Source organism: Rhea pennata, chromosome 5 (assembly GCF_028389875.1).
Source record: "Rhea pennata isolate bPtePen1 chromosome 5, bPtePen1.pri, whole genome shotgun sequence".
Classification (NCBI taxonomy): Eukaryota; Metazoa; Chordata; class Aves; order Rheiformes; family Rheidae; genus Rhea; species Rhea pennata.
The window spans coordinates 16,848,119-17,135,395 of NC_084667.1; the positions used below are offsets into that span (position 1 = coordinate 16,848,119).

General features: G+C 41.3%; 9 protein-coding genes and 2 long non-coding RNA genes across 17 annotated transcripts; 5 read left to right on the forward strand and 6 right to left on the reverse strand.

Moving 5' to 3' along the window:
- Positions 1-26,103: 26,103 nt before the first annotated feature.
- RTF1 (RTF1 homolog, Paf1/RNA polymerase II complex component) lies at positions 26,104-56,760 on the reverse strand. The gene is given in 19 exon segments (XM_062577601.1): positions 26,104-28,878; positions 30,480-30,591; positions 30,888-30,983; positions 32,153-32,230; positions 32,799-32,856; positions 33,210-33,331; positions 34,556-34,633; positions 35,217-35,324; positions 35,412-35,499; positions 36,685-36,767; positions 37,882-38,059; positions 38,706-38,841; positions 39,749-39,860; positions 41,400-41,514; positions 43,821-44,025; positions 45,546-45,693; positions 53,837-53,947; positions 56,541-56,625; positions 56,627-56,760. Coding segments are annotated over 19 exon segments (2,154 nt in total). The 3' UTR covers positions 26,104-28,771.
- A 1,325-nt stretch (positions 56,761-58,085) lies between these two features.
- Positions 58,086-64,960, forward strand: NDUFAF1 (NADH:ubiquinone oxidoreductase complex assembly factor 1). Its single transcript, XM_062576755.1, has 5 exons — positions 58,086-58,174; positions 59,838-60,459; positions 62,460-62,645; positions 63,074-63,148; positions 64,509-64,960. Exons 2-5 carry the CDS (start codon positions 59,950-59,952, stop codon positions 64,647-64,649), a joined length of 912 nt encoding a protein of 303 aa, XP_062432739.1. The 5' UTR covers positions 58,086-58,174; positions 59,838-59,949; the 3' UTR covers positions 64,650-64,960.
- A 1,889-nt stretch (positions 64,961-66,849) lies between these two features.
- NUSAP1 (nucleolar and spindle associated protein 1) lies at positions 66,850-79,882 on the reverse strand. The gene is made up of 12 exons (XM_062577320.1): positions 79,790-79,882; positions 78,856-78,921; positions 77,565-77,753; positions 76,160-76,328; positions 75,069-75,164; positions 74,244-74,356; positions 73,499-73,564; positions 73,123-73,310; positions 69,851-70,038; positions 68,294-68,404; positions 67,629-67,740; positions 66,850-67,138 (listed from the first exon to the last, which is right to left on the reverse strand). Exons 1-12 carry the CDS (start codon positions 79,880-79,882, stop codon positions 67,051-67,053), a joined length of 1,479 nt encoding a protein of 492 aa, XP_062433304.1. The 3' UTR covers positions 66,850-67,050.
- A 411-nt stretch (positions 79,883-80,293) lies between these two features.
- Positions 80,294-85,861, forward strand: OIP5 (Opa interacting protein 5). Its single transcript, XM_062576633.1, has 5 exons — positions 80,294-80,565; positions 80,652-80,718; positions 81,748-81,870; positions 82,352-82,433; positions 83,519-85,861. The coding sequence occupies exons 1-5, from the start codon at positions 80,295-80,297 to the stop codon at positions 83,675-83,677; spliced, it is 702 nt and encodes a 233-aa protein (XP_062432617.1). The 5' UTR covers position 80,294; the 3' UTR covers positions 83,678-85,861.
- A 2,135-nt stretch (positions 85,862-87,996) lies between these two features.
- On the reverse strand, positions 87,997-102,518 carry LOC134140822 (uncharacterized). Its single transcript, XR_009958499.1, has 4 exons — positions 102,438-102,518; positions 101,406-101,479; positions 97,409-97,445; positions 87,997-96,838 (listed from the first exon to the last, which is right to left on the reverse strand). It is a non-coding gene; the product is annotated as an uncharacterized LOC134140822 (long non-coding RNA).
- Positions 102,519-104,462: 1,944 nt separating this feature from the next.
- On the reverse strand, positions 104,463-125,093 carry CHP1 (calcineurin like EF-hand protein 1). The gene is made up of 7 exons (XM_062576199.1): positions 124,933-125,093; positions 119,387-119,459; positions 111,549-111,629; positions 110,107-110,234; positions 109,096-109,157; positions 107,931-108,053; positions 104,463-106,358 (listed from the first exon to the last, which is right to left on the reverse strand). The coding sequence occupies exons 1-7, from the start codon at positions 124,997-124,999 to the stop codon at positions 106,305-106,307; spliced, it is 588 nt and encodes a 195-aa protein (XP_062432183.1). The 5' UTR covers positions 125,000-125,093; the 3' UTR covers positions 104,463-106,304.
- A 362-nt stretch (positions 125,094-125,455) lies between these two features.
- Positions 125,456-143,813, forward strand: EXD1 (exonuclease 3'-5' domain containing 1). 7 transcript variants are annotated; one of them, XR_009958474.1, is made up of 13 exons: positions 125,456-125,630; positions 126,451-126,519; positions 127,532-127,583; positions 129,102-129,235; positions 130,534-130,601; positions 131,659-131,745; positions 132,827-132,931; positions 133,041-133,121; positions 134,606-134,749; positions 136,315-136,506; positions 137,961-138,030; positions 138,315-139,069; positions 141,645-141,971. XR_009958474.1 is itself a non-coding variant. In XM_062576198.1 (12 exons), exons 1-12 carry the CDS (start codon positions 125,504-125,506, stop codon positions 138,392-138,394), a joined length of 1,209 nt encoding a protein of 402 aa, XP_062432182.1. In that variant the 5' UTR covers positions 125,456-125,503; the 3' UTR covers positions 138,395-141,971. The 7 variants fall into 7 exon arrangements, 3 of the variants coding, with proteins under 3 accessions (XP_062432182.1, XP_062432180.1, XP_062432181.1); XR_009958473.1 differs by having other exon boundaries at positions 138,315-141,729; positions 141,880-141,965; XR_009958475.1 differs by having other exon boundaries at positions 138,315-140,623; positions 141,880-141,917.
- A 1,564-nt stretch (positions 143,814-145,377) lies between these two features.
- INO80 (INO80 complex ATPase subunit) lies at positions 145,378-213,206 on the forward strand. Its single transcript, XM_062577641.1, has 36 exons — positions 145,378-145,696; positions 153,830-154,015; positions 154,905-155,071; positions 155,160-155,227; positions 156,583-156,744; positions 158,580-158,700; positions 160,024-160,238; positions 161,305-161,358; positions 162,934-163,137; positions 164,498-164,693; positions 164,890-164,957; positions 165,273-165,482; positions 166,056-166,136; positions 167,325-167,420; positions 170,326-170,385; positions 170,991-171,133; positions 172,237-172,321; positions 172,821-172,938; positions 173,422-173,507; positions 174,451-174,618; positions 174,988-175,121; positions 175,925-175,992; positions 177,395-177,488; positions 178,469-178,646; positions 184,118-184,258; positions 190,270-190,495; positions 195,803-195,930; positions 200,942-201,036; positions 203,133-203,205; positions 204,886-205,044; positions 206,435-206,537; positions 207,107-207,195; positions 208,027-208,182; positions 209,392-209,551; positions 210,333-210,548; positions 211,178-213,206. Exons 2-36 carry the CDS (start codon positions 153,873-153,875, stop codon positions 211,393-211,395), a joined length of 4,683 nt encoding a protein of 1,560 aa, XP_062433625.1. The 5' UTR covers positions 145,378-145,696; positions 153,830-153,872; the 3' UTR covers positions 211,396-213,206.
- Positions 213,207-224,707: 11,501 nt separating this feature from the next.
- CHAC1 (ChaC glutathione specific gamma-glutamylcyclotransferase 1) lies at positions 224,708-227,026 on the reverse strand. Its single transcript, XM_062577126.1, has 3 exons — positions 226,818-227,026; positions 226,658-226,693; positions 224,708-226,493 (listed from the first exon to the last, which is right to left on the reverse strand). Exons 1-3 carry the CDS (start codon positions 227,022-227,024, stop codon positions 226,062-226,064), a joined length of 675 nt encoding a protein of 224 aa, XP_062433110.1. The 5' UTR covers positions 227,025-227,026; the 3' UTR covers positions 224,708-226,061.
- A 26,316-nt stretch (positions 227,027-253,342) lies between these two features.
- LOC134141404 (uncharacterized) lies at positions 253,343-254,764 on the forward strand. The gene is made up of 3 exons (XR_009958618.1): positions 253,343-253,769; positions 254,105-254,270; positions 254,391-254,764. It is a non-coding gene; the product is annotated as an uncharacterized LOC134141404 (long non-coding RNA).
- Positions 254,765-260,236: 5,472 nt separating this feature from the next.
- Positions 260,237-272,758, reverse strand: DLL4 (delta like canonical Notch ligand 4). Its single transcript, XM_062576272.1, has 11 exons — positions 272,259-272,758; positions 271,863-272,126; positions 271,247-271,304; positions 270,068-270,337; positions 268,769-268,829; positions 268,530-268,660; positions 266,930-267,099; positions 265,634-265,853; positions 264,481-265,189; positions 263,609-263,717; positions 260,237-262,070 (listed from the first exon to the last, which is right to left on the reverse strand). Exons 1-11 carry the CDS (start codon positions 272,310-272,312, stop codon positions 262,065-262,067), a joined length of 2,052 nt encoding a protein of 683 aa, XP_062432256.1. The 5' UTR covers positions 272,313-272,758; the 3' UTR covers positions 260,237-262,064.
- Between the last annotated feature and the right edge of the window lie 14,519 nt (positions 272,759-287,277).

Genomic DNA, 287,277 nt, shown 5'->3' on the forward strand with positions numbered 1-287,277 from the left:
TTTCTAACTGAATTCACTCAGAAGCCAGCATTCTAAAACTGTTTTCTTCACTGCTTGAGTCCATAAAGTTAAGGCTACTTCTTGCTATGTAAACACACCTCTGACACCAGGGAACAAATGTTGAATTAAATGTAATTCCAGAACGGCAGATATGCTTAAGCTTCTTGTGTATATTGCAGCATGTGAAACAGTAGTAATAACTGTTAAGTGCATCAGTATTGGCAAAGTTCTTCCTGTTGTTCAAATAAAAGAATGATCTGGGTGTCCATGGGCTATCATTATGCATAGGAAAAGGAGACAGGAAAGAGCTGTTCAAGTAGTGGCCAATTCTGCCAAAACTTGGTACTCCAAGTAGTTCTTACACTGAGATACAGTAATCAGTAAATAAGACTAATTTTGCAATTAGTATTTGCTGGATGCTGCATTTAAATTTTGTTCAGGCAAAAATCTCTACTAGATTTTGTTCTTGGCAGAGATGGCCAATGAAGCCATGTTTAGTTCTGGAGTGGTTTTATATGAGGATTGGGCATCTAAGCTTGAGAACAAACCAGGACAAATAGAAGACACAATAGTAAAATTATTAGGCTATAAGCTGAAGGTTTTGCATCCTAATAATGAAATTCTGCCATCATACTCATGGATTAGGAGGTTGGAGGCAAAATGTTATTTATTATTGTTGTGGGTCAAAAGTGATCTTTTCTTTCTTTTTTCTTTTCTTTTTTTTTTTTTTTTTTTTTGATAAAAATTGTATTTTACTGTGTCCTAGGCAAAAACAAAAACTGAGAGGATTTGCCAATATCCTGATAGGCTTTGTTCAGTTTTGGGCAAAGTACATCAAGAAAGATGCCTTCAACCTAAACAGAACTTAGGAGAGAGAAGTCGGAAAGATTAGACAGCCGAAGACTATGACCTATCATAAAGAATTTTAAAAAATGATGTCTTAAGAACAGCAAATAGAGGTAATGACATCTCTTTTTGAAGGTGAGAAGACTGAGAGGGAACATAACAGTTTTCAAATATGTAAAAGGCTCTTTTTCAAAAGAAAGAGAATAATCTCTTGTGTTTGGAAAGAACAAGAAATAACGGGTCTGAACTACAAAAAGAGACTTTTAAGTTAGACATTAGAAATAAATCTATCGTGATAAAGTTGGTAAAGCCCAGCAACAGACCGCCTGCTTGAGTAGGGAGTAGATTCTCTGTGCTGGGGTTCTTCACAGAGAAGACAGATAATCACGTCAGGACTGATGTAAACGTAACGGCTCTTCTGCTGGAGCCCGCGACTTGGTGACCGAACTTGGTGTCTCCCTGACATATTTGTCTGATTCAATTGTCTAATATGAGTTTCTTGGTTCTTGATGGTTCCCCTTCACTAAGCCAAAGCTAACTAAACCCAGCTCCCAGCATCAGACAGCCAACTCTGGTGCTCACCTTCCCGAGGGAGAAAGAGGGCTCTGCCTGCAGAGCATGCTGTTCTCAGCCCCAGCCCATGCAGCCGTGCAGCTGCAGTACAGCTGCCTCCAGACAGTCATCATTACTTCTCCACATAAAGGAGAATAGTTTTGCCCTGGTAACCCATGAAGGGAACTGACAATCCCGTTGAGCTGTGGAATGCTTACACACACCAGTGTGGTTCCTCTCTTTTTATGCTTGAAGGGGAATAGTACACAACGTGTGTACTGGTGCTAGGGACACATGTGGAGGATGTCTTTCATCTCAACATGCAAACATCATGCGAACAACTACTTTTATCTCATCATGCAAACAACTGCTACAAGAGTCTTTCCAGAACCTGAAGCACCCACGCCCTAAGCTACCAGAAAAGAAAGCTTTCACATCACTTCATGGAGAAGCAGACACTGGAACACGAATATAAAAAAAAAAAAAAAAAAAAAAAAAAAAAAGCTTGTCTTTCCTAGTTTTCTCTCACAGACTGAGAGAGGTAGGCCACAGACCAATGGAAAAATCACTGATTTTTTGCATAGTTCTGAACATAACTGACAGTGCTATAAAGTTTGGATCTAAGCTCAACCTAGCTAAGGCCTGCTAGCATTTACTGGACAAGTAAACCCTTTCAGCTGCAGTGGTCCACAGCTGATGTTTGTGATTGGATGTCACATCCTCTCCTAGCTTTTGCCTTATAACTTGCGTCCCACCACTAGGTTCAGCAGTCCATGTGCCAGTACCTTAGAAGCTGCTTCAAAAATAGTGTCTCTAAGGAGACCATACATGCTGAGCTTTCCTCCTCATTCTTTTGCCTGCTCCTTGGAGAAGTGTGCCACTGTGCCACAAACAGTGTGCCCATCTCCAACATTTCATAGGGAGGAGGGAAGGCAAGAGTCCCTGTGAAGAAATGCAAAGGACTATGTTTCCTCTCTTTTCATCACCAAATCTTTTACAAAAGTACAGGTTCTTTTGTTGCCTCAAGCCTTTACAGAAGGATGGAGAAAGCATACAGGCATTGTGCAGTATAATACATAAGTAACTATCTGAGAAATTGTGGAAGAAAGTAGATAAGGAAAGGAAAAAAAGCTTATGATTAGTTTGTTTGAAGGTATCCTCCTACACTGATAATCAAGTATCTCAAAATAAAACAGAAAAGGCTGGGCTTTTGCCAACAACTTGGCAAGACTTTATTTGACATCTCGAGGATTTGTTCAAGTGCTCTTTAAACCACAGGCTTACCTATACAATGCATATGACTACTTAGTACAAACCCTCCCACTGCTTATAACTTCATTTCAGTGTTTGGCAAACACTGAGTAATTCTTAAAACACTATGAAATAATAACGAAAACAAGGCTTAGAGAAAGGTCAAAGGATTTATCCTAACATGTTGGTCTGTAACATACAGAAAGGAGTTGTGACATTGCTCAGATGAGCACAGGTATCCGGGCACTACATGAATTGTACTAATCTACCAGATTCAACCATGTCACTGAATTCAAAAGTACTAACTGCTCTAATTTTTAATGTTTTGTTACCTTCATCAACTTTCCAGGTATGCCCTATGGAAGATCCATTCTGGGAAATTTTCAAAGACTAAAAATCTAATGAAGATGGCCAGGGCAGGGAGACTTTGCACAGGCCTTTCACAGAGTCTTGCAAGGTCCAAATAATCCTTGTAAAGAGACTTTAAAAATAAAAGCTCTAGTGATTTAGTTTTCTTTAGCTTTGTAAAGGTAATGTCTTTCTTGAAAGTGAAAATAATACAGTGAACCTAATTAATCTAGGCTTTCACCCACTGTTGCTTTGAGGCAAGAAGTCAGTGATTTTCTGAAACAGTGACTGGCACCATCTTCAGCCTAAGAAGTTCATAACCATTGATTGTTGGAAACTTAGGTGAATACATCAGTGAAGCATCACTTGAGGTAGGGCTTCTTCTTCTGTCTTTCTTTAAACATCAACTCTTGCTGCTCTTACGACAGGATATAGGGCTGGATGAAGATTTGGTCTGAACCAGCATGATCATTCCTAGGCTTATGGAGGCAGCACTATTAATATCAGAGGTCTTCATATTTTTCTTGTGTGCCTCAAATACTGGACTTTGGCCTGCTCCAATCTCTTTTTTTTCTTGCAGTCTGGGCACCACAGCCCTGCGCTGCTTCTGTTATTTTGGCCTATTTTTTTTTCCTTTTCTTTGCCAAGAGCAGAGACACATCTCCCAAAACACCCTGTTCCTTTTTTCCTACATCCTATTTTACTTAAAATTTTGTATAAATAATAATATACAAAAAGAGTAAGTAAAGAAAGAGCTCTCTACATACACCTCTCTTCCAGTTATCCTGAAAGATCCAAGGATTTTCCAGAAGTCTAATATTTCCCTATTTAAAGAGAGAACATTTGCATATTCAGTAGAAATCGGGTTTTTCTAGTCTGTGGATCCCTCAACAATGTCTTTAGGAGAATCAAATACGGCTGCGTTTATGCTGCTGAGAAAATGCTCTGAGCTCAAGGAACATGCTGTGGTCTAATGTACACAAGCTATAATAAATTTCATCTGTGCTTGTGGCTGGAAATGTCAAAGGCTGCTAGAAAGGACTTCATGGCCTCAGCAAGATAAGATCCTGCATTGTCTTGTTTTTCTACTTGATGTCACTACTACAAGCACATATGGATAGCTAGATTCCTGTAGCCACGTTTACGGCGCTGTCGGATGCCTTAGTGATAGGAAGTACTCTTAACTTCCCAGCCAGAAATCTCAGTAAGATCAGAAACTAGTCAGACAGATGCTCCTGGAGGCTGAAAACACAGAAAGATGTTTATTTTGGTTCCAAGGCTGTCCTGGAGGATGGGGGTAGGGATTCCATACAGCAACACAGACACAGTCTATAACATTGCAGATACAAAGATAGGCATGTTTTGAAGCATTAGCTCTGTACTATCCTAACTTGAAGGAATATGGCTAATAGAAACTACTATGGAGTATCTGAACCACCATCAAATATCTATGTGCCTAAATACTTTAGGACTCTGGGCCAAAATTCTAAATCAAGATAAACTTTGCTGATTTAATCCCTGCCCTCTGCTTAAGACAGATAAGACCCCCAGGAAGAGGTTTCCAGCCAAAAAGAAAGCAAAAGCAAGCTGATCAAGATTTTGGACTTTGTGGCAGGGATTTGGCTGAATATTGATTTGGGAAGGTGGATGAGAGATACAGAAAAAAATGAGATGAGAAAGTATGGCACAGAGGTCCCTAACCTGCAGAAAAGTTTAGCTAACCTGAAGAAAAAGCTCCAAAACATTGGAGATGCCTACTGAAAAGGTTTTCAAGCTGTGAACAATTAAAATATCTCCCTTTGAGTCTTCATTTATTCAAGAACACAAAACTTTGATGTCTTTATTCACAGAACTATGCGATTTGCATATCTAGCTCTTTCATCAGTTTCTCCTCTTCCTACATGACTGAATTCTGGTATCTGCCTGGAACAAAAAGAGACAAGAGTTTTAGGCACCTTGCTCTTCTGAACTTGCTATGTGCTCAGAAGCTGTACCATCTGGATTTCCGCTGGTTCAGCTTTCCTATAAAGTCTGAAACTACAGGTAGTCAAGAAAACTGATTCAGTATTTTTTTTAAGTAAGGTGGTACACATAAGTCATTTGAACTTGTCTACAAAGACAGGTCAGAACTGATTAACAGGACAGTGATTACTGAATGTGTTTTGCTGATCATGGAGATCTCTGTGCTATCTTTCTTAGACACTGACAGCAAATCAGAGTAACGGTTGTTATACTTACATGAAGCTTTCTTTCTGCTAATCACCAACGGCAAACAGTCATTTTGCAAAGGATTTCTATAAATAAGCTGAGGTGGGTCTTCTGCCATCAGGCAGACAAAGGATAGGGATTCCTGCAAATTCTAAAATGTCAAATTTAAAGTTTCCCTTACAGTCTAGATGATCTTGTTTTTTCTTGGGGAGGAGGAGAAAGCTGTTTTTCTTATTAAAACCAACACAGAGAAGAAAAATCTTAGAGCAGTTGGTATCTGTAGTAATCCAGGAACCCCCATTCCAAAACATTAAGAAACAGGAAAAATCTACATTTTTAAGGTACAGTATTTGCAACTCCCCCCTCCCCAAGACTAGAGGAATATATTTTCTGGATATTAAAAGAGTATAATGAAGTTCTCATCACATCCTCCACTTCTCTTGTGGGCACTGAACCAGCAAGCCAACTATCAACACAATGGATTTTCTGGGAGAAGAAGAGGCTGCAACAACATCTTTAATCTGAACCAGAACTGCACTTTGTGCAGCCAGATACTCACCAACTCCAGACTCCACTTCCCACAGTGTATTCCAGCACTGTATTTCTGTTGCAAGTGACACCAATTTCACTTCCTGCCATCAAATTATACAAGATCTTCTGGTTTATGCATACTCAACAGAGACAATAATTAAATTCCTTTCTAGATACTCTATTGCAGGTATACACTTCAGCTGTATGTTAAAAGCAATTTTACTTTAACCTGCATCTCACCTTCACTGGAAAGGTCTGTTCATGTAGGCATTCACTTCTATGTCGAAATGCGGAGTGAGTATCTCCAGGTTTTATCATCATCTATATGCTCGTTTGCTGTTTTATTTTTTTCCTTAATTTGTAGACCTTAAGTCTGTATAATCATAAAATAATGAAATAACAAACTTAGGCCTCTGACGTCAGTTTTCCAGTGCTGTGCATGGCTATCTGAATTTATGTGCATAATTTTGTAGACTTTTAAATCTACAGGTCAGAAGTCAAATCATGTATCAAAACTATCAGTCTACACGCTATGCATGAAGTAAAAAGGTTGCTCTTAATCTAAAGAACAAGTCAGGCATGCATACAAAGACAGTTAGAGGGGACATTGTAATGGCAGTATACTTCCCTACAGTATTTTACAAATTAAGACTTTCAACTTTTGGCCTTTCGGTTAGGCCAAAAAGAGAGGCAAGAGTAAAAGGATTCAGAAAAATACAGAAAAACCATTGAAAGAATGAATTTTTTGCTTCAACAGCTAGAGCTAACTAATGAAAAGAACTGTTTGGTTTAAGTAACCACAAAATATAAATATTAGACAAAGGTAGATCTAATTTGCTTAGACTCAGGGAGTCAACTTATTATATCTGTAATAATACAGCTTTGTATTAGTGATTAGGTAATAAAAAATGACACCGACTTGGGGCAGCACTCCTCTGAGATTAAATTTCTGTTCACGAGTAAGCTCTTACCTCCACATCCGATGTTACTTTTGGAAAAAACTCGACATCTGTTTTTTACAGCAAAGGTTAGCCCTGACATATTGGTGACTTTCAGTGTTTCTTAACACCTTAGACCTGAAAACATCAGTATCGATATTTTTCTCTTTTTCTGTATTATACTAGTTCTGTATTTCTTTCATGCAATATTTGTGTTGCATTATTTTAATTAGTTCACTGTATTTTGTGAAAAACATTTCCAGGAGATTCTCTAAAATCAATCCTTATGCTTGGGCTATTTAGGACTCGTAGTTTGACTCATTTGGTTCCCAACTCACCTCTGGTGATCAACAGTTTCTTTAAATCTATGGCTAGAAGGGACACTGAGTGCTGGAAAAGGTTTTAGGTTAGCAATTCCCAAATCTTTTTTCTAGCCGTCCTGTTTCCCATTTCAGTTTAGAATCTGTTCTTGCAGCCGACACATCTATCAAGCTGGCAACACTGCCTGGCGTGCCAACCTTTTAGTGAATCTTTGTGCTGTGCAAAACCTGCGCAGCAGAGACAAAATAACTCTAAGCATAGGATTTTCTTCTTCATACTCTAGAGCTGCTTTGTTCTGTGTTTTTTTTTTTTTGTTTTGTTTTTGTTTTTTTTTTTTTTTTTTTTTTTTGCTGAGATTCTCTATCACAGGATAGACTCACTGCAGGTTAAAAGGTAGTAATCAGCTTAGCTGCCTTCACCCATCACAAGCCTGCCAATATGTACCATTTTCTTCACATTTCTTTGTTTCTGTCCAGTGAGCAGGCAGAAGGATGAGTTATCAAGCTGGCTCCTTTCATGAGAATATCCTGATGTTTAGTTACTGGAATTCTGACACCGTATCAGAATCAGACCATTTCTCCCATCTGAACTTTGCTTACTGCAATTTTTCTGGGACTGCAATGGTCTTCAGAATGCGTTTGGCTCAAGCTCTCAGACTTCCTCATAATGTTGCAGTCTCTGTTACACTAATAAGAAAATAAGACCTTAGTTTCATATGAAAGGCCCACAAGATCTTGTTCTCTTGTGTGCATGAAGTTAATCATTTTCAGAAGGCAACCTTCCCAATAAATTTTCATATTTGCTATGATAACTTTAATCTCATGTCCTGAAGAAGGTAAGATCAATAGTGAATGGATATAATCATACTACTGTGTCATAACTGCATATTTTCTTTTCATCCAGCAGAGCTGCAGTTAGTACTCTGAAATGTTCAGTTAAGCAATTCAAATTTAAAATCTTTTTTTTTTTGTTCCTTGTCTTGTTTGTTTAGTGCCTCACCCCCAGTATACTATTGAAAAAGAGGACAGTGTGAGTAACTGAGGCAGAAATAATGCATATAGCAAGCTGAGACAATGAATCTATGAACTGATAAAAGCTCATTTCAAACTCTGGATAGCTGTTCTTACTATATTTTCTATATATTCCATTTTCTAATCCATCACACTGAAACCTCTGAACTCTGGAGCAAAAATTTATAAGGAAGATGAATTTTTAACATACATACAGTTAAAAAAAAGGCACAAAATTAAAGAAAAAGAGAGAGAGAGAGGGAGGACTTAGAAGGGATGAAGTGATGACAGACCCTGTATCAAACTGCCTCACATCCATAGCTATTTTGGATCAGTGATGATGATAGTTTCACAAAGACCTGTACGTCTCCATCTCCCAGAAGAAAAAATATATTCACATTCCAGATCAAAACATGTATCACTTGTTTCTGAGTTCTTTTCCATTTCATGACTCTTCAATGAGCTCCTAGGAGCTACTCTCTACAATATTTGGCTTGCTCCACCTCTCAAAGCTGACTGACTTTAACGACTTGTCCTCCATTTTAACTCAGAAACTTAGAGTTCTTCTTTCATCTTTTCTCCTCCCTCCTTCTCTGTAATAAATAAACTGTCCCTCATTCTTTTAAAGGCATAATCATGTTCAGTCATCATCTTACAGAAACCTGAAAAATTTAGAAAAGCCTACTGTCTCTTCCACCTTCTTTGCAATTAGACTGTCTGGAGCCTACTTTTCCACAGAACATTTTCTGGTTTATACTCCCTTGTGCAAGTAAAAGTTCGCAATATTCCCATTTTTAACGTGAAATTGCGAGACAGGCTGCTTTTCAGCTTTTTATTGAGCACTTTATTGGTGATAGTCCTAGTTTCAAAGGTTTTTAGCCACGACTGCTACGAATTCAGCTTAACTCTCTAGCCTTTTTAAATTACTTTTAATATGTTTGTACTGTATTCCACAAAACTATTAGATTGTGGATACTCTGTACTCAGTAGGATATGCACACAGTCACATGCTTTGGCAAATCATTTTTACTTACGGTAATCAGGTTGGAAGCCTGGTGTTTACTTTTCATTACAACTGCTAAGTGCTTCCCGCACGTAGTACGCCTCCACAAACGTGCCAGCAGGCTGCGCTTGAACTCTCTGACTGCACTATTTCTGTGTAGTGAGAAAATAATCCAAACTAGTATGGAATTTTGTTTACAAGCGCGGAATAAGTATTTCCTTTCCTAAAACAATTATAAAATATTTATTTCCATTTTACATTTGTATGGAAATCGTTTATGCCCTGGATTTCCCAGATATATAACCCAAACTCTGATCAACAGCAGGGCAGTTTTCTTTCTTTTTTTTTTTTTTAACTACTGCACATTAACTTTATGCTTCACTGCTTGACAAATAACGTAGTCAAACTTAACTAATAAGCAGATGTTTCCATCTCTTGAGGCGGCTCTGCCTTCACTGTTTTCAAAATAATTCTTCTGTATCGTAAAGTAATATTTACTTAGTCTCTCAGCAAATATTGTCACGCCTCGTCTTCGGGCTTTTGCGAGGTGCTGTTGCTCCTTCCACCTGCACCATCCGTTCCCAGAGCTCAGGAGCAGCTTCGCCCGCGGTTGCTTCCACGTTGCGGCCGCTGCGCGGTTTCCAGCCCCCGACGGCCCCTTGTATTTCGCAGGATCTCTCCGGGCTCTTTTAACCTCCTCTCTCCTCCGCCCGTTCGCACCGTTGTTGCTTGTTCAGTGTCATCCAGGGCAATTTAGTCTTTTTTTTCCACCTACCTCGTTCCAACAATGGGAACCCAGTTCGTTTTGTTTTCTGGCATTTTCACTGGGGTTTTCTTGTTTTCTTTTTTTTTTCCCCCTCATGCCTAAATGAGGATATCCCACCTAAATTTTCCTCAGTTTTCCACATTCGAGTCCTACGGCAAGGTGCTCTTCACCGAGAAACCCCCCCCCCAAAACCATTTCTACCCTCATTTGGGTTGTGAAGACCTTAATAGTGGTTCTTCTTCCTTCCCTCCGGAAGCCCGACCGGCTTTTCCCCACTGAATTTCGCCTTTCGGCGGCAGTCCGGCCCGCGCCCCGCCAAGGCCCGATCGCTCAGCGGGCCCCGCTCTGGCCCCCTGGCGAGACGCCGCTCCGCCCCAAACGCCCCCCCCGAGGCGAGCGGCTCGGCGGCACCACCCGTGGCGGCTCCCCCTCCCTAACGCGCTCGCCCGCCCTTACCTGCCGCCGGCGCTGCCGTTCCCCGCCGCGGAGGCCGGCTCGGGCCTGGCGGCCGCGACCATGGCCGCCGCAGGCGTGAGGTGCGAGCCGGTGCGGCCGGGCCTCGGGGGGCGACGGCCCCTCGTTTAACCGGCGCTCGGAGCCCCCCGCCGCTCCGTGCCCCCTTCCCGCCCAAGCAGCGCCCTCGCCGCTGCCCGCCGGGCGCTGCATGCGTGGGTGCGTGTGGCGCTGGGGCATGCTCGCCCCTCAGCCGCCCTCGCCGGCCCCTCGGCGCCGCACGGCGCGGCATGGCGGCCGGCCGGGCCTGCGCCCCTCGCCCGCGGGCATTCGGTGGCCGCACGCGCTAACGCTCGCGGAGCAGCTGCCGTTTTAGCGGCAGCGTTTCGGCTCCTCCCAGGCGAGACTGAAACCTTTATCTGTCTTTCGGACTGAATTATTCACCACTTAGATAGACTAGCATGAGCCCAGGCGGCAGATCCCTCTGCATGTGAACGGACGGATTTGTGTGGAAGCCAGCCACGGCGGTATTTATACCCCGGTCCTCTCTGAAACCCACATTTTGTGTGTCAGAAATACTCAGTCCTCAGGCGAATGCATTTAATTTCTTCACCCAGAGCGCAGGGCAGAGCTGGAAGCGTGTTTGGTCTGGGAGAGGGAGGTGATGAAACGACCATTGTGGTTTACCATTGTTTGACCACCTGAGAACTGTATGACCTTTGGGTTTATTGAGAAATATTAATAAATATGTGAACATAGCACACCATTTCTCTTTTCTGAAAGCTTATTGTGTTGCTCAGATTTTTGGAAGAGACTTTTGTAACATTTGTTTGTGTCAAAGATAAAAGACAACCCCTCCTAGCTACCTTAGCTAGCACCAATGCACACATTGTATGGTCTTTCCTGCAGAGCATGAAGAGAAACGGCACCCTCAGCGACCATAAATATTCCAGGACAGAAGAGAATTTTCTGTCCCTATCATACTTTCTTAATGTAAAATCAATCTGGTTTTATTCCAGGAGGCACCAGCAATTCTGCTGAACAACCGTTCTAGCGGCCAGAACAGAAAGTTACGTGCGTTATGAAGCACGGGCTCCTCCGCTGGCTGACCGAAGATGAGCGCCGGCCAACCGGTCCAAACCCGGTTCTGGCCATGGTGCAATAAACGGCTAAGTCCTTCCAAAACACCGTCCTATTCAGTGGATGTGGCCTGGAGGGGCAGCGGACAAAGAACTGCTCCTCCTCTTTGTACGAACAAACCCCGAAAATCTAATCACAGCAACTTCACGCCAACTTTTTAACTGTTCCGTCATTTTAAGAGAAACGCCAGAGCGCTACTGACAACGGGTGCCTGCAGTTTCGGATGAGCAGCGTCATCTTGCAAGGCCACGGACCGTCATGGTTAGTTTTTGCCTTGTGTTGGGCAATGCCCTCGCTCTACATAAGCAGGGCTGGAAGGAGGCATAAGTGGAAAAGCAGCAGCATTATTTCTGAGACAAAAGTCTCCCTTCAAGCATTTTGTTTGATAAAAGGAACTACTAGAATTAATAGTTACAAGGAAGATCAATCAAAAAATTCATAGGCTGGATTCACATAAAATACATTCACATAAGACTTTTGTTCATTCAAAAGACAAGTGCATCAGCAAAAATCCCCAAGTTTGAAACTGAGTAAACGGATCAAGTCATTGTGGCTTATCTGTGATATTAATCTGATTTTTTTAAGAGTTTCTGTATTTGCTCATTCGTCCTGGTAAGATGCGAACCAGAAATACTTGTTTGCTCCAAACGGTACTGCGGCTAGCAGCCAGGAGATCAGTCTCTTGGAAATTAACCCTTATGTTCGTTAACTGCTTGAGTGGTACTTAAAAAATGAACACACAGTGAAACATTTCTGAATTATCTAAGCCAAACAGATCCAGAAATTCATTTTCATTTCTTTTTTTGTTTTTGTGTTTTCACTTCAGAAATATCTTGAGATTTTGGAAAAATGCATCTCTAATCTCTATAATTACTCTTTATACCTAGTTACATGTAAGAGTTACTACTCACTAGAGTAACTCATTTTAGTTACAAGAAGAAAATACTGATGGAAAAGAGGATGTATGCTGCATGTCATTTGAAGTGTAAAAGGTATGTGGGATGGAAAGAGGACAAGATTATAAGAAAGCTATAAAAGGAGAACCACAACAATTTGTTCAATAACTAATTTATTTTTCCCATTTTCCAACTTAAAATAAGATTTTCACAAACCCTTACAAAAACGTCAAGCAAGTTGTAAAGAAAGATTTTATGAGAGGAGAAAATACATGGAGGGCAACATAGTTATTTTCTTTATGGAAGATGATAAATATTCTGGTTTACTCAGTAGATATATTTAAAGTTTTTATCTGGAACTCCTTAGAACATCTTTTAGACTCCCACTTTAGTTTCCTTTTCAAACACATTAAAATAATAGTTAAATAAGAAGATACGGCTCAGGAACATTTTCGTACTGTGCTGCATTTGCATAGAACTCAGCTGTGTGAGAACTCAGCTCCCTCCCACGCACACATGGGAGATGACAGTCCCCTTCTCCCCAAGATGTACATCCCAAACTCAGCACAGATTACTGGAGGCACCAGGTACCTTAGGAGATGCTTGGCATCTTGTGCGAGGCCCCATGTTTGTCTTGGAGGTCATAGTGCACATTGAAGTGATCACAGAACAGAGACTTTGGTTTCTAATGAATTGCCAAACACTATTAGCTTAAAGTCAACAGAATTCCTGGAAAGTCACATCTTGGTACATTTTTTTTTCCTCACAGCCGCAGCCTTGCTCTCATTTGCCATAGCAAGTCTATAGAAATACTCAGGAGTGCGGAATCATAGAATCAGTAAGGTTGGAAGGGACCTCCAGAGATCATCTAGTGCAGCCTCCCCGCTCAGCAGGGTCACCTAGAGCATGTTAGGGTTGCATCCAGGTGGGCCTTGAAGATCTCCAGAGAAGGAGACTCCACAACCTCTCTGGGCAACCTTGTTCAGTGCTCTGTCACTCTCAGGGAAGAAATTCCCCCTCACGGTCAGGCGGAACTTCCTGAGCTTCAATTTCTGCCCGTTGCCTCTTGTCCTGTCACATGGGACAACTGAAAAGGGTTTGTCCCCATCCCCTTGACACCCTCCCTTCAGGTACTTATACACATTGATAAGATCCCCCCTCAGTCTTCTCTTCCCCAGGCTGAAGAGGCCCAGCTCTCGCAGCAGTTCCTCATAGGGCAGGTGCTCCAGCCCTCTGATCATCTTTATAGCCCTACACTTGTCTCTGTAAGCCAAGACTGGCTACACAAGGGGATGTCTGGTAAACATCACTGCAATGTGATTGCTCAGAAATCACGGTTGTAGCTCAGGAGAGTAATGGTTCAATCTCTTCAACTTCAGATGGGTCCTACTCAAGAACTTTTCATGGAGAAGCCTGTACAGCCAGGCACCTCTCAGGAGATGAAATCAAAGCTGTGTCCCACAGGTAAATGCATAGGAACATCAGAGATGACCTTCTTTTCTAAATGAGAGATAGTATTTCCAAAAAGTAGAATTCAGATTTGTTTTCTGAGAATTTTCAAGTATCATCCAGACTTCTAGTCCACTAGGTCCTAGGAGGTAGCTGTATGCATTAGAAAAAGGAAATAAATCAGTGTAGAATAACTTCCTGGATTCTATTTTTATTACTACAGACAATGGGTTATAGTTATCACTCCAAGAAACTAGAAGTCTTACTCTGTCAAGAGTATATTCTGCTACGGATAAGCACAAAGAGACAGTATACAGTACTTGTGTGATAACTTTCTGATACACAAGCCATAACATTTTAATTTCTGCTGCATTGTGCCCACAATATCTACATCTCTATTGACAAGATAGTTCTAGTAAAAATGATCTTTTCATCATCCTTATTATTTTTATTATATAAAGAATCCCAGTCAGAAGAAAACGAGAATGAAAACAAAGGAACAAATTCTGGAGAAATTTCTTCATGCTAGTTTTTTTTACACAGGCAAGATGGAGGTGAAGGTGGCCTTCATGCACTGTATCAATGCTGCAGGAAAAAAGTAGTGTTTGAAGATAAACGAGGTGAGAACATGCCAGAATATCACAGCGCATCATGCATGCAATTTCTGTCTACACACTTCAATGCTGTACCAGCCCCATATCCATGACAGCCAGGTTATATGGCTCATGAGGAAAAAGCACATAAAGAACTTTGTAGGAAAATCCAAATTATGTTGGAACACGTTATACCTAACCATGAAAACATTATCAAAACTTTACACATAGTTCTCTGGTTTTTTTAAAATATCTCTATGTTAACTTTGTTGCTAGCCTTCATACAGTTTCATACATCTTAACTGGTTAACTTTGAAACCAAACAAAGGCTGAGATGGCAAATATGCTTTTTGCACCTTCAATTCATTATATTTAAGCTGTGCCAGTGGCTCCCACAGGTACTGAAGAATCAGGAAATATTGCTGGATTTGAAAAAATCTTTCCTCATTACATTGTTTACCGTGGCTTTTAGAGGATCATGCGTTTTCTAGTTTTTCCCCATATCTGCTCCTCTTCCCGTGTCTGTGTTTTCTTTTTTCTGTGTTCTCTTCTCTTCTAGAATTGAGAAATATTCACATAACAGAATAATGACTAATCCTTTCTTACCTTATTTTCAACAGTAAGCTTAAAGCAAGCAATATCTGCTTCTTCAGGCACCAGGTACAAACAAACTGGAACTGGTAGCTGAAGAGCAAGGCTCACCAGCTGGCAGGAGTCTACATCCCTATCCCAGCCTGTAAACAGTTTCCCTTTTAAAAGTCTGCTTGCAATGTTCTTCAGTGATGTGCAGCACAGAGTGAACCTGCAGGAGCCCGTGATGGCACTGAGGAAAACAGGCAGGAGCTCAAGAACAATATGGAAAACCTCTGCTGCGTACTCCTGCTGGATGGCTACAGTCCCTGCCTCCAAAGTGCTCCCCCGGGGGAAGAGCCAGAAGAAAAGGCTGAACCTAAGAGGCTGGAAGGTGACCAGCAGAGGAAGGCAGCTTGGCTGGAGGTAGGAGGGTGGGGGACTGAGACCCCAGGACACAAAGTGATCATCGAGCTCTGCAGAGGAAGCCAAAGGGCAATCTGGGACCCTTGAGAGGCATATGTTATCAATCTTGCTCCAAGAAAAAAGATTTTAGGGAAAGTACCCAGTAAGATTATCTTCCAACTAAATTAAAGGAGTTGCCACATCATGCAGAGAGTATTTGACAGGCTCTATACCAACAGTCTTCTCTCAGGACAGCACAGTTCAGCCAGCTAAGCCCTGACAGCAGCAAGGATGGTCAGCACGGCTACCTGCCAGAGGAACGATGCTTATTCCTCACCACGAGCAAAAAGCCTTTATTTGTTCTGCTCAAATCTGAGCAAGAAGCACAGGCCAGCAGGCAGCTAGCCTAGAGCAGCCAGGCTGGGGGTGGTGGTTGCTTTGTCCCTACACTGTTCCCATTGCAGTTTGCTCCCCTGTTCCTAAGACAAAGCAGCAGCTTCAAAAACCATCACCGACATTGCTCACCACAAAACTACCTATAGCACCCAAACCGAAAAGTATTTGAACATCTGTTTCCCCCAGTAAGCAGGAACACTGTTTCTGTTAGTTCCTTTTCACCAATCTGTTGCAGGGTGGAAGGAAGGAAACCAAGATCCTTTTCCTCTAGCAAAGACTCAGCTACTTTAAAGTCTACTATTCCACTCATACTATGTAACTCCTCTGCAAATTTCATCACCTCTTCTGCATTGCTGGGTGCAATGAAACCCATCCTAGTTTTTCCTGCCCTTTGCACCCTCCCACATATGCTGTTACTAGCATATCCTAGAGACTGCTCCTCTCTGCCTCTCACAGCTTCTCTTACTTGTGAAGAACGCGGTGGTTTCTGATGCTTTACTCTTACCTGGTGTTCCAGAAAATACTGTGAACAAACCCAGAGGGGAAAGGTCCATTAGTAGTTACTAAATATAATGGTTTGGAAACAGTCTGTGGCTCAGGAAGCCCCTGGACTACGGATTTTAAGAGCTGGGACAGGATAATGGCCCAAAGGGATATTTGATTAGACTCACCATGGCAGTTCTTCCCCACCTAAAGCAGGAATGCTGCTTCTCCCTCTAAAGTGAGGGATGGAGTAGTACCTGGCAAAACTTCTGACAGTCTGACTGCCTTCTCATGGGAGCCCTTCCCAATTTTGCATCTTTGTTTCCCCATTTGACAGATTTTGCAGGATTTATAAATCTCTCTTGGGAGAAACTATTAGAAAGCCTACTATATTTCTCTCTTTTCACCACACGATCTTTCTGGAAAATACCCAATTCCTTATAGAAAAAAAAATGATAAACAAAGTCTTTTGCAGCCTGATAAGACAATTAAGAAAGGAAAGTTGATTATAGCTGTACACTTACTCCCACACAAGTTCCTCTTTACTTTCTCAGAGTTCCTCACAGGTTTTCTGCTGTTTTAAGTGAACCCTGGTTCAATTTAAAGACTGAAAAGAAAATATTTTGCCAAATTCCTGTTCTTCCAGCCTGATAAGCAGCCTCAGGATTCTCCATGCTTAATTTATGGAAACTGAATGTAGTGTTAGTGTCTGATGATAGTTAACTCTGTACAAAGCCTCATAGTCTGCTATTGCCAAATGAGAAATTTCACCTTAAGATTTATTTGTTTACTATGACAAATAAGGGCTCCTACTATTTTTTTCCCTCATAAATGCAAAAAGTGCCTCTTTGATTAAGTTACGGGTTTTTTCAGCTTTGTTCACATCTTCAGGTAAAGCCTGGGATCAAGGCACATGAGACAAAAAGAATGTTGAAACATTTGATCAAGTACAAGCTAGAAGCCAGCCCGTGTTTGTTCAGTCAGCAAGTCTCCAGCCCCTTCCGCAAGCAAGCCTGCCAGCCAGCCGAACCCTTTCGTTCACATCCAAGGTCGTATTCCCTCCCCACCAAAGAAGTCCCTCGAGAAATTCGTCCATTTGCTATCCTTATTCAAAGTTAGACTTAAAAAGCAACTTGCCTTATAACAATCTCCTTAATGTGACTCCTCTAAAAGAGACTGGTCAAATCATGTTGTTCCATCCATTTTCGAAACATCAGTCTCCCCCGGATTTTGTGTTCTTGCATTTCTCTTCATTAATAGCTACTGCATAGTATCTTTGTCTCACACTTTGAGGAGCCTAATTTGAACCACCGACTTCTGGAAAGGAGTCAGCCTGTTTTCCACATCATGGAGCTTTGTCCCAGGCTTCCACTTACAGAGGCAAGTATCGGGTAAGACATTTCATCAGTTTTATGTGAATTGCTTTAAGTATTTAATTTTAAATGAAATCCTAAGCAGAAGTCAGGTATTATTTAACAGTCTTGCAGTGGCAATACGTTGATTTCTCGAACGATGTGCATGCTGTGGCCATTTATTACACATGCCCACAAACACAGAGAGGGAACGAGCGAGCCGTGCGCTCCTCAAGCTGATGTCTTCGACGGCGCTTGTCCAGGTGGATGGTTACCACAGTTACCTGGCACGGCTGAACGGTGCTCTGGCTCTCTGAACTTGACAAATAGATTCTTTTTAATACTGAATAACTTTTTACAATGGGCTTTTCCCAGGATTAATTTTCAGCCACAGTAATAAGTTAAAAGAGCAATATATATATATATATATATATATGCACACACACACACACATATATATATAAATAATTTTATAGAGAAATCAAAGGCTGTAGCACATTCCAGGCACATTTTTCTCCCCAGAATCTAATCAAGTACAGCTGTGGTATTACAAACTCACACCAACAAGCCAGAAAAGGTGCTCAGAGAAGGGTGCTCATGAGCCACCGCTGAGCCATGGCAGTCAATTTAAACATGCTCAGCAGCAGCGCTCACTCTTCACTCTTCTGAACTCTGGGTAGTGGGACAACAAATAAAGAGAGCATTAGGCAAGTTGGCAAAGAGCAGATCCCAGCTTTTTATGTGTATGCCTTGGAGACTCTGCCTTTTGCCCTCCTTGCTCCCCAGGCACCGCAGCCTCAGTGCTGGGAGAAGACTCCCTCATCCCTTCCCAGTGCCTGCACTGGCTTGCCTGGAGCCCTGAGCTCCCCTCCTGCAAGAAGGACAGCAACGTCACTGCTGGCAGCAGAGGGGGAAGACGGTAGGATGAAAGGACGATCGGAAAGTTTGCTGTGAGGAACACCACTGCTGTGCCTCTTTAGCACCCATGCCTGGTTCCTCTGGTTATGTCCTCACCAAAGCAAAGAGCTCAAGTAAATAAGCACAGAATCACAGAATGGTTGAGGTCGGGAAGGATCTCTGAAGATCATCTAGTCCAACCCCCCTGACCAAGCACAGTCACCTAGAGCATGTTCATGACAGGATCACATCCAGGCCGGTTTTGAATTTCTCCAGAGAAGGAGACCCCACAACCTCTCTGGGCAACCTGTTCCAGGGCTCTGTCACCCACACTAAAGAAGTTTTTCCTCATATTCAGGTGGACCTTCCTGTGTGTGTTTGTGCCCATTGCCTCTTGTCCTGCTGCTGGGCACAACTGAGAAGAGTCCAGCCCCATCTTCTCAACACCCTCCCTTAAGGTATTTGTTTACATTGATGAGACCCCCCTCAGTCTTTTGTGGGGTTTAAGAGCGTCTATCCTCAGCCAGAGGGTTCCAAATGCTTTTGTGCAGCACAAACTGCTCTATCCTCTGACACCTTTCTTCCTCCCACTCATCCCCTGGGCCAGTCTCTCCTTTCAAAGTTGAGAATCAGATCGCATTTAATATCTGGTTACATCGCTGGCAAACTCTCACTTTAGCCTGGCCCCATTTTAACATGCAAAACCAACATCTGTTGTTCAACTGTCACCATCTGCTACTCTCCCCCAGAGGTCAAGGCAAAAATACCCCGGTACTTTGAAGAACGGTGTTAATAGGGACCCAAAGTATGTATGGACAACCTGGCTAGGGGCTTATCTTAAATGTTTTTGTGAATGAACTGGAGCTGCTTTCTGCCTCCAAGGGTAGGTTAGCATCATTGCTCCCTTTGAAAAGGGGCTGCAGGGAAGGAAAGTAAATACCATATAAATACAGAAGATGGAATAAATATGATTTTATCACAAGGCGGAAGTTGAGAAACAGAACTAGGAGCACAGAAAAATTAAGGGGCAACACTAGCCTTCAGAATTTAAATGTTATCTAATTTTAAAGTCATAGCTTACAGTTAGTTAATAACTGAGCATCAACAAAAAAAAATAGAGAGAGAGAGCGAGCAGGACCAGAGGAACTACCCAGGCTGTCTTATCCTAGCATTCAAAACTTTGGTTTGTGGCTTTCTGTGAAGACCTCAGTCTTAGCCTTCAGTAAACAGCATAAAATAAACACCATGGGAACAGTCTTGCTCTATGACCACAGCAAGGTCACCAGTAAGTGAAAACATTTTCCATGAGAGCTCTATCTACTTCCCACTGCCCTCCACAGGGTCTTCCTATCTGCTGCAACAGAAGCTGAGCTGAGCCCTGAATAGACCATTATATAATATTAGAGATTGTATATTTTGAGGCTCCTGGGCATTCATCCATACTAAAGTACTTCAAGATGCAATTTATAAATGCTGATTTCTTCCCCCTCACTCTGCCTCTTGAGAAGTACTTTTTCCTGTGAACAGACGGGCTGATGGAAATAGTCACAGTGACTACAACTCTAGGACTGAGTGCTGTATTATTAACAACTTGTTAGTGCAGAGCAGTAAAGGGATTTTAGCTTAACTTTATCAAGTTTCTTGATAAAGATGATATGTCCCATGATCTTACAATATTTCATTCACAGACTTTGCTTGCCAAGCTAGATTACTGAACTCTTCACAAAAGATCTTTCTACTAGGAGCAGAGCTAAAAAAGAATATTTTATGAAAGCTTAAAGCTGTTCTCAGCTTAAATTTAAATTTGAACCATCTTACTTTGTCTTCAGCTTCTTGTCTTTGATCATTTGAAGAAATACTTGTAGAAGTCTGTACATGGAAATAATCAGTTAACTTTCAAAAACAAAGTAATTTTCATTCGTGAGCAGAATTAATTTTCACTTCATCTAGTCTTTAGCAGAATCAGATAGCACAAATTTGAACCTTCATGCTTGCCTTAACAGTGACAAAACTATGATTTGCATCCATAGTCTGTTACGATGCTGAGTTACTCTCAGGTGTGAGCAATAAGTACATTTTCAAGAATAAAGTACAAAACTTTATTAGTATATATGTTATGCACAATCAGTTTATCTAGTCACAGCAGTCAGTTTTTTCCAGAACAGGGAAAACTCCAGTAGTACACCAACTGTTGAGCTAACTTTGCTCAACTTTTGAGCTAAACTGTAATAATAATGCATTCTCCTCTTAGGGGAATATTAATTTCTCCTGGAATCTTACAGAGCATAGGTTGGATATGAGCAACAACTTTGTTCAAATCATCATAGCCAATCATTAACAGAAATGAGATGAGAAATACCTCGGATATGTAACAAGCCAAAGATCTATGAAAAATGCCACCTTAGGAAGCATCAGAATGCATCCTGTGGCTGCTGCTGTTATAACTGTGCTCACAACAGCTTATGCTTTTCCATTGCACCTTCCAGCAAAAGGTCAAAAAGTCTGGTAGTCGTGCAACTGCTTTGGAGAGCTACGTGGGGTTTTTGTTTTTTAAACACAACAGTTTCACAGTTAAAAAATAATAGAAGAGAATCAACTACCGGAAGACCTGCCATCAAGAGGAGCTACAGAAGAACGATGAGGAAATAGTCTACTGTTTTCACTGTTGCACATCAGATAAATACTCCTTTGGCCCAAATAAGATATTTCATAATTGCACTTTCATCCACAGTCGTGAAGACAAACCAAATGGTAATTCAAGAAGGAACTGTTACAACCATAAGGGATTTCAATAAGGTCTGATTTACTAGCATGTTTTATAGCTCTCAGGAATTCCCCTCCACCCTGTGCCCTACACCTAACTTTCATTTGAACTTCTTTCCTGTAACAGGTACGGCAAAACAAGGTATAGCAATCTTGTTTATGCTTTAATCAGTACCACCTGTTTCTCAGAAACATAATCACAAATCCCTTAACACTTGAAGTTGTTTTAGTCATTGTACATGTATAAACTTATGCTAGAAAATAATCTATATTCTTTGCTTCTGTGTACATTAAGCTATATTTGTGAATCTTGTCTGAAATAAATTTCCTGATCAAGTTGTTAAAAAAAAAAATCCATCTGCAATATAATTTATTATCCTACACATCCTTGGGTTGTGTTTTCTCCAGAATAAGTTGATGGAGATTTTCTAATAAAACAAAATCTAGCCTTAGGAAGATTGAGGAAGTGATGTATGTTACTCGAGAACTGACATAAGGTTTAGGATCTTGATCTGAGACTTCTAGCAAGTTTTTCCAATGGTTTTCTTCCTTTTCTTCTCCCATCATGACAATGGATATCTGCACTGACCAACTGCATTTTTTCCAGAGCAGTATTCAAACACATAGCTCTTGTGGAGCAAAGTTTTATACCTTTTATAAAATGAAGCAAACTTGTGTAGGACTCCTGATAAAATAAATAAAAATCAGAACTTATTTTTTAAATGCACACGCAGCTAGGTCAGGAATATGGCTTAAAAGGGTTTGCATGAATCACCATCAAATTCCTGATTACCTCATTTCAAGAAGTTTAATCATCCTTAAAGTCATTTCAGAAAATTACTTCATAATGGTTTTCAATGACATAGAACTTGGTTCTCTCGAATCAGATACCACACTCAGCACAGATGGAAGGCTAGCTATCAGAAACTATCATATATCGTATCTTAAAGTTTGCATGACATTTGTCCTTATGCACAAGAGGTTCTCAGTATTTCCAGATTGCAACCACTTTTCCCAACTCTGTTGGGCTAAGTATTTCTTCTGCTGTCAGGGAATTTCAAGTGTGTAGAAAGAGAGAAGCCCAGAATAGCATATGAATGATTTTAACACTGCAGAGTGTTTGCAGCTAGCTTTCAGGAATTAGAAAGACCTCAGCTACTGTCAGGATCAAAAACCATAAGGAATGCTCACCAGCTCTTCTCCATATCAAACTTAAAGTAACATGCTCCTACTCCTCACTGCACAGGACTATGATATCTCCAAAAGCATTCAGCCCACTCATTTCTCAAAAATAAGTGCCAGTGCTTCTAAAAAGGAATAGTCCTTTTCTGTTAAACAAAAAGAAAAAAGCCTCTTGTGTTTCAGTACAGGAGATAAAGTGCAAAATTAAAGTTCTAGAACACACTCTACTCTGAAAAGATTTCAGGCAATGGTTTCCTGACTGTACTTTCATGATTATATAAAAGAAAATTTGTCTTTCTTTTTGTTTTTCTTTGTGTGATACACCCATAGTTTTATATAGCTAGCAATAACAAGCAGTTATTCTGTGCAAAGTGAGGTATTTATAGCTCAAACACAATGAAATAGTGTATAGGAATGGTAGCAGAGTCATCAGGATGTGATGTACAGGCATAGGATGATAATAGATGAGGCAGAGGCTTGTCACTGGAGGCTCTGCGGCTATAATCCACTTGTTTATGGTCAGTTAAAGAAATGCAGACCTGGAACTGGTTAGAGAAATTGCTAGCACAGCTAGACCAAGCAAAACAAAAGCTACAGGCAGGTCAAGAAAGTTCAGACAGAACAAGCCTGAGGCCTTACGAACTCAGTACAAAGCTTATGGCCTGTTGCTAGCAATGGTAATACTGTATTACCATCGCTACATGCTTACATTTCTCCCAGTTACAAGACAGGGCTTGTTCTCCCTTCCCCCCCCCCCCCTTTTTTTTTTTTTTTTGACTACTTCAGCTCAAACTATTTTTGCTAGGAAATCTAGCTGAGTCACGTCATAACTCCACATGAAAGTATATTAAAAAAAATCACTCATATGGTATTCCTGCAGCAGCTGAGAGTGAGGGGTGCTAGCTTCTAGAACGGTTGGCTGTGGTGGTAAAGTAGAAGCTGTGAGCACTTAATCACTCCAGCTAAAACAAAAAAGAAAGAAAGAAAGAAAGAAAGAAAGAAAGAAAGAAAGGCAGGCTACCCATTTATTTTGCTAAACATCTCCCTCTATGTTTAATGGGCTCTAGACAAGCTTAACTCTGTTTCCTAGTCGAGATGAAAAACAGCCAAAAGACCAATCGTATATTTGGAATGACATCCACATGTCTAGGCCCAACACGTAATAATACTATAGATAGCGTATTATATTAAGAATAATGTTTATACTCCTTACCAGATTCCAGGTGGGGTCAGGAAGCGAAGAAGTTCTGAAGCTACAGCAGTGAGTTTCTTTATGATTAACCGAGACTTCAGTTCTTCAGTCGTATTGTGCAAATGCCAAACTGCTTTCTCGATTATCTCTGCTGCAAAGGATTGCAGTTCTCTTGCATCTGTAAGACACAGCAAAATCTCCTTTTGTACATGAAGGGAAAACTATATAAGAATCTGCCTCCTTTATTAGGATACTGTGTTTTCCTATCATCACCTTTAAGTTTTTAACAGTAATTGGAGCCTGCCATAAAATAGAATCAGGTGCAAAAAAAATCGTAACAGGAATTTTGCCTGTCTTGAGGTCCGTTAACTTCCATTTTTCTGAAGAATATTTTGCTGCAGTATCTTGCATCTAGACCTGTACTAAATTTTAACATCTGATTTTTTTAAAAAGGGACATAAGGATACAATGTCAGTCCATAACATATCACAAGAGGTTCTGCCAAACACATTCCTGAAATAACCCTCATAACCATCCACACTTGATGATCAGGCTAAGAAGTTTTAAAATTGCAGAGCCCCATCTTTCAGAGGCAGCATTTTCTATAATTGGCTTCTGTCAGAGCAGGATTGTATCGTTAAAGCAATAGAGAAACTATCTGAAGATTGCATATACATACAATATCCAGCTGCAAGCAGATTGAGATTATCAGCATGCATATCAGCTCTCATGTGATATATCATACCTTCCTCCTTCCCCCTGGTCCCATGCTCTCCTATTTTTTCCCCCTGTTCAAATTGGGCATGCACTGTAGTGGGGAGGGAGGCAGGCAGGGGAAGGGAATACTTTACTGCGTTTACATTTTACCATTACCATTCCCAAGTCTCAATCTCACTGAGGCTGGAGCTTCCATGTAAGCAAAACACTTGTAATGCCAGTTCCCCCTGTCCCCCGTGCACAGGAACTACTGCACGGACAAACAAGTCTTCCTCTGGGCAGATGATGCCAACTGCAGTTAAGTGATTCCCAAGGAAATGCTACTCCCTCCGAGACAGAGGATTTTGACACTTAGGGCAATCCAAGCCTTTGCTCCACACAACAGACGCACTCTTACCGGTTATCGTCCTAGATCCAACTCCTGGGCACTCTGAAACGGACTGCCAGGAACATTGACTCCAGCCTCCTTGAGACAAAAACAAACAGGGCTGCCATGACAAAGAGCCTGTCTGCATAAGCAAGAGGCATTTGATTTTATCTGTGTTGGAGATGCAGATTTGTAAGACACTCACCATTTGAAAACAGCTTCGTTTTACTCCCCACCATGTATAACACATGAAGTATATCCGTAAACCTCTCATTTTAAGTTCGTACCTTCCCTCTCCTGCAGGGCTCTTTCTCTTCACAGCTATCTCATTCCTTTTCTTTTGAGGCACAATATGCTCTTTTTTTCCTTTGATTGACTGTACCTTCCAAAGTTAAAACAGTCAATCCATCCTCAAGACTCCTTATGCTAAAGATTCCCTTAAAAATCTGTGGCTCTGCACAGCCATTTAAAAGCATATTCAGCTAAAGCTGAATCAGGAGGTGGAAAACTCAAAGTATATTTGTGTGATACCTATAGTGGAGGTTATTTGAGTTTTACAGCCTATTCGGTGAGAAATCGAGACAGTTTTGTTTCAGAGAAAGGGTCCTAGCACGAACTCTAGATATGCACACCCCGAGAGTCAGAAGGCAGATCTGTTCTGGAGAATGCTGCACTGCTCACTCTGAGCCGTCCAGCCTCATGAGACGGCTTCTGGGGGCTCTACGTAGAAAGGGGGTCGGGAGGGTGGGGGGGGGGGGAACATGCACAGAAAACAGACAAAACGGGAAAAAGCAATGTTACATTACCTATAGCAAATCATTGGATAATTCAGGTTGGAAGGGACCTCAGCAGAGCTCTAGTCCAGCCTTCTACTTCAAGTATGGTCAGCTATAAGATTAGATCATGTTTAGATCACAGGGCTTTATCTAGTCAGGTCTTGAAAATCTCCAAGATGCAGACCGAACCACCTCTCTGGGCAACCTAGTCCACTGACTGACAGTACTCAGGGTGAAAAGATTTTTCCTTACATCTAGGCAGTATATCTCATTTCAATTTACACCTATTCTCTCTTATCCTTCCACCACACATTCTCAAGAACTTGCCTCCATCTCATGCAACAGTTCAGCTAAGCAGCATAGCATCTTTGATTATAGGGGTAGACCAGACTTCTGTGAGATGAACAAAGGTTGTCTCTAGTGAGATGGAGCAGAAATGCAAATGAACTAACTCTCCAACAGGCTCCATTTGATTCTAGTGGCAAGGAGCAACTCCAGCAGTTAGAACAGAGCGATCCACGGAGTCACTGGCCCCTCTTGCAAAAGGGGGACCCTATTTTTCATTAATTATTTTACAATATTGGCATTTTAAAAAAAATTGTTCCAGAGTGGTACAAAAAGCATCAGTTTCTGAAAAGCAAAGTTTCCACAGACAAGCAGTCCTGAGCAGCTCAGATAAGGGATAAACATAATCAACCTTATTAAACCAACAAACCAAGTTTATTTATAGAAGTCTGTACATTTGTAATGAACTATGCTAGAACACCAATGAAACAAAGCAAACAAATCTCTCCCCCTCTAATGAGTGGGAGGTATAGTCACTCACCTTTACATGCACTTAAAGGAAAAAAGATTACAGCTTTCATACACAGTTCTGTAACTATTCAAGAAAAGTACTTTCTTGATGTATTATTCGTAACATAAGAGGTTTGCATGATGACTTGCTGACTGTTGCCTTTCTCAAAAAACAGTATTTCAGCAGAGTCCAGAGACTGAGAAGATAAGTTGGAGTTTCATAGTTGCAGATAACTAGGACATAGTCACATCTCCATTTTGATTATCTGCACTAACAGTTATTTGCAACACTGTTCGGATCTTGCCAGCACTTTGACTGTACAGCCTGTTCACGTGTCACCAAAATGTAAAAGTCTGCTAAAACCAATACATGAAGAGTAAGCACATTAAAAATAGTGAATCTGAGTTAATTTTACCTTCAGAGACCACTTTTCACTGCACCCCAAAGCTCTGAGGCATTTCTGTGAGCAAAGAAAGATCACATTGCATGATTTTGCAATTATTTCTGGAAAACATCATAGGGCGATTATTTTGAAACTTAATTTGCAATAGCCAGTTTTAAATTTTTTTTTATTACAAATCTGTAACATCATTGAAGCTGTTGCAAAACCAAAATTGTATCAAATGCATATCTACACAGTGGATCATGATGTCTCCTATGAAGTTATCATGGCAGATTCCATAAACCCACTCAAAGTTAAAAGTACACATATGCAAGAGCCTACAACAACTCCAAAAAAGTTGCTAAAATAGGCTATCAAATAAAGCAGCCTATGATTACGTATTTACAGAATAATCCATGTGAGACCTAGAATTATGGAATTATGGACTACTCAGTAAATACGTATTGGAGGATCCTTAATTATTTGTTTACATGGTAGCTAAGAGCTGCTTCATAGGTTGATTTTCATTTTATACACAGTTCATAATATCAATCTGCACACAATTACATGATTTTTTTTTAAACTACCATTAAAAAAAAGGAATAAGAGAAAGTTAAATATAAGAACTAGATTAAAATTTCATTAAGAATCCAACAAGAAAGCATCAAACACAGGTTTAAAAATAACCAGTGTGTGATTTCTGAAAAATAGTAATGCTCTGACATAAGAGCATCAGCATTTTCCCTCTTTAGGGTCCCCCAGAAACATTCCTATCCAGTTCAGTGCTTAAGTTAGCATATAGATACCGGTCTGAGTAGGAACAAACACGTGCTTGCACGCTTACCTGAACGAGGGCCTCTGACCTGCAAGATTTCTAATTCTCTTTTAATTTAGTTCTTAGCTCCATATATTCAGTTGCATCTTGTTTGGAAAAGCTCTTTTTTTAAATGTCACTTATATTTACACTTTGATTTTTTACACCTGAGTGATAATTGAGCTGTCACCTTGTGTCCAGTCAAACATTCCATAAAGCCATACAATTTTTGTGCTAGTGTTGCACTCCATGTGTACCAGCTTATATGAAAAATGTGCATCAGCTACTGCTCTTGTACATTACCCACTGACCTTTCTACTGTTGTGTCCTTCCCCTTTCACACAAAGCAATTGGTTTTTAATTTTTTGTTTGTTTATAGAAGCCAAGTTTAAATGGTTCACAAAGCAGTAAACAAAAAGTGAGCTAGAACCCAGCGAAGACAAGATGACTTAAGATATATCTCATATTGGAGGCTTGGAGAAGTTAAATCTCGACCAATGAGCACCCCAGGGGCATCCCATATAGAGCTACTCCACTCAATTACAGCTGGAGACTCCAGATGTGCTATAGATGACAAGTCTCACATCAAGAGCTACGTATATATCCCTCATCAGTTAAGTGTAAGCAAAAAAGGGAACATGAAGTTAAACAGCTATATCAGCCAAGCCATTTTAGTAAGAAGAATCACATTTAATGAGTTTCTTTCTTGCAATTTCAGATGCTCAAGTACAGCTGGTAGAAATTCAAAACAGCCGTAAAGAACTGTGACAGACGGATACAAATAGTACTGCAGCTTAAAAATGATAAAAAACACCTGAAAAAAAGTCACACAACCCTCCCAAAAAAATTTACACTTTGAACCTAAGCCAGTTTTTGAAGATTCCCTTCTCCAAAGCTAGGATGAAGGAGGAAGAAGAGGAGGAAGAAAGTGCAGATGACCTTCCAGCCACAAAGGTCTTGCGCCAATGTTTATTCACCATGCCTGCGGTGGTATGTAAGGGGAAATCACCAAGTGCTGATTCTGCGACCACCAAAGAGATTCCTATGGAAATCCAGACCTCAGGCTAATACTGAACACAGAGTGGACCAACGAGCTGCATCAACAAAATAAAAACAAAACTCAAACTAAAGAAATGGGAAAACCCCAAAGAGCACAGATCCACATTTGTGAAGGGGGCAGGAGAAAAGGGCAAGAAGGGAGGTCTATACAGTAAATAGTTGAATGGTTTATGTTACAGATGACTGGCAGTTTTAAAGAGTCTCTTCCCAGCTCCATTGCTGCTTCGACCCAGACGGGAGAACTGAAAGGGGAGGAGGAAAAGGTAGGACATCATCATGGAGCATGCAGGATCAGAAGCAGCAGAGTGGGCATGCTCAAATAAGCCCCCTCCTCTTTTTGTAGTCCTCCAAGTTCAATGATCGCCGAGGGGCACCATCTTTTGCTGGTGGAGCCTTGGAGGTGATGGCCAGTGCCTTAGACTCTGTTGGGGATAAGAGAAGAGTGAGGACCAAAGCACATAAAAACTAGATTTTCATTTGTTGCTTTTGTGACAAATTCACCACGAAATTACATTTGGCTTCTCTGGTAAACACCAGTTTGAATCTTCAGTTAGGAAAATAGCCCATTTACAGTTGCTTAAAGACATTCAGTTCTGACTCAATTTGTTTGTCCTGCTTACTTCCAATATACCTTTATTTCCTAAGAAAACTACTCTGCAGCACACTGAAACAACAATACAGACAGTGCTTTCAGGCTGAGTTCTGGGATCTCTTATAGGTCACTATCCCAGGAGAACTGCGAGCACAAGAGATACAGGTAGTAAGAGGACAGAAGTCCAACCTCCTACTCATGCCTACGATGCATACCTTAGCAATGTCCTAAACTCCTCTCCTGTTAAGAAAGGAGGCTGCGTAAAGCAAGATGCCCAAACACTGTTCTGGCTGAGAAAAATCAGCCATACTTAAACCTCTACCTATATCTCTCTTTCTCATATCCTTCTCTTTTCAGCACCCCTTCCTGGCTTTCTGTGTCTGTCAACACCTAGTCCTCAGCTGCTTTGCAACTCTGATGTTCATAATTTTCACTACCTCCACCACTCCAGGAAGTCTCCTATTCTTGCTATCCTACTTTATTCTACACAATCTTATGTCCAGAGTTATAATCTTGATACAGTTTGGAAAGATTTAACTCTACTACTTTCCCTTCTCGACAAGGTTTTTTTAAACTTTGTGAATTCCTACAGCAGATCAACTAAATTGTTCTCCCCCAAGAATCCTCAGATCTAGTCCTTCCAGCAACACAAGAGAAAATAATCCTCATGAGTCTAATTGCATTGCTATACTCCTAAGCTTTTCCTCCATTAGAAAAGTTAGTTGACACTCCAAATTGTTATTCCCACATATTTCAGGCCTTTAAAGTCAAGATGACAAGTACTTGGAAGGGTCAGCAAGTTCAAGCAGGGAGTGAATATGTGCTTATGGACATAGTTTTTTGGGCTCCCTCAAAAACTTTTCCTTTAAATTTTCCTTTAAAATATTTGTTACCAAAGTTTGGAAGCAGCAACTTGGTAAGAAGCAGGTTCAAAACAAAAACAAACAAATAAAAATATTTTACCCACATAGCATGTAAATAGACTAGAGAACAGGACATTACAGATACCAAATGCTTATTTGGCTTCAAAAAGTGATTAGACAAATTCATAGAACAAATATCAAGGATGATATCAAGGCAGATAGCAAGGCTTATGAAATAAAACATCAAGTGTTCTTCAAGGATTATCTGAGCCACAGATACTGTAGACTGGGAGAATACATCCAGAAATTCGTTACTCCTTTTCTCCCTAGGCACTTGCAGCAAGGATACTCAGATATACAGATTTTCAGTCTAACATGGCATAGCTGTTCTTGTTTTCTTAATGGACATCACTAGCACCCATCCCCCTTCTCCTCAATTCAAGGTACTTGCCAAGAAGACAAACACAGAGTCCTTGCTCCCATCTACAAGTCCACTACTGATTTGTGTTCTGGAGGAACTGAGCTCCACCATAGTGATTACCTTCCCATACACAACTGGAACACCCACCTGAGCTTGGAACCTGAAGATCAATCTTTACATCAAAGTCATGCACTTTAAAAAGATCTTCTGAGAGGTCACTGGCTGATTTAGAGTTCACATCTTTATCCTTCCCCTGACCCTGAAATAAAAACTACAGGTAAATCTGCAACCCGTATCTGTCCAAATAAATGTCAGATAGGAATAATTTCTCCCACTCCTGTCACATGCATATTTAGTTTTGCTTTCCTATTGCTAGAGAAACTGAATTTTCTTTCCCCGAGGAAGAAAAAGCTGTTCCTTTTCTGCAGTAATGCTCTACAGGATACTATTTCTAGAATTGAAGCATATATATCTGCTATTAGTCATAGGCTTCTAGAGTAAAATGGTGACAGTGAGGAGTGGGGAAATGCAGCAGAGACAGAAAGGGGAACTTGCCTTACTCATGTCCTTTGGAGCATCTGGTAATACACCAGATCCATATTTTGCATTTAGCTGTGCAAGGATGGCCGCTTGGACAGCAGGATCTCTGGACTGTAGCAAGAGGAGGGGAGGAGGAAAAAAAAAAAAAAAAAAAAAGGAGAGAAAGAATTAACCTAGTGAAAACTCTAGAAGACCAGCAAAAGTGCTCATATCCATGAATCTAAAACTGTAAGAGGCTGCAGATCAGTTAACACCATCTTCAGGACCTCAGAGACTGTTAAATCATCCAGATTGCTGTGTAATGCATCCAATAATGAGTACTGGATAAAATTTATCCTCCAGAAAGTCTTCACTTGAGAAGAGAAATAAATTACTTCTTGATGTAGCTTGTTCCTGTAACTGATCTTAATGCTAACCTTAGATGCATTTGCTTTTAGCTTACAATTCTGGCTGGAACACTCTACTAGAGAGAAGAAATCTTTAAAATCTTGTAAATCTTTAAAAGGCTTTTCTTTATGTGATAACAGCTTTACACCACAATAAAGCTACTCAACTATGATTCTTCTTTTTAACAAAAATTTAATTCAAGCATTGTGGTGAAATACCTCTTCTATCACTTTATCTACTTGTGGAGACTGATGAGAGCCAACTCAATCAATTTTTTAAAATACTGATATCAAAACTGCATATAAGACACCAAAACAGACTTTAACAAAGCCATACTGTTTAGAACTAGAAGTTGATCAGTCAGCCTGGCTACCCACCATTTATATAGCTACAGATTGCACTAAAAGCTTTTGCCACTGTATCATAGCGAAAGTTTGTTCAACTACTTTATCCATCACAGCCTCAAAATGCTTAGTCTCCTCTCCTTGGCAGATCTTTTAGAAAAGTCTCAACTAATTAGAAGCAAAACTCACAGCTAAAGTAAGCTGTCCTCCCCACAGGAGCTAAATGAGTAATTATATGTACAAGAACTCACTACAGAAATACAAACCACAGTTTCTTCTCCACATACATGCCCGTATCACTTACGTCCTTCACACTTTGCTACAGAAAAGTGGATGTATTGCTTTTCCTTCTTCTGAGAAACTGAGATCAGGATCACTCAATTTTATCTCCCTCTGATATCTGGACTGTTTATAGCATAGGGCATAGTTGGGAATGATTACAAATATTATCCTACTATTTTTCTTTTCTACTTTGTGTAGAAAAATTGGTTCCTCTCTCTCTGCAAGTTGCCTCAGTTAATAATCAACTGCCTTCAGTATTACACTCACATTAGACACTATCGTGGGCTTGCACTGCCGCCTAGTAAAGGGGTCCATTTGTTGGTTTTTCATGCTGTGACTTTCAGCCTGAAGAACAAAAGTACAAGGTTTTGCACAGTTAGCTACCTGGACCTTTGTAAATCCTCTCACAGCATCCCACATATCCACCCCCACTATATATGCCATCAAGGTCAAAAGAAAAACAGCAATAGCATTATGCACTAGAAAGAATGTCACATCCACAGTGCTGTGCTTCAAAGTGCAGACAGCCTTATTGAATACAAAACAAAATAGCTGCACAACTCTTCGGGTAACTCTTGGCCCTAAACTTTTGTTAACAAGTCTGATTTTTCCTCAAATAAAAGTGTTATCACAGAGAACAGAATATTTTCTGTACTGTTATCTCCTCTGAAGTCTAGTTTCTGATTGCTTTCCCATACGAAATGGGGAGGCAATATACTAAGTCACTACTACAGTCTGTAATCTACTGATAATCGAGCTCAAAGCGAAAGTTATCTTCTTACAAAAATATCACTTGTTATATTGAAAGATTTTATAGATTATTAAAAAGATAAAATAACTTCAGCATGCAATTATCCTTGTTCACATCAAATCATCTCTTCTTGTACAGAAATAATAATCCAGCATTATTTACCACAAGAGCCTTCTCAGACTCCACAATATTCCATTCTCTATTCCTCTGGTTGATGTAACTGAAAAAAATAAATAGATAATCATCACGTAACAAGGCCTACACAACAAAATGCTTGACAACATTCTTGCAGCTTCATCATGATCATGAATTCACAAGTTACTGTTATTACAACACACCTGCTACTTGTGGTGTAGGAAACAGAGTTTGTATTTTTGATAGTTTAACTGAATGCCAAATGCAAGCACGTGGAGAGACAAACACTAGAAAAAACTATCACAACACACACTTCAGGAATACATCATACAGGAAAGAGGAGTCAAAACCTTGCAATTAACTCACTACTACACTAGTTTCTCCTCATTGTGTATCCTGATTGATACCGTTTTAGAAAGTTCCCAGTATCTTTCTTACCTGATGGCAGAAATGTTTTTTGTTCGTTGACGATCCAGGGCCTCTGCTCTCTCCTCAAGTTCATTAAGCTGATCTTGAATTTGTTTGGCCTTATCTTGGTCCCCCAAGTCCTCAGCCATGGCCTTCAACCAAACAGTAACTCATTAGGCACAACTCTAGTACAGAGCTAGTCAGAGAAACGAGGGACAGATCCATGAATCAACCAGCTAACCCTATTCCAGTTGCAAATGTTCTACACCATATGGTAAGAATACAACAAGAAGCTAAACTGTACTTATAGATGGAAGCAATGAAAGAGAGACTACTGATGCTCTTAAAAGAAAGAAAAAAAAAGAAAAAGAAAAAAACATTTCTGAAAAACCTTCAAAACCCTTGAAACTACTGAAGACTTAGAAACACCAGTCCCAGCATCAATAGGAAAAATAATCAGTGAGATGACTAAAGTTATAGCTTTGATTAAATTTTAATGCTGATATTACCAGCCCAGGAAGAGAGTAATTATTTCTGCAACTGTCATTGCCACTTTTGGAGAGTCTGAATCTTCTCACTGCAACACTAGATAAGTAACAGTAGCTTACTATGCCACCTGGCGACAACAGAGAGCAACTGCAATCTTCCACAATGGAAAACTTGCATATTTGTGCACAGTAAAATGGTTACTAAACAACGCAGTTAAGGCAAAGAACATGAACTGCTTTTATCGTATTTGAAGTATGAATGGCTTGAAAAAGGTCTACACAAACAAAAAATGCTATATCAGTCTTTATCTTCAGAGATACTTATGATTGCTCCTTTACTTGACTTCTGGGCTTTGACTTCTCAAGTAGAATACTCAAAGCCCTGCACTGTTAGGGCTGTTCATTCCAGGAAGCTTACATGTAAGAGCAGTCCAGTGGCAAGTAAGTACTTCAGCAATGTATTCTTTTCAGTACAAATTACTGCCCCCCTGCCAAAAAGTGGCGATTCAGTTACACTGGGTAAAAAGACAATTCAACACATGTCCTTTTCTTCCTTCAAAGGAGAAAGAAAAAGAATTTAAGTCTCTAGTGTTACTTGGGGATACCCTGCAAAAAAGAAAATGAGTTTCTACAGCAAACCAACTTATAAGCTTCTTGTCCAAAAGATAAAGAATAGATAGAATATTTGGAAGTTGCTCATAGTGAAAGAACTTAATAGCTTAAACAGGGTTCCAAGTATTCTGAACCCAGCAATGAACCTTGAGATTAGCCTTTTAGCTGCATAATTAAAGTCAAGCTTACTGCTGACTACTGCCAAAATCCAGTTCAGCTTCAGTTCTTCAAAATGAAAGACTGCATTAAACTTGCAGGCATCATCCCATCTCTCACCTTCTCCTTTAAAAGCTGAGTTTTCTTCATAGCATAATTTGGAGGAGCTTTCCTGAATCTTTCCTTCTCTTTCACAATCTGTAAGATGCAAAGAAAGCAGTAAAGATGTGCTGTTATTAAGTGATTATTTCAGCACTTGGACACAAGTAGTAACAGATCAGTACCACCTAAGAAATGTGGTTACAGCCACAGAACTTTACTCGTGCTCTTTCTCTGCTGGATTTTTTAATTTTCCACTTGGTAATAAGTTACAGCTCTACTCCCCTCATTTATGACCAATAAAAAACCACCCTGACACTAATCACATTTGGTCAGTATTTAGCAAGTAAGAAGCTGCAGAAACCATGATAACTGCATCTATTACGACACTATTAGTTTTTCAGAACTTGAAAACTAGTTCTTACTCAAGTTGGGAGTTCAGAGCTCTGCAAGACAAGTTTTAAGTGAGGGAATAGGGCACTGGGGTCAAGCAGAATGAGCACTGAACAAGAGCTAGATCACTGAGCTACTCTATCCAGTTATCTGACTTCACATTGAGCCTTTTGTTTTCATTTTAGTAAGCAGTTACCATGATCATTTTGCTTTGGAAGAGCTAATGCTCTGCTCCGAGTTCCTGTTACCTCTAAGCACTGTCATAGCCCCACTAAAATACACTGTTTACCTCCTCAATGTCCTGGTCATTGAACTTGTAGTTGAGGGCTTCTTTGATGGACATTTCCTTCTTGTTTATCTCATCTAGTGTGGGTAGCTGCATCCCAGCAGAGAACATCTGGGCACAGGTGAAAGAGGTTACTTTCCACTTAAAATATCCTTGACAGAAGGCTTCTGGGAAGAAACTAAGTTCTGGCAAACTTACCGCTTCCTTCCATTTCATGAATTCACTTTCAGTAAATTCCTGATTTGAGACAAACTCCAAACGAAATACGCGCTGATCACTGCCATGCCTGCAACATGAAAATTTAACAATATGGTTCTGTGACAGTAGAGCACTGTGATTTGGATCTATAGGTGTAAGCAGATTTGAGGAACCCAAAATCATGTTAGAGACAGTAGAGGCTACTCTTCTGGTTCACATGTTATCTACTTCAAACATGCCAACTACTGTTCAGGAGCTTTAGACTGACATCAGTACCAAGTGACAGTGAGTCTGCAGGAAACAGTCACCCAGCTGTAGCAGTAATAGGTCTGTCTGTCTCCTGCTAGAGCTACCTCACACCTAGCCCTTACACACCCTATTTGGTGACTCCTTGCATGACCTTCAGAAACACAGGTCTCTCACTTTCCTCTTCGGTCAGTAGAAGTAACCTTTAAACAGGACTTAATTACATAACGCTGAAACCACCCCCTATCTAATTTCTCATTCACCAGCAAGTCAAGAACCAGAAATCCTTAAAAACGACATTCTGCTGAGCACTTCCTTTGGCAATACCAGCTAAACTACTACTACTGAGCACTACTAAAAGCTAGCTGTCAATGGTGCAAAACTCAATTTAGACACAGAGCTCTCTTCTGAAAGCACGAGCCTTTAACAGCCTAAGCAGCTACTAAATATCACAATGCATTTATTTAAGACTCTGTTACTCCAAGCACGCACCTCTGTCCATTTTCCACATCTGTTCCTGCTTCACTCAAATAGTTAACATCTTGTCATCCTGCCTCATCAGAACGTTTTCTATTGCAACTACTAGCCTGCACCTCATGATATTTATAACAGCCACAATAACAATTGAGAAATCTGATGCTATGTTTTGCTTCCTCCCTCCAAAGTGCTGTTCATGCCGTAACACAAAGGCATACGTAGTTGGTTCTGATGCAAGTGACGTGCATTTCTAACACCCAATTTTAATAATGGTGGAGAAAGATAGAAAAAAAATATGGCAAAGCCCAACAAGTACACACAAACAATCCTGGGTTACCAAAGCAAACGAAATGCTCAGATGTCAACACAATCACAGGTCCTCTGGTGAGGACTGTCATTTCACTACGCCTTAAGTGGGAAAAAAACCTTCAAACAAAGTGTAATAGCAAGATCCACTCTCCTGCTTAGCTCTCAGCTCCAAACCGCAGGTGGAACATCCTTTAAAAGACACATTGATGCATGACCTGTGAGTATTACTTTGATACCTTACCGCAACTGCAGTCCTTTGTTTGTCCGGGTACCACCAAGCTGGTAAACTTTTGCAGTCTCTACCACACCAGTTATTTCAGCGACCTATATCACAAAGAAAAATACACAAGAGAATGTCAGAGGCTGTTTTTGCTCCTAGAATATATTTAAACCCTTTCACTAGGGATCAGAAAACATAATCCAAGTAACAATTCTAATTACACCAAGGAAAGCATAACTTTTCAGTGTATATTATCAGATACTAAATTAGTTGCTTCATACATCACCTTTGAGTTGGTAAGTAATATTATAAAAATTCCATCAAGCTTTTGGATATGTTCTCAGTTCTACCTTCCTACCAAATGATGTGCATCTTCCTACATTTCCTATTATCTTTTCAATTGAGTACACTGGTTTTGTTTAGTGTATCTTTCAAATAAAATACACCCAGTGCTGCTCACATACTAGACATAGCTCCTCTGAGCACATTTTTAAAGCAATTTTAGAGAATACTATTGCATGCTACGATTGTGCAGTTACAGTAATGAAGCAGAACAAAACTGCTTCTCAATCACCACCTCTTCCAAAGAGCACAGATACACTAGAAATACTTCGCAAAGCAAGAACTGAGACCATGCAGTAAGAATAACTTGGGAGCATTCCCAGAAATAACAAGTGAATGTTACTCATCCTTACTTGGTCAAGGCAGAGTACTGAACTCTAGTTTGCAAGAGATGAAAAGGCAGGACAGCATAAACAGGAGCCAGAAGAACAGGCTTTCTTAGCACTTTCTCTCTCTCTCTCTCATATACTGTGATACATATATCTGTACCAGTGTACATAGATATACACTAGATATCTATCCTTCACAGTATATGGTATACACCACTACATATAAGGACGTATAATCACTATATATAGCAATATATCTATCTATATATACAGACAGACACATCACTGCATATAACTGCATGGCAAAAATCAGCTTGATTTAAAGGTTAATAAACTGTTTCCATCTCTTCACCTAGTTGGTCCCACAGATTTTTATTTTTAAAGCAGTCTCCTCCACTTCTTCTGCACTGATTATGTTTTCTATTTATAATCAATCTTTTCATATTAATTACCCAAATGACCACAGGTACTATTCCTGAGAACTGCTAAGTAGCAAATATTATGTCACAACACTAGAAATAACTACATCGCTTGGAACTAAACTCACCCGATAAACAGGCTTACTATTGTGATTTCCAATGCCAATACGGACAAAGCAGCCAGTGACCGTCTTGGCAAAGAAGGGCATGTGACACCAGCGTTCCAGCTTGTGTCGCGATAACCGTACTCTGTTGAGTTCTTCAGGTAAGGATACTGGCTGGGATTTAGGAGGAATTTCTTCTTTTCTAGTTTGGGAAAGATGAAGGGGGGGGAACATCAAACAAAAAGGTTCTTGAGCAAGGTGCAGTGTAAGTGCCAACTATTTAGAATACTATCTATTAAAGAGAACAACTCATCATACACTAGTTGACTGTAGGTAGACAAATATAGCATTCACAAGAAAAGACCCGATTCAGAGTCCCTGTGAGCGGACTTTTTACCCATTGCTACAACAAAGCATAAACACTCAGCTGCATCAAGGCAATTTATAGACCAATGCTTCAAGATAAGCTGGCACAGCTCCAACTTCCTACTGATAGGCCAGGCTATAATCTGCATGGGTTCTGCATGCAAATTACACTGCATACAGTACTCAACTGTACGAGTACACAAACTTGTAAACAATTTCCACTTACAAGTGAGAACCAAAGCAACAGCAGGGAATGGAAATCACAAACCAGTCCAAGATAAATCAGTACCAGCTATGATTCACAAGCTGAATGACCCAAATCTGAATGCTAAGTGTTCTACAGATGCCCAAAGGTAAAGCCACCTGAGACACATTGATTTGCCCTCAAATAATCTTCAAGCAGTACATGTCCACATAAAGTGGATGTGTGTCATCTTAAATACACAATTATAGTAAATCACAGTCCAGTGTTTGTTGCTTACTCTTCTTCTTCATCAGAAGATGAAGATCTAGATGAGCGATCACTTTTTTCACTAGACTTATCATCTTCCTCCTCCTCTTCATCATCAGAGTACACTTCACTGGTTTTTAATGGCTGTTTCTTTGCAAGCAGTTCAGCTGGGAGAATAGAGAGAGAGAACAAAGACAGGCAAGTTGTGATTTTTCACAAAATCTTTTCAGAGCTGAAACTTTACTGTTCTATAAAAAAAGGGGAAGCACAACTAGATAACTGGTAATTGTATGTTAGAAAGATGTACCATATATTTAAACCCACCTGTAAGCTAAGTACTCCAATGTATATATTCAAGCAAAGAAATCAGAGTATCCAAAAGCATCTTAAACCTCAACTGTACTTATCTTCAAACAGTCTCTTAACTTAATTGCAACTAGCAATACAAGATGGGCATATCAACTGGATATACAATTAATATGAACAGACAGTTCACTGTTATTTTGCAAGGGAAAAAAAAGAAAATCAAGTATTTGGCTAGAACAATTAAAACCCATTAGGAGAAAAAAAAGGGAAAAAAAACGAAACCAAGGTTGCATCAATAGCCTTTCAGGAACGACAAGATCACGAGATGTTTTTTTTTGTTTGTTTTTTTTTGTTTTTTGTTTTTTTTTTTTTAAACACACACACAAGCCAGTCACAACAGCACAAGTATCAAATATGGTTTGGATGGTTAACACATCAGATAACAGAAACTAAGTGACCAGTTCAAACACACGAACTGAATATTACTAAGTGCCACTCGACGGACAACAAAGAAAGCTTGCCTCTATCCCTTACCCCCCACATCATTCCTTAAGAGGGGAAGAAAAAAATACAAGTAAAAACAGACACAACAGTGCCCAATGATACCCCAGGTGGCCAACTTGGTCCAAAGACGAAAGAAAACAGACATGGAGTTCATTCACTCCAAGATGTGCCAAGGTCAGGACTGTAGCCTTAATTACAAATAGGTAGTACCACTTGCAAAACATTGTGAATTTTTTTGAGATATTAATATAATCAACAGCATACCTGTTCTGTTCTTCCTTTTCTCTCTTTCTGCTTTTAGTTCCTCCATTGCCTGAGATTTCTTGTCTAGTTTCTCATCTCGCTTTGATCGCCGCTCTTTGTTGTGTGACATGACCTGAAAAATATGCACAGAAAGTGCCTCAACACCAACATCCAATTCATAAATTAAAATGAATTAAGACTAAGGTTGTTCGCATGCTTTAAAAACTTTTTCAAAGGAAATCACTAAAACTCAATTTTCAAATAATTTTTCCAAGATTTTGTTTTCCCAGAGGCTAGGAGGTGTGAATCTCCTGAAGTATATTTCTTTTTCTACTTGGTAGCAGAAATGAAGATAAAATAAGTTAATTGATTTCAATACTAAGTTTTAATCTCAAAACTCTTCCTTAAATCTAAAAGGACGACAAGAGAAATAAAATGGAAGTAATTATGTGACTAACGAGTCATGAGGAAAACTTGAAAATATTATTCTCATTAATTGGCCTCAAAGAAGGAAAAGCCAAAGACCTCTATTCTCATTCAGTAGCAAAGGAAAGCGAGGAAAGTTCAGTTAAAATACTTAATGCAAAATAAATGTGGGTGCAAAATCTGCAATGTGCATCTAAAATGTTGTAAGCCTTCTAATATTTTTTTAAACAAGTCTACTAGAAGATTAATTCTGTGCTGCTTGATTTTTCTATAATAAGCACTAGAGAAAGTCATTTGAAATAAATAATTTTTGGAAGGCACTGTAGAACTCTGCATATATATACACAGAGTTAAGTGGAGTGAATCTCATCTCACTATCTCTCTTAACAGATGCCTGAAGAAAATCTCAACTCATACAGCTTGATTTAAATGTTAGACTTCTATTTCATTAGAAGATAACATGGGTTGAATTGCCCTTTGGAGATGCCCTTCTTTACTGCACAGAGAGACAAGTGACAACAAGTATAAACAACCACCTAGTTCTTAGATGGCTAAAGTTAGGTGAATCCTATCCTGTGCTAGGAGCCTAACTGCCCAGAATCTCTAGTTAAGGGAGGGATCTCACCATTACAATTCAGTAACTGAACTGTAGCTTCAAATGACATGGGCCTCACCCCACAATTGCTACTGTCCTCTTTCTACAGGAGGTAGAGAAAACTATGGAACTACTTACTTCTGTTTCTCCTGTATTTCAAATTTCTCCTTCACACCTCTAGCAGTAAATATTCTTTCCACTGTACACCTCCTCAGTCCCCCAAAAAGTAATTCCTGCTCTGTGCTCTCAAAAATTTCACTTGAAAGTAAGGCCAGAGAGTATGAGAAGTTTGAGACTGAATGCTAGAAGACTAAAATATAAGAAACTGCAAAAGCTTGCCTTAGTGTTCCCATATGGAAGGATTATCACAGCCACTATAGCTATAGTTACAACTTTTTTTTTTCCCCCCGCATTTTTCATTGAGAGAAGTTATCAGTGGACCCCTCAGCAAACCAAACATGTTAATCTGCTTTTAAGTGAACTGAAAAGGTTAAACATAGCTTGAACGTATAAATGAACCAAATTCTGAGTTGCCCACCATGCTGCTTGACATTTCTAGGGGAAAAGGTCATGGGCAGGGAGAGGCAGCATTCCATCTTCTACTGCCACAGGAACAGGGCTTGTTCCAGTAAGGACAGTTTCATTTCCTACCTGCGATTCCTGGATCTGTGTGAGCTTTTTCTTCTCCTGTTCTTCCTCTTGCTTTTTCTTCTTCTCTTTCTTTTCTTTCTTTTTTGCTGTTTTTAGTTTTTTCTTGATTTCAAATCTGGTATCAAATGTTGAAACAAAAAGAAAGTGTATTAAAGGATGCTCCCGCCCTGAGTGAGCAAAGTATCATTCAGACACTACCTCAGCTTTTGGTGTTAGGAGACTGCAAGGAACACTTGCACTGCTTGCCCCAGACCAGCAACTCTTTAACCCTACCTGCTACACTGGTCACCTTGCCCTCTGAAGAAAAATAAGACGAAAGAAAGCTAAGCACAGAAAAGTGCAGGTTTATGGAAGATGGAAACTTGTCCTTATCCCATCTTCACCTTTGCCAGTGTAGTGACCATGGCAGGTTGTCCCCAAGTATAAAAAGTATTTCATGTCTTTTGAAACTCCACAGCTAAGAAAATTTAGTCATTCAAGCCTACTATCATGCTAACTTTTTCCTGCTTAAACTCCACCTTTCCACTGGCATTCCTTTGTGTAAGAAAGACTGCAAAGAAGCTACAGCAGTGTGCTACAGTATAGCTGCAACACATTCCATTAGACCTGGGCAGTTTTTGCAGTACAGCTTAGGCACTCCTCTTTCTACCTTCATTAAAATATATATATCACCCTAAAATCTCATATTCAGCCACTATACTCAGAAAAAGTAGTGCTCTGACTGGAACTATCCTGTGACAAATCCCACTGCAGCACGGACTGGTCATTGCTTTAGTGACATATGCACATGGACAAACACATGAAAGTTCGACTTACAATAACTGAAATTTAAAATGTGTTATCCACAAACCTGCTACACAATCCACTCTTTTGAGTCCTTTACACCTGAATTTTGCAGACAAACTGAAGTGGCAGGCAAGCTTATTTCCCCTTATGCCTTTAACATGATGCATAACAGAGTACAGGCATTGCACCACACATGAGGTTTGCTATACACAGCAAAACATATGCTTAGATTGCATTTTGAAGATTTGACTTACCAGAAGGTAAATAACCCCCCACCCCCACCCCTTAATTCTACCTGTCAACCCCTCTACACGGAACAGGACAGACTTATTTAAGATTAGATCAGTAAAACTCAAGCCTAGATTGTTTAGCTTTTTCATATAAAGTATTCTCCAACTGTTTGTTTTAAAAGAAAAATTCAGTTACACTGCAACTCTGAATGCAATTCAAAAATATGATGGTCTATCTGATCTAAATGCTATCTTTCACCCATTTTGACCTTTTTGAGGAGGGCCAAAGACTAAAGGAAACATTGAAAGTAGTATTAAAAGCACATCAGTCAGTCAGAGCTCTCATGGCTTGGAGAAATCCGATAGTTGATTGTACTGACACGACTCACTAGACAGATGCCAGTCCTCTACAGAAATTTCTCAATAAAGAGTAGAGAAGAGAGAAAAGTCACCGAAAAGGAAGAAGTTGCAGAAAACTTGCCACATATAAGCCACAGTTTTTCCTGTTAGATAGACTGGAAATAAGTATCTTTAACCACAGCAGAGCTGGCTGACAGGACAGCATTCTAACAACAAAACAAAAAGCATAATCTCAAGACAGAAACCCACAATTAAACCCTTGAAAATGACATGTCTGAGACCACTGCTCCCTGTTTCAACATCTCTCTATTAGGCCCCCCAACTAGCTTCAGACAGAGGCAATCCTTGCATTTCTCTGTGCTTCACCATCGGGTTTTAAAGATTCCACAATCTCAGATCCACACTGCACTTTGTTTGAACTGCCTTCTTCTAAAGTATCGATATGACAGTTAATATGGGTGCTGGGGGGGGGGGGGGGGGAAGAGATGTCCTCCTGACCATCCAGCATTTGAAGCAGTGATAGGTGCACTCAACAGCAGAGAAACTTTCAGAAGCCTGTTTGTGCAGTAAAGAATTCATGCTACGTACTTCTAAGAGAGCTTATAAGGAACATTTACACACAAAAAATATATCATGAAGCTTGATTCACATTAGAGTGCTGACTGCATACAGCCTTCGTACTTAAATAAAAATACAGAAAAGCTATCTGTAGAGAAAAAAATAAAGCATTCTTCTGGAAGATATTAAAACACAGGACAATTCCATCTCTCAATGTGATATTTATGAAACACAGAAGTTGCAACATGCTAGCTGCAAGTCAAAGAAACAGTAACTTCAGAGTTTAAGGTTTGCAACATTTACTTAATAAAAGTGAGAAAATAGGTGTTTCAGACAATACAGAATACTCAGGATTAACAATGAAGTATTGCATATATTTCTGTTTTTTAGGATTTAGTTTTAACAATTCAACTGAATGATACTTTGAAAAAGGACACAGCACCCTCTATGAATTTGCTATCAAATATCAACATATATATATACTCACCTTCTCTTTAGTACTTCTCTCTTCTCTATCCGGTTAAACAACTCCTGCTCTCTCTCCTTCTCTGTCATTTGTTCCAGTCGAGCTCGGTCTTCCTCATCTCCCATCAGATCTTCCCCATATCCATCATGGAACTCCTCATCTTCAGATGAGGAATCTGAATCTGAGCTAGATGAGGAGCTGTTGCTTTCCGAGTCAGACACTTCTCCTGAAAAAGAATCACAAGGCAGTCAGATTCAACTGGGGCAAAGCCCAATCTCTTCAGTGTAGCATGTTAACAAGGGGCATCAAGAATGAACTTTATACTCCTCTTCCACTGTACTAAGAGCATACCTATTATGAAAACTACAGCCAGGGGAAAATACTTAATTACTATAGGATGTGTGTGCTACAAAGAGAGAAATAAGCATGACAAAAAACATTAGAAGTGGTACTACACATGAACACAAATTGGGTCATGAAATAAAAATTCTTAGTAGAACAACTGACTTCTGAGAGCCCTTGTGATTAGTGTTAAAGGTTAGATTTCTATGCCAACATGCTTGTGTCACTTAGAGGCAGCTTGCACATACATAGCTTTACCAGCGTGTGTGCACCTCAAATGGCACTACACACCAATGCCGCTACTCCTCATTAGAGCAGTCTGAAGAGTCAAAATTTGTGGTTTGAAGATTGCAACAGTATCAATCGTTACAACCCAGATCAGGATTGAAACACACCACCCTGGGAACTGGCAAAGCCATGACACTAAGTGCACTACTGTAAAAAGTCCTCCCCAGTTTACATACTGGTGTAAGAAACAGCTGTCTCCCTGTGAACATTCAGTCACACCACCTTTCCACTTGACCTAAGTCCAAGTGTTTTGATTATCTTGCCTAATCAACTATATTACATCAAATCACAAAAGCATAGATACTGAGATTCTTTCCTACAGTTTTGTTCTAGTCTCACTATTTTTTGAAAGCTTCCAGTTTTGCAAGCTTACTCTGACTTTGTATGCACTTGCAAGTAAAGGTTTGCTCACTTCATGCTTCAGTCTGTCTCAGCTGTGCTAAGTTACATGAAACTGCAGGCTTCTTCATACTCTAACTTTATTGCTTTTTAGAATCAACTGAAATCATAAATAAAAGTTCCTGTTTTCTTTCCTGGTTTCATCATGACTATGTAGGTTTGTGGGAGGTTATCTGGCATAAGAACAGATTCAATGCTTGTGTAAAAAATATCTGGTGAAGTTACAGTTATGATTTTTCTTCTTCAATTTCAGTAAAAACATGCAAGAATTCCAATTTGGAGCAACTGTAAAATAATCTCCCATTTGTATCATGCATGCTATACACCTTTCCCTTCATTGTAAGAAGTTTGAGAAGGAAAAGACATCAATAGGAATAAAAGAAAATGCAACTCACACTACAAGTAGGACAAGCTAGAAGTTAAAAAGAAAAAAAAGAATTTTCTAGAAGAAAATCAAATAATTAAATGTTAAACATTCTTCTGTTGAAGCAGTATTGCATTTTTAATAGAGTACTTAGAGCAAGCTAAATTAAATTACATATTTTAAGGTCAACTTTAAGCTATGGCAAGTCTAGAAGCTATCCAGACTTCTACTAACAAAGGAAGCTCTTTGAAAGTAATCTTTAACACCACCAACATTTTATTCTTCAGTGTGAAATGACCTAATTTCACTGAGAGCTGTGCTGTGAGTATCTACGTGCACATGTGTTATCTTACCCTCTTCAGGTGCCGAGCTCTCAGCTGAGCTGTCTTTATCTGAGCTGCCTGAAGAGGCAGCTTTGTTTGTCTGTTTCTTCATGGCTCCTTTCTTCTCCGCCTTACCCGCTTTTCCCTTCTTTTTATTTTTAGAACCTCCAACAGTCCACTGCAAGGAGACACACGAGGAAGATATCATGACACAGGAACATCACTCCCCTCTCCCTGCTCCAAAACACTGCAGTGAAAGCAATTGAGAAACACTTGAATACCTGACAGCAACAAATCAATGATACAGGCGGGAAACGAGGCCCGTACAAAACTTGTCATACAAAAGTAATTAACAAGATCTTCATCAGTTATTAGTGCAAGCCAACAGCTGGTAGGATGCTCCTTTGAAAATGAAGACAGACCTCAGAATTTAGGGTCTGTAATATCCAACAGAAGAAAAAATTCATAGGAAAACAAAATAACAAGTCTTTGGCTGTGTTTGTAAAGGTTTGCTTCTGCTTCCTACTATTAAACAGAAGCAGCAACAGATGTGCTTCCAAAACCAGCTAAGTCAAGAGCAGATTTTAGATTTCCACAAAGGCACACCAGTTACATACGTCAGTCTTTCAGAAATCTCAGTTTTAAAAGTACACAGCATCTGTATAATTTTAGGCAAAAAAACTCACTCAAACTGTAGTGCCACTGACTGCACCTATGTACAACGTACAAGCTGGAACCAAATCAAAATCACCACAATCAGAAAAAGCAAGTGTCTAGTCTTAACTTTCTCTTAACATCATATCATGCTTGGACTGCAGCACATATAACACCATACACATGTGGGCATCAACTTTAAACATCAACCACCCTGGAGAAGCACTAGAATTTTTCTTACAATGTGACTTCTTACTAGAATGTTTCATTGTCCCAATTACCTGGTAAAAGTCAGAAGACAACAGAACAGCTGAGGATTGTCTATGCACAATTTAAGTCTTAAAAATATTTTGTACTGCACTACCTCTCCAGAAGTTCTCCAAATTGAAAATGTTTCAGAATAAGACAGACAGTTTATTTTTAAGTAAAGACATTTAGAATATTCTCCTCCTCATACCTGTATATTGCTCTTATCTTCATGCACCTCACCATTTGTTCAAGTATCCAATCTACTCAAGAAAAATCTTAATTCAAATGAGCAAATATCCTATTTATGCTATATCAATAGCATAACTGCTCTAACTGAGGAGGAAAAAAAGTCTTCTATCTGACTTCAAGGGCACATAAATCTCAGGCTTCTCCCCCAACTCCCTTTCTGGGGCATGAATCAAATCCATCCCTCCAACGGGTGACAGTTCCATCAAATCTGACTTCCTCTTCTGTCTAATTATGCACTGCCTTTAGAATATTTAGACACCAGAGTCCTCTGAAAGCAACTCAGCTGTTCAGTTAGAAGCTACTACCTGATCTACTAATACTGTAGGATTTACTACCTTGTGATCACTGTCACACTCAGTCTTGTACCTCCCACATCTTCTTTAAGTGTCACCTGTGCATTCAAACTAATCAGCCAACTAATCCGTTAAAGGCCAGACAGAAGTTCTCTTTTCCAAGACAAGAATACAACCACCTTGCAGCGAACCTTTGATTGCAATCCATTACCCTGATCTGTCATGCTGCATAGAATTGGTAAGAAACTCTGCGCAGAAAGCATCTGACTGTACATCAGCCTGAGCTTGCAATCAAGTCTTCATTAGCTTTCACGTTTTACTTGCTGAATGTTGTAACATACAAGCTACCTGGCTTCACCAGTATTGCCAATAATATTTCTAGTCAACTATGCCCATGCAAATCAGTTAAGAACAAGCTTGTACTCAGTCTGAATCTCCTCAAAGCTCAGGGTTAAAGAACCACCTCTGATGTACTGCAGATTAAGATAGTATATTTTTGCTACTCGTTCAACAAACTCACCTATCACTAGCATATCAGCGGTAACACAACAGTGAGAAAGTGAAACTAAATATCTGGCAGGGAGGAGCAGAGATCTCTGAGGCAGAGATGTACAAGTGCTTCCTCGCAGAGCTCTGCCACTTTTCTTCTTTTCACTGTTCTAGTACTGAGTCCTACCTTGCATCAGCATGCAGCTTAGCAAGAAGCACAGCAAAAGACATGTTACATCCCCAGAGCTATAACAAGGCCCTGACAGGGCACGCTGAGATGAAAGAAGATAAGATCAGATGAGAACAGTAGAATTTAAATGGTTAATAAAATGTTTAATAGCTGTAGGTATATGTGCCACAAATCACTGCTGTCTTTTACTCATAAGCAGTATTGCGGCAAGAACCTTGGGAGCTTGGAAGACGGGACCAAGGAGAGAACTGCATGACACAGCCTCTTGAATTAAAAAGTCTGCCCTAACCTAGGAAATTTCATTTTTGTTCCTATTCAGGATAACCTTAGCTTGAAGATTTCACCACTCTCTGTTCATGCAAATAACCTCTACATCTCTATAGTAAAATAACTGGTTGTCATCTCCTAGTTTCAGTGCTACCACAAAGCCAGTTTCTTCCTGATCTGTCTCAGGTGCTTCAGGGGTCACCCAACTACAAGGCTCTCAAGAATACCTGGTCATTCCTACTGCCAATACAGGACAAAATAAGGGTCAAACAAAGAGAGACAGACAAACGCACGCACACAGTGCTAGGGCTCTTAGGCTCATGGTTTGCTCTGCTAGGTCAAGGCAACACTATACAAGAACCATCAGCTGTCACTTGGACGCTGAACGACTGGTCTGTATTATTCAGAGCAAGACTAGCTAGGCCTCCTCTTACAGCAGAGAGGGAGGTAACTGAGAGTAGCAGGTCTGGGAGAGAGACAATTCAGGAAAGCCATGAGTTGCTCGGCAACCTGCCACCCAAACCAGAGTCTTAAGCCCCTTCCTCATGCTCTAGTACACCAGTAGGACTGAGAAAGGCAACAATATGTTTACATGTCACATCAAGTGAAAACGTGCACCAAGGTACAGTCAGCAGCATTTGTTTACTGTTTCCCTTCCCTTCATGCATCTCAAACAGCAAACAGTAACCACAGTTTCCAAAATCTGCCCTCTCTTGCAGCTTCTCCAGGCTCCTCCTTCCATGTTCCATGCAAGCAAAGCCAGGTAGCACTTCTCACATGCCATCCATGACCCTAGCACCTTCTTTAAACAGCCCCTCCATTCCCTGCTGCCTCCTGGACCACCATCTTTACCTTCTATGGTTCCAGACACAAGTTAATGAACCCATGCAGAAGCATTCTGTAACACTGCTTTCTGATTATTATTTGGTACTAGGGAACAATAGAGCTTTATGGTTCAGTCACAGGAAGTAGCATTTCAATATTTCCTCTTGCTTCAAAAGTTCACCGCACTGATCACCTAAGTGTTTCCCAAAGAAGCCCAAGTCACAGTACCCAGAACAGACTGCCAATAACAAAAAGCCATTAGGAACTAGGCAGATTTAAAAGTCAATTTCTGCAAAAGCAACTGCACACAAATCACTGAAGATCACCAAACCTGCAACATATTTCCACTGGGGAGATTAAATGAGATGGGGGGTGGGAAGGAGACTAACACACCACCAGGCAAGCTCCAACAGCACAGAGGACAGTAAATTGTTTGCCCCTGTTGCTCGAATGGTCACTATTTTCTACTATTCATACAGTGCCTAAACCACTCACCAAGATTTTCCTTTGCAAGTAGTAGGTATTCAGTCTGCTTTTTCATAGTCATCTGCAGAAATGCACAGCTGAAGTTACCAGCCTGTCCTTGCCATATCCTTCCCTCCTGATTATGCCTTTTATAAGCAGAAAGCAAATTACACGCCACAATATTAAAGCAGAAGAGGTCCCTTACTGACATGCTCCTTTTCTGGGCCAGATAAACTTACATGCCATTCCATCACGGCAGCATACGAGCCCAAAGCTAGAAAGCATTAGACTAGGTTACAAACTTTCACCCGTTTTCTTCCATTAATACAGAGAAAGCAAAAGGCAGTCTTCCAGGCAAGTCAAACTGCAGCTTCAGACCCTCTGAAGACAACAGCAGGCAGCACAGATACTAAGATAAGAAAGCACTTGCTCTTTTCAGAGTGTCTCAAAGCTAGGAGAACTCCAGAGACAGCACTCCAAGAGCTACAAGGAAGGAAATATTCTCCGACTACTATTATCAATTGGCAAACATTAGCTGGGGTTAACAGAGGTTTAACCACTTCTCTGGATATTAGACTGTGCCTTACTTACACTATTACTGCTGGTTTCCAGCAAAAATTGCTCCCTAGGTAAAAGGAAATGTTCACTCAGTGGGGGGGGGGGACACACACACACACACACTTAATTCTAATACCTACACCAGCCTCTTTCTGGGGTACCCTGCTCCACCTAAGAGCTCTTGCAGATTCATACCATGTAGTTCACGTCCCCAGAAGTTATCCCTACCCTAACTCACAGCTTAAGGAAAACGAAATTACTTACAGACGAAACTTCATATGTTCTATTTTGTTCCCAGCTGGCTCCCATTGCTTCTTTCTGCATGTTAGCCTCCACACAGACAACCTGCACTATTCAGATTTGCAATTGTACTTTGCATGTTGGGGGCAGAGGGGAAGTATTTCTCTCTTTCATAAGGAAAGCTTTACTACTACACATGTTAACAGTTAGAGGAAACAGTCTCCAACAAAAGTCAAAATTACAAAGCAGGCAGCCTACATAGCTGCTAGAGGAAAACTAAATCATACTCTGCTTCAAATTTCTTAAGCTTGAAAAATATATGGCAAAGACCATATATGGCATAGAACCCACTCAATCTTGGAGGTCTAATTAAGCAGTGCTATGAAACAAAAGCACAGAGGGAAGATGCTTACCACAGTAATCTCTACAAACCCACAGGAGGCACCCCCAAAACAGAAGGAAAACATGCAGTTTTCTGCTAATCTGTGGTTAGCCAAAGTACTCTAACTTGAAATTCAGCAAGTAGATTCAAAGTTTTAAGCACCTTTCTCATAATAGAGATATAGTCTTCTAGGTAGACTACTATTCAGGATAGTCTTACTCACCAGCAGCACAAACACTTCCTACTTCTTCTTCTTTACCCCAGGTCTAAATTAGATCTTCAACTATGCTGTTGCCCACCAAATCTGCACATTCGAAATCAAAGGCCTAAACAGCTATTCTTCACTACACTCCAACCTACTACCAAGCACTCATGATTTAACTTTTAATGTCCAGAAGGTATCTTCCATTGTCACCTTATAGTTCTTAAGCAGCACAAACAAACCCTTTGCAACAATACGGCAAACGTCAGCATGAGTAGAAGGATACACAGACTTATCCTAGCATCATTGCTCTCTGTAAGAGATTTCTTCCTGTTGTGCTAGGAAACCTGGATGATCTGTAGCAGCTACACTAACATAAGCACAGAACTGAAAAGTACAATGTTGTCAGAAGTCTTACCTGTTTCTCCTGAATGGACTGTTGTTAGCAAAGCTGGTATAAAACAGACAGCAAGAACCCAGAATTAACCTAATGAAAGTTAAAACCACTACCTACCTAATGTTGTCAATAAGCAACGAGAGTATCTTTTCAGTAGACACTTACACCTCTGGCACAGTAGCCTCAGTAGTAATTTGGCCAACATCAAACTGGTTACACACAGCAGGCTCATAACAATTTGACACAGTAAAGTGTTGGATGGTCATGGCCACATGCTTCTCTAAAGTTAAAGGAATCATGTGTCTCCACATCTTTGCATCTCTCTGAGAAGGTGGTGCTTCTTATTGCAAAGCCCTGCAGTCCCTGCTAGTCATCTGAACAACAGTTTACAGTCAGTTCAGTCATATTTTTTCCATAGACCCACGAGAAGACAGTCCAGAGCATCCTTCCTACCTCATTGCCTGCAACTCATTTTCAGTCCCTAGGTCCTTAAAATGTTAGGTAAGTCAGCATCCACATCATAAACACCTGATGTGGCTAAGAGCTTTCAAAGAAGTACATTCCCGCTGTAAGACATGACACTAAAATCTACTGAAATCACTTAGGCATCATCCATATAGACGTGGCATGATTTGTTTACACAATTATTCCATAATTCTAAAACACACTGTGTTCTCTGCACACCAACCCCACACACCATCACCAACTTTTTTTCTATGAAAATAGCAGAATGCAGTGTTTGGCCACTGAAGCAGAGATTCGGGCTCCATTCCAGTACATGCAACATCGCAACTACACTGAAATGTTTAGTACTTGTCAGGAGCCACAAAGAATGTGCACATTGCAAGACCTGTGTGGAAGCACGGGAGTATGATTAAGTACATTTGCCCAGGGCAGCAATTTCCATGCTTCTGCCTCTGCTCCACATCCTGCAGCAAGCCCAGTAAAATCATTTTAGCTTTCAGAACACCTTCTCCCCCTGAATGTTGAGCAAACTTCAAACCAACCACAAGAACACTGAGCAAAACCAAAGTTGTTCAAGTAGGAATACAGGGAAGGTTGTCCAGTCCAGGTATGCATACAATCGAATGACCGTCAGAAGCAAAACTGTCATGACCCAGCCTGTCTCACTCTGCTATGACAAAAAGCAGTTCAGAATGAATATTTCAGGCACAGGAATAGAAACAAGTGCCCCAATTACCTCTTCTCTAAACCCTTCCCTCTTGCTGCATGGAGGTCAGAAAGAACAGAGTATCAATTAGAAGTGATACACAGATTAGAAAGATCAGAGTATCAGTTGCACATGGTGCAACAGAGATGCTACTTTATATGCACAACCCTTGCAAATGCACTCAGAACTGACTTTACAGACATTTGTTTTCCTGGCAAATTCATGAACAAAAACATTGTGATAGTCTACCTCTCTATTCTATACAGACCTTATTTTTTCCAGTTTGAAAAACTACAAATAATATTATTTATTCTATCAGTTTTCAGAGATAAACACAAGCCATCGGACTCTACCATCAAAGTGCTCTCCGCACTTAAGTCTACATTTACAGACAAGTTGGTCTCCAAGCAGCTTAAAATAAGCTGTGTGCTGGCAGATCAGAACACACCAAGTGATAGACTGAGCAGTCACCTGATAACACATCTAGTATCTAGCTCATTCTTACTTTCCTCTCTCCTTATGTCTTAAGCATGTATTAGATAGAAGTCACTAACTGTAGTATCAAAACATCAGCTACTCTTTTTAAAGAAGTTGACTTCTTTAAAAAAGTGAAACAGTTTCAAACGTATTTATTTTAAACAACCTTCAGTAAGAAAACTATACTGTCACATTCTTTACAGGTACTGGAAGAACTCTGCTATACTCCCAAATGCTTAGCAGTTAATAGTTTCTTTGGCCTACATTATTGGCTTTCAAGATATCACAGAATAGTCCTTCCGGCGATTTCAGATGAGAGAAGGAAAAAAAAAAAAAAACAGGGGGTGGGAGCAGCTCCTTTTTACATTTTTAAGAATGGATGGAATAAACCACCTCTCTGCATTGTGTAGAAAGATTATAGCTCTATCTGTAACACTTCAAGAAAATGGTTTTATTCAAGAAGTTATATGACCAATTTGTCAGATCTGTTTTAATGAGTCAATTTCAGTTTTCATTTAAAGAAAGTAGACACTTTTAACCAGCTCTAGAACCTAATACCAAGAACATATAACAAAAACACGTCCAACAGTTAAGCACTGCTACAGAACAAATGAACAAAACCCCAGAACAAAGTAATTTTAAACTCTTGTTCTCTTCATTTTCTTCAAAAAATACCAATAGAAATATACTCTGTTGCACATTCAGATGATCAGACAAGTTACTTCAAAGTGGAGTTCTGGAGAATCAAATTAGCTAAGTAGGACAGTTTTACCACCTGTAAAATAGTACCATCTGTCTTAGCCCTTCTCTCCTCTGAGGAAGGAAGCTCTCTTCTAAAGCTCAAGGGAGAGAGGTTGTCTGTTAAGGGTCCAGCTTCAGCACCTTTGCTGCATCTTCAACAGAAGCAACACTAGTTGCAGGCAGTTCACTGAACCATTCAGAACAGGGGATTAAACTCACAAACATCAGATTAAACAGACAATCAACTTTGCTATAGACATTCAGACTATTTTGTATACAGTTACAATTTCAGGCTTGTTAATTACACAAAAAAGGTACTTCTGAGTACACTTGCTCTGGGCTTAATGGGCCTCCATCAGTTCCACTGATAACCAGTCCAACTTTGAGGTCAGCACACTGAATATACTTTCACTGCTTAGGTACACTCAGACACATAACCCACAGTAATTCACGGATAACAATGCAAACTCACCTCATCATCACTATCTGATGTCTCAGAGTCTGAAGATGCTGTAGGTTTGCTCACAAGTGGCTCCTTCTCTTCAGAGTCACTACGTTTCCGTTTGGCCAACGACAAGAGCTCCTAGTGTAAAATATACAGATGTTTGTTTTAAAATGCTGTCACTAGTTTTACCAATTCAGGTCAGTGCATATGCACCTTCTCTGCAATATTTGAGTATATCTCAGTAACACGATCATCCCTGCAGACAAGGGAAGAAAGACTATAGATGTTTTTAGACATACATGCATGTGTCCATGTATGTGTATATATACATACACACAATTTTAATACAGATGAGTGCTAGAAAAGATTTTGAAGGTAGCAAATCATAAATAGTAAGTATTACTACCATTACTTTAAGATAAACATCATGACAAGTTACTTTCAAAATCATGTCCAGGGCAGTGGTTTTTGGAGTGGGCAATAAATTAACAACACCAACCACACTGTGCAGCATTAATCAAAAAAGTCAAAGGTCTCTGAAAAATCTCATGCAAGCATCCTGAACAGTTTTCTTATTAAAAAAAAATTTTAGTGTCCTTTAAAAGGAAGATACTTTGTCACCACAATATCAAGGCTGATATATTTAGTTAATCTATTCAATTCCTTTTCACAGCCCCTATATACCCCAGAATGCACTTAAAGCTTTAGATACACACAGAGCAGGCATCAAGCTCAAAGTTTGTCAAACTAAATAATGCTGTTCTCCTTCAAAAGAAAGCACCCTCAAAGGCAACACACAGCAGCACAAAGATCTAAATGGCTCACAAATAATCCCATCATCTGCTGTTCATAGCTTCTTCAGATGACAGCAGCAGTAGTACAAAATAAACACATTCCTGAAGCTGCACTAATGTCTACGTAGTCCACAAAACATACTGTATTTTCAAAATTTTACTCTGGGGCTGATGAACCTTAGCTGTGAGCCTAAGCCACACCAACTTCTGCAGTCTTGGGAAGACAGTACTAGATAGGTCTGCATGAGTTTCAGAACAGAAGATTATCTCCACAGCAATATGGATTAGAATTTAGCATCTCAAATGAGAACATAAATACTGCAGAAACCAATGGCCTAGGCTACTTACCAACACAGAACTCTTCCGCTAGTAATGACATTTTACAAATCTCAATCTCTATCTGAAGACTTGCAACATCAACAGAACACATTTATACAGCGCAAAGTTCTCTCGAGGAAGCTCCTGATGCTTTCTGTAATTGTTTTCTAGAATTTCCCTCTAACAACCATCTCTGAACAGTGCTTCAGCTCAGATTACCTGTCCACATGGTATCTGGGAGTATTTACTGCTGCCTTTATTCCAAAATTTTCCTTTTTTCTTTCCACTCCCGTTCTGTCTGTTTTTCAACACACTATATTCAAAAAGCTCCTACTTCTTTGGTTCAACAAGTCAAGATTGCTACAGAAAGCTGTCAAACATCTAACTTATGGGGACGCCATTCGGCATACTCTCATAGTTAAAGCACAACACAAAAACATCTTTTATCCCCATACGTGCAGACCCTTGCTGCTATAGCTGCTACAAACAACACCTTGGAGGAAGAAGCACAGACGGGCAGCTTTGATGCTACCACCTACTATCGAGGTGCAGCTGCAGAAGCACGTTTTCAGTGAACAAGGGACCAGATGCAGAACCAAGTAGCTATTCCTACTATTGTTGTTCTCCTTCTCTGATCTAATCAGGGGCTAGTCTGACTCTGTCATTTTCAGGCTCTGAAGCAACTACCGAATTAATGTACTAGCAACAAAAAGTTGACAGCCCTAGAGACTGAAGAGATCACCAACATCAGGGCATACTCTGCTCCAATGGATTTGACTGAAAGTCTCCAAATTGACTTTTCCAAGGCTACAAGAGGTAAAACTATTTTCAAGCGTTTGGGAGGTTTTATTTTTGCAACACAGCAACATCTACTATACATAAAAAAGCCCTTAAGGTGCAGCACATAAATCCCATCAGGTATGTGGCTTCAGTACATTTAACCGGCCAAAGTTCTTCAGAGAACAAGCACAGCCACACAAGCCAGAACATACTTCACCTGTAAGGTCTTTATTTGCCATTTAAACCTCACCACGAATGACTGCTACACTGGGAAGATAAGAAGTGTCTGAAAGGAGCCTTCTCCAAAGAGGGGGGGGAGCTCTGACATGACCAAATTGACACCAGACATCGAGTTTTCGGTCCCAGGAGAAGCCCGAAGGTAAGTAACGATTTCCCCTTGCTACACCAGCAGGCTCCTAGCCGGGAGCTGCCTCTCCCGCCGGGGGGCATGCGGCACTCCGCCCGGGCAGCGGCCGGGGGCGGCGGGACCCGACCCGCCGCTCTGCCTCGCGGGTCCCGCGGCGGCGGCGCAGGCAGGCTGCGGGCCCCGGCGGCGGCGGGGGGCAGCGGCCGGGCTCGCTCCCGCTCCCGCTGCCGCGCCGCCCCGCCCGGCGGCCCCGCGCCGAGCCCCGCCAGGGCAGGCGCGGCAGAGCAGGCCGGGCTGCCGGCCGCGGGGAGCCGCTCCCCCCACGGCGGCCGCGGGACACCGCCGGGGCGCGGTCCCGCCGGCGCGGGGCGGCCCGGCGGCGGGAGGATGGCGGCGGCGCCGCGCCCCGCGAGGGGCGGGGAGCCCAGGCCCCGGGGCCGGGCCTCCCGCCGCGCCGCGCCGCGCCGCGCACCTGGTCCAGGTTCTCCTCGCTGCCGCTGTCCTCGGAGTCGGAGTCGATGAGGACGCGGCCTTTCCGCTTCTTCACCATGGCGGAGCCGGCCCCCGCCGCCGGCGGGGCGGTGCGGGGCGGTGCGGCAGGGCACGGCGCGGCGCGGCGCGGCGCGGCGCTGCGAGCGGCCCGGCCTGCCCCGCGCCGCCCGCCCGCCCGGGACACAAAGGGCACCGAGCATGCGCAGCGCGCCGCCCCGCCCGCGGGGGAGGGGCCGCGCCGTGGCGGGCGGCGGCGCGGGGCGGCGCGCACGTGTTGGGGGCGGGGCCTGGCGGGGGCGGGGCCAGGGAGGGGGCGGGGCCGGAGGGGAGCGGCAGGCCCCGCGGCGGGGCGCGCTGCCCGCTGCCCGCTGCCGCCGGCGATCCGCAAGCCGAGGCCTCCGCAAGCGTGCGCGGCAGTAACGGGCGGGATGATTCTTTAAAGTGCGCTCTGGAAAAGCAACAGAAACTGCAATACCCAAGGATTAACTAGCCAGAAGTTAAAAAGACTTCTGGACGCCTGCTGAGAGACAGTCTCTTCTCTCTGCGCTCACAGTATGAAGTAAATTTCTGGCAGGTCACTCTTACAACAGCTTAACGTACAGCTTCTCATGCGTATTATATACTGAGGAGAGTAAACCACACGCAATTTTTTGCTGCGTTTAACACGCGTGTGAAATCAGTTCTAGGTAATTTTGAAGAAGCTTGTAGCATATAGCTTGACCCATTAAGGTAAACTACAGTTTTCACATGAAACTTTTTACAGGAAAAACGTGTAACTGATCTGTAATATGTCTGAGCACACAAAATATGAGAGACTGGAAACTACAACTAAAATGGCAAAAGGTGGATGTTTTAAAACTTACCAGTTCAAAATCCAAAAAAGCTCCCTCTACTGATTTAAAATACATGTATAAGCACGGCATATACAGAGGATAGCATACGTACAGAGCAGCAGTACATAGCAAAATCGGTGTGTTTCAGTTTATCCTAGTAGGTGATGACATCAAAACAAGTAAACTAATAATTACGTTTGTGTTTGCCTGTTTGTAGTCCTTGTAAGTAAAAGCTTTTAATTGTAGTTTGGTGATCATCAAGATGAGGGTGGTGATTAAAAGCGAACATGAGGACCTCCGATTTTCAAAGTTCAGTTGGCCAGTGGAGTACATGAAAACGTGATAAAATAAAACTGAAGATATTCCAACATGCTACATACTCACTAAATTTATGATGAAAAGAAGGAGAGGACTCCAAGGAGGAGAAGCCACTAATCAAAGAGAATCCGGGACATCCACGAAAATGATTAAAATGTGGCTTTTGTGACACGCACCTTCCTAAAACATTAGTGGTGTTTAACAGTCCTGCCCCGCGCCGAAGAGACGCTGCCAATAAAGCAGTCTGCACCCTCCCTGGCACCGGGTGAGAGCGCCGCGGCCTGACTGGGGAGGCGGCCGCGGGGCCGCCACGGCGGGCCCGGAACCCGCGCGCCGCGGCCACGTTCCCCGGCGGGCCCGGAAGCGCCGGACCGGCGACTGGTGGAGACGAGACCGCGGCGGGGCTGCAGCGTTGTCCCGGCGGAGCCCTGAGTTACGGAGCAGAGGGCGCGGGGAGCTCCTGGTCCGTCCCGAGCTGAGAGCGGGGATGGTTGTGCGCGAGGCCCCGCCCGGGGGGCGGCTGGGCGGGGAGTGGTTGTGCGCGGGGCCCTGCCTGGGGAGGGGGGGCGCAGAGAGGAGGCCGGGGGGCCGTTGGGCGCGGGGGCTGCTGGGAGCGGGCGGTTGGGCGCGGGGCCCTGCGCGCGGGATGGGGGGTGGGGTGGCCGTTGGGCGCGGGGGCTGCTGGGAGAGGGCGGTTGGGCGCGGGGGTGGCGGTCGCTTGCTCGCTTCTCCCCCTCAGCACCCGGGGGAAGCGAGGGCAGGGCTGTGCGGTGCAGTCCGTGCTCTGGTTGGCCGCGAGTCTTTTTTGCAGTGTTGGCTAGTATGTGGGTTGTTACTTGATGTTTAGATGTGTTATGATCAGGTGGCAGGAGACAATAAGACGTTTAGCAACTGTTGCTGGAAAGTAGTATAGTACTGCTACTGCGGCTAGTCCAAGATGTGGATTGATTATAGTTGACCTAGCTCCCTGACAGGTACTACACTGTGGAAAGCCAGCTTCATCACTGAGCTCACGTTGCAAGAGGAAGAGAGAAGGAAGTTTAAAAGAAAATGGGGGTTTAGGGGACAGAAAAGGAAAGGAACAGCCTACTGCTGTTCCACAGCTATGTGGGACTTCACAGCTCAGAAGATTCTATGAGTGAAGCGGGGGAGTGAGTGTATTTTTTTTAACTTGTTAATTCCCCTTAAGAATTTTTAAATCAAAGGGTCCAATATGATACTTCTATAATTTATCTTGAGTTGACTCCTCTCTTAAAATCGCTGAGAAAATTAACTGATTTGACGTTGTTCTTGGAATTTATTCAGTACCAAAAATCAAAAAAAAAAAAAAAAAAAATCCAGGCAACTAGCGAGTCTAATCTTATGAGCTGGAGATATAATAGTCTCTGCACAGTCTTGAATACTGAGGCTCTTCATTATCAATAAGAGAATAACTGTGTAGCAAGGGCTTTCCTACCAGCAGTGACATAGAGCAAAACAAAAGATTTTCAGATTTTTCAATGCTTTATTAAAAAAAGAAAAAAGTAATCTTTCATGATATTTTTTTTGGGGGGGGTCATTTTAATTCTTTGCAGGCCTTTTTGTAGTCCTAAACTAGACACGTTGATGGGCCCGTGTGCCCCCTCAAGATGGAAGTAGAATGTGCTGTGATTGTGTGTTCAGGTGCATGGTATATATTATGATCTATGACTGTCAGCTGAGACTGTCATTGCAGTCCATGTGGCACTAGGGTCTAGCTGTGTGAATTTATCATTTGATAGCAGGGAATAATACTTTCTTGCTATGAAGGTGCCATATTTTTAAAATATTTTTTGTAAGACTGTTTGCTACTACTCCTTGTAATACCTGAACCTATTTATAGTGAATGGATGAAATAAAACTGCAAACAGAAAAAGAAAACAATTTTCCTTCATGTACTTGACTTAGTTTTGTCCTATTTCCATGAATCACCATGGGGAAAAGGCGTAGGGCAGAAATCACTTAATAAACTAGAGAATTGAACAAATATTTTAAGTTATATTTAATTCTTTTTTTACAATGGGTTAGACTTTTAATTGATACTCTTTTCAAATCAGTTTTACAGGCATTCAGTGTGTAATTTTTTTATCTGCTTTTTTTCATTGAAGGTGGAAACAAGCTACAGTAACAAAAGATACTTGTGGATATTCATTTTATTGTTAAATTATTTGGAAGCCTGATAACTGCCTTACTGGAAGTGAATCCTTCAAATTTACCACTATGGCTCTGACTGTTACATTGCTGAGCAGTACTTTTGTACGTAGTAGATGCTGCAGACACAAAGTCTTTCATCCTTTTCTTGGACCTCTCCTCACTGATTCTGTGTCAAAATTGTATAGCAGCTACAGGAGGCCAGGGTCACAGCCGGAAAAAACACCATCTTGGCAAAAGAGTGATTTCAGTTTTAAGAAGGGAATAGATGTCTTAAAGACTCAACTAGGATTGCTGAAGAAGGAGATTAAAGATCACTTAATAGGACCTGAAGGCCATCCACTCAGTGAGCACATATTAGAACAGACAAGGGTGGTATGGGTATTCCGGAGCCAAGAAGATTTAAATAAATGGGTAATTTCCTCTGATGTAGAAATTGGAGGGAAAAGTGAAGTTTACCTGAAATTGGGTAGGAATAACCAGGCTGCTCTACTGTATGGGACCCTCAATACTGAAGTACCTCGTGATGGGGAGACAAAATACAGTGGATACTGTAGTATGAGATCCAAACCACTAGTGGTAAGTACAGCTTAACATTTACTATTTAATCAGAGAAAACTTTTCTGTAACAAGAACAGAAACAGGGGGAGCTTTTGGTGACATTCTCATCCCTGTAAGGACAAACGGTCTGTTGTCTGCTGCAGTCCTCACCTTCAGGAACATTAGATATTCCTTCACCAGTTCCTTCACAGATGTAATTGCTGCTGTGTGCTTTGACCTGGAATGAACTTAAAACTTCTTCTCAGATTTAGTTTTCCTCTCTTAGAAGCGGAATATTTTATGTTTAATCATTTAGTACTGTACAGTAGGAAATCTGCTCATTAATACAGGTCTGTACGCGTTCTCCTCACAAATGAAGGATCTGTAATGAAACTTTATATCCAAAATTGGTATAATTAAAATAGATGAGTCATTCTAAATTTGGAGATAATCGAATATGTCATGAGAAAAAATTTCCTGAGCTTTAACTCAGCCCATTCATCAAGCTCTTGTTTTAGGTGAATGAGCTAGTCTTTTTTTCCCCCCTTTTTTTCTTTTTCCTCATAGAGACAAAAGTGTTCTGAAATGGACTTCAAAGGTCTGAGTCCTCATAAATAACAGAAAAAGCAGGAGACAAATAGACAAATCTGGTAGCTCTAAATTGAGCAAAACAGAACCAGAAATGCGTATGCTTACTGTTGATACTGCTGTTTTCCTTCTTTTTTAAACATCTTTAAAAAGCAAAACAACATTTTGACTCAATGTACAAGATACTTTTTTTTTTGTCTGGTATCTGTGACTTAACACAAGAACACAGGTAAAAAAAATCTATGAGCTAGAAATTTGGAGAACAGAGAATATGAGCAAGCAAAATCAGTGGGAGAATGATAGGTAGATGAACACTTATTAAAATGGTAATACTGATTAAAATGGCAACACTGAGGCAGGGGAGCAAAATACTAGGTTGAATCTCATCTGCGTTAAATTCCCCGGATGGCTGCTAACTTGTGCATGTATGACTCTGAAGTAGTGGAGGTATCAGTCCATCTTCACTCTCTGACCTCAGATTGTACTGTAAAGATACAAATACAAAGTCTGGGGTGGGGGTTGTTGTTTTTTGTTTGGTTTTAAGTAGAAGCCTCAGAACTGGCAAAAGCATAAAATCAATACAGTTCTGGTATTAATTTATTATCAGTTATCATATTTCCTCTACAATGAGTTGATGAAGGTTGATAGGTAACCATAGTGCTGCAAAATAGCAGGGAAACCTCTGGATTTTTGGTGCTATTTTGACTTAGCTTAAGCAATTTTGTTCAAGAATAGCCTGGCCACCTTCAATTGCTGCAGTGGCCTCAGCAGAAGTTTCTGAAGGTCCTTGGATCTGCCTGTGTGCAAATTGCAATACCAGGACTTCTAAGATCTTCAGTAAAAAAAAAAAAATTCAGATGAGAATTAGATGCTGGTAATCCATGTCGTTATGCACAGTTAATGACAAAGGAGGTTGGAAAACGTACACATGATTTCGTTGTTCAAGTCGGCCTTTAATAAGGGAAGTTATCACAAGGAGTAGGTTATTCTGCTTTTTCAGTTTCTCATAGCTTCCTCTGAATAATCTAGTATTGACACAGAATATTAAACTTAATGAACTGCAGGCCTGCTCCATCACTGTAGCATTCTGTGATTTTTATTTATTTATTTATTTATTTATTTATTTGTACTTGCCTGGTAGGGAATTTGATCCTAGGAAGGAAGTCTCATTTCTGATAGTTACACTGTTGTGATTTATAATTAAAGCGTGGGTCTTTAGAGTGATGATACTGTGTTTTGTGGGCTCTAATTCAGTGCTGAAATTCAATGAGATCAGTGACTAGTGTGATGAAAGAGTAACCCAGTTTCCACTACATCACAGTAGATACTATTTGAAAGAAGAGCAAGAGAAGTGATCAAAGCAGTAGTGCTCTGTTTTTCATAGTGTACATTCTCACTCAAGGGTTAAGCAGGAATAATATTTATTAATAATATTTATTAATGTTTTGTAGGGATCTTTTGCTAAGAAGAAGTATTATGACTGGTCAAACTTCAATAGTCTGTATTTACGTGTTCGTGGTGATGGCAGACCTTGGATGATAAACATTTATACAGACCCCTACTTCTCCCATCACAAAGATGATCTGTACAACTACTTCATGTTCACCAGAGGAGGGCCATACTGGGAAGAAATAAAGGTAAATTAATGAATCTTCCAATAAATCTAAAAAAACCCCATTAACTCTCTTAAATATGTTTCTGTTTTAGAGGTTCCTGAAACAAAGAGTCCAAGGGTTCTGACCCTGGATCTGTGAAACAGTAATTTTTTTCAACAGCCATACTTTGTTTCCATTTAAGTATGTAGTCTGTTCAACAGCATGTCTGTTATACAGTGACTGATAATCCTGTACGACAGCTAGAAATGTCCATCACAGAACAGCATGGGACTAGGGCGAGGTTAATGAGAGAATTGCTCTGGCACATTTCACTGTGGCAGTTCTATGTACCTGAGTGGTGTTGCTACCAGATGTAGACAGACAGTTATTTTGTTTAGTAAGGCAGGCTTTTCTTTTTAAGTTTTTATTTCATGTACTGTTGACACTAAAGTCTCTATTTATGATGCTAGATTCCATTCTCCAAGTTCTTTCTGTCCAGTCGAGGAAGAATCCAGGATGACCAGCATCCTCTCTGGTTAGACAAGGCAAGTTTTCTGTAGGTCTTATCTCTCTGAAATTTCCCTTAAGATTATTTTATCACAATATAGCTAATTTGGAAATCTTTAGGTCATCTAACATTGATCTAAACATCCCCTGCACCTGGATTTCATCTCTTGTTGTCTTATGCTTAATGTTTCACAGGCAGAATATTTTTGGTTCCCATAAAAGTCATGAACCTGGTATTTCTGATATGATACATAGTTTTACCAGTGCATTTTTAGAAGCCTATAAATAGGGGAAGCAGTGTGAAGTCAATTGAAGTATATTACAGAGATCTTAATAAAACATCTCAGTCTTCTCGTGTTACCCTGTTTTCCCAGTAGCCAACCACAGGAAACATAGGGTGGGTGAACAAGAATAAAAAGGCAGGAAACAGTCATTGTATCTAGGGTTTGTAAAGGAATAAATTCCTTAGAGCAAGAGTTTGGTGACTCCCATAGTCATTTGAAACAATAGGAAGCAGAGAGATGTAGCTCTAAAAACTCTTCAGGCTGTAGATGCCAAGAGGCAGATTGTAGGGTTTGGTTCAGAGAATAAAGCAGTTGAAACACTAGAACAATCTGAGAGAGATGTCAAAGTATTTATTTTATCTTTGTTCTATTATTTGCTTAGCATCCATCTGCAATACATATTTATCCTCAATTCCTGTGATTAAAGCTGAATAATTGGACATGTCCTAAGCATTATTTTTCTGTATATACAGCATTTCTTAAAATCATGGATGCAAAGCAGACTTGCACTTGTAGCAGAGCTCAGGGGTGCCAAGCATTTAATAGATGCTCCTCCACTGAGTTACCTGATTTGTTTTGAGAAATGATTATGCTGGAGGCTGTGAAAGGAGTGTCACAGGGATTTTAGAGGAATTTATTAAACAAATTTGCAGGGTGGTGGCATAAAACAGTAGGGGAAGGCCATGTGAGACATTCTTCTATTTCAGAACACGAGACAGTCTAATTAGGGAACAGTTGTTAAGCAACTTGCCTTAATATAAAAATAAGCAACAAAGTGCCATGTGTTCTGAAGTATCTGTTTTGGCATACTCTCATATTTATACCAGATACTTTTAACTTCATCTATAATGAAAGTTCCCTTCGCTACTTAAATACATATTTCTCACCTTGGAACTGTAACAAACTTTAAACAAGTATATTTTCAAACACGATGAAACTAGTTGGACAGAAGTCTCAAAACTGACACAGGCAGAGATTTTTGTTAAAAATTTTGAATAAATAACACTGTTCAAAAGGGCTAGCCATAGACCTCTAAAATATTGAAGTGTTACATATCATGTTTGATTTTAGCATTATTGTAAACACTGTTCTAATGTTTGCATTTTTAAATTAGATAAGTACCCTTGGATTCACATTGGGAGATAAAGTAGATGGTCCATTCCAGCTGGAGATTGATTTTATTGGCCTGATCAATGACAGAGCTCATACAGAAGTATTTGCATATGAGAAATATGAAAAGAATCCTCAAGTCTAAGATGGTCTTCCTGTCCTTTGGAGTACACTTAAGCTGCTTAATTCTTATAATTCTCCTTGAAGTGTAGGTTGTAACTTAGTATTTACATAATGTTCTTCAAATTGTTAAAAGCATGAACTGGTGTCTGAAGTAATGTGGCTGTTGGATTCTGTTTGGCAGCTAGAAGATGCCTAGGGGGACTGTATGTACATGGACTGGAATGGAACGTAGCCTAAGGCAAGTTCTGATACATATCTACAAAGTAGTAACTGTTGACTATATAAAGCTTGGCTTCTGTCCTGACCATTACAGAAAATAAAAACACTTTGTGAGCTTGTTGTAGCTTTTCTTTGTGTAACATCTTCATTTTCTTTTACATTATGTTGTTTATTGATGGTTTTCCTAGTTTAAGACTGTTGCATGTAAGATTGTTTTTAACTACAGTGAGAATTGGTACACTGAGAAAGTGAATAGTGTACACTGAAGTGCCACTCAGATTCTGAAAAACAACAATGAACAGGGCTCAAAGTGGAAAGGGCAGAAGTACTGTAGCCTTTAGGTTTGACTCATGCGAATATAAAAACAAAAAAAACAGCATCCTTCCCCTGTCAAGCCTGGAACAGTAGCTTTGGCTGGAGTGGGCAGGATGGCTTTTTACTTTAGAGCTGGTGATGATAGCTTTATTTCTTTTCAACTTTAGCTCTACAATATCATAAATACTCAAAGATTGAAGGGAGGAAGTGGGTGACAGCCCACATCACTGTCAATTCCCTAAAATGGCACAGCAGAGAGCCTAATGAGCACCACTGCTGGGCACTAGGGTTAGAGAGGCAAGATGGAAGTGGCAAGGTCTGGTCACACCCCCTTTCAGTGGGAAGAATTGTAAAATCACAGGCTCCACTGGCATCACAAAAGCTCAGTCCCTCTGCTTTTGAGGCATGTGCTTTACAGTAATTTAAGAAAGCATTAAAGTACAACTGCTAAATCATTTAGTTCCATGTGTTTTATAATCTTAGTCTAATCAAAACATGGACATCCTCCAGTATCCTCAGTGAGGAATATTTAAAAAATACATTATTTTTAATATGAAAAAGACCCATGACAAAGCAAGATGAAGGTGTCCTATACTGTAGTTTTCCTCTTGCACAGAATTAGGTAATAGTTTAAGAGCAAAGCAGGGGCAATGTTTAACTTTTGAATGTATGTGTGTTCTGATATCCTTTCCAAGAGTGGCAGGCAAGCTCATTAGTAAAGAAAAAAAATGATCAGTTCCAGAAAAAGGAGACTAGCAATAATAGATGTGAGCAAGATTAGTGCTATAGCACTAGAGGCAGTTACACATACACATGCAAGGGGTACAATCACTGATGTATACAAATCCAAGATATACACAAAACATTTAATTTCTCCCCAATTAACTTTATAAAAGATTGCATGAGCTTGACACTTCAGCATATTTGATGTGATAGAAAAGTAAACTGAATTTACTTACAATTCTAGCTCTGAGATAATTGCTAAGTTACCTTTCCAGTCATTGCTTTGTCCATAATTTGTCCACACAGGAAAAAAAGTAGACAGAAAAGCTAACAGCAACACCAGCTTTGAAATCTGAAATCCTAAGTGTGCCTCAGTAATACATTTAACATCTTTAAAGCATTATAGAGAACAATGAAGCAGAATTATTCTCTTAGTATCTGCTATTCCACATGGAAAAGAACAAAATCTTAATGGTTCACAAAGTATCCAGATGGTAACTTTAAAAAGGTCACAATTAAAAAGTGATTTTTCAAAGTTTTAAAATAAAATTGTGCTATGCTCTAAGCTTTGTAGTTTCCCAAAGAGTTTGAATATTTTTTATTCTGTGGGAGATTCCCTGCTACTCCACAGTTATACAATTAGAAATGCTGAATAATTGTTGTAAGAGAGGTTAGAAGATAAGGATTGATATGGGGAAAGGGGAAGCAGTCCCCTGTTTTATCTCCCACTGTTTTAATTACCAGAAGATTAGTTGAAGCTTGCAATCCAAAGAATGCATTCTAGCAAGTAAGGAATGCACGCTGGTACCTGACCTAAGTTACATGGAGGCTCTTTGAACATCTTTTTCACTTACATTTTCTCCTTTAACATCTTTTAGTTCAGACTTACTGAATCTACTTGTTGAAGTCAAGAATATCCAGTCAATTCAGGAGTTAGATGAAAGTTTTATTAAGCAACTGGAGGCAGTTCTAAGCTCCTAGAAGTTTAGGACTTTTGGTTCATTGGGAGAGTCAATCACTAAAACATTATGCTCAGACACACTTATTCAAAGCACTTTGGATTCCACTTGTAATAGCAGCCTGACACATACTCTAACACAGAGATAGCACAAATATTTACATGAGAGGAACAGTATTTACAGTATTATAGATATTTCTGATTTCTCCTAAGCCACAGTTAGTCCTCTACGGTTTCCAAGAGCCTGAGCCTTTTTCTTTTTTCTCTCTTCCTCATGCTTCTCACGCCTTTCTTCCCTGAAGGGGAAGAGAAAAAATAATCAGACTGGAAGTCTAAGAATAGACACAAACAACCAAAAGAAATCTTAAGTTAAATAAGACTTAGCATACATTTAACCAAGCTTAACATATGTTTTACCAATGTGCTGCATTAGCTGTGAGTCAAGAACAGTTACATTTTAGATCAACTCCAAACTTCGAGACAAATATTTTCCCTTAGATACACAGATTAACATTGAAAGTAAAAACATATCAATGTTCACAGCTGATTTGAGATTAAAATAAATGTCCGAGTGCTAGGATTAGTAACTTTCATAGAATAAAAGTGTATCTGATTCATTGCTTCTTTCTGTCTTTCTGGCCTTCCTGATACTAGATGATTATTGGAGCAAAAAATCGTTTTAACGGTATTCTTTCTTGAACTATATACTTAAAAATATGTATAAAGTCAAGTGAATTATGTTAGCTTTTTATGAGTAATGTTATTTTAAAATAATGCTGTACTAACCTTGTCTGGAGATGTGGCTGCTTGTAATCTTTCTTGTATGAAGAGATGTTGCTGTTCACAGCCTTATTTAGGACAGTATTTTCTTTAAATTCTCCCCAAGGTTTTAGTCTTCCTATAATTTAGAGGCAAAGAGGCCAGTAAATTAGTGTAGTTCAGTGCTTAACTTTTTATTATCCTAAATATTACACTAGCTAGCTTGTTTTGCTGATTGCCTTTTGAGATAAAATGTGAACATCTTCAGCTGTATTATCAGCTCATATCTGGTAAGTAGTTTTCTGGATAACAGTCTTTACACAAATAGCTCATCACTGCTTTGTTCCTCCAACAACATTGCACTCTTCTTTATAGAATAAGGTTTACTTTAAAAAACCCTCATATTTCCTGTGCATATATATGTTCAGAATGAGACAAAAATGTCCATTCATGAATGAAGGTGATAAGGGCATATTCTATGGTAGCATATGCTTTTCAAAGCCCCCCTATTTATTTACAAATTCAACATCGAGACACAAACTGAAGTTTGCAAACATTGTGTAGGAATGCAGCGTTAATCAGGCACGCAAAAAGGACTGAGCAGCTTTGTTACATCATGGTTCGTATCAACCTCTTACAGGCACTTTACTTCAGGGGATATACCGAAAGCAAGTGGCACAGGATCATAATACCTTTATGGGGCTGATATCGAAGTGGCCTTGAGAGACTGGCTTTGAGATCAAATGTCTTCTTTGTGCTTGTGGGTTCTGCAGTATGAGCTGCAAACTTGAAGGGGGTGATAACTACAAAAAGCATAAAGATACCATATTTTATGAAAAATAGCAAAAGCATCTTTGTACATAGCTAGTTGCAAAGTGCTTGTGAAGACTACCTTACAACTATCAAAATCTAAAGGGCCATAAAATGCTACCTTCAGCTACCTTTGAAGACAGAATTCTACAAATACCATTTATTTGAAACGAGGAGTTTTCAGATCTAGAGGAAGCAAGAGGTGCAGCATAGCATCCTTTTTGCTCTAATTTTAAGTAGAGTGCCCTGGCAAGAAGCAGATCTGCTACACCTCAAACTGGATGGAGTGATTCTTAGTTTATGCCTAAGTTGTAGGCACAGTAAACCATATTACACAGTCCATTTGTTACGGAAATGGACTGCTTATGTTGTATAACTTTGTACTGAAATTTAAGGTGTCATTCATACATACTAATTTTTCAGTCAAGCGGTTCTCAAGGCATCTTAAATCATAACCTCAGACTGCATTCAGAAAGTAAGTTTATGTAAATATTGTCCTTATCTTCTCAAGGAGAGAAGCAGCAACAGCTTTTTCCTGAGCCTATTCATTACTATTTTTGGGATCTGAATCATTACTTTTTTTATAAAAAGAATTAGGGTGCAACAGTACAACTCTGTAATATGACCAGGAATAGCACATACTGCCCCACGTAGTTTTCTCACCCTTAAGAGCAAGTTAGTGATTTGCCATAATCTCTGTACTCTTATTTGGAAATCCAAACAGATTTTTTCCAAACAAAAACAGTTTTCTGGAACACTTCAGCTTCAGATCTGCAGTAGGTCTTTTCCATTCTTTCCCTCCTCCCTCAATATTTCAATATTCTCATACAGCAAAGCAAGCCACTCCAGGCTCTTGAGCTGTGCTAATGTACTCACGATGCTAGACTGTTAGGTAGCAGAGTGGTGCTGAGAGATTGTTAGTAATAGAAATATTTCTGCAGCTTCTTAGAGAGCTAGGGCTTTGGAACAGAAGCCAGCCAGAGCTGCTAAGGGTGATAATACCAGGTTGTCCTAAGACACAGCTAGAGGCCTAGTGCATATCCCTTCTCTAAGAGAAGGATGAGACCCCCCTGAGAAGGCATCAGGAATCTCTCTCACAGAGAGAGAAAGGATTTCCCTTTATCTCTTACACAAAGCTTTTGCTATGTAGTCTGTAAGAGCATAGAAAGGTTTCTATCCCTCCCATCCTGTATTAGGCTCTTCTGTAGGCAGTTAAAGCATTTCAAAGTCTTCACACTTATTTTGCCCTTAGTTCTTAGCACCTAAGCATTTTAGTCAAAAGACACAAGAAACTAGAAGAAACTACTGCAGGTTCTAAAGAATCAGTCATGAATTAGAGAATTACATTAAAACCTAGGCCTCCCTCAAATTAGAATATGGAAAATTTATAGAAGTATTCAATAGAAAAAAATCTTGATTTGAAATATCCAGGTATTTACCATCCACTTTTCCCTTTGATGCGGTTGGATCATTACTTCTTCCATTTCCCTTGCTTTTTTTCCCACTTAAGATTTTAATACTCTTCTGGCTATCAGGTGTGCAGACTTCCTCCAAGTATGGAGACATCCTAGATGGAGTCTTAGTAAGAGAGCGCTTGTGTTCATTATCTCTTGTGGCTTCTGAGAACCTGAAAAATTATTAGAAATAGGAAGACAAAATTAGTTACGTATGTGAAATGCAAGCAATGCAACATTTGGTCCTTCTGCATTCTGTCACATTTTACAGGTTCAAAGTTATTGCATAAAAGATGTTCACAGCTAACACAGCAGCCACAATAAAAATACTTCTGCTGACAGTTTCCACCTTACAATCCATCATGATCTGCAAGAAGTACTATTAAGATTAATAGGAAGCTGACTTCCTTGATATTTTGGAAAGCAAATATCTTTAAATGCAGTAAGCTGAGAGATTTCTTCACCAAGAGATGTAGTTTACTTTGCATATGGGTTCTGTAGTAGAGCACTATAAAAAGTAGCATTTCCTTTAAAACAATTAGAATTTTCAAAGTCAAAAGAAAAGCTAAAAGAAAAAAAAGTAGCTGAATTTCACAACTCATTGAGAATAAGCTGAAAGCTGCAAGGTAAGGAAAGGCAGAGAGTAAACTTTGAAGAAAGCTATGTTTTAAAGGCAAGAAAGTTTATGGATAAAGTACAGCTTGCAAGATCTAGCTCAGCATGTCTTTGTATAAGTGGAATAGAACTGCTGTTGTTTTCCATTTTACATACTGCCAAAGAATCGATTAGGGCTGCAGTGAAAAGAATAAACATCATTTAATAGAACACTAAAGGCAGAAAGAGTATTTTTATACATTGTCATATTTGTCAACAACTGATACAATAGAATCAAAATGGGATAAGCAGTAGAAAACAGCATGGGAGTTAACACTAGTACATTGAAAATTGAATCAAAGCTGGTAAGATTATGTGCTTGATTTTGCATGGACCAGGTAATCCTTATCTCTGAATAGCAAAAGAACTGGCATGCAAAGTTACAAGCCCCATAAAAAAATTTTTTTTTTTTGATTAAAGGTTGTTAACATTAAAAAGTCATACTATTTATCTTGAGAACAGGGAAAAAACAACATTATTCAGGGACATATGAATAATCCCAACTAGAAACATCTCAGCATGCAATAATTTGAATAGCTCTTGAGAAAAGAGCTATTCTTAGCTGGGTAGATGAGTGGAGAGCAGAGGACGTTGTGTACCTTGCCTTCAGCAAGGCTTTTGACACTGTCTCCGATAACTTCCTCCTAGATAAGCTCAGGAACTGTGGGTTAGATGAGTCGACAGTGAGGTGGACTGAGAACTGTCTGAAAAGCAGAGCTCAGGGGGTCGTCACCAGTGGCGTGGAGTCAGGTTGGAGGCCTGTGGCTAGTGGCATCCTCCAGGGCTCAGTATGGGGTCCCATCCTGTTCAACTCTTTCATCAATGACCAGGATGAGGGGACACAGTGTCTCCTCAGCAAGTTTGCTGATGATACCAAGCTGGGAGGAGTGGCTGATACACCTGAGGGCTGTGCTGCCATTCAGAGAGACCTGGGCAGGCTAGAGAGCTGGGCAGAGAGGAACCTCCTGAGGTTCAACAAGGGCAAGCGCAGGGTCCTGCACCTAGAGAGAAATAACCCTCAGCACCAGTACAAGCTGGGGGCTGACCTTCTGGAGAGCAGCTCTGCAGAGAAGGACCTGGGAGTGCTGGTGGACGACAAACTGACCATGAGCCAGCAATGTGCCCTTGTGGCCATGAAGGCCAATGGGATCCTGGGATGCATTAGGAAGAGTGTTGCCAGCAGGTCAAGGGAGGAGATCCTGCCCCTCTACCCAGCCCTGGGGAGGCCTCATCTCGAGTACTGTGTCCACTTCTGGGCTCCCCAGTACAAGAGAGACATGGAGCTACTGGCGAGAGTCCAGCGTAGGGCTATGAAGGTGATCAGAGGGCTGGAGCATCTGCCTTATGAGGAACGGCTGTGAGAGCTGGGCCTCTTCAGCCTGGGGAAGAGAAGACTAAGGGGGGGATCTTATCCACGTGTATAAGTACCTGAAGGGAGGGTGTCAAGGGGACAGGGACAAACTCTTTTCAGTTGTCCCATGTGACAGGACAAGAGGCAATGGGCAGAAATTGAAGCACAGGAAGTTCCGCCTGACCGTGAGGGTGAATTTCTTCCCTGTGAGAGTGACAGAGCACTGGACCAGGCTGCCCAGAGAGGTTCTGGAGTCTCCTTCTCCGGAGATCTTCAAGGCCCGCCTGGATGCAACCCTGTCTACCATGCTCTAGGTGACCTTGCTGAGCGGGGAGGTTGGACTAGCTGATCTCCAGAGGTCCCTTCCAACCTTACTGATTCTATGAAAACATAAAAGTTATCAGGAAAATAGATTATAATGCAACAGATACTTGAGATTAACCCTATCTTTAGCAGGGGAGAAGGATTGGAGCAAAAGAATGGAACGTTTTAAGATTAATTTCGGTCATCATGGAAAGTGAAGTAAATTGAAGAAAATAGGGATTAATACATCAATTGGAAACCAGATAAGAAATAGTAGACAATGAATTTTGCTGAAGGAAAAGCTTCTGGGAAAAAAAGTATTTAGCAATGGAATACTTTAAGGACTATTCTGTCAATTCCTTAAGTGTTTTTGTTCAAAACTTACAAAAAGTTAGTATTAAACTAATAGAAGTTTATTGATAACAAAGGTTTAGGAGACATTAGTACAGTGGAGAATTAGGTTACTGAGTAGGAAGAGCAAAGAGTCCACCTTGTTTTAAATGGAAATTAAATTTAATGTAATAGCATCAAATATGAGCTCATTCATTTAGGACCTCATCATGACTTTCTGGTATCAATTTGCTTACACACACACACCCCCCCCCCATCATGGGTTTACCCCAAGGTATAAGTAGTTTGGGGTAAGAGAAACCTGTTACCATTCAGAGAACCATTATGAGACTCACCTGGAATATAGCATACAATTCTGTTAAGTCATCTCAAAGACTAATTAATTCAAATGTAAGACAAAAAAGTGAAGGATGAAAGAGGCAAAATGTAAACAGCAAGGTTTAAACCATGAGTTTAGGCTGAAACTTAGAAATCACAAATAGTCTCATGTATTTCAAGATCAGAATAGAGATAAAGTCATTCAGTCACAGTCAGTATTTACCATTCCATGTACATCATATCAAATTACTGATTGATAACTTTGGTTCAGTCTTTTTACCTGACATTCATTTTGGTTGTTGAGAGGACAGAAGGATTAAATGAAGATTTCCTAGATAAAATACTTCTATTTGCAGCATTTGAAGTACTGCGTGGTGAGCGTCGGAGGCTGGTAGGAGTGCAGGTGGTAGAAAATCTGCCTCTCTCTGGATTTGGGCTGAATAAGAATGTTTTGCCAATGGAATGTTTCTAGGGAAAAAGCAAAGCACGAGTTAGCTCATTCCACTAAAAATATATTAGGAAAGCAGCTCAGAGGAAGGAAAAAAATACATACAATGAATCAAAAGCATATAGTCTTTTCTGCTTTTTTAAAAAAAGATCAATTTTAAACATAAGAAGTGAATCTATTATTAAAAAGTGATCTGAAAAACACATACCTTAGAATTGTTATGCGGAGTACCTTTTTCCGATACCCTTAAACGATTTGATTTTTTGGCCAGGACCTGCCAAAATTAATTTGTCTTAAGTACCTAGATATACACACATTGTGTGGGTCAGACAAGACAAGTGTAACATTGAGGAGTGCTAGGATTTTGATATGGTGACATTAATTCTCATTCCAGTATTTCTGGCACTGTTCAAGTCTGCTATACTCTGAAAGAGTCCTTGTTTTCAGTTCTCACACATGCAAGTATAAAATACAAAAACTAACAATCAGGGCCACCAAAAATAACATATAATGCATATAAACATTATTCTTTCTTCCTTAAATTTAACTCCTGCTTTTGGAAGAATGATTCATCTGCAGCAATTCAAACAGTCATAAATAAAAGTTCCAGAAGATGCTCCACAAAGTAATTATGACACGGATAGTTATAACTAACTTAATGTCACTTTTGAGTAAAATATATATATAAAAAATTTTAATTAATATTAGCTATATAAAAACTATACAAGCTATAGAAATTTTTATAAAGTATATAACAGTGTATAGTGAGTTACGTAGGACTCCAGTTCAGTGGAATGCTACGATCAATGAAATTACATGTACACATGATAAACTACTTACAGATCTAAAGAGTTTCTGAAGGATTTTTAAATAAAGCCTTTGTGGAGGTAAATGAACACTGACTCTGAACTTTAAAACTGTGTGAACAGTGGATGTCTTGTGTCAGAACTTACCTTGACTTCATTGAGAGAACTGCTGCAGTTTTCAATAATTTTTTTTTTCCTCTCAATGTAGTCAGCAATAGATTCCATTTTCTTGAAGTGAGCCTCATGTAACTTTTTGAAGTCTAAGTTCCAAAAATAGGGAGAGTTACATATCTGATAAGATCCTAAGAAAAATTACTATTAAATACAACAGAAGAAACTTGCAACACCTATCACTAGGGCCTGGGAGAAAATATAAAGATCATCATTAAAGATGGCATATCTGCATCTGATCAAACAAAAAAGGAAATAGCATCTGCTTTACCAACTATCTGGCTAAGTATGTGGTGCATGTTCTAAAGAATTCTCTAGTTAAAAGAAAAAAAATTCCTAAATTCCTTTATCTGGCAATTCAAAAACTGAAAGTGTGTATCTGTATTTTAAACAGTGATCAAAATGAGCAAACGCATGGTAATATACCACAAGAAGTGGTATAAAAAAAGTGAAAGCTAAACAAGTAGGAATCGCAGCATAACTTCCTACTCTTTGTTGTTTTGACCGCTGTGAATGTAAGTATTATACCCAGAACACATCAAAAGACTCAACGATGACTTCTAGATGAGGTACCTAAATCATTTACTACAATAAATATACAAGAAACCATTGGTAAGTAAACCTCCCAATGTAACCTTCCGGAATATGGTTTCCTCCCCCTCCTTTCCTCCCCCTCAATTTAAAGAGAGGATTTTTTTTTTTCTCAAGTGAAAAGAGAAGTTTGATTCATAAAAATTGTAGGGCAAGTCTCCCTTCACATACAGGCAATACATCTATTTATAGAGATGGTAAGTATCTTACTTGGTGTGGTAGCTTTCATTCCCATTTTCCCAGATTTAGATTCACAGCCTACATGTAAAGGGATCTTCCCTCCTGCAGGATGAGCTAGAACATCACCTGGGGCAGCAAGATTAGGCAAGGTGGTTAGAACTACAGGGCATCAATTTAGTGTCATTAAAGCCTGTATTGTACAGCTACCTAAACCTCAGGATATACTTTATAACATGTGCTTCTAATCTTAATCCTTTTAAATGGTATATGTCAGTAATGACATGTCTTGGTGAACTACAGGCCCAACATGAATTTGCAAGCCAAGCTAGGTTATTTTATTTTGAATTATTGCTTCCCATATTTTATGCAGAGAATTAATATAAAACCTGTACCTGTTACAACTTTAAATTTATAGAAGGTCTTTATCTGCTTAATAAGCTAGTGTTTTTTTTTAAAAAAAAAAGTTTTGATACCTGATAGAATAATCACCTTTTGGCAAACTTTTCAGCCACTGAGTTACATATACACAGAATATGAATTTATTTTTAGTCATTTCTGCCCTCAGGTCAGCTTTTTAAATCTTGTCTCTACCTGTGTTCTTAGTATAGTATTAAGTACTAAAAGAACATAAATGTAATTAATTATATTTCATTAAAAAAACCCCACAAACACACAGATTTCAGACTGAGTTCAGGAAGTAGGAAAAGCAAAATGAAGCATGAGGAAAAAAGTTCTCCATTTCTTGCCTCTTTCCAAAGGGGCAGAGTAACGTATCAATGGCATTCCTAAAGGCACTGTTCCTAAACAAGGTGCAAGATTCAAATATGCTTGGATCTTTGAGAAGTCCTTCACTAAAACCAAACAACAGGACCATAGTTCTGAAGTCAAAGCCAGCAGAACCATTATATTGAAAACTATGTGAAATTCTTCACAACACATTAAGCAAATAAGCACACAAGCCCAAGTTCTACAGATATTTTGGAGGTATTCCCACTAAAGTACAATTGGTCTATCAAATCACCAGATATTCCACAAAATCTTTGTGGACACAATCAGATGCACCTTGTTATTTTAATTAGTACTAGTGACTAAATTTACTTTTTTGGAAGTTTTTTACTTACGTTCTACTACACTTCTTTTAGTAGAAGTCTTCTCTGGCTGCTCTTTCTGATCCATACCCATACCTGAATTCTCAATGGCTCTCTTTTTTGTTACTGGTTCATCGTTTTGAAATACTTTCTGTCCCTCTTCATGCTGGGGTACTTCGTTTTCTTTCATTTCTGAATGCTCCTGTGGTTTAAACGTACTTTGTTAGGCAGATTTATTCAACTGGGTATCAGAGAAGACTTTTCACTCTGAGGACAATCAATCAGTGCAACAGACTGTCCAGAGGAGATAAGCAGCCTCCACCCTTGGAGTTTTCTGAGACCAGAATAGATAAGGCCCTGAGCAACATGCTCTGACCTCATAGCTGACCCTGCTTTGAGCAGGGTGAACAAGAGACTTTCTTAAATCTACCCTGAATCATCCTATGATTCTATCCACCTGCACAGCTATAGCATTTTAAAATAAAATTGATTTTTTGGGGCAAAACAAATTCGTTAGCCGTGTTACTTTTTGCTACTGTAGCTGTGATTATTGTAGGCTTTTGCTTATTCAGACCTCCCAAGAAAGGCTCTACCACTTAAAAACAATTCCTCTTCCTTTCATGTCCCTCCTCTAACTTTACACCAGTAGAAGCCTTTTATACAGTTCTGTCTTAATTCTCCCACTACCTGTATGTGATTTTAGGGGTGGTGCTGTGGAATCTTATGCTCCATGTAAACAACATCCCTCTCAGTCATACAATCTGTACTTAAAAAAAAAAAAAAAAAAAAAAAAAAAAAAAAAAAAACCAAACTCACACATATAACAAAAACAGTTCCCCTCCACATAGCCTCCACCAAATAACCAAACCAACACAGCCACCATACACTTTGAAATTGAGAGAAGTGGGAAACCTCCAGTTCATTAGAGCAATTAATCTGCCTTATTGCTGGTCTTAATATTTCTTCAGGAAAATCTAAGAGTTATTTTTCAAATAGAAAAAAGGTGTTCATATAAAAAAGGGAATAATTTTTTACAGTTTATGAATTTTTACTGCATAGCAAAGTGAAAACAGACTGATTTTAGTTAAGTTTTGAAACTAGTCTAACATTCAGGTGAATACTATGATGAACTAGTGGATATATTCTGATAAAATATTTTGAACAATACATTCCTTTGAGGAATTAATCTTCTTTTCTGCAACTAATATCTCCTCTATTTCTGTCCCCAGCTAAAAATCTATAGAAAGAACAAGTTCCTTGTTCATTTTGGAGTAGCACATAGTCAAATCAGGCAAAAAATAGTGCTATAAAGCACAAAAAACTAATAATACTAGTAGGTCCGCATAACAAAAAGCAAATGTTATCTGTTAAATACTGGTAAAATGAATCAAAACTCTGTTTAACTTATGCTTCATTATACGAGTTTGGTAATTATCACCTCTTTCCTGGCAGAAAATCCTGTATTGTCTTCACTGCTATTAGTTTCCTCATTGGAATTGCTCTTTTTTCTGGTTGCTTTCTTTTCTTTTCCACGTCTTTTTGTGATAAAACACACTGGATCAGGCATAAGTTTCTCCTGATTGTTCAGTTCATCTGATTCAATGGAAGGAGATGCGTTTTCAGAGTCCTGTACCAGATAAAAACCATCATGTGGAACATATTCGACATACATGTATATCAGCTATTACAAAGAGACAGCTGCAGCATTACTATTGAAAAGGTGTGCTGTTCAGTGGCACAACAATCAAGGGGCGGTATCTAGGTTCCCAAAGTACCAAAGCTGATTGTCAGAAGACCTATAGTTGTTTCGTTGTATGCATGCCATTCTATGAAGTCATTAAAAAAGAGTCTAATACTTGATATTAAACTTGACTTGCATGATGCTGTAATCCTCCAAGATTTTTTAATCTCTCTCTCTCCTTTTAAATTACCATTTCATAGAAATAAAACAATAACCTTATTGTACACTTAACATAAATATATTACATATTTTTCCAACATCTCATTACACTCTTCATGAAATTACTTAAATATTTATCAAAGCTTGGTAAAATTAAAAATAAACTTACAGGGATTACAGAAAAATTACTCCTCATGTTTTAAAAGAAGCAGGTTATAGATCTCTCAAACCGATTCCAATTTGCTTTTTATCAAAGATGAAAAAACATTGCCATACTCAATAAAATGACTTAACTTAAAAAAAGAAAGCTTCAGAAAAAAATTAAGAAAGCAACATACTAAGAGATGATTGAAGGAAACATCCCAGTTCTATCTATTTTGTAATAACATCGGTAAGCAAGTTGTAGTAGATAAAAAATGCTTTGAGATGAATATCTAGTTCCTTTCATTTAGGTATTTTTACATTTGATACTAACTAGCATCTGGAGCCAAAGAGACAAGAATTAAGATTTGGTCAATAGAAAGTGAAGTGCTCGTGTCCACAGAACAATTTTTTGCTTATACTGAAAAATACATTGCTATTTTTGGCAATGGGAAACAAACCAGCCTTCAGTTATACATGGGAGCACTTTAAAGCGAATACCAACGCATCTGTTTCAATCAGTATGCAAGCACATTAAACTAAAGGCACTGTCCAAAAAACCAAAAACTCAATATTTTTGTTACAGTCTGCACCATATTAAACACAATCTTCATTACATGTCAAAATTTTCTTGTTATGAGGGTAGATATATCTTCCTTAAAGAGAATAACTAGTTTCTTGTTATTACCATATTCTCATTTTCTTGTTTTGCTCCATGAAAGTGTTGCTTCAGCGCTTTCAACAGTTTGTCTGCCTGCAAAGAAATCAGAACATACAAACCAAAGATTGCATTAAGTGATCAAAGACCTGCACAAACCCAGATAGCAGCCTAAAGTGAGACCAAGGCAGCAAGCATTTGCTGAATCCAGTAAAACAGAACTCTTAAAGCATGTCCAGAGGCTCATTATTAAAGTCAGCCAAATTTGAGAACATACTTAAGGCCCGGACTAACTGTGCAGCATACACTTCACAGCACAGAGATTTCCCTGACTAGGCTTGATTGTTCTACAATAAGAGACCACATTACCGGCCTAGCTGAACCAACACATAAAATTGCAGCCGATTTTTGCAGTAATTTTATCCAGTTTCACACAAAGCTATCTCCTCATCCCTTCTGTATGATCACACAGAATAATAAAAACATCACACCATCGATTTTTTTAAGCTATGAAAAAAAGACTTCTAGTTCAGACTTGATTTTATGCTGACCTTTCCAGTTAAATATTTAGAAGTTAAGCACAAACTAGAAGTTACACGCAAAGCACGCACAAAAGCCCAAGCAGAAGTCTCAGTCCTGTGAGGACAATTAATCCTTGCTCTAAGTTAACGGTTAAGTGGTGGATTTGGGGCGCGTGTTTCCTTTTGAAGGCTGCGTGCCTTCTTGGACTGGTAGCGCAGGCCTGACTTCTGCTGAGGGAGCTGCCAGCAGTGCCTGCTGAGACCGGGCCAGTCATATGTCTGTGGGACCAAACAGACGGGCGCAGGCTTTAACTCCCCGTTCTTAACTCCCGCCCGCCAGACGGTGGGCGGCGAGGAGCAGTAGCCCAGCGCTCCCGCCGGCCTCGCGCTCGGACCCGCGCTACCCACCCGCCCGCGGCCGGGCGGCCACCGCCCCGCCTCACCCGGAGATTAGCCTTCAGCCCGGCAGCCTTTGCTATCTGCTGGAGCTCGATGTACTTCAGCGAGTCCAGCTGCTGGAGCGAAGAGAGCGCCATGACGGCGCGACCACCGCCCGCCGGCGCCAACTGCCGCCTTTCGAATCTCGCGCTCAACTGACACGGCGCCTTGCCCCGCCCCCACCGTTCGAACTGCCCTGCCTCGCCCTCCCACTGGCTGACCCAGGCGAAGGGGGCGGGCCTGGGGCAGAGCAACCACCAATGGCGACACGGCACAGGGCTGCCGTTCTTTTCAAACGCGATAGGCGGTCCCGGCAAGGGGAAGCCCCGCCCCCTCCTGCCTGATTGGGCGGTAGAAGAAGCCCCTCCCCCGCCTTCGCCCATTTCCCAATGGCCTCAGGCGACGAGGATTGACTTGCTTTTCGCCCAGTGACAACGCAGGGCTGCGTCCCATGGTCCAATGGGGAGGCCGAGAAGGCGGGTGCCGCTCTCGAACGCAGGGCGGGAGAAGATGGCGGTGCGGCGGCGGCTGCAGGAGATGTTCCAGGACCCGCAGCCCGGCGGCGTCATCACAGTGGAGCGGCCGCCGCCGCCCGCAGCCGCGCGGGTCCAGCGGCCGCCGCCGCCGCCCGCGGGCTCGGCGGGGAGGGCGCCGCCGCGGCGGCGGCTGCGGCCGGAGGAGTGGGCCGTGTTCCAGTGCCGCGGCTGCCGCGCGGTGCTGGGCGACTCGCTGCACCTGTGCGCGCAGGAGGAGCGGCGCCTCGGGCTCCTCGTCTGCCTCAGTCAGTGCCGGCGGGGCGCGGGCGCGGGCGCGGGGCGGCCGCCGGGGCCTCGCGGCGGGCTTCAGCCTCTCCGTCTCTCTTCGCAGAAGTCACGAACGACGTCGCGTGGGAAGAGTCGCTGATGATCGGCCTTGAGGGCGCCCTCCTGGGGTGGTAGGTAGCGGAGGCGCCTCCGAGCCTGGCGCCGAGCCCGCGTCGGCAGGCGGAGAGCGCGCACACGGGGGCCTCTCCGAAGTCAAAGCGTTGCCGAAAGCGTTTTTTTGTTTGTTTGGTTTTTTGTTTTGTCTTTAAAGCGCGTTTACTGAGCTGTCTCGTGGAATCGATGAAGTGATTTTTTTTTGTGATTTTTTTTTTGCCTTGTACTTCATAACTTTCAACCGAAAAAATCTTTTGTACACGCATTGCTTTAATTTTCATCCCAATCAAAAGAAGTTTTGCCAGCGTTTACCTTTGCTAGCGGAGAGGAACATTTGAGTAATGCAGTACAAGGTAGCCTAGCCTTGAACTCTTTTTCTTCTGTTCCTGCCTTATAAAGCGTTTATAATCTAAATTACAGTGTGTCTTTTTAGGTACTGAAAGTGAATAAATTCTGCTGTTCTATTCACTAGCCAATCAGTAAGAGAGAGCTTTGGTAAACCTTTAATTAATCTGATAAGAAAGAAGTAAGATATTACTTGAAGACTGAAATAATAGTCACCTATTTGCAAATTCAGTGAGAACTAGCAGAATCAGTATTGTATTGAAATGTTGTTTAAAAGGTTATTTCACAAACCACAAGAGCTAGAAACTTTCTAAAAGAAGGACTTGCATTTTTTTTCTGCATGAGGCAATAATCCATCTTGTGAGGAGGATTTTTTCATCTATCTGTACAGTCTATTACATGTAGTGGTTTGTGCACAGGCACATAACTAGCATAGTTTAAACTACTCTGTGGTAATGAGCCTTTTATGCTCTTCCCTGATTGCAGCTTCACTAATTACAGAAATTACTTACGCAACATGCCCAACTTCTGATGTTTCTCTTCTCTCTGTGATTTTGTAAATACAAGGAAAAGTAATGTTACGCATTTTGTTTGTTCTTCTGGTAAAACCAGTGGTCTGATGTCCTCTGACTAGCAGGCAATATCTATGGTTTTAAAAGGTTTTCTCTTTAAACATATTATTTTCCCTTTTTTCCTTTCAGCGCTTTCAATGCGTTATCCTGTCGTTCATGTGGCTTGATTGTGGGCTTCATTCTGTATTCTACTTTCAGTGATCTGGCTTATCTCCGAGGCTTCTTCTGTTTCTTCAAGGACAGCATCCTTTGGTGAGTATGCTGTTTTATTATGGTAAATGATTTCACAGGAGTTTGCAAGTGATAAAAACAGAGCTGTTTTACTTTTGACTGAGTGCATTGGTGCATGAGTTTTAATATTCTCTTTATTTAAATTGCTCATGTTAGCACAATTCCATTTGATTTGCCTTGCACTTTTAAAGTTTCCTCCTATAATTTCAAGGATTGCAGTTGGAAATCTATTCCACTTCCAGAACATTTAAAGTAACATAAGGTTTCAAAACAGTTCCATGCTAGATTTATAGTTCTCAGATGATGATGAGAGATCTTACGACTTTTAAAGTAAACTTATTGTTATGTTTTTAAATATTTTCATAATGTATTGACTGCTTCTGACAACACTTTTAAGGTCTGCTTTAAAATCATCTTAAATAAACTGTCTAAACAATGAATGCAAACATGTTATTTAAAAAGTATTTTTTTGTCTTTCCCTCTTTCCCTGCTTGTCTTCCAGTTATCTCTTAAAAACTAAAACGATAATAGAAGCCTCTAAGGTAGATTTTCCTGCTTTGAGCCTAAAGGAAGAACTCGGAAAAGTAAGGTTTCTACATGACTTTTTACAATGCAAAAAATACCAAGTCTTTTTAGAGATCAGTCCAAAAAATATTGGTACATTTTTTGCTCATTTGTTCTTAAGTGCAGGTTATGTAGAAAATAGTGGATTATACTGTAGCTATGATACATGTGTAAAACATACAAAACATTTTCTGTAACAACTTATCTTCAAAACAGAAAGTTCTAGCTGACTTTCTGACAAGTGTTACCCTGTAGTGAATGTGTATGTTTTTGTGGTACCTGATTGTCATCAAGCGAGAAGAGATTTTTCTGCATTTTCAAAAGAGAAACCCAGAACTGTACAGTAACCATGTAACTGTGTCTCTTTCTGCTCCTCTTACTTAGCTGTTCATGAATTTAGCCTTTCTAGTAATCATGTTACCTAGGGAAGGAAGAAAAATGCTTTCTTAGTAGGTCATATATTTGGTCATTTCTTTAGGGAAATAGTGTTTAACTTTCACTCCAAATCCATGCTTTATGTATGTTTGCCATGTGTTTTCCCACTTTTTTTAAACACTGTCTTCACAGCATGTACTGCATCCTGAGTAAAACATAATATAGCAGATGAGTATTTCTATGTGTACCTCTATGCAAAGATAAAACAGTCTGTCCAGATCTTGTCAAAAAAGTTCTCTGGCTTTGCAAAACTTGTAATGAGTTAACCAGGAAAGATTATGTTGATCATACTAAGGCTCCAGCAGCTCTGGCTGCTAGCTTAAGTGGAGAATTTCTATGCATCTCTGAAAAGGATTCTGCTGCTGAAAGGCGTTCTGCTGACATGCATTCGTCTCAGGTAACACAAGCACTAGTTTTGGCTAGTTTGACTAGATTTGGGCACTAGTTTTGGCGGTGCTAAGCATACAGTATAGAGATATGCCGTATTAGATACTGATAGATATGCCAGATTAGATGTTGTAGTGATACAACAGAGCCCAGTATCATTTTCCATCTCGAAACTTGGCTGCTTTTTAGCTACTGAAGGTAGAGCATACATCTTTCAAGGACCCAGTGTTAAGACAACATTTTTCTGTTTGTTTATCTATTTATTTATTTATTTATTTCCTAGCTAAAAGAAAAGCTTGTGATAGTCCACATGCGACTAGAATTGCTGATGAAGAAGATGGAGGAACTAAACCAGAAGAATAACGTGGCAGAAAAGCAAAGCACTGTGTCAGATGCAGCTGGCCTCATGCCAGGTTATGCAAAAGTCAAGATGAACAAATAATAGACCATTTTAAAGAACTACTGGAGTTGTTTCCGCATCTCTGCAGGGTTTGGTCATAATGATGAAATAATGCACCAGAAAAGGTCAGAGACTTAATCTGTCACTTTATCTGTGTGTAGAAAGAACTTATGCTAAAGTGCATCTCTTCAGCCTTAAGGGAACACTTGAAAATCCTAAAGTCCCGAAGCCATTTGTTTTTCAAAACAAATAGCTCACCCATATAGCACTGTACTCGGACAAAGTAGGACAACTGCTGTGGTTCTCCTTAACAATGTTAGGAGAAAAAAACAGCCTTTAAAAAGCCGAATTCAGATTTTGGGGGACTGTATATCACCTTATTGGTATATTTTATATAAAAGGAATCATTATAAGTTAAACCTTCTTACAGAGTTCTAAAATTGTCTTACCTTTACATATAGATGCAATGTTTATGGTAGCTAGCTGTTAGTCAAGTGGTTTGTTAGCTGCATCAGTTATGAGAAGCACTGTTAAATGGTGTCCTGATAGTCTTTTAAACTTACTTCTATGTGTGGCCTGCAAAAGGGGCCAGTGGGCATGTCACGGAAGCTGCACAGCATGCTCGATAGATGGGCATGGAAGGCACACTGCTACCTGGAGTACAAGGTTTCACACTACAAGTTCAAGCACAGTGTAAGCACCTGCCAATCCTCTGGAAGAGCAACTCCATGGCTGCACTGGACTGGATCAGTTTCTGTAGCTGTTGTCAGCCTCAGACCAGGGGCAACTGCCTTTAAAAAATTTGAGCCCATCTCTCTGAGTATGAAGCCCTGAAAATAAGGAACATTCTTCTCTCCTCCCTTCCCTTCTGCTCAGTCATGGGAACACAGCTTTGCTAAAGTTGTGATAGCTGACCTGCTGCCTTCCCTTGGCCAGTGAGGATGTTTCACAGAAAATTGTGAAAGGGTACTTGTCAGCATTTCTGTTAGCTTTGCACAGGTTCTGCTCCTCTCCAAAGATTTAGAAACTCATTTGATGGAAAAAATGCTACTTAACCCTTGTTAACGGGACAGAACATAGTCCTTAATTCCCATTAGTAGCAAGATTAGTTGGAAGATTTCCCTACTGCTGCCTAGACATTTCAGTTTTAAAGCTTTCATTAAGCTTAGTAATTGCCTGTAATAGTCCAGAGAGGAAGATATTTACTTGATTGACTTAACTCTGGTGATGTGATTTGCCCTCCCCTACTTCCACTTCCACATGGGAATGGCAGATCGTACTCTGTGTGTCATAGTCTTAGTTGTTTTGATCTGTTTGTAAAATAACTCTTATAATTGACTGGAGAGGAGAGGATGAAATTCACTGCAAAGTATCCCAGGGGTTTAGATGGGCAGCTGGTACTTATCCTACTACTTATGTTCAATGTACTGCTTTTTGGTTAACAGTTCTGGGTGCTCTCAAAGTCTGTTCTGGTTGAGCAATAACAGAATATCAACAGCTATTCTGCCGGAAGAGGAGCACATCTCCTTCAGTTAAATTATAACACTATATGCTACCTGAATGACTATTATTGCCGGTTTTAGATCTTTAACGGGCATGAGTGCAGAAATGCAGTGCTTTTCAATGACAGCTAAATTCAAGATATAAACGTTATGTTGTAAGATGTTTCATTCTCTGTAATGATAAATGTTATCCTCTCTAAAAAGAGCTCTAGAGTTGCCATTGTTTATTCAGGTAAGGTTGGAATTGCTGTATTTGATTACTTCATTATTAAGAACAAGGAATTATTTTTGTAAAGTTTTGTACAGTGACCTCTCCACTATGTTTAAGGGCCCGTTGGTCTTTAACTGGGGTCTTGTGAAAAAACTAATTTTGTATGAGTATCTCCCCATCTCAGTGAGCGTTTCCAGTCGTATGTCTTCACTTTTGTCTTACTTTCTAAGTGACTGCCCTTTTGTTGTTGCATCAGTCTAAGAAACATGATTGATAATGGGGACTATTTACTTTTGCTCATCATTCCAGTTTCTGCATTGACTTTGTTTCTTACTATGCAATTTACATCTACTCTCTGTAATGTAAATAGTGGTAAAGTGTCTTGCTTCATGTTCAATACACTAGATGCAATAATATCCACTGAATTTAGCTAAGCATCCCTAAGTGGAAGAAGAATCTGTCAGTTGTTATGATTGTACCTTTACAGTTGTAAATAAGAAACTGTTTCTAATTAAAAAAGCTCTGAAATTCAGAAATACGTATTATACAGATCACATGTACTATCGTATGAGTCTTAAGTTGACTTCTTTTACTTAGGTTATAAGGTGTTTGCAGCAAAGACCCATCAATTTATCTTGTACTTCCTGATCCTGACTTATTATAAAGCACTGCATTAATGATTGTTTCTTGCATTACTTTGCTTGCTTAGCATGATCAGCTGATATTAAGCAGTTAATGAGTGTGTGCTAAATAATAGCTGGTAAACTTTCTCAGGCTACTACTAAAGTAGATTTCTCTAACCTTTAGAACTGGAAATGCCTCAATTCTGTTGAGCCCTTCATGTCTAGTTGTTAAGCAGTGCATTTTCTCAGCACCAGCTATAGCCTGATGTACCTGTTGGCACTTACAGCAGTACACTGCTATAACTAAATTCCTGTTGAACAAACAAACCACCTTAGTTTATGGAAGATAAAGTAAATGCAGTGATATCCTCTGTAGTTTGAGGTGAAAATTTGCTGAGATACCAACTTAAACCTAAGGATGCATTTTGAATTATATGATGTTTAACCTTTACCTGCTGAAAGATACAGGTTTGGGTTTCACTCTGGCCCAGATTCAGATTCCTCTTAATTTACAGTTGATCAGTGAATATTTGTTTTCTTTGTGGAATCCAATCTCTAGCTAGGCATCTTGACAGATGTTTTCTTCTAAGTGTAGCTGGACCAGTTTGGCTCAGGAAGGATACAGTCTATTTAAACGAATACCGGCTGCTTAAAAAGGAAATCTCAAGGTCAGCCTACAGCTATTTTTACTCTTCTGTGTGCTAACCTGCAGCTATCTTCTCAGGAACTCTATCCCAGAAGACAAACGTGAGCAGAAAATAAGACAAATTAGGTGGTTGAGCAGGCCACTAAAGCAACAGTCCTACTGCTTATCTTTTATAAGCTAGTGCAAGGGTTAGCAATCCGTAACAGATTTTGGAAAGCATGCAGCAGAGTTAGAATCAGTACGGTTGGAAGGGATCTCTGGAGATCAGCTAGTCCAACCTCCCTGCTCAAGCAGGGTCACCTAGAGCATGGTAGACAGGGTTGCGTCCAGGCAGGCCTTGAAGATCTCCAGAGAAGGAGACTCCACAGCCTCTCTGGGCAGCCTGGTCCAGTGCTCCGTCACTCTCACAGGGAAGAAATTCCCCCTCACGGTCAGGCAGAACTTCCTGTGCTTCAATTTCTGCCCATTGCCTCTTGTCCTGTCACATGGGACAACTGAAAAGAGTTTGTCCCCGTCCCCTTGACACCCTCCCTTCAGGTACTTATACACATGGATAAGATTTCCCCCCTCCCTCAGTCTTCTCTTCCCCAGGCTGAAGAGGCCCAGCTCTCACAGCCGTTCCTCATAGGGCAGATGCTCCAGCCCTCTGATCATCTTTGTAGTCCTACACTGGACTCTCGCCAGTAGCTCCATGTCTCTCTTGTACTGGGGAGCCCAGAAGTGGACACAGTACTCGAGATGAGGCCTCCCCAGGGCTGAGTAGAGGGGCAGGATCCCCTCCCTCAACCTGCTGGCAACACTCTTCCTGATGTACCCAAGGATACCATTGGCCTTTGGGAGGCATGGTCACTTCAGCACACATGAGATGATATCCTGCTAATGTGTGAAAGCAATTCTGAAAATGTCCCTTAGCAGCAACTGCAGGGAAAGCTGTGCTTGCCTCTAGGCTGCCACATATATACCCACCACAGAAGGAATTTTGCAGAAATATAATTGCCAAAACAACAAAAATGTGTGAAAGTTTTTCCCAGGGACTTATTACTGTTCAGTCAAGCTTTTATAAAGCAACAGAAGTTTTCTGATACCATCTAAAACAATGCTTAAAGCTTTTATTTGGTAAGTTGACCATCTTAATATAATTAAAGTGACAATCTTCCTTAGCTGCCTCCAGGAAGTAAAGAGAACTCTTCTGCCTAAAATCTCCTGAAACAGGTGGACCAAAAGGAGATATCACGCATACATTAGTCCAAGTTGTTAAACTTTTGTCAAAGTTATAGCAAGTGACAACATATCTTAGAAGTGGAAGCAGTTAGCATCTCCAGAAGATGCGGCGTATAGTAACGTGGTTCATTTTTCTTTTGAACAAATGACACATTAAGTTTTTAGTGCATTCTCAGCCTGTGCTGCTTTATTGCTAAAAAAAAATTGTATACAGGTGCAGAGTTTCCAAGTTCATTTTTAAACAGTTCCTCTTTACAGTGTCAAAAGAATAAAATCTTATCTTGAAATCCCCAAAGATGCATAGATATAAAAGCAAGCTGCCTTTTGGAAAAACTTCAGAATTCACAGGGAGACATTCTTTTACTGTTGCCATGTAAAATGTGTGTGCAATGGGAGAGTACATCATAGTTCATAGTGATACCAATAATTTCCTCCAATAACCCATGTGAGCATGCCATCAGAAGCCCTGTATTAGAAGTGTTCTCTAACCTGTTTTTTAAGTATTAACATAACTCTTAAGAATCTCCTACAACTGTCTAATACTCTCCTCTGCTGCTACATCATACTTTTCAAAAGGAGGATAGCTTCACTGAAGTCCTAAAGTACCCCTACAACTACTTACTCTTCACATGAAAGAGAATATATTGAATTAAAGACCATGTGAAGCATTCTATAGAATAGAATCAAGTAGGTTTTGGATGGACATGGTTAACCACTGGGCTAAACTTGTTTTACAAATTCCCTTTTTGCTTGAAGTTGGCTCAAAGGATTTCATTTAATCTAGTTTCTGATACCACAAAATAGTTATCTTGCCATATTCCTATCTTCATTTGGCAATTTTTGTGTATCAATAAAAAGAGCATTCATGAAGAAAACATGGTCCCCATTCTAAACTCAAAACATGGTGCTTTGTGGATGGTTGGCTAAGAAGTGTGAACGGGAGTTAACTTGACACAGTTTCTTTCTCGAAGACCCTTACTCTTTCTATTTAAGAAAGAGAGCTGAGCCTCAAGTATATGAAGGAATGTTCGCACAAGTTAAGCCCACCTATAAAATTAAGCTAAGCTGTAAGTATGGACTCCTGCAGTAAACAAACTAGTGTTCTACTTGTTTGAATACTTCAGACTGGGAAAAGTATTAGTGATATAGGCTATGCCATAGGTTCTATGTTATTTTCATACTGCCAGCAGAAATTCACTGCATCACCCACTAAAAGACTTGGGAAATAATACAGAGAACACACTAAAAGTTTACAGAAAGATGGCACCCAATCTTCCTTTTATTTAATAAGTGAAATAAAGAAAAAAATACTATATTGCAACCTGTGTTGCAGAAGATAAAGACCTTCAGTGATCAAATCTCATTTTCTGTTTTTAAAAATCTCTTTGACAAAAAGAACTTAAAAAATATACAAGATAACCAGTATTTTCAGGTTCATTCCTGCAGATGCCATTATTGCTGGCTGATACCAGTATGCTTCAGTACAGCTGCCTATGTAGCTAGAGAGTTACCTGAAAATACTGTCTATTAAAAAGCTATTCAACACCTGAAATATATGTACTGTGCTTATTGATTTCAGTCTTCTCCAAATAATTTCTGTCACCACACCCAAGCCTTTTACCTACTGTCTGGCAAATAACCACTCAATCTGAGTCTATTGTTTCTGTTACTGTGTGTTTTTTTTTGTTATTTCTTTTTCCACAAGTTGCTACCCCCTGCACCTTGTGAGAAACTCTGCACCCTTTTCCTTGCTACAGCTGCAGCACGTGAGAAACCTCATTTCACCTCTAAACATGCTTAGTTCATGCCCTGCTTTTTACATGCCCAGGGCACTAATGTGAACCAGACAAGAGGTTATGAAGGCAAGTTCTGCTGATCCTGGTTTCTGATTTGCTGTTTTGGTGCCATGCTTCTGCCCCTATCTGTACATTCTGCCCCTTTCTCTACAGGGGCAGAGCATTCTCTAAAAACAAAATTTGAGAATCAAAGCAGGAAGTTCAAGCTATTGGTATATTAATTCCTATTGCTTCATTATGTATAAATGCATATCTCAATTTACTGGTAATAACTACATTACACTAGACATTTTGAATCATGCATAATTAGAATACTAGCTCTAAGATTTGGTTTGTGGGCCTGTGCTACTTTCCTTCAATTTCTCCATGCAGTTCTTCCTTCTGAGGCATCACAAATTAGCCTTCTTTTGTGGGACTTGCAAACACGCTTATTTGGAAGGGAAGAGGAAGAGAAGCAACCAGGATTTACACAGGACACACTAGACAGTAAGTTACCTTTTACCTTTAACAGTAGATGTTGCAAACTTAGGGAATCCCTGTATTATAAACTGGTACATAGGCTCAGTGACAGAAACACTCTTTCTCTGAAACTATTGCTCAGTATAAAGTGCAGAGCAGACCGAAAGAGTTCAGAAATCCGTGGTTAGTGTTCTGCACTAATAAATGAGACACCCTGGTTCCATTGCTGGCTTTTGTGTGCTAGTCAAAGTGCTGTAGGGGCAATATGCTGGATCATTCATTACAAGAAATCCAAAGGTATCTAACCTGAACTGCCATTATGCAGCTCTGTACCTGAAGAGCAAGTAGGATTCTTAAGTTTTGAAGGAAGACCAGACAGTTTCTTAGGGAAGTGGGGAAGCAGATACTCCAAAGACTGGTGGTTCATCAAAAACTGTTCTGTTCTATATTATTCTCTGCCCAGAAATACACTGCTAGCTCTTGTCAATGTACTCCTTGTGTAAAGTGTTAGTGTCCTGAAGCTTGATACAATTTCTTCTCTCAATATTTAGGAGTCTTTGCAAGACTCTCTTTTGTTTTGAGTCCTGAATTAACAATTATCTTCAGAAGAAGTTGCAATTCCCAACATAACTACTGGCTAGACCTTCTGCAGCAGCACCACTGGGTAAGGAAACAGTATATACATGCACCATCTAAGTTTAGTACTGCTAAAGGAGTCATGTCTTTAGTGGGTAGTATATATTTGATACCCTACAGTGAAATATGGTAGCATCTGACACTTCTGCTTAGTTTTAGAAGCAGTGGAATCAAGGGCTTGGGACCCAAGTCACACCAGAGTTTAGCAGCTGTAAGGCAATGGGATTTCTGTTGCTGCTATGAAGAATAATTTCTAATCGCCGTGGAGTATAGATCATTATAAAGTCTGAACTGGGATGAATACATGGACAACTTGCCTAGCTACTGCAGTCTTATTTATTTCCTCTTTTCTCTAGATGAATAAAGCCTTGAAAAATTCTATTCAGTCACAAAATTTATACTTCAGAAATGTGAACGTGACTATGTTTTCATTATTACGCAAATGTACTTGATAACCACTGACCAGAATAAATTTGTAACCTATCTAATACTAGCTAATAATCAAATTAAGGTTTCCTATGGCCATCTTCCAGTTTTATCAATAATCCAGTAGCTGGAATTTAAGCTGTTTACAACCTTCCAGATCAATTAGTTTTTCATATGCATATTACATATTAGTTAACACCTAATTTAGTCATCCTCATGTTTATCTTGGTTACTTTAGACTGCAAAAATGCTCACAGCTCTCACAGTCTCATTATCAACTTATGAAGAGCCAAAGGATTTCTCTTAAGTACTTTTGAACTATTGGTAGCCTCCCTCCAGCTATAAGTTATGGTTCAAATTATTTCACCTTTCTAAAAGAAATCCAAACTGATAGAGCTACATCTCTGATGTAGTAGTTCTGTTTACAAGAATATTATGTACTGGCCCCTACTGTCTCTACAGACTAGGTATCTGCACTGGAAACAAAGTGTCAAAACATTTTTTTTCTTTTCTTTTTTTTTTTTTTTTTTTAAACAGAGGCTACAGCTGTAGATCAATATCCCCTTGTGTTAGTAGAGGCTTCACAGCACTTCCCTCTCCAAAACTTCAGACAGCAACAGAAATCAACCATGGTCTAAAACAGTATTTAGCAAGTCCAAAATTATTTTCACTGTAAAGTAATATTTTTAGAATCGTGTAATTTTGTTTGGGAAGTATAAATGTTTGAGTGTCAGGTTCTCTTCACAGTACAGTACTTGGAAAGGTTCAGTTTTACCTCAGAGAAACAGAGCAAGTACTAGACTACTAAAAAAAAAATGGAGGGGGGGACTTCACCCATAGTTTCAGAAAGAACTGCCTGCCCTTCTCAGCACACATTGATTCAGACATGTGACAAAACTAATCAGTGGTTTTCATACCAGGTTCATTAACAAAGTATTCAAGTGCCAAGTTCTCTCCAATGAGAGGAACATTAAGAGGAATTCACCCATCATCTTAGGAAGATACTTATCGTGCAACTCCCTGCAGCACAGAACCCCACAAACTTATTTGGTTATTACCCACTTATTCTACTGTACAATCTTGCTAATGCAAGTTATTTACTATCACATGCAAAACAGTTATTGCTACTAAAGTTCTATTTTTTCTTATTAAATCATCTTATGGCTTTGTTTGCATCAGGGATTCTTCCCCCTACATACTGTGCTATTTTGCATTCCAGTTTCAGAGGTATTTTTCAAATGATTCTCCCAAGCACTAAACTACTTTATTCAATGGTACAGCTACACAGCTACTTTTGTTCAGAACTGAACCTAACTCCAATGACAGGTCCCCCAGAGCTCTGCTGTAAATGGCCCACCTGCCCAATTTTCTTGGGGATATAGTAGATGCAGAAGATTTTTTTTTGTTTTTTGTTACATACATTAACTCTGCAAGTATTACTGGTTTTGCACACAAGTATATGCTGCTTAATTACTTTATACTTATATTAAAATTACAAAACCAAGCTACTCATTCCCTCCCTCCCCCTAACGGCCATTTACAGGCAGGTCTCAGGAAAGAAAAGATGCAGTATCCTCTCTAAGCTGACAAGAGAATTTGTTCTTATAAAAGAGAAATGGGTGAAAAGAAACACTGGCATCAAATAAAACACTTTTTCCTAGGAAATCAAGAGGATGCCATCCACAGAACATTGCAAATCTTAGGGATCATAACAGTCTCTTATTTGACCAGTCCAAGCTGCCCATTGAGTGCTAAATCATTTGAACTTCCCGTGGTCTAAAGTTTCCTTCTCAAAAAGCAGAGGGAGAGACAGAAACTATTAAAATCGAGATTAGAGATGGAAAGCAATACTGGAAGTTATCCAAAATACAGGGTATTTACTTCTCAATAATACAGGAGTGGGGAATTTATGATCCATAGGCTAGAAACAGCCTACTGAACAGCTACAGTCTGCAACATTGACTTTAACAGCCCTTGACCTTATTATATTCTCCCATGTCTTTATTAAGATGCATGTAAATGCAGGATCCACCAAAGGTGTTAAGAGATTCAATAGGACTTCAGCAAAAATAGTTCCTGATTCCTGCAATAATGGATAAGTCTTCTGCGTAAAATTAGCAGATAGCATTTTGCAACTATTAATTTATAAGATGATGAGGCTAACATTTAACTTGTTATAACAATTACATAGTCTGATCTGAAAAATTGTTCTGACTTAATTAACAGATTTTGTAAATGATAATCTTAAGGTTGCAGAGATGTGTACAAAATGCACACTAACTCTTTAACGTATTCATATTTTCTGAGTATATCATAGAATGGGTAATAATAAAACTGAAAATGCTGCTCATAGAAGAAATCACCTTCACTAAAAAGAAAAAGACACCACTGGTAAAGAGATGAGAAATCTGGATGCTTACGTACAATAGTTTACTATTGCAGTTGGACAGAGTTACTAAAAACAAGAAGTCAACTATGATTCTATGAAGCCCATTAACTGAATACATTCCATTTCTAAAGATAGCATTACCATTGCCAAAGGGAGGATACTGCATATTTAGACCATGTTTGTGACATTTTTACTGTATCCTTTCTATTGTTAATTACATTATCACTGTTTATTAATAAATTTGTCACTCTGAAATTGTAAAAATACTACTAGGCTCATGCACTGATCCTAACATGGCACTACAGTTTGCTACAAAGCACTAATGCTTATGGAACTATACACATCTCAAAATGGAAGACATTGGTGATTTTGTTGTTTTCAAACAACTTGTAACATCATTTTGTCCACAAGTATTAAAATATATATATGTATATATATATGATCTATTGCACATGCCCTTTGTTTTTGTAATCTTTCACATGGGAAGATTTCCAACCAACATAGAGAAATAAAGTGGAGCAAGAAAAAGTAAGAATGCTGAGACAGCATTTCCTAAAACAGCAGTCTTACATAGAAGCTGGCTGGAAAGATACGGCAGTGGGGATTTCTTGGGCATGCACTATTGGAGTACTATTTCTGTGATAACCACAGATCTTTAGCCCTGCTAAAAATATATGTTCTAAAATTAAATTTAAAAACTAACATTGTCACATCGTCAGGGATAGCAGTCAGGAAAAATCAATGGTTCTATTTCTTTGTCAGAACGCAGGATTACAAAATGTTGAGTTATTCCTATGATCATGGCAAAGAGCTTAAGGTGTGTCTACTCTCTAATCAGTTTTGTACATACCCACAGAAAACAAAAACATATTCTTGTCCCCCGTGTATTTTTGCCACCAAGCTGCTAGCTCTAACATCTGAAGGATAATGAGTATAGATACAATAAAGAAAGAAATTCTCGGATTTAGGATCAAGTATTTCTTATGCCAGATACCTTCCAACCTCATATGATCCTATGACACTGACAGTATTTTCCATCACTTAAGAGATGGATCCTGTTTCTACAGACATCTACATTAAATCCCATCGATTTCAATATAAGGAGGACCTAGAAGGAAACGCATTTCTAGTCGCCTCTAAACCAGTAAAATCTAGACTGTATTCAGCAAACAAATCCTACATTCTTAAAAGAAGTCAGGCCAAGTTTGTGGTTGCTTTGCCACAATTAACGTGACTCTTACCCACAATGTTAGTGCACCTCTGCTCATTACAACTGGCTTTCTTTTGACATGCAGCATCTTGCCCACCACTCCTTAACTTACGAGCCTGATCTTTTCTTCATGGAAACAAAAAATGGGTAAAGCTGTCATTAAATCTTGTTGTTACAATGCATGTCTAAATGTAGGTCTAACAGAACTCTATAATAGTAAAGACCAGAATCAAAATCAGTATCTGTCCTCACTATACTATGGAACTTGTTCCCTGTTAAATTTCACTACATTTTAAATGTTAGAATGCTGTCCTTGCAATCTATCACTAAGATTTATGATGAATTTTAGCTGTTGCTTTTTTTCCAGCCATTTTCAGACTTTCTGGCTCTCTCCAGCAGTTTTCTAGAAGGAAAAATAAAACAACCTCCCTCCCCAAAATGTCCCCTAGCCCTGCTATTATCCCCTCAAACCCTATTAACAGAACCTATATACCTTTATTTGATCCAGATTTGAAAATATTATTTTAAGCTAGTAAGTCACATTTTCTAAATCATGACCTTGGAATAAGGTGCACTAAAAAGAGCTCCCAATTAAAGTGGAATAGAATACACATCCTATTTCTGCTCTGGCTCTTTTGCCAAGAAATCATACTTGTCATATACAATACCACAGCAGGGAGCATGTGAACATTTTAAGCTCATGTCTCAGAATGACAGAAAACATCCCAAATAATCACAAATGATGGAGACAAAGAATGCTATGTAAACATGAAAACAGATTGCTCCTTAGTTTGGGAACAAAATCCAGGAGGAAATAGAAAAAAAAAAAAAAAAAAAAAAAGCCCATCCTATGTATTTCTGCTTTCTCTGAACACATCACTCTTAAGTGGCTAAGAGTTTATTCTATTGGGCCTATTTCTATCTATATGACGGAAACATGTAGGTCATCCCAGTTCTCCATCAGCCACAGAAGAATCAAAAAGCCAATTTTGCTTGCCTCCATCTCCATTACTCCATCAGCAGTAAGAAAAGCTGAAACTGTGCCAAGAAAGTTGAGTGGATAAACTGGAGCTTTACACCTCTGGTCTCTTCCATCACAACAGAAGAGAATTCCTTTAACAAACAAAAAAGTTCTGCCCCATTTCTTTGATGGCAGAATGTTTTTGTTCCTTTTGCTGTTTAGGATTCTTAAAGAGCCATGGAGAGGGAACAATTTAACATAAACCCAGTCATTATCTTGTAACTCTGGAGATCTTTAAAGCTTCATTTTCTTTATGAAAAATGAAATGTGCAGAGTAATTTCTCCTTCTGGTCAAAGCTCATCATATCCAGCACTTATGTGGATTTACACATGCAAATATATATTTTGATCACAGAGTGGGATGATGCATTTACACTCTATAGACAAGGTAACTGCATTTGTTCCTTTGCATTAGCTGCTTTATGCAAGTTGACATCAAGACATCTATCTACAGAGCCAAGCCTGGGTCCCGGACTGGAAAATACCTGCTATGGGGTTTCCCCAATTGTTTGGTAAATTTCTTCCTCATTTCAGAGTGCAAAGTGTATTCTGGTTTTCCTGCTGTAACCTCCCATCCACATCAAGACAGCCTGGCGTAGCAAAACATGCAGACACTTCATCTGACAGGAGCTCCAATATGACACAGTGAAGAATCTATCCCTCCTAAAATGAAGGAGGAGGTATCAGTGAAGAACACCAGTGTCTCCATACATCCATCCATGTACATGATTACAAAGTATTTCTCATTTTAAAACAGAATGCAGAAAGCTGAATGAAGAACTGGCACAGGAGACACTTCTTCAGGGAAACAAATGCTCATTTCTGTCACTCTGCTTTTGAGTTTTGGTAAAATGGTGTGGTGCTTCTGTGGGAGAAGTCATCTGGTGACTCAAATGTTGGGTGAAATGGTGACAGCAGGAAGTGCAGAGGTCTTTGTTCATCCAGCTTCATGGAAATAAAGGACAGGCTTTCTCTTGCTAGAAGAGAAAGATATGTATCTCACAGCCTACGAGCAGTCACCAAGAAAAAGCAAAGACCACCTTCTCAAATGTCGAGAGAAGATCTAGAATCCCAAAACAAAAAACAGGAAAGATAGTTCAGGAAACAGAATTGAATATATTCAACACCAAAATTACCACATGTTAATTTCCTTAGAAGTTTGATTCTAATGAGTAAAATCAGCTAGCTTCACAAACTGCAAAAATCCCTTGTTCTGTAAGGCTTTAAATCACAGATGTTTGTAGGCTGGCTAAGAAAATATTACAGAAATGCTGAGTTAACTTACATGCTTACTCAGAAGCAATGCATTCCAAAATACACAAGTGTCAATTAGCTATGGGGCTTCTTAACTGTGACTCCAAAAGCAACATGACAATGTTCAGGTCATCTAAGTGGTCAGAAAGAAAGGAGCTGGGGGGGGGGGGAGAAATCACAGATACTTAAATGTGAATCACAGAATCAGTAAGGTTGGAAGGGACCTCTGGAGATCATCTAGTCCAACCTCCCAAAGATTTCCTGGTGCTGGTTCCACTGCGCCTTGAACCCAGGACCTTCAGCATGTAAAGCAGATGTGATAACCACTTGGAAATCTGAGAACTTTAGCATTTATCAATATCCTGGTGGCTTTACTCACCATTATTTGTCACCAACCAACATTCTCTTCAGTGAACCTAGAGAGAAAGAGACAAACAAATAAGATTAAATTTGCAGCCAGCAAGCTATTCAGTTGATAGAATACTGCCTAAGACAGTAGATTAGTCATACCTTCCAGAAATTAGTTAAGATTTTTAGACATTCTATATAAACCATGCTGATGTTACTTTCAGATGATCATAGATGTCCTCTTCCTTTAGTTTAAGGGAAAAGATGGTCAAGTAAGTCAGGCCTAACTCTGGAAGACAGGACAGACAACTCAACTAAATACCACATTAAGTCTCATTATAAAAAGGCAGCAAGTGACACTTAAAGCAACTCACGTAAAGGAAATGTTTCAACCAGTACTGAAATTCAGTTTGCTTTAATCCCTTTTTTTTTTTTGACAAGTTCTTTGATTTTAGATGCTCCAGTTTTTAACTGCTCTGCTTGACATACTTTCTACCCAACTTTCATAGATAATGTGAGAGCAGAGTTCACACTAGTATCAACAGAACTTGAAAATGGAACCAAGGCTCTTTAAAATTAGCACAGACTGAAATTGACAGTGACAGTATCCACTCCATAATTCAAATCTAGTGGAAGTTTTGGCTTGTACATTTTTTTTTGTTTGTTTCATAACTGTCTGACTGCATACATGATCAACTGACCTGGGAAAGAAACTGTTTGTGAAAACTCCACATTATACTTATTAATCTCTTCTGTTTAATTAAAAAAAAATCTTTATGAAGTTTTTACTATCCAGCATTCATATTTCTTCTGCTCTACTACATGAGCTTTAAATCTCACATTCATATAGATATTTTCTTGAATACAGACAACTTCATGAACTTCAAAGCCAAAAAGACAAGAAGAAACAGCTCATTAAAAGAACTGTAGCATTCGTCTTCTCATTCAGATCAATTTATCCTATTACCAATAGACCAACTGGAAAAAAAAAAGTCAGTCTTCTAAGATAAGCAGCACACTAGAAATGGAAGCTATACTAAAATGAATAACAGTATAACCATGCTACTAAGCTTCACCACACTCATCACCTTCAAATTTAAGGTATCTTGAGTTTTAATCAGAGCAATTGTCCATAACTTGGATTCCTCAGATGTAGCTTTCCAAAACATACACTTACAAGCTGTACTTACAGATATAACACACACACATACACACAAATGCTCAAGGGAATAAGCAGAAGAATTAACAGGAACATGAAAGATAGGTTCTAAGAATGAGAAGATGAACAGAAAAGCACATGAGGAAGGAAAAGGTAGAAATAGGTTTATGGAGAAATGCCAAGATATGAATGTTTGAAGGTTATATGTGATGGAGGTATGTGAAGATACAGAAAGCAAAATGAGTGCTATAGGTTGCAAGTCCACTGAGATCTTTTTGATGGCTTAACAAGGCATGTCTTGGAAAGGTGACTGACACACACAACAGTTCTTTTTTAAATAAGCAAACTAGAAAAATAGTTACTTTAAAATATAGCTAAACATAGTTCAACTTACTATACATAATTATTCTAAACACTAATTGCTTCGTAAGTATAAGTCCTCAGTTTTTTATCTTCCCTGTAGGTCTGTCCTTCTCAATCACTAGTATTTTTTAAAATACAGATATGGCCAGAACAGGGGCATATGTGGGAGCCTGTAACTTGATTCTTTTTTCCATTTAACTTCTGGTAATTTCTTCTAGATTCTTGAATTAAAAGAATACGCACTTTTTCTCTAGCAGATTCCATTAGATTCCATTCTGCCTTCTATATAACGAATTTTTCAATGATATGTCAATGGAAGAATTTTTTTCTGGAAGCTGGTATTTACATAAAGTCGAAACTGAAATAACGTAATAACGTTATTATTGACGTTATTAAGACCAGCAGGAATTTTACAGAGCTTGCAGGCAAGAAATAGCTTTGATGAGTACAATAAGGAAGCTAATGCATGTGAAATTGGTTTATTATTTTGTAGCCCCTTGCTATCTTAACTAAGGTTCAAATTTACTTTATAAAGCTGATGACAAAAGCTTAAATCAAAGACACAGTATACAATAGAATAGCTTACAGTCCTACAAAAATTAACATTCTTTTGTGCCCTTTTTACTTTTAAGGCAACTTTTAAAAAAGGTATCTAAACCAAATCAATCTACGTGGCAGCATAGAGAATTGTAACAGAAAGGCTAAGATTGTGGTGAATGAAGAATAAACGGGAATGCCTTGGTGTGGAGTCACCAAAAGAGGGACACAGCAGGGAGCTCGGCCTCTGTTGGTGGCACCAAGGTTAGCAAATCATCAAGGTCCTAACACATCCACTGCGCTTTCAGAGACACCCAGATCTGAAGACAAAGAACTGTGATGACTTCTAGAAAAGGGGCAGGATTGAGACACTTTCAGCTCCAAAAGGGTACACAAAAGCGTATCTGAAACCTACACACGGCTGCCAACCTAAGAAGAACCCAGAGGACATGAGGAGAACTTGAGAGTTGATGTTCTTCGTCCTCCATCCTCCGTGTCATTGCAAAGGAACCCTGGGCCCAAGGTCTGGTCATGAGCAACACGCTGCCCGCTGCTGGACAGACAGCATGAACACTCCTGTTGAGGTGCTCAGCTCATGTATAGACTTCTTGGGCACTGCATGCACTCTGGTGCTTGTAGGAGATGCTGAGTGCAAGTGACAAGTCTTTGTTTCACTTTCTATTTTAAATAAAATCACCCTCTCTTTCCATGAGATAGCCAAACGGACATTGGCTACAATGTTGCAATAGGATTTCCTAGAGCAACCAAGAAAATAGGGAAAACTATTTTATAGACGAGTTTTCTATTTCATGATACCTGCATCACAGCAAAGTGTTAATTACTGTCTAAGGAACAAAATATCCCTTTCTTCTCATTTCGGGAGAACCCTCTTTTTTTCTTTTAAACCTTCAAGGACTACATGGACCACTTACATCCTGCATTCATATAACCTCCAGCATGCCTCAGGACCAGTCTCAAACACTATACCTTTCCTAATTTTAACAACAAAGGTGGAAAATGCTGAAGAGGTCCTCCACGCTCTTCACAAGTTCAGTCAGTTTTTTTGCTTTAGTTGGCCGAGGTTGTTTGAAATATCTGGATGGCAGGTCACAGCTGTAAGGTGCCTGGCTCAGTAGTGCAAATCCCCATATAGCGCATAGGCACAGCATTGTGTGCAAGACTGTAAAGCAGTGCGCACTGTTAATTTGACATATACTGGTGTAACAGAAAACGCTCAGATTTTAATTCACATAGCTCTTCGCGACATTTACTTACTGCTAAAGTAGTGTACTACTTTACATGAAAGAAAGTTGATTGCTTATTATTCTTTTAATTCTAGTATAAAGCAGATATCTTTTTATATATAAATATACCAGCAGTAAACCTCTTTCTTTCAAAGTTCAGTTTAAATTTTCACTAAAGAAGTTTGTACTCTTGTCACTATCAACTGCATGTTAAACTGGGTGCATTCTGCCAGCACATTCAGACAAATTAAAATCATGCTTCTCAAAAAGGTATTCACACAAGGCTATTACAACAAATTTTCAGGGACGTGTAAGTAGATATTCATCAGTAGCAGCAAACTGTGCCTTGGTGTTATATTGCTCAAACTGCTATTGCTGTTAAGTGAATCACATGCATATGGAATACGTAGAATATTCTCAAGGAAATTTCTCATAAGCAGATTCTTCTTTCGCAAGTAGTTGCTACAAAAACATTTGTCATATTTCGAGTTCTTTAATATCAGATCACCTAAGATAACACGCCATGTCTTTACAGGATCTAAAGCTATGCTTCTTTTAGCCACTGCAACTTTTAAATTTCACTTGACAAAAATGTTGAGAATGCTGTCACTTATAACATACTAAAGATTTAAGACAATGTTATAAAATAAGCAACGCGAAGAATTCTTTGCTAGTGAAAGTAATCATTTGGGTGCAGTAAGTAACAATTTTTAAAAATATACTACCTTTCTGTAGCACAAAAAATTTGAAGCATCTTGACTGAAAAATTTAGTGCAAATCTGATCTGCGTGTTGCTCACCTGGAAAGGAAAGAAAGTATTTTTACTAATACTCCTTCACATGGTTCATTATATGTAAAATCATTTTCATCTTGGTATTGCCAATAATCACGTGAACTCCTAAGCCTACAATCAACTCCACTATCAACATCTCCTCTTCGCTCTCTGTAAAACTACTTTCTGCTTGGAGATCACTCAGACACCGTGATTCTGTTTGTCAGATCACTTGGAAGTCATCCCCTTCGCGCCCTCCGAAGTCAGTGTGAGGTACGGACCTCAGGAAAGGACACAGCTACTCAGTTACCAAATCAGCGAGAGCCTCCTACAGACAGACTCCAGGAGTAAGAGCGAGAACTGAGGAGTAAGCAACAACCGAGCTATTTTCGTAGCCCGAGATGACAAGCCGAGTTTCCGACCATCGCTCTGATCTCTCCCCTCCGCGCCCGCGGCCCGCTGCGGCTCCTCACCGCAGGCGCGCTCCGGGCCGCGGTGCTCGAGGCGCTGCGTCGCTAAGCGCGAAGCCCGCTCCCGCCGCTCCGAAGTTGCTCCGACTTCCCCGGGTCGGGGCAGGGAGCCGGGGGGCGCGGGGAGGGGGCGCGGAGCGCTGCCCCGGCCCGGCTCCCGCCCCGCCACCCGGCAGCGCTCCCGGGCCAACAGCCGCCGCCGGCCAGCGCCGCGGCTCCCGGCCCTCGGGGCCGCCGCGGCGGGGAGGCCGCGCTGCCCCGGCGCCGCGGCACGCGCAGCCCGGCGCGGGGGAGGCGGCGCGGGCGGGAGCCGCAGGCCGCGCCGCGCCGCGCCGGGCGGCGCCGCCTGCCTCAGGCAGACGCGGGGCGCGAACGTGCCCGGGCCCAGCCCAATCAGGAAGCGGCGAGGGGAGGCGGGTGCGCGGCGCCCGGGCCCAGCCCAATCAGGGAGCGGGGCAGCCGGCGCCAGGCTGGGTGCGGCCCCGCGCCGCGGCCGTTGTCCCCGCCGCACTCACCCGCGCGCGGCCCCGGCCGCCGGGCCGCGGCCGGCCCCGGCCCCGGCCCCTCCGCCTGTTCCTCTCACTCCGCCATCTTCCCCGCCTTACCTCGGCCACCCGGCGGGGGGCCCGCGGCGCCCGGCGACGCCGGGCCCGCCCACTCGAGCGCAAGCCTATTGGGTACCGCTCCAGGCATCGGCCGTCCAATCTCGGCGGTGATTGGCCGCCAGAGACATCCATCTGCGGGGCCTTCCTCCTCCCCCTCCGAGACGCTCCTTCCTGATTGGCCCCTCGGAGGACACATGCCTGAGAAAGGATTGGCTAAAGCCGCGCGAGCGGGGCTGGCCTGAGGCTAAACCTCCGGTGACCTCGACGGGGATTTAAAGGGGCCGCCCGAGGATGGGCGGGCGCCCGCAGCGCGAGGCAGCGCGGCGGGAGGACGCGCCGCTCGCCTGCCGGCTCCTGCCCGGCCCGGCCCGGCCCGGCCCGGCCCGGCCCGGCGGCCCTCGAGCTCTGCCCGGCGCCGGCTCCGCCCGCGCCAGAGCGAGGAGAGCGAAGCTGGGTGGCGCGTGCCCGTTCCGGGGCTCCCTGCCCGCCCTTCCCCCGCGCGTGCCCTCACGGCACCATCGCGCTGGCCGAGGCGTCGTTAACGGTCGGCGCGACCGTTAGGGGCCGTGGCCCTCGCGGCCGGGTCCCGGTGCCCCGTCCTCCATCTCACTGCGCAGCACCGCGCCTGCCCGGCGGCGAGGCGGCGGCCGGAGCCGCGCACCCTGGCCTCGCTGTCCAGCGGCTCTGGTCGCGCTGGGTGGCTGCCTTGATTCACTCCGCCAGGCTTTGCGTCATCTGCAGACACTCTTTTTAGCAACAGTAATTCTGCACTTCAAGATGTCTGATGAATACGTTGAATAGTGTGAAGAGAAGTTACTTGCTCATTCAGAAAACTCGAGAAACACCCCCGTTTAACTGTGATTCACCACAGACGACTACCACAAGCCATTTCAGTTGAAAACTTAATACATTTAATGCACGCTTTTCTACTGTGCAGCATTTTGTAGTTCAGACTGTCACTTAAATATTAGATCCACATATTATTTACAACCAAAGCTGTAACTTCAGAGTTGAAAGCAGATCTTTAATTTTTCATTCAAAAGTTGCAAAAAAACCCACGTTATTTTATTCTTTATGAATCAAACCCTATATTCAGATTCTGTTGTTTTGCTTGGACTTGACACCAACTTAAGCTTATAGCTCCCCAAATCAATTCATCTACCCCACTTTTACCATGGATTAGGTATTAATCCTCTTCCAGCTTTCTGTAGTCCTTACAGTATTCCAACGGATGATGAAAACTATTTGCAACCACAAATTTCTGCAGCCAGTCATTTAAGAGATCTTCAGTGCAAGAAATGTGGGTAGTCTGATTTGAAAATAGATTTTAATTTCCATTTACCATTAGCCTGGAAAATAGTTCAGCTCTTTTTAATGCCTGTCCCTCATACTGCTTTTTTTTCCCCCAAAAAGACAAAACAGAAATATTCAGTAGTTTTGCCTTTAAGCTGTTATTATAATCAGCTTATATCCCTGATTATAACTTTCACAGATCACTTTCATTGTCAAGAGGATTTAAAGATAACTTCTACAGGTAAGCAAGTATACCAGAAATACAGCTTTTGTGGAGACCTGCTTACATGTGTAGCAATTAGTTTTGCATGATCTTCAATCCAACATAAACTTAAGATTCAAAGTAGCACTGGTATTCCACACTTCAACAGCACTGTGAAGGGGAACAGGAGCTTAGTTTGGAGCCACAGAGAGTTGTAAAGCTCATGTTGTTACAGGCTCCATGTTGCAGCACTAGGATTGTACTGTCTTCTTCTGGATCTGGAAGCACTGGCTTCCTCAACTCCACCAGCAGAACAAAGGATTTTTGTTAGCTTTTCAGAGAATTAAGTGATAAACATCAAACTATAAGGCCTGCTAGTAGTAGTACCCTGGTATTAAACTTCTTCAGTCATTAGAAGATAATCAATTACCAGACAGGAATAGTGTTTACAGTAGAGAGTTTATTTATGGACTGATTAATACAATATCCAGTCTCACCATGACAATAAGGCACAACTGTGGGTTACAACTATATAGCCAGAAAGGAAGAGAACAACACTTACTTTTAATAAGCAGATCACAATGCCTACAAAAACTTGTGTATTTTTAAATTTAACATTGTTACATTCCTATTTTACATGACACGGTCATAAAACCAGAATGTTTCTTTCTCAAACAGAGTAAAAATTTAATTTACATTTCCTTCTGGACTTGTTATGCTGCAGTCTGCGAAACAACAAAGTGCAATATTTCACTTACAATTTCTTAATTTAAAACAAAACAAAAATTCTCCAGAAACTTGCACATTATTCTTTACCATAGGTGAGGACTAAAGGAACTGAGAAGCAAGGAAATGCACATTTGAGGGTACAGTTTGAGACTGGTAAGTATTTATAGAAATGTTAACATGTGACATAGAGAAGCAGTTATAACACTGGTTCTTCAGTAAATAATCTCCTGGTGTTTTTTGGTTTGAACCTCCCAGAAAAGAGGACGCTCCAGCTGAACTGGATGAGATCATTTGTCAATCTAACTACAGAAAATTTTGTCACTGTTGAATCTGAAGGTTCACTGCCAGTTATATTCAATACTTTTGCTGTCTTGAATTTATAAGCAAGATTATATTAATTATATTTACCTTACACTTGCAAAGATATTTGTATACAAATATTCTAAAATATCACTATTAGTTTAAGTTAGGGTAAGATGTACTTCCCAAAAAGATATTTTTGTGTCTGAGCTTTCATAAATACAGCTATTGCCCCCAACACAACTCTAACAGCCCAGGACTTGCACACCAGATAATACAAATTTATGTCCAGATCACTATGATTAAAAAAAAAAAATCAGTACAATGTTTCATGACACTATTACTGCAGGCAGTGACAGAACTACAAATTCAGATTTTGACATGACTAGCATTCTTGCATTAAGTATACTGGTAAACAAGTTTACACTTTCAGAGGCAAAACCACCCTGATGGAAGGAGGGATCCTAGAGTAAAGCAACCTGGAGTGGGCACTTTGCGATCCATTGGCTGTCAAGCCTGCAAGCTACTCAAAGGAAAGAAATAAGCGTCTGCATCTCCTACTGAACAGTTAATGCAGAATTCACCTTTCCTTTCAGGACACCACAGCTCGTCTCCACCACAGACTCCTATTGTCCCTGTGGATTGATCCCACATAGAATAAAATCTATTCACAGTACTTTAAGTTATTCTGGACTGTCATCATGCATTCAATTCTAGTCTTATGGTGAAGCCACAGAAACTGAGAAGTCTTCAGGTAAAAGGCAGATTTAGAAGTAGGGAAGAAAAAATTGCATGTCAAGAGCCAAATGGGGAAGGAAAAAAAAACCCAAAAAACAGGCAGCTGCACCAAGTATTTGAGCAGTTGCTCATCTCCAGAAAGCATTTTGGAGGGTGTTCCCCTTTTTTTTCCATTCATATTCATAGCTCAGAAGAATCAGTTTGTAGATTAAACAACAGTACGTAGGAAGAGGAGACTTTTTTACTCATATAGTAATACAGGAGGAGAGAGGGGAGAATGGGGAAAATAGAAATTGGAAGGAAAAAAAATTTTAAATGCTCCTTTCCAAGTTGCACTGCAGGTATTTCCCTTTGCTCCTGATGCATGGGGAATGTTCACATTGGTAGAACAAATCAGGGAGAGTTTGGAGATGTATTTTACATGCACCAGTAGCAATGGTCTAGGGAAAGGTGGTAGGGAGAAAATGTTCTATTCCTTATCTATTAGGGGTAGAAAGGAATCAGTTCTCCATCCATCAGTGAAGAAATCGAATACTCATTTTCTGCTCTACATCCACCTTCTCCAAAACCTGCAATAAAATCCAGAAACAGGAATTTAAGTTAATGTAGATGAGGTATTTTTGTCCCAGATTTCTTACCTTGCTTAAAAAAAGAAAAAGAAAGGGGCAGGAACATAGATAGATGTTTTCAGTTTGGCATGCCCATCTTTCATCTAGACACTGCTATTTTTTGCTGCAGACTAAGGTTTCCTTCCCAAGGAAGCAATCCTCAGCCATAATAGCATGAACAAAGCTGTCAACCAAAATGCAACCAACACGGTTTCAGCCTGCCAACAGCCCAGATAAGTCTGAACTATTCCCAGGAAGTTGTTCCACAACAGCATAAATTTGTATTTGTGCAAACTAGGTTTGTGCAAGAAGGTCCTGGTTATGGCCAGGAGATAGAAGGGAGAATGGAGGAGAGGAAAGGGCATGAATAGTCAGTTAAGAGCTAAAAGCATACTACAGCATCACTAATTTAAATTATTTTTAAACTTGGGCGGCAGCCTCATTCATTGAATTGCTGCTAACACTGAAGTATGATGGTAACAGTCTGCTCCAAGCAGTTTTAGGTGCTAAACTTTGGTATTCCAAGCTCAGAGTAATTTAGGTTTGAAGAGACCTCTGAAGATCTTTTAATCTAACTTCCCACAGCCACTCAAAGCATGTCCAGTTGAGTTTTAAACATATCAAGGGAAGAAGGTTCTACATCATCTTCAGCAACCTGTTCCTGTGTTTGACCATCCTTGTGACCAAAGATTTTCTCTTGCACCTAATCAATTTCTCATGTTGCAACTTGTGTCTGTTGCCTCCTGTCCTGTCTCTGTCCACCTGGAAGTCTAGTTCCAGCCCTCATATTAAGTAGTTGAAGTTGTCCTGCTATAGGACAACTTTCTCCCTATATAATGACTGCTTACTGCCATTTCTTTAGTTCTGACAACTAACAAAAGATGCAATTCAAAGGACTAAGCTAGGAACATGCACACTGGTATTAGCTGTGTCACTAGCAGATAAAAATCTGCAAGCAAAAACCAACTGGCAGAATTATAGCATCAGAATTACTGTGTCACTATGCTGGTCAGGTTACTTATGAAGAAAGAAGTGTCTGCAAAACAAAACCAACAGTATTTACTGGAATAAAAATCTCACTCCATCTCATCACAAGCAGGCTTTGAAAGAATATTATCTCCCTATAATTCTCTTAAGCTTCTGTCACTGTTCATTTAACTATCTCCTCTATTAGAAGGTACCTTTCAAGATCTGATGTCTGAAGTCTTCCTATCGTGGTGTGAAAAGTCTGCAATACATTTAGCAGTGGAGCTTAACAGGAGTATGAAAGAAATATATGGACTACTTATTAATATTCTGACAGTATAGGATTAAAAAAAAAGAAAAAAAAAAAAAAAAAAAAAAAAAAGAAAGCCATCCTGACAAAGAAGGGATGGAGCAGAACTAGTGGAAGACCTGCTCTGCCAAATGCAGGCAGGCAGGCGTGTTTGAACGACTACCTTTCCCTATTTCCAACTGCATTTTCAAGTCTTTATGACCTGCCCATTATTGAGCAACTTAATTTCCTCTTGTTAAAAAAAACAGTTTACAAACCTTTACAAACTCTGCAAAGGAGATGGCACTGTCCCCATCTTGATCAGCTTCCTGGATTGTCCTGTCAGCAATGCTGCCCAGCTGCTCATCTGAAATGTTTACACCAACCATCATCCGTAAAACCTGTAACATACAGAAGTCCCCAGACACCTTTTATTTATTTATTTATTTTAAGAAAGCAAAATAACCATTATTGACATAGGAACAGAAGCAGTTTTAGTGTTTTTTTTTTCATGGATTCTGTTCAGGTAACAACCTTATAAAAGAACAACTCAGAAGGATTTCCATGGAAGCCATTTCTAGAGAGACTTCCATTTTTCCTTGTCCATCAACTCTTTCAGAGAGAACAACTTCCTTCTGTAGCTATCTTTGAGGAAAGAAAAAAAAGGGAAAACAATTTAGAAAGCATTTGGAACTATAAAGGAATCATCTGTTTTGTTCTGACGCTTTTGTTTCTCTCACAGAACTTTCTGATGTTTGATCTGAATATCTTCCATTCAGGATTGCTGCCTACAGGAATCTTGTAAGTATATGGTCAGATGATAACTGTCATCACACTCTACATTTAGTAAAGCATTTTTTGTGCAGCAGATAGAAGAGGGCAGTTTCAGTTGAAAGCAAATCCTCGTCCTACATCAGAAACCACAAATTGTTATGTCTGCTTCCCAAGATTAGCAGCATGTAATTACTCCTAGCTCAAGCCTAGTTTCACACACATGCAGCACTGATGAGCTTTGATTACCTTTGCTGCAGTTTCAGGAACTGTCACAGAGGACAAGGAGAGAACCAGTCAAATGACCTTGTCTACCCTGAGCAGTGTCCTCTTGTTAGAAGTCTTGTTAGAAGCTGCTTTAAAAGTTATAGAAGTTCTTAAGGGGCTTGGTGTATTTCCTGGATACTTATGCATCATTTGGAAAAGTTCTTTTTAGCCCAATGCTCTAAGTCTGACTCTAGCACCCACAGTCTGATAAAACAATCTGAGCTACCAAAGGTAAGGTCTCGTAGCATATCTAAAGCTTTAAATCAGAGGTAAGCAATCAGTCACCAATTTCTTTCAGCAATTCTTTTGAGAAGATGGCTGCAACTTCCCTCTTCCTTCTACATGGGTGTGAAGTGACAAAGGAGGTCATGATAGAGTTGTTCAAAGTAGGCTCATGCTATTTACCTGAAGAAGCTCATCCCTGGAAATCTTGTCATCTTTGTCTAGATCATATAATCGAAAAGCAACTACAAGAAAGAAAAGAACAAGCAGTTGAATTCAAGTGCCATTATTTTAATATATAAATATGTGATTATGAAGAAAAAAAAATAACGGGAGCTTTTCACAAATCATTTTAAAAGAATTACCTTAAAACTGATTCACCATAAAATTAATGTTCAGTTCCATAAAGTGAGATTACCATATATAGAAATAACATTATTGTCAAGATGTGAAAATCTTACTTGAGTACTTTTACTGAGAGTATTTACAGAAGCACTCTGCTTGCAGAATTTCTTCTTCAAAGCCCTGAGCTATGGAAGTGTAGTTACTATTAAGATATATTCAGATCCTTTAATTTCAGATCCAGACATTTTTACATTATTGTTATTTCCTGCTTGATTATATTCCGGATGAGATACATGATAGACAATTTTAGCACTCAGAGGACTCTTGCCAACTCAGTTTATTGTGCAGGAGCATTCTGTTCTTACACTGTAGGCAGACTGCAGAATTGTCAGAGAAAGTACTCAGCTTAAGGTGAGAAAATTAGCAGTACTGTATTTCATGGAAGATTGGGGAAAGAAACTAGAAAGCCCATTCATATCTGGAACATGACTTTGTAGTCTGAAATAGCTCCTAAGATACAAATTATTTTTGAATGTTTGTGCCAGGAGACGTTCAGAGAAGGATGTATATTACTCAAGATTCAACCAACTCTACAGTTTCAAGCAATTCCACTGATTTGCAATGCAAGTATCAGATAATTCATATTTTTTGCACTGTTGACATTCTGAACAGGTCAGCTTGTAATTTCATTAAAAAAACCAAAAAGACCACAATATATCACTCCACAGGGAAAGACTGCACAGAGAACCTTCACTTCCAAGCTTTTTCATTTGCTTCCCAAAAAGGAAACAAACATGAAAAATCTACAAACAAAGCAAGTGCTTATATAGGAAGGTTCATAGTTCTTACAGTGGAGCTTGTTACTTCGGCTGTTCAGTGGTTCTGGTCCATTCTGGTCTTTGCTCTTTTCATTATCTTCTATGGGTCGGAAGTGGGCCAGAGTCCTCATGAATCCACGGAAATTTACTTGGTCCTCTCTGCATAAGCATTTCAACAGGTCAGTTAGTTTCAGCTTAGCTTATATGGGTTCTTTACTTCAGTAACGAACAATGAATGCCTAGCATCAATGCTGTGCACTCTTCCACTCCCACCTCCCCAGAGTTTGGCTGTCTGTGCTCAAAACCAGCTCTGATATGGTGCAGCTGTAACCTGGGATCAGACTGCTGTGAGGACTGGTGTGTAGAGGGAAAACAAAAAACAAAAAAGCCCTGCAAGAATTGTCTTTTTGCTTGGAAGCAGTATTTAAGCTCAGGCCCTCACTATTTGTCCTTGCCTGAGCTGCCTTGCAGCTATGCCTGTGCGTGGCCATCTTGCTGATCTGCACCATGACCTGCAGACTTGACTCCCTTGCTTGACCTCAGACTTGCTTCGTCACTATGGACTTGTCAGGCAATCACTGAACAGTTGGCTGATCCCAATTACCAGCACTGGACTTGCTCTGCTCTTCTTGTTCAGGTACTGTGCCATTTTGTCAGTGAGGGCACTGCTCCTACCTGCTGCTCTCACACTTGGCTCTGGCCTGTGGTGCAGCCCTCTCTTGCTGCTCCCTGACAAATAGCTCTTTCCTCTACAGCTCCTGTGGGAACAAGCTATATGTACACTATCCAGAGCGCAAGCTTTCCATTCAGGAAACCCTGCCTGGTATTAACCTGTATGAGGAGTTGATTAGATGAATTGTGTTCCATCAGTCAATAACGATAAATGTGTTCAAGAGCAGTAGCAAATTCCACAGAACAATCTAGCTTAGCAGTAAATATAATGAAGACAGTTACTTCAACTTTGTCTCTTTGGATTTGTGTTAGAAGTGTCATAGGACAGAGGCTGTGAATAATTAGAAGTTTAAGCATGATCCAAGCCAAAAAACAAAAGCTGACCTAGTAACAAAGGTACACTTAGAAGGTCAAAAGGTGGGGAAAAAATTTTTTTGCATTAATTAACTGCAATGTTAGTTAGCAAAAGATAGCATTGCTACAAGTTTACTTGAAGAACAGAAGTCCATAGATGCCCTGAACTTTCTTCAAAGATGTTTATCAACATGACAAGAAAACTGGGAAACAAAGTGACATACAGCCAGAACTTGCCACTGGATAAAGCTCACAAAACTCTCAACAATTCAAGCTGGCAAATATTTCTTACTATAGAAGGAAAACAAAGGTGAGTAAAATTCCAGGTGAGTAAAGGTGAGTAAAAATCAAGTTCTGCACTTTAATCATAGCATTTCACTCTTATTAGAACTTCTCATGAACTACAAATTTTGTGACTGTTCACTAATTCAGTCAGCAGGAACTCACCCCTCTGGAAAAAAGGCATTGATAATCCTGTCTCCCAGTGGATTGATGGCAAGCTCTGGAATCCGCTGAAAGTCTTCACGGCTAAGAAAAGCAAGACCAAGAAATCTGAATGTAGTTAAAGTCAAAGGAGATAGCATTATTTAGAAAGAAGCCACAGTAAAACATCCCTGTTTGTTTTTATTTCTGCAGCAAGACAATTGGTGGTTTTCAAAATGTAACTCTTTAAATGATGTCTTCTCTATTACTAATGGCGTAAAGCTAACTAGATGATAATATCAAGCCTGAATTATAATACAGACTAGCAGTGTTCATTTATCATGTTAACAGCACTGTTCAGTTGCAAAAATTATTTGTCTGTACTAGTAACCTTCTAAAATGATGCTGATAGTTTGCAACTTAAAGGAAATTTTAAAGCCATTTCAGAAGTTAAGATAAATGAATTATTTTTGATAGGTATTTTGGAGGTAAATCATTTGAATTGGAATGATTTTTCCAGACTAGCTCATTCCAGGTTCTTGGACAATGCCATTGTGCCTCCAAACATACTGCAGTTGACCTGTGTACTTCAATTTAAATTTTGGTCTGTGTAAGAACTTTATACATTATGAATGCTAAATTTCATATTATGTTAGCTTCAGTCAAGAAATGCTCTTACTTTTCAGTATGAAGTTTTTGTTTTTTTTTTTGTTTTTTTTTTTTTTTTGGACAGGAGCCTGTATGCTAGAATGCTAGATGCAACTTCACTGCAAACACTGCTCTCATTAGCCATTTTCTTTTCCTTTCCGCTCCTGGTTATATGTACAGAGCTAGCATAAGCATAACTATGCTTACATAATTATAGTCTTTTCTAATCTAAAAGACATCATGAGTTGTACTGATGTAAACACATTTTAGATCAGCACAATCACACAGTTTCTTCTATTATTACAGTTACACTAATAGTTTTTCTTTCAACCTAACAGAATCTTAGTGACAGAAAAGTGGCATAATCTTCATGTGTCCAGGGCAGAGCTATAGGGTAGGTGGTCAATTATTCTTAGTGAAGACTTCAGGAAACTTACTGTTTTCCTCCAGTACAACAGAACACAACAATTTACCAGTTAGTACAAGACTTGCTCCATACTCATTTAGGCTCAGAAGAACAAAGATAACAGTGAAGGCTATAGCGTCTATATGCATTCTTTGTCATTTACTGTCTGATTTTCCGAAATATTTGCAATTCCCTTCAAGCCAGACGCAGTCCTGCTGTTTCTGAAATTTGGGTCACAAAGTCTCAAGCTTGGTCGCTAAAAGCTCACTACTTTTGACACCTATGCTCACTAAATGAATCAGCAACAAGCTTGATAGGTTGGCCTTAAGCAGAAAAAAAGGGGGGGGGCAGAGAAAAATAAACAAGAACACACTAACACACTTTGAGATTATTTAAGTATACTGACCTTTTACAGTACTGACATCTTAAAGACAGAAAAAAGCCTTAAGGAATCAGCTAATCCCCTTCTTATTTACTAGTCTAGCCTGGGAAAGACAGAAGCAGTATGTTCAAATTTTAGGTGTGTTTTAAAGCACTCCTTGCACCCTGTTACACTATAGTTAGGACTCTTAACAGCCCTGTGGTCTATCTGCTGCCACATAGTTGAAACTATTTGGCCTTCTAATATGGAGGGATTTGATCATACTTCTAAGCTCAGACACCAAATCACCACTCTGACCATGTTTGAATCATTTTTAATAGACAAAGTTACCATCTGTATAGCATGATCAGCTTGTCACCAGACCCTTCAGGACTGCTGCATTTTAAGCCACAGCTGAAGGGCAGAGCATACATTAGTGAGTTAGGCAGAAGATGCAGTGATGTGGAAAACCTATGTCCTGGTAACAATATTTTAACAGGACTTCTCTGTCAATGCTAACATTTACGGGCTAAAAGCAGCAACAGTTCTCAGATTCCATTTAGAACAAAATCCTAATCCTTCAACATTCTTTACTTACATATCACTATTTCTTAATATCAAGCCTCACACAATTTACATTCAGCATTTCAGCCTCTAGTTGTTCTGTTTTATAGCAGGAGATTAACAATTAACCACAAATAACTCTCCAGGTTTCAAATCTATTTGTCCTGTCATTAAAAGGATTGCAGCATGCCATTTTTGCTTGTTAAGAGCACATTACTGAGTGAGCGTTATAATTGAAATAGCTGTAACAGCCATAAAAGTAAATGAATGCAGGATGCAAGTTATTCTCTACTTTATAAACCAAGGCTTCCAAGAGTCATTAGGGACCAACTTCACCTGGCTGAGGCTGGAGCTTACAGGAAATCGGATGCCCTCTACTTCTTCCTTGTTCATGCGCCATAGCAACAAGGCTCTTCTAATGAGGAGGCTGGTTTCCATTAAATCCTTGCTTAAAGATAACATGCAAAGCAGTCTTTAACTGCATGTTATCATTATGCAGACCAGCCATTTCATATCTTTGCCAGACATTCACACTTTGACTTCCTTTTGCAGCAAGGAATTCATAGATTCTCAGACAAGTATTTCTAAGCATGAGGATAACCTCTGAGGCACATAGCAGACCCCTAAATAAATGTGACTGCCTTATCCCACTTGCTGCAAAGGACTTACTGGCCCTTCTTTTTATTCCATTATTTCTGGTTACGTATGCTGCTGCTTCTAGAAAGTACTAGAGGAACACTTCACAAAACAGGGATGAAGAGGGTAGGGCTACGTAGAACGGAAGGAAAGCAAAACAATGGAGAGAAAATAAACCACATGCATAACAAAAAGTGCAGAAAGAGAAAATTTGAAGTAGTTCAAAAAATTGATCTGACAGCACCACTGTTGACAATTCTCTCCCCCCACCCAATGCTGGGAGCCTGGAGAAATTACGGGGAAAGAGGACAGTCATCCTCCCTTTTCACAGCTGTGTCCACCATCTCACCTAACTTCACCATTATGCATAGTCTATACAAATTTAAAAGTTTGTCTTAATAAGGAGATTAATTGCTTAATAAACATTAGACAAGGAAGGAATATGTCCTTTTTTAAGCAAAGAGAAAGAATTCCACATTCAGAGAGAGCTAGCTTGTATGCTTTACTTGGAAAGCCTGCAATGCAGTTTGAACTATTACAAACAAGTTTAATACTTGTTCAGACTGAAATGAATCTGTGCACTGACAAAGATTAACAGCTAGCTCAGTTAGCTCTCGTTACCATCTCTCAAGACTACAGGCTTTAGAAGTTGTCCAGAAGACACTGTCCCGTAAACAGCTTTCATAAGCGTGAGATAGCCAGGAACAGCTCACTCTGCCTATTGTTCTTATGTATCACCTTTCAGAATAGTTGTCTGCCTTCCTTCTTCCGCACTCATTCTAAACCAATTGCTGTACAGTAAAAACAAAACAAAACAAAACCAACAAGCAAGCAAGCACACACTTCTGAATTGCTTAACATTTTCATTTCTCCAGTGTGGAAGAAACTATCATAAGTGGGAGGCTCTATACAGAAGCTGCACAGTAGCAGTTTAAGCAAGTATCTCCTTCTTTTTATAGCTCAATTCATGACTGTCTAGCACTACTTCCTCATAGGAAGTGTCTAAATTTTGGAATAGACATATTATGTGGTGTACACTACAGTACTGGTCTTCCAATGAGCCAGACAAGACGACTCCCTGGGGCATGCATATACTTATCCTGTTTACATGCTCCAGTTTCCTCATATTAGGAATCACAATGTAAAGGAGAAAAGGTGCACATTGCTCTCCTCCTGATGAAAACTTAGCATTTATTCAAACTGATGTCTCAGATTCTATAATTCAGCTGTACATTCAAGAGCATCAACATTGTTTTGGCAATTCAGCTCGGCACAATACTGAAATCTAAAACGTCGAGAATATTTTCAGTGGAACAGTTTCATCCTGGCTTTTATGATCTGTTTTCAGTCAGATGGTGTAAGTCTAATGGAATCTACCCATTTAATTTAGAAAAGCTGAAAAACACATGAAGGATTTCTACCCCTTTAATGAATTGGTAGCAGTTCCTCAGGAGCCAAAGCTGTACTCATTTAGAGGATAGGAGAGGGGAAGAAAAAATAAATACATAAATAAACAAAATAATACAAATACAGTGATAAATAATATAAATATAAAATAAAAAAAAAAATAAAGCACACAAACAAGGCTCCATCAATACCCTTCTGCTACATCTCATTTATGTAGCTCTATAGTATTGCATAGGCTACCATGCAGGCATCAAAAGCTATAAAAAGTTGGTACCCTGGAATTATATACAGTTACACTGGACACAAACCTCTGATTAGGAAAGATTTTAACTTTGGATTATATTTCCAGAATGAATTACCTGACTTCTCTAACCCCCAGGTGCTCTTCACCATTTTTTAAATATAAAAGTAAGAACAGCACAGCTCTCTCTCCTTTGAAGCAGTGGTCCATATTTAGAAATGCACTTCATGCTGTAAGTAACTGCATAACAGATACTTCTTTAAATCACAGTCACATGAGTGATTTTTGTCATTTATAAGTCAATCATGTAACCACCCTTATGGAAACAATCGTTCTTGCTCACAGGAAACAAAGAGAAGACATTCCTTCTAAATTGTTTGATGGTAATAAGCAGGTGGTAATTGAGAACAGGCAGAATCCCTCCCTTCCCATCTCTTCATCTTGCTTGTCTCAAACTATCAAGTTTTCTCTGATCAGCATTTCAGAAACTATCATTTACGAGCTTCTGCTCTGTCGCTCTCCCCTCTTTTCTCTGCTTCATTTTATCAGGAAGTAGTTTTCTATTACTTAGAAATATAATAATTGTTTCTACATCTTGTGGAAGCCAGGACAGGTTTCAGAATTGGAATACTGCTCTTAAGACAGCCACATTTGGGAGCAGGCTATGCATACAATGCTGCAAGTTAATGGATTACAGCTTGCTGGGATTTTCCACATGAAGTGCATTTCCTTTCCAAGGTACCAAGTGATTATCAACAATGAAAGTCAAACTCTTCCTGATACATTACACTATGAAACCAAACATTGTGCAACAGACATTCATATCATATTTAGCTAATTATTCCTCTTCTCAAGTAAATTGAGCACAATCAGTTCAAACTTTACACAACTTTTATGGATCCAATGGGTTTAAAGTTGGAGGGAAGAAGTAAGGAACAGCATGTACCTGAGAAATACGGTTCAAATGAAACTTGACTAGTCTGCTGATGAATAAAGATGATGGCTACCAAACACTAAACCCACGTGCAAAGTTTCAGGAGGCTGTTAGTGTTCTTCTGTAAAGTAACTTAATGTTGAGACATAAATAGTAGTAAAAAAGTTACTAGCCAATCTAGCACCATTGTTGGTTTGAAATAAAACTGGTCAGCTACCTTTGTATTACTTGGCTAATATACTATCTCTATAAAAGTAAGCCTTCCTAAAGGAAACTCACTTTTGTTAACAACTTTCTTTGACAAAGCAGGCACTAACTTCTAGACTTTTAGTGCAATTTTCACTGAAAAGACTGCCTTTTTTAAACAAAGCTTTAATCATTTTTTCAAAATCAAGTTAGCCGTCATACCATACTCATTTTCATTTATTAACTGAGCATGTCTTTACAAATTACACTACACTCTTCTTCAAACTTTGAGCATGCTTCAACACTTTAGCTAGATGCAAATTGAACCCTGTCATAGATGTATCTAATCTTTGGAAGACCCTCTAAGGAAAACTCTTAACTATTTTCTTTAATGTCAGACAAGCGGTCTAAAATTGAATTGATCAGAGTGTTACGTAGAATCAGTGACTAGATCTTGCCAAACCTAATCCAGGTTTTAATTTCCAGACAGTAGCCCCTTGCTTAGATATCATCAGGTGATCTGTGTGTCACAACAGCCAATGCTATAATTTAATGATACATTGGCTTCCCTGGCAGAGCTGGCTTAAGAAGTTCCTGCCCATCCCAAGTCACCTGTTTCCACACCCACAGTCCAGTTTGTCATCCATTCAGCTATGCCAGGCCAGATATTTATGGTACAGCCACATAGTCTGAATCAATGGAGTCATTCAGGTTAAAGATACCTACACACACAAAGGGAGGGGCTGGGAGCAGAGATTTTATTTTCTAGGTTAAAAGGGAAAAAAAAAAAAAACAATCTGTAGTCCAGTACAATTCCAGCAATTACTTAAACATAACAGAGAAGTCAGCAATTTGTGGCACCACAAGGATCTTTATATAAGTCAGAGAAGGAAACTACAGTAAGTGAGCTGTCCTGGCAAAGACAGTGCATCTTACAACCGCACCTTCATCTTCTAAACATTGATTCTAGCTGTTGGGTTATAGGGCATTCTGGGATCACATGTTACAATGTCTGATTATATAAAACTTAAGTGATTCCTGAATCTGTGTTATAACAAGCTCCCTTTCCCCTCCCCATTCTGTTTTACATTCTTCCAGCTTCCCTGTGCAATTGTGCTGGCATATGTGGCCATATGGTGAGTGGGGAAAAAAAAGGCTCAAAACTAATCAGGTTTCTTTTTACTTGTTTTACTGGGCAAGTTTTCAACCAGATTAGTTTCCAAAGATGAGCCTTGATTATTAGCATCAACACAAGGAAGCAACATATTTTCAGCAGAAAAATGATCTTGGACCAGCTCATATTGGTCATAAAATTGTACCCCTAAAGTATTTATAAGTAACACTTATTTGCCATGTTTCCATATTAGTAATTCATTTACTGTAATCTGTAGGCTCTATCAAAACAGAAGTGTAATAAGCAACTTAATACAATCAGAATTCATAATGAATTCAGTAAATAAAGAATAAAATACCAACATGCAATACAATAACCAGAGCAGAGAAGGCTAGAGAAGAGACAGTAAAGATATATATTTTAACAGGCAATCATCCCACTAGAGTTTCTGTTCCACTTGAGAATACTTTCCAGCATACTCAATGCATCAAAGGGAATAAATCTTTTGCAGATGAGAAGTTTAAGCCACATTTTTATTTATCTGATTATTTAAGCTGTAACTAACCAGCTCATTTTTGCAGTTTTCAGACTGTAGTCAGAAGACAAACAGAATATCAAATCGTAAATTCAAACTACAGCAGAACACAAACACATTAAAGGACCTGGAATATCCTGCCCCTTTCCAAAGCGAATTACTACTTTAAAGAATAGAATGTGCATTTGTTTAGTTACAGTGACTTTGTTCCAGCTTGTTTATTCGTTTTTTTTTTTTTTTTTTTTTTTTTTTTTTTTTTTGGTGCATTATTAATAGACATGGATGTTGAACAAGAGCTGCAGTGTTAGACTAGGAAAGGATCTGTACATCAAAGTAGTGTTAAAAGACATTGAGCATCAGAAACAAACAAAAGCCCATAACACCAGCAAGATGAATGACCTTTGTGTTATAAAAGTCGGAAAGAAGAACACATAGTGCAGCAGCGTCCAGTATGGAGTGGAGCAGTGAAGAGTATTAATGGAGAACTAATACGTATCTATAAAGTAGAAGTAAAATTTCTGCTGGATGTTTGTCTTAAAACCTTGAATATCAACTCTGACCTTTCTTGTATTAACTGCGACAAACCTTTAGCTCTACAGTAAAGACAGCAGGTATTTAGGGCATTTTTACTCACTTCAACAATCAGGTTTCTCCTTCATAAAAGAGAATAAACTTAAATTTCCGTGTAGACAACAGGTATGAGAAAACCTGTTATAACAGCCTCACTGATTCACCATGTCAGGAAAACATATGCAGGCACACTGCAACAGCAAGTCACAATCACAGATATGGGTCAGTGCAAGGACAGCCAAATTAACAATGGTACCTACCTAAGAGTGCCATTTTCTCCTTTGTCCAGGCTGGTGAAGCGACTGTACAAGCGAGTGATTTGACTGTGGGAGACTGCAGGAGGAAAAAAGCAAAAAACCCACAAATTAGCATGTCTATAATCTGTCCTAGGACTGGATCTCACTACACTGAACTATTTGGTTGCAAGCAGACATGTTACAAGACTGCCAAATTTCAGGTTGTCAAGAGTGTAGGAAGCAATTCTCCTCTCCTTTACAAGAGAGGAAATGTGATGTTCTCCTGATAAAGAAGTAGAAGCAAACAGTACTGGGGCAGAATAGCTTCTCTTGGAAAGTTCTTGTGACGAACTTTCAATTTCGATAGTCATCTTAACCCCCAAAAAAGGTAAAAATAAGTTACAGTAGCTTATGCAAAAGCCAGGATCAACTTCAGCCTCTAGTATCTTCCTAAAATCCTCAACTACCTGTTTACTATCTGATTTCTGTTAAGATTAAAATTGTTCACATGTAAAAGATCTCTGCAAAGCATTCACAGAGAGTACATCTGTTAGTTCCACCTTCTGCATTATAAATGATCATCTCTCTTCTACAATTCTGATTACCAAAGCAAGTTTGAAGTTCAGATTGTTACTAAGTTATTTTTCCCTTTAAAAACGTACTCACAGCAAGGAGGGAAGCAAAACCAAAGGTCTATCCAGTCTAGAATCAAACAGATATTCAAAAAAGATTACACAAGACAAGTGTAATTGGAAGCACGTACCAGTGAGCAGTTTAGGGACGTCGACACATAAATTGCCTCTAAATGTTCAAGAATCCATCAATAAGCCTGTTCTTCATGAATTTGTCTAACTATGTTTTCCATCCTTTTATACTTTCAGTCCTTAATGTTTTTTGGGGGGATCTGATCTACAATTTAATAGAAGGCTACATGTATGTGTGTATATATGTATATGCCTATGTACATATATGTATGCATAGATTTGATTCACTAATTTAGTGTGTTTTCCTTAATTCTTTCATGGGGAGAAATAATCTGGCTGTAACCTCCATTAACCTTCTCCACATCATTTATGACACTGTAGACTTCTGCTGAAGTCTATTATCTTTCCTCTGTTTTGCCTGTCTCTACAGTTGTCGTCTTCCAGACTAAGAAGTCAAAAGTGTACTCAGTTTCTCTGCATCTGGAAAGTGGTCACAGAGGCTGTATCATGCTTCCTCCCCTATAGGACTGTCAGAATCTAGATGTGGTTTGTTCATTTCAGGGTTCACTAAAGTAACTCACAGTCTTCTAGGACCTTCAAATTAAAAGTTAAAAAGCTTCTGTCTATAAAGAGGCTTAAGAGGGATATGGGACACCAAATAAGATGAAATAAGATTACTGCAGACATTTTAAGTATGCAGTTTGCAACAGAAATTCCAAAGCCAATTATTAACTTTAGTATAATGGTGTCAATATTAGGCACCCCAAGATACTAGACATCTAGATCTTTAGAAGAGTCAATCGTGAGAGTGGATGAATCTATCTAGAATCAATTCCTTTAACACTGAAACTAAGTCTTGCAGAAAATCTGGGCTTTTCTGAGCCTCTTTGGATAACATAAAGTTAATAATACATTATATAAGGCCAAACTGAATCTTAATGTTTACTTAGTAAAGGTGTGATTTTGAAAGTGACACTAAGTACTAATTCAATACTATACAAATTCAATTGTTTCAATAGCAACGGGTTTTGTTAGTTCCTAAAACTTACTTGGGAACAGGTTGCACAGCAGTTGTCTGATCTGTGACAACTAAGGTGAAATTATTTTATCAAGTTTGTTCTTTCTCCAGCCTATTTGTTTAGGTTCAACCGTTCCCTCCTTTAGGATGACCTGCCAGAAACTGTTTTTTTTTTCACGTCTCCTTGGCAACCTTCATTCTTTGCATTGGGTTGGGCAATTTGCTCAGTTCCACATAAGGCAACTTCTCTATGATCAGACTGGGCAGCTTGCTCAATTTCAAGTTAAGCAATACACATAGAAAGCAGACAGCAGTATTCTGAAGATTTCTTCTGTCTGCGTTTCTGATTTAGTGTTTTAAATATGACACACAAATACAACAACCGATGGTGAAAGAGGAATAGCTGAGCATTACAGCTCGAATAAAAAGCCTTGTACACCCACCCCTCACTGGACATACAGTCATGATATTTCTGCTCAGCTACCATTTCTAAACTATCAGCAACTCCATTTTCGGAACAGCTCCATAATAGTACATGACAAATATGAAGCTATTGACAGGAGAAGAGATGTTTCTGGTAACATCATACTAGACTCACAGCTATATGAAAAAGGATATGACTCAGGTCCACCAACATATTCTTTCCCAATTTCCTTTTTGTATCTCATTCTACTTGAAAGCTGTGGCACTGAACTCCACTTTTCAGAGCTCTCATGCAAGACAGATTCTTGACCTTCCCTGCTAACAAAAGGAGAATCAGAAGCAAGATCTGCAACATATTACTGTGTCTTAGAGCCAAAAACTGAGGCTTAAAGCTAACTGAAACATGATTTTTATCTACTTGGTCATCCCTACCCAAGAGGGTCCTTCCGAAAATTTAAATCAAGCTCCTCTGTTTTGCATGAAACTATACTTGCTAAATATTTAGCAAGTTCATTGTAATCAAACATTTTGAAACTTTTACCCAAGTTAAACCTACAAAGCTTTAACTTTATCTATATCATAAGATCATATATTTGCACTTCAGAAAATCCATTACCTGTTACCATTAAAAAGATATTTTGTGATAAATTACTTTATCGTTAAGTTCTGATATGAGCATTAGCTTATTATTCATCCTGAAGTAAATTGCTTCAAAAAACAGGGATAAGGGGTGTGAACCAAATAGTTTAAACACTGTTACATACTTATGCTTTTCCAGAAGCTTGCAACAGAATGCTGACAAGCAACATCCAGGAATTCTCATACATTTCTTTTAGTGGTAACTAAAATATAAGAGCAATTAGGACTACCTGAATGTTTTTTCAAATCCTAATTTCAAAATGTTGATATGCAAAACAAACTTTTCTCAAACTCTTTAGTAAATGAAGCATCACCAGCATCAAAGCAAATTCTGCCAAACATCATTTGAGATATAGGATTGTCAACTTCATGCCCAACTCCAGTTACTGAGAACCTACTGGAGATTATCTGCCACTAAGCAGAGGTTTTACAGGGAAATATATTACTTTCCAGTTCTTAGAAACATTAGCTTTATAGATGTTGCTAAACTTACTATGCTAAAAAGTGTCAGTTTTTCACCACAATTAAAAAGACAAGTAATATAGAACCTGAATCAAAATTTAGATTTCACCTAAGCATCAGTGTATGGCTTGTGAAAGATAGCTCCAAATTCCATCAAAGATCTTTTTTATCTGCTCAGCTAAAGAATATTAATATATTAATTAATATATGATTTATCACTCCTATCAGTGTCATTAGCTGTTCAGTTTTGTGATACTTAAAAATGAAGGAAGTTATATACTTCCACATTTGAACACATTCCAATAGGTTAAATGTTCTGTTCATGCCTTTGCACTTATCCCAAATGAACTGAAAAAGTTGTCTCACAGTAAGGAGCCCCCAAAAGAAAGAATTCTTAGGAGTGCTTATCAGAAGTTCAGTTTAACATGGACATGCAGTCCTGCCAAATAGTTTTGCTTTTACTAAGTCCCTTTCTCAAACTCTTTAGTAGGTGAGGCATCAAGCTTCTAATAAACTGTAGGATGCTTTAGTTAGGGATATTAGCTTAGCATTCTTCCAGTCAACTTCATTCCAAATAATCCAGAGCCCCGTTTCTCCCCTTTTGCACCTTGCATAGGTACTTGCACTTATATGAAGTGCATGACAGGGCTAAGAGCTTGGTGGAATTTTCCATCTACCTAGGGAACTACAAAAAGAAGAAGAGAATCACATTCTAGACTGTGGTTAGAGGCTGGGAGGAAAAAAGGGAAAAGATTGATGAAGCCAAAAAAGAGACATTCTATAACAACTTACAAACAGGCATGAAAAGATTAGTACTGCTTGATTAATAAAGTTGTGTTTCATAACCTTACATATAAATGTGAACAGTAAAAACACAGGCAGATCAAACAAATTCAGGTCACAAAGCTTAAACCTGCTGGCCACAATCAAGTTTCACACTTTAAAGATATAAATAAAGTATTTAGAGGCTAACTAGAGAAGTATCTCTACTGGCTCCAGGTGGGCTTATCATTTAGATCATCTACATAGCCACTCTACAGGTATTTATTTAACCACCAATCATCTAAAACTCTAGGAATGAAACACTAGTGATAAATCAAATAATGGAGCAAAGAAAGTCAAGTCTTTTGGAGGAGTATTCTAGATTTGGGGGTTGTTTTTTAAAGCATCTTTAATAGGAAACTAATTTTTTTAAAAGATGACAAAGATCACAGAGTAAGTTCTTGCTGGATAAGCAGACTCTCAAACTCCTACTTGTTTATCATGACACTCCTGTAGAAAGTTCCTTTGATGGATGGAAAAAGGATCATGGAAAGTATGCTAACTCAGCTGCCTGTCATGCTGGCCAATACTGTCTTAATTTTCTTGTATTCCCTCTCTGTGTCCATTTGTTTCCCTGGCAGAAATAAACTATCATCTAAACTGAATACATGATAACATTTCCACTGATGTGGTAGAAGTATTTTCAGATAACAAAGGCAGATCAGCAAGTGCAAGTACAAAGTAAGTGTGATCTGGGAAGATCTTGTTTCCCCAGAGGAAGAAAAACAAAATAAAACAAGAAAAAAAAACAGCAAGGTGACACCTATGGTGTCACGACCTTTTCTCTCCTGCTAAGCATGCCCTACATTTGCCATCATTTACCATTTACTAGAATGCTCAGATTAGCAACCATTCCAACCAGCCAAATGAACAAAACAATAAGCTTTCCCTCGTCTCCATATTTACAGAAAACAATACTACAGAGTAAAGTGGCTGTATACTATAGTCCAGTCAGGATAATGCCCTCCCATTTCTTGACTTGTATAGGAATATCCACACTTTTTTCAGGTTAGCCATACCCAACTCTCACAGGTTACATCCTGTCTGTCTTAAACGCTGCTCAGCAATCACTCAGAATATCCTTAGGGCAACTTTACGACAGCCTATACAGCAAATGACCCTTGGAAAAAACGAACTATACAGGAGAGCTTTCCCGGAGCGGCTGCTCGCGCCAGAGGCACAGGCAGCTCTTCAGAGCCCACCCGGCACTACAGCAAAGCCCAGGGCAGGTGCCAAGCGCACGGCGCTCCCGCCGCCGCGGCGCAGCCCCTCCGCGCCCCGCGAGGCCGCCGCCGCTGCGGGCCCAGGGGGACGCGCAGCTTTCGCCTTCCCGGGCGCCGCCCGCCCCGGGCGCATTTAGGCCGCCCACGGAGCGCCCCGGCCGGCAGCAGGGCGGCACAAGGCCCCCACGGCGCAGACCGCGCGGCGGCCGAGGCACCCGCCGGCCGGAGGGACGGGACGGGGCGCTGCCCCGCTCCAGGCGCCCGCCCGCCCGCGCTTACAGCCCGTCTCCTTCTTGATCTCCTCGATCTCCTCGTCCCGCAGCAGCGTGGACGCCCGGGACCCCATGGCCACCTCACGGGCACGGCACGGCACGGCACGCTGCGCCGCGCCAGGCAGAGGCGCGCAGCAGTGCGCGGCGGCGGCGGCGGCGGCGCTGCGGGGAAAGGCCGGCCCGGCCCCCGCCCCGCCCCCACGGGCCAACGGCCGCCCCCGCGGGCGCACGCGCGTAGCAGCGCCCCGCCGCCGAGCGGGCACGCGCCGGCCTCTGACGTCATCGCGGGCGGCGGCTAAAAGTGACCCGCCGGCGGCCTACCTCTCCCAGCATGCGTGGCGCGGGGCAGGCGTAACCACCCCCTCCCCCCATTCCCCTTTCTGTGAAAGGTCGTGGCGGCAGGTTGCGCGCGCTCGGCGCTTCCCGGTGATTGGGTAGGGGCTTTGCTGGCCCCGCCTCCCCCGGCCCCGCCTCACGCTTCAGCAGCGTCCGCCGCTCCGTGCCGCGAGTGCCGCGCGCGGAGCCCGCGCGGCCGCGCCGGGGGGCGCCGCCCGGCCGCCCCCGGCCTGCGCTGCCGCATGGCACTCGGCAGCGAGCACTTCGGTGCCATCCTGGGCAGGACCGTCAAAATCACCTTAAAATGCGGCGTCTTCCAAGGGGTGCTGCAGCACGTGAACCCCGACCGGAGCCTCCTCCTGCGCGCAGGTCGGGGCCGCGTCCGCACGCAGCCCCGCGGCGCCGCCCGCGCGCCTCGCCGCGGGCGCCCCGCGGCCGTTGAGGGCGTTGCGGCCGTTAGCCGCCTCCCGCCCCTCGTGGCGTTTGCGGGGGCTGGGAAGCGTTTGTCCCCTTTCGGAGCGCCGCGCGTTCGAGTCTCAGCTCCCGCTTACTTAGAGGCACTGACCTCCTGTCGCTCTTTTATTATTACTATTTTTTCCTCTTTGCGAGACAGCTTTATGGGGGAAGGGCACTGGTGTATTGGCATCTTGCTCATGCTTTAAAATATATATATATATATATATATATAAAATACATACTTCTTAACTGGAATTATGCCACTGCAGTTACGTTGCTGAACTTTCACAGTCTAAAAATAACCCTGCAAAAGCTCCACAGAAACCGTTTAGAGCTGTCATGTGCAGTCTCCCACGCAGAGCGTGCCCACTGCTAGCTGTACGGGGCGTAGCGTCGCTATGCGCTTTCTGAGAGACAAGCGCAGTCACTGGGATAAATAAAGCACCTGCTGAAAAATGAAGGTGAAATTAGGTGCATCTAATTATGCTCTCAGCTTTTTAGATCATGAGGGTGTGACAGGTCAGAACTTTGTCCTGTGAGGTGTGAACAGTCATTTTATGGAAGTGCTCTTCTGCAGAGTAAAGTAACCATCATTATTGAAATAACCTGATTTGTCTTTTTTTCTTTTTTTCCAGGTGATATTAGGAGAGCTAATCATTCATTTTGCTTTGTTTTGCAAATGATAAGCTCTTACCCATAACCATGAAGTGTGATGGATTGTTTTTCATTTCAGTGAAGAACTTGGAAACTGGCAGAAGTACCCCTGGAGCAAAGATGTTTTTTGGCCGTGAAATAGTCGATGGTGAAGCCTTTCTTACTTTATATTAAGGCATTGGGATAATGGCTACTCTTAGCAACACTTCTCAGTCTAATTGTGGACACTGGTGAATTCTTTAGTTGCACAGCTTTCCTCCAAAATCACTAGGAATCCGAGCATTGTATGAGTCACAGAACTTCTCTATGCCCCAGTTGTCTTCTGTAAAATAATAGTAATTTCCTGCTTTATGAAGGTCTTGTGACTATCCTGTGTTAAAGCTTCATAGTTAAATAATGAATAAAATCTAGTAAGGTTGGTTGAAATAAGCATGCATCCTTTGTAGTATTTAAAGGCAGGTTACATTTAATGTGTATGTTCTTATATGTGGAAAAGACTCTCAATAAAGGACTCTACTAGGAAGTTAAATCCCTGAAAACAGAGGTTCTGCTTAACTTTTCTTGTTTGCATTTACTTGCACAGATAAAAAGCATCTCTGTTAAGCAGTCTGTTTTTATCTGAGCGGCTTTCTGTGGTTCACTAGTACTAAAATATGGAATATTTAATGTGTTTAAAATGTTTAAAATGTTCCTGGTCCTGTGCATTCCTACTGCAGATACAGGCTTTGCTTTGGGGACAAAGAGCAAAGTGGTATGGTGGGAAAGAGCTAGAAGGCAGCTTCAGACTTAACTGCTTAACTGTGTCCATTCTGCCTTTTCCCCCATGTAGGTGTTTTGTTGTATGTATAACAGTCTGTAAAGTAATAAGTTGTAGTTTTATGTTGACTTTGTGCCTTTAAAAGGATGCTAAACCAAGAATTAGTTCTACTTAAATACTACAGTTCTGAAATATGTCTAATCTAGGCTAGTGATATAAGTCAATTTATATAGAATTGTACACCAGAGAGAATTCTTTCTACTTATGTTTTGAGTCCATTTCTTTTCTGCATGTTCGTGCTAATTAGTATCGTTTTTTTTTTACTCTTTGTTCTGGGGGAAATAACAAGTGTCAAAAAGTTGCTTGCCAGTGCTAGGGTATAAACTGTTTGTTTATATTGCAGTGGAATTGCTGGATGAACCAGATTCAGGGAAGGGAACAGCAGTGCTCTCAGAGTATGTTGAAATTTTCTGTTTGTTTATTTTTTTCATGATAGGAGAAAGGGTGGGAGTGTACTTGCTAGACCAGCTAGCACCTGTATTTCATATCTTATCAATGTTCCGATTCAGCTATGCCAAGATTGTGTTTCTGTGCTCTAAAGAAGAAAGATGATGATGAGTAGAAGGCCTCCATTGTTCAAAAGATTCTTTCAAGCTAAGACTTACTATTCCTCATTTCTCCCCTCACCCCGTTAATTTCATAGGTAGAATAATTTGCTTAGTTTGTTGTTTTGTTTTGTTTTTCAGCTTTTGGTTTCAAGGACGGTTTCCTATGAGCATTTTCTTGTGGTTGAACAGTTCCTGGGCTATTGCATAGAGAAATTAGGCTTGTGTAGAAGTATATAAATGTGACTTTGGGAAGCTGGTAAAAGTATGTTTTGCTGCTTTGAACTCCTGCAGACCCCAGTTGTTAGATGGCTTTGCTTTATGTCTTTTTGCAAGACTACATTTCATTATTTTTTTCCTGTTAAGAGAAGCAGGAATTAAATGGTCTCTACTGAAAATTCTTTAAAATAGGTAGACAGCACATGAATTGTTAAAAGCTGCAGTCTTCTCCCTGGCTGCTGTCTTGTCTCCTTACTTCATGAATATATATACTTTAATATGCACATTTTGCTAGCAGATTTACTTCTGTATTAATCAATTAAATAGAAAATTTTAGATACAAGATCTTCAACTATATCCAAGGGCTGGTTGGAAAGTTATTTATGTTTTACTATATTGACATAGGGACATACGTGATTGAATCTGTATAATAATAGGATGTTTTTATATCAGCATAAAGGAATTTATATTAATAGGGCATCCTTCCCTCTAAAGTATGCATGAGTCAGACTGTCCTGTTGTAAGAATGAAGCATCTTAAATGTGGCGTGTTTCAGGAAGATGAATGTTTGTTACTGTTTTATTTTTTTGGTTGTGGTATACTACTCTTTCTGTACTTATTAAATAACTTCCATTTAATAATAGAAAAGTTTCCATGGATATAACCATTTTATGTATTTATGAACTTGTAAAATCATCTGCCTAATCATAATATTAAAATAATTGATTTAATATTTTTGGTTCAGCATGAAGATTTAAAAATTGTGTAGTGCCTGGGTTCAGGTCAGGTACTTCGTTCTTTAAGTTGTTTGTACTTGGTGCTCTTTCTTCTCATGAACTTTATTACTGATGTTTGCAGCAAACATCTTTTTCAGGTTCTGCCCTCACCTGCTTTTTTCAGAAATAAATCTGAAATTTTATCTGAAATAAATGTCCTGTTGGCAAAATAAACTTTTATTGTTGGGTAGCTTCAAGAGCCCCCTTAGTCATGTACGTTGGATTGGGAAGTTGCTTCATATGCAGCAGTTCATTGTCAGGCAGCAGATAGATAGTGCTGGATGAAATATGTCTTTATTTGATTATTCATGCTGGCAAAATGATGTGTAATGTGTAGCCTTTTGTACTATGTATGATCTCCTTGCCTCTGCAGGTGCACTTCAGCTGTTGAAGGGAACCCAGAAGCAGACACAGGTGGATGGGCATATTGTGGCACATGGAGTTCTCCCTGCATCTCCTTAGAGAGCCAGCTGAGAGCCTGGAATAGCTTAAAAAACTGTCTTTCAGGTAACATGGCTATTAGTAACGTAGTTTGCCTCTGGACTACATCTTTCCTAGAGGCAGTCATCCCTTCATCTTCCTAGGGCTTGCTTGTGTCCAGGCAGGTTTTGTTCTGAAAGAACGATGGTCACAGGTTGGCCCAGAGCTCACTGGGCTGCAGCCATGTTGCTCTTTGCCTACAGATATGTCCACAATGTCAGAAGGAAACTCCTCTGCTCTCCAGAATGTTTATCCTGTAGCTCAGATCAACTATGAAAGCAACTGAGCGGTGTAACTTATCTTTTGAAGAAGTCAAAGTACTTCAGTCGGTCAGTGTTCTTCTGTGGCAATTTCGTCTTGTATTTGTTGCTTGCATGTATGTAGTGTGACAGATAACCCAAAGTTCAGTTAGGCTATTGCTCTTGGGTCCTGTGCTAGTTGTTAAGCTTTGAAGATGCTTGCACTGATTTGGTTGTCTGGTTGCTGCTGTATGTGTTTACGTAGTTTCAGATCCAAAGTCTGATTGGATCCCTGGGTGTTAACACAGAGCTATGAGAAGAATGCAAGACCTGTGTAGGCTAAAGGGAAGGTTAGCAAAATTCTCCTAGAAAGTAGGGGAAAAATGAGCAAAGGTTGATGTGATCTAGGAGAGCCTTAAAAACGGTTCTTACGATCTTTTGATTTGATACTATTTTAGAGCTTAAAAGGTTGTTACTCTGTGTGTTTTTATGGAGTATATAATTAACATCTACAACTTATCTGAAAGAAAAGGAAGGAAAAGGAGAATCTTTAACATAGAAACTCCTTCTCTAGCTTAGAGACTGTTAAGCAGGCATTCAAAAAATAATAAAATAGCCTACTTTAAGTTCCCTTTTCCCTCTTGATCGCTTAGCTGTCAGTGTTTTGTGATGTTGTTGTCTTAGTTCTGCCTTCGTTATCTTTCTCTTTCCTTGGGCAAGCTTGGGAACCATGGCTGTTTATCAGATTTTTTTTTTTTTGCCATAATCTTACTGTTTCCTTCATGTATCATGAAGACTTTTTTTTTTTTAAGGCAGTATAACTCACTCTTAAGTGGTCAATTTCTCTGAAAATTCTGAATTTTCAGCATGTTCAATGCTTGCTCTGCATGCTTGAAGCAGGCAGTTCAGTAATCTGTGTGTTTGGGAAGTAGAGGGGGAAGAACTGAATAGCTAAACCAGAAAAGTAGTGATGAACTGTAAAATTCAAAATTACAGTAAAAAACTGTAAAACTCTGCCTTGTGCAGAGTTCATCCACATAGAGGAAGCGTCTAATGGTATGAGGATTTTTTTTCCCTTCATTGTAGGGAAGGAGGAAGAAGAGAATGTGGAGTACACAGTTGTTGATTGTTTCCAGCAGAAATTTGGCTCAGCAGTAAGTATAAATAAAATCCTATGCAGCATGTTGACTTCTAACCCTCTTCTGTCTGTCAGTAGATCCATTAGGTGCAAAACTGTGAACTCTGCTTGTCTTGTGTTGGAAAATGAAAACACTGTAGACTACAGTGAAACTTTCATAATATATTTTTTTCTTCAAGTAGAAATGGTATTCCTGGTGGTGTGAGAACATACTCAAAGTGGGCATACATGCAAGGAAAAAGTGCAGTGCATGAATCTGTTGTGGTTGTTAGTGTGCACCAGTGTATGTTAGCTGCTCTTTTGGAAATTTATATCAGCTATAAGCTAGGGTGAAGGGTTTGTATTACTAATTGATGAATAATTTATTTGGTGAAGAAAGGAAGAACACCAGGGTTTGTTGGTGTCAGAAAGGGAGTTTATAGCACTGTTTTTTTTATAGGTGTTTTGAACTCCAGAAATTAGCTTCTCTCAAATTATTTATAGTAACATCAGCAGACTTGATAGGGGAAGACTTTGTTTCAGAACTCAGAATCAATGGTAGATTTATTATTAAACATAATAGCATTATTAGGTCCTGAATTAAACCAACAATGCTGTACATCCTCTGTGCCACTCTGACTTGCAGTAACATCTGTTGGGTTTGGATTCCTATAATGGTAAATGAAGTGCAAGACAGGGGGCAAAAAATCTCCTCCCCAAGGAGGTTTCCCTGCTTTAGAAGAATCCAGTTCTTGCTTTAAAAAGAGGCTTTTTCTTTTTTAATTTCTAATTATACCTTCTGCTCTTGTGTTGCATGTGCTCTGAGTTTTATTTTATTTTAATTGTCCAAAAACATTTGATTTTTCTTCTAAATCTATCATTAATGTTTCTAGCTGTGGAGTGTCCAGCTGTCTTCTCTGTAGTTGGATTGAAATCTTACCTGTTTCTATCAGATCGCTATATCTGTGAAATTCATTGTGTTGCTGGTCTATATTTACCTTTCTTAAATATGGATCATGACCAGAAAAAAGTTTACTACTTGCTCTCCCACCTGTCAGTCTCTGGCAGTACTTTTGTCTCTATTATTTCACTAGGTGCTGCACCTAAAACAGCAATGTGTTGTCAGTGTAGCAGCAGAAGGTGTTAATCTGTGTCGTCATGGAAAACTTTCTTGGCTTCAGGTAAGAAGCAAATATTTTCCAATTACGCTTTTGTCTAGTGGCATATCTTGGGAAATATTTTGGGATTAGCCTGAGTTTAAGACTTGCTGGCATAACTTTTGGTAAGAGATGTGATTTTCTTCATGACAAATCAGATATTTCATAAATGGCTATTATAGAAAGAATGATACTAGCATAGGGCATCTAATTAAACTCATTCATCCATTTTTTGTTCATGTAACTTATGTAATGTATTTATATATACAGCAACATAACTTACTTTGCTTTGCCTTCTTTATGTACTCTTATACAGTTAGAGGTGTTTTGCTAGTACAGCTGGTATCTATTAAACACTGCAAGACCTAATCATGGTACTAGGATAATTAAAGGAGTAAAATTGATTTAAAGATGCAGTATCTTGACTAGTTGAGAAATTATCAGTATTTGAAAAGGAAAAGAGAATGATGAATAGCTTAATTGGTTCAAAGTGGTCTTGGTTTGTTTTTAATTTGGTTGAAAAACAAGTGTGTTTAATCTCAAGCAAAAACTCATGGATATTCATGGTTCAAACGTGAAACTCCTTATACAGAAGCAAGCGTCCATAGAATGTTTGCTTTGATATGGCTAAATTCTTTATTCATAAACTTAGCTAATCTATTATGAATTGGAACGTAGGCAAAGCCTGTATCTTCCATCCTGTCCTACATGCTAGGATAGAAAACAGTGTTTTGTAGTTCTTCTGCAGTAGTTTTTGACAATGACAGGAATGTCAGGGACACGAGAATTTTCTTGAATGGGACTCTTTATAAAAATGTCCCTATGATAAATGTAAGAATTTAAGTATTCTGGACAGGATTTGTCCTTTATGTCTCAAAATCCCCTATTTAGCTGTGTACTGTAGATACCAGGTGTGATTCTTTCAGTTATTGTGACCTTCTCTGAGCACCTCTCTGAAAAAAAGCAAAATTCACTAGTGGACTATTAAGGAAACTAAAGTTCACTCCTCAGTATGGCTCATGGGAGACCATGCATTCTCTCCTACTTTCAAATCATTTGTTTTTCTCTCCCTCACTCATCTTCTCTGCAATTAAATTTGTTTTAGGTAGCAACAAAGACCCAAATTTTCCTATTTGATATCTTCCTTCTGGGACCTCAGGCTTTCAAAAATGGATTACAAATGGTGCTAGAAGATAGAAGCATCTTGAAGGTAAGGGAAGAGAATGGGTGAGCAGAGGTTGCCTCTGTATGTAATGATCCAGCTGCACCAAAAAAAGTTGCAGTTGACACGTTTGTCTGACAGCTCTTTCCTGCTTCAGGTTATGCATGACTGCCGTTGGATCTCAGACTGTCTCTCTCACCAATACGGAGTTCTTCTCTCCAATGTCTTTGATACACAGGTACTCTCTGGATATTGTAGTTGGGAGCAAAAGTTTCAACAAGAGAAACTCTAGCCTTGTCCAGTGCTTACTAGTGCTAGAATGTGATGGTTATTGAGCATTCTAAATGTTCTAGCTAAAAAGAGTTGTTAGGCAAGGCTGAGAGCACTAACTATAGTTTGTCTTGTGTAGACTAGAAAACATTAAATGTGATGGTTGCTCAAAGGAGTTCTTTTATGTCAGTCAAGAGAAGCGGCCTTTGAGAAATGATCGAGTGTCTTCAAGTTTCCATCTTAAAAAATTATTAATATCTAATATAACAAGAAGCTTAGTGCTTTTAAAAATGTGATAACAGATCTTGGTCAAACTTGGCACTACCTGAGGCTATTGTGACTTGCACAGGAGCTAGGTAGCTTTGTGCTTTCTGTTCTTTGTAACCCTCTCTGTCCCTTTCATGAGTGTAGAACAGCAGGCTACAGGTATTCAGCACTGGTGAGTATTCACTAATACATGCACCAGTGGAAGTGAAAGAACAGAACATGTAACCATGCAGATTTTTGCTTCTGCTGGTGCTGACTCTGGTAGCTATGCTACTCAAGTAGATGCATGATTAGTAGAAGCATTAGAGCCTTTTCAGAGAGAAGAAAGTAACATGATGGCTATGACCTTTCAGAGTGGGCATGGATATATTATGCATAGTCACACATGACTTGTTCTTGCCAATACTCTGACTTTTCATGGTAGAGACATGATTGTCTGAGGTCATAGCATGACTGACTCTTCAAAGACCTCGTCTGGGTTATGTAGTAAGCTTTATACAGCAAAGATTTCTATTTGTCCTTCCCTGATCTTAGTTTGGCTTTCTGCCCCTAAAAATTATAATATTGTTATTTCATAACAGGTCAAATCACAGAATCAGTAAGGTTGGAACGGACCTCTGGAGATCATCTAGTCCAACCTCCCCACTCAGCAGGGTCACCCAGAGCATGTTAGACAGGGTTGCATCCAGGCAGGCCTTGAAGATCTCCAGAGAAGGAGACTCCACAGCCTCTCTGGGCAACCTGGTCCAGTGCTCTGTCACTCTCACAGGGAAGAAATTCCCCCTCACGTTCAGGCAGAACTTCCTGTGGTTCAAGTCTTACTGGCAAAATCAGTTCCTAGGCAGAAGGTTTTACACAACTTCCATATTCTTTACATCATGTTTTCCTTACTATTTTGTTACTATTTCATGTAATAAATGACAAAACCATAAGTATTCTGGGGAAGTATTACTATGTATTTACCCTCTTCTGATACTGTTCCTAACTGCCTGCTATCTGGATACAAGAGTACTGGGCTAGATGGAACCTTAGGCTGATACAGTATGGTCATTCTTATGACTTATTTACCCTTCTGTGTATATTAGCAACATGTTTTACTTTTTACTTTCTCACTGTCAAATCTCCACATCATCTGCTTTGGCTTAATGGACAATGGTCATGGCCTACTGATCCTTTCCATCACAGGTTGCTGATGTTCTGCAGTTCTCAATGGCAACAGGTGGCTTTCTTCCACACCGCATCTGCACCTTACAGGAGTGTTTGATGCAGCACTTGAAGATATCTTCCAGATCAGTTGCCCTCATGAAGTGCAGGCAGCAGATGGCTTGGGTGAGTGATCCAATGAGACACCTTCTGAAGATTCAGCTGACTTGTGCTTTGTCCCCTTCAGATGTGTTTTTACAGACACACAGCTATGTAAAAGAGCTTGATGCTGTTCAGTGGTCAGATTGATGCAGCTAAGGATATTTTGTTACACCGACAGGGGAGACAGATGCAAGTTTTATCTGGCATCAGTTCTTATGTTAGTATTTTCTAATAGGTCATTTGAAACTGAGGTATTAAGAATGATGAAGCTCTTAAAACAGAGGATATCTATAACTAGAGTAAAGAGTGTTCTGGATATCTCCAATATATTTGATTCTGAAACTTAGTGCTAACAAAACAAGTTGGTTAAAACCAACCCTGAGTCAAGTAGGGAAAGGGAAAACTTTTGTTTTTGTTTGGTTGGTTGGTTGTTTTTTTTTCCTTGTGCAATTTAGCAGCATTTGGCATGTCATTAGTTTCTATTGCCCTTGTTTTTTGTTAGTCTTTCATATGGAGAGAAGCAAGGGAAAACTTAATGGGCCAGACTCCCAAGATCTGGAGAATGTAAGCTTGCATATATAAAATTTGTTAGATATATATATAACACATGATAAAGTAAATAGTTTAGTTCTAGTTTGAGGTTTTTAATAATCTGTTACCTCTTATGGGGACGGGGACTTCCAAAGATGCTGGTAAATACAGTATCTAGATACAGTGAGACTCTACCATATAGGCAGAATTTCTTTACCTAGTAAGAAATTCCTTCCTATTGGGGTGGGGTGGTTTTTTTTAATTCCTTTTTACTAGTCTTTCAGAGGTTTGCACTGTCTATTCATTGACTTTAAAATCTTTTTTGATAGAATCATAGAATTCATGATAGAATTCATAGCCTGGGTTATTTGATAGTGCTATAATTTCTTGGGGGCAATTGTTCTTCAGCTATCAGTTGTTCCAAACTTTCAGTTTAGAGAATCCTGTATAACAAATCAAAGACAACACACTTGCCAGCCATGGTTAACTTTCTCAAATTACCTTGTTGGTCTGCAGACTAAAAATCAAAAATAACTTGTGTATGTAGTAAGTATGCAGGTATAAGCCACTTTGTATTGGCAGTTTTGCCCACAGTATCATGGTCATGGTGCTTAACTGTGGCTTATTTACATGTTTTGCTGGTTGCAGTTCTACTGGCTGAAGATGTTCCTATCCTCAGCTGCTTCCACTGCTGTGATGGAAGTGTTATTTTTCTCTTAGATCTTTCAGTTCAGCTGAAGATCTAAGGAATCCAATTAAGATCCAGACAAAATGAGATGGGTGAGAGAGAATCTAACATTAAATACTGGAATAATTAAAAAAGAAAGAAAGAAAAAGCAGAAGCAATCCATACTCCCAGCCTTCCTTTCCTAACGTCCGCAGGCTTGTATACAGATGGCCTTAGAAGCTGCAAATTTCAGTAGTACTGAAAATAGAGACCAGCATCTGTAAATCTGTGAGAATAAGGAAAGTGATGAGAAGTTTCTTGTTTTGTTTTTTGTTTTGTTAATCATCCTGGTTACTTAAATAACTGTTTTCATTTCCCTTGGAATACACAGGAGAATCCTGATATATGGTTTGTGAGACCCTGTCCACCTTCTCTGCTTAAAACACTTGCTCTGAAGGCCATGTACCTTCTGCCACTCCGCTCATCTCTAATGGAGAAGTTGATGTCTGACCTAACAGCCCTGGTCGATGAGTACATAAATGCTTTTCGGGACAGGTCAGGAGATCGCCTTGGGAGCACAAAGGTAGGCTCTGCTCGTTTCTCAGGGTAGTGATATGGTCTAAGACTCTGATAGATGAACTCTAGAGAACCTATTTATAGTAGTTTCCTCCTTTGCAGCTGTCCACCCTACTTTATGCCACATACTCCTGATGCCTCTGTGCAGCAGTAGAGGCAATCATGTGCATCTACATAGCTGCAGTTCAGCTTGGTCTATTTGTACATACCTACCCCTAGTTAATATTGTGGAAGATGAGCTGCAGCTTTTGAGGCATAGGCATATGTGCCTCCTTTTGACTCTGATATGAGACTAAGAACCTTTAGGCTCAGCAGGGGCCGTGTGAGAGGGTATGGAGAGGGGCAGGCAGATGTCAAGTGTTAGTATCTGAAGCTGCTGAAGTTGCTTTGTTTTGGTATGCACCCCTAGTCCTCAACTGATGTAAAACATCTTTAGTGATGTTTTGCAAATATTGACTCTTTCTGAGAAACACATTCTCTTTTGCTGGCCAAACAAAATTTTTTTTTCTGTAAAAGCATCTCTAGAGTTATCTTGTCTTTGTAGTTTGTTCTCTACTGAGTTAGCTTAAAAATCCTTGGTTACATAGAACTAATAGTCCTATCTCACAAATACATATCCACATATCTTGGAGTAGCTGTTGTTTGGTGAATGCTGTGCTTCTTTGCTCTTTTTTTTTTTTTTTTTTTTTTTTTTTTTTTTTTTAAGGGAGTGATGGGATTTTTGGTGAAGGAACTTGACTTCCTGCCCTGATGGAAAGAACAGTTCCATGCCAACCAGAACAGGCAGTGGTATTGGTGTAGCCTTTTCATCTCTTGTTCAGTGCAGAAATTCAGAAATTTAGCAAGGGTTTGTAATAACTTCAAAGTATTGCTGGCACTAAAATTGAGTGGAAGGTAGATAATAAGACATCCTCATTTACTGTGATGAGACTGAACAAATTTTGCTTAGATCATGTCACTGCTTCGTGTTTATGCAGTTGTAAATATTTTGAAATATATTAGAAAAGTGAACACAAGTCTATCTTCAAGAAACATACTGTATTTCTTTGTCCCAGTTTAACAAAGTACTCAAGCACAGACTTGAATCCTTTGGGAATTTTAGGCAGTAAATCACAGTATTGAGGATTTAAGAGGAGATTAAATTAGATTACCACAAGAGGTCATTGTTGCTTCACAGATGCAAGAGATTTTTTTAAATGAAAAGGTTTTCAGATATGGGGAGTTGCCAAGAGAAGATTGGCAATTCAGATGTCAGGCTTGTTTTTTCCACAAACTATGAATAACAGTGTAAAATGCATGCAAAAGGAGGAGGACACAAGTGAAAAGGACAGTCTGTTAAAGAAGTAGAAAGAGTACAAAATAATTCTACTTTAAACTATTTGTTTGTAGAAGAGTTTTTTAAAGTGATTTCAGGTTAATAGCTGCTGAAGCCAATCTTTGCAAATCCATTTACTCTGTAAGGTTAGCCAAGGAATCAATCTGACCCTGAGCATTTCCAGACTGACTGGTGGAGGTCACTCTACCACTCCAGGTATGGAAGCCTCTTTGGGGCCCTTCTGTTTTAGTTTGTGGATTGTGCTCTCTGATCAGAACAGCAGGTTTCAACCCTTTGCCAAAGGGAAGTTTAGTTATGTAGACATGTCCTGTGCTGTGCTGTTGGCCTACAGAGGTATTTGAGTTCATGATATGTGATTAGAGTAATGAGCAAAATAAAGCCTCACAGGCCTGCTCTGGTTCTGCCTCTTGTGACCTCTGCTGATCTTACTGAGTGGCATCATGTCACACAACAATGTGTTCTTTTCCTTTTTTTTTCAGACTTAGGACACTCCTGCAGAAATCATTCTTGCAAGAGAAGTACACAGATACAGTTTCAATCATGCAACTTCATTAAATGAAGTACAGAAGCTAGGTGGAATACACATCCATACACCTCATCTTCAGCTATCACATGTTGAATCTCAGCTGTTGGATCAGGGGTTACAACATTTATCTTCGGCTTGGAATAGCACAGTAGCATCCTCCTATTCTTTCCTGGGTCACTGTCCCATCCAGAGTTTATCATGTCAATGGCTATTGTGCATAGCAATTGTATCAGGATATACTTGGTGAAAAAGCTGCTTTGGCTGACCTGCTCTGGTGGAAATAGTGTAATTTTTTTCCAGTCTAGGTTGCCTATGAATTGCATAATGTTGAGTAGTGACTGCTAACGACCAGTAATGTAGAATAGTGACTGCTGGGGCAGGTACCTACTCCTTTCTCCTGTCTAATCATGGGTTTCTACCTCCCGAAGCAGATCTGGCCAGTCCCACTGTTATTCCTACTTTCAGAAATAGCAGCAAGGAAAAGCAAATGTGCATAATTGTGGAAGAAGAGCCAGGTGTGCTCAGTTGCCCTTATGGACCTCATGGACTCCTGCATCCAGTCCAGAAAAGTTGCAGAAAAACAGGTGTAAATGAGGCTGGTGAATGTAATTGTCACCACTCTTCCTTGGGCTCTGTCTCTACAGCCTGTTTTCCACATGCATATCTTGTTCCCCAGCAAGAGGTTGCTGTATGCTCCAACAGCTACCTGTAAGTGGTAGAATGCAAATCATACTTTCTGACTGAAAGCAGAGCTTCTGATGGAATTCAGATCATTGCAATGGCATTGAATTGTGTTCTGGAGCACTTGATTTCAGATTTCTACCTAGTTTTATATACTTATGTCTAGTTCTGTCTTGTTTCTTGACAAAGCGTGAGTATTGATGGAGGGGAGGGTATTTTGTTGTAGCTTATTTCAACAAAGGCTTTCACTTTTCCTTTATTTAAGACAAGTTTTCATAAATAAATTGAGGAGTGTAAAGTCCTGAGTTATCAGACTGTGGATAAGGTGGTAGAAATGGATTAACAACGGTTTATTGTTTTCACAGCAATAAACTCAGGGCAAGCAGCAGTCCAGTAATTTCTGCAAATAGTATGTTATAGTATCTTTGACTTGACTGTCTTAATTCTCATGAACAATTGAAGCAGTCAGTGCTGATACCTCTGGTTTTCCCCTGAAGATTTCAGGTATATCTACCCTTTGGCCTTATGTTCTACTGGAGATGGCAAGAAAGCAAGAGTCATTATGGTCAGCCAGTGGACAGCCCTGTCAGCATGACTTCCACCTTGCTTCTGGTGAAACATGTTCTTCTGTCATTTGATGGCTGTTTTTGATGTACTGGAGAATTGACCCATGGGTTGGCACAGCAGGTGGTCGACATGTTGCCAAGGTGGTAGAATGCAACTCTATGGACTAGAGGTTTTTCAAGAAAAGGTTGTGGAAAAGAGGAGTGTCACGAATCCTATGAGCAGTGGCTCTCAACAGAAAAGCATTCTGAGTGGTCCTCAGCAGGCAAAAAATTTGATATTGAAACACCGTGGTCGATGTAGTGCTGAGAGAAGACAATTATGGAGAAGGCAAATGAAAGGCAAAGGCATCTCTTTGATCCTAACAGTTTTGGAAATCCCTGTATGTTTACATTTTCTATGGTTCCTGCGTCATCACCTGCAAGTAGTACTTGACAGTCTTCTGAAAGGTGGACATTCCCTCCTAGGCGACCCTATTTCTTCTGACATTTACCCACAGATCACATGCAAAACCAGTAATTATTGACCTGCATTGCTTCATTATCAAAAACACTGCAAGTAATAATCTTCCTCGTGACTGGGGAAGGGAACTTAGCAGAGAGCCTCAGAGTGTGAAGTTTGTGCTGTCTCCTATGTTTTCAGCATGACACTCTGCCAGGCTCTTCCTGTGGATGCAGGCACCAAGTAAAATAGGCTTTTGTGCTTCTGCATCTCTGTCAGTAGAAAAGAGCTAGCAAAGAAGCTGTACACCTAAATTTCCAATTTTCCTTGCAGACTTGTTGTATATGGTTTGTGGTTAGGTATTTCAAAACACAGATGCATTCTAATGTGTATGACTTAAATTCAAAAAAGCAAAGATGGCCTGGGAATCTCTCAATTTAAAGGATCAAATAATCTAGAAATGCAATGTTTTCTTGTTAAAGTGGTAACAGTTCACAAGCAGAGCTCTAGCACCAAAGGGGAGCTGCTCGCAGGCATTACCCTGTGCAGCAGAGTTGACCTACCAACATGCTTCAGGTAAGGTAATGTTACAGTAGACAAGCTGCAGTGCACTCTAGGATACCAGTAATGTGTTCATAGCATGTGATGGCATAAATTCCATTTTCTGGCTAAATATGCTTGCATGTCTGAGATTATTGTAATTAATGAATGATTTGGCACAGCACATAATGCCTATTAATTGATATGAATGAACATAAATGCAACTTAGCTTGAAATGGTTTAGGGCATGGCTAACATCTTACTGTAGGATGTACTGTGACAATTAGGAAGCTGTATGTAAATTCTCCTGGTTAAACAGGACTGAAGGTGAGATTTTTCAAGTAAGTTCTTCCTTGTGTGTGTGTTGGGGGGGAGGGGGCCCACCCCACCCCAGTAATCCTCTCTGAAGTATTTAGCCTTCTTCTGGATCTGTGCAAACTTGCAGACATAGATTTTGTGAGGCATGGCTTGCCTTTATGAAAGCTGTGATAACTTTCTCAGGGCATCCTACCTGTATTTTCACTAGTTCTGTTCTTAGTGTTTCTACCTCTATACCCTATACATACCTGACTTACCAGCTTGTAGCTTCCTCTGTCTTCCCCTGAACCTTCTTTTATGCCTAACATCTCTAATCCTTGCCTGTCAAGACAGGTTTAAGCAAGAAGTTGCACAGTTACTAGTTCATTTATTCTGTCTTCCAGTTCCTTTGGGGAATTTGAGGCAAAATCCACCTTGTTTGTTTGAAGTACCAGTGTAAATGTTTATAGGATAATCTGAGACACATTCTGTATATGTAATGTTTTTGGTATGTGAACATCCAGATTTTTTTCATGGTGAACACAGAAGAGAGAACTTTTTTATTTTTTTTTTTCCTCCTCTGCCCCTTTTATATTCTGATCATCAGTTGGCCTTGCAGGCTGACTGACATCTTCTATTCCTATTATGTTTGAAGAAAATGTTTTTTATTAGTTTATCAGTATTTGACAAAATGTATGAAAAAAATCTGATATTTTGTTAGATATTAATTCTTCTGGCTTGCCTTTTGTTTCTTCTGCAGCTTCACCTTCCTATTTACTGCATATGAATTTGGGTTGCCTTTAAGATAAAGGGAGGCTTTTTCTTCCTCAAGACAGTATAAGCAGGTAGTTGCTAGTTTCCACAAATCAGGCAGAATCACAGACAGGTCATTATTCTGTTCCATGGGCTAATTACAGAGGGAGCTATTATCTGGTACCAGTAAAAGTAGAATATATTCAAGCATTGGTAGAATTTATTTTCTTTCTCCTTATTAGACCACTTGCATGGAACTACCAGAGGAGCTGCATCAGCTGGCAGACTTCCAGAAGCTACGAAGAAAGAAAGCAGTAGAAGACTACAAGATGAATGAGAATGGCCTTTTGATCAGACCAGCCATGGAATTAAAAAAGAAAGATGCGCAGAAGGATAGAAACCACAGAGATGACAGGGACTACCTTCCCACAAATGAAGAGTCACCTCAAATTACATCCTTCTACAGTCAGGGTCCATTTTGTCAACAACAGCAAGAAAATCAAAATCAAGAGGTAAATCTATGGGAGAACCTTGAACCAACCTCAAACTGGTTGTAAAAATCTGATACAGGTGACACTGAGCTCAGATTGTGATCTTAGGACATCCAGATGAATGAAAAGGGACTGTTGCCTACGCAGAAGCCTCAGACCAAAGCTCCCGTTTCTACGAGGACAGGTAAACCTATTGTTGAAGGGAAATAGTTATGGTCTCTATAACTCTAAGCCAATTTCTGTGGTGTGTCTAGCTGTTCTTTTCAAGATGCTAATTCAGGTTCAGAAGCTACCTTTTAATTCTCTCTTGCCACTTTGCCAAGGCTTGGAGATCATTGGCTCATGTCAGTCATTGAAGGTATCTTGGAATTGGACTTCCCAATTCCTTTAAAAAAAAACCCACCCCATGAGCAAAGATGTGTCAGCATTTAGCTCCATTTCTCTTTCCATTTTCTATCAGTTGCCCACACCAGTTCCTCCAAGCAAATTAGAGCTGTTTTTGCTATTAAAACAGACTTTTATTTTTTTTGCTGTCCTTGTCAGACCAACATCTTAAGTGTGTTGGTTCTTTTGTTGTCACCTGTTGCAGGTTATGTAAAGCTCTCACCCACACCAAACAAGTAGATGGGGAGCTTGCAAGAGGGCCTGTTCATAGATATTAGAAAGGGTTTATTGGAAAAACTAAAAATGTCTGGTCAGCTCATGTGGGCTTGGTTTATACACAGATACATCTCTTTGCAAGACCCTTGGATAGCTATGCCATAGGAGAGCAAAAAAGATAGTATTGTACTGAAGAGCTATGCTTGCAAAAACAAGAAGACATACTAATAAAAAGGAACTATCTGCCAAGGCAAAGTTATTTTAGGCCATACTCAAAGTTTTCTGCTCAAAGTTGAACTTCTGAACTATGCCAGGACTGTTGTATCAATCAATGTAGATAAGGCTGTAACATTAATGTGCTGTGTACATATACATATCTATTTATCTTTTCCAAGGGGTAGGCATGGCCTGCCTTAATTTGCCATTGTAGTAGTGTAGTACTGAGTCTTGGAACATTTTTAGCATGTTACATATCTTGACTTAGAAGTACAGGACTATTGAAAATTCTTTCAATTTTGAATATTCTGAAATTTGAAATTCTGAAGCTATATAAATTTAAATATGTGTTAAACTGGGTGTTTTGCAGTTCAAATGCTTCAGAAAGAGCAGAGAATACCTTATTATTCATGTGTAAGGAAAGATCTCAAAGTTGTGGTTAAGATCATCAGTGAACAATAATGAAGTATGTGAAACAGGGAAGAATGCAAGAGGTAACATCAAATTACTAACAGTCAGATTACTTGTTAACAGATCGCAGGCTAAGAACAATTTGGACATTAGGCTGCAAATGTAAAATAATGATGATGAAGCCAGGTCAAGTGGAATCTAAGTATGGGCCAAAACCTGCTTGAGCTATTCTGTTCGAATGCAGATTGGTGTGCCTAACATTCCTGATGTATCTGTATGATTTGTCTTTGTAGTATTGCTAGGGCAACTATAGGTAAAATTTGCTCACTTCTGGGAGTGACAGAAACAATTTCCAAGGTTGTTCTTTGTCCGTGCACTTTTTTGAAACTCTAGCAGCATTCTGTAATTAAACTGTAGAGTTCCTTTGTCTCACTTCAAAAATAAAATGTTTGAAGCAAGTTTGTCTTGCAACCTTTTACTTTGTCTGTGCTTCGTTGGTCTGTTAGGAGATGCTAGCAGTGGACTGCACCTTTTCTGAGCACTAATACTCATGTCATTCATCTGGAGCATGATTTCTGTAACCAGTGATGTGCTATCATGAACCAGCGAGATACAGTGTAGAAATTGCAGGCCCTTTTGAACCGGAACCAGCTCGAGTTCTGCATTGTACTTCCACAACTAAAATATGAGTCCAGCCAGTCTTACAGTAGAGGAAGAGGGGAAAATGGCAGTGTGTCAAATAGTGGAAAAGGGGAGAAAGAGGAAGGAAGATGTCAAACCATTATGTGTGGAATGTAAAACAGCCATCTGGAATGTCTGTGTGCAGGCCACAAACTGAAATTCAGATGCACCTTTCTGGATGAGAAACGGAGTTGGGGATTCTCAGCCTCTTTCAAGAGAGGAAGTGGAACTGTATTATAATGGAATAAGAATTGGCAAACAGGAATATGAAGGTGTAACAACATCTGTGCCACTGTACTGCTTTAAGTAGTAAAACCTTCCTTTGTAAACAAGACTGCAGCTTTCCCCTATTCTTTTGAAAACGGCATACAGAAAGAGGAAGTAATAAGAACTGAGTCATCATTCATTAATACGTAAGCAAAAGTGAAAATGACAAACTGTTAGAGGAAGAAAATCGCTTAAAATATGTATCTAAACAGATCTATAAAACCTTGTAATGCTGCCCAGTGCTAGTATTCACTACCCCAAGCTTAGAAAGTGATCTGTAATATGCAGCAAAATGATGCACTTTTCTTAATATAAGTGCCAGTTGCAGAAAGGGGTATAGGTATTTAGGGCACACTGTTGTAGAGAGGCTCTTCTGGAGAGACAGGAAGGGCCTTGTTTCTGCTTCCTAGAAATCGCGGTGCCTCCGGTGTGATGCAGCGAAGAACACAGTTCCGGCTGGCAGCAAAGCGCCAGGGTGACGCCGGAGAACACGGCGCGAGTCCAGAAGCCAACGGGAACGTCCCCGCCGTCGGCTCCGCGCCTGGGGCCGGCGTCGCGTTGGCCGGCGTCGCGTTCGCCCCCGCCCCCCACCCGAGGACAACCTCTGTGCCCGGGTCGCTGCTGGCGCCCGGCACGCCCGTGCTCGGCGCCGGTCCGGGGCCACTGCTGCGTCGCTTGTGACACGGGGCCGCGGGGTGTCTCTGCCGCCGCCCCTCGCCAGCGGCCCAGGCCTCTTCCCGCCGCCCTTCCGGCGGGCCAAGGGCAACTGGACGTCACTTCCGGTACGCACGCGCCTGCCCTGGCACCCCCCGCTATCGCGAGAGTTTCCTTCTCACTCACGCGAGACTTGCTGGCTCACCCGGCCACTTCGCCCGAGTCCCTTCGGCAATTTCCGTCACTGCCAGACTCTACCAATCGGCCGCGGGAGCGCATCGATGGGCGCTGGCCCCGCGCGGGCTGCGTGTGGGGATGGCACCCGCGGTGCGGGAGCGGGGGCCGTGCGGCGGCGGCGGCGGCGCGAGCAGGGCGGCGGCGGCGAGGCGCGGCACCGGGGCGGCGGGAGCGTATGCGGGGCTCGATTGTTCAGGCCTGGCCATGGCGCCTCTCCTCCCCCCCGCCATGGCTCCCCGTGTCCCTGCTCCTCTCCTCTCAGTGAGCGAAAGTGGCCGCCGCCGCCGTCCCAGCGCCCGCAGCCGCCGCCTCCTCCTCAGCAGCAGCGCGGGCGCCATCTTGGCGAGGCAGGAGTCGAGAGCGCCCCGCGGCCGGAGACAGGCAGCGCCAGCCCCGGCAGCGCCGCGCGAGAGGCCGGGCGGAGCGAGCGGGGCAGCGAGCCCCGGAGACACCCCCAGCCCCCCGCCGCCGCCGCCGCGCCGCGGCCGGGCCTGCCACCCAGGTGAGCGCCCGCCGCCACCGGGCGAGGGCACGCCGGGCCGGCGCGAAGCGGGGCGGCGGCGGGGCGCCGCCCGGGCGGGCCGCGGCTTCCCCCCCCCGCCGAGCGGCGGCCGCAGCAGCCGGGCCTCTTCTTAAAGGGACAGGCCCTTCCCCGCCCTGCCCGCCGGATGCGCCCCGATACTGCCGCGGAGGCGCCCCTCCCCCACGGCCCCCTCCCCGCCGGCGCGGCGCGGGCCCGGGGGGGGGCGCGGGGGCCCGGGGCGGGGGGGGCGGGGGCGCTGCTGCTGCTGCGGGGCGCGCGCGCGCGCGGGCGGCCGCCGGCGCGGGGGGGGGGGGGGGGGCGGCGGCTGCACGGCCCCGCGCGCGCCGTCACATGGCCGCGCGCCCGCGCCCCGCGCGGCCGTTGGTCACTTTCCGCGTCGTGGCGCCTGGCGGGAGCGGGCGGCGGGGGGGGGGGGGGGGGGGAGCAGCGCGGCCGCGGCGGCGCGAGTCGGGGCGCGCAGGTGCCGCCTCCCCTCGCGGCGGCGGCGGCGGCTCCGGCGGTGTCAGACTCGGGACCGAAACCGCCGGCGGCTCCCGAGCGGGCCGGGCCGGGCCGGGCGCGGCCTGCGCTGGGCGCCGCGCTGCGCTTTGTTTACTCGCCGCGTGATGCAACGCGGTTGCTAAAACTGTGATCCGCGAGCGCGCCTCGGCCTTGCCCTGCCAGCGCGGGCGGCCGCGCAGGTCCCGCTCCCGCGGGGAGCCGCCGCCGCCGCTCGGGGGCGTCTGCGGGCGGGGCGCTGCTCGCGGAGTCGCTGCCGCGGGTTCAGCGCGGCTACGGCCGCGGAAAACGTGGCCTCGTGTTAGGCGTGCGCGGGGAGAAGGCTCTTCTCCCTGCAGACACAGCGTCAGCGCAGTTTCCGCGTTAGTCAGCGCGTTATTTAACGTTATACGTTCTTCTTGCTACCCTGCTGCTGATCCTCTGTGGGCGATTGCAGCAGTGTCGTTGTATGTTATAACGATCGATTTTTTTAGATTATATTGTGGTATATGGTAGCAGTGAGTTTCTTCAGATTGCTTTTTTCCTTTGCAGGTATAAGGCAGCACTAGTAAAGTTTTTTCATTCTGTAGTGAAGCATCTTTGTATGCATTATTAGACTTCTACTCTTCCATTGTACAAATAATTGTATTACTGGGATTTACACAGTACACCTAATATGCCTGTACAACAACAAAACAGAATTTCTTGTTATTCAGAAACGATGTATTTATGTTGTCATTCCTTTAATGTGTATGTATAAGAGTATATTGTGGTACCCTGGGATTGACAGGTAGTGAGCAGACAGAGAAAAGAACAAGTAGGGCTATAACTCTAATCTTTCCCCAGCTTTTAAGAATGATTCCTTTAATTCTGGACTTCCATATCTTAAAATTGCTTAAAATAATGCCTCACATTTCATGACTGTTTAAGTTACCCAGTTTTGTTCCATTTGGGTATAATGTAACAAGCTGCACATTCTGCAACAGGCCTGCTACTTGACAAGCTAAATTACACGCTAAGGATTGGTCTAGAGGGCAAGAATAAAAATGGTCCTCGTAGGGCTCCCCTGGACATGGTTCCCTTTCTGTGAACTGGGGTAGAGGGAGGGGAAAAAACAAACTAAAAACAAAATAAAACCAAATCATCCATGCAATTTGTAGCTGCGTATACAGAAAGAAGGAGGAGTGAAGGCACTGGCAATATGTCAGGGTAACCATCGATGCGCTTATATGACTTGTAATGCCGAAAGTATGGATGCGTCATCAGAGATGTCCACAAATGCTTTTCAAAGCTCTTCTGGGACAAGGCTTACCCCAACTGAGCAGTTAGACTGGCTGCTTTCTCCTGATCATTTTTGTATTAATTTAAACATGGCAACTGAGCTGTGACTTTCCAACTTCGTGTTTGGCAGCTTTATGCATATTTTTCAAGGTATTCTATGATTCACTTAGGTATATGCTTCTAATAAAATTTATGTAGAGTTGAGTAGCTTTTTTTTTATTATTTATAATGAATTGGGCCCCATCTGTGACTGCTGTTTCTGCAATTAGAGAATCCAAAGCTGGTGTCTACTGGCTCTGCCTCTCTGTATTTAAAAGCTATTAAAAAGTGGAATTGAGATCAATGAAATGCTGTCTCATTCCTTAGAAAACAATATGAAACATTGCCACAAAAGTAATATAGCAAAGTACTGCATATAGAATAATATCTAATTTTAACTGGATTTTGTTGGAATTTCAATTGTAGTATAATTTTCATTACATGCAATTAAAATGACTTTTTTAAGTAGAAAAGGTGGAAACTTGCTCTTCAGTTTTATATACACATCTGTATTCATTTGACTTGGATTTAATGGAAACTGAGGGCTTTATATGAAATAGCTTTCTTTTTTTTCTTTTATAAAACAATAATCTCTTATGTATCAAATTTATTATTAAAAAAAAAAAAGACTTCCTGCCATTAAAAAAAAGGCAATTACGCTTGGATTTAAGACTTGGCTTATAATATACTCCAGAAAAGGGTTATCAGCTTTATATATGTTTATCAAGACAAGCTGCAAGGTGGGTGAGAGATGGAAGTTGTGTGTGTAGTTCTCCAAACGAAACAGCAGTTAAAGCTCTTTAATACCACCATGGTGGTTTGTTAGAGATTTTTGCCTATAAAGAAATTGACAAAAAAAATACCCTTAAACTGATGCTATTGCACTAATGCAAGTTTTCTACATAAATCTTGACTTAATCTGCTGTGTAGATTCGAATGTCTATATGTTAAGGGTTATCTTGGAGATGTTACTACTGCTGAGGACTGAGCTGTTCTACTGTTCTGATGAGAGTTGTGTGGCTCAGTTTTGAATTTCTTAAAGAAAAATATCTTGGGTGTTCTTATTAGTTTGGAAAAATCTCTCTGATAAGCTGGTGTCAAAATGCAAAGCGTGAAAAGACCGGGGGGGCAAACCCCCCAGAAAACTGCTAGAATTGTGGGGTGACTTACAATCGTGTGGAAGGTTATGTTCTCACTCTCCTGGCTTCAGTTTCTAATTTTGCTGTATGTGTAAGACTTTTGCTGATGGAAATAGGAATATGAGAGAGACATATTTTCCTAGTGTACACTGGCTTTCAACTTTTTGTCCACTTACATGTCTTACCAGTGTCTTTACAGGAGTTAAAAGGAGGAGAGATGAGAAATTGTGCTTTTGTTTGCTGAGTACTTGGACACGTAACTGTGCTCCCCTGCTAGCTGATAACACTGAATATGTATGCTGCTAGCACATAGTGAGTGAAACCATTTGAGTTAGTTTTACCTTGTTAATTAGTCTTGTATTTGCTATAGCCTAAGAACAGATACTGTGGATTAGCCGATCTGTTGTACCTTATACCTCCCTGGTAACTTACTTTTTTGTATGTGCCCGTCGTTAGGAATGTTGTTACTATTGTTATTTCCCGTAACATTTGTTGTCATTGTTAGGTGTAAAGAGGAAAAAAAGTAATCCTCTGGGCCACGCCTGAGATGCAGTAATGCCACTGAGCAAAGAGGGAGTGGGGCAGCTAAAAGAGAATGGAGAAAATGTACTGCTTAAACCAGTCATACAGAGCTCGCAGCCGGGCAGAAATTCTGCATTAAATTCTGCATTGTGTGCCTGCTTGTGGGGCTCCTGTTCTAGACTCATTTTGGTTGCGAAAGCTTGTTGGACTTTCATTCAGAAGTAGACAGTAGATATTTGTTTAAACTAGGAAAGTCTACTTTTAAAGCTAAGCTGCCTCATGAAAACAGTATATTTACTGTTTGATTGCTGCAGGTTAGTGGGCATAAAACTTGGAAACCTTGTTATAAAACATAACTCTGCTTTCTGAAGATGTCCTTGGAGGATTCTTCTCCAAAGCTGGTTGTTTATTTACTGGCTAGACATTGTAATGGACTGACCTGAAAAACAAACAGAAAACTCCTCATGCCTACATTAACACTGAGCTAAGCAATGCGATTTAAAACAGAATGAGGAAGACTTCTTTAAAAGTAGGCTTAGATCTTAAAAAAAAAAATCATTTTGAAGGTCTGAAGGTCACTTACATGAAAACCCTCTGGCAGTATTTTACTTGTTCCTTTAATAATTTAAAAGGCTACACAATACAATTAGTTTCTGTGTGAGTTTATGATTAAGTAAAAACGTTAAAGAATTCAAGGTGCCAGCCTGGCAGCGAGTACACCAGCTATTTAGATCCTAATGCTCATTTCCTAAACTGTTACTACTTTAAGGGAGCGGAAAGAAGAGAGAAGGCAAACAACTCTACTAACTTTGATACTTAAACTTAGTATAAGATTGAAGTACATTAGTAAGGAAGTCATGATACCAGAACTATTAATCAGCAGTATCCAACTATTTTACCTTCTGTAACATGATTATCTAAATATCATCACCAGTAATTAAAAACATTTGAAAATAGGTATTTCTGCAGTCCTCCTTAAACCAAGCAGGCAAAGCAGTAGGTTTATATCAAAAATGGCATGGAAAAGTGGAACAAATGTCATCCCACTGAACCAACGTCTTTGATTTCCTGGACTCTTTTACCTTCTTCAGTGGATAAGACTGTTGTGTGCATCTCATTTGTTTGTTCCCATCTTCTATCACTTCGGTGTTCAAGCAATTTTAGTCACTGAAAATCTTTGTTTCTTAAAACTTGCACAAAAGAGTAGAGAATGAAGAGATAGCTGACAGTTAGCTTCCTTTATTACTGCTTTGATCAGGAAAGAAGCACTGTGCAACTGTTAACATATAGATAAACAAAAGGCTAAGTTAAGGGGCTGAACTATTCCCTGTGGCTATATAACACCTACTAAATTTGTTTTGAGCATTGTCATTACATTTAAGACTATTGTTAAGCTCTCTTGTTTTTCTTTGGTTACTCAGTAGGTGAGAGACAGGTAAGTAACTTTTTTGAGTAGGATACTAACTAGCATTGTATATACAGGAGCCTCTTGGGGAAAATTAAAGTGGAAAACAGGCAGAAGTTTCCATCTTTTTCTTTGGGTAAAATGCATGCTTTTACTATACAAGCACAAGGAGGACTTTTAGAAATGTGAGATTTCCTGATCTGAGAAATAATACTTAAGAACACAATTGTTTGCCAAAAGCATGGATGAGTCAGGTATTTAGCATATCTCATAGTATACCAAAAAGGGGAAATTAATGTCTTAAAATGTTGAACGAAAGCTCACTTGCTGCTGTTACCACAGTCATTGCAGATAGAGGATATTATTGCTGGCTTTCATAGATGTCTGGGAACTCTGTGCAGTACAAATGAGCCGCTCCAGAGGAAATGCCTTAGTTTTCTAATTAAGCAAACACATCTGATATTATCATCTTTTCAGAGGTTCATTTTATTTTGCAAATAGCTCAGCAGAATACTATTTCCTTCTCTCCCTACGCTGTCTCCCTGTAGAGCCGGATGAGCACCAGTGCCTGTGCAGAGGAGCAGCAATGGTGCAGGCCAGTGGCTGCACTTAGACGAGCTCTTAGGCAAGCACATCTGAGCACCTAGAAAAACATCCAGTTAATCAGTTTAGACCAGGAATATCACAGCATCTGTTCTGCCTCTAACCTGTTTGCTGTATTGTAATTAAAAACTTGATGTTAAATTGATTTTTTTTTCTTTTTCCTGTTAAGCTTGTACAGTTTTGAGGGCAAGTACGGTCAGGGTGAAAAAGAGCCTGGCCAACCTGTGAGCTTCCCCAGAAGCAGTGAAGCCAAATAAGGCCCTGAGTGCTTAGTGCCCCTTCAGGCAGGTTTCTTCCCGCAATGCCGCAAGGACAAGCTGTGTTACCAAATGTTGACTTTTAGGAAGGAGGTTTTCTGCAAAGGGCAGACAGCTGATAGATGCCTTAGGTTCTGAGCAAAACCGTAAAGCATCATACTTACACGTGACATTTTGGCTGGGAGACTAAAATAATACGATAATCATGTAACACATGCTAGTTCTTATTTGCAGAAGTACTTTGAAATGCAGTGATAAAAGGAGTCACCATAGTCATCCTCTAGTGTGATATGAGGGACTGTATCAGGCCTCTGTATCATTTTTAATAGTGATAGGAAAGAAAATCACTTCCACCTTCTTGCTGTCCTTTACTGTCCCCTCCTGTAACGATTTCTTTTGTCAGAGGCACAAGGTTAATGATTCCTCTCTTTTCCTAACCTCTTTGCTTTCCTCACGGTCCTGCGTGTTGGAAAGCAGTCTTTGGGTTTAGCTTTTTTTTCAGAAGGGTGTTAAGGAATAAGACAGACACAGGATGAAAGCTTCAGGAATAAAGAAAGACTTGGAAAACACGAATCTTAATCCCATTTGCATAGGGAAGGCTTTCCGGCTGTTTGTTCTGGCTGTTAACCTCTACTAGAAACATATATTTCATAACAGAGGTCATTCATTCTATTTTTATCAGGTGTAAGAAGATCTAGCATATAGAAGATTGAACCTAGATAGCTTCAGTCTAAAATTCATTTTCAATTGATGGTCACTGTCCTGTCTAAAGTTTCTGGGCTGTTGTTTCTTCTGTATGATTAAAGACTTGAAGTTGAAGCTGGCTGTTTTTTCTATTAAGAAAAATGTGTTCCTATTCAACCACAGCTATTAGGCTCAGGGTAGTAATCGGTTAATCTCAGCTTTTTGTAATTTCAGGAATTCTGAAACTGATTCGTAGTTTTCAAGGATAATAGACTTGGAAAAAGTTAGTCATTGATTTTTGGACTGTATACACAGAGAGAGCAATTTGAAGACCTTAAAGCTTAGGTTATGTTTTCACATGTATAAGCTTAAAACAGTTTAATAAATGAATATATATAAGATGCTTTGGAGTAAATGAGTATGAAGTTGGCTTCAGGTTTTGCAGTATTTTAAAAATGTGATGCAAACCAGAAGAATGCTTTAGAAGATCAAGGAATCTAATGACTCTTTCAAAAGCTGATGTTTTTTGTGTCTTCCACCAGAGAAAAAAGCTTAAGCTGAAGGCCTTCATTTATTAGTATTCTATTAGGGCACTAGTGTATTGACAGCACTTTCATTTTTACAATAACAATTTTGAATTTGGAAATAAATGTATTTTTAAATTATCTTTTCTCACTATTACTGTAACTTGTACTGTAATCGACATCTTTGTAATCAAAGAAAATTAAAAGTGCAGTTGACAGAGCAATAAAATGTTTTGATAAATTTGTCCAAATGTGATGCAAAATGGTTTTTTGGGGGGGTTTTTTTGTTTGTTTTTTTGGTTTTTTTTGTTTTTTCTTTTTGGGGGGGGGTGGGGGGGAGACTCATGGCCCAAGGGCAAGGGAAGGTAAAAGTCAGGAAGATGATTTTTATTAGTTAAAAAACAGAAAGGTAGAGTGACATGTTTTAAGTTTGTAATTGGAAAAGGCATGTACAAAATTGCAAATTATATATTACTTTTCATTAATATGGATAGTTGAATTTTAGATAGGAAGCTTTTTTGGCCAAGTATTTGTAGCTTCTTTGTGCAACAGTTATTTCCGAGTGGCCTTGAGAAATGCTGCTTTTGAATAAAGGAAAGGTCTTAGAAGTATTCTGTAGACTGAGCTGTGGATTGGATATTAAGAACCTAAGGTATTTTCAGTTTTGTTATTTGGAATGACTTTACATATATGATCCAACTTAAAAATAATCAGTTGCATACTTTTGTTTTATACGATACATGGCTGCCCTCACTGTTCAGAATTTCATCTTTAATAGTGATAAAAGTTTACTGTAGTTGTTCAAGGACTGGATTCATTGGACTTTGTGTTTCTATGTCATTGTTCGCTAAAGCATTTGGATTATCGTACTAGGTCAGTGCAATGCTCATTCCAATCAAAATCCGTCACAAATTCATAAAAGAGAAGACTAAGAATCTAATTTGTGTCTAGGTTAATATTGTGGTGGAAATCTTAGTTTGAATTTCCATTGAATATGCTTGTTAACTGCAAACCAAAGCTTATTGACGGGGACTTCTTTGGTTATGTGTTCTGTGAAGTACTTGGCACGTGGGCCATTTAAAATAATAGGCAGTAGATATTGTCTGCTCATGTAGTTCTTTCTTTTCAAAGGTGGTGATGATGATATTTCTTCTTAACAGCTGTGTGTTTGGAGGCATCTGTGCATGAGGAGAAGTTTGTTCTATGGCCTCAGAGCTGGGTGCCAGGGAGGATGGCAGCTGCTCAGAGCTGGCAAAACCACTTTATCTACAATATCTGGAGAAAGCTCTGCAGTTGGATCAGTTTCTACGACAGACCTCTGCCATCTTTAACAGGAATATATCCAGGTACCAAAAGCTTTTCTGTTTTCATTTGAGAATAATGAGGAAAGACAAGCATATTTTTAGCATTGTTCCAAGGCAACACCATTGTAGGGGTTTAATAGTGACTTGCTCAGTATAAACTCTATTCCTGTAAAGATTTTGCACTCTTCTTTCTCTTACCTCACATCAATAACTCTGGATGTTGTACACCTGAATGCAGATCAGCGCAATCTTCTAAAACTGATTTTCATAGTTGAGTGGCCAAAAATTTCTTCATTTGTGGAAAGTAGGATGAACAAGCACTGAGTTGATCTGTCAGGGAACTGGCCCATAACCATAAGTGAAATGCAAACGCTCATGTCAGATGCAGAATTTATGTGGAAGAAAGTAAGTTCTGCCATTGAGAAATGAGTCATCAGGGTGAAGTTTCTATCCCAAAACAATTTACTTTCAGTTTCGTTAGTGTTTTGGAAGGGTAGAGTGTGGAACTGAAAACTGAGTGGTAATAGATAATAGGTATATCACAGGAACATAATAAGATAAATATGAGGAGCAGAAAAAGTAAATGCTGTACATTTGCTATGTACGATAGTGTTGAGAGTGGCAGTATTGTGCTTTGGTTTGACTCAACATGCAGTTTATTGCTGAGCTCAGACTTTTCAAATTAAGTACCTAGTTAGAGACTGAGAGTGCAGGTTGATAGCATAGCCAGGCTGGCCTGATGATTAACTGCTGCTGAAAAGGCTTAACAGGAAATTATTAACAGCAATATTTCTAATGTGTATAATTATGTCTGAGACCTGCTTAATTCTCAAACCTTAGAAGACTGGCCACTTGTAAGAAAATGTCGTGGGGATCTTCTCTTTTGAGTATTTTCCTCTTCATTTTGACCACATTGTGTATCTTATTGCAGTGATGAAAGTGAAGATGGATTGGATGACAATCCTTTGCTGCCTCAGTCTGGGGATCCCCTGATGCAAGTTAAGGAAGAACCACCAAACTCTTTGCTTGGGGAATCTTCTGGAGCTGGAAATTCTGGGATGTTGAACACTCATTCCCTGAATGGAGTACTGCAGCCAGGTAGGCATATCCCATTTTGGGATATGGATAAGGTGGAAAAAGTGTTACTTTTTAAGAAATTTGGTTCTATTTTTTTTTCTCTGAACAGAACCAAAGTCTGAGAAGGGGAGCTTTTATAACTTTTCCAAACTGAAGAAAAGCAGAAAGTGGCTGAAGGTAAGAATATTGTGAAGAAATGTAGCTGTTACTAACTATGTGGGTAGAGTCTCAGTAATACCCTGCAGACAGTGGTAAATGAGTGGTTCCATGTTGTCATCCCCTGTGGATCATGAATATCCAAGCATTTAAGCAAGCAGACGGCAACAAAATATACGTTGAGCTCTGGTCAGAGTATTTTTACAAATGGAATTTCCAAATACAGTAAGTTTTTGAGGTCATTTCTGATAGTTCTTTAATTTTACTTTATATTTACCACTGAGAGCTTAGAAAGCTATGCTTATGTGTTATGAGCGGCTATAAGATGTGATAATATTTTGTAGGTCACTGAAAAGAGGGCTCCAAAGGAGTTCTTTCCTCTTGCACTATGTTGGACTCTTTACTGAGCTGATTTTTTGCTGCAAATGGAGCTAGTGTCCCTTGCTAAGAAGAAATGAATGCTTTTATATCCATTAAAAACACCCACCAAAAAAAGCATTCTGCAAAGACCTTCTCATGTTGGAAAGGGAAGGAAAGAGTACGTGACAGAGGATAATAAATATTGTATTAGATCTGGCATAGAACAAGATAAAGTTATAGTCTCTGTAGATTTGAGGTTTTCGTTTCCATTGTGTAAGAAAATGGACAGTAGTCTTTTCTGTTTTGGTGAGCAGCTGCATTTTGGTTAAATTTCACAGTGAGTATACATTCAGAAACCTGAAGTAGTTTTAGTACATTGTGCAAATTAAAATGAGCTATTATGAAATATATGAAGTGGACGTATGGGACTCAATTGATTATTTGTTTCTAAGCTGAAATCAGTACAAGGTCCAATGAGGAAGAAAGGGCAGAAAGGAATGGTGGCTTTATACCAGCTTTGCATCTTCATTGTAATGTTGCCTCCTCTAGTGAAAATTAAGTCATTTTACGAAACCATTTTGGCTGCTTGTGGTCCCCCAAGGCTTTTTGCTGCAGTGAAAAAAGGGTACAAGGAAGGGAATTTTGTGATGTATGGTTTGCATGCACTTTCCTACCCTCTTTGCATTATTTGTCTTGCTGTTCTCTCACTTCCAGCTGCATGCCTTGCATCAGATCTGGATCTTGTCCCACTTCTTGGCAATCTGATTTAGCACACTAAATTGAAAGAAAAGTACCTCCCTAGCCATCAAAAAATACCTATTTTAGATTAGCTGCTATACAGTATCTGTATCTCAGAAAGCTGCTTGATATTTGAGGCTTTTCAGATGGGAGACACTTTGTAAGCGCTAAGGCCTGTGGCCCTTAATTAGATAAAGGCTCAAGAGTATTCTGCTTAAATTAACAATTTGGTATAGGGGCTTGTGGTTGTTAAGTTAGTCTCTGTTTATTCTTTTCAGAGCATCCTTCTGAGTGATGACTCCAGTGATACAGATTCACCAAGTGATGAGGATGGAGAGGAGGAAGAAGAATTTTCTCTTTCAAGGGAGGAGCTTCACAATATGCTGCGGTTACATAAATATAAGAAACTGCATCAAAGTAAATATAGCAAAGACAAAGAGGTAGATATCCAGATTTTTTGTATTTCCTTGATTTTCTTTGTAAGTACTTTTTTTGATTGCTCTTAAATTTTTTCTGAAAAAAGTTATAATATTTTGTGGGCTGAAAAATACTCTGTTTTTGGTAGTCTAGAAGGGTCTGTCATTAGTTTAAGATAAGGGTAATTTAATTAGTTACATACACATTAGAAAGTTGCTGATCCCTTACACTGAGAATCTTTCAAGTTATGTATACAACACTGTTGCGTGTGTGTATATAGCTTCCAGAGTGCTCAATCTATTCACTGGAGCAAGAATGCAAGAACTGGGTAATACATATGAAAACTGAGGTGCTGTAGGATGAATGTTAATATAGGTAGTAGCTGAACAATTCATGACTGAAATTGCGTATTTAAACCTAAAGCAATTCACTTGCATAATCTTTGGGAGTGAGTAGTAAGGTGAAGTTTGCCTTACTGAAAGGGAGTTCCTAGTTTTCTTCCTACTATTTTCTCTGAATATTCTGGGTTTTCCATGCTTTTCTATCTTTCTTTCTTGCCTCTCTTCTTTTTAGATTTTTCTTCTCATATTCTCATTTTCTTCTCTTCCTTACAAGAAAACTTGTGCTGATGCATTTCTGCATTTTTCTTAGTATCAGGTTAAGTTGCTGTGTCTGTTCTAATAATATATTCCTTCCTACTGTAAGGGATTTTGCAAAAATTTTTGTTGCTATTTTGAATTTCACCAGAAAGTGAGACTAAGATGAAGGAAGTCATCCTATTTGGCCATCAGAGGACACGTTTGAAATATTTATTTGCTGCCTTATCTCATATTCCTTGGAAATTTCTATAGAAAAGTGAAGAAAGAGAGATTTCCCACCCAAGTCTTTGCTTCTGTCCACATCATTTCCTTATTTACTCCTTAAGTTGTAGAGCCAGATTGTGTTAGCTTCTTGAAATATTACATAATTACAAAAATATTCATATACCTTACAGGTCACACAGGTTACAGCTTTTGTTAGATTTTACATCAATGCTTATTTCCAGACTACTGAGAAATAATATTCAGTGGAAATAACTAGAATATTTTCACGTGAACAGTACACATTTACAAGAGAGAGGAGGAAAAAACTCACATCTATCTAGAAATTTTTTTTATTAATTTACTTTCTTTGCTGATGTTCTCACTTTTCAGTAATCTTGGATTAACTTACTATGCTCAGGTGTAAAAAGTTAATTAAAGAGACTACAGTTTAAAAATTTGCCTATTTACATGCAACTTGTTTATAGTTCTTTAATGTTTTAGTTGAATAGCGCTTGGAAGATACCGACTTATTTTTTTAACAATTGCACAACAATATTGGGGCGACTACACTTTTGCTTGATGATCTGAATGTTAAAGTTATTTGTTCCCATGGAAATGCTTTAAATGGCTTTCATCTAACCCAGTCTTCTGACATCCTCTGATAGGATAATTAGAGCAGATATGTAATATAGGAATGAAAGCAAAACAGATGGGAGGTCCTCAGCTGGACCACTACATGTGCTGTGCTTCTTGCTGGGCAGCACCCGCATATAAAAAGATAGAGGAATATGATTTGAAACTGTAAGGCTCACTGCCTGCTTTTCCTGTCGACATAACTAGGTGGGTTTGGTTCCCTCTATAGAACTTTGGGGAATACCTCTAGATCAGTGGGTTCATTTTGGGCACTTCGTGATCCTTGATAACAATGCTAAATACAAAGAAGTACATGGTTTTTGATCTCTTATTTATGATCAAGGTCTGAACTTGTTTGCTTGCTTTCTCTGTTATCTGCTATATCTGTTTTCCATTATCATGCTTATTTATATCCACCTCAGTTGCAGCAGTATCAATACTACAGTGCAGGACTGCTCTCCACACATGATCCTTACTATGAGCAGCAGCGTCACCTGCTAGGGCCCAAGAAAAAGAAGTTTAAAGAAGAGAAAAAAATAAAAGGTAGTCACTAATCTTATGTTCCTAACTGATTCTTTTCTACAGAATATCCTTCCAATAAACCTAAGTGTTCAAAACCTTTAGATGACAGATGGAAAGTTAATGTCTAGTCTGTCAAAGAAAAATCATCAGAAAACACTGTGCTTTATCTTCTGGCTTCCAGAAAGCTAGAGTGAAAAAAAGAGTGTGACTTGAGAGTTCATGGCTTTAGATTTTCTTTGTGGACCTCTGGATCTAGAATGAAAGCATCATAACATTGTTTTATAGCCTGCTTCATTGCTTGGCAGTGTTTTGGAATCCACAGATGCTGTTGCATACCAGGATCCATTTGCTCAGAGTTTTTAAAACATGATAGCTTCTTGAAAAGCGTAAGAAATTACCCAGTACCTGATACAGTTATTACTGCATGCATGATTCTAGTGAACAAGAAACAATAGGGAGTGAGGCTGCTTTTTGGAAATGAGAGGGAAATGGAAACTGATGTCCCGTGTGAATTAAAATAGAATTACTTCTGTAACCTCTCCATTGGAATTTCTCAGATGCGTATTTGCCAGGAAGTACGGTTTCCTTTCTTGATCCAGCTGGCAACAGCTGTAAATTTGTAAAGAAGCAGGAAGAGAAGGACTGTCAATGTAAAGTGAATTCTCTCTAGTGTAACTGAAAGTTTGAGCTGTGTTTTAAGGAGGCTATTTTGAGCTTCCTTCCGTCCTTCCTTCCTGTCTTCCTGCAACTTCCTTTAACTGTGTGTGTTTTTCTTCACTAATCTTGTAGCATCCATGGTTTTACTTACTCCTAAAGAGTATTTTTAATATCTGATATCAGTATCTGGTAGTTCCTTCTGAAAGTGGGTATCTATAGGAAGTGATAACATGGAACATGCTCTGAGCTGATGATGAGTTTGATTTCAGACTTACCTACTGAATTCTGATCATGTTATCTTTATATGCTATCTTTATGTATCTTTAAGTAGAATGTTATCACAGAGCAAGAAACATTATATTACATCATGGATATTTTAACTTTAAGTTGTATTTTCTTGCATGAAAGACTTGTGTTTCACCACTCTATTTATTAAACAGGAAAATCATTCAATTACAAAGTAACGAGGAAATACGGGGTGTGATGAATGAATGGGGCCAGAACTGGTGAACATGGATAAGGGTTTTTGATTGTGTTTTGTTTTTTTGTTTTTGTTGGGTCCACACTTAAATTAGCTAGGATAGCTTAATCAGGAAAGATAGCTGACTAAATATGGAAAAAAACTTAGAAAAGAAATTTCCAAAATTTGGAAAAGAAACTAATTTTGTGGTCATTGTTCCCATGCAGGCAAGTTGAAAAAAGTAAAGAAAAAGAGGAGACGGGAGGAAGAGCTCTCTTCAGAGGAATCACCACGCCGCCATCATCACCAGACCAAAGTTTTTGCCAAGTTTTCTCATGATACACCACCACCAGGGTCCAAGAAAAAGCATTTGACCATTGAGCAACTTAATGCCCGTCGGCGGAAAGTATGGCTTAGCATAGTTAAAAAGGAGTTGCCAAAGGTGAGCTTGGCTAGTGGTGCTGGATCGGTGAAGTTGAAAAGAAAGTAAAATAGAAGATTAGCTTAGTGGGATATAAACTTGTGGAGAAACAGAGTAAAGTGAGACATGATTTTCTGTTGGACATCAGTGGCCGAACTGATGCTCTGTAATCCATAAGCAAAGTGTAGTTCTGATTACTTGTCACCAATGATATCTAAATAGGTCGTGCAGTGCTTTGCCACTGCTTTCGTTTGACTGTCCAGATGTTTTCTCTGAACAGTACAGTAAACTCTGTTAGATACTTGTACTAACCCTGCGGTGTAGCAATGTAGAGCAACCCAGTATCTAGGTCTTGCCTCAAGTTCAGGAGAGAAGTGTTTCAGTTGCTGTAGCATGAGTATTTTTGAAACTTTCCATTTCAGAAACAGTCTAGGGAAAACAGTATTTGGATCATTTATAGAAGAACCTTCAGGCGCATTTGAAATAGGAAGCTGTGTTCACTATCATTAGTTCTCTGAGAGGTGATTAGAGTGGATTTTATGACCTGCTTTTTGAAGTCTGCAGTAACAAACCTTGAATTTTTGGGAAGCTGAATACGAGTGATAGCTTTAGCATCCTTTGTGAACTTGTAAACCAGGGAAAAGATATGCCCAGTGTGATAGACCTTCCTTTTTCAAAGACTAATTTTGATCACATGAGGAATGTAAGATCTACATTTACTCTTAATTTCTTTGGAAAACATCAGCAATGCCTTTCCCCTCCCCTGTCCAATGATAACAGCAGGACAGGAGAGCTCTGCTTTGCAAAAGTGATAATTAAAGAAATCATCTTGAGAAAGGAGATGTTTAACATACTTCATTTAAAAAGAAGTTGACTTACGTTTAGGTCTGTCTTCTTTGTAATGAAAGACAAAGGCTGTTTCAGTTGAGATTGAAACTGGGTACAGCACATGTACCCAGTTACACAGTGCACTTGGCTCTGTGTATGGCTAAGATTGGCACATATAGCTGCTAAAGACTGGATAATCCTTTAAAATATTTTGAAGCCATTCTTCTTTGAGTGATTTTAAGATGATGTTCTTTTATAGGCATACAAGCAAAAAGCCTCAGCACGCAACCTTTTCCTAACCAACAGTAAAAAGGTAAGCATTGTTTAGCTTTATACTGTTACTTGTATGGGATATAACAAGTAAACTCTAACCTCTTTATGTTTCTTTTCTCTCTTACTGTACTCATTACACTGGCAGGACAATATGGGAGAAAACACTATATAGAACTAATTTATCATTTAGTTAAGGTTTTTCGTTTTTTAGATGTATCGTTGCAGCATGTTTCATAAGCAGTAGATGAAATTGGGAAATATGAGCTTCTTTCATGAGATTTTTTTGGCTTTCAGAAGATCTAGTTTGTATGTTTATAGTTTGCTGATCTTTGATACAATAAATCAATGAGTACATTCAGTACTTCAGTACATTTTAGCTTTTGACACTTTTTGGCCGCTTCTGGTGGCATCTGTCCACTAGCTAGAATTTACTGTTTTGAGCACTCTTGTTTAAATAAAAGGGCCTCTTGAAAGTGTTAAATGTATTAATTTACATAACTATGTATAGGAGCAGAGATTAAAAATAGAACGATTTTCTACTTAAGTTATTATAAAAGAAATTTATGTCCTCACTGAAGTCCTTTCTGAGATGTCGTTGTTTTTACCTAGAAGGCTGATACAGAACATTTGGTAATGGTTTTCTGAGCATTTTTGGTGTGTTACACTCAGGTGTCTGACTCATTTATGTGGCTAATGAAAAAGTAATGAAGTATATGGCTGAGAATCATAAGAGACAAGAAGATGTAGAAAACTTTCATTCTGTATATGCATTATGAAGAAAGAGCATTTTCTGTGATGCAGAAAATATGGCATGCATGTATATAGCTAAGAAACTTTGCTCTGTGTAGTTTCTCTCCTACAGTTCTCCATAGTTAGCTGAGACAAGATTTCTTTGTGATGTCTGGACAAATAGTCTGTGATTATTGTATTTGTAGATATCATAAATTGCACTTTGGCAAGTGAGTGAAGCAGCAGACTCAGAAGCTGTGAAATTCCTCTCTTTTTTCCCTTATTTTCATTTTGTTTGATCACTTGAAATTTCTGTGTGACAGAACTATTGATGTGCAGATTTTACTGGAGAAAAAAGCCTGTCACAAACATCAAAGCCAGATATTTATTGGACCATTATGACAATGGCATTTATTTATTTATCCTAGAATGAAAAAATTACACTATTCTTTGTTATGAGATGATAGGAAAATTGCGAGAGACTCCCACATTTTTCAGTGTATTAGCATGTGAATAGGATTGTGTTCCACCAATGTTGCCACTGCTGCAGCCTTATTAACACAGTGGGAAAACATAGTTGCTGCAGAAAAATGTCTAGAATAGATGAGTCAAAAGTTGAAGGCCGGGCTTAGACTCTGGTCTCTTGAGTCCTTCAAGAACCTACCCACCGATGAATACTTTTGAGTGCCTGCCACTGAAACTGATTTTAGTTTTTTGGAAGCTCATTGTCTCTCACCTTATTTCAAAAGCATTAGAGCTGAGGAAAGTATGACAGATTTAATCTTTTGAAGGATCAGATTTGTCTGTTGTTAAATGATGACTTTTTTTGTAGATTTCTTTAAATCTTCCCGTTTTTCTCTGTATCTGAACCTTATTTCTCCCCTAGCTTGCTCATCAGTGCATGAGGGAGGTACGTCGAGCAGCTATCCAGGCCCAGAAAAACTGCAAGGAAACTCTACCACGGGCACGTCGTCTGACGAAGGAGATGCTTCTCTATTGGAAAAAGTATGAAAAGGTCGAAAAAGAGCATCGCAAACGAGCTGAGAAAGAGGCTTTAGAGCAACGCAAGCTGGATGAGGAGATGAGAGAGGTACAGCAAAAATACAAATTACTGATAATTGATCTGTTGAGGAAACACAGGATTGATCAAATAATTTCTAAATTTAGTTTGAGCTTTGGATTTTTGTTTTGTTTCAGTGGTTTTCCAATGTTATATTTTCTGCTATCTTAAAATTCTTTACATAATTCTTCTAATGTAAGCTAGATGTAATAAAAAGCCTTCAAGCTGCCTAAGTTCTTTATAAATGAATGAAAATGGAAGAACGAGTTAGCCAAGCAGCATGTGTCTCCCTGAAATACATAACTCAGTGTTAGCAAGGGCCAGCCTTTTGTGATGGTTTATACATCCTTCTGGACTCAGAAGGCAAGCCACGTTTTAATTCACTCTGATTCTGTTCATCTTTTTTTCTGTTGTATACATAACTTAATAATTCTTATATACCTTCTATATGGAAGTTTCAGAGAACGTTAGAAAAAGCACGGGGGCATTCAAAATATGCAACTCTGGTTCAATGTTTTTCTGTGATCACTTTTGTGTTGGCCACTTAAACGGCAAATTGACTGCTTTGTGGACTCTCTTAGAGATTAGTAAGGGTTGAATTTAAGAAAAAACCTGTTTCTTGCCAGTTCTCTGAATTTGTAGTCATTACCTTAGGTTTGCAGTGATGAGCTGAGACTGAGCTTCAAATACCTTCTGTTTAGTTCTGTGATTAAATTGTGCCTTTGTTTACTGTGTCCTCTCATTCCTACCAGCTCATAAATGTTTTGTGAAGATTTTAACTGGCTTAGATTATTACACAACTTTTACCGAAGCATTTTCAGACAGAGTTTCTACAACATCTTGATGAACACTGAACATTCCACTCTGTTCATAATAACTCAACTGAGTGCTGTTTTACTTAGTCATGCATTTCACAAATTCTATCAAAATTCTCTTTACTAAGTAAATAATACACTGTTGGAGTTAGCTACTGTGAGTACCATGAGAGGTTTTTTTAACTGTTTAGATCTTCAACCACAGACATCTATACTCTTGTTTATTTTTGTCAATTTTTTGTTTTTTTCAGTGTAAGCAAAACTTTTAGACTGCCTTTTAGTAGATGGCAGTGTTCTTTGCTGTAATTATGGAGTTAAAAAAAAAAAAACTTTGTGTACTGCAACTTTATTTTTTAACATAGGTGATACAGGTGTTTTGGTGGTAGTTGATGTTTTATGACCAACCAATAATTTAGCATTCTGATATCATAGTAATGTGCATAATACAATCTACATAGATTAGTTGTTAGTACATTTTCTTTAATTATAATTTAAATATTAAACCGTTATCTTTCTTTTTCTTTTTTTTTTTTTTTTTTACTGTTTGTCCGTTTTTGTAAATGCTCTTCTTTTAGGCTAAGAGGCAGCAGCGAAAACTTAACTTCCTGATCACACAAACTGAATTATATGCTCATTTTATGAGTCGTAAACGCGATATTGGACATGATGGAATTCAGGAGGAAATCCTACGCAAACTAGAGGACAACTCTACTCAAAGGCAGATTGATATTGGTGGAGGAGTAGTGGTCAATATCACCCAGGAAGATTATGGTAGGCAGTTTATCTATGATGCTTCCTCTGCCCTCTTCTGAAGTTTACTGTACTGTGCACAGTATTATGCAAGCTTACAATTTCAAGCACAAAAATCCTTCTGTGTAAGAAGCCCTACTGTTATTACTGGCATTTATCTCTGTGTTAATTTGGCCAGTTACTACTGAGAGCTCTAACATGGACCTACTGTTTTCAGATAGTAACTATTACAAGGCCCAAGCTCTGAAGAATGCTGAAGATGCTTACCAGATTCACCAGGCTAGGGTATGTATTTTTTTTGATTCGTAAAACAAAAGGGAAGACAGAGTATTTAGTAGGGGCCTAAACCCAGGATTTTTCATAGTGGCCAATTCAAGTCACTGTGTATTATCTTGGGCACCAGACTTGAATTTGATTGCATTGCCCCTTTCTGTGACAAACAGCTAGAAAAACAGAAGACAAAAATTTCAGCTGTGGAAACAGGCTTATTTTCCATTGGTTTATGGCAGACATTCTGTGTTTTAATGTGAAGTGTAAAGTCAGTTTCTTCATAAGTTAGTATGTTCATCATCTTATGTATACTTTTCTCTCCTTATTTAGACCAGATCATTTGATGAAGATGCGAAGGAGAGTCGGGCAGCTGCTTTACGGGCTGCTAACAAGTCTGGTACTGGTTTCGGAGAGAGCTACAGTTTAGCAAACCCATCTATCCGGGCAGGAGAAGACATTCCCCAGCCTACCATTTTTAATGGTAAACTGAAAGGTTACCAATTAAAAGGCATGAATTGGCTGGCCAACCTATATGAACAGGTATCGTAGTACATCTTGCAAATATTTAAAACTTCTAAGATAATTTAAGTCATTAGAGTAATCTTGGTCAAAAAAAAAACTTCTGTTAGTTTTAAAATTAGACCACGTACCTGCATTTGTAATGTCTTTCTGTGGAACAGAAAATATGCAAACCATCTATCAGTATTCTTGACTTATTTGGAAACTTTGAATGGAGCATTAATTTCAAGATTCTTCATGTGGATATTTATTCAACCGTTTACCAGTTAGATCATACACTGAGGACAATCTGGCTGCTCGGAGTCTCATGCCATTTCAGGCTTTGGTCAGCCTGTAAACTGCAGGCAGCCTTGCCCTTAATCAGTGTGCAGTGTGATTGCAAAGTGCAGACAGGCTGAAGGAAAAAATCGGATCTAGAAGTGAAAGTGCAGTTTGGGGAAATTACCTTTTAATAGAACATCTAAGAGCCAGTAAGGTGTTTCAGACTTGTTATGGAGGGGCTGCTTCCCCTAAACTCAGTGGCAACTGTTCTATTAGTCTGGTATGGATGTAAAAGTAACAGGGTAAAGGTATTCATTTGTTAATCTTTTGCAGGGCATCAATGGAATCCTGGCAGATGAAATGGGTCTAGGTAAAACAGTACAAAGTATTGCTCTCCTTGCACATCTGGCTGAGGTAAGTGAGTTATGGCCGCTTCTTGGTCAGCGTGCTTGATAGAACAGGCATACTTTTCCTGTATTTGAATAATTACAGATTATAAAGCTTGAATACCTTAAGATGCTTTTAATCTGTGGTATTTCCTTTTGTTTTTAAGCTGCATCTCTAAAAGAATATGTGTGTCTATGTTTGTGTGTATCTATACCTATATCTTTATATATTTAGCTATATTTATAAGAGTATTCAGAATGGCACCTTTTCATTCACAATGAATGTGAAAGACTGATGAGAGAACAGATCGCAGACCTTATGGTTAGAGTTTTACAGTTCAGAGATATTTGTAGAAGAGAAGCCCTGAATTTCTAAACTTCACAGCAGTCTGTGTAGATTTCCACATTTCAGTAGGTTTTCCTTCTGTGTCAGGGAAGATAAACAAAGCAAAGGGAGTAAAGCGAACTTCTTTATGCAGATGTACAAAAAAAGGGGGGGGGGGGAGGAAGAAAATAAAAAGCAAATTTTGGTTGGCATCTGTTCGCTTGCCTTATATAGAGAACATTGTTCAGCTGGACTGAGAACAGAACTATATGTAGTAGAGACTGAACGACAGTTATCTGCATCTGTTTATGCTCTTTTTGATACCAGCTCAATGCTACTATCAGCCAGACTATCAGAAAGGTGTGCAGAGCCCAAGGCTGTTGAGCTCACCTGTGTGGAAGAGGCAACTGATAGGCTTGTTTCCCTGTTGCACTGCAGTTTGAGATTTTGGAAGTCTATTCAGGACTTCTGCTTGCTTTCCTGTATGCAGGATCAACTCATGATCACCAATATGCTAATGACTCAATTTTGTTATTCCTATCTAATGTGATGGGATGGAGCTAAGGTTCCCAATGCTACCTGAAGTCTTTTCCGTCACATGATGACAGGGGCTGTTAGTAGTGTGAAAGCAGCAACTTCCAGAAAAAAGGGGATGAGCCAGTTTGAAACAGTGGTTGTTCTAAGAACAGCTCTGCTGTTGTGAAAGAAGTCTTAGCTGAATATTAAATCTACTCCAGTGATTCTGTATCACCCTGCTGGGCTGGTAAACGTTTTTGTATGTTGTGTATATGCAGCCGTTGTCATTTAGTAGTTGCAATGCTGTACACACCAGTGTCTATTTTGTTTGCTGCAATTAATTTGTATATTTGCATTTTAATGTATATGTTTCAGAGAGAGAACATCTGGGGACCTTTCTTAATAATTTCACCTGCCTCTACTCTTAACAACTGGCATCAGGAGTTTGCCAGATTTGTTCCTAAATTCAAGGTAATGAGCATGTAAAGAAAAGTTATTTCTATTGTTTCAAAAGCAAACTGTTTTGAGCTCTCTGCCACATCTTAGTGAACTAATTAGCTTGAAATTTGAAACTTTATAGCTTCTAGCTCTGATTCTGCAGTTTCTTCCGTGATCCTGTTTTTCTGGAGCATTCATATTTCCTGGGCTCAAAAAAAAAACAAAGCTAAAACCCAAAAAACTTAAGACACCTTCTTAGTGAGGAATTGAAGTTGGGCAGGGATCAGTTCTTAGGTGAGGGCTTGGAAGCAGAGACAAGAATAGTATCTCAGTCTTAATGTGCTTCAGGGTTAGAGTGGTGTTTTTAGTTTTTCATAGCAATCTTAAGTTTGTCTGAGGATAAAGATTTTATGTAAACAAAAACAGAACTCTAAACAGATTAGAGAATACAATTGTTATTAAGGAATAGTAGAAGAACCATAAGCGTAGAACCAGTGATCAAGAAAAAGTGAGGTACAAAGAGGTAAGGACAAAAAAATAAGAGGAGGGAAAAAGAGATCTTCATGTACATTGTGAATGGGGAAAAATAGTAAGGTAAAAGCAAAGAATATTAGTTACTGAAAAAAGAACTGCTTACATATTCCCCAATGAATAATACTGTATTGTGGCAAAGGATGATTTGAAAGAAATGTGTTTTACCAGATCAGTGCCAAAATTTTTGACTTAAAGATAGAGAAAAGTCTCAGATGCTTTCAGTTAAACATCTGCAAATGATAGAGATTGTAGTTACTATGTCAACAACTCAAACATTTAAATCTTTGATATGAAGAGGTTTTGATCAATTGTTAAACAAATCATAGAATTGTCGAATCAAGTAAGGTCGGAAGGGACCTCTGGAGATCATCTGTAGTTCAACCTCCCTGCTCAGCAGGGTCACCTGGAGCATGTTAGACAGGGTTGCATCCAGGCGGGCCTCGAAGATCTCCAGAGAAGGAGACTCCACAACCTCTCTGGGCAACCTGGTCCAGTGCTCTGTCACCTAATTAGGACATATAGGAAAAATAAAAGATGTCTAATTATATCCGTAAGTACCAGTTACATCTAGGGTAATTTTTTGAATGTCCTGGTTATTTAACAAGATGGAGAAAAAGACTTGAAAATATTACTGTAAGTAATATTTAATTTCTTAATCTGGAGTAGAGCAATATTAAGGGATTTAACTTCTATGAAATAACTTGTACAAATCAATGATAAGACCACATGTTGGTTATGGTGTATAGTTTGAGGTATCTATTTGAGGAAGAGTTGTGCTGGAATGTAGTTCAGGAATGGGCAATTTGAGTGGCTTATGTTTTGGATTGAATTGGGATTACTGAGATGTAAGGAAACTGATCAGGAGATAGAAATATTTAAATTAGTGTGGCTTTACCTTTGAAAATATAAAAATAATTGTGTGTGTGTGTGTGTATATATATATACACACACATATATATATACACACACATACACATATATATATATATACACACGCACACACACATATATATACATATATACACACACACACACATATACACACGCACACACACATATATATACATATGTATATATGAATAGCCAAAACCAATAGGGACCTGTGTTTAAACCCTGGAGAAGAAAGCATTAGAGCAGTTGGCCATTCTGCCTATTTACATTCTGTAACTTCCTCTAACCAGTTCATGATATAGAATAGGTGAGCACTCTTTTGCGCTTTCTGCTTCTAATGAATGAAATATGGAAGACATTTCAAATATGCAGCCAGGACTCTTTTGAAAAGAGAATCTTTCACTTTTTTTGATTTAAAAAATAGTTGTATTTGTTTCTCTCATTATGTAGCTGTTTTGAGGCTAGGAGGCTGTTTCCATTATGTTTGTTTAATTCCTAGAACAGAATATTTTGTAAAAATAAATAATAATAATAAATTCTATACCTGTAAACATATAAAAACTAATCATGTGTTTTGTCATATTTTTTTGAACCAATTTTGTTCCTTCTTCCATTCATACAGAGTTACATGCTTGTAGTAAATCACAGTGGAATTAATTTCTTCCAGCCCATGGCAAAATACGTAAAATAAAAGGCAAATAACATTCTGATTAATTTGATATTTCTTTACTAGCATCCTTCTTTCAGAATAGTTGAAAGAACATTAAACCAAAGGCACTTAATAGTCTCTGAGCTATGTAGAGCTCATCAATTGCAGGACAGAATTATTTTAAGAGCTTTCATGGCCTTGGAAACCAGGGTTCAGTACTTTCAATCCTGCTTCAGTGTAGTTCTTTCATTAGGCAAAAGATGGCAATACAGTACTGCTAACTAGTAAGTCTGACCTATTTTAGTTCACTGCATCCTTGTTCTGAGTAACAGGACCCATAAAATTCTGAGCTATAAATTGATTAAAAAACTTCTCTGACAGTAGTGCTTTTATTTTTATTCTTTTGTAAAATATGTCCAGAGCAGATGCTTTATCTCAGAGTTTAGGGACGATTTTAATGTATAAAACGAACGGAATCACTATGATAGGGACAACACAGAAGGTTAAACATCAAGAGAACAAGTCCTGGGCAAACTTCTTTCTGCGATAGACAAAGTATCAGTTGCAATTTCTAGAAAAGTCTGACTGGAAAGGGTAATGGATGCTTCTGGATGTTTTGAAATTTCTAGTATAGAATTAGCTATTGCTTATACTAGGCATAAGTTGCTTGACGCCTGTTTGGAACGATCTGTTTCTAAGTATTTTTAAGTCCTTTCTAATTTTTCTCTATGTTAAAAAAGATCATCCATTTCCTTTTTGGTTTCTTTGGAGAAAGCAGTCTTGTTCATTTTGTAGAATATAAAGTTGTAGTAGAGGTATGTATTTATTGGAATATAATGTCTTTGTACTTTTGGGCTGTTCCAGGTGCTACCTTACTGGGGAAATCCCCATGATAGAAAGGTGATCAGGAAATTCTGGAGTCAGGTAATATTAACATCCGCACGTGCTTTGACCATCTTTGTGATTTGTGCACAATAGAGCAGAAACTGCTGATATATCCAGCCAAGCCAAAGAATGTGTGTAGGTAGAGTTCGGTTTCTTCGTCTGTGTAGTAAGGTTTTCATTAAGATAATGAAGCAGAAGGATTTTCCTGTACAGGGCAATTTAGGACAGCACAGGGTTTGGCTGAAGAAGCTACAGCACTGCAAATAAAGCAGACCATTTCAGTGTCCAGAACTGTTTATTTCGTTTGAGTAACTCAACTCAGGATGTGCAAATCTTGCATCCCTGTGGGCCTATCAGAATGTTCCTGACTTATGTGGGTAAAAGGCATTTTGTAGGGTTCAGTGCCTGGTTCTGGTCAGGCACATTAAGAAACATCTGAAATTATTCAGGGGCAGGTGGGCTGACGTTCATATTCACCACTTGAACAATCTTTTGCAATTAGTTAAAAAGCCAAGTGGAGAAAAAAATGCGGTAGGAATGAGAAAAGATTATGAAATAGAGTCTAAAATCACAGTATATGCAAGTGAACTCTTCACAATGTGTTTACATCATGTGGACATTTGTCTCTTATTTTGTGGTTATAGAAGACATTGTATACTCAGGATGCTCCTTTCCACGTGGTGATTACCAGTTATCAGCTAGTAGTGCAAGACGTGAAATACTTCCAGCGAGTGAAGTGGCAATATATGGTGCTGGATGAAGCACAAGCACTCAAGAGTAGCTCCAGGTAATAAAGGAACTGGAAACAAAATCTTCCCTCATCCATCAACCTTTCAAAGATATACTGAGAAAACATCAAGATTGCACAAGTAGATGGAAGTTAAAATTAACACTCATAAGAGCCTTTAAATATCAAACCTAGTTAAATACCTATATGAATCCAATTCCATGATGTTAGAATAATCCACTAGTGTTTTGTATTCAAGCTTTCCTGCTCCAAATATGTGAAGCATAATTAAAAAGTAGTTGTGTGGCAGAACTATGTGTAGTAGGGTAGGGGACAGTGAAATGAAATGGTGTGAAATGCTTTTTACCTTCTTTCCTAATCACTCACAGAATTCTCCTAGTGAACAATCTATAGCCTTTAACGGATGTGTATTACTACTGTTGCCTCCATTATATACCTTAGTTCGATTACTTGTTCAGTGGCATTACAGATATCAGTAAAGGTCAGACCCTTGTGAATACTGTAGGCTACCGTAAAGGCCCACCTTGGTCTTACAGCTGCGTATCAGGAAGTTTTCAGTTTGTTTTTTTTCCAAGTAACAGATTTGTCCATCTTTACTTCCCTAGTTACTTTGTCATACCCTTTCCCACAATTGCTACCGTACACATCGAATCTCCCATTTTCATGAGTTGAGAACTGTTTTAGAGGGAAATTCAGTCAGGCCTAAGTCTGCCTCCTCAGTGTTCTTTGGAAGCTGCCCCTTAGTAGCTCAGCACTCCTTACACAGCAGCAGCCTGTGCACTTCGCGTTACAGAGTCAGGGGAGGGGGAGTTGATTCATATCAATAGTTTCATTTGGAAAGCTAAGTATTCTGCTAATGAGATTTTATCAGTGTCTAAGCATTTGTGTTTAAAAAGTGAATAAAAAACATATTTAGAAAAAAATAAATTAAGTTCACTTCCTTGTGATTTGTGAATAGCAACTTTTTTCTGTAATGGTCTTTTGGAAGATGGGGGAGCGGTTTATATTCATGGTAGTTTTATTCAGTGACCCTCAAAAGTCACTTGGGAACATCACTGGAAGTGCTTGCTCTCAAAATTGCTTTTGTTTCATACTCCTTGTACAAATTTAATGTTAATGATTTTCTTGATTTAATTTTTCAGTGTTCGTTGGAAGATCTTACTGCAGTTTCAGTGTCGAAATAGGCTGTTGTTGACTGGGACCCCAATCCAGAACACAATGGCTGAGGTATTCAGGAAAGCTGCCTTTTCTCTATAACAATAATATATCCCATATGTTAGCAGTTGAACAATCCACTTTATTTGCGTGGTTATGAGATTATGTTTGTGACAGACCATTGACAGATAAACGTGGAATCAACTTAGGGAGGGAAAATTGGGGTATGTGCCATGCATTTGTGTAACAGTATGAAGATACTCGATGATTAGTCATATGGAGATTACAGAATAAAATATAATCCTGGTGGCTTTTATTTTGGTTGGCCAAAATCATTGCCCTGTATTTATCATTGCTTTCTGATGGTGTTTTGAAAAGTTAATATATCTGGCATTTGTCCAGTGTACAATGGAAAAAAAAATCTTTTGTTTTTGTTTGCCATACCTTACGATCTTTTAAAGTGACTTTGCGCATAAAGAGCTACAATAAGATTGGGATTCCTAATTACTTTGTCCACAGCAAGTGGAAAAATTAATATTACTGAGTAACTACTTTTGCCTCTCCTTTTTAGCTGTGGGCCCTGCTGCACTTTATCATGCCGACGTTGTTTGATTCTCATGAAGAGTTCAATGAGTGGTTCTCTAAGGACATAGAGAGCCATGCCGAGAACAAATCCGCCATTGATGAAAGTGAGTGCCATGTGTAATTGCAACAGATTTTTAATATAAAAATTACTGTATTTTTAGACTACCAGTGGATAAACTTCATCTATTATTTTATATATGAGGAATGTCATGTAAAGCAGAGAGTGCATTGGGTTGGAACATTATGGACTATGTAGTTTATATGGAAGTCTTTGTTTCTGACTATAATGCAGCATGCTTTATGGGTGGAAAACATGCAGTGAAGATGTGTTGAAAAAAGGTTTCTATTATAAATAAATATTTTTATATATGTAAGTGTATGTGTAAAATATATGTATATATTATAAATATATGTAATATATACATATATAATACATATGCATTTTTTTCCAGCACAAACACTGACCCTGTGCTGTATGTACACATATGAGCAGAAATGGCTGAGCAGTAGGAGGCTTTACTTGTAGTAAAACACAGTATACTTTCCTTGAAGTAATTGATCCTTCTTCCTCTTATTCTGCATTTCAGACCAGCTGTCCCGCTTGCACATGATCCTGAAGCCTTTCATGTTGAGAAGAATCAAGAAAGATGTGGAAAACGAGTTGTCAGATAAGGTGAGAAAAAGTATTTGGAATGAGTATTTCATGCAACTTTGTTGTCAGCATTTAGTGCTTTTTTTGTTTGTTTATTTTACAAATTCATTTCTTAGTCTGCATAGCTAAAGTTTGATCATGGACCTTTCATGGACCTTCTATTTTTGGCACCAAATTCCATCATTCTCATTAGATATGGATGTAACTGAAGATCCTCTAATTAACAAAGTCTTACTCTAGGCAAAGCATTTTGTTAAAAGTTATAAAATATATAAAAAAAACCCTTAAGTCTGAACAGGTTGACATAAACCTCACTAAATGAAGTGAAGGACAAATAATTGGGTTATAAAAGTCTCTAGTGAATGTTGAGAAGAGTTTGGTATGGGTTTACTATTGGTTTTGCTTGCTTGTACTAAGCAATAAATGCATAGTGGGTAACATTATATTCATTTCTTGTGGATGTTAGCAATACTGGATGATCTTGTGGTCAGTATGTCCACTGGCTTTGTTCTGATGTGCTTCTAAATTCCCAAACTGGAACCTTTCCCACAAACACTCTTATGTGATACATCTGTGATTATCATGGCTTCCTGACAGCTCTTTAAGAAGACTCCAAGTTGATAGCATGTTAATAGCAGAATATGGGCCAGATTTTTAAAGCTCTTCAGCTGTAGGTACAAAGTTTTCAAAGCTTCTTGAGAATATATCTATTTACATAGTTGTGCTTAAATGTGTTCAAAGGTCTGTCTCCTACATCATCACCTAAGCCTTCTAAAACATGCTGGTTAAGAAGTCCCTCTCAGGTTGGATCCTGAATTAGAGATATGAATGCAGCTGCCCATATGTATTCTTTGAGAAAACTATGAATACTTTCATGAAGATGCATCTCTGGCTTATGTGTACAGATGTGGTCTTGCTCCCTTTCAGAGAAGGAAAAGGTTAAACCTTCGTTACTGTTTTGCAGATTGAAATCCTTATGTACTGTCAGCAGACAAGTCGACAGAAACTGTTGTACCAAGCTCTGAAGAACAAAATTTCTATTGATGACCTGTTGCAGTCCTCAATGGGCACTACTCAGCAAGCACAGAACACCACTAGTAGTCTCATGAATCTAGTCATGCAGTTCAGGAAGGTAAGACTGTTTTGTTTGTTTGTTTTTTCCTCTTAATTATAATCAATCGTTAGCTCAGAGCTAAAGTATGATTTTTGGAAAACACCATATGAAAAGAATTTCTGGCATAGGCAGGTAAACTTGCATGCAGTTCAGCGGTGTTTCTGATGCAGTGTAATGTGATGTTTGGGTAGAAGAGCTTTTGACAAGTTGTACTTCTGCTAGCTGGGTTTGTTCCAAATTGCTGAAGGAAGCATTCACCTGTGAATAAGAGCACGAACTCAATATTAGAGTTTAAATGATCAATAGTCTTAGTTGATTTGGAGTGTAAATGCATCATTGGGCTAGATTTGTTCCTCCCCAGTGTTTTACATGCTGTCATTCTTATAGGTGTGTAATCACCCGGAGCTGTTTGAGCGACAAGAAACTTGGTCTCCATTTCACATCTCCCTAAAGCCATATCAGATTTCAAAGTTCATCTACCGTCATGGACTGATCAGGGTCTTTAACCACTCACGAGACAGGCAAGCCAACTCAACTTCCTCTCCATCTTAGTATTTTTAGTAGTGTTACTTAGGCTTATTTTATCTTTGTAAGTGCTAATTAACCTCTTTACTTGATGTTCTTAAATAGCATGGGTCAAGCAACGCATTTCTAGTTTCCTTTCGTTTATTCAGCTGTTAAACGTCTGATATCTGATGCTCTTTCTTAGTGGAATCCTGGTCATCAAATATCCCTTTGGTTGAAAAGGAAAGTCAGGAAGAGGAAAAGGAATTTAGATTTGTTGCTGATGATGTGTAATAGAATTAAGCTTTAGTAGAATTCTTAAAAAAAGGTTTCCCTTGAGTGGTTTTTCATGTTTAAGGAAGCTATCAGTTGTCTTCGTTGTGACATGAATACCGTGAGCATCTACTAGTGCTCTGGCAGCTCATAATGCTTACCTTGGATGAGTAAAAGCAGCCTCGTGCAGTCTGCTCTTTCCCAGTCTCTGATTAATCTTTTTTGCCCTCAGTTATGAGAAATTTTGTTGGCAGAGATGAGAAAACCATTTTTAAAGATAAGACTAACTGTTTTACAACATAAAATGCAATTCTAAAACAATGATGTGTTCCAGTGTCAAATTAGTAATAGTGCATCTGGACTGATGCTTTTCACTTACTATTATGCAGTTCCAGATATCTAGAGAGTTGAGTTACTTACCATGAAGAACTGGACTATTGTTCTGCTTTGGGGACATCACATTGTTTTTTTCTGTCTGTGTGACTGAACATTGTCTTCATTAGCATTTTCTTAGTGGTTTTGTTTGTTTTGTTGTTTTCATTTTCAGGTGGTTACGGGTTTTACTTTCGCCATTTGCACCAGACCACATCCAGCAGTCTCTCTTCCATAGGAAGGGTAGGTTTACAGGCCTGGGAAACCACTCGGGTTGCACACTTGCATATGATGCTGTCCCATGTTTATCGGAAGTCAGCACATACATTTCATTTGCCCAGTATGGAAAGGATTAAAGAAGACAGAAGAATAATAATCCACAAAAGACTTGTTTAGTCACTAGAAGACTTATTTGGTCACTGCTTAATCCTACTTTAGTCTCCTGTTCCATTCCTCCTACCTTGTTTTAACTCGCTTTAAAGAATTAGTGCTGCTTTTATATTCTAATGTGAATTTTTCACAGTTTCAATTTATGGAAATCTTAGACTCATTTCAGTACAATCTGCATTGCATGCTAAACTCCTGGTTTATCGTTCAAGTAAAAAGTAGAGAATGAAAATGACCCTGGATCTAATGAATGAGAAAACCCAAATAATCTGCTTATATTGATAAATAAAATTTAACATTATATATGATAGAATTTGTTTGCTAAAAGAGAGATTCAGATTGCTCAGCTGCTGGGGTAGGGGAAATTTAAGGCGAAAAAGCACAAGCATATAATGGATGCACTGGTATGCTGAAATCTGTTAGCCTAAGTAAGTTAAGTAAGAAGAAACAGTGTGCAGCAGCAAGAGTCTGCACTTGTCTGTAACGCCCTTGGATGTATCTTGTTGATTACTGTGGTCTTCATTTGTTTCAGTATTTGTAATGTTTTTTTTTTTTTCCTAGGGGTATTGTTAGACATACCATAAACAGAAAATATTTTGGCGAATCATTAATTAGGGATGTTAAATTTTTCTGTATAAATGTTAAACATAAAAAGGCATGAATGCTATTGAGGGTGCACAGTGCATGTGGATGGGCTTGAAAGGCTCTCTTGGTTAACATATCTTCCCTGCTCCCTGACTTGACTGCAGTGTTTCCATAATCTTTTGCCATATTTATTGTATCTTTATCCCTCTTGCAATATTCCCATTCCCCTCCCAACCCCAGTACCTCCTAGAACACTTGACTCACTGGCTGGGTGACAGGGAGCATGTTTAGCAGGCCATTCTCATATAAGTGTGTCCTGCCCAACTGAGATGTGCGTTCTGATTACCAAACAGGCACCCTGCCTATTGATTCCTAGTAGGTCAAATAAACTGCATGTTTTTTTCTGGGCTAGAGAACATCCTTCTTTCTTTATAAAGGACCTTCTCTTGCCCAGACTGGAAGTTGAACTGAAACTTGGAGTCAGGGAACAGCAATTAAGATGAAATTTTCAGTATTTCTAAAAAGTCTGGGTTAAATTAGAATCTCCAGTTTATTCCCTTTAGATTTGTTTTATGTTAGAGAATGTATCTTGAATAGATGAAGTATGCTCATTGTTTTCAGATACGAGTGTCTGAAATGTGTCAGCCTTAACTTTAGTATTTCTGTGACACAGGCATCAATGAAGAAAGCTGTTTTTCTTTCCTCCGGTTCATTGATGTCTCTCCAGCAGAAATGGCAAACCTCATGCATCAGGGACATTTAGCCAGGTGAGGAGCTTCTTCTCCCCCCCCCCCCCCCTTTTTTTTAAGCACTCTATTACAAAGGTTTTTACATCATTATAAATACGTAGGATGGTCAAACTTACATGCTCTAAGTTGCTGGCATTGTCAAACACAAAATGCCAACTTTGGGGTGCCAGTTTATTGCAAAGCTTGCCAGTTGTACTGGTGTAATTAAAGCATGGGTGCATACTTTAATGCACATAGAATAACCTTGCACTGTGATAGCTGTTCTGCAGCTCCAAGGCATATGTCTCACTTCCACATGTCCCATTTGCAGTGTGGAATGGAATTCCAAGGCACGGGTTTAGGATGGTGAATGACTTAATGCTGTAAACTGCCTTATCTTAGAAAGCGAAGTGATCTATTTAAGTAAAGTACCCTACAAGTGATGTTAGATAGTAATTGTAAGAAGATTAAAAGCAGGCCTTATTAATAAATAAGCGTGCTCTGCTTAGGACTTTTTAAGTGTCATATTCTTTCATGGTTAGTTATTTTTGGTGCAGGACTGTTTGTTTTTCTGTTTCACTAATGGAATATAATTTTCTTTTGATCTATCTGAGTGATACTTGTAATATAGTCTACATTCATACTGCAGGTTATAGTGAATAATTTATATATGGAGCAACTTACCAAGAAGTCAGAGTGCAGTGTTAGGTGGCGGTGGCTAACTCAGGCTTGACCTTGAAGTGCTTCACCCTTGAAGTGAAGTGAATCCTGCACCTCTGAAGTGCTTCATAGTATATTCTGATTTCATTGTTAAGATTCAGTTAAGCCACCTTAGAAAAAATAAAAATAAGAACAATATAATTGGAAAATGTCTGGCAAAAATGACTTCCTCAAGTCAGGGCACTGTAAGCTAGAGATCCTGAAAAAAGAAAGTGTCAAATGGAATTGTGTTGTTTAATATATTAAAGCCTTTTATCTACAAAGCACTGAATAAATGTGTCTATTGTGCTTTGTTTCAGATGGTTAGCTCTTTTCCTGTCTCTGAAAGCATCCTACAGGCTCCATCACTTGCGCTCCTGGATGGAGGCAGAAGGGGAGAACGAGCAGGAGTCACGTTGTCTGGGAAACAAAGATTTCTTGCTTGATGTAAATTTTCCGCTCTCTTTCCCCAACTTGCACAGCTGCACTTTGCTGCAGGTAAGCAAAATTTCTGTAATGTGCAGACATTAGCAAATCCTCATGAGGGAGAAAACAGAAGAAAAGATAAACTTGGAAACAAGGTGGCTTTATCATTGTGCTCTCTTGCCTGCTTTATTAGAAACACAAAGTTCAGATTACTAAGCAGAAAAATAGGTCTCCTGTATAATGGTTCATTCCAAAACTTGCTATGATAAATTAGTTGGATTAGAAATCTTAAAAATATTACTGGTGCAACAGAACTAGATTTATCATTTGTCAGTGATGGGGTCTGCATGTAAGCTTAAGATATGTAGAAAAAAAATAGAACTGTACTGCTTGGTTTTTTGATTGTTTGAAACCACCTCTTATTTCTAACTTCAATATAGTTGCAGCAACTGGGATAAGCAGACTTCAGCTTGGCAGTGTTTCAGAGTTGGTAGATGAGCATTGACACCAATGACAATGCTCAGTGGTGTCTTTCTACTCTGAAATTTGCTTCTTCTGTTGGCAGATTTCAGATATGTTCAACATATTGTGTAATGCAAGGTCATTTTCCCTAAGCTTTTTCATGTGTGTATGTGAGAACGTTTTGTCTTTTCAGAACTAAATCGCCATTAAGTTCCTGCACTGCACCATAGCTCCTTCGGTTTGTTTCACTGGAAAGTAAAAGGTTACAAAATTGCAAGCATAGAGTGAGGAAAGCATCTAGAGTACAGATGAAACAGTTCTTTAAGTGTCACTTGACATATGCAGTGAAAAAGTCTTTTCTGAAGCAGTGAGATCTTGCTTGGGTAAGCCAAGTTTCTCTGAAGATCATTGCTTCTGTTCATGAGTCTGGAAAGGGAAAGGAGATAGCCAGGATTCAACTGAATAGCGTGTAGAGGAAGTTGAAATTGAAGATGCGTAAGCAGTAGGAAATCAACCTTGGGCTTGGTGTCATGTTTTGCAGTGTCAACAGTAAAGCCAACAAAGTGAGTCCTCCTAGTTATCAAACAAAAAGCAAGCCAAATGAGTGCATTAACTCTGTTAGGCCGGTTAACTCTGGCTGTGCTGGTGTTCAAATACTGCGTGACTCCACGTCTAGCTTGGTAAAATGTCTACTGTACCTCGATTTGCTTGCAGTAATTCTTCTGAGATTATATTCAGACATTTATGTACTGACTGTGTAATGCTTATCCTTGAAATGATACTGTAGCTCTGTCCTTTTATTTGTATGGCCAAGAAAAACTTTTGTGTTGTCGTAAATGTTGCAGCCTAGAAGTAAAGGACAGTGTAATTGTGAGCACAGTTGTATGCACTTAGAGGGAGGTAGAATTCATGTGTGCATATGTAGAAAGGAAATTTACATATGCAAATCTTCTGGATTAGTCTATATAAATAATTAAATGAAAATTGATATCTTTTTCTTAAAGAACAGAAGGCAAATTTGCATTATAGATGCTACATGTGAGGTGTGGAATATATGTGTCTAGCTTTTAATAGCAATAGTGGAATGAAAAGTTTATGGAAAGACTATAATCCGATCTAGACCACAACCTGGAAAGACTTGAATATATAATTTGGTTTCTCCAAATTATCTGTTTTTCAGGAAGCCATTACTTACGTCTCTGGGGGCCTCAGTGCTGTGACTGTTTTAACTTGTGTAACTAGTGGCTCTTACGTAGAAGACAGCCAGCTGAGGAGCAGAGTTCACAGTGTACGCAATACAGCATGCTTGCAATAACCCTAGTAAATTGAAAGGAAGTTTAGCTCTAGGATTATGAGGGATTCTTAAGAACTTTTTCTAAGCTCCATGTTAGACAAAGTTATCACTTGAAGTTGCTTTAAAATAAGTTACGTTTGCAGAATTTTGTCTACATATAGAACATCTTAATAGAAAAAGTGCAAAACAAAAAGGAAGTTGAAAATGAACTGCCTTTCAAATGTCTTTTGACAGCACTTACCATCCTGAGTTAAAGTAAGGTCACTTTCTTATCTTGACCCAAATTTGAGAATTTTTTAATCTAAAATTCCCTGAGGCTTCATCTAGAGTTTCCTAAGATAGTAACATATAGGGAGTGGGGAGGGGAAGAAAACAGAGGAAGAAGGAAATGGTATAAATCTGGAAAGGCTTTTCTTAACAGTTCAGACCAGCATTTCCAATGTGAGACACAAACTATAAAAATAAGTCAGTAAACAGAAAAAAAAAAGATTTATTTTTAATGCATCTTTCTGAAGATACCCTGAGTTTCTTCATGTCAATGGAGAAATTTCTTACAGTGTGAATTCCCTTCATCTCCCTTATTCAGCGCCTCCACAACATGTGTGTTAATTTGTATGCATCCATTTAATATAAAATCTGATCTGTTGAGATCAGATTTCTCCTGTTCTCTCTTTTGCTTTCCACGTTTTATAAAAAAATTAGGAGTGTTAATGAGCTTCAGACAATGCTGGTAGTCATTACAATTACCTGTATTTACATTTACATTACAGTTACCTGTATTTGTTTGCAGCTCTGTTTGCAGTATGGCAAAGTCTCTTTCAACTCTTATTTTGATTGCATCTTTGCAATAGACGTGTACATTGGTTATTTTTTAACAGTTCTCTTCTTGTGTTCTTGGCGTTGTTGTACTAAACTATACGATCCGTTTTAGAGCTGTGTCTGTGTTCTGTTCTGTAACCTTACCCAGTCTTTTCCATGTAGGTAACTGAAGGGAAGCCAGTCTCGCTGTTCCTGTTATATCTGTTGTCTGCTCCATTCATGAATTTTTAATGATTGTATATGTTGTGGATTTCAGAGAGGGATGTTCCTCATGTGGCTTGCTCGTGATTTGTGCACAGGAAACATAGAGCAGAAAACTAGACTAATATCCACATACAAAAACTGCTTCTACTACTGTGTGTATACAAAAGCAATTAATTTGTTCTTATTTTGGATGCCTTACAGGTTTTCCCTATGTTTCTTCCTGTGTACTTCTAATTGGGCTGAAGCTATCTTTGAGTCTTTGATATTGGCTTCCAAAAGAGAGTTACATAGCAAAGTTACATTGCTTTGATAGATTTGGAATTATTTTGTTAGCTAATTGTTTCTGAATAATAGCCTATGAGGAAGTGGAATTTCTCTCTTACCTATCTCCTGTAGCCTCACTTTCCAGGAAATAAAGTTAGCAAACCTCTCTAATAACCAGGGCTAAATATGCTTGTGGAGGTCTATGTGGGTGATAACGCTAGCACAAGAAATGGCACAAATATATGGTGAGAAGTGGGGAAGGGACTACACCCTTTTAGGCAGCAGTAAGCTATTAATTCAGCTCCTAGTGTCTTGCGGAACCATACTGTGCAGGAGGCTTTAGGATACTTTAGCTGATTTAAGAATGTCTTGCTGATGCTGGAAGAGTTGGTCCACCTTTCAGTTGCATGTTCCTGGAGCTTCATTGCCACTGTTTCTGGTACTCAGATGAGTCAGCCCTGCACTGCCCACTGTACTGTTTCCACACAGCTAGTCTGTTCTTCCAAGTGGTGAAGATCCTGGAAGTAACTGGTGTAGAAGGGCAAGGGTTTGTTTTCATCTCAATCAGCTTCTTAGTATGTGCAGACAGCTATGGCAACAATAAAAAGGGGCTCTGTAGGGACAGTAATGAACAAGTGGAAGCAGTTGTTGCTTAAACTAGCATTACTGCTGGCCAAGTAAGAGTCAATGTTTGGGATCACTTCCCATTGCTCGGTGTAGCCCAAGCTTTGACCTGTGCTTTTAGCTTTGCTCAGTGTCAAGGAAAGTCTTTTGTCAGCTGTTTTGTGTCCACTGAAGAGCACCTACAATCAGTCAGAGGTGGTTGTTTGTGTGTGTTTGTTTTTGTTTTTTTTCCAGCTCCAGACCACAACTCCGACTGGTAGTGGCTAGAGAACCCACTTACTTGCTAGCGTTGAGTGAATGTATTTCATAGGTAGTCTAACTGTACAAAAGTACTAGCACCATCTCTGTTGTCTGTATGTTCCAAAATATTAGACCATGAGTACTTGTCTCTCTTGCATATAATATAATTCTCATTATATTGTTTTCTTTTTGTGATTGGGGCGGGGGGCAGACAGGATGACTGTGAACTAACTGTATCAATTTTAAGGTCTGTTGATGGCATGTGTGTTTTAGCTGGTGGCCTCATCTGTATGTCAGCCATCTGCATCTTGCGCAGTGCATCTACATCTGGAAGCAGAAGTGACCAAGAATGTGTGATCCATCTTAGCAGTCTACTGCTGTGGATTTTTTTTCTAGCATTTTCTTATCACACATGCATAAATGTGTGTATCCAGTGTGTGATATCTACAGTGTGTCTGCTTCTGTCATGTGGCCTGATGTTTTGAATCTCAGATGTTGGGATTTTTAAAAATTGGGAGGATCTGTAAATTAACAGTAGCATGCAGTTAATTTGGATGCATTAGGAACTGAGGCAGAACTAAGCTGAAGTTTTAGATTCTGTTTACTTTGCACTTACCTTAAATGAACGGCTAGAAATGCCAGGAGGGCACATCCTGTGACCCTATGGCAGCAAGAGGTATACCTCTTGGTGTTTCTTTCCTTGTTGCTCGTTTCCTATACTATTCAAAATAATGCCCTCATGTTCCTGTTATCGTAATTATATTCATAGCAACCAACTACTATGTTCTATGTAGAAGAGGCAGTGAGAATAAGAAGTAGCAAGAATGGTTTAACTATAAGTAGTTTACTTCATTGTTTGCAGATATTTACAATGAAAAGGGGAATACAGTAACTGATGTAATTGAATAAAACAATTTTGTGTTATTTTTCTGCATGGAGCACCTTCAAAGAGCTCTTCTTTATTTGAACTGAAATGTCATCTTAGTATCCCTAATTTTGAGTCAGTATATTTTTTTTTTAATGTCAAAAGGACATTGGCATGTATGTGGCAAATTCCATATTCTGTATGTGTGTGTGCTCGTGAATGTCAGTTGTCATGCCAGCACCTTGAGAGCCTTTAGGATAAAATTCAGAGCCATTTTGCATGAGAAAGGAAGATAAGGTTGAGAAAGATGAAAATGTAAAGATACCAGTCAAGTTTCCTATAGTGTTTTATTCTTTTCCTTTCCAATTTTCTTTTTATCCATGCAGAATAGATAGAGAAATATCTTGAAAACAGTGTGAGAGTAGACTTACCAGTATGGGTAGACTCACCAGAATATTTCTGTACTTCCTTCGTCATAAAAGCCAAGGTCAAAAGGTTCTGAGAAGGAAAGACTTTTTTCCAGTTCCAGATGAGCGTAAAGACCAAAGATGACTGTGGGCTGTTCTGCTTTCAACCATTTCAAGATAGGAATATTCTGACGATTAGACAAAAATCCTGTACACTGTCACTGCAGATGTATAGAGTTTCCTCTTTCCAAGGGAAATACTTAGTGAATGTTCATTGTCATTCTTTCTCATAAATGGTTGTATGATTTCAGAGGATTTTCTCCCTATAGGCATAGTAACTTCTTAATTTTAATTTTGTTTTTAGAACCTTGTGTTCAGTAGCTACTGTAAAGCAGTTACTGGCTATTCAGATCATGTCATACATCGAAGGAGATCAGCTACCTCTTGTATACGGTGCTGCCAGTTGACTGAGCTGCCATCCTTCCTGTGCATAGCCAGTCCGCGGGTAAGTCCAAGTTAAGTTGTAAATTATACATTTTCTATTGTGTTTTAAATCTTCTGTTAGAATTGTGTCTAAGGAACAGAATGATCTATTACTTTCTTTTGGTTGGGTAAAACTGTTGTAAGGATATCCTTTTGCTACTGTATTCTTTAGAGCTTTTTCATAGGGGAAATGACTGTGATGTGTACTGATGGGAAAAGGGAAGTTGTAGTAAGATGTTCCCAACAGGAGTAATTCGGAGATATCTAGATTTCACTTTCTCTCCTAATACCAAAAGCTGAAAAATTATAGAATGGATTGCCAAACAGATCCTTCCCATGTAATCTGAAGAGGATGTAGGCACAGTATATAACTAGGGTGGGGAGACTTATTTGGCAGCTGTGTTGATAAAAAGGGGCTGAAAAGAAATGCTTTTTTTGAAGAGTGTTCAGCCTCTGTCATCATGTCAGCTTATGCTCCAAAAAGGAAACATCAAATTCCAGTATGTGAGGATTACTTGAGTTGGCTTTTTCTAAATATTCTCAGTATTAAGTGGCACTGCTTTGGGTTATCTGTTCACTAGTAACTTAATTTTAAAGTTACTTTAGCTGAAGCTTGCTGGAGTGACACAAAGCACCTTCATAAGTATATGGCTGTTGTTTTCATTCTGTTTTACTGCATCTTGGTGAAGTTGGGCAAAATGTACTCGTAATTCAAATCTGGGCTTGAATCTGCCATTTCTGACCTTGTAGTAGATAAGCATGTCTATGGAAAGTTTCCATGTGCAGAATAACCTTTTGTAGAGAGGAGGTTCTGACCCAGGCTTTTGGCAAAAGATGAACTATTGAATATTGTTTCTTCTAGTTGCCTAGATGATCTTCAATTTTGAGGAAACAACTAAAAGTAAGATAAACATACAGTTTTTGTAGGATGCTGGGTGAAATAGAGAGGTAAAAGTTCTGCAAAAACATCTCTGACTGCTAGGCACGTCCTTGTTCCTGCTAAGTATGAGAAAGCTGAAGCTGTGCATCACCAAGTGGCAGTGCATAGTCAATTTGGGTGACAGACATCTTGAATTATTTTTTTTTCTTTATTATGTAGTTCTTTGTTCTCAGCTTAGTAAATTGAAGATGAAGAAATCTAAATGAGAAACTGTAAATCTACGAAGAGTAACTAACAAAATAGACTTGTCATACCCAGGAGTCCCAGTCAGTTACCTGCTCTTGGGGAAAAATCCTACCTTAAATATAATGAAATCTTGGCATCAGTGAGGCTAAGAATGAGGACATCTGCTTCCAGTTATTTTGAAGCAATAATGGGCCAATAAAATCCCCATTATTTAAAGAGGAATCTTAATAGTAATAATGATACAAAAATAGGCTAATGGTAGACTTTTATTATGAGGCCACCCAGATGTTCTATTCTTTAATCATTGTTGATGTTACTTCTGTAGGCTCGATCAAATGTGTCTCTGTAGGTAATGATACCACGGCCTCTGGAGAAGGGAGGATGGCAGATAGCACTTACCACCTGTGTGTTGCTCCTCAAATGTAATTCATCTGTGCCTTCAGCTCTGGGGGCAGGAATCCAACTCAGCTTCTCAGAATAGCATATCACCTCCCAGTCTCAACATACTACCGGTTCAAGAACAAGCAGTTATTCTGAAAGTAAATGTGAACCCCGTGTTCCTTCAGATTTCTTTAATCTGTGGCTCTCTCTAGAGTTGCATTGCTTATGAAGATATGACAAATACTTCCTGTATATTAGAAAGACAGGAGGGGGATTGAGTTGAAAGGCTAGGGTAATATTAAGGGGAAGGGAAAGGAGAAGAGAGATTATATCTGACTTTCAGTCTAGTAAAAAAAAAATTGTTTGTTTTGGCTTGGCTATGTATAAAAATGATTAAGTGGAGGCATGGCTTTTTGCTGCTAGGAACACAAATACTTATGCTTGTTAGAAACTTTTGGCAAGAAGGTCTGAGACGTGAAGCGGCAGAAAAAGCACATGTTTCCAGTGTTTCCAAAAAGTATAGCCTTGTGGTGAATTTTGGGAACTTAATGGAGTGAATGATGGGAATAGTAGTGTGTTTGTGTGGCAGCTCTGGAAAAATTGGGGGGTGATGAAGAGGGTTTTCAATGCTACGGTTTTCTTTTTTATCCATTTGCAGGCAATTTTTCTGAATAGAAATAGGCTTTAATCACAAAAAAAGTAACTTGGAAGATGGATCTGGTATTCTCATTAGAAAGCTGATTAATTCGGTCCAGTGTATTACTGCTTTTTTTAGTTTAGCGGTTTAATACATTGTGGGTTCACAGGTATTGCTGTGCAAAGTGCCTCTGGACATTTTAACAATGTCTAGAGGGTTAATTTAATTTCGCATGGACCTAAATGCAGGAAACATTTAAAAATGTCCTTAAACTAGGTCAGTGAATTTAGGGAGAGAAGAATATGTGATCATCTTACCACTTTTTTTTTTTTTTTTTTTTTTTTTTTTTTTTTTTTTATGTATTTCTGATCTGAGAGTCCTTATATTCAGTCTGTTTGAAAAGAATGCATTGGTATACATGAAGGTCTAGCACTCAGGACTATCTTACCTTTTGTTACAAGTAAAACAACAAAAAAAAGCCTGACAAAAACAACTGCTCCATGAAAAAAGAGTAGAAGTATAAACAAGCTTGAATGGAAAATTTTTATCCATTACAGTTATGTTTTTTCCTATAAAATGGTATAAAAGATGTAGAGCTCTACCTTAGAGGCGTGCGCATGTGTGTGCGTGCATGCATTTAGAGAGAGAGAAAAAGCTAACAATAAAGACAGTCTTATGTTCTCAGATGTTAGTCGCTGTTACGCGGCATGCTTCCTATGTGGGAAGATTTGTTCCTGTTAATATAGAGGTTACTCTGAAGCACACACCCAGTTCATCTCAAGATTGTCTCCTAATGCTTTTCTTTTAGGTAGAGCATTACTGAAACATAGCTTGTAGAATTTTACAATGTGATTTTATTTTTCTTATAAAAATCCTGATATATAAATCTTTATGCTGATTTCATTAGATGGGCCATATTTCTGTATTAGATATTCATTTGCTCTGCTTGTGTGTAGTGGTTACCGATCCTAGGTGTCCCAGAAATAAATGTTATGACAGACTGCTGATGGTTGAAAATATGTTTATTCAGTATGTCCAGTATAGCAATGTGAACAGAAGTCTGAGGGTTAATAGTGTCCCTTAAAAGAAACAATGAAAGTCTCTATCATGGTTTGCATTGGGCATCTGTCCTTCAGGCAACAAGGTTTGAATTTTGAATTGTGAGAAGCTTTACCCATTTGCACAAAAGACAATCTTGCGCTTTGACTGCAGATGGCAGTACAAGATAGCATTAACTCTAACATGTGGTAAATTAGAGTAAGTATCGGACATGTATGCGGAAATCTCATTTAACCCAGTCCCTTTCACTTTGCGTTATTCCATGTGACATTAAATATAGACCTATAAGCCAGTTTAGCTTAAAAATAACCCTTCCCATCTTGCAAAGCAGTTAATTTCTCATAACTGCTAAGATTTTTCATTCTTTATTGTTTTTGCTTTAATATGCATTAAAAATATGCTCATGAATTGGTTTAAACAAGAGATTGGACCTTGCAAAGACAACTGTCCGTGAGATGAATCCATTCTTATAAGGAGAAGGGCCTCTTTAGGAGAGGGATAGGCCACAGTCTTGTCCATTAAGATGATCTTGATTAATACCTTCTATTTTGAATTAACTGGTAAAAGTTGAGAGGAGTAACCAGCATCTAAGATGTCAGGCAGTCTGTTTCTGAGGTATGAGTTGTTACCTTCATCTTACAATTCTAAAGCACGATAAGGATCTTTAAAATTGTTGACATTTAAATTATGTTACTGCTTATCATTTAGTTAAGTTATTAAAATCCTATCTTTTCATTTGCATGATATAACATTATACACAGGCACATACACATATACATGTATATATATATGGGAATATATATGGGTATATATGTATATACACATATATGCACATAAGTATGTGTATGTATATATACATATGTACGTGTATATATACATATACGCATATACATACACTTTTATATATATATACACACATGCAATGTACATTATATATAAAAAATTAAAAAAATCTTGGTACATAGGAGTCAGTTATGTCATACTAGAGTAAGCTAGAACAAGAAATTTGTGCCCCTTAAAAAATATAAAATCTTTTCAGCTGCAATACAAAGATAATGTTTTTGCTGTCTATAATGTGTTTCAACTGTCTTATTATTAAGCAAATTCCCATGCCTTGCAAATTCTCCAGAAACTCGACTGTTTAATGTTCACCATCAAAGCCTTCAGACTTCACTAGTATTTTTTACTGTCCAGCTCTGCATCCTTTTTTAAAATGTGAAAACTTTAACAAGTTTTCTTATCTGTGTTCATTGCACTATTTCTTGTAGTCATTTAGTTAATAAGCTCATTCTCTATTGTTAGGAGTCATAATAATACCTCTAACATGCATGAATCTATACAGATAATAATCTTTTTAATAATGTGTTTAATAAACACATTTCTAGGTCTCTTGATAGTATGTGGAAGTTTCTACTCTTTCTTTTGCAAACTAAGTTGTAAACACCTTATGTAAATGCCTACTCCAGAACTCTGGCCCAGTGCAGATCTATATTCATAAAAGATAGGAAGAAGTTGGCAGTCTGCCTTTTATCGTAAAGAATTTTGTGTTAGATGGTGAATTGTATATTTGTGCATGAGTGAAAGTGTTGTAATTTTTCTATTTGCTTTGGATTGTGTAGTTTAATTCTCAGTGAAGGATCTTAAGAAGAACACAGGAGAACAGGCTGTCCTGATATGTGTCAGAGCTTCTGTCTGTTACTTTTGTTGGTTTTAATTACTCCAGTGGATTGGAGAGAATGGAAGAAATTCACAGATCATTGTGTCTACAGCTCCAACCTTCTCCTCCATCTAGTAAAAGAAGAGCGCACATCAGACTATGTAGTGCAGCATTTCTTGTCTCTCTTCATGAGATGCATCCTTGATGAAAGGCTTCCTACATTCATCTTGTCTTTGCTCTTCGTTGGCCAGTAGTCAAAATCTGTGTGCTCATTGCAGTTATCTGTAGCACAGGATGGCATCTCAAAGTTGTCTGTTACCCTGGTAAGGGAGAGAGAAGGCAAAACTATATAGTATACAAAGGACAGCCTTGTCAGCGGGAACAAATTCTTTACTCGGGGGCTTTACAGCCATCTGGGCATACAGCTGTTTAGCTAACGTATATCTTCTAGTCTCTGTCCAGGTTTGGACCAAAAAAAAAAAAAAGTGATGGAACTGTTCCAAGATAACTCATGTGGCATAAAATCAGAGTTCTTGTGTTTCCAACATTAATCTGTGTAGTGGAGCTGTATACAGTGAAGTAGGTAATAGGGCAAGGAATTTGTAGAATGGTTGTAAGAAATGGAAGATCATCCTCTGCTCACTGGCTGTTTCTGTGGCCTGCTTCTGTTCAGGTTAGCTGTCAATCCTGACAAGTATGTGCCTCCAGAATGTGACTGTTTCCCTGTTCTTTTTTTCCTTCCTAACTTATGTGTCTTCCTAATTTTAAATTATACCATGAGTTTCTGCCAATGACTATTTGTAAATCTCATTTCTGCTAGGTAAGGACTTGATTGTGAAGGGCAAAAATTAAAAGTCTAGACAAAATGACATGTGCAGCAAAGATAACATTCTTTACCTCGGCTTTGCCAGCAGTTGCATAGCAGTTGACATAAGGCACTGTTTATCAAAAGGAAAGTAGTCCACAACTGATCATTCATAGAGTTTTTTTGTGGGTGGTGAGATGTCACAGCTTGTCTTATTTTAAGTCAGTCTATGATTTTCTTCCCTTTGTATATATCAGTAGTGATTTAGCTTTTAAAATTTGAACCTTTGGGAAGGTAACTGAGGATTTGGGGAATGAGGATGAGGGAGAACTTGTGAACAAGAATATTGATTATGATTTTACTTATAGGTAACTGCTGTGCCGCTGGAATTCTATTGCAATGATCAAAGTGCAGAATATGAGCGGAGGGCACTAAAGGAAGGAGGAAGTCTAGAAGCAAAGCAGTGTGTACTCAATGGAGCCCCCGAACTAGCAGCTGACTGGCTGAAGCAGTGCTCCCGGTTCTTCCCAGAATATCCAGGAGGGCTGTTGGGAATCAGACCTCAGAATGGCTGGTCTTTTATCAGGATACCAGGTAAGCTTATAGTTTGTCACGGAATAGCTTAGAGACAAGATAGATAAGGACATCTGTTGTTTGGTGGTCACAGCTGGGGGTTTTCTTTTTCTTTATGAGTGAAAATTAACCCTGTCATCTTAAAATACGCTGTGACTTCATGTCTTTTGTTGTCTGGAGTAAAGCTTTCAGTGAAGACGGAACAAGTCTGATAAAAACTTTTCTAATGCTGACCACCCTCTCTTTGTAGCTGTCAGCCCTCAAAATGACTGTAAAGAGATGGTCTTGCTTACTAAAGCAAGGGTTGCAAGAAAAATAGCAATCCTCTCTTTCCTTCTAGAGTGCTGAAAGACCCTAGTAGTGATCTAAGAGATCTTTTGTTGGCCTTCGTAGTGGAAGGGTAAACACTACTTGTGGGCAGTCTGTCCTGAGAAAGGAAGGTTTGGGGACCAAGATCAGAGGAAATTTGCCTGGAAAACAAGGCATAAGGAATTTACTGAAATCCATCTGGAATAATGAAGACTTACTCATATTTCTTGGTAAAAGTAGTAAAAAGATACCAGTGTAATAATAAAGAAGAAACACTTTTTTTTTTTTTTTTTTTTTTTTCCTTTGGAAATAGACTAAAGTAATCCAAGATCAGTTAGAATTTGATTACCAATACTGCAGTGACTTTTGTGGGCCGGACACGCTCTAGCTTTGTCGGAAGATGGTCCTGAACAGTGAGCAGAGTTCTTCATAAAGCACTAGAGATCTGAGAGATAGCCAAGAGGAAAAACAGCTTACACTGCCAGATCCTAAGTTATTCCCAGACCCTTTTGGGTCAAGGATGTTTGGCGGGGGAAGTGAACACAGTAAAAGGAAAATGGCCTTTTGCTTGCTGCAGTCCGGTTTAAGAAGATACCTCATAAGTATTTGGAGTCATTTGAAGAGGAACTGTTTTTGCTGAGTTTGTGCTAGATCAATATTTCATGATATTTGGTGATTTTATGTAGTTTCTTTTCTTCAGGAATGCATTGGATCATTTATCAATTATTTGGAAACAGAAGATGAATCACTGCAGGGAAATAGTGAAGGAATAAAATAAGGTAGAAGGCATGAATGGAGAAATGAGGAAAAGTGGAAATATTTATGGCTAACATAGAATAGGGAGAGGGCTGAATTCTCGTCAAAACACTTTTCAATTTTAAGCTGACGACTTTGTTACCAGTAAAAATTTATGCAGGAATGAAGATGGGTTACAAGAAACTTACAGGAATGAGTGGATAGGTGCAAGGTAAGACAGATTGTCAGAGCTCAGTACAGAAGCTGATTGAAATGGCTGGGATGGATGCTGTATATAAGACTGGTGGAATTTGGGGTGTGTTGGAATTAAAAGCAGATGCAAAAGTAGATTGATACAACTGTGTTTTAATTAGGTGGGAAATAGCATTCAAACCTAAACCTCTTCTAAGGGGACAGATATCACAACTGCACAGCTGTGTTTGTACATGCAGAAGCAGGCACAATGCATTATAGAAAGCAACTGATATGCTGAAGAAGCCATTTACAAGGCTGAAGTCTATCAAGCGTACAATGAAGCTGTAGGTGCGAAGGTGCACAGTGAATAGGTGACAGGAACAAGGGGAAACCTCTCTCTCTTAACCCTGATCTATCTTTTCTCAGACTCGGCGTTCCCAGTACCCTGGCAGCAGGCTTGGTGGCGATCACTGTGGGAATCTCTTGAGGCTTTTCCTGTTCTTTGAAAGAAAAATGGTCCTGGATTAAATGGCAGGAAGTGTCTGAGTCCTTTTAGCATCGATAAAAAGCACCGGCCTCACTGGCTGTTTACTGTGAGAGCCAGTTAGCTCCTCACTGACCCCATTGTGCTTGCAGACTGTCGGGAGGGGAACCAGGGGTGTCAGCTGGAACCCAGACTTTATCTCTCTTCCCTCTGCATTTTGCATGTCCAGAGGCACTTTTTCGCATTCTCCAGAGAACTATGAGCACAGCTATAGTCATCAGCTAGAGCTCCTGGCTGGGGTTATTTTGAGTCATAATCATTTGTGACTATTCTTCCCAGGCTATAGTATCCCGTAGTATCCCCTTGTAGGTAATTTATGTCCGTATCCCTGCATGCCTAGAGACAGGGCACTTTCTTGCTCTCTTTTCTTTTTTTTTCCCCTCTCCAGAGGCAATACAATGTGGTTTTACAGTTCTGGCTCTTTGCTCTCGTTTTCTCCTGTTTATTGCATACTGTGCTGAAGAAGAACCCAAAGATTGCATCCTAACAAGATTTTTTTTGTTGTTGTAGTCCAGGATCTGTGTCTCATGAGTGGCTGAAAATTTTTGATTAAAAATGGTGTTCCTTTGATGATGCTATTAAAAATAAAATAAAATCAAAAGACATTGTCATCGGAACTGTTCAGTGGTAATTAAAAACCAAAAATGTAGGCTTGCGAATTTTGGAAGTCCCATTTAAAATCAGGCAAACAGCTCTTTTTTTATCACATGGTAAAAGGGATGAGAAACAGCAGTGAGAGAAACTGAAGATGGAAGACACTTTTTTTTCCCCCCTCTACTAAATGTCATGTTTTCTGAAGACAGCATGAAAAAGAGGTATATTTTCTGTAAGAGTTTTACAGAATTTGTCATTTTTAAGCACTAGGTGGCAGGCTTTAAGCACACAAAAGCTTTTGAGCTTGGAAAACACAATGGTTTCAAGATAGCATACTTAAAGATGCCAGGCTAAAGTCAAATGTTTTTCTCTTCCAGGAATGATAACTCTTTTTTTTGTTAGTTCTGTTTTGTTTTCCTCAAAAATGTTCTCAGCAGTGCTCAGATGCCAAGATATTAGACAAACTGAATTGTTAACAAGTTGCTAACTTTCAGGACTCTAAAACTGTCTGCAAAGTTGTACTTCAGCTGTAATTTGCATTATACTGTTTTTTAAAAATAGTTACTTACAATGGAGACCAGCAGCAAAGGACACACATCATTTCCAGTTACCAAACTTTCATTTTACCTATTCATGCTTGTTAAAAGAATATGTGAGAAAAGCGGAAGGACTTTGCATTTGGAAACTTGCTAGTGCATTTATCTGAGTCAGTCTAGATTGAGTTTTGAACAGACCCTGCTTGTTATCTCTGTTTCCTTCCATTCAGATGGCTTTTGGTTAATAATCGTATTAGTTCATTATGTACAGCTAGACTTCTCATATTGCATTGCTCCTTTTATTTAATTCTTTCTGAAATAGCAAGCTGACAAATTAGAAAAAAAAAGAAAGATGTGATGGCTTATCATTTGAAAAAAAAATCATATTTAGTGAAGAAAATAGATTCCTATTGTGCAGACTTTTTGATGTAACGTAAATGTTTTTTAAAACCAAATAACCTTATGCCATTTCTGTTATCGTTGTAACTGTGTAAGCTCAAAGTTCTATTTTTCTTAGAATACTTGAAATTATTAAAAATGTCTCTATAATTGAGAAAGTATTCCATTTTAGAGGGTAATATGCCTTTATACCTTATGTTGCACCTAAAACAAATGCACACCTGCCCTTTGATCTTGAGCTTGTCTTACAGAATCCACTTGATTTGACTCTGTAGTTGATGGATTCCCTGAGGTAGTTGCTAATGATTCAAGCAGTGATGTGGTGGTACTCACTCCTGCCAAGGCAACATCACCATCAGATGAGATCTGTGTGGAAAAGGGAGAGCAAAGCACTGAATAGAGAGGTTGACCAGCAAAAAAAGAGTGGAGCTATTTTGTCTGGGCTGTTTAGTTCATGAATTCCAGGAACATTGCTCTAAATTTACCAAAGGAGAAAACCATCACAGCATTAGCTTATAGTGCAAATAAAATCTCTTAAAATTCTAAGCAGTACTGACAGCTCAGAGTTTGAAGCTGAGAAAGCGGTACTCTAGCTGCATCTTCTAATGCCCTAACACAGATCCCAGTAACTCCAGAATTTAGGGCATTTTTTTTATATAAGCTAAAGAATACAAACTTCAGAGAGATCCTAAAATACTCAACAGAGGAAGAATTCACATTTCTGGGTGAAAGTTTCATGGGATAATGGGATAGCTGCCTTTCTACTTTTTCTCAGTAAGCCCATGCTTGTACATGCAAGAATCAAACTTACCCTCTGTGCTACATCACTGCACTTGGACAGTTACAGACTTGGTTGCCTGCCCTGTTCATAAGTCCTTCTTAGAAGCACCATTTTCCAAGTACGATCTGTAGATCTCTCTTTCACTAGTATGATCTTGTTTTTAGCAATATTAAAATACATGCTGCTCAGATTAACTAAGTAATTTTGGTATATACCATTTTTTAAAAACAGAATATAGTACAGTACTGCATTAAGTGCCTCACAGAAATTTGGATTTTCTTCAGCCCATCAGTTAATCCATTCTGTGCAATAGAAAGTGTGCAGAAATATTACCTGCTAGACATGTTGAAGCTACTTGGATTCCGTACTAGCCTACACCATCTGTAATTGTCAACTTTCCATTCTGGCTGTAAACCTAAATTCAGGCATCCCAAAGAATAAAGAATCATCAGAAGCCTTTCCAACAGATAATTTTTTTGGAAGAAAATTTCTCTTCATCCTCTTTCAACAGTAACGTATTGTTTACCGAAGTTTATGTACAGAATGTACAAACAGGAAACTCTCCTTCCTGAAAAATACTTCATGAGCGGTGCTGAACTAGAGAGGACATAAAGTGACTTAAGAAATTGTCATTGGGAAATGTTTTTTTAAAACAAATAGAAAACCAAAAATGGAGGACAGGGAAGAAAAAGAAGAGTTAAGGCAGCACTGTCAAGGGGCTGTTACCTTACAGTGACCTAGAAAATTGTTTTCATTCTCTGTGTTGGTGGCAGATTTGATCTTGAAACTAAATCTATGAAGAATACATCTAAAGGTCAGCAACAGGTAACAGGAAACATCCAAAAGACAAAATTTCATGTTTAAAGTGGGAAAAAAATTACCTTTAACTGCCAGCTTATATAATGAAGGCATGTTGTGGTTGTTGACATGGTCAGGATGAATCCTTAGAAGGAGGAAATAGCTGAAAAGTGGACTAAGCTCGTACTCATCATGAGATCAACCTGTGACGAGATTTTGCCGGGTGGGTATATTCATATGTTCCCATTCCAGCTACCGAAAGTTACTGTCAGCAGCATGATTGTAAATATCACCGAGAAGGGATCTTGTAGCTTCTTTTGTCACAGCTCCTCAACCTAGGGCTTATGGTGTGGTGAAATGCTACTAAACTTAGAAGTTAATTTGTTATATGCTGTTTTGGCTTTTGTAGTTACCTGCTTTTTTCCATTTCTTCTTAGACAAAGAGAGTCTGATCACTGATAGTGGGAAACTTCATGCTCTTGATCTTCTGTTGACACGTCTGAAATCTCAAGGACACAGAGTTCTTATCTACTCTCAGATGACACGGATGATTGACTTACTGGAGGTAGGAGAGCTGTAACCTACAGGAGGCAAATTCTGAAGCTGCAGATTTCACAACAGTGTTTTGGAGAAAGTGCTGTAATTTGAATGCAGCAAACATGATGTAAAATTACTGTACTTAGGGACACCCAGTAAATGCATTAATATGAGAATGTAAGAGTTGCGATGCAAAGTCAGACAAAAGGTCCAGCCTAGCGTCATGCTTCTACTAGTGTACAAAAGCAGATGGTTAGGGGAAGATGTGTAAGAATAGTGATACTTCCTGATTATTCCCTCAGCCTCCAGCGATTTGCAACTCAAGGACTTCGTGAGCCAGCTCTGGTTTCTGTGTATTCAGAAATCCTAAATGGATTCCTCTTCTGTGAAAGTGTCCAGTTGCCTCTTGAATTTTTGTAAATTTTTATAATTTGTGCTACTTTGTGGCAAGGGGTCTCACAGTTTAGTCACACTGCTTTTCACTGGTTTTAAACTGCTTCCTTCTAATTTTTTTGATTCAAAACTAGATATGATTATGTGTTTTTGTATTGAAAGGAAAGTGGAGAACAGTGATTAATTTTATGCTGTTCATGCTGTTTGTAATTTTAGACTTCTGCTTTTTCCTTGTGTCATTTTATTCCCATGCCAAAGATTGGTAGACATTAGTAAAGAGATTCTCTGGCATATTAACTAGGAAAATAATTAAGAATTAAGTTATTACTCATTGTTTAAACATACTGAGTATGCCTCAGAAGAAAAAAAAATCTCTTATTTGGTTAGCAACCATGCCACTGAAAAGCTAATCTGAAAAGAAGTTAATGAGAGGGTTATTAATTTGGTTTTCTATTGGTAATACTTACAATGCTTTGAAAGAAATACGTTTCTTTCTCAGGCTTTCTGTTGAGTGTAGCAAAGTTTGAGGTTTCTGCTGGTTCTGAAAACGGGAATCCCTTGTATCACAATACCTCCGTCCCTTGTCAGTAAAGGATTAGTAGTAATAACTTCTGACTGTGTGATTTTGAGTAAAAGAACAGAGCCTTGATGTACATTAATTTCAGAGAGGCAATCATGATAAAGTTTCTGATTTTTCATTCGTAGCAGGTAGGGAAGTACTTGCATTTGGCAGTGTAGTTTCAGTACTGCTGGAACATCAAGATCCTATGATCCTGCAGTGGATTGTTTTAAGTGGGCTCACTAAGTAGTGTTTTACATAGGATACTGTCTTCTCCACAAAAAAAATGGAGAGAGAAGGGGAAAAGCCTGAATCAATAGTTAACTAAATCATAAGTCCTGTATGAACGTTTTAAGTCTAGCAGTTTGTATAAAGTTCAATAACAAATTGCAAACTGGTTTTTTTTGTTTGTTCATTTGTTTTCCTTTGCTATGAGGAAAAGCAGAGAGCTTGCATGGCTGCCTTTCTGTATCTTGGTTCTTTTCGTAGCATTGCCTCCTACGCTGCTTTGGTACATGTTGGACATGTTGCAGGTTTGCTGACACCCTGCACGAAGCTCATAAGGCTGAGTGTTTACTGCTTCTGTCTTTTCTGTTAGGAGATAATTTGGAAAAATGTTTGCTCCCAAGCCTTTAAAATGGAATGCTGAGTGCTCAACTTTACTTATTGAGCTTTATTACCCAAATAAGTCACCTACTAAGTTCTCTGTTTTTACTTCCTTCCCCTGCCATGTCCAAGATGCTTGAAGTAAGCCAGCTAAAAGTCAAGTAAGGACGTGGGTTGTAAGCAAATCTTTGCAAAAGTTCTATAGCAACAGATTTTTTTTTCCTGTCCAGAGATATCAAAATTCATCCCTTCAACCTACATAAATATGAAAGAATATAAGATGTCCTATTTTTTTAACTGTATTTTGACTGTGTCAGTGTAACAGCTACTATGTCATATTAACCTAATCCATGGAGGGAAGAGAGTACAAAACATGTTGCTTACAAAATCTGTTTGATTTAGCTTTAGCTGAAGAAACTACTACTTAATTCAGCTATTATATGGCAGCAGATATAAATACAGAGAATTTTTTTTTCAGAAAAGTATAATTTCAGTATTATTATTTCATGCAGCTCTGTGTTTCATACCTTTTAGGTTAACATCACATCTATTTTTCAGGATCTGATTGTTTTCTCCTGTATGTAACCATAATTGTCAGTAATTTCAGCAGGGTTCACATTGCATTCGTCTGATGAGGGGTCAAATTATGTTCTACATTCAGTAAAATGACTTAGTTATATGCTATCAAGGAACATGCAATTTTGTTTGTGTTAAAATAACAGAACTTGATTTGGACTATGAAATAAAGGGGAAAAGACATTTTATGTTTTTTCAGAAAATATCAGTGCCTGAGCTCAGAAGAGCATGCACTTTAGTGGCACTGCATTCTTCACCATGAGGGAGTCATTCTTCCTGGTTGGTTTCTTCTGGTGGTGCTCTGCAGCCAGGCTCAATTTCATTATCTTTCCTATATTAATACTTCTGGTATCTTGCTGACTCCTCTGACTAATTAACATTAGCAGGTGGATTTTCAAGCAAGCCTACTGTAAGTGTCCCCACGAGATTCATCATTGGCTTTTTTTAAAGTGAAAATGATTACAATGGTTGCAATTTTGGGCTATTGGCCAGGAGGCTTTTTAAACTTGTACCTCTTGATGTGATTCCTATCAGTTCTTCATTTTATCTCAACTATGAAATCAGCATGATACAGTTCAGTAGTGGCGTGACCTCAATCCTTCCAGATGGTCAAGGATTAGATGATGCTTTACCTCATCTTGTTCTCTGTTTTCTTGATTCGCAACAGTTTTTTGGGGGGGAACTAGAAAGATAAAGTACTTTCCACAACTAAACTTAGGGAGCAAGTGTGTTAGTTCTTGAATAGTTTGTGTGCTGTCACAATGCTCTCACTTTTCATTTGAAGCTGAAAGTATGTCATTTCTGGGAGTGATCAAAACTACTGAGAAGTGTAGTATAAGTTGTAATGTTTCTTTTCCTGATTATTCTGATTTTTCTGAAAATACTGTTAATATTTGAAAAAAATAAAGTTACCAAATAAACATATTTTGCAAACAAGAATGTTTCATAGGAGCATTGTTAAAATACTGTGAGGCTTTCTTTTTGATCGTAGGAAAGAGGATAGAGATATAGGATCATAGAAAGAGTTCAGAGACTAGAACCTGTTAAGTGGAGAATTGAAGGAATTAGCTAAAGGCTAAGTTACTAAGCTAGTCTTATGGAAAAAAAGAATCCATTCTAGTATTGAAGGTATAGAGTAGTTTATTCCTTTGTAAATTGTGTCTTAGTGGAATTATTTAAGGTCTGGGGTAAGTATGCAAGCACTTGTCAGAATGAAAGAAGTTGTTTTCTATTTACTCTGCAGTTTGATTAGGAGACTTGCTAATGAAGAGGTGGGTAGTGGTGAGATGAGGGAAGACTGATTCAAGATGTTAAAAGAGTGAATCAAAATAAAGGCAGATAGAGACAGTAGGAAAGAAGAGGAAAGAAGAGGCCCTCATGATAATATAAAGAGGATCAATCAAATCTGGGGAGGTCACATAGTGCCTAATTGACAGCTATATCCTCGCGTAGAAATGGAATAAATCAATAGTAAATGAGGGCCTAAGTGTCTAGTTAAGCAGCTCTTCTCTGCTTTAAAATTCTATCACTCTGTGCTAAAGTCCTATCAGCCATAAGCTATATTCCATAGAGGTAGACCAAGTGTGACTTTTGATCTTTTCTACGTTGTTAATTTTATTTATGTCTCTTTCCCTCCATCTGTCTGAAGCTTCTTTTCAGTTAAGCAGTCGTTTTCCTCAAGTTCCTTGTAGTACGGCAGCACTTTTTGGTTCTGCTTCCCTACTGCAGGAGAGGTAAAGAGGAACAGGAACACTTGAAGGATAGCTGAAAAGGATAACTGAGCATGGTATTGTCAGAAGGTTCATTAGAGTGTGAAAACCGTCACGTCTTCTCACAGCATGTCAGTTCTTGATCTGCTGAACATTGAAGCTTGGAGCAAGATGGATCTCATAGTTCTTACTGCTAAAGCACCATCTGTTCCTTTCCTGTCTTCATGCGCAATCACAGCTTCTCAAAAAGAGACATGCAAATACCAATAGGGTTTACATCTAGCTAATGTAACCAGTAGAAGTTGTATCAGCAAAGGATCTCAGTGGTAGCACATTAGAGGGCATCTTTTCAAAGAAACTCTAAGGATATCTACATAGCCTAGAAGGATCCTTCTCTGCATTTCAGAATTTTTGACTTGCTGCAGTTACCAGAAAGTGCTAGGCACTTCAGAGCATGAAAAACGTGTCTCACTGAAGAAAGCCTTTGTCTTCAGCATTCCTTGTTTGGTGCCGCTTGATTTGTGTCCCAGGCAAAGGTTTCGGTTCTGTTGCTTGGCACGAGCTGTGCATTAACACACTAATGTTTCAAAGTGTTCTTGTACTCAGTGAAATTCACAGGCTCTTTACTAGTGAGATAAAGCCTGGGCAGACCTTAAGAGTACAGGGCAGGCTTTTTGAAGCCACTAGTCAAGTCGTTTAAAATCAGCAGAGAGCAGACACGATGGGTATTTTGTTTTGTGAGAAAGTGACCATTTGGGATTTGGTCAAAATTTTGATTTTGTGAAAGCAAACCTTTAAAGAAGTAAGTTAATAATTTTATTTACCTATTTATTTACTTCCAGAAGAAAGGCATGTGGCTTAACATGGTCTGCAGCCCAGCACATGCATCCCCAGCTCTGAAACCTTGAAAGGAAAATTGTAAATGAATAAAGGCTGAACTGACATCATAATTTATTACTTAGCTTTTGTGAAATGCAAAAGTAATTGTCAGATGATTAAAAGTAGCTTTAATTTCTAAATATTTTAATTTTTATAATAATAAAGTATTGATTGCATACACTTACAGCATATTTAGTGATGACGTTTCAAGTTTTTTTTTCCCTCAGTGTGAATTCGTTTTATAATTTTTTCCTGAAGAATCAAGAATGAACAATTTCAAGAACAACTGTATTTTTTCTGACTTGTGTTCTTTGCAGGAGTACATGGTTTATAGGAAACATACTTACATGAGGTTGGATGGTTCTTCAAAGATTTCTGAACGAAGGGATATGGTAGCAGATTTTCAGAACAGGTAATGCATTTAATAAGGCATTTCTGTGCTAAATCGTTTACTTACAGATTTGGTATAAGGTGTACTGGAAATCAACTACATGATGTTTGCACTTAAGCTATGTTTTGTGATATTAAATGGACTTTGTTTATCTCGAACATTCAAGGTATTGGTGGTTTGCGGACCAGGATTTGGTTCTGGTGAATCCAGTTGCATTTAAGAATCTGTCATCTGTGAAACAAAGTATCAGAAGCAAATTTCAGTGAACTCGGAGTTCTGTTTCTTTACCATTCCAAATATGCTATTGCCTACACACCTCACTAGAAAGGGAGCAAATGTTCGTTGGTTACTATGTGCTCTGAGAAACAACACTCTGAAGATAAAACAGAAAATCGTGGGTGTGCTAGAGCTTTTGAAACTGACCTAGATTCCGGTGAAACAAGCCGTGTCGTTTAAACATGATTTCATTGAATGGCAGTATAATTAATTTTATCTGTAACACAGCAAGATTTGCTAAGAAATCTTTAATATACTAATGTTAAAATGGGTTTTTAAATAGTAAGATATACTGACCAGTTCAGTAAAACAAAATGATTTCTTGCACCTTTTATTAGCATATCAGGAAAGAAAGAGTTATATATTCATTATAGATTCATATATTGTAGTATAACTTTACTTCCACTAAGATATGTGATTATAATGATTGAATTTATGGCTATTAAGTTTCCTTTTGATCACTAGATATGGCTTGATAGGATGTTGCTTTGGTGTGGTAGTTCAGTCAGAGATGGTATGATACTTTGGTAAGGTAATCCGTCCTGAATGATGATGTGACCTTTAAAAATACGGTCACTTTGTTTTCAGAGAAGTAAGGATCATAGATTGCTGCTTCCCGCAGGGTGAAAACACACGTTCTAGAACAGAGAATAGTCCTTGCATTAACAGTTTCAAGGTATCATAGCTGAAAATTGGAGGGGAAGTAATATCTATCTTTTCAGGCTGCTAGCTCATATGAGACTTAAAGACCTGAGGGACTGTGTGCAATGAAGAGCCTTTTATTAAGCTTCTCTGAGCAATAAAACTTGAAAAAAATGTGTGCCAAATACCTGAAGTGAGGGTACTGTGCAGAACCTTTCTGCCTGTTTCCAGTTGCCAGAAATAGGTTCCTTTCTGATTATGATGTTCTCCTGAAATCCTGATGCTTCTTCCTGTAAGACCCTTTAACTAAAAGAAGTCAAAAATTTGTTTTTATTCATGGACAGAATTTATTTTTATTAATGAATAGAACAGCTGAAGAAAAATAATCATTTCAACAGGAAATCCCTTTGAGATATAGGTCAGCCAGTCTAAACAAGAATTCCTATTAAAATGTTATTTGAGTTCCTCTTATACAAGATTTACTTATGAGTAAATATTTCCAGGGGAAAAAAAAAAAAAAAAACATGACTGAGACTAAACTATCCTGCAAGATGCCCTAGCAAGGTGCTGAAAATATATAACCATAGAATATATACTCTGTGGCACTATCCTATTTCTTTCCTTTCCATGTGGCATTTCCAGAAGCATTTCTGAGCTGGATGCTCAGGTGACTGTCTATATGCATGTTCCACTATTGCTACAACAGTGAAAAGACTTCCTGGCCAAGGATTACCTTCGTTGTGAACGTGCCCTTGCTAATTCCCTTGGCTTTGTATCTGGTCGAGAAAGTCTAAAGCTTGACAAATATGCTTCAGTTGCTCCCAACTGTCCATAGCTCAAGATGGATTTTTGTATTATTAGATTTCATATTGCCGGAGCATTTTTGTTTTAATTTCAGACTTCCTAGCTTCTTTATGTTAATTCCTAGTTTTAATAATTATTTTTGTTGTCTGTTGGCAGTTTCTTGGGGGTGAGCAGAAGGAAGCTTAACTTGGACCAGAATGAGTTCTTTGAGAGTCTGTTTTTATGACCCAACTTTGCCAGAGAGAGGTTGATACTTGTAGTATCTTGAATCTTGAGTCATGAGAAAATAGTCAGTTCTGCCTGGCCTGCAAGTATATGGATTCCAAAACCCTTAGGGGTTTTTTTTGTGTTTGAGTTATATAAATAAAGGGTTTTCTACTCTCCTTCCTTTTCAGGAATGATATTTTTGTGTTCCTGTTAAGCACAAGAGCTGGAGGCTTGGGCATTAACCTTACAGCTGCAGATACAGTAAGTGAAGCTTGGCAAAGCTTACAAAGCTTTATACAAAATAGAATTTGGCTTATTAATGTTTAATTTTCAGTTTAAATATTTCCTTGCTTTTCCTTCCCTCTACAACCAGTTTTCCCAAGTTGCTCATCTCCTTCCTGTCCTCATGATTTGTGTAGCAGAATTGGTCTTTCTATGTGAAAGTCTTTCAGCTGTGTTGATTGATTTATTTTTTTCTTAGTACTGCCATTTACATCATGAAATTGCATAACCTTGTTTAATTTGCTCATATTTGTAATACAGTATAATATTGGTAATAAAGCTGTAGAATGTCACACACTTGGTACGCAGTTTTCAGTTGCATTTGGAGACACCTTCCTTCTCCCCACATACTTCAGTAAGATAACCTAGAGAGAATTTGGATGACTGAAGGGCTCTACAGATGCAAATGACACTTTCATGCAGTGAGTGCTGTTTCATGTATGGACTTCTAACTCTTACGGTTCAGTAACAGAGGAATAATGGCACTGTTATCAGCCAGCTTTTTTTCCCTGTACACAAAAGCAATGTTGTTAAAAGTACAAAGTCAGTTGTGGTTGAGTTGTACTTGTGCTTCAAAACACTAAATGAGTATCAGCTATTCAGAAAGGATACATTTTTACCCTGCCACTCATTCATGATATAAATGCATACTGATTTAGGTGAACTGTAAGAATATGCACTTCGGATTAGCTGGCACTGATCATTACAGGAAGTAATGCTGAACTGCATGAACTGTTCATCTTTTGAATAACAGCTATTCTGGTGCTGCTAACCTAATACCTTGTATGCATGCAGATTTGACCACAAGACCAACTGTTGTCCTTAGCAACACAAAACCAAAGATCTTTGAATCAAAAATCTTACTCCCTTTTTTTTTTTTTAATATCCCATCGTATCTTGCTATCACTTAAAGAAATTGGAAACGAGCAAGTATCTAGGATCATTAAAACTGGAAAGCTCTCATGACTGAAGTTGTTTCAACAGAGGAAATAGATGGATATATATGTGTACTCCTGCAGGCTCCTTGCATGACTAGTCTTATTTCTCAGTTGTGGTGACTTTCTAAATGCTTCTCTTTGCTACCTTAAATTTCTTTCAACATTTGTGCTTTGTATGGTTACTGTGCATACTGTTACAATGACTGGACAATAATGTGGTATTTGTTTGTTCGTAGTTAGAGCACTAGAAGATGAGATTTTAATCTCATCTTGAAATTTTCTTGAAAGAAAAAAAATATACTTGGATTATTACTGTTCACATGAAATTCTAATTTGGTGGAATTTTCTTTTTAATGTAAATAACGCTCTAAAATGGATTCATAATGCAAGTAGTTGTAGGCCAATCACATGGCAATGATTTAACATGGTGGTTATCTTCAGAATTTTTTGCCTCCAAAGCAGACATCTTAAAAAAGATAAGATTTTAAAGACATTCTACAGAACTTGAAACATTCATAGTTTTGAGGAGTTTGATTGCATCTGAAATGCAGTGAGAAAGTCTTTAAAGTACTGTGCAAGGCTAGGTGAACACAGCCTGCAAGTGAGCAGGTAGTTATATAGTGGAACTTTCAATTTTCTCAGTATGTTTTTTTTTTTTTTTTTTTAATCACCGTGTTCTTTAAATGTGTGGTTTTATTTAATCCCTTCTGTTCTTTTCCAGGTAATTTTCTATGACAGTGATTGGAACCCAACAGTAGACCAACAAGCCATGGACCGGGCCCACAGGCTGGGTCAAACAAAACAAGTTACTGTGTATCGGTTGATATGTAAAGGCACTATTGAAGAGCGCATCTTACAAAGGGCCAAGGAAAAGAGTGAGGTAGGAACAAACAAATCATTTGGAACAAGTAGGTATAGAAATGGTGTCAGGAAACGTATCGAATGAAGAAACAAGAAGGGTCTCTGCCTGGAGCTGGAAGGGAAGCCAAAAGTGAATATCTTTTGGGGAAAAAAAACAAAAAGGAAACAAAAAAATCCCTGTGTCTCTTCCACAGCAGCACTACAGCTGCGTTCTGTAAAGTAGGAAGAAGCTAATTGTTTATACCATGACTTCATGAAAACTATTTTTTATGACACACTGAAACTATTCAGGCCTCTTTTTAAGGCTAGAAATTCCACCTTTGCAGTGTTAGAGCTAATGGTTCTGTTAATATTGTACTGTTATATCAAAGCTGATTTTTTTTTAAGGAAATCTGGAAGGTATCAAGTGATATTTATTTAAGGTGTGAGGGTTCCTGGGAATGCTCAGTGCCTTGCAGCATTAAGCAGTAAATGTGTTAGAAATTTTAAACCTCACAACACTTTACTGGCAAGAAAAAAATAAAGCAATTTCTCTTTCCTTGGTGGCAGTTCTTGTAAAGTATACAAGACTCAAATTTTGTGGGTATTTAGGGATTCTTTTAGCTTTCTTCTTACTTAGGTGCTGGTTGGCCTTTCTTTACTTAGCATTTATTTTGCACTGCAATAGTTGAAGCATCTTCAATTGATTGCATTCGCAATTCCCCTGCTGAATCTCATCGGTTTTGCTCCAGGGTACTGTACTAGAGTCACCTGGCCTTAGCCTCAAAAAAGAGTGCAGTCTTTTTGCTGCTAATACAACTTACTGAAGCTGACTTACACTAAAGCTTCCAGTCTTGAGTTGTGTATTTTCTTTTCATACCTGGCACTTTTTTTTAGTAAGATTGGAGCTATAGAAATTGGGTGAATTACTTAAATAGAGACATAGATTCGATAAGGAGATTTAGGTTTTCAGTCAAGGAGACTAAAAATTTTGTACCCTTTAAGAATGTGATTTACATGAGCCTCTATGCAAATTACTTAAAAATAGGACCGGTAATATTTACCTTGCAGGAGGTACTGCTTTATCTTTAATTAATGTTCAACAATATGTTAATATAGTTAATTGTTTTTGTTGTTTATTTTATGTTGCTTTAGAAGAAGTGTGGAGATGACACAAGGGATGGCAGTTTTCTGCTTTCTAGCTCAGTTGCTGTCTTTTTTAATAGTCATACTATCAATAAAATCTCAATGTTTTGCTGCGTTAGTGTGATAGAGGAATTGAGACTATACAGATTTTCACACATTTGCATCTTTTTCTAGTTGGCTTTCAGTGAAGAAAAGCTTGTTGCTTCTTTGCGTGATGTCCTTTTCCTTTTCTTTTTTCCTTTCTTTCTTTGTTCTTTTCTTCTTTCTTTTTTTTTTCCTTCTAGATCCAGCGAATGGTGATTTCAGGTGGCAATTTTAAACCTGACACCTTGAAACCAAAAGAGGTGGTTAGCCTTCTACTGGATGATGAAGAACTAGAGAAAAAATGTATGTGAAATTCATGTTGCAGCAATCACTCCACCTTCTCGTACATTAGCTCGTTAAAATATGTTGTTTTATCTCTACACACGCATGTATTGCTGATAGCCACTTCTGTTTCCTGGCTTGTTTTGCACTGCAGGCTCTTGTTAATACAAGATGGTTTCATATCACTGCAGAATTGAGAGGATAAATTGTGTAAAACAGACATAGTGATGTGATCAAATTTTTATTGGCACTCATTCAGGATCATTACATTGTTCCTGAATGGCAAAGTTTTGACAAGAATTATGTAGATGGTAACAAACAGGTATTAGTAAAGAACACTGTTTTTTATTATACTTTTGAAGTTTGGCGACCTTTATATTGCTTCGAATAAGAATTTACCAGAAAGACTTTTTAGTAATTTAGATACAAAAAGTTTTAATATAATAGTTCTCCTTTGAGCCTTTCAGTGTGCTTTAGTAATATGGATGGCTTTTCTTCACAGCTGTTAGAACTAAAATTCTTCATAATATTAACAAAAGGACATGAAATAACTTTTCAGTGATGACAACTTTGTATTTCTGTTCTGACAGTGCGTCAGCGTCAAGAAGAGAAGCGACAACAGGAAGAGACAAATCGTGTTAAGGAGCGTAAACGTAAAAGGGAAAAATATGCTGAAAAGGTACTATGGTACAAAGAAGGTGCTTGTTTCAGTCATTGAGACTGAAAAGCTTCAGGCACGCTATCATGTACTGTGGAAACACCTTCTACAAAGGCCATCTGATGCATAAGTCCTACTTCCCCTTCACCACTGAGCGTCAATCAGTGGCAGTTCCTTACACAGAAGAGGGATATTACAAAATATGTACTGCAATTTTATTTGTCCTTTAATATGATTTACGGCTTGAAAAATAAGGAAGTATTACATACTCTTAACAACTTTGCAGATTCATCAGTAGCCTACAGACAACAGTTTGGGGACTTACATTTGAAAAAATGATCAAATGATCATTTTGTGGCATATAAAACAGAATTAATAACAGTTTCTGGGACTATTGGCAAGGGAATGTAAATTTAGCTGTTTGGGTTTTATCTGTGTCTTGTGGTTCATGGCTTGTGTGGAATGAGGGAAGCTTAGTTTATTTTAAAAAGATTAAAACTAGTTCAGGAAAATTCTGAATATTTGAAATGGGGAGCTTTACATTAATTGGAATTCAGTATGATGGTAAAGAATTTCAAGCTCACTTAAAAAAGGTGATGGAAATCGAAGTAATTCTGTAAGAGTGATTCTACAACGTTCCAGCTCTTTTGAGAGTGGAGGGGAACACTTAGATTTAGAGAAGCAGCCCTTAAGGGATCTGTTACTGTGTCCTTCAGAAGCTTGTTCTGATTAATTCTGAGCCGGGTGATCCTTGAGTTGTGTTGCATTAGATGTTGAGATTTCAGTTAACTTGTTCACTTTCTTCCTGTTTTATTGTATTTTTCATTCCCTGTATTGTTTTATTTATTTCAGAAAAAGAAGGAAGATGAGTTGGATGGGAAGAGAAAGAAAGAGGGCATGAACCTGGTGATCCCATTTGTTCCCTCAGCTGATAACTCCAACCTGTCTGCTGATGGTGACGACTCCTTCATTAGTGTAGACTCTGCTATGCCCAGCCCTTTCAGTGAGGTGAGACTTGCTGCTGCTTTGAACTATACATTTTTTCAATGACGGCTTTACAGCCTGTAGGATTCTTCCTTTTTGTATTTTTTTGGATAGTATGGAACTTGCAAATATGTAGGGAAGTAAGATGTCGTAAAGATGAACCATGGAAGTGAAAATGGTTTAGTGAAAATACAACAACTGAAATAATCTGCTGCTGTAGCTCCTCTGTGTTATTTGTCATTCCATCATCCCTCTCTTCATTTGCTGCCTGCCTACTTCTTTTTACAGCAGGTGTGTGCCCTGACACCCCCTCCCTTTCAGCCTCCAAAATTATTCCATTCCTGCCTACAATCCTACTTACTTTCTTCTCCCTTTTACTTGCCTTTATGTTCTGCTCATGTTTATAACTTCATGCCTTTCTCCGTACAAATAGCTTGCCTATGAGGAATGATCCCTTTCTAGTTAACAAACCAAACAGTATCCCTCGAATAACTCCTCAGCGTTCAGTTCCTTTGTAAGAACTCCTCACGAGTCTCTTCTGCATTTCCTTCTCTGCTTCATTCCTTGCTTCTTATTCTGAACTAGCACGTTTTTTTTTCTTTTTCTTCTTCTTTTTTTTTTTTTTTTTTTTTTTTTTGTGTGTGTGTGTGTGTGTGTGTGTGTGGTGATGGTCTTTTTTTCTTCCTTCCTTCTGGAATTTAGATTGTAAATTCCCAGTGACATGCATCTTATTTTCCTTCATCTTTTTATGCAAACTGTTTTTGTCAGCAAATACATTTTGTTCTCTGCCATGCTGATTAAAGTTCCTATATTGTCATTCTCTTATTGATAAAGATTTTCATTAGCAGTATTGTTAGTTTAAGAACCCTGTTTTCTGTCTTGGTGGAGACGACATTCTCATGAGAGCAGACCATTTGAGGAAGATGCACAGTTGAACAGAGGTTTTCTTAAATCTCTGAGCCCACTAATCTCCTACTTTTTAACATACATTTTAAACAATTGAAAATGAAGAGCACCTAGAGGTCTTTACTGCTGCTCAACTTGTAAATAGGTGTGATGTGATTAGGGAGGATGTGAAACTGGGCAATATGATACATAGCTGTTCTGATCCATCTTTTTCTACCAATTAATTACTTGTAAGTGTATATCTTTTAAAGGTGCTGTTATGTTTGTACCCTTCATTCCCCTTTCCTAACCTGAGAAGCTAATGGCTTTGTTCTCTGTCATGTTTAGATATCCATCAGCAGTGAGTTACATATGGGCTCTATCCCTCCTGATGAGAGCAGTAGTGATATGCTTGTGATTGTGGATGATCCAGCTTCTTCAGCACCTCAGTCAAGGGCAACAAACTCTCCTGCTTCCATTACTGGTTCAGTTTCAGATACCATGAATGGTCAGTACTGCTGCCTTATTACTAACTTATAGTTAAATCTTGATTTTTTGTATGCCTAGGTGATATGCTTCCTGCATTTTAATCACAGTGTGGATGATTGGCAAGATTTGGGAAGAGGTGAAAAGTTTAGAAAAATGTGCCTTTTCACTGTGATGTTACTTCAGATTTGACAGGAAATCTACCTATTTGTAGTCTGTCATCCATCACACTTCTCTGTTCCCCGCATTACTTACTCTTTGTAAGAATTTTGTCCTTTGTTCCTATGTTATAGAGTGTTCTCTTTGTATTACATGCGTATCACCATATTATGGACATCCACAGAAATATACATCTCAGAGTTTTTCTTTTAATTTGCTATAGGGCTGATAATCAACTCTTTTTCTACTGGATGATTGAAGCAGCTGTAATTTTATATGATGGGAAATGTTTTTAACTATGATAGTTTTAGACACTGAAATAGAGTCATAATTCTTGATGAATTTCTTAGCAAATGAAAAAAAAATGTATCTTGAAGTATGAAAGTACTTCATGCTGAACTAATTAAAACCCAGAATCCTTCACCTATTTGTGGGTTGGATTCATAGTAATAACAACTAGTTGTAGCTACTTAAATGTGATTAATGAAGGGAAAAGAGTTTTGTATGCCTAATTTCTTTCCATGGGATCAATACTTGCTGACAGCTTAATGTAAATGGCAGGTAGTTACGACACCGTGCTCAGTTGTGAGTCATCTCTATGTTCTGCTTAAAAGTTACTCTTTTAACGTTCTCTTTCCGTTAAGGTGTTTCGATGCAAGATACACCTCTCAGTGGGAGAGGCCAGTCAGGTAGAAGCCGAGGTCGTCCTAAAGGTTCAGGCAGTGGATCAAAAAGCACTGGGAAAGGCAGAAGCCGGAAATCAACAGCAGGAAGCGCGGCTGCAATGGCAGGTGCCAAAGCAGGGGCAGCAGCAGCCTCTGCAGCGGCGTATGCAGCTTACGGGTACAATGTCTCTAAAGGTATGTGGGGAAGGGGAGGCAGCAGACAACCTAGAGTAGAGCCAACCGCATGAATTTAGGCGAATTGTTTGTTTACAGCCTGTCAAAAAATAGATTAAAGTATTGTATTGCTGGCAGTGCTTGCTCAATCTCTTCTGAGGTCCAGGCAATTGGCAGTGTGACATGGTAATAATGTGACAAGGTAGCCAGTTTCGCTTCGGCTGACCATGAGAAGATGGCCCAGTGGAAGTCTCATCTGCCCTTAGAACTGCCTCCTACAATTTTTCTTCTGGTGTCCAGGCAAACTGGATAGTGGTGTTTGTCCCAGGGGTATGGCTATAGCTTTTCTATGTTGCTTTCATGCTGGTGTTAACAAGACCAGGTCCCAAAACGTTCTAAACTGACAGTGGTGGAGTTTCAGCTTTATACCAGCTGAAGGCTGCAACTGAAGGTTGCACAGGGTAAAAAGACAAGATGAGTTGTACAGTAAGGACATCCCTCTTTGTTAAACTGTCAGAATTCATGACTGCAGGGTGGTGTTAGGAGTAATTGTTAATGTATTGACATTGTTAAAGTTGTTATTTGCTGCTGAAGAGCGACAAGTGGAATAATATGCTCACATGGAATTTGATTCTCTTTTCCATTGCTAGGCATGTCTGCAAGTAGCCCTCTACAAACAGCAATTATTCGGCCTTCTGGACTTGCAGATTTTGGACCTTCAAGCGCCTCTTCTCCCTTGAGCTCCCCTTTGAGCAAAGGAAACAGTGTTTGTGGGACCCCCAAAAGCTTAAACCTGACCAGCAGTCTCATATCAGAAACCCCAATTCGGAAGCAAAGCAAAAGTGCCCACACCTCAGGTGGTCGGTAGTGATTTTGAACCCCCCAAAGTTTGTCTGAACTGTGTTGGCTTTCAAAGTAGACCACCCTGCCAGCTGAAGGCATGCAGATAAATGCCGTGTTGCTGTCCAGCACGTGTGTGAAAAGAAAATCAAAACACAATGGGAATGGGTGGTTTATTTGAGCACTTTGATTATGTCTATCCCAAAAAATTATCTTTGCAGACACTGCAAGAAGGAGGGAAGGTGGTCTGGGGTAACTGAGTGTGTGTCAGATTCGGGTTTTTTTTTTTTTATGTTTTATTCATATGTCTGACAAAGATTCCTGAGAAAGCATCCAGCTGCTCTATGCCATGTGTGTCCGGGTCACACCGGAGTACTTTCTCTCTTGTAGCCTGAGGTGGAACCCAGCTTTAATTTCATTCTATAAATCGGCATCTGAACCCTAGGGGTATCCTGCAGACTCGGAAGACATTTCCTTACTGGGAACTGGACAGTGTACATGTGGAGGAAATTCAGTGCTAAGCTTAAGATGCTGGGTGATCAGAGAATCTCAGATTCTTCTAGAATGGTCCTCTGGGTTCTTTGAAGATCTGAAATTCAAAGGAAGGTGTCTCACATGGTTTCCAGGGAGTGAATTCTCTTCAGCATCACCTGTCAAGAACAGGTTCAGAGCCACAGAGCGATGAGAACTCAAGCAGGCTTAGTGAGAACAGTAGTGCAGCCTCCACTTCGTAGAATGGAAGGAGCTACAAGCCAGCGATTTACATTTCAAGGTTTGTCTGTCAGCATGAATATCCACTGTGTTAGGAATGATTTCTCTCATTTTTTGAGGTGTGCTGAACTCTTAAAGGCTTAGAAACAAATAAGGCTCTACTTTTTACAAATCTCAAGAAGAGGGAAAGCTGAAGTGCTGAGGAAGAGTTTGCTGCTGTTCCTCTCACTGTGCCATAACAGAGCATGGTCCTGCAGCTTACAGTGCTGCAAGAGGAGCAGTGGAAAACAGTACTGAGAAATAGGACCGTGCCATTCCCCTTTCCAGCCAGATCGTGAGAAAAATTTAAGTCTCATCCCAACCATCCATTGACCGTTCTTCCAGTGTGTTTTCCCTTCGTCTTTGTGATTGTCACACACACACTAAGCTTTGAGTTCACTGCAGCGTATAGGTACTGATAGCCGCATCCCGTAGGACTGACAGGAGGCCGAGCTGCCAGGGCCTGTCTGCGTTCTCATTCTCTGATCGCTCCTTCCCCATTCTCAATGTGCAAGACCCCTCCGTAGCCCCTTGCTTTGCTGTAAGCGTTGTCTGCATTGCACTGAGATTTAGATGTGGGGCAGTTCTTCTGTCTGACACATTGAACTAAATGGCTGTTCTGCCGGGGCACTTTCATCCCTCAAGAGACAAGCAAGTTGTGAGTTACAGGTCTGGGCTGTGACAGCAGAAGATGACTTTTTTATTATTATAATTTTTTTTCCAACCCCAAATCCTTTGCCTGGCGTCCTACAGTGTGGAGCGAGTGCTTCCTGTTGGCTCTGCCTCTAATTTGCACACCTGAAAATAGCAGAACTGAGCTTAGTTAGATTGATTTTTAAACAGATTTGCAGGGGATAATTGAGGGGGAGATGGTGTTTAATTAACTCATGAAGACTTCCCCCTTCCCCTCATATTCACATGTATATATGATATTTAGAGGGAATCAGACAAATGCCAAGCCTTTTTTTCTCTTTGAATGTGCTGTCTATTTTTATAACTGAACTTGTACATATGTATAAAGAGAGACACATCTTTCTTTTACTAACTGGAGAAGAAAATCTTAAATAAAAATGGAGTGAGATAATTTTATGTAAATCAGTGTCTTTGTGGTTTTTATGCATATGACTGTATGAATGAGAGGATTAGTGTTGAGAGCATGCGGGTGTGCATCTGGAAATGCATCTATGGACATACACTCCTCAAAGCAGTACTCTCGAGTATTTACCCTCTTTGGAATATCACATTCTGTAACTTTTTCAGTTGCAACTGTGCAGTTATCATATGTCTGTATTCATTAGTTAGCTGATGATCTACCTTGGGTACATATGCAGTAGATCACAAGGAAATACATGCAAGTATAGTATGGATAATTACGTAAGTGTCTGACGATGGTAGTTGAATTCAGTACAGTTCATTTCTTTTGAGGACATCATTCCCCATAGTTTCTTTTTTCTTTTTGTGTACAATTTTGTCTTTTTTCGGTACGATTTGAAAAGACTCTCTTCTATGCTTTCTTGATTTTCAGGCTGCTAGAAAGTTGCATCAGAATTTGGTATAATGCAAAGTGGAGAGAAAATAAGTTTGTAATCTGAAAAGATTGGAAAAATACAGTATGTACTGTTGCCTGCTGCAGTTTTGGAAGATTAAGTGAATTCAGTGATACTGTAAAAATATCAAAAATCTTTTATATTAAAAATCAGTTAATCTTCAAAAGAATACAGAGTAATATGATAAGTTGTGACAAAAGTAGTGATAGCCTAACTGCTTGTGAAACTCGAGTCAGACTAGCAAGTTCTGGAAGACTTAATGTAGCAGTGAAATAAAGAAATGAGCTGTTAGAACGTTTCCGTCTCCGTTTCTGTAAACAGTTAAACTCATCCATTTTTTTTTTGTTTTAAGCACAATAGAAGAACGGAGATTCCTTGATATTAATCAAGGAATTGCGAAGCACTGGCGTGAAGGCTGGTCTGGTCTGTGGAATTCACTAGTGCTAGGAAGACGAGCACAGTTGTGGGACTTTTTTAAGGAGGTGGAGGGAAGATTTGTGATTGAGAATACAGCAACACCGCTGTTTGAGTGAGTAAAGTGGACGTGCACACTGAAACTTCCTTCTTTGGAGTTCTACTCTGGGCATCTTTTTGCTCAGACTGTGCACTGCACAGTTCTCGCATGCGCTCGTAGCAGAGAACGTCACTTTGCAGGACGGAGCTGTTTGTTAGTGCCAGAAATAAAATACTGGATTAATCGAGTTTGTGAGGTAAGCTGGAATGGTGAAATAGATGTTAATGTTTTGGGAGATGTTGGGAATTTTGTGTGTTCCTCATGCCATTTGATTATAGCACTTACGTCTTTACTTACCAATTACTGTAAAACTTAAATATAGATCACTGATTAATATTATTATTGAAGTTATTTAAATATGATAATTTTCTTCGATCATCTGGGAAGTTGGATCAAAAAGGGGTTTCCTGTGCCGTCATGTCCCATCCCCACACACACGTTTCCCAGTTTTTCCTATAAGGGATGTGTAGTTCAGAAGAGTCCCCAGAACACCCCTTCTTTCCCATCAGCAAAATCTTCCTAACCACTGACAAAACTAAGCCCTAAAGACCAAAAGGGCAACTGTAGCGTGCTTCTGGAAGAAAGGAAGAATGATTGAAATCGTTGCCATTTCTCAAAAAATAGGCGGGATAGCTGTTGAGAGGAGGAAGTCTAATGGTGACTTTAACCTTTTGGGGAGTACCATTGCAGTCTGCCCTATGTGTTGTCTCTGGCTGTGGTTAATCTTCAGCATCCCAGAAGATGGCCAAGACAAGCAAGCAACCCAGAAAAAAAATACAAAAGACAAGAATCCAAATTATGCATCAAGAGAGTTAGAGAAGAACTTTTTGTTGCTGACCGCAGATTAGTTGTGAAAGCCAACATGTAGGATTAATATATTATAAAAATAGAGCTCTCTAGTCTCCTTGCAACTCCTCCTCAAAACCACGTACAGCAGAGAGGCACGGACTCGTATCGTGCTGTCTTCAGAAATTCTCCCATTTAGCTATACAGTCGCTTCCACAAACCCTTGTGCTTTTCTTCAGAAGTGGTGTGGTTCCTTGTTGCATGGTATCTTCAGAATTCCTCTAATTTCTGATTTTAATTATTTGGTAATTAACTGAGGTTCATTTAATCTAATTTAATGGTAGATTAATTACCCTGCAAGGCACTTTATCTCTTCATCCTAGATCAAGTCTATTCTCATCGTTTAGTTAGCCAGTAGATCTCCTCTTTCTGTTCTGTAAAGGGTTACACAGGAGGGTTTTCACCTAGAACTGCTATAATTCTTAACTTCAGGGTATGTGTACTGCGTTGCCCAAACAGCTTCTGGTGTTACTTCCATGCCTTCTCCCCTTCCTGTTGCGTGCTTGCCCCACCACAGCGCATCTGCTGCTGTTGCCTCATGTTTTGTTTCTGAAATGCCTTACGCCTGCCTAGGGCTATGTTTTGCTTTACACCCGTTTTCCTGGAATATTTCCGTTAGCAGCATTTTCCAGCCGAGGCGGCACGCGAAGTGGGAGAAGATGCGGGCAGAGCGAGTGGGAACGTTGCTCGTATTGTAACTGAGGATCAGGCAGCTGAGCTGCAGCTGGGAGGAGGAAGGGCGCAAATGGGGCAGGATATGGATCAACACAACTTGTGTGACCGCGGCACCGCCAGTCCCGATCTGCCGGTGTCCGCAGAGCCACCTGGCCGGCCTCTGCTCCCAGATGTGCTCGCAGGCTCTTCCTCTCGCCTCTGCCTCCGCCGTTCGTTTTGTTGACCGTTCAGTCTGAAAAGTACGTGTCTGTGGAGGAGCTGTATGGGGATGTCCTGTGCTCCCGCCCCGATCGGTAAGCGGTGGTTACGCGCCGCGTTGCTGCCCTTTTGAAATTTTTGCTTGATTTGATTAAAAAATGATTCATAGTTCTCTACCCAAAGAGATGCTGTTCGTATGCCGAGTAGAACAGGCGTATACGTTAAAATAAAGGCAATCACGTTTTTGCTCCTAGGGGCATAAGCACCACTGAACTGAGAAGGAATTTTCTTGATCTGCAGCATGAACCAGGTGCATAGTGGTGACTAGGGGAGAGGGAGGGGAGATTCATCATTTCTCACAGGAGCATCGTTATTAGGATGATAGAGATGGCCCAGCGCTCAGATTCAACCAGCAGGTCTGTAGTGTAAACACGTTTTCTTGTAGCATTCAGATTAGCATTTGCTCCTCTGAAAAGCGTGCAACAAATACTTTATGAAATGGAGAAATGTGTGAAAAGGTAAGTTGGATTTTCTCCAGCTTTACACTCCTGTTAGGTCTTGCCTATTCCATAAGGAAAGTAAAGTTACTCCAAAACTAATGGATCTTCCAGATATTTTATAGCAAACTCTATTTACACCATGCTCTTCTAATGGCATATGAGGCTATTAGTTTGCATCCAGGCATGAGGAAGTGTCTCAGTGCTCAGGTATGAAATGACAACCCCTTCCTGCCTTAGCTGATGAGCATCACTGATAGAATGAGGTAGGGGAAGAAAATATTCAAACACCACTTTCGTGCTGTTCTGAGTTTCCCTGCGGACTGTCCCTTCCTCCTCCTGCACCGTAGCAAAGTGTGGCATGAGCTCCAAAGCGTCCAGGGAGCACAGGATTCCTCGTCTTCTCTACGACGTTCATTTGTGAGCGCCTGTTTTTTTTTCCTCCCTGCTCCTTAGCCTTGTCTAACTCATTTCCAGACCCTTGTGTTGTCTTCAGGACTTTCTGTTGGCAGAAGCGTGTCTGTTTAAAGGTGTTAACTTTTAAACAAAGGACCCTCAGAGTCCTGTATCTCAAGATTATGAAAACTGAACTCAAATAAAGGTAAGCATATGTATAGCTTCCAGCATTGTTGTCTTGAATAAACCTTCACCAACCTTTACTAAACGAGAAGTTTTGTTGTTGCTCTGAAATTAGCAGGATCAGTTTGAAAGCTGACTCCTGTTCTGGGCTGTTGCACAAAAGTGATGTTAAATTAATTAAAATTTCCTTATTCACAACTAGAAATGGTGCCTTTGTATTTAACAAAATCACATCCTCCATGAATTCAAGTCACTTTTCTCAGTAGACAAGCTTAAGCTCGTATCATAGGAGCCCTAAAAGCCATTTAACCTTATCACAGAGATGTTGATGGAGTTACGTGCAGTTTACGTTGGCTCACGGTTACCTGATTGCTTTGAAGTCACTTTGGTGGTTCAGATCCTTCCTGCATCAGTCTTACAGAGCAACGCACAGATTGCATTTCTGTATCTCACTGAGCCAGTAAACAGCTGTGTCTGGGTTTTTTTTGTTTTTTTTTTTTTTTTTTTTAAGAATGAGTGGTGACCAAATTTCAGGCTTGCTTCACTGAATGATGCTTTCTATTATGATTAAAAAAAAAACACTCAAAGCTTTCACTGTGTGATTGCATTTATCTACTAGCTGATTGGTGGAGTGTCTTGCTGACTCGTAAGTAAGATGAAATGCAGCTGGACAACCCCTTGAATGCCACTTTATTACCTGTGACAAAGCTCTATGGTTTTCCTTTGCAATTAGGGGAAACAGAAGAGATCTTCAGCCTTACAAGACTTCCTAGCTAGAACACATGGAATCATACAGAATCTTGAAAACTAATGATGTCCCCCCAAGCCCCTTTTTTTTCGGTCCCCCCATGCATCTTGCAGGTGCTGGTGTTGGTGTGAAGGTTCTTCTGTGTCTTGTTTCCTCTTGCTGCTCCTGCCTCCTTCCACTGAGTTCGAGTGAATACTTCCTTAGAAAACCTCTGCATCCCTACAGACCTCCTTTCTTGACATTTAATCTAGATTTTTCTTTGATTTCATCTCATTTATAGCCATAGTATTACGGTATTTCTTTGCAAAGATAAAATTTGATATAGATTTAGAGAAACAGTGGTACAATTTCAATATATGGATTTCAAGTGCTTCTGAAACAGAAATTCAACTTCATAATATCTGTTTGTCCCAGGTGATTGCCGTCTTTCAGCATTCTTTTTGATACTTAGAGATCGGAGAAAGTTACTGTGCCTACTTTTAGTCACAATTTTACTGTGATATATACAGAATTTGTTTAACCTGGAAAAGTAATTGCTGTCTATTTTTTTAAATTATTTGATGCTTAGTTCATATCAACAAGTTGAAAACTTACAGACATGATGATGCTGTAAAATACAAGTAGTTTAAATGCAAGTTTAAATGCAGTGTTGACTTGGGACTAGAAGGCAGGGTGATTCCTTGTATGAGCTGTTATAACTCCAAGTGACTTAGGTGTTTTTGAAAAATATCCTCATGAACTTTGCAGGAGGAGATTTGCTTTCCTGGCCTTGATAGCTTGCTATTGGCATATATGATCAGAAGTATATATTGTATAATTAATATAATTCAGTTACAGTGCAGTTTAATGTCCTTAGCTATGTATGATTGTTTCTATCTGGAATCAAATAGCTAAATGTTAGCCATGACTGTTAGTTTAGTCGAACATTCGCAGACAGATTAGAGGAGCCCAGCTTTTCCTTGCAGTGATATAATTAATAATAAATGAGAGAAGTAATGTTGTTTAAATTTTAAATTTAAAACAGAGCTTATGTCTGAGATGTTGCAGGAATAAACACACGTGAGCAGCTTGGAACTGCCAGCAACGTGAGCCCAAGCCATTAGCTAAAGAAGCTTGAGGGCTGATAACTGATTTGAAGAATAGGTAAAAAAAAAAAAAAACAAGAAAAAAACAAAAACAAAATACAACTATTTAAAAATGTTTCTTTGCCAAAGTTAATTTTATATTGGCAAATAAATATTTCATAAAGTGAAGTGAAGTTTTGAGAATACTAAGAGCAAATTACTGAAATTGCAAAAACGTGGATTCTAATTAGACAATGGCAAACATAAGGATATCCATGAAAACTTAAAATGATTCTTGTGTATTTGCATCATAATACAGTCCTGATTACGTGAACACGCAGTATCTTTTTCCCGTAGGGTGTTTCTGAATACCTACTATAACATATGGTTCCAAGTGCTTTGAAAAACGTCATCCCTTAATGTTTCACACTGTGCGAAGTCCATGCACACTTTTGAACTTACACTCTTGATCTGACACTTCTCCATCTGTAAAATCAAAATTATACTTCTTCACAAAAGTGCTGTGAAGGTGAATTAAAGTTTGCAAAGGGCTTGGTTGCTACAGTGATTTGCCAGAGAAAAGTCAGTATGGGAAACCCCATATGGGACCCCCTTGCATTCAGAGCAGGCTACATAAACGAATGTGGGACCACATGTTAAACAAGGGGGCAACGAGGAATTGAACTGCTGCTTGTTTATTAACATCCTTCACGAAGTGAAATGAGACAAGAATCCTCTGGAGAAAATAGCGGATGTTTATTCCGAGTGAGAGCGGGCCACTGTTATTTATTATCTTCAGTCCAGGATTGATCTGTCCTCAAGTTATATCAGATGCATTTCCAGGAACAGAGGCAATATATATGTGGTTTAGAGATGCAAATACTTCCAGAACTGACTGTGCTGTGCAGCACCAAGAGACACAATTTCATCTGGCTCCTGCCCTGGCAGGTCCAGAGGTGGTGGAGTATCTGAGATGATTGAATGTCAAAGGGAAAGTAAAAAGCAGTACCCATCATAGCTATCGGGAGCTGGGCGCTCCTGCTCTTTTCCCTCTCTAAAAATGAGATTGTGTGTTGGAGGAAGATTAAAATCTTGGAGAAAAACAGACCATTACAAAGCAGACAGAATGAATGAATGTGTAGTCTAAAAGTGAGCTAGCTGTCTGAAACATGTTTTGGGATCAATTTTCTGAAGGAACCGGGCACCTCGCTGAAAAAAAACCCAAACCGGGAGCGGTTCCAGCTCACGGCGGCCGTCGGAGCGACCCGAGGACGAGGCTGCTGACCCGGTTCTCCGTAACAGTATCTCCCGCCGGCGAGCGCCAGCAGCCTCGCGTGACGCTGGGGCTGCAGCTCCTGGCGGTCGGGCGCTTGCTGCGCCGGTGGACGTGGAAAGCGTACCAGGCACGCGGCACACTTTCTGCTGACCTGGAGTCTGCGGCCACTGGCGTCTCGTCCGGACAAGAAGGAAAAGAGGCTCCTTTTTTTGCTTGTTTTCCTGAACCCTTTTGAATGTCACGTACGCTTTGTGTAGGCAGAGTTTAATATCAGCGAGCTGGTTGTGGTTGCCCCAGAGCTGTTTGCAGGCAGTTCATAACTGCTGCAAGAGGGCTGGATGCGAGTCTGTGAAATTATTTCAGTATTGTCTGTACTGATGGTGTTGCTAGGTCCGTGACTTCAGTTTGAGGCAGAGCAGGAAAACAGATGGCTGAGGCCATAAGCTAATGACTTCCAGCGCTGGTGGTAGCTCGGAGCATTCTTTAGCCTCTCCCTTCACCTGTGGAGGAAGATATTTGGGGCAGGTGCACTGCTGTGCAAGTCTGAGAGGGGACCGTGCCTGGCCTCAAGCATGCCACATCGGTTTGTGCGTGTGCTGATGAATGCTGGTCTGCAAAAACCCTCAGCCAGAAATACGAGCAAAGGCTTCGTGCAGAACGTGTGGCGAGTCCGGTACGTCAGAGGCCGTCCGTGGCTGCTCTGCGCAGCGTCTCACCTGCACGGCACAGCTGACCTGCATGGACCCACCACAGGAGCCCAGGCATGCATTAGTCATGTTTCTGCAGGACAAACTTCCTAAGCAGCAAGGTTTTACAGGGTGAATGAAACCTTATCTGTATAAAATTCATCCTGAGATTTCTCTTTCTGTGAGTGAAGCACCTACCGATTTTTCTGGGTGCTGCTAAAAGTGCTGCAATACCTGCTATCCGCTCATGGACAAGGCAGGGATCTGGCAGGGATCTGATTTTAACTTAAGATTCATGGAAATGTGGCCCATGAAAGTAGTGAGAAGGAGGCAACAAGCAGCATAAGGAGGACAGAAGAGAGAAGTCTTTGTGGTCGTGTCCTCAGAGAAGTCAGTGTGGTCTGGGAATTGTTTGGTGTCCCCAGCGAGGAAAACAGCACCTCTCTGTCTTTGAACTTGCCTGACCTTTTACGTTATTTCAGTCTCATTTGCTGGAGTTCAAGGTACTGGCTGTGCTTCAGGAATTCAAAAGCATAAACACTCATCGGTTTGGCTGGCACTACACATGAGATGAAAAGGGAGCTAGGAAAGAATAAAACACATCCAAAAGCCAAACAAAAAGTGCACAGGGTTTGTAAACAAAGCATGTAGAGCTTCCACAGCATCGTCCAGTGTGCCCACTTCCTTCCTGCCGCCCTTTCCTCCCCACTGCCTCCTGGTCCTAACACCACTGTGAAACCGTACAGAGATTCGCTAGTAACGTCAACACTGCATAGTTAAGCTAGAGAGGCTTTTCCTTAAGCCAAGGCAACTTGTAAGTAGGAAATCCCCACATCTGCTGAGGGGTTGCTACTTTTGCTGCAAGTGTGGTTTTTCCATTGCCTGTCTGCAAATCTATTTTTCAATCCCTTCCTGTGGCCAGGAAACCATGCAGTGCTGAGCTAGGCTGCATGTTAGTGGTACTAATCTGCCTACTCTCGTGCTGGGACTGCACTGTCTTATGCCATATGTCTGTGAATTATGGGAAAACAAAAACAAAAACTTGGGATTTGATGCTACTAGAGTATGTGGTATTTCATGAGAACTGACGGCACCAAAGGCAGAAGTCTGACTCAGGAAAAACCTCCCATCCAAACCCTGCTCGTTCCTTTTCTCCTCTGCTATTAGGCCTAGGCTGGAGAACTGAAAGCGATACAAACTAGTTTAAAGTTCCACCAAGGGCTTTCAGGCCTAGACTGACTACGGTACTAGGTTTGAGCATCTGCTGGCCATAGGCAGTACTGCTATTCTGGCATTGAACTACACGAAGGGTTACGTGGAGCAGCTCCAAAGTGCACATGTGCCCACCTCTCTCTCTTTTGTGCTGAATGATTCAGGCCATAACTGTGCAAAGTCAATCATCTCACTTGTATCCATCATACCCATGTTCTTTTCCCTTCTTCACTCTTCTGTCCTTTCAGATAGCAGGAGCAGAAAAAACAGGCTGTTACGAAACCAGACAGTATTCCTTGACAGATCGGCTCTGCAGTATGTTCGAAGTGCTGCTCAGCCTCTACTGCAGATGGGAGCGCTTGATAGAGTGCAGCCTTTGCAGACGTTATAACAAAGAAGAAAAAAGCCGGGCTGTTTTCTGCACGTGCCAGCCAGGCTGTATCACTGCAGAGACCGTCCGACCAGTTCAGAAGCCAGTAGCTGTGATAAGCATTATTTGCTTTTGGCTTTTACTTTTCCTCTGCTTGTAAAGCATCTGTAAGTGATAAAATTCACATTTCAGTCTGTCTCTTGAGTGGCAAGGAAAGAGCCACATGTGGAGTAACGTGTGCTACATGCAACCAGCTGCAGCTCCTGTAACAGCTGCTAAAAGTTCGGCGTGTGCCATTTTCTGTAAGGCGCACGCTCGTTGCGAGCTTGCCTCTCCCGGCTGTGCGCAGCAGAACCGCGGGCCCCCTAGGATGCCGTAGGTGGGTCCCCATAGCGGCATCTCTGCCCTTGCGATGAACAGGCTCCTTCGGCTCTTTGATAGTCTTAAAGTGCCTGTGCTGGCCCTGCTTTCTGGATGCTCAAAGGTATGTCCTCCTCAAGGAGACCCGACCAAGCTGTTTGCTGCTCGGGTACCCAGACAAGGAATACTGGTCTGCTCCCTAGCCCTCTCCCAGGTCACTGGCCTCTCCTACATCCTCCCTCCTTCTCTGAGCTGTGTCCCTGTACTGTAACCAACTACAAATAAGACTTTGCTCCTTTTTCGTGTTTTCCTCTGTGCCAGTGAGAGGCAATTTAATTGGTTTTCAAATCTTAAGTCTCATCTCGAAAAAGGTTAGGTAAGTTTATAATGATGTGGTGACATTATATTTAAACTACAGTATCTATAATAACATGAGAGAATATTATTTTTACCAAAGTTGGAATCATCCTAATGGTGATATACTGTGTGAGGTCTCACATAAGGAAATAACATGACACAGCAGCATCTAAAAAACAGAGCCTTTTCTCTTCTACTTTTGTCTTCTCTGAATCTTTTTAATGTTCCCAAGTATCTTTTTCCTTTCTCTGGTCCTAGTAAGGGCCATATGCATTTGGGAGTGCTTTATACACACAAAGGCCAGGGTTGGATTAACAGTTGTCACCTACTTTACTTAGCTGGGTGAGCCATGGCAAAGTAGTGGGTAGGCCCTTACCTAATGCACGCTAGGAAATGGTGAGTCAGGCCTACACTCCCACGGTTGGTCCACGGATGGGAAAGGGTGAAAAAGGGACTGAAATCATTTGAATTGTACTGTTTTAAAACTTGGGAAGTATATGAGAGACCTTATGAACATGTTCATACTACAAGCAGGAAAACTGGTTTCTAATACATGGTAACCCAGTAGGAGAGAGGTTGTCACAGGGAACTCACAAGAGAAAGTTGCAAATGAAAGAGCAAGCCACTAGATATGAGAGCATCCCCAGAGATATCTAGCAGTATTTCGCACAGGACTCCCAAAGTACCAGTTTAGTCATTAAAATGCCCAGCAGCTCTGGGTACTGCTTTCTCTCACAGAAGTGTCCTGTTTTTACAAGTCTAAGTATCTCCAGAATTGCCCATGAGTTACTCCAAAGATGTTTTATGATCTCACATGAAGAAATTTTTGCTGAGAGCAGCAGCACCAGCAGAACAGTATACAGAGGTAGCACTACATCAGCAGAAGAGGGTGAAAAGAATCTTTCTGCTGAGTGCTCTGAGGAGACTCAGAAGAGCTGAGTCTTTGATTTTCTGTAACTGAACCCCATGGGGAAATGCAGATGCTCGGTTGAAGCAAGAGCCTCCAAGCAACTGGAAGAGTTGCTCTAACCTTCACCCACCTCTCATTAGCACTAAATTAATTGTTTCAATTAGTTGTTACTCCATCATTCAGGAGTCACAAGACAGGTAATACTGGTAAGTAACATCCACCAGGACTGAGGCAACTGGTGGCTGGAGGAGTCCAGTAGAGGGACAGCCATGTATTACCCCCCAAAATATACCACGCTGTGCACAGGACAAGGGAAATAACTGTCTCTTCTGCTCCAATCAGCAGATCAAGCTTCAGGTATTTTCTGGTCCTTTTGCCACTACTTCTTGGAAGTAGCGATGTTAAGTTACACTTAAACAGAACTCTTTGATCTGCCAAGGGAGACTTACATTTCTGTGCCTGACTACTGCCAGGAAGGCTAGATACCTTTTGTCAGCACTTTACTCCAGGATCACCAAGAGCTGAAAGCTGGGAAAACAAAAATGATTTAGCTCTTCCCGCCCCCTGCCCCCACAGGGAAAAGGTCAATTGGTACCTTTTAATAGACCTGGCAGAAGGAGGCTGCTCAGCAAGATTTTAAACGTAGAAATTACAGTAGCATTGCCTCATTTTTGAAAACTGTTGAAAAGGGCCAATTTGAATATGAAATCACTAATTAGAGAGACCAGAGTACGGAAAACTTTGTTGTCTTGTTTTATTACTGGGCAAGGTACAGTATAGCTTTATATACATAAAAGCCACAGTAATACAAATACTTCCTAGCCCCCACTTTTTTTTTTTTTTTTAAGAGTGGGAGGAGTCAGTGTCCCAGCAGTCCACTCCCCAAAGCTATTTTGCACAGTTGCAGTAGCAGCAGTTTTCTTATTGGATCCTGCAGATTTTGTCACTGCTAAGTGAAGCTGAAGAGCCTGAGCTTGCAGCATTGCCTCTGCTTAACATGATGAATGCAGGCTTCTTGTGACTCAGAGGCTTGCAAACACGATCAGTCACTGTCCTTCGCAGTCAAGGGAAACCGTACTAGACTGGTGGGATTGCTCAGATATCTAGATAGGAAATTAAACCTTCAAATCCTTTCTAAGGAAACACATATTAACCTTGTACTATAATGCTTCAGGATAAAGTGCTGCTGCATCCAGACAGTTTTTCTGCAGACAGTACAGGTATTCCACACAAGTAGGTTCACTTCTTACCAAGTCAGTTAAATCTGTAGCAGCACAAGGTTAGTGAAGCTTGGAGAAAAGCTTCTGTCTTTAAAGCAGGCTTAGCTTCTCAGGAAACTGATCTCAAACCAGAAGGCACAAACACAAGGTTGAATGTGAACCACATACTAGTGTGGTATGTAAGTAAACAGTTCAGATACCCATCCAAAGGGCACATACAACACAATAAATACAACACACTATTTGAGAAAATAAGTGCATTCATCTGATCCTTTGCAACATAAGAAGTAGGACCCACAGGAGCCTACAGAGGCAAATTCACTTAATATTGCACAAGAGTTCTGACATTTGTCAGGTCATTGCAGTGGAGGTGGGGCAGGGAAAAATAGGAGATCTTGTTTGGCAGAGCCTGCCCAATTCTCTGCTACCACACAACCAGCATTGTGAGTCTGAGGTAGAATTACATATATACTGCTTAAGTCCAGTTAAGTCCTGCTCAGCTGGTCTTCAGAGAGAGAAGAGAAAGAGAGGGGAAGAAAGTACATGGAAGAAACAAGCCTCTTTTCCCCTTTAGAGAGTGATGCTTCAGGTTTGTCCCCAGAAGCAACTCTTACAGAGCAAAACTATCTACCAGCCATGATCCCTGCTCTCCACTAGGAAAGCAGCAATAGCTATCTTTGTGTTGTAAGTAATAAGTGTAACAGACATCCTAATTGCAAGTCCCATAGCAGGCATGCTTTACAGCTCCTCTACTTCCTCCCCCCCCTACTATTTGTTAAGGTTCCCTTTATTCACTCAGTCCCATAAATCACATTGGAATTAAGGTTGCCCTATTTTCTTTCTCCCTTACATCCATTTTACTGGTACCCTGCCAGTTTTCTTGCTTCAGCCCTTAGACTTCTGAGGGATCTTCACAGTTTCTTCTAGGGATTCCTCTGTGTGGTACAGGCTGGGAAGAATAGAAATAAGAGCCTCTTCAATGGAGAAGAGATGTTCATCCTCTGCTTGAGGACAGAAGTATCGCATAAAGTCCGCCAGTCTCAGCAAGTACTCTATATTATGGCCAGCACAACCACTTGAGACAATGATTTGAGCTGCAATGTCTTCTTCAGATGCTGGGCCAAGGTAAGAAGGGTTCTGGGGCGTTGCAATGTAAACAAGAGCCAAGATGGGTTCAGCCGCATCCTTTTCCTGAGGGTGGAACTTCACCAGCTTGGTGTCATAGCCTCCCAGGACGGCTTCTCGCATGTTCAGATACTGCAGCGATGCAGCAATCTGCTCTCCGCAGACTTCGTAGGCTACACCCCAGGTGCACGCCTGAAATAAGAGCAAGGTGGTTACGCGGCGCTGCAACCTCGGCAGACAAGCGCTCGGCCGCCGGCACCGGCGAGGTCCGGCTACTGCCGCGGGCACCGCCACCGGGTGGGGGTCCCGGGCCGGCTCCCGGCCGGCTGCACGCCCCCCTCCCCGCCCGCACTCACCGCGCGGTCCTCCAGGAGCGTCACCACACGGCCGGGCTGCGGGGAGAGGCAGAGCCGTTAGGAGCGGGGCCGCCACCGCCCCCCGCCCCCCCCCGCCCAACGGCCGCCGCCCCCCCCCCCCGCCCAACGGCCGCGGCGGCGCGAGGCGCCCCGCCCTTACCGCCTTCGCGCTGCCGCGGTGGAAGGTGTCGCCCTGCCAGAAGCGGCGGCTGTAGCCGCGGATGAAGCCCACCTTGCGCGACGTGAACTCGAAGCCCGGCCGCCACACCAGCGAGCCGTACCCGAAGATCCACACCGGCGGCGCCGGCTCCGCATCGCCCGCCTCCCCCGCGGGGGGCGACGGCGCCGGCTCCTGGTCGCGCTTCATGGCAGCCGGGGGCGGCGCGCAGAGGCACGAGGCGCTGATGCCGCCGCATGCCCCGCCGCGGCCCTTTAAAGGCCGGGCCGCCGCCGGCCCCGCCCCCCGCCGGGGGACGGCCCAGGGGCGTGCGCCGCCGGCCCGCGCCCGCCCCTCATTGGCGGCAGCGGCCGCCGCCGCTCGCTGATTGGCGGCGGCGCGGGGTGATGCAACGCGGCCGCGGTGTTTCGCGGCGCCGCGCATGGGGCAAAGCGGGGCGCGGGTTGCGTCAGGCGCGGGGCGGGCGCGGGGGGCTGCGCGGGCGGGCGGGCGCGCGAGGGGCCGGAGCCGTTGGCGCTGGAGCAGGGGCCGCGCCGCCGTCACCCTCCTCACGGCTGAGGAGGAGCCGGGGCGCGCCCGGAGCCTTGCACCGTCGGGCTTCCTGGCTGCCCCGGCCGAAGGTGGCCCCGCTGTCCGGGCAGAGCTGGGCCCGGGCAGAGCTTTCTCCTCGGTGGTCCCTGGACAGTCACCCCCTAGGTTTCGTTAAGAAAATAAGTTGTTCTCTCCGGTTAGGGAAGGGAAAGGCTGATTTTAGAGTTAGCCATCCGAATGTTCGTACTGATGCTTTTCCACTGCACTTCTGAAGACTGCAGGACGTAGGTAATCTGGCTGCGGTCAAGGGCCGCGTTGCGTGGCTCATGCCAGTATTTCCACGCCACCGTGCCAGACATCGTCTCCCATGTGTCTTAAGGCAGCCTGGACTCCCCAGCATCTGGCTGGGCCGTTTCCAAAGCGCTTCTGGCTCCCCAGCAGCCCTGGGTGCTGACGCAGCCCAAAAACATGGCACTGGTCTTGGAGGAGGAGCTGCGCTTCTCACAATCTGCAGCCGTGAGGACCAGAGTGGGATTTCTCTTCGATCAGATTCTCATCCTGTAGTCAAACACTTTGCACCCTGTAGTAAGGTCGGAAATACCACTTTGCAGAATTCAGAAGGATTCTAATTCTGGTGGAGAATAAAGAAACCAGCCTTTTCTGTGATCTCTCAGTAAAATAGCCTTCAGCTGGAAACAAGGTGGTGTTAGTGACATTCCAGTCTGGTGATCACAGTAGAGGTCATCAGCTACCAGACCCTTACTCACAGTGATGACCAACTATTCATTTCTAGTGAAGATATTCCTGTAGGTACTGCTCATCACTTGACGGGGTTTTCTATTTTTCTCTTTGTGCAGTCTTAGCACCTGTTCACGGGCTGACAGAGAAGATTGTCTTCAAAAGGAACTCAAAATACATATGAGGGAGAACTAGACATTGGATGATGGAAGTGGGAATTATCATATGTGTTTCCTTGTCTTCTAGCCTGGCCACGCACATGCATGCTCATTGGTTTGCAAAACCCAGCAGTGATTTTTGCAGTGGAGGCTATGAATTCAAGTACGTAGGTCACAGGCCAAGATCAGTTCTGCAGGAAAGCTTTCCATTCAGAGAGGCCCTGACACTGTTGCCAGCCCTCTTTGCTACCGTCTTTGCATGTGTCTGTGCAGAGGACCACCATGCTGGGGCAATGAGAAAATTCAAATTGAATTAAATGACAAATCCTCCTCAGGATTCTGCAACCCACAGTTAGTCTGACTTCATCTGAGGTTGTTAACTTGCCATTTCAGAAGACCAAGCAGTTAATATTAAACCGAGTGAAGCAAAAGCTCCTGGTGTCAGCAGAGCTGAGAAGTAAGGTGTATAAGTGAGACTAAAAGAGTAATAAAATCCACATGAATGCAAGGAAATGGTGCTGAATCAAGCAAATTGAGTGCTTTTTTCCTTGTGCTATACTCAAGCTGGAGGGTGGGCTTGTAATACATCACATTTGTTGGGTAGATGGGTCTGAAAACTTTGTGTTTGAGATCTCTGTTAGATTGTATCCTGGAGACCCTGCTGTAAGATAGCTTTGACCAGGCTGTGATGACAAAAGTGCCCAGCTAAAGAAGTGGGTGAAAATTAGCTGGTGATTGGCTATTTTGGGGGGCAGGAAGGGAGAGAGCGAGGGGTTGGGGGGAGATTAAGAAGCAAAACCACTGAGCTATTTTTATATAAATATTTTTCATTGCTATTCTTTTCTTTTGCATCTAATCACAGTAAACAGAGTGATGCAATTTCTTGGGTTTCATATTGGTTGCCATGCAGCCAACACTCCCCTTTCCATTCCTCTTAATAGGGGTTTCTAGTTGTATCTTTCTTGGCAGATCTAGGTCCTCTTTGAGCTTCCCCAGTCTTCAGTCTCTCCCACCTGATCCCTTGCTCTCCCTGGCTTTTCATGGCAAGTGCTGTGAGGGCTCGCTTTCTTCCTCAATCTGTTGTCTTTCTGAGCTCATAACCCAAGTATTTCTACAAATATATGTACATACTGTGGTTGGTGTTCCCTGTAGCTTGGCACATTCATTATGGGTGACATCAACAGTCTGCATGGCCATCATGTCTGTCCTATGGTGCTGTATACAGGATGCCCTCTCCTACTCTGTGATTTACTCTTGGGTTGTCACCTTGGATGATCCATCACCAGCTGAATCTTAAGAGATCCCACAGTAAGCTCCTTAATTTTCTTCTGCCACTCTCTCCACTTCTGCTTTTCTCAGTTACCTTCTCTATCTTACTCAGGCTCATGGGCATGGGGTCAGCTGAGTCCTCCCAGCCCTTCACACCACACACACATGCTATTACAGGCTTGCCATTTCTTCCCTCTTATTCTTTCCCCATCTGTCTCTTTACATAGCCAGAATGTGAATCCATCATCTGTTTGTACAACTGCAGTACTCAGGGGCCCTAGTCACAAACAAACAAAAAAAAAGTGATCTTAGCAGCTAACTGTGTTTCAAGGCTCTGTATGGCAAAACAAGAAAAAAATCTCTAATCTCACCTATTTTTCATCTGGCAGATCTGGCTCCTAAGATATGTAACTCCTTTAACCATACAGTTTTTCAAGCCTAAAATAATGTGACCTTTCATCAAACAGCCAGGTTCATCTGGCAGTTCACTGCCTCCACTGTGCCACACTGCAGCAAATCTATATTTTTCCTATTTCGCACTGGAATATTTTCTTGCTACGATCAAGAACATTTGAGCAAAACCCCAAAAATGTAGTTAATACGGGAATTAAAACATTTGACTGTAACAGCATTATCGTCATGTGCCAAGGCACAAACAGTGACACATAAATCAGCATCTAAAAGAAAACTGAAGAAGCTTTTGCTGGGTTCTGGTCTTAGTGACACTAGTTAGAAAATCTAGTCTCTTTCCACTGGATGAGTGTTTGATCTGAGTGGATTATGCATCAACCTTGCAAATGAAGCAATAGATACCTGTTAGGACAAACTAAGGAAAATAGAATAAAGAAATACAACTACAACTACTGGGAAGCAACCACATGCTGAATGACTGAGGGAGAAAAATAGCTCTTTTCTATTTCAGAGCTTTTTCAACTGTATGTTTTACATTCCCAGGAGACTCTGCAATATAGCTAGGCCAAATTTGCAGTCAAGAGCCAATGCCTAAGGTAAAACCCTTAGGGGCCTTGATTCAGATCTGACACCAATTTAACAACAGAAGTCTCTGGTCCCATCTGCTGTTACACCCAGATCAACTAGCTGTGAGGTTAGAAACTCCTTTTGAAGTCAAGTTCTGATTTTCTTGTCTAAAAACAGTGGGCTATTGCTCTAGCACTAGCAGCACAGCCTGGGGAAAGACTATTATAGAAGTTGTGGCATATACAGCAAGAGTTTAAGATTCTTCTTTTTTGGTTTCAAGCTTTCATTAATCCATTTCTTGTTACAGACTATATCTTCATTTTACTTCGGTTAAATAAATCAAAGGGTGTGGTGGCAACTGGGGTGAAGAGGGTGAGCTGAGGAGGTACCTTGCATCAGATACAACCATGCAAATAAAGCACATAGGTGCTAAGAAGAGGAGTGTGTGCAGAAACAGAGCAGATGGGTACTAAGGGGCCCCAGGAGAGGATTTAGTGTCTGTTAGTGCTGTTGATGCTTGCGTCCATGGAGCAAGGATAACAGCCTGCCAAACTAAACCGCAGGAATGCTCAAATAGGTTTGAGGGAGCATGTGGAGCAGCAGTGGTGTTAACTGTTAAGGAACTAGGTGTAGATTCAGGGGCACAACAAAAGCAGATAAAAAAAATAGCACTTTACAGTTTACAACTGGCTATGAGAAGAATGAACAGAAGATGTCTGTAATCTGTTAACCATAAATACATGAAACCTTCTCCTTTTGCATATTTTTGCCTTTTATTTTGGCCTGGTGACGTTTAGGAAGGAAAAAAAGCCAATTGTAGCTTTACATGTTGCAGCCTCAATGTGGTTTTCCCAGGTTCCAGGAAAAGGAAGAGCTAATTCTATTTAGCAGGAAATCTTCTGCTTGTCCAGAGTGAGTATTCTCCATGTTAGTGCCAGGTGACTAACAAAGTGCCAGTGTTGCCTGTTCTACAGGATAGTGGTGAATCACCACAGAGCCAGAGAAGCCAGCAATAGGGCTGGCATGACACACAGCAGTGGATCGAAACCATCATTAACTTCATCTCGTATTCCAGGTCTCTTATTTGTTTTAATAAGCTGAAGGCACACACTGGCTTTTACCAAAACTTGTTCTATTCAGAAAATATTGAACAGGAACAGGAGGATTGCTGGCTCATTTCAAGGCAACGTATCTTTCTCCATCAGATTTCTGTTTGGCACTGCACTCCTCTCTCTGTAGAGAAAAATCTTTAAAAAACAAACTTACCCCTTTTCTCTAAGGCTTCAGCAAAGATCAGAGATGCTGAGATTGGAGTTGAAGTTCAAACAATGCCACAAACATTTTCAAGTGATGTAAATCAGCACTATTCCCTTGATACCCACAGTATCCTATTCAGACTCCAAAGGTCTTACGCACTTCTGTTTGTTGAATCCAAGTCTTCTAGCATTTATATATCTCCTTCAGATCTGAACACACAAGCCAGATAAATACACCATTCTCTTTATTTCAAACACATGCAAATGCAGAAGTGGTATTGCCAAAACTTCCAGGTAAAAGCTTGGTGATACGGTATGAGGTATGGAAGAGTAGGCAGTGGTTTATTTGGATTTGTTTGCTACATCCAAAGGGAATACACTTCCATTGTTAGATACTTTAACTCATGGGGGTAAATACAGCCATGAGCAGAGAGAAGAAAATGGCAAAGTCCATATGAGAAGTTTAAAGAGAACATCCCAAAACTCTAACAAATACAGCACTAAGCAGAAAAATAAAAGTCCAGGTATCTAGGACAACAAAGAAAACTTGTGTACAAGGTACCTACTCAGGCAGAAATACAATAAGGTGGTGAAACAAACCTCCACATTTAGGTGGCTTGCATATCAGTAATAATAATAGGACTAGTTGGAGAATTCTTCTACGTGACAAGACTTAGGCTGTCAATCCACTCCGTGTTCAGTCTGTTCACCCCTATGCCTGATACAGCTCTGGTAGTTGCCAGTTGTGTTCGTAGTTTTTGCCGTGTGCCCAACTCATCCCAAAGCATAATGAACGTTCGCAGGCAGGACTGGGTTTTAAGCCATGACAAACTTAATTTGTATTTGAACTAGCAATGTGGAAAAGAGAAATTCCGTAGATTCAAACAGCATTCTTACCTGCCATCAATTCCCAGTGGCCTGGTAGTTTATTGAGTAGTACTTTGAAGAAAACCCAGCATTATCTTTTTGGCTTTTGAGTCTTGTATACAAAAGTGTTCTGATGAATTATGCTTTTTTACGTGCTTCCCCTTCCATTCTTACATCAAGCATGGGAGCAGCTTTGGTTGTGCTCGTGGGAGCTGGCCTCCATTGCTATGATCACCTTGCGTCTGAGTTAGACTCCACATTGGTGAGTGATTACTGAGGTCCCCCTAGTACTGGTTCATAAAGACTTTCTTCATAAATCAGAAATTTAATTTCATGCCAGCTTTTATCTTGGTTAAAAGCATACATACGGACTAGAGATTGACAAGACAGTGTAGAGGATTGTATCAGGAGTTTGGGGAATTTTGTCTTTTCTTCCTTTAGGCTAGGAAAGAAACTCAAGTACTGGCTACCAGCACAGCTTGAGGGATGAACAAAGAGGAGACTGAACATAAAACCTGAGTCCAGACCTGCTGCAAACCCATTTAACCGAGCCTATAGCATCCCAAGCCTGGGAGCCGACCTGAGTGCCAGCTGTGAGCCACGCACTAGACCAGCTCACCCTCTGTTGTGTTGTAACCCATTGCTCTTTGCACCTCACTTCATGTCTCTGATGCCCAGCGAGTGCTGACAGACACCACACTGACACCTGTAAGGACACTGCTGAGGAGCTGAAGATTAGCATGTGGGTGTCCATGATGGCACCTTTGAGGTAACACAGGGATGCAGAATAAGTGGCTCATACAGTTTGGGCAGGGAGTCTCAGATCTGGCTGTAAATGTCAGTACCTTATATCAGAAGATATATTACAGAAGATAATCCTGAGCCAGGAGGCAATTTAATTTCAAATCAAGCATAAAGAGAAGAAAAACAGGTTTATAGTTAAAAATTGTATTTTAAAGAGGTAGAGATGAAGGAACTTATTGATAAAATCAGATAGACTGAAGAGCCTGAATATTGAAATGTGGGAGAACCTCAGAATTTTAAGTCAAAGGTAGGAAAGCAATCTTAGATTCACATCCTAAGCAGAGAAGGAAAAGTATTTAGGGAAGCAACCAGCCAATTTCAGAGAGGGCACAAGGAGTAACAAGGAGCTCACACAGGATAGAAGAGGAATTACACAACAGAGAAAGTTGTGCTTTGGCACTTTGGTATGGAATGAAGCAAGAACTGCAGAAGCTAGAGGTAAGTTACACATTGCAAAAGGAGGTTAAAGACTCAGTAAGAAAACTTCCAGCCAAATAAAAAGAGGGATCAAGAAAGAAGTGAGACACATGAGTGTCAAGACTAAAAATAGCTTAGGTGCAAACCAATAAAAGACAGGACAGTGATTATAACAAGTATTTTTTTAAAAAATACCGCCTCTGAAGCAAAAGCAGTTCTAAGAGCTCTGGGTGCTTATGTCAAGGGAGGTGAAAGAACAGACACAAACCAAGAGTTTATAAGCAAGGAATGTAAATATATCTAAGTGGGGCAGATACCATGTGACTGGAAAATAGCAAACACTGTCCATATTTGAGACATGGGAAAAAAATGTGATGTAGCTAATTGAAGATCTGACAGTCTGACTGTGATAACATAAAAGAAATCCCTTTCTACTACATGCTTTGACAGAAAGAATAACTCAAGATGCAAATATAGTTGAAATACAACATGATCTTAGCAGAAGCAGTTCACTGCAGACTAATGTTACAGCTTTCTTTGGTGATTAACTTTTGTAGACAGAACATGCAGTAGATTCAGTTTGTCTAGGCTTCAGTAAAGTATTTATTATCATATTGCATGACAAGTTATTAGCTGAGATGCAGACAGAAATTAAGACAAGAATTTCCCAGTGAAATTTTTCAAATTGTTAAAGGGGCATGACAGCACTGGATGAAGAGGAGAAAATTGGGGTGCATTGACTGGGTACTGTTATCAGACTCCTCAGTGTGGTTCCGGGATAACTAAGGGGAGCCAAATGGACAAAGAAGAGTTAATGCTGTTACACAATATGCTCCTGAAGCCTCATCTGAAATACTGTTTACAGTTCAAAAGAAAGACGAAAGTACGGACGGAACAGGGAAGAGCTATTAGGATGATTGAGGGCATGCAAAACTGTTCCTCCTCGAGGAGGCTTCATGTGCCTAATTTGCTTGGTCCAGCTATATGTAAGCAGGGGAATAGGACTGCTTTACCTCATAGGGTATGTACCGGTGGCTGGGAGGAAAAGGGGGCAGTTATTCAAACTGAATAACAACACTGGCACAAAAGCACATGAACATAACCTGGACACAAGTGGCCAAGCCTAGGGATCCAAAAGATTATCCTAACAGGTAAAACAGCACATTTTTGAAATAGCTCCCCCAAATGAAGAACCAGCAACAGTAAAGGAACTACTTTACATAGATTTAACCACCACAGGCATTAAGTCATGTAATTTCATCTATTACCTAGAGTATTTTTCCATCTGATGCTCTAGTTTGAAGAACAGAAAGTTTCTATTCCAGAAGCATCACAACAAATAGCCTGAGTGAAGTCTCAGTCAGAGGCAAGCTCCAAAATCTCTATAGCTTTGTGGTGTCAGAAAGGCTTCATCACTTTACACTGGTAAGGTCTTGATCTGACCTGCCTTGACTTATTCCTGCCTGCATAGTGACAGTGTCTTCATAACAAACATGATTTCTCTGTGGCCTAGATATTATAATCCATTTTCTACTAAATACAAGATACTGCTAGCAAGAAGATGACCATAAAGCCCAGATCAGGCACAAACTGAGATGCCTGAAGCGTCTGATGGATGCACTAACAGCAAAGCAGGAGTTGCAGAACAAATGCCAACACTGAAGCACCATCTTACCACTTGACTACTGAGAAACCTCTAATGAGGTGATAGGACAGTGTTATTTGGGATTTCAAAGGTCAGGGTGGGAAGCAGCCTGGAATTCATATCCTACTTGCTAGCAGAGAAATGAGCTACAACAAGATCTATAACCAAGCCTTAAGAAAGGACTGGAACTAGCTGGCACACATCCTGAAGACAGGAGGCAGCAAGCATTCAAGTGTAATACCAGCACAGGAGGCTTGTCTTTGGGAACAAAGCCCATAAGCCATACAGCTGAAGAGATATGAGAGAGGCCTATAACAAAGGAGCAAAGGTGAGATCTGGAATGAGACTAAGCAGCACAAATAGCAACAAAATCCTTCCTGTACCAGTCAGCTGAAGAGCCCAGTAGACACCTACTGTAAGGAGAGCAGCCAGTCTCTCCAGCCTTGCCCCCTTCTTGCTATGGCCAGGAAGAAGAATTTGCTCCTGCAGCAATTGTTGATAGTCTTCATCTGAGGGAAAATGGGACCCCACCTGCCACCCATTCAGCCAAATCTTCGACAAGGCAAAAGGGTGTGTACAAGCAACTCAAGAAAAAGTGGTACCAGAATGGCTCAGTGATGAGAATTACTGCTTTTTTAACCCTGAGTAGTGGGAGGATGTAGCATCCTCCACTCTGTGACACTGCAATCAGCCAAAAGAAGAGCAACATCAGGGAGTTGTAAGACAAAGTACAGACTGTGCCACTGCAGAGACAGGGGATGCTCCTGTACAAAGGACTGCTCTGAGACCTTTCCAGAAAAGGAAAATCTCTCGGGTACAGAAAGTAGACTGCAGTTCAGAGCAAGATGTGGCAGAAACCCCGTCAGGAGGACAGTAACATTGTTTAGATTTAAGCTCTTGATTGTTCCAGGTCAGGAAGATGTGTGTTTGCCTCCCGATCCAAGCAATAAATCAGCTGTCACTGCATGAGATTTTTGGATCAGTATAGAGAAAGAGGGACAAGTAGCCATCCAGATAGGTAAGCTGCTCCTTCACTAGGTTCTTTCTCTTTCTTTTTTTTTCTCCTTTTTTTACAGTCTACGTAAATGTGTCTCATTTACATGACATCTCACTGTTTCAAACATCCGAATGTTGCTATGAGCAATTAAGCTAAATGACATGATACTTAATGCAACTTATTGCTAGAGAAGGAGACAAATTTTGTTTGATGGTGGTGTCACTAAATCTGATTCATTTATTTCTGTAATTACTAAAGAGTCTGGTCAGCATGACATAAAAACTTGGAAATCCTAAATGATCCTTGAGTTGTGGATCCTACCAAGTAGGTTCTTGTTAGTGACAATAATGAAAGACTTTGCTTTAAATGTGCACACTGGTCTAAATTTTGTGTTCTGATTATAAGACTATGTTCTGATAGAACTTGCATTCCTCTGACAAGCAGTTGAAAATCAGTGTCTTTACATTTTAGGAACTCGGGCATCTATGTTGAGAACTGTCTTGCGATTTGCGGAGTAGTTGTAGGTGTGTTGTACATGAGTCAGTGAGTTTGCTTTTGTGGCAGATTCTGGGAAGAATCTGGCTTAACGGTAGGGCAGTATGGCACCAGGGCAGATTCTGGCCTAACAATAACTCCATTCCTTTTGCGATTTCCTAAGTAGTGTCCACTTAGGTTTTGGGCTCTTATACTTCAGCCATCCCAAAGTAGAATACTGCATCCTTCTTTGGATGGGGAATGTAGATCTGCAGTTTTCCTTGCTTGAAATTTCCATGATTAGCCCAGCAGCTCTGAATATCGGTCATTACTAACTACAGGTTCTATTCCAAGGAAAAGGCACAGCATACACCAATGATTGCCACCTTCCATAAAGCATGATGCTATTTATTTGAAACAAAATATGGAAAAAACCCACTGAATATGCCAAGAAATGACTTGCACACCTGCTAGGCATTGCCCATCTTCCTTGTGGTGCCCTGGCAAATATGAGATGCAAATTCTGCCAGCTCTTTAATTCAGAGAGAGCATCTGTGTGTCAGATCAGGCTGTCTCTCTCTGTCAGGCCCCAGAAGACAAAGCTGAGTGCCAGAATAGCAGATACAGAGGACTTGCATAAATACACACAGGTTCCACAGAAGCACTCTCATTTTGCCTGGAACCCAGATGCATGAGTAACACATGTTGCACAATGGTCTGTCCAGTCCATCCTTTCCATGCTGTGAGCCAGAGGTTTGCTCTTGAGAATCTCTCGAAGTCACATACGCTGCATTTTCTGCCCGTAAACCTGGCACTAGTTGTCCTACTATGTGGAGTCTCATGCCTGTCACCTTATCACACATGGGGAGGGCAAGAATTTGCAGGGCTGCATAGCTGAGAGTACTCAAAAGCATTCAGTAGCTGCTGGACTTTGCTATTGCCAGTAATGGACATTGCCTTCCAACTCTCACAATATGCAAGATCACAGTAGGAAAATGATTGGCTGGCTAGAACTACTATCGTGTGCATTGGCTGTGACCCATTATGGATGGTCTTGGTGTATATCAGAACCTCTGTGGCACTTCACTGTAGCAGCATTTGAAAGCTCCATGTTATCATCTTCATCATGGTGATGTCATGACTCTCAAATACTCAACAATTCTTTAGGATAATGAAAATAAAACATTTCAAAATTAAATCTCCTTCAGTTCAGTTTAGGAGAAATGATGCTTTCAAGCCCTCTGGAATGGGAGGTCAGAAAGGGCCTGTTCCCATCCTCAGCTGTAGCCCATGTGAGGTCAGAATTTTTCTAGGGAAATAAAATAGATTTGCTTTTTTTAAGAGAAGTAACATTTTTTGTGGTCTATCACCAGATTGGCAGCAGCTTTGCTTGAAGCGTCTTTGCAGTCTGTGTTTGGCTTTAAAAAGAAAAACAGACATACGTCTGTTTTGCAGTGTTCTTTCTGGGGGAAAAAAAAAGTTTCCTTTCAGCCTGATATGTAAAATCTGAGTGTGTAGCAGAATGGCTGTGCTGTCCCTTACTAAGATGGAAGCAGAAGGCTCATTAGGATATATTGTGTCAAGTTGCAGACTGTGGTGGCAAGAGAAGGTAGGGTGGGAAAAACAACAGTGGCCAGGCTCTAGACACTGGCTGCCTGGCCAAAACTGCCGTTGTACTGGCTGCAAAGAGAGAGACTGATCACCAGAGTGAGTCAGAGCATTAGAATGAAGTGGGGTGAATTCTACCTGGTGGCACTTTGCTAGGGGGTGTGATTCAGGGAAGCTGACTCCGGGCATGGCACGTACGAAGACCAGGAACCACTGGGCAGCTCCACCTGTACTGCTCATGATTCATGCTATCGTCTGCGTAAAGGGTTGGCTTGGCTGTGTAGTTGTATCAGCTGGGCTTACAGTGCTCATTGGCATTCCTGTCCTAGCTTTGTGTTGTCTAGATAGGCCTATAAGTGGAGGCACCAGCTTGTCCTTCCCTCTACAGGGAGTAACAAGAAACTAGACCCAGGCAGTGTCCTTTGTCTCTGTTTCCTGGGCATAATAAGGCAGGAGTGGGTTTTGAGTGAAATTTTAGCTATGTTGCTGTGCTGTGTCTGAACATCTAAGCAAGTAGGGTTCTTGCAGCACTGAATGGCCAGTTCATTGATTATAGTTACAGCTTCCCTGCTTCTAGTGCAAATGTGAGATGGGAAGGCTGCTGCCAGCCTGCAGGTGGGAAGGGTCACTCAAAAACTTTTGGTAGGTGCAGAGAAGATGTCTTGCTGTGCTTCCTAGCCATGTAAGTTGTGTGTGGGAAGTGTTGAAGGTGCAGTTCTGTGGTCCTTGGTCCTACTTGGAAGCAATAGGAAGGTGATTCGTGATACTGAATTCCCTTCTGAGAAGGGGACATCGTGACTTGGGAGACAGGCACTGGGCCACATAGTAGCTATGGGACTGACTGCAAAAATGATACAGGCTGGCAGTGACCAAGCTCTTGGTTGGCTGAAGATCACTAGTAAAGACATTTAAGCTCCACTTAGGAGTTCCTTAGCTGTCAGTGACTTATGGGTACCAGCAAATAAAGTTCTGCTTCAGCAAGAGCTGTGCCATACTTAACCTGTGTTTTAATTTCTATGGCCGAAAGACCATCCAGTATTGACAGCATAAGATTTTGACTGCTAGCCTGTTCTCCCCTCTGCTTGAGTAACTCCTCCATGCCTGTCTCTGCAGTGGCACAGCCTGTACTGTTTCTTACACTCCCTGCCGATATCCTGATGTTGCTCCTCTTTTGGCTCACTGCACTGTCACTACTTCCTACAAGATTATGTTTCTTTCTCCATCTGCTCAAGCTGTCGATCCTCACTCGGCACTAACCTTTCCCTTTACCAGTTCTGCCGTGACATCAATCCACTGCAGATATTAATTTGTCTGTGTTTCTAATTTTGTCCTATCTTAGACCCTGTTACATGCTGAACTTCTAGGAATTGACCTAAGAGCACACGCTAAATCTAGCCGTGTTGAATTTAGTAGTCCAATCTGTTTATACTAAGACCAGAGTTTCTTTGCATTCTTCACCCTTAATGTCAGCTCTCAGCAGCTCTTGAGATGTTATGGGATCTTCCCAGTACCTAACATTTTGTCTAGTTATGTCTGTCTGTGCAGGGTGACAGTGAAAATGCTACCAGATCAAAATGGAAGTGCAGGAAGTCTGCTTTGGCAATACGGGCACAGAGCTGCAGTCACCTGGGCCTATTTGGTTCCTGAAAAATAATGGGATCGGTGGGTGGAGAGACAAGGGAGCAAGAAGAAGTGAGGTTGATTTGGTTTATGTGCTTTTCACAACTAGTCTACTCAAATTTATCCAACCTAAATTCCACCTACCTCCATGCACCTTATGTTTCCTGTTGGCTAGCACTCATCTGCCAGAGACACCATACAGTAATAACAACACAGGGTAAAGTCAAATATAATTTGAGTGAATCTGCATCCAGATTTTACCATGGCACCCTTCTGTGTTAGTAGCTGCTGTGAAATCTGGCAGTGAGCTGTACAGTATTGGCTACAGGGATTTTTTTCACTGAAGCGAACTAAGATTGTGGGCACTTTGGCTGCATGAATGCTGGAAGCTGATGACCAGTGTGTCAGTGGAATATCAAAGTCATAACCTGAATGTTGGTACATGATGTAATGATTAGACAGGAATGCTGTACATGAGTAGAAGCACCGTCACCAGCTGTTTACTAATTCTGGTGTTACACATAGCCTGAGGTTACATCAGGTTAAGGAGAGCACAGCCAGATTTTTTTTGTGAAGTGGGAACACTAGATGACTGCCAGGACAACAGCTGACCAAGTTAATTTTTTGATAGATATTTGTCTCCTTTAACTTCAGGGAAAAGCTCTGAAACCTTCCCTTAACGATAGCCTTGGTATATCGATATAACGGTATAACGATATCCAGGTATATATAAGATTTCACAATTCTCAGCTAACACTTGCATTTCAAGCCCTCAGAAGTGTATAACCGCAGCCCATACAATTGCTCTGCTGAGGAAAGACTCTCTGTCCTATTATCTCTGTATATTGAATAGAAAGCAATCCCTTGACTCCATGTTAGCTGTAAGAAAATAAATGAACTCTTCCTCTAGTGCCTCCAAACAATTATAACAAAGTGGTTGTACAACCACTTGCTTTCTACTGTCTTATGAATATGAATTTGCTTGCTGGACTGTTGTGAGGTGCACAGCCCATTTTTAGTGTTGAGGGGTCCACACACATGTCATTGTGCAGTACTGGGGGCTTTCCAGTGTATTTCAGTCTTGTCTCCAGTGGAATTCTCTTTTTAGAAAATCTGCAGCAGCTCAAATACGAACGCTGTTGCCTTCAACCCTCTAAGAGGCTAATGATTCTTAAGGATAATCATTTTCTCTTTTTAAACCACTCTAATCTCATGAAGTCTGATCTCGGAGCACTCAGTAGCAACCTGCCAAGACCCAGCAGCCAGCTTGCAATGTCAGCTGGAGCTCCTGGGCAGTGTCTAGGGGAGAGGTGCTTAATGCAGACGTGGATGCAGGGTCAGGGTGAGAAGGCAGTAGTATCTTGCTCTCTAAGGGGTTAGTTGGCAGAGGTTTATTTCTAAGGGTTGGCACTGGGGGCTAAGGCCAAAATCTTCAGCTTAATTCTGAATTCCATTGCTTCAAACAGGAATGTGCGCTTATGGTACTGCCCATCCATGGACTGGCATCTGTGTGTATAATGTTATGATCAGACCCCGTAACATCTTCAAAGTTTACAGAAGAAAATAAGGATCTTACCAAAGCAAGATTGGATCAAAATTGTCAGGAGTTCCTGTGTGCAGACCATTTAGGAATATGCATAAATCTCTTGAAGCTGAACTTAATCATATGCTTAAGATTAAGCTCTTAGCGATTACTTTAATTTGGGTCTGAGTCTATGCATAACAGACATCTTTAGAGACAGAGTATGAAAAATGTCTCCAAATCCACGATGCCTTTTCTCTCCAATCTTGGAGATGGTCAAGGTGACCAGGTTCTTGTCCAAATGCCGTTTGATTCCCCACCTCTGAATTGTTTGCTACCCACTCCTCTTCCCCACTTCATTACCTCCTCTGTTGAAACTGGAGCCAATAATATGAAATATCTTTGAAATAATGAGGTGGACAACTGTCCTCTTCTAGGTCAAACTGGTAGGAATCTTTACCAAACTTAGTCTCTCGCAGCTTTTTCTTACTGCTCTTTCAGATCTGCGGGCAGGGCTGTGTGTGTACTTCTTAGCTTAAGTGAGCTGGGCAATCAAACTGCTATTCAACAGGTTAAGCTAACATGTGCCGGCACAGCAGTTTATAGAGTGCACGTCCACCTCCAAGCATTCCTCTTTCCCTTAGGTAGCTCATTAAACTGGCATTCCAAGTTTCATTGCTGTATCATGCAAAGCAGCACATTAGAGCTGAGCACGTAGCTCTTGGATTTCCAAGAGGAAAGAGGATGAAAGGACAGAAGGGAATGGAGAGCCATTGCATGTGAAGGACTTGGCCATGAATGAGTAAACTGTGGATAGATATGTGGGTAGGCAGGTTAAGTGCAAGGGCAGGGAAAATTTAAATAGATTTCACAGCAAGATGATGGAGTGGCTTGAAGTGGTGATGGAGGTAGCTGAAGAGGGCTCTATTTATCTAATACAAAGCCTATGTGCAGCACCTGTTGTTATAGTTAAACAGCACACATATGAGAAAGCAAATCTAAGCCAAACGAAGTCTTGAAGTCTCGGTGACCTGGTGTATGTTGAACATACATATACTTCCGCCATGCATCGTCTTTCAAACAACAGCAGGTATGAGGTCTTCTAGTTCTCTCATGATGAGTTCTGCAGCACAGAAGAGTCAAAACTGGACTCATTAGCAACCTCTGAGAAACCTAATTTTTAGAAGCCCCTGTCAAATTTAAGCCACTTTCCTGTAATAGAATTTACTCAATTTCCTCGAGCTCTTTCTGGCTGTTCTTTGGATGTATATATGGTAGAAGAAAATTATGACAGCAATTAAAAAGGAACTGCAAGATGTTGTGCTGGTGACAATGGAAGAAAGGTGTCATAGTATGGATGTGTAATAGCCATAATATTTTGCATATTGCTCATGCTGGAATGCACTACAAGGTGAAAGAACTCAGTACCTGAGTAGCTCATTGTGGGATGTCACAGTATTTGTGATATAAGTAGCAAAGGTTGCATCACATTGCTGAATATTAGTAGTACAAACATTTAAAGAGCCTAAGGTGGGAGAAATCCTAGGGGAGGGCCACCCTCTGGCTAGGTGTGCCTTTTCCTGGAAGAAATTGGACAGATAAGCTATAAGCTGAACTTCCCAGCTTTCTTGCAGTATTTGTGCAGTACCAAATGCACAAAAAATTCATATTTGGCAACCAGGCTAGTTAAAAAGCAATGATGGCAGGATAGAAAACAATCCGTTCTCAATTATCTCTCAGTCTGAGGCTTTAAATGCAAAATGTAAGAAATATCTTGCGCTGATTCCATAAGCGATGGAGTTGGGAAACATCACAGTTTAAGAGAGCATCATTGCTTATTGTCATACTGTTATAGACAAGTCTCTTTCCTGGGAAGCCGCCTCTGTATAAGGGAAATTAAAGCAACTGCTTAGATACTGCTATTTGTCAAATGTTGTACCTATGGAGCCTCTAAGAAAACTCAGCAGGCAAACTGCTCCTCTTTCCATGCAGGGTTCTTATTACCAGTTTCTTTCCTCTGCTGATCTCTCATTCTTCTCATTCCTTTCTGAGGTCCTTAAACAGCAGAACCATTCCCCTCTCAGCAAGCTCTAATCAGTGTATAGAGAGATGATGTGAAAGATGGTGCTGATAACCAGGAAACCTGAAATAATTTTATGACTTCAACAGGCCACAAGTACCTGGGACCACAACATTGACCTTGCTGCATTTCTTGCCTCTAGCCTATGCATGTTTCTAGCCTGAGCAGGCTCAGCTATTGCATCAGTATCTTCTAGTAATATGCAGAGCTCTTCTTAGGCTGCCTAATTGAGTTTAACAATCCCTCTCAGAAGCAGATGAGTAAGTATTAGCCCCGCTTTACACCTGGGAATAGAGGTGGAGGGAAAGTGGTTTGCCCAAGGTTACAGTGGGAAACGGTGTCAGTGAGGTCAGAGTACCCTATTTGCCTGGGCCCAGAACATGTGCACACAAGGGCTGAAAGATCATCTCCAGCACCTGCCTTCCTGTCTGCCATATCAGAAGGGAACAGGAGGTCATCAGCTATTTAGGTTCACTTCTCCTATTGCTTAGGCCTTTGTTTACACTGGCAGAGTGGGAAGAGGAAAAATGGCTGTTATATGTCAGGTTCCACTAAACCATCCATTTCCTTGGGCTGTAGATATGCCCTGTTCTAGAAAATAAAGCTCCAAGTGACCTTTTCAAGAGAGCACTGTTCTTATTTTGAAGATATCAGTGTACTTAGGGATGTCCCATGCTTAATTTATTGGATATTGTATTGCTTGCTGGCTGCTAGGTACTACAGTGGGCAAAGAAGGGCATGGGGGGTGGCAGGCTCAGAGACACAAGTCAGTGCCAAGCAGAATAACACTACTAGTGACATGGTGGCAACAGACTTGCATTGGCCTGCTGAGTGCTGGCAGGAGGACAGCCTGGGTAGTCCGAAGGCAAAAGGGATGCTGGCCTGACTCCAGTTGCTCAGTCTAGCTGCATCAATGCCCTGGCTGGTATTTCCTTCCTCCTCTAGAGAAAAGACAAGATAATTTGAAACACAAAGCCAAGACTTTGCCCTCTGGAGGGATTCCAGGGCTGCAGATGGACTGAGCTCTTCGCAGTGCTGCTGGAGAGCAATTACATTTGCAGTTCAGGGGAAGGGAAGAGGAGGAGGGAGAGTCACTGAACTGACAGCAGGGATAAGAAGGTAGCTCATTAGCACATCATCTTTTGTGAACCCTTCTGTGTAGGAGCAGATCTCCATATGATGACATTCAGAATCTGGCGAGAGTGTCATCCTCAGCTAGCAGGAATTTTTGTGTAAGAAAGCATGAGTGTGTAGGTTTTAAAGAAATCAAAAGGGAGCTCCTCTGTGGTCCAAGCATGAGGTTGCATTGTTCATCCCTCATAGTCCTTCTCAAACTGGACCATCAGCTGCTAAGCTGCAATATGAAGAGAAAATAAGGAATAATGAGGTAGTCATCTTAAAAAAAAAAAATCTCTGCTGCAGACCTCATCCATTTCACTTGCTCCAGCCGTGTTACCATTTAGTGCGCTGGCTATTGTAAATCATAGCGGAGAAAGATGGTGTCTCCCCTTACCATAAAAACTTCCTCTACTGCAGCTGAATTGTTTTAGCTGATTAGTAGAAAGCTGATTATGTACAGAGCAGTGACTTGTGTTTGAAGAATTCTAGTAGGAACCAGGAACCACTACAGAGGACCGTAGTGCTTCTGTATACATTCCTAACAATTCAGAGAGCATGAGTCCTGTGGCAGTGATGATGGCCTAATGGAAACCCCATCATCATACATCATTAATACAGCTATAATACACCTAATTGTGAGCTGAGAGGTGAATTTCTTACAAGCTTATTGAAGACTGTTGTGTGATTGTTTAACAGCACTAAAATGTTCTCGCCCATTTGCTGAGAAGCCTCCACTGCCCCAAGGCAAAATGTCAGTGAAAGCATAGCTTCATCTTTTCCTAAAGAAGGTTGTCATGGATGGGAAATGTGTGTTTCTCCCACTTGCCAGGCAACTATAAATGACTATGCCTGGGAACAGGCCTACATGGCACAGCTCTTGTCTTTTTTGTGTAGATGTCTATCTGCTACATGTGGAGGATCACAGGTCCTTTCATTAACATGGGGTGGGGGATTTGGGCAAAAAAGAATGAACCCACCCAGAAATCTTTTGAACCCAGTGGACTACAAGGTAAAGACTGACTATCCTTATTTTCTCTTAAATCTTCTATTCGTTTGGAGAGGATAGGATGTAAATGTTTTTCAGCACAGACTGGGAGAACTGGAGTTCCCACAGGTTCAACAGTGCCATGGTGAGGTAACAGCTGTAAAAGAATCAGCTCTGTCAGTCTGCCTGTAGACAGAAGGAGGCTCTTTAGTGCTGCCTTCAGCTTGCATCAGTATAGTGACTGCACCATTAACTCAGGCATGTCCTGCAGTACGACAATGACAGCAAGGTGGAGGTGGAAGAGAAAACAAAGAGATACTTGCAGTTGACAGTTACACAGCCTCCACTGACAGAGGATCTCAAAGCACTGTACAAAAACCTGGTGGAAGGTGTAGTGGATAACAATACATGATGGAGAATCTGAGGGACAGAGGAAGGGAGTGAATTTCACATAGAATAGCTGTAGAGCCTGAACAGCAGGAGATGGGAGAATACAGAGGACTAAATGTCTCATTCTGAATTCCTGTGATCCTGATTTACACTCATGAAACTGTGGTGAAGTCAGTGCAATTATACCAGTATGAATCACAAAATAGTTGAGGCTGGAAGGGACTTCTTTAGATTACCTGGTCCAGCCTCCCTGCTCAAGCAGCATCAGCTACAGCAGGTTGCTCAGGGCTGTGCCCAGTCAGGTTTTGAGTATCTCCCAGAATGGAAATTCCACAACCTCTGTGAGCAACCTGTTCCAATGTTCAGCCACTCTCACAATGAGGAAGTGTTTTTTTATGTTCAGATGGAATTTCCAGCGTTTCAGTCTGTGCCCGTTGCCTCTTGTCCTGTCACTGGGCATCACTGAGAAGAGTCCGGCTCTGTCCTCTTTACACTCTCCCAGCAGATATTTATAAACACCAACAAGATACCGACCAAACCTTGCCTTCTCCAGGCTAAACAGTCCCAGCTCTCTCAGCCTCGCCACATATGAGAGATGCTTTCATATGAAAGCTGGCTGAGAGACCAGAAATGAGCTTCAGATCTCTTGAGCAGTTGCTCTTTGTACTAATAGCACAAGCTTTCTTTGTACTCCCGAGTGTGCTCCATCCAGGTTATAGGAAAACAGATGCTGGAACTGTTCAGCAATGCTTTTACACTGTAAGAAAGCAGAGAGCAAGAGGAAGACGCAAGATGGGTGTATCAGATACTGCACAGGTTAATGCAAAGGCATTTGTGACCTAGTCATCCAGCTCTAGAACGTGAGACCCAGAGCTATTCAGCTACCTCGAGGCAGCCATGCCTGCATGAAGAGGGGTGTCCTTTAACCTGGCAACAGCAGTCCCATGGAATCAGCCACCACAGGACATCAGCAGGGCAACTGGACTAATGGGATTAAAATAGAGGTAGTGCTTATGGAACTGAACAACTAGGTTAGAAAGTGATGAAGGATGGCATTCACCATTCTTCTGGGCAAATGCCCAGAAGGCATCACTCTTGAGGATCTAAAGGAGATTTTTCTCCTGTGGTATCCTGTGTGGGTGCACAGTTGTGTCTTGAATGCCTCTGCCTCTGAAGCTGACTCTGAAAGGCTGGAGAGCTGCAGTTAGTTATCCTCAGGAAAGAGACAGGATGGCCTGGAGAGATGAAACGGGAGCTGGAGTGAAAGGAAAGCAGAGGTGGACTGTAAGGAATCCGTCTCAAAATAAGCCTACTGTGCAGTACAACTACTTGCCATAATGTGCTAATGCCTCTTGCCCTAGACTTAGGAATACCCCTTAAACCACACTGCATGCCCCTTTGCTAGTATAATTAGCATGTGTGAAACTGAAAGAGAGTCAAAAGCAAACCAGCCCTACCCCAAAATACCAGTGCTGCAGAAGGAACTAACCCTGCCAGTCCCTGAAAGGACATCATTGATATCCTTAACCAAACATAGATAAGCATGTAGTTTTCATGTGGCCTGCCCTCCCCAGCTGCCTCTGGTCTGCCTCAGGATTAGGCTTCCAAAGCGCAGGCCCACTGAAACATGTGCCATCTTTTCTGTAAGCCTTTGAAAACCCTGGGCTCCCCAGCCCCTCTTCCTTTGTGCTGTAGTGGTGGTGATGAAATATTGATATGATTAAATAGTGATATGTTAATGAGTCTCTGAGAAGAAGCAATGCTGTGCACAGAGTGGCACGTGGGAGGCTAGAGCTAGTCCTTGGTTCAGTGAGAGCTCCCAGAGGTACCAGTGACCCCATGGCGCTGCTGCTGCTGATGATCCATGTGTGAAGGTGTTCCTAAAGCAAAGGGAGAACTGAGAAAAACAGAAAGTGCTCTACCCCATCGATGCTCAGGCTGGAGGGTGACTGCTCTAGAGCATTCTAGTTAACTATTTTCAGCCAGCTATGTGACAGCAGAGTGAGGAGAGCTGCAGCGTGCCATCTCCCACACAAACGTCTTCCTCTGTTGCTTGTCAGCTTTTCTGTTGAATTTGAAAGACTCTTCCTAGTCATAGAAGGGCAGTCCAGTGATCTCACTCAGGGCCAGGAGAGCCCACTGCAGGAGGGTCCCACTGCATTCAGTGGGAATCTGATGGTCTTTGCTCTCTGTGCCTGGTGTTTCAGAGTAATGCTTCTTGCGTGGAGCTGCAGTTTGAAACTGAAACATGAGCAATGACTGTCAGGAAGATGCCCTTCCTAGCCCTGCAGCAAGTCTCCAAATGAAAATCTGTTACCGGGATGGCTAAGTCATGGAGCCACAAGGCACTAAGTCGCTGAAGGCCTAGGGCTATAAATTCCCCAGTACCTGACAGGATCTGGGCAGAGGTTGTCTCTGTGGGTTTCTGAAGGAGGAGAGTTTTTTACAGATTTGGAGGAGTGTTGGCTTTAGGTCCCACTGAAAATATCAAAGCTGTTTCACCTGGATTCTGGGGTCTGTGCTTGCATCTTGGCTATACTGTAGCATGGGTCCCAATGCTGCACACCGTCTTCCCATGACTACAACTAGCCTACCTGGCAACTGTCCTCGGTGACAGCACTTTGTAACATCTTAGTGCATTTACTGTGGCAATACAGACTTATTTACAGCATTCCTTGTGACCTGGCCTCTGTAGTCCCAGAGCCGTGTAAAACCTTCTAACTTGTAAAGCAGTACTTTGGCCAGAGGACTTCTACTTATGAGTACACAATATTGCATCTGTATTCCAAATATTAGTAAGTCACCTCTGTGGCCACAAAACTTACTTAGATGCCCTGTGGTCATGCGGCAGCATAGCTCTATTCCGCATCAACCAGAATGCACATTGCCAGAGCACTGCTGTGTTTTCAGTTGCAAGAGACCTCACAGCTCTGCTCAGATATGGTGCCCCTTGTGACAGACATACTCTGCCACCTACCTGAGCCTTCACCACCTCAGAGCTCTAGTCTCAAGCTGTGACTGCTCTATTAACTTTTACCAGCTCTACACTGTGGGTCAGAGATACTGTTTTTCTGCCTCCTGAGGAAATGCAAGACTGTGTGCATGTGTGGGAAGCTTATGGAAATGGTGCAAATACTTCCTCCCCTTTCCCACCCCTCTCTCTGCTCTCCAGCACAGATAAACATACTTGGCTTTCCAAAGATAAAATATGAGTGTGATAGCTACTGTATGATGAAGAGCTCCTTCAGCACCAGAGCTCTCACCCACTCCCACATGCTGCCAGTTTGGAATTGCATGGTATGATCTGTTCCTCTCCCGCCTGTTCATGGCAACATGCTACATAGTTACTTGTGGTGGGACAATCTGCAGTAAAGTGGATGCACAGATAATGCCCTGCTGCTATTCCCTGCTCAGATGTCTGACAGCAACAGACTCAAATAGAATAGCTACGGGGATTTATTCCGCAGTGGGGCCAATAATGGTAGTATAGCCTTCTTTGCAGATATTTTGTTAAGAGAACATGTTGGTTAAAAGCATGCACATCATGTTCATTTAGGATCAGCTAGGAAAACAAGCTTTCATTTTTGCTGTAGATCAATTATTGCCACTTTGATCTTGCTCAGGGTCTTTCCTGTGCTGTGTCTCAGAAACACCTGAACATTGTCAAAGCCATAGCAAGAAACAGTTCCTTCTCAAATAGTTTACAGTCTAAACAGAAAAGGCTTGCAAAAGGTGAAGGAGCAAAGGCACACCTTTTTTCCTGCTGTAGGTGACGTGGGAGGAAATGAAGTGCCAGCTCACCATCAAACTGGCATGCTGCTAAGCATAAATATGATCAAGCTCCAGCCATAGAACTGTTCAGAAGTCTCTGATGTGAGATCTACGTGGCCTTGTAGAACCTTAAGCTTTGACAGCATCAAGCTCACTGGTGGCCTACGTGTCCTTTCTGCTGATCAAGATGCAAGGAAAAGTTACAGATACGTTTGTACTGAGCAAGCAAATGCAGACATGAAGCTGCAGGAGCAGAAACACAGCGTCTCTCAGCCTTCCACTTCCATTGCCAACCCGTAACATTCTTTTCCAAACCACACTGTTACAGCATCTCTCCAATACTCCCTGGCCAAATCCTCTTCTAATTCATGCTCTGTTTCATGTGTGGCTTGCCCTTCACTGTGGTCACTCAAAACACCATCTCTGGCTAGCAGTATACAGTCTGCCTTCTTTATTAATGTATTTTTATAGACAGGAACCTTAAGGCTAATAATTATTTGCACTAAATACCACATGATTTTTCTATTTATAAGGCACTTATATCAAAGGGTCTCAAAAAGCAATCACTGCAAACCACAAGAAATGAAAATGTAATAGCATTGATGGAATGTCCAAACTGGCCTGTGAAATAAATCATTGGGTAGGACACAAAATCTGCCCTACAGAAGGGGCTTTAGATAACCTTTTCTTCCCAAGTGTCTTGGAGCACTTTGAAAACAGGACGCAGGCTTTCTACTGCTTCAGAAGCCTCCTCATGGCAGAGTACTCACTGTGGAACGGCCTGAATAGGCCTGTTCTTCCTCTTCCCCATGGGAGGGCTACTCAACCTAAGGAAGATGGCAGGATCTGCCCCACATATAGCAAAGGCAGCCATGGGGCTGGCTGCTGGCCTCCAAAGCTAGTTGTTTCATGAGTTGTTGCTGAGGAAACTGCATTTGTGCAGGCTGATCTGGGCACCAGCCTGTGGTGCAACTGGCATTTGTCTGCAGTAGCTATTCATATTTGAAAGGTAGTCACCTGACTCACAGTAAGAAACCACTAATATATATTAGTCAGGCCCTGAACTAGGTGCCATAAAGAGGATTTGCTAAATCTAGCAGGTTATTGCTGCAGGAGTGACCTGTGACCACAGGAGAGCAAGTAAAGCCACAGACCAGAGTTAAATAATAGTTCCTAGAAACCTCCTGGGTGCTTTAGTATGACCTGATGTTAAAGTTAGATTATTTTCTTGCATGTCCCTGTCCCCCATGGCCTTAAAAATCAGAACTGCAGAGTGTTTGCTTTCTACCAGGCTGCAGACTGCTCCCTGTTTCTGAGAGATCTCAGAGTCCTGCCAGGACTTTGGATACGTCATCAAGTGATTGGCAAGGATACAACAATCCTCCAGTGGCTTGGGAAAGGGACCTCCTCTGGGGTCCATGCAGTCCTCGGGAACATAAACAAGGGAGTAATGAGGAAGGAGGAGGAAGGAGGTGTTCTTACCTCCGTGGCACTGGAAAGTCAGACACAAGAATACTCTGTGGGGTCCTGAGGTCTCTATGCAAAAGAGGATGCTGAAAAAACCTGGAGAGCATGGAGGAGAGCCTCAGAAATTATTTCAGATGTTCAAGGAGAGACTGAAAGGGTTCTATTGATTTAGATACTGATGCAGAACTTGGGACATGACTTGATTACAGGTACTGGGAGAAAACACATGCTGAAAGGTCCTAATCATAGTGAAGAAAGCTACGACAGGAGAAGCAGCTGGATGCTGAAATAAGAAAAACTCAGCCAAGAAAGTCAAAACAGTTGTATCGTGGGCGATAAGCTACTGAGACTAGCTCCTGGGGACCACGATAAGTCTCTGTGCTTTGCTGCCTTTACGTGCTCTCCTGCAATATGTACTTTAGCCAGCTCAGCACAAGGTGCCGAGTAAACGCAAAGCCCTGTGACCTACAGGACGTCAGCTGGGATGAGCCCTATGAATCCCTCAGATTACCACCTGCGATCTTCCGCTGATTCAGGTACACTTCAGGGAGTGTTGCTTTCTTGCACTCCCTCACAGTACAATACTGGGGGGTATCCGCACGGTGACTTCTGCTCTCTCACTTTAAAGGTCCTGTAAGATCAGCTGCGTTAGAGTCGGACGGAAAGCCAAAATGGGCAGGGGAAGGGAACATGCACACCTGCAGATCCAGGAGAAAATCCGTGTCCCTCCAGGGCAGACTGTGCCTTTCACAGTCCCGGCATCGTCTGGTGCCCTTGGAGGGAGAGGACTGCGCTTCACACCGAAGGCAGAAGGACCCTCACCATCCCCACGCAGAGGTGGGCACAGGCTGCAGGCTCCGATTCGGAAAGGCACCGGGAGCCGGGCAGTGCACTTGGCTGAAGCCCTGTGGATACCAAAGGGAGCTGAGCCCTGGCTGCACTCGGAGCTGGACGCCGTATTCCTGGCTCTTTCGGGCCCTTTTCCAGCCTTTCTGACCTGTCTCCCTTCTTCTCTCTCTCTCTCTCTCTCTCACCTCCTCTTGACTCAGTTTTGGTTATGTACCCGTGGTGGCCTTCTCCCTCTCGGCACCTGTCCTCTGTCCTGAGCAAAACATGAATGGGGGAAAAAGAAAGCGATTTTTTTTTTTTTTATAAAAAGCAGACAGAGGCAAAAAAGCCAAGGTTTCAAAGCCAGCTTCAGAGCCCAAACCCACCCTCCGTCGCGGGAGGAGGAGCCAGCCCCCGCCTTTCCCCTCCGGCACCGCAGCTGCAAAACCCCCTCGGCGGCCGCCGGCTTTCAGCCCCGGCACCGGCCGAACGCAAGCGCGGGGCGGCGCGGAGGGCGCGCGGGGGGCGGCGCGGAGGGCGCGGGACGGCGCGGAGGGCGCGAGGCTGCGGCGCGAGGCTGCGGCGCGGAGGGCGCGGGGCGGCGCGGAGGGCGCGAGGCTGCGGCGCGAGGGGCGGCGCGGAAGGCGCGAGGCTGCGGCGCGGGGGGCGGCGCGGAGGGCGCGGGGCGGCGCGGAGGGCGCGAGGCTGCGGCGCGGAGGGCGCGCGGGGGGCGGCGCGGAGGGCGCGGGGCGGCGCGGAGGGCGCGCGGGGGGCGGCGCGGGGCGGCGCGGAGGGCGCGCGGGGGGCGGCGCGGGGCGGCGCGGAGGGCGCGGGGCGGCGCGGGGCGGCGCGAGGCTGCGGCGCCCCCTGCTGCCCGCGGCGGGGGCGCGGGCGGCGGCAGCGCCGCGCTGGGGCCGCGCTGAGGTGTAGCGCGGTGTGTCTGCTCGCGCGGACGAGGCGGGGGGCGGCGGTGGGAGGCCGGCGAAGCGCCTGAGGAAGAGCCGTCGGCGAGGTTATAGTGGGGCAGGAAGCAGGAGGTGATGTCGGGGGTAACAAACAGGAAGCGGCGGCCGCGGCACAGTGCGGGGCCTGGCTGTGGGCTGAAGCGCGGGGAAAGGGCCTCCTCTCGCGTGGCGGGGGGAGCGGCGCCTGCCTCCCTGCCTTTGGCTGCCAGTGTTTTGCTTTCCCAGCTACTGTTTACACTGAGCTGTTGTTATTTGGACGGCAGGACGAGAGCAGTAAATAATTGTTTGCGCTTCCGTAGCGTCTTTTCCCAAAGAACCTGAAAGATATGAATGAACCCTCGCGACGTCCTTGTGACTCACATGAATATTAGTAACCCCATCTTACGTTTGAGGGAAGTGGAATATATAGTCATTAAGAGGCAGATTCTCAAAAACGCTCGTGGAGGTAAGTGCCTGTTCCTGTTTGGTATGCTCAGGTTTCCAAAGTTCCCATGAAAATCCCTGGGTGAGGATGCATCTCGCACTGTCTGAACTGTCTTAAAGTTAGTTGTCAGGTCTGAGGTAACAGTGCGGGCTCTCTCCGGAGTACGCCTCCAGAAAGCACTTCATTCCCAGTTATTTCAGGTACCTTTTTCAGAGGGGGGAACTGGAAGTGTCGTATCTTCCTCTAGGAACTGCAGATAAACACTACGTGGTTGGCCTAAACTAGATACTTCAGTTTGGATGCTTGAAGTGAGGTAAGATGAATCCTGCTCCAAGTTAATCTGCATTTACTGACAGTAACTGAGAGCAGATTGTGGAACAACTGCCAGAACTGCTGAGTTCTTCCTCACCATGTACGCCAGACGTGTCTGATGGAAGATCTTTTTAACCATGCTAACTGTCTCAAAGAAAAGGAGCGTTTCATAATTACAAAGATACGGACATTTCCACCTATTCCTGCAATGTAAGTGAACTCTGTTTCTGGGAATTTTTCCCTGTATTATAACTGTCTCCAGTGTTTTGGAGAACTTCAAGAAACTTCTCCTAAAAAAACTAATGACAAAACTTAAAATACCATTAACAGAGTGAAAATCAGTGTAACCATCTTCATGAGGGGAGCAGGTGTGAAAGAAGAAGAGCCTCTGTGGAATAAGGAGACTTGCGAGTAGGAGGATTTATTAATGAAGAAGCAAAGCCAGCACTGGGAGCTGGTGGGCTGAACTGAAAGGGGTGATTAGAGCCAGGTCATATCTTTCATAATTATCACACTTTTATTCGTTTTTTTTTTTCCATAATACATTTTGTTCTGATTTTCTCACGTTTCTTTGCTGACAGTCTTCCAGAGAACAAATGAGTTTATGGGCAGGAACAAAAATGCCTTGGCAATGCTTCGGCATTTTTTGCCAAAGCAGAAAATGTAAGGCAAATATCAGACAGTGTTAATAAAAAATAAGTTTCAAATGCACAGTGACTCACATTTGCACCATAAATTTGACTGCAGAAAACTCTGCTTGCATACACATTGTGGGAGCTACATGTCCAAGCACGGGGATCCTCAGAGCCTTTGCACAGAGCCAGGAATGGTCAGGTCCTGTTCTAGCTAGTAATGGCTGCTCTAGCCATAAACCTAACTCTCAACAAATTTGTTTGGATGTTAAATATGAGTTGGTTTAATTCAATTTATGAAAACAAACATTGTGCTTCTGTGACCTTCTAGGCAGTTAGTTAAAAATGTGATCAACAAAACCTTAGTAAAGCCAGCAACAACTCAACAAATAAATCATAAAGCACAGATAAAAGATGCCATCCCCATACAGCCTCTCCTCAAACTGCATGTTTTCCTCGTTTATCTGTGTATTTGCAAAACATGATTGTGAACAAGGTGCTGTTCTGAACCTTGGGACTCTTCCAGGGCGTGAATGATCTGAGCCTCATCCAGAGCACAGTTTGCCCAAGAAGAGTAGCCTGCAGGATGGGTCAGCAGCCAGGAGTAGATGGAAGCCTGAGCACGGCCCCCATCTTGGCTGGTCAAAGGAAAGATGTGATGCTCACAGAGGAAACTCAACAGGATTTAGCCCTCCTATGGTAGTTATGTAGCAATGTTAGAGGCAACTCCATCACTAACCATGTGTTATAGAGTATATGGAAGAGACAGCTGTTTGGGGAGGGTTTATCAGCTGAATTTACAAACCTTCATCTGCAATCCAGGGGAGATAAGCCATTGCTAAGTACTTAAAAGGCCTTTGCTGGGCTTTTTCCATTTCTGCCCAAAGCAACCAAGGAGAGTGGATGCTCACAATGTTTTGTGTCAGCAGGGAGAAAGCCATTCCTGATGCTTTCTGCCCCAAGAATGGTGGCTCTGCTCTTTCTGAGTCAGAACCCATCTTCTCCACACAAGCAAGCAGCCAGGAGATTCGCCTGTTGTGTCCAGTGGAAGGAGGCTCGGGCATCTTCTCCTGTCTCTCCCTCTCTGCCCATCCAGGTAGGCAGGAGGAAGCTGTTGCTGGAAGGGGGAACCAGTCCCTATAGCATGTTCATTCAGCACATTTGGCATGAACAGAGTTACTAGCTGAGTTTGAAAACAGATACTGCCCAAGATCTGGCAGGATATTGTTTGAGGCATAAGGAGGACCTTTAGCTGCTTGACTGTGATACATGAGGGTAACAGCTCTTGGGACAGCAGGGCGGGATAAATGGGCTCAGCTCTGGTGAAGCCAGGAGAGCTACAGCAAACAAGTGCTTGTGATATCGCAGAACTCTTAGGCCTGGCGCATTTGGTTAGATAAAGCCATCCAGGGATCATGTGTGTTATGCAGGTCACACAACATCGAGTGTTACATTATCTTCACCACTGGAGACCACTCTATTTACCTCACTTCTCTGGTCTCCACTCTCAGATTGCAAACAATGCTGACATGTTAGTCAGGAGCCCTGCATGACCCAGTCAGAGAGGAGGACAATGAGATGGAGACTCAGGAAGCAGGAATTATTTCTCAGCCCACTTCACTCCCTGCACTTTTAAAATTTATTTTTAATTCTTCCTGCCCTGGGGGTGCATTCCTGCAGCTTGGAGAGCCTGCAGAAAGCCTGTCACCACTGAGTCCTGCTGGGAATTGCATGGCTGGTTGCTGGAAGACAGTGAAGACTTCTGGGTGTGAGTGGTTACTGAATGAGCCTTGTATGCACATAGACTTTCTCTCTCTGCTCCGCTTTGCATCTCCCAAGAGCTGAGTGGCAAATTGGAGGAGAGAGCTGAGCTGTCTGTAGAGAGAGTTTGCTTGATAGTTTGCTGTCAAGATGTAAAAGGGAAGGGGAGAAAGGACATGCTGGTCCCTTGAATTGAACGCTGCACATGGAAATGTTGATCTAGCACCTGGAATTACTGCTCTACATGCAGTGCTTTACACAGTAAATCAGACAAGAGTCCGGTGCTAACTGCAGTGTGATGGACCTCGGAGCTGCATATGGAAAAAGGAGCAAGGGCAACAGTGGTGATAAGAACAGCAGAGGGAGGAGAAAGAGAAAGGGTAGTTTTATGGAGCTGAGTCATAGTGTTGTCCAGACAAGGTCTGAGAGCAGAGCGGGCAGGATTAGAGCAGGCGGGAGAGTGATCAGGGAGAAATCTCACTGGTTTGGGTGTTACCAGCTGTCAGAATATCAGAGCACAACCTGCAGGCTTTGGGAGCTGAGTTAGCACAACTGAAACAGAGACACAGAGAGAGAGAGAAGAGGCGGGGGGGGGGGAAATCTTGATGTTGACTCTCCAGATAGGCTGTAAAATTGAAGTTATGAAAACAGTGAAGCATGGCCAAGGGCCACTGAGTTATGTCACCTCTCCACAACCGGAGTCTGGATTGTGGCTCTCATTCTCCTGCCTGCTCTAGTATACTGGGAGTGTCTTACCTACTTTGTAAAATCAGTATGTATTTATGGATCAGGTATGTGAGAGAAGGGAAGAAGAATAACAGGCAGAAAGAGATACATAACTTCTGCTGAAGCCATTGTAGCACAGGTGTCGGTGGCTTGCTTTGCCTTCCTCATTTTAGCATGAGCTAATAAAAGAAGACTGAGGACTAACCAAAGTATGTGAAATGTGTTGTTAAAGAGATGGTTTCATCTGTTAGGTGGTTGCAATTGCACAATAGCTAACTTAATCTGTCTCGACAGCTCCTTGAAGGCTGAGTGCTGCTGCTGGCCAAGTATTGTGTTGTCTGGACATTCTGCATTTTATCCCATTGAAGACATGTTTTGTATCGGGGATAATTTTTACAAGCATCCCTCTTCTACACTGAGCTAACTGAATTCCGTGCCCTGTGATGTGTCTGAATAAACGCAGTCCTACTGCATGTTCTCTCAGCACCAGTGGGTGCTATAGTTACGGGTGTATCCCAGCATCTGTTTCCCCTACTAAGCAGACCATTTAAGAGGTAAATGATGAAGATCTGGATCCCGAAAAACGGTGTAAGCAAAGCGCAGCGCTGAGTGGCTCCCCTCTCAGTCAGTGCAGCTTTGAATTCATTTAGGATGAAGGGCTCTCTCTGGCTATGGAACAGTTTCTATTGAGTGCTGAGAAGAGGAAACATGGAAGAGGTTTGCGGGATCAGGAGCCCGTTCTTGTAGCTGTTGTTAAGTTAGATTGTTTTTACATGAATTGATCCTGTGCAGTCGTTTAAAACGGAAAGCCAAGTTCAGGTGCAGTTCTCAGGCCAAACCTGTAACCTAGTTGGTGCAAATTAACTAACAGAAGTTAGTCCCAGTCCACAACTGAGTCGTAGACTCTACAAGTTTGTTTAATGAAAAGGTGTTATCCACACGCATCGAGCAAGCTAACTGTGGTTTACTGGTGTACTTTCAGCCCTGGCATCACCTGTGGTTTTCCTGGGGGATGTTAGAAACTCGTGTGAGCCCTTACAGCCCCCAAGGAGCTCAGAGCTCTTTTCAGAGCATTTAGGCTGTGGCTCTGAGATGCACTCACTGGGGGAGACAGGCTGGTGAGCAGGCAGTGCACAGCAGTCCTTTGAGTGAGGGAAGTTTTGGCCGAAGATGTGGGTTAAAGCCAGGTCATGTTATGCATTTGGCTAATTTGCTTGTAATTTCTTTGGCAAGGACTTGGGGATGTGCACACGTGCATAGATTCACATGTGCTTTCCAACTCCTCCTGTGTGGAAGCAGCCACCGTTCCTGTTTTTCCTGTGATCTATTCTGGTAGCTGCGTAGTGCAGTGCTGCCTACAGTAAATACTCACAGATTTCCTTGTGAGCTGATGCCTGGTGCGTCCCCCCCCACCCTCCTGTGTGGATACACAAAGGCATGTGTTGTACCTGCTTTACCCTGTGGGATCTACATAATCAGGTCCATAGGTTTTAATGGATTTCAACTCCCTTCTGTCTACAGATACGGTTTCCTGTCTCGTTTTGAGCAGGAAGAGCTGAGTCTTTTTTGGTCTTAGCATTCCTGCTTGCCTGGGCTTTGAGAAGAGTTCTCTGGCTATTTTCCTGTTTGATTTTTGTGTGTGTTTTGTTTTAAGCAGGACAGAGTGCATGTGTGTATGTAATCCATGTGCTCAATTAAGAGAGGCATCTGTTGGGTTTATTTCACATTGCCGAGGAAGGACTGCAAGCAGGGAGCATCTGCTCGGCTTTTTGTCAATGGCTTGTTTTTCATAATTTGCTCTACGGGGTGAATGTTTGAGGAGGGGGAGGAGGCTTTTTATTTCTAAGTTTCATCTTAAATTTATTTTAATGGTAGCCAGGGAAAATGATTGGGATTTAAAAGTTAATTTTACTAAGAAAAGAAATGAAGAGGGGCAAACAAAACCACCTAAAGTAAATACCATTTATGTAACCTTAGGAATACACTCAGAAGGACCCTTATTTGCAGTGCTTTAAAGGCAAAGTCAATTTGTTATAGTGCTTTTATAATGTTTGCATTTTTTTATATAAAAACTAGCAAGTTTTGGTTAGATTTTATTTTGGGGAAAGATAGGAAAGACATCCAAAGCTAAGATGCTTTTTTGGCACTTTGTCAAAAAGAAAAAAGCCTGTTTTTAAAATAGAGCAGCAGTGGTTTCCTGTTCTTATAGTTTTTGCTTTTGTGCATTCAGATGTTGGCTGTATTGCATCTAGTTGATCTAGTGAGCGATTTAATTGTCTGTATATGCATGCATTTCAAGGGCTACTAAACCTATTGGGAGTATTTTATGTAAGTTTGTTTTTTCCACTTCTTGTAGAAATCTCCTCCGGAAGGGCTGTGGAACGTAACAACTTTGTTATACCCTGGGAGGACAGTGCTGCTGGTGGAGCGTAGGGAACTCCGGAGGAGAAGCCCTCGAACTCCCCTTACAGCGAAGGAGGGCCAAATCTTGCCCACCCCGACTGAACAAACAAGAATACCATTTTGCAAGTGCAGATGTAGCGGTAAGAATAACGCTACCAGGGAAAATTTGGGTCTTCCTGAAAGCACTTAAAGAAATGAGATTAAAAAGATTAGAAATTGTGTCTTGTCCTATAAGTGGACCCCAAGCCAAGACATTTATTAAACAACTTTGAGAAAAAAAGATATTAAACCTCTATCTTCCATGCCACAAGATGTCACGGAAGAGTGAAGGATGAGTTAATAAAAATAACTTCTCTGACAGTTCAATCTCACTCCATACTGAGAGAGTGTGTATCTATAGATTATTTAAAAATTATGTAACAAAATACATATATATATAACTTTTCTGTCAGATGAGTGTCACTCAGCTGAACAACTTTGTTGACATCAATTAATGATTATAAAAGCAGCCTACAGCAGGTTGGTTTGCAAAATGCAAAAGTAGGCCTGCTAACAGTGAGCAGACAAGCTCACGTCTGAAGTTTCAAGTAACCCAGGCTGACACAAAATCATGGAACCTGAACTGTAAAAGGAAAAACCACAATAAACTTCATAGTAGCAGGAAAGTATTTTCGTTGTTTGAAAAAAAAAATAAAATTCAAACTTTGTCATCACATTAAAAACATTACATGAGAAGTAATAAACATATTTACACTTCTGTTTTGATTATAAATATACATTATATACAAAATAATGTTATAAAACATAGAAAGTTCAGTGCTTCTGATTTTTTTAAATTACTGAAATACTAGACTTCAAAATAAACTACAGACAAACTAAAACCCATATTATTGATTTCTGAAGGTCATCTTCAAAATGGTCCTACATGGTCAGAGCGGAAGGTCAGTAGTGGACATTATGAAAGGGCCTTGTCTGCACAGTTCAAAGCAGTAGATGGGCTAGTCCAGCGACAGGATTACAAGGGCAGGACTATCACTGTCCAAGATATAGCACGGTCCAGGTTTCTTTGAAGTGATCTTGTTTCTTCCCTCCTCATTCTGCCGCACCCCAAAGTCTCATCTTTATACAGTGTCACAGCACTTTCCATTGGGGTGTCAATATTACTGCTGTAAAAATGTATGTAAGAAAATAGTTTATGTATGCCTCTGGTTTCCAGGGCGGGCTTCCCCTTTCCCCTGTAGTAGTGGGTGGGTAAGTATGAAAGGAATGGGACAAGCCTAGAACCTTCTCGCTTTAACCTCCACCTGTTGTGGCAAAGGGCTTCTCAGTGGGTGCTTCTCTATTGGGCATTTGGAACAACAAAAGTGGGAGTTCTGCAACCAGACAGAGAAATAGGGGGACGACAGTATTTCTTCTCCTTCAGAAAGTAACAGCTGACTTTGAGACTACTTGCAGTAGAAGGTGGCACCTAATTCAGAAACATAACATAAAACCTCAAATTTGTGTAAGAATTAAGGGAGGGAGAGAGATGAAAAATGTAGTTTCTATTCACAATCACTGGTAGTGCAAAGGGCATGAAAACAGCTGAGACAGCTCAGCCCATATAGGTTCTAGAAGCTGATTGATTTTAAACGCATTCGTAAGGCTGGAATTGTCTCTCCTCATAACAGGGAAGAGGCAGTAGACATTCCCTATCACACCTTTCCCTTCTCAGGGGTTTAAATCCATGAAAATCCTGTCCCATATTGTGGCTTGTGTCAATCAGTTTTCCAAAGCATCACCAAATGAGATGAACTGTAAATTCTGTATCTCTCTCTTTCCTCCTCTCACCCCTTGAACTGTCCCCAATACATGCAGCAGGAGAGAGGAGATGCAAATAGACGTACAGCAGGAAGTATCAATCACTCCTGCCCAATACTGTTCAGGTAACTGCAAATAGAGCAGTCAAGTCTCTGTTTGGGCTCCATAAGATTCTCTCATTTTAGGCACTTTTAAACCCAGCAAAAATGGAGATCTCATTTATTCTGTATCCATTATCTGCATAGAAATGTGTCTTTCTTCACACCTTCCGTTGCAGCATCTGTGACAGTTCAGCGCCTCCTCATCTACTGGCACCTCCCATAATCAGAGTTCTGGAAAGCCACGGGTCTGTCCAAGAGGAACTGGCCTCAGTATCTTTAAAAAACGTATCAAAGCAACAACATTTTTAACCCCTTTCTCTTCCCTCTGCCTCCCCTCTTCTATAGCCAATGAGATTTATGGTATCAAACTTCAAATAAGGGCAGTAAGAACAAAAAGGTGTATTGCATCTTTCGGTAAATTCACAGTCTGTCCAGTTCACCCAGTTCCATCCTCGCCTGAGAGCAGCAAGTTGCATGTAATTAAAACAGTCCAATCCAGTTCTGAATTGTAAACAATGCAGCAGGAATGTCCATCTACTGGCATTACCAAATCTGAGGTGCAAATGGACTGATCTTCAGTCTTATACCTGTCAGGATGCAAAATGATACAAGGAATGAGAAGGAAATACAGTGTACGGAGTACTGCAGAGTTAACAAGTTATAAATCAAGTATATCATATCAAAGTAAGTTAAGCCAAACATTCCTGCAGCTTAACTATCAGTGTTCAAAGTTTTTGGTTGCATCCAGAGATAGAGAATGGCTAGCAAACTACTCTTCTGTATGACAGGTAACCTCTTGACCTTGTGTGAGGGAAAGAATATTTAGGTTAAAACTTACAAATTTGAAGGCTTAACATGAGGTCGCCATAACAGGCATATGATATAATTAAACAGCTTATGTTCAAAAGCATCAAACATGAATGATGTTGGGAGAAGTAACCCTGAAAATAAGAATACTTCTAGCGGTACCTCATGGAAACCTGGGAGTCTGGCTTTGGTCAGCACGATTGTCAAAGGAACATACGGTATTTAGGTCATTAACAGGAATTAAGTGTCGAACTGTCATTTGTATCTTTGAAAAGTCCTTTCAGTTAGTCTTAAACTGTTAATATTGCTGGTTGACTTGTATTCCAGCTTGCCTTTAAGCAGAAATCTGATATCCACACTGGCAAGGGAGACAGATTCCAGCAGAGCTGTGTTCACAGATCACTGCTATATGGTGCAACAAGCTCCGCTTTCCTGGAGCCTGAAACTATCTGAAACTTGTCCTGGCTACACTAGAAGAGAGAGTCAAAAAAAGAGCAAACTCAGGTCTTTCTTAGGATCAGAGGATATTAGCTGATGTTAAACGGCATTTAAATTCACACTGAGCTTTTTCCAACAGGTCAGTAATTCTTCAGGAAATACTCGGTCCCTCAGTAGCTGCTTTTAAAAGTCTTAGGATTGTTTGATGCTAGGCTCTTTATCAAAAATCTGTTTTTTCTGTATTGTCCCGTAACCTTTCAAAATACCATCAAAATCTTGACATGTTTAGCAGTACAAGTAGTAGTAATTTCTGTTGGGAGCCACGAACACACATCTGGAGCTTAAAGGCCAAGAGGCTGAACTTCCTTCCATGTCTTATATTGGATTCCCTAAATGGTTGTAATGCTTATCCATTAGCACATGCAGTTACCTTCCATATTCTGCTGGATATCTACAGATTTATGTCTTTCCACAGAACACAGATTATATGTTTTAGTCATGGGGAAAACTCTAGCTTGACTTTTATGGGTCTATAGACTCTTACTGTTCTCATTTTTGCTGATTACCTATTTAAGAGGAAATAATCCTACACAGCACATTAAGGGCTGATGTTCGGTGCTTTCATCTCCAACAGACTTATCTAAGCTCAGAACCTCTGAATTAATAAAATCAGAGCTGCTAATTTATTTTCCCTGTTGTATTTTCTGTTTGCTTTGGCACGCTTGTGCACCGCAGAAGAGGAGAGGTGAATGCTGGGAAGTATCTATGATCCCTGGAAAAAGAGCTACCTTCTCAGATGTAATGCTAAATGATAATTTTCCCCCTTTACTTGGTGAATTCATGCCTTCCCACATACGCTTTTAGGGAGTTGTGTACTTACCTCTGTGGCTATGATGCACTCATTCCTTTCTTCTGTTATCACAAAGACAGACTGGTACATTGAATCCCTCGGAGAGCATATCGCTGATATCCTACATTCCGGCTTTTCACTAATGCAGGGCAGAGAGAAAAGAACGTTATTTGACTTCAGACATGCCTGGCTCTAGAAATCTGTGAACATAGAGGTGTGAAATGAGAGCCATGAAGGTGTGGGAGGGGAGGCCGAAGTATGAAGTTTCACACATTCTATATAATGGGCAGGACATGAAACTAGAAAAGTGGAAGTAAGGAATAGGTACTGTCTTGCTATGCTTCTGGCATGTCCAGTCTAATAAATCTGCTCCTCAGATCCCTCAGGATAACAGAGTCACAAGCAGAACTCAAAGACTTTCAGTACACAGATCAGAAGACTGATGTGCCAGTGGATACCTGCCTTTTTCTTTTCTGAAAACAGTGGATTTTTTTATTCTTTCCCTCTCTAAGTAGCTCAGTTGCCTTCTTAGTAACTGAAATACTTATTTTTAATGTCTATATGGCATATTGTTGTTGTCTCTCAATGATGGGGGAGAAGGAAAGACACTTCTTAGTTTCACCACTGGGCTAGCTACCCTCATTCACCTATGCTAGCAACACCCTGCACACTCAATTCAATTGTTTGGCTTAGCTAGGAATACCATTTGGCTATGACATGCATGTGTATACTCCAGTATGAAGATTCCTAGCTTTGTTTTTGTTTGTTTTGTATTTTATCTTCTTGATCTTTTTTTTTCTTTTTTTTTTTTTTTTTTTTTTTTTTGTATTTTTCATTTGTTTCTAGACATGCAGGAAGATAAGGAGGCTTAAAAAAGATTACAAAGAAGACTGCATTCTCACCTGTGTAGTCGGAGGGGAGATTTTTCTCCTAGACACTTTTCACTTTTGTAATATTTATCCTCCTGTGTTCCTCTACTTGTCAGGTCTTTTACCAGATTATAGTCCAGTTTATGATTCTTGGGTTTGTAGTTTGATTTTTCCAGCCCACAGTCCACTTCGAGGTCTTTATTTTTATTGGTGTTTTTGAGCTGTGAAGCTGGAATGAGATTGTCCTTCTGGAAGTCAGACAAGTTGTTCATTGTCTCCAAGTCCTGCTCTGGGTGCATCCTCATCTGCCTGATGACCATTGCTATCATGCAGAACAGTATGAGCAAAGCCACCAGCCCCACCCCCATGGATATAGCAATCCAGGGGACTGGTTTAGGAGGAAGTGTAACAGGCACTGTATAAACTGGTAACTCGCAGCGGTTCCCCATGAAGCCAGAAGGACAGTAGCAGACAAAGTTGGCACTATAAAGTCCGCTGTAGCACGTGCCTCCATTCTCACATGGCCCAGAAGCACATTCATCTCTGGTTTTGATGTCACAGTTCCTGCCACTATAGCCTGGCAAGCACGTGCAGGTGTAGTCGTTGATCAGGTCATGGCAAGTTCCCCCATTGGAACACGGGTTCCTAGCACAATCGTTGACGTTTATCTCACATTTCTGACCAGAGAAACCAGCCCGACAACGACACACACGAATCTGACCCAGGTAAAAGCAATTGCCACCTGGGGAAAAAAAGTAAATAAATAAATAAATAAATTAGTCTGCAATGCACTTCATTCTGAAACCTAAGCTCTCCCTGGTAAGCATATTTTACTGCCACAAAAAGAAATTATTTTACAAAACAACCAAATACAGTTCTTTCTAGCTTGCCTAATTTTATCACTGTGGCTTAAAAAGATGCCCCTTCCAAATACGTAATAAAGTTAATTTAATCTACATAATTCTGCCATCTCTTCCATCCCATGATAAACCTTGTGTGTTTTTTAATTGCACAGAAAATGCCAATGAAAGCCTCCCAAGAGAGCAAAATTAGGGCAGATATGGAATACAGTGAGGGAGAAGGACTAATATAGCAGTAGCAGAGGTCAGATTGGATTTCTATCACTTCTGCACTGAAAAGCATGAACAAGTCAAATAGACATGGGATTTTTGGATAAAAGACTTACCGTTTGCACATGGATTGCTCGTGCACCTGTCTACTTTTTTTTCACAGTTTGACCCTGTGAAGCCCAAAGGACAAAGGCAAGTGTAGCTGGCCCCTTGTTCTTTTTCCAAGCATGTGCCGCCATTAAAACATGGAGAATCTATACATGTCAAAGCACTGTGCTCACAGTGAATTCCATAGTATCCAGGGGGGCACAAGCAGTGATAACCATTCTCCATATCCTGTAAAACACAACATGAGACCACTGTTATTTGATGTCATCAAATAATAGCTGCTTGCATGTTTCTTTTTGGTCAACAGTGAGGGATGTTCTACCCCCCCTTCTCATTCACACTCAGATGTGGCCAAAGCAACATTTGCAGAGTAAATATCTGAATGCTTGACAGTGAGGGATGGAGCCATGCATGGGCCATATTCAGCATGTAGGAGCCATCATGTACCTACGTAACAGAGTAGATGCAGTACAGGCAAGTAGGCAAAACATTAGCAACACCACTACTGTCTAATGGGACCCCCGTGGTCCCCCTAGAGCAGAGTAGCACATATCAACCTACACAGCTGTCATTTGGCCATTTGTCTTCTATATGACAGCCCATTTTTTACAAGAGCTGACTTTGCTTTGCCATGGAAAAGTCACATCACTTAGAGCACAACAAAACCCTCTATTCTTTCCAGATAGTGTATGTCCAAAGCCTTAGGAGAAGAGAGCTAGGGTCTTGCGTTATTAGCTTTAATCAAAACGTGCATCGTATTACATTTGATGTCTATAATCTACCAATCTTTATCAACAGGTAGAGTTAATCACTGAATGGGTCTGAAAAATACACTGAAACAGTAGGCTGCAGAAAACTAAAAATGCAGAACCCTGTTTCACAGAAAATGTTTCAGCTCATTGCCCTCACATTGTCTGATGCTACGCTCCCAGAGTTGTAGAAAGCAGATACTTTATTTACTCTTAAAATGCTGATTTAGTGCATTTCGGCAGGCACCTCAGTTTGGGAGGCTTATTTTTTTACAGCTCTGCTCTCTCACCAACCTTAGCTCTTGCCAAGATCTCATAATGGCTACTGTAGAAACCTAAGAATCAGTTGACTAGTTCCAATCTAGATGATACATCTCCTCCTGTAACAGGCTTCCTCCACTGACACCTCTAGGGAAGGGTTCAGTATGATAGTTGTGAGCATCAGTAATGAACCTGTGTACTATCAAATTCCCATTATGTTGTTACAAAACCATTTCTGAAAAGGTATACTTGGGCTTGCTTCTCACAAAGACTTTACATTTAAAATGCCCTTACCGTGCAACTACCACCATTCCTACAGGGGTTGCTGTCACACTCGCTGATCTCATGTTCGCAGTCAACACCAGTAAAGCCAGGTTTGCATGAACATGTGTAACTGCCCTGGCCAGTGTTCATGCAAGTTGCTCCATTTTTGCATGGTCTGTGGTGAGTGCAATAGTTCAGATCTGCAAAGATACCAAAATGTTAGAGAAAAGTCTTTGACAGCTGGGAAAAGACATTCATTTCCTCAAGGCCTGAACAGCACAGAAAGTAGAAACAAAAATGCTTTAGTCAGCAAAAAGGACAGAATTTTCAGTAAGAAGTCTTTCTTTTGACTGTCAGTAAGAATACTGGAGATTATTCTTCAGATTATCAATAACAATTGGATTTTTCAGTGTATTATCAATTTTAGTTATTCCTCTATGTCCATTACAGCAACACAGTAAGCTCTGAATTGTGGGAGATCTTGCAAACTTTTAAATCTATTAGTGCTTTAGTATACTCTCCCTTTTTGTGTGCATAAATCCATTAACTGTAATGGGATTTAGATGCCCACCTATCAAGTTGGAAAATGTACTTTATAAGTGTATATTCTCTGGAAGGCACTCCATGGCCTTAGAAACACTTGGTGCACAGCATGTCACGCAATTAAAAGAGTAATCCCCATCTTTCAAAAGTGTGCTCCAAGGCATGTTCTGGGGAAGTGGGGAGGAAATAAAAAAAAAACTGTTTAGGCTTTGAGATTTAAACAAACATTAGAAACCTTTTACTGTTTATTTATGATGCTCTTGTTATGAATTTTAGTAGTTTAAACTGTCTAAATGCTCTGCCAAGCTTGATGGTGCTCTCTTCCTTTCAATTTGAGACAGAGGTTAAGCACACAAGTTCATAGGATATAAGCAGAAAATCTTTATAAGCACTATAAATGCCACAGTAGTTGGAATACAACTGGTTAATAGATAACTACAAGCAGAAAAAAAATCTGCAACTTTACTTTTCCTGCTTATTCAGACTTCCCCATCTTAATCCTATAACTGTCTTGAAAACACTTAACTTGGTTTGAGTACTTAATGCTCTCAGTGCCAACAGTACATATATGGCCTTGAGGACATGACTGCTCAGCTGGCTACAGTTCAGTGATTCAGTGGGTTGAATAGGTGGAAGTGGTCTGGTGTACCTTAAAATGGAACCTGTACTTTTCATTCTTGCTTACATGATTTTTCTCTCATGCTCCAGACTTATCACATGAGTTAACTTCCTTGTATGCAAAATAAGGAAGGCCCAAATGATGGTGTTTACTGCTAATGGAAACTGTTTAGTAAACTGTTATAGTTGTACAGGCAATAAGTTAAACTTTGCTTGAGCAGGCAGAAAACTTGCCTGTTCAACACTTCATCCATTTTTTGTTCTAATCAAAAAGAAATGCAACTACCAAAAAGGTTTGCTTTTTTTCAGCTAAAATTGCTGAAAATGTAAGAATTATTGTCTAAGAAAGCCGATGCCTATAAACATGTACATTGAGGAAATTTAGTTCTAGATTGTACAGGACAGATTCCTTAGTCCAGTACCAAGGAATACCCAATCTAGAGCCGTAAGCACAACCTTTGGAACTAACCTTGATCACAGAAGAGGCCACCCCATCCTTCATCACATATGCACTGCCATTGTGTTTTACAAGTCCCGTGGCGGCAGCCTATATGTGGAATGCATTCGTCACAGTAGCGGCCTTGCCAACCAGGACGACAGCTAAAAGAAAAGTCAAATTAAAACATTAATAACACAGAAAAGAGCTGAAGTTTCTACTACAAGGTGACATTTTAACTGAAGTTCAGATTGCAGTTGCCATCTACTCACATGCACTCTCCAGGCTTGTTACAGTATCCATTCTGTTCAGTACATCCAGACAGACAGATGGCTGTAAAGAGAACATAAAAAAGCAGAAATGTTTAGATAAATACATATGGCAGTATAGACTACAGTTTTAAAAGGGGGAATGCCTGCATTTTAAAAGGTACTTCGAAAACCTGTTTCGTACTCTCAGAGCTTTGTTTTAAAAATTCTCAGTACGGGGAGTTCTGGAGCAGGAGGAAGTGAACAAGGAGAGCCAACATTTGACAAGCTGTCCTTTACTTTCTGCTGTGTACATAACAAACATGAACTCTTGCAACTCTTGCTAGGAAAGGAGCAAGAGGAGGCGGCTGTGCCTGTGCTAATGAAAGCCTGAAAGAAACCAACAGGAGGGGCCTGGACCTACACTAAAAATTCCCATTACTACAATACAACACCTGTCCATCTCCTCTGGCAGTTGAAATGGTGGAAGCATTTGTGTGGGCAAGCTGCTAACATTTTAACTTGGAATAAATACCACTGATTCAGGGATATCAGCCAAGACCTTTTCTCTGCTAGCTCTCCCTTCACTGCTGTCACTCACGGAGGTGAGGCACAAAAGCAAGGCATTAGTAGTTGCAGCAGAAAGGGCCAAAGTCCTCAGAGTGCGACTTTTCTTCTCCAGGCACGGAGGAGAAAGGTCGGGAGGAAAACATGGCCCCAGTGGCTGCCATATAACTCTGTACAATGCACCTTACCACTGTTGTTCCTGCCACAGTATTTTAAGGACAGACAGCAAAGACAGGTAAAACCAGCCTCAGGCCTGCTGGTGTAACTGGGAAAGGGGGAAGCTTTCAGGTTCTGAGTCCTTTCATCAAACAGCTCCCTGATGTTTTGGGAGCATGCATTTCCTTAAAGACCTCATGAGTTGTGTTTCTGCATACGCTGACTAGCACTGGAATTAGCACAGGTAAGCACCTCAAGAAGCCAGAGCAGGTGATGCTTCCTAATGAGCTGAGGCAGCAGTTCGATTTTAGGCCTTTCTAACACACGCAACACAGCGCAGCGCAGAAAGAGCTCCTCACGGCCTCAGTCGAGGCCAGACACCTGCATGCTGCCCCTCAAGGCGAGCGGGCGCGACGACGCCCGCCTGCTGGCCCTGCCTGCCCGCGCTGTGTGAGGAAGTCGGGGGGGACCTGCCGCCGGGGCCGCGAGGGGAGCCGCGTCCCGCTGCCGCCCGCCCGCCACGCCACGCCGCCCCACGGCTCCCGCCCCCACGCGGCCGGCGCGAGGCGGCGGCGGCCCCGGGCGCGGCGCGGCACTTACGCTCGGTGCAGTACTCGCCGGTCCAGCCGGGCAGGCAGGCGAGGCTGCCGTCGGGCTCGCAGACGTAATGGCCGAAGCGGTCGTCGCGGCGCTTGCAGAGGCGGGAGCAGCTCTCGCCGTAGTAGTTCTCGCTGCAGATCACCCGGTAGGAGTAGCGCAGCTGGGTCTGCGCGCCGCTCTGCACGTCCTGCGACCAGTCCTCGCCCACCGCCAGCGACCGCTGGATCGCCATCTGGCTGATGAGCCAGTCCTCCGAGGGCGGCCGGGAGCCTGCGGCGAGAGCGCGGCGTCAGCGCGGCCCCTCCGGCTCGCCGCCGCGCCCCCCACCCCGCACAAAGTGCGCGCACCACAGCGAACGCGTGCGTGCTCTTTGGAAAGGGAGCGATCCTGCCCCCAGCGCCAGAAACGGGGCAGGATGCGGCTCCCGACTGCGGCGCCGTTCGGGCCTGTAGATTTCGTGTGTGTGTATATATATACACATATCTGTATACACATAATGCAGATATACGCAAATATAGTGAGCGACGCTGCATTGGGAACATCAAAAAGAGGAAAATGGGGAGGAAGATGGGAGATGGGCTGCGCTGTGCCACTGGCGGGCACGCAGCTGGGGGTGGAAGAGCACAAGCGCGAGTGAAACCCGCCGGTGCCGAGTTCCCACATCGCCCCTGCGGTCTCCAGTATCAGTGACTTAACCTGGCCTTAAGAGGCTTTGCAGAGAGCTTTTCAAAGTGAGAACTGTTTTGCTGTTGAAATATCCTTTTCCTCTATGTCAGAAAAACATCCCAAAGCCATTATTCCTTTCCAAAGGGCGGAATTTGAAAAAGGTGTAAAATACAGGAAAAGGCAGTCAGGACTTTTTGGCAGCCTTGTGGTTTTCTCACCAAAGAGCTCCTTTCTTTCCCACGCCAAAAATAAACCGGAGGAAACGCAATTGTGTTGGAGATTAGGTAGGGGACAGAATCAAAGCGGCCCTGATGGATATCGTTGAGGGGCTCGCTGCCGACGGGAGGATAAAGCCAGCCCCGAAGTTATAGTATAAACATGTGAGCGCCGTGAGGGCCGCGCGGCGGCCGTTAGCCGTTAGCCGTTAACGGTTCGGTGGGGGGGGGGGGGGGGTCGCGCGCGGCGCTCCCGGGGCGCGGCCGCCCCCTACGGGCAGCGCGGAGCCGCATTCACCTTCCGGCAGGTAGTTGGCGGGCGCGTGCCAGGCCTGGATGATCAGCGAGAAGGTCCCCTGCGGGCGGAAAAACCAGCGTGAGCCCCGGCCGGGGCTGCCGCCGCGGCCCCCGGCCCCCGGCCCCCGGCCCCCGGCCCGCGGGCGGCGCCGGCAGCGCGGCGGCCCCGGGAAACCACCCCCTGGCAGCGCTGCCCGCGCCTGGGCGCACGTTTTAATTAACCTAATTGCGGATCGCGTTACTTTGTCTGCGGCACCGAAACGGAGCTTCCCATCCCTTGGGAAAGCGCTTTTCTTTCGCCGCGCGAGGAGCGGGGGGAGGAAGGAGAGCATTTCGTTTCTGTTTTTAATGGCTAGGCACTTCCCCCTCGCTCTACACAAGTTTTATAGAGTGCAGATTTTCCCTGCTTGCTTCTTTCCCCCCCCCCCCTAACAAATATTTATTTTCCTAAGCGCTCCTGGACTTGATGCACTTTTCATTGCTTTTTAGAAGTTCTGGAAATAAGTCTAACGACGAAAGTAGTTTGTTTACGTTACAGATTAGCAGCGCGCTGCGATCAGCCTTCCCTGCCGCCCTCCTGCCCCGCAATTACAACCAGGTTTAAAGTGGAATCTCACCGGCCACGTGAAGTTAAAGGGTAACTTAATGGGGCTGTCAAATCTCTCTGTATCCTTGATGCTGAAGGAGTTTATTCCCAGAACTGGGGTGATGATGCTGCCGAAAGTGCAGGAGCCCGGGGAGACCACTGCCTGAAAATGCTTCAAGCAAACGCGAAAGAAGGTCCTGCAGTGGGGGGAGCAGGGCTTCCCGCTGGCCAGAGCCCCGTGGCTATTCACGAACTCGTGCAGCTCCAGTTGGAAGACGCCAGAGCCGGACACCCTCTGCACAAAGGGGAGACATACAAAATAGCCAAATCAGAGCTTACCCAGGCTTTGCCATGCAAACTTGCTTCCATCACCCACTTTACATTTAGCGAACCCTTTTTTTTTTTTTTTTTTGTAATGCGTGATTACCTGCTGCAAAATCATTAACAGAAACGTCAAGCCAAAGATGCGCAAGGCTGTCATCCTTGTGTTATTCAAGGCTTCCAATTCTTAGTGGGTTTAGTTTTCCTCCTGTATTCCTCAAATGGTCTAAGTAAGCGCTTCTCGCTTGATGGAGAAAAGAGAGGCGTCACGGCGATTCTCCTAGAGCAACCTGCTCTTCCAAATATTCCCCGAGCACCAGCAGAAATTGGAAGGTAAAATCCAGGTGTTAAAACGTCCCCTTCTGGGAATTAATCCTGCAGCCAACGACCAAACTCTGATTGCTTTAGTCGCCTTTATAAACTCCAAAGCCGAGTGGACTTGGTGAGACGCAAAGGGGAGTGCTTAGTGTTGAACTGCTCCTCCTTTAACTGGTGCTAACAGCGCTCAGTGAATGGAAAACTTGCTTCCCTTCGAGCTGTTTATATAGTTGCCTCGCATCCTCGCAAGCTCATTATGTAAACTGTCAGTCAGACTCACGGGCGATCCCTCCCCTTTTCCATCTTTCCTTTCTGGAAAAAAAGAACCAAATGTTGTGGAGAGCCCTCATATCCAGAATTAATACCCTGCTGCCGCTGCTGCACTGACCACCAAGGAGCCGAGCTGATTATGAACAAGCCAAGCATCTGTTGAGATATTTACCGCACTCACACGGGGAGAGTTCCCTCGAAAATCGGACGCCTCTCCGAGGAGCAGCTTTCCAGAGAGGCCGAACAATAGAGGATGAAATGTTTAAAACCCTGTTCGCTCGCTGCCCCCGTCGCGACCCGCCCTGCCCCGCGGTTCCCCGGAGCCGCGGCGCGCCGGACGGGACCTGCGCTGCCCGGCGCGGGCTGGTAGCAGGGAGAAAGTAAAAGCGAAATGGAGCTCGCAGGAGAGAGCAGCAGGGACGGCCCCGCCGCCGCCGCCGCCGGCGGGGCGCAGCACTGCCTCGGGGCGCCCCGGGGCCCTCCCGCGGGCCGCTCTGGGTCGCGGCTGTGGCGGTTCTGCACAGCCCCCCCGGGGAAGGGGGCAGCCGGGGGCCGCGCTACCTGGCGTGGGGCGGGCGGGCCGGCGGCCGCGGCGGGGGGGCTCCGTGTCGCTGCGAGGGGCAAGCGGCGCGGGTCGCGTCAAGGCGCTTGGCAGGGGCCAGCGCCGGGCAGCAGCCTGGCTGCGAGCTGGCGTGTGCCAGCCGAGTCCTTGGCCTGATTGCAGCGTGCGCTCATTGTTGGGTCGCGTGTCCCTCATTAAAGCCGAGCACAGAGAAGGCCTTTCATGTGGCTTTTTATTTCAGCTTGTTAAATGGATGGGAGACCGGAGGGGGGGGGGGAGGGAGAGATAAACCTTCAGCTGTATGGTAATGAGGTCTTGCCACCTTTATGCCAGTGCATGGCTCGCAAGGCTGCAAACCTTTCCGGGCTGGATCACCTGCGAACAGCGCGGAGGCGCAGCACGCTGGAAGTCGCCCTTGAGCTTCTGTGCTCTCCTAAAAGGTGTTTTCTTGTAGCGTTAATTCTGAAGTCCACGCTCTGAGGAAAAAGAAACAAAGAAAGAAACAAACAAAAAAGGAAAAGAAACAAAAAAAGAAAAGAGAAAAAAAGCCTGGGATCTGGTCTGGCTTTCTGGCTCATCTGGAGGCGAGGCACCATGCCGAGCGTCGCATCCCGGCTAAAATTCCCCGACCGGTCCTCCTGTTCTTACATTTCCAACAATAAACCACCACTTGTCTTAGAAATCAGCCTTGGTCTGGGATGCGGTTAGAGCGTTTGTGCGGCCCGGCGCCCGGGGTCGGGCGCGGAGGAGGAGAGGGCAAGGCACAACTTTTGAGCTGTCCATGGGAGATACTTGAGCTGCCCGAGAGAGAAAGCCGCGGTGCTGCCGGCAGCAGCCGCGACCGGTGCAATTGCATCAGTGTGCGCGTGTGTGGTTGGGGAGAGGGCAGGTCAGGAGCTGGGGTCTCCCTGAAAAGGGGATTAAAACTCCTCCCGGTCCCCGCCGCGCTGGGGCAAGCCAGACCGGGGAGCACAAGCTCCGGCAGTATCGGGGCTGCAGCCGGGGCCGGGCACGCTTGGTTTAGCTCCTGTCCGGAGCAGCCCGGCTGTCGCCTCTGTGTGTCTGTCAGCCTGCGTGTCTGTCTGTCTGCGGCCCTCCCCGGGCACGGACGGGAGCGGTGCTTGTGAGCGAGATAAACCACAAGGCAGAGGCACAAGAGAGGAGCTCTTTTGTCTCGTCCTCGTAAACAAGTCGGAAGGAGGAATGTGTCGCCGCTGATGAACTCGGAATTTTGCAGCGATCTGCCCGGCCAGATCCCGGCTTTACCAGCAGCAGCGTCAACTGTCAAAATCAAATCTGATGCTAATAGCTTCGGTACTAAATAAAATGAGAGGCCAGATAACATCAGTGCTTGATAAATGGTAATGAGTGTCTAACCTAGGGGAACAGAAGGGCTGTGGGGCTCTTTAATTCAGTATTGAAAGGCTAGCTGGGTACTGCAGGCTCTAGCAGATGTTAGTATGTGTGTGTTTTGATTTTTGACTTGTATTGGACGTTTATTAGGCTAACCAGAGCCACCCCACGCATGGCCACTTGGTCCAGGCACCATCTGGCACAAGCAGGGCGGCGTGCAAGAATAGGGCCTCGCTTTGGTGCTGAAGATCCACAGGCAGCATCTACCATATGGACCCGGAGCTAATGTAGGTTAAAGCAAGACAAGCTGATCTCTGCTTTTCACAGCTCCGCCAAACCTCGCCGAAATCCCGCCGGCGTGCGCCTCCGCGGCTCGCAGAGCGCGCCGCAGCCCGGCCCGCGGCAAGCCCCCGGCCCCTGCGGGCCCCCGCGGCCCGGCCTGCGCTCCTCCGGCCGCCGCCGCTTTTCCCATTCTCGCCTTGCGCCTAGCTTTGCTCGGGCCCGACGGGAGCAGAAGTTGCTACATCTCCCCGTGCGCCCCTCACAAAACAAATATTTTCAGAAGCTCGAGCGCGCGGTGCAAAAGCGACCTAAAATCCTCCTCGAAACTCCACTTTGATTGCAGCTATAAAAAACAGTCGGTAATAAAGCAATAACCAGAGAATATAGTAAACCACCTGCTGCACGTTGATACATAAGCACGCAGAAGCTAGATAAAAAAGTCGCATTAATAGCGTCAAACAGCTGAGCCTGCAACTCGACAGAGAGCAGATTAGAAGCGCAACTCTTGCAAGCTTTTCTCTGCCCAACGCGCCTTCCTGGGTCATTTTGGGGAGCGCCGTCGCAGCAACCTCCCTCCACTCTCTTAAGAAACCAGGCTCATTTCGAGGGGCGCCTTTCCGGGGCAGAGCAGGGCGCCAGGGCGGAGGCGCCCCGGGGCCGCCGGCGCCGCCGGGGGGGGCGCCAGGGCCGCGCTGCCCCGGCGCGGCGGGGCCGGGACCCCCGGCAGCCGCTGGAGATGCCCGGAGCGAGGCGGCGCGTGGCCAGGCCAAAAGCACCTCGCTAACGAGACGACGGTGATTAATTGCGGACGGGTGAAAGTTGCCAGCCTGCTCAGGCCTCCCCCGTCCTGGGGGGCACGGCCCCCTCTCCCCCGGCGGCGGGACAGCCTGCGCTGCGCAGGGCTCGCTGCTGCCAGCACCAGCCCACCGTAGCCCGCATCGTGGCAACCCCGAAGGTCTGACCGGCCCGGGGGCAGGTAACGCCGCCAGCCCCGGGCTGCCCTGCCAGGCTGCTCGCCGGCCCCTGCCAGTAAAGACCAGAAAGGCAGTAAGGAACAGGGAAAGAGAAGGGAGTGCGAGCGAGGAAGAAGTCGGGAGGGCTGAAAGCAGAAGCTGCGTACGGCCAGACGTCGCCTACTGGCCTTCCTGCCCAATGGTTTTCTCGCTGAAGTTTAGTGGCCCACCGAAATGCGTATTGCGCGGCCACAATCTGCTTCATGCTGTATGAGGGGGCGCAAAGCTGTGGATTAATCACGGCATCTCGCGTGGGAGGCCTGCACGGCCCGCGGCCCGGCGGTGGCTCCCCCCCGTCCCCGTCCCCGTCCCCGTCCCCGTCCCCACCCGAGCGGTGCCCCCGGCGCTGCGGCCCGGCCCGGGGCGGCGCTCGGCACCGCGGGGTTTTGGAAGGGGCGCACAAGCTGCAGGCTGCCCCCGGCCCGTCTCCGCACGGCCCTGCCGCGCCTCCTCCTTCCCGCTCACCCTGTCCCGAAGGCGGCCGCATCCCGACCTCCCCTCTCCTTAATTTTTAATTTTTATTAATTTTTATTTTATTTTTGGAGCGGATCTGGTGTTACGGAAGCGCAGAACAAAGTCCGGGAGATGTCCGTGCCCTCGCTTCCCCGCCACAGCTTGGTTCCCGTTGCCCTCTGGGCTCCCCAAATTCGGTGGGATCCTTAAAATCCAGAATAGGGATGAGGGGGATTTCTTTTTTAAAGCAGTGCTTACTCAAATTCGTCATAACGATTTTGTTCAATACAGCCAGCCCAGTGCCTGCACAATTATTTTGTTATGCACCTTGTGCGTCTTTCTAGCAGCATATCTGCTTCTGTCGCGTACAGGCTGCCTTTCTGGGGCTGGCTCTCCTGGTCACCTTTTTGACTCCCGAGTTAGAAACTTGCCCGTTTATTCCATGCTCGCCAGCCCTTCCATGTGCACAGCCCCACTTTGTGAGCCGGATTCCCTGATGGCTTTTAAACCCCTTAGATAGAAAGTTGCACATCGATTCAGCGCTGACACACACCGAGGGTCTAAAAAAAGGGAGAAAAGACAGAAAAAAAATCCCACTTGCTTGTTTTGTTTCTGCCTAAATGTGCATAGCACAGAGCATCTCTCCAGGGAGAGCCGCTCCGAGGGGTGTTAATGTGGTCGATTTGGGGTACAAATGTTTGGAAATGTTTCCCGATTTGCACAGAAGGAGGGGGGATTTGCAAACTGTTGCTGCCACATGGCTCCTCCAGCCTGTCCATTCTCATTGTAATGAGGCCGGCGCGTGCCTCATCTGCCGCGGGGGCGCTGCCACGGGCCGCCCGGGCACGCCGCGTGCCAACTGGGGCGGCGCGGCTCGGCGCGGCACGGCGCGGCTCGGCGCGGCGCGGCGCGGCTGGACTGGGCTCGGGCCGGCCCGGCGCGGCTCGGCTCGGCCCGGCCCGGCGCGGCTCGGCCCAGCCGCGGGAGCCGGCGACGAGGGCGAGCCCGAGCGCGGGCGAGGCGGGAGTCAGCGGCCGGGCCGCGGCAGCGCGCCGCTGTGCCCCGGCGCCCTTTTGTTGCTCCGAGCTGAGCCCATAAAGATAAGAACATTTCTATTAAAGGCTATAACGATCACTATTGAGTCTCTTGCTACAAATCGATGGCTTCTTTTCCATACAAATGCCTGCTTATGCCTTTATGTTCTCCATCTGTTTGTAGCTAACACCTGCCATTCAATAAATCGATTTGGCCATTTAATGTAACAGCTTCCCGGGACATTTTTTCATGCCAGATGCCACAGCAGCTCCAAACCTCTACCCCAGCCCAGCGCCCCACCAAGCAGCACAGCCACCCACCCAGGCTTCGCCTCGGCAGAGACCCTCTGCCAGGCTACGCATCAGAGAAAAGCAAATACAGAAGTAAAAATGTCTTTTTTTTTTTTTTTTTCGTTTTGGGACTACTCCCCCCGCCCCGATGTCACTTTCTCCTTTAGCCCAGTGGTTTCTGAGCGCCGGGGGGGGCGATCTCCCCGGACAGCTCGCTGGCACGGCTGCACTCAGGTACTGCGATTCCTGCAGGTCGCAGTCTTGGGGGCAGTCAGTGACATTTCGGCTTCCCTTTTATTTTACCAGCTGGCAGATACTTCTCACGCTTTAAGGAACTGGCCGGGACCCACAGTCGTGCCGTGACCCAAGCCTGCAGCCGCGCCGTGGCGTGGGGCAAGGCTAGCGTGGGCCTCCCTTACCTCCTGGGCACGGGGGCCCATCCTGCTCCCTGGGGGTGTCCGGGGCAGCCCTCCCGGGCCTCTGCGCCGCAGAGGCTGCGGCCTGCCTGTTTTATTTGCCCTGAGTGAGGGAGGGGGTTGCCCCCACGTCGTCCCCCCCTTCCTACCCCATGGTGCGTTAGGATAAGCCCAGCTGAGGGAGAAAGGGGCTCTCTCCCTATAGATGCCTCTTGGCAGGTCTCAGGGCAGGGAAAAAGCTGTCGCTGGGCTATGAGCAAGTGGAGTCAGCAGTGCGGTACGGGGAAGTTACGAGGCAGCTTCCTCGGGGAGGAAGGGAGCCGCGCGGGGCTGGCCGAGTTCCCCTGGAAGAGGCAAGCCCAGGGCCGCTGGGGTTTTGTCTGCCTGCGTTTATTGTGTTATTAGCTAGGCTAGGAGTGCCTAGAGCCCTTGAAAGGCACCTTTATTGGTTTAAGTCTGAATAAATGCATAAAATGAAATGCATAATACAAAGAAATAGTTACAGATATGTGAGTATCGGTACATCTGACTCTGTGCGTCTGTTTCTTAATTAAATAATTCAGTACAGACCATAGATACTATTTTCAAATGCACCTGGCTGTAAAAGCCTAATTTCCTTTGAAAATCTGCAAGAAAGTCATGCAGTCATTTGGCTTTTTTACCTGAGACAGCTGGACAAAATTGGGATTTCTCATAGAAAGCAGTCCTGGAAGAAAGACTGGAACTGAGAGCAGGTACCTGGGAGTTAAGTAAATCTTAGTCTTTCTTTTGAGCTTCAGAGCTGTAAGTAAGACTAACAACGGGGGGGGGGCTGCAGAAGAGAGAAATAGCTCTCTTGCACCACATCCCAAGTTTTTGTTCATACAAAATCATGTATGGGACAAAGTTCAGGGATGGGACACTGGCCTGAGGCAGCATAACAGCAAGTAGAGGTTGGCTACAGCTAAAGGGGAAAAAATCCTTTTGCAGGCTCCATAACAAATGTCCCATGGGCCAGACTTTGGCAACTCGTGCATCAGGTCTGTGTCTTCAAGCAGACATCAGCCCTTGGCTACTTCGAATATGTTTGGGGCTATACTGGATAGCATTGAGTGAAGAGATCTGTCCTGAAAAACAGTAAAAGGCAGTTTTAACTCTTCCCCCAGGGAGTGGTGTGGATCCGCGCTCCGCGCCCAGTGCCTCCTCTCCAGGTGTCTACACTAACCCCTTGGGATGTTTGGTGCAGACTCAGCACAGTGATGCCCGCGCTCAGACAGCAGGAGCAGGAAGCCTCGAGCCTCTGGCACTGGAGAGTTGGTGGAGCGCGTGTCTGAGTCAGATGCGCGCAGCGCCGGCGCAGCAGCTGCCCGGGCTGCTCGAGTGGGGCAGGACCAAGAGCAGGAGGGGGCTCCCTGGGGAAAGCCCCTCCTGGGGCAGCCCAGGCTGTGCGACCTGCAGCTCCGCATGCCGCGAAGGCGGACGCCGCGCTGTTGCCCCCAGGGTACCTGCCTTCTGCAGGCTGACACGTCAGACTGGCAGGGGGCATGCTGGCCAGCATGAGGCATGGTGGTTGTACTGGGTTTTTGCTGTGCTCTTCTCCTCCCTCCCTCTGTGCCCTAGGCAGCAACTGTTGGACACCTAGGACCAAATTTCTGGTCAAATGGGGAAGCTAGTGATGGTGTAACAGCAGGAGAAGGCTTGTGGGACTCGGTGGAGTTGCACCTGCTTGTGTGCCAGGATAATCTGGACCAAGACGGTTGTAACTTCTCAGAGCTGCACCCTGGTAAAAGTTAAAGGTATCTAAAATATAGCTGGACACATAAATGAGAAAATCCTTTTTCTAATCTCTGCACTGGAGGTGAAACTCACTAATGACTGAAGAACAAGAAAGACCATTCTGACTTTTTATCCATAGCATTTATATTTATTTGTAGTAAAAAAGATCTTAACCAGGAGCAGCTGCTTCCACAGCCCATCAAAAGCAATCCTAGATTGTCCAGATGGAGTCACTCAAGACAGAGACATGAATGAGGGCTGTCACCGGCTCCAGGATTTCTGGGTTTGTCCTATTTTAAGAAGATCTCACGTCCTGCAAATGTTGCTTATGGGAAATGATTGGATGCCGAAATCCTAGCGGGGGCCCAGGAGGCAGCCTCATGTGGAGATGTGGCGATGTGGCATGCTGACATTCTGACATAACGTGCTGATGATTTTATGCTAGCATCAGCCCTCCAAGAGGAAAGTAAATATGTGACATATTGTTCAGGGAAACAAAACAAACCAAACAATGAGGTCCTGTGCCCAGTGACTGATGTAGCCTCTGCAGGCCCATGCAAAACCTCTTTTCCTTTGTGATCTGGGGATGCTGGGAAAATGAGTGCATCAGGGTATCCAATACCCATCCCTGGCCCAAGCAGCCCTCCTCGCTTTTTGTCTTTGTGTGCGGCCATGCAGGGAGCAAACACAGAGCACCCGCTGCGTTCCTATTGTTTCTCCTGTCTAATGGCCCTACTTAGCCATGGAGGAGTGGGATGGATTTGCGCCTTGTGCACATTGTTCTTAGGGTTCAAAAGAATACTTAAACTAGAGCAGTAGTTAGTATGACAATGGAATAGAAATGAACACTCACTCCAGTAGCTGTGGATGGCACAGGGGCTTAGATAGTAGGACGAGAGAGAAGAAAATTAATGAATCTGTCTGTCTGTCTGTTGACCCATCAGCATAAATATCTTGTCAGTCATATGTGACAGTAGATGTATTTGGATAGTAAAAGCTATGCTGATCCAGGGTCCCAGCTGTATTCCTTAAAAAAAAAGTTTCATCAGGTGATTTAGTAGACTAAAGAAAGCTGCTGCTTGACCACATAGCGAGCCTTAGATGGATGAGCAATAAAAGCGTAATCTGTAAGTGTTAAATGACACAAAACAACGGTATACGGAGGATGCGGAGTACCAGGCTCCTGCCTCCTGCTCCCGAGCCCATAGCACTGCTGTCTCCTCCAGCTCGTTGACTGGCATGGAGGTGTTCCCAGTGTCAGCCTGCACAGGAGCCTTTCTTGAGCTGAATAACTGCGAGGACTGGTCCTGTTCTGGAGGGGATGTAGCTGTCGTGATGGAGGAATTTAGCAGTAGGGTGAGGGTGACTTGCTGTTTCAATTACAGTTCTAAAAGCCTTGGGTGAGGAGCGGTGCTCAGCCTGTGCAGTTTTGTGTGTGCCAACACAGCCCCCCAGAGGGAACCTGTCCTTCTAGGAGCTTAGGACAGGATTTGTCTCATCTTTCTTTAGCTGTCTAGCAGGCATATAGGCTACTCAAAGTGTCTAAATTTCCTTTTGATTCAACATTGAGAGATGGGATGCTATCTCCCAAGCTAGGAGGGGAAACTGTGCTAGATTAACATCTTCTGGAGATGCTCTTCTCTTTCCACTGACTCCAGAGGAACCTGAATGACTAGGCCAAGTCAGAGAGCTGATTTTCAGAAAGCTAAGGTGAACTGAAATTAATCCCTTGTTTGGTGTCTGAATAGACAAAATGGTCGCATGATGGGAGATGAAAATGAGCAGGGATGCTGTGGGGCAGCAGAGCCAGGGTCAAAGCAGGGCTTTGCTGGGCATCAGCCATCAGTCAGGGCTGGGAGGACCCAGCTGTGTGTTGGAGCAGGGGTGGCTCGGGTCTGGGGACAGCACAGTCCTTACGGCAAAATTTGCAGAACGTGTCGTGAGGTATGAAGAAACACAGCCTCACCCACCAGCTCTGGTGTTTTGAGTCTCCTTCCACTGAAGCCCTACCTCTCTGTAGGTTACAAAGCATTTCCATCTCATCATTTTTATATTCAGAATGCCCCCAAATGGTTGCTGAGGAATCAATAGCTTTTTAAATATCTCTGGGCTTTATTCATTTATTAGGGGATCTCATAGTTAACCCTTGAATAATCAGCTTAAAGGCCAAAGGCAGATTTACTGGCATACGGTTTTACATGGCTGTTTTGCTGGGCAAATGCCAAGACATATAACAATTTAGATATTCAGTATGTTTATTATCCAGGATCTAGCAGAGGCTTTAGCTTTCGGTCTTGAAATTTACACAGTGGCAGCTGAAGACTTTGGAGAATATCACCAAACTGGGATGCTTTATCTCGTGTACTGGGAAACATTTTATTCTGTTAATGATGAATTGTCCCATGAAGGCACTTTACACAATGTATTGTACAACCGCTTATTTTGGTGCCTGCTTGTTTTCCCGTTTAAGAGCTTTGGCCACATTTCCATGTTCTGTTTCGTTTCAGGCCTGCTGTAGCCCCCCTGCAGATGAGCGCTGCTTCTTGTCTCATTTTAGAAACAATTCATACAGCTGATTAATTTTTGCCAACTCTTCACATCAGGGAAAACAGTCAACATTCATTTACAAGGACTAATTCCAGCTTTAAAGTATCCCTGGCTGTAGCTTTTATATTTGAGGGTTTTGACAAGGCCTTTATGAGCCCCTTTTTTTTCCTGGTTATTTCCCATTCCTTCTACCACCAGCCATGGTAGCAGGAATTGCCCGCATCCTGTCAGCTTGAATTTTAACCACTGTGATATCTGTTCTTTCTCAGTGCAAGCATAGATGATGCAGCAAGAAAATCACAAGGACCTGTTTCCTTGTGTTAGGTCTCTCATGGTGACCACCACCAGTGGAGTTCTAGCAAGGGCAGCAGGGACAGAAGATGCTCAGAGGTAGAAGTACAGCACAGCTATGACTGCTAGTGCAAATCCTGCTTGCCCCCCTCCCCCTCACCTACTCCTCTTGCTAGGAGGACCCAACTTTCTGAAACACTTCAAGTCAGCCTCAAATGAGCCCCATAATCCCACCAAATATCCTTTACAACAAGCCTGTTTTGAACATCTTTGTCCTGCAACCAATGGGAAAATGGTTATGAGTAAGAAATACATCCACCTGTCAAGGTGGTTCTCTGATTCCCATGACCCTCTTTGCCAAGATCCTGCAGCATCACTACACTCACCTGAGGCTGGGCAACTCCATTGAGAAGTTCCTTGTTAAGGCTGGTGCAGGTGTTCCTTGTGATATAATGCACAGCACTGCCCACAGTCATACTGGTGGCCAGTACTGAAGCAGGATGAGAATAGTGAGCTGGAGGGGCAACCAGTGGGAGAAGAACAGCTTATATTGCTTGCTTGCTTGCTTGCTTGCTTGCTTGTTGTTTGTACAGTTGCTTAAAGCTTGCAGCTCAGAGGCTGTGGTGTGTGCTGGATGTTTAAGGGGAGACTATGTTCCCCATATGTAGGGGGTGATGTTACCTACAAAGATAGCAGCATAGAGGATGAAGGAAAGCTGAAAAAAAATGACAATGAGAATAGAGGTAAAGGAGCAAGAGTGTATAATGAGGTCTGGAAGAGGAGGTGAGACCTAAAGTTTAGTACATCACTGAAGTCACTGCTGTATGTCAAATCCTTGAACTTCAGTATGCAATGTTTGTATTATGTTTATACCTGATGAAGTCATGTAAAGCTGGTCTGAGAGGACCTGACTGTTTTTTGTTTGTTTTGTTTTCTGCGAGTAGTTTGCTCTATCCTGTCCTAATGCAATGCCATGGCAATGGGAAGATTGCACTTGGCTGAGCTCAGACCAGCATTAGGACTTCTCTCTGTTAGGACCTATCACTTCTTTCCCCTCTGTCCCAGTGTGATCTTACAGCCTTTGGACAGGGGGCTGCTATGGGTTGCTATGGGATATCTGCACAGATAGGGTGTTTGGGCAACAGGGAGCAGATCAGCACCAGGCTGGGTGTACAAGCCTAATTCAAACATGCACATCAGGATTAATGTTTCGCATTGATCAGAGTATTTTTTTTTCCAGGTTGGCAAGAAAAGTCTCCCTTAGAGACCCAGCTCTTCCCACTGCTGTGAGTAGATGTTGAAAGCTAGTCTGGCAAAGGAAGCTATTTCTGTGGAGATGAGATAACGGCTGGTTGCTTGTGCCAGCTCTTTATCAGGAAAGCAGCTTGCAAATCCAAGAAAACCAAAGTATGAAAACTCTGAGCATAATGCTCTTTTCAGTGCGGCCATCTCCCTGGAAATGAGGAGTGTGGACACTTGGGGTGTGTGTGTTTTACTGTTCATATGAGACTTCTTGATTTGATGCATTTTTAGTATATCTTTTCTTTCTCTCCAAAGCAGAAAATTGCATTAATAAGTTGTCAGAAGTTCATCGATGTGTGATAATTTCTATTGAGTTTGGTTTTGAACCTGCTGGTAATATCAAACACTGAATATTTGTCCATTCCTGATGCTGTCTCACTCCAAACATATGCAAAAACCTACACTGCATGAATGACACATACAGATCCACACTGAAGATATACTGCTTTTCCAGGCCTATCAACCTCAAAGGAACTCAGAGCTGTTCATCAAAGCACTTTAATGAGGAGAAAGCAGGAAAGATGGGGAGTGAAACTTCTGCTGCCACAAACCTGTTGTGGCAACACAACTCATCTGACTTCAGGAGCAGGAGATGAGGAAGGCAGGTGGGAGGTGTAATTGGTGTGCATTGGGGCTACTGGCTGCTGCCTGGCTGTAAGAGTCACTTGCTGTCACCTGCGCATGGCAGGGCCTGAATCCCAGGTGATGTTTGATAGCCCCGTGTAAGGCAGGAGGTGGTTGCTTCTGCCCACCAGGTTTGTCACTCTGGATATGCCAAGCTTTCTTGCGTTTGCTATCAATTTGCATGGCTCCCTTCATGCATGGGCAGGTAGAACACCAGGAATTTTTAGGGCAGGAACTGGAGAGAAAACTTAACTGGCTGCAGCTGGGGTCTGTAGTGTTGCCATGTATGGAACTGCACATAGTCCTGGTCCCACCATCCCTAGAAGAGGGATGAGAAAGAGCAACAGGAATGGTTAGGGGCATGGCACGGCTTATGCTATGAGGAGCATATCCTGTACGAGGAGTGATTAAACAGACCAGGAAAGCAGGTGGCAGAGAGTGGTTAAGAGATCTCTAAAATGGAGAAAGTAGAATAGGGAATAGGATGTTGCTATTTCTTGTAGCTCATGAGTATGGAAGCACCAGATGAGACTGTCAGCATGTGATTTTAAAACAAACAGAAGGAACTATTTTTTTTTTTTAAAAAAGTTTAAATTATGGAACTCATTACTGTATGACATTGCAGGTGCAAACATAACCTTCTGAATTCAGAAATGACCCTATATGGCCACCCTTACATATATCTCATTTTCTGCCTCTGTCCCATGTCTGCGCTCTCCTTGCCAATTTTGCAGTCAGTTTGCTAGCTGGCGCAGTACATGAGGTCTCCTCTGGGCCTGGGCCTTTCCTCAACACGGCAAGCGTCTTGCTCTTGTCATAGATCAAGACCATTATGCCTATTTTACAAGTGGAAACTGCAGTATGGGAAAGTATCCATAGTCACCAGCACATAAAGTGGCAGCACTGCCTCGAGGCCCAGGAGTGTTTCATTTGCCTGGTGTCTGGGGTCCCTGGCATGGCCTTACTGCCTTGATTCTTCTCCTCTGTCATCCTAGGTATTCTAGATTTTTCATCTGTTTTCTCTATGGCCAAATGTTGACTGCACTTTGCAGAGGACTTGTGGTCAACTCCGTATAGGAGAGGCTGCATATTCCTCCTGGCTTTTCCCTTTGCTGCTTCTTCCCTCCTTCCTTGTCTCCTCTGCCTTGCTCCTTGCTGCCATAGTGATTTGGGGAAGAGTCTGAGCAGACACCATGCACAACAGACACCTTGTCAATCAATGCTTTTAGTTTTGGAGAACTCTGCTACTGGGAACATCAGATCCCGGCATGGTGTGAATCTCCATACCAAGAGAAGAGATACCTCTATCTGTGTGGATGTTGCAAGCCACAGATTTGCTGTGGCTTTCATGTCATGCATGGCAAGCTGGCTTCATCCCTCTGTGTTTGCAGGACCTTCTGCTGTTCCACTCCACCTCCTGTCCCGGCTGAATAGAACTTTTTCCGGAGAAATGCAGGAAGGGAGATAAATGTGTAAAAGCAATGGGCCTAACCCCAGAGCTGGCATTGCATTTAGACTGTTTTTCCTTTCACTTTTTTTTTTTTGTCCTGGTCCAGTCTCCTTCCTCAGTGTATGACTTTACTTTTTGGTCTCATTTAACTTCTGTCTCCTCCCATGTGCTAGTCTGCTTCTCTGTTCCTGAATTCCTCATTTCTCCCACTATAAAATGATCACTTTATAGGAGAATCCAGCAGAGCAGCATCCCTCCCCTGTTGACAGTATCCACCTTTCCACCGTTGTCCCTTCTTCTTTGCTTTCTCTGTGGGTGTGTTTATCCATCTTTCCTGTGTTGTTTTTGAACCCTTTTCACAATTATTAATCTCTTTTCTCTTCATGCTCCTCTTGCTCCTACTCCTTGCTCTTTTTTGGATAGAAAAGTGCAGAAACACCAAAAAGAGCTATCTTCTTTCCCCATTCCTATTCCTGACTTTTTCTTTCTGCTGTCTTGCTGCTACTCACTTGCTGTGTCCCCATCACATTTACTGCAGAGTTTGGGTTAGGCACCAGGAAGAACATACGCTCTACCATAGCAAAAGACCAGACTTGGGAAAATGAGCTTACTGGAAATACATGACTGGAGTGATACAGCGGAGGAAGGGACTATTAGATTAGCTCAGTGGCATATTTTCTAAGTAGACAATAAATAAATGTTTAACCTGAATTACATCTTTATTGCTTTTCTCCATCCAGCCATTACAAATCAAGGAAACCACTACAGGAAACAAAAGCTGCCCATGTCTTCAGTGCCTCCACCCCACATCTTCACACCCTCATGCACTCAGAGGCTGTTCATCTCTCCAGCAAGTTCCCTTTCACTCCCCACCTTGCAATCCAGCAGCCTGTTTGCTTTGAATCACACTTCTGACATGAAAATAGCTGTAACTGCAGAGAGCTGGCATTTCCACAACCGTACGGACACATTCTTGTCTGGTGAGCCAGGGATGGGGTTAAACCGGAGTGTGTTTTAGAGGAACAGAAAGTGTGCTATAGGCACTCTTTTATGGTAAGTGACACATTTGCTGAAAAAGGTGGCTAGTCTGTGAGTCAACACCTTTGTGCTGCATCCTGGTTCCTGGAGTGGCTGGTGCATCAGGAGCTGGTAGCTGCCAGGCTG

Bases quoted from the DNA above. Each gene is read 5' to 3' on its own strand.
- NDUFAF1 (XM_062576755.1), top strand. From the start codon at position 59,950: ATGGCTCTGACTGTTACATTGCTGAGCAGTACTTTTGTACGTAGTAGA. The intron at 62,646-63,073 runs GTAAATTAATGA...TTATGATGCTAG, and splicing joins CATACTGGGAAGAAATAAAG to ATTCCATTCTCCAAGTTCTT. The intron at 63,149-64,508 runs GCAAGTTTTCTG...TTTTTAAATTAG, and splicing joins ATCCTCTCTGGTTAGACAAG to ATAAGTACCCTTGGATTCAC.
- NUSAP1 (XM_062577320.1), bottom strand. From the start codon at position 79,882: ATGGCGCTCTCTTCGCTCCAGCAGCTGGACTCGCTGAAGTACATCGAG. The intron at 77,754-78,855 runs GTAATAACAAGA...TATCTGGTACAG, and splicing joins AACAAGAAAATGAGAATATG to GACTCTGAAAACGCATCTCC. The intron at 67,139-67,628 runs GTTAGTACAGCA...CTTCCCCTTCAG, and splicing joins CAGCCACATCTCCAGACAAG to GGAAGAAAGGCGTGAGAAGC.
- OIP5 (XM_062576633.1), top strand. From the start codon at position 80,295: ATGGCGGTGCGGCGGCGGCTGCAGGAGATGTTCCAGGACCCGCAGCCC. The intron at 80,566-80,651 runs GTCAGTGCCGGC...CTCTCTTCGCAG, and splicing joins CGGGCTCCTCGTCTGCCTCA to AAGTCACGAACGACGTCGCG. The intron at 82,434-83,518 runs GTAAGGTTTCTA...TTTATTTCCTAG, and splicing joins TAAAGGAAGAACTCGGAAAA to CTAAAAGAAAAGCTTGTGAT.
- CHP1 (XM_062576199.1), bottom strand. From the start codon at position 124,999: ATGGGGTCCCGGGCGTCCACGCTGCTGCGGGACGAGGAGATCGAGGAG. The intron at 119,460-124,932 runs GTAAGCGCGGGC...TTCCTCCTGCAG, and splicing joins GATCAAGAAGGAGACGGGCT to TCTCCCACAGTCAAATCACT. The intron at 111,630-119,386 runs GTAGGTACCATT...TGCTTTTCTTAG, and splicing joins GGAGAAAATGGCACTCTTAG to CCGTGAAGACTTTCAGCGGA.
- EXD1 (XM_062576196.1), top strand. From the start codon at position 125,504: ATGGCACTCGGCAGCGAGCACTTCGGTGCCATCCTGGGCAGGACCGTC. The intron at 132,932-133,040 runs GTAAGGGAAGAG...TTCCTGCTTCAG, and splicing joins AAGATAGAAGCATCTTGAAG to GTTATGCATGACTGCCGTTG. The intron at 136,507-141,879 runs GTAGGCTCTGCT...TCTCCTTATTAG, and splicing joins ATCGCCTTGGGAGCACAAAG to ACCACTTGCATGGAACTACC.
- INO80 (XM_062577641.1), top strand. From the start codon at position 153,873: ATGGCCTCAGAGCTGGGTGCCAGGGAGGATGGCAGCTGCTCAGAGCTG. The intron at 166,137-167,324 runs GTAAGTGAGTTA...TATATGTTTCAG, and splicing joins TCCTTGCACATCTGGCTGAG to AGAGAGAACATCTGGGGACC. The intron at 171,134-172,236 runs GTAATAAAGGAA...TTAATTTTTCAG, and splicing joins GCACTCAAGAGTAGCTCCAG to TGTTCGTTGGAAGATCTTAC.
- CHAC1 (XM_062577126.1), bottom strand. From the start codon at position 227,024: ATGAAGCGCGACCAGGAGCCGGCGCCGTCGCCCCCCGCGGGGGAGGCG. The intron at 226,694-226,817 runs GTAAGGGCGGGG...CTCTCCCCGCAG, and splicing joins ACCGCGGCAGCGCGAAGGCG to CCCGGCCGTGTGGTGACGCT. The intron at 226,494-226,657 runs GTGAGTGCGGGC...CTCTTATTTCAG, and splicing joins CGCTCCTGGAGGACCGCGCG to GCGTGCACCTGGGGTGTAGC.
- DLL4 (XM_062576272.1), bottom strand. From the start codon at position 272,312: ATGACAGCCTTGCGCATCTTTGGCTTGACGTTTCTGTTAATGATTTTG. The intron at 270,338-271,246 runs GTGAATGCGGCT...CTCTCGCCGCAG, and splicing joins CGCCAACTACCTGCCGGAAG to GCTCCCGGCCGCCCTCGGAG. The intron at 263,718-264,480 runs GTGAGAATGCAG...GCCCTGCATTAG, and splicing joins TCTCCCCTCCGACTACACAG to TGAAAAGCCGGAATGTAGGA.